Source organism: Mobula hypostoma, chromosome 9 (assembly GCF_963921235.1).
Source record: "Mobula hypostoma chromosome 9, sMobHyp1.1, whole genome shotgun sequence".
In the NCBI taxonomy this organism is placed as follows: domain Eukaryota; kingdom Metazoa; phylum Chordata; class Chondrichthyes; order Myliobatiformes; family Myliobatidae; genus Mobula; species Mobula hypostoma.
In genome coordinates, this window is record NC_086105.1 from 62,050,871 (window position 1) to 62,278,109 (window position 227,239).

General features: G+C 43.5%; 1 protein-coding gene across 6 annotated transcripts; it reads left to right on the plus strand.

The window, feature by feature from the left end:
- The first annotated feature begins 10,940 nt into the window (after positions 1-10,940).
- On the plus strand, positions 10,941-226,157 carry stab2 (stabilin 2). Of its 6 annotated transcripts, none has more exons than XM_063058388.1 (68): positions 10,941-11,102; positions 11,731-11,867; positions 11,977-12,092; positions 26,509-26,594; positions 31,444-31,513; positions 32,325-32,420; positions 37,305-37,430; positions 38,760-38,956; positions 43,274-43,407; positions 44,400-44,533; positions 49,818-49,900; positions 52,262-52,411; positions 54,370-54,513; positions 58,702-58,764; positions 59,356-59,472; positions 68,929-68,982; positions 76,737-76,817; positions 78,841-78,999; positions 80,635-80,697; positions 84,839-84,934; positions 85,928-86,014; positions 90,518-90,629; positions 90,717-90,897; positions 97,450-97,543; positions 100,352-100,507; positions 105,351-105,446; positions 110,970-111,065; positions 113,186-113,233; positions 114,558-114,694; positions 116,718-116,829; positions 121,002-121,079; positions 123,536-123,634; positions 124,216-124,317; positions 127,710-127,841; positions 129,948-130,076; positions 133,541-133,597; positions 133,699-133,794; positions 135,636-135,831; positions 142,309-142,404; positions 144,511-144,556; positions 144,659-144,732; positions 148,982-149,107; positions 154,233-154,306; positions 156,379-156,450; positions 156,990-157,109; positions 157,231-157,278; positions 160,294-160,377; positions 160,460-160,606; positions 162,625-162,765; positions 168,260-168,319; positions 172,266-172,442; positions 179,944-180,033; positions 183,362-183,508; positions 185,484-185,540; positions 188,234-188,360; positions 188,813-188,962; positions 189,898-190,002; positions 191,534-191,641; positions 194,611-194,804; positions 198,684-198,825; positions 200,517-200,650; positions 202,235-202,400; positions 203,759-203,865; positions 208,599-208,718; positions 211,071-211,337; positions 214,011-214,148; positions 215,984-216,094; positions 225,326-226,157. In XM_063058388.1, exons 1-68 carry the CDS (start codon positions 11,031-11,033, stop codon positions 225,335-225,337), a joined length of 7,626 nt encoding a protein of 2,541 aa, XP_062914458.1. In that variant the 5' UTR covers positions 10,941-11,030; the 3' UTR covers positions 225,338-226,157. The 6 variants fall into 6 exon arrangements, with proteins under 6 accessions (XP_062914458.1, XP_062914459.1, XP_062914462.1 ...); XM_063058389.1 differs by having other exon boundaries at positions 11,734-11,867; XM_063058392.1 differs by lacking the exon at positions 10,941-11,102 and adding an exon at positions 11,523-11,640 and having other exon boundaries at positions 11,734-11,867.
- The last annotated feature ends 1,082 nt before the right edge of the window (positions 226,158-227,239 follow it).

Consider the following 227,239-nt stretch of genomic DNA (forward strand, 5'->3'; position numbering starts at 1 on the left):
CCTTAGACGGCTGAAGAAGTTTGGTATGAGTCCCCAGATCCTCAGGACTTTCCACAGGGGCACAACTGAGAGCATCCTGACCGGCTGTGTCACTGCCTGGTAAGGAAACTGTACTACCCTCAATTGTAGGCAGTGGTGCAGACCGCCCAGCACATCTGTGGGTGTGAACTGTCCTCTATTCGGGACACTTACAGCAGCAGGTGCGTAAAAATGGCCCAGGGGATCATCAGGGACTCCAGTCACCACAACTACAAACTGTTTCAGCTGCTTCCGTCTAGCAAACAGTACCACAGCATTAAGGCTAGGATCAACAGGCTCCAGGACAGCTTCCTTCACCTGGCCATCAGACTTATCAATACACATTGATGGGATTGCATATCTGACTGTACATACATGTATATAAAACAATTATGTATACAATTTTAGAGTTTGGGCAATATCCTCCTACATTTCCCCTCTTTATTACTTGTACATAATGACGGAGGTGCAACATAGAGATTTTTACTCCCTCAGATGTAAGAAATAAATTATTATTATTATTATTATTATTATTATTATTATTATACTCATTTCTCCCAATGATCATGCACCTACTATCTGAAGTTTGCACTCTGGGTGTGACTGCCTCAGTAAAAGATTCATATATGCCTTTTTCAGCCTCCTGGATGATCCTGTGTACATTCATCTCCAGCCCCAATTCCTTGACCTTGTCAGTCAGGAGCCAATGTTGGGAGCACTTCCTGCAAATGTACTAATCAGGGAGACTGTTAGGTACACTGAAATCGCACATCTCATGGAAGGAGCATTCTACTGATTGAGCTACCATCCTGTCTATGCTTGTTATACCTCTAACTTCTCAAGCATTAAATTCTAGCCTATGCCAGTTCTCATTCAAGCCTGTTGAGCCAAATGCCTGGCCACTCTAACACTGGCCCACTCACACAATGGCCGTTCCGCTTCTTTTTATTGGCCCCTGTCGAGTGCCTAATAGGTCATTATGATTGCAGCAAACTGAAAATTTCCAAAAGTCACCAAGCATTTATTAAACCTTGCACTGCCTCACCAAGGAAGAAAATAGCATGCAAACAACTCACTAACTCTAACCTGTATGTCAGAATCAGAATCTGAGTTAATATCACTGGCCCATGTCATGAAACTTGTTGTTATGCTACAGCAGTATATTGCAATACACAATAATACAAACAGTGGATTACAGTAAGAAGTAGTACAAAAAGAGAAAAAAAAGTAGTGAGGTAATGTTCATGGGTTCAAAGTTCATTGAGAAATTTGATGATGAAGGGGAAGAAGCTGTTCCTGAATCGTCAGGCTTCTGTACCTCCTCCCTGATGGTAGCCATGAGAAGAGGGCATGTCCTGGCTGATGGGGGTCATTAATGATGGATGCCACATTTCTGAGGCATCGCTCTTTGAAGATGTCCTCCTGGGGAGACTACTACCCATGATAGAGATGATCTGTCTCACTTCTGTACGCCTTCTCATCACATTTGAAATTCTGCTGTCAATAGTTAGATCATCTTTAAATGTATAGATGGCATTTGAGTTGTACCTCGCCACACAGTTATGGGTGTAGAGAGAGTAGAGCAGTGGGCTAAGCACACATCTTTGAGATGAGTCTGTGTTGATTATCTGCGAGGCGGAGGTGTTATTTCCCATCCACACAGACTGTGATCTTCCGGTGAGGAAGTCAAGGATCCAGTTGCAGAGGGAGGTACAGAGGCCCAGGTTTTGGAGCTTTTCGATCAGAACAATTGGAATGATTGTGTTAAACACTGAGCTGTAGTCAACATAACAGCATCCTGACATAGGTATTTGCATTGTCCAGGTGATCCAAGGCCGTGTGAAGGGCCAAGGAGATCTCATCTGCTGTAGATCTATTGTTGTCCTTGCTGAGGCAGGAGTTGATTCTTGCCATAACCGATTTCTCAAAGCATTTCATCACCATAGATGTGAGAGCTACTGGATGATAGTTGTTAAGGCAACTCACCCTGCTTTTATTGGGCACTGGTATGATTGTTTCCCTTTTGAAGTGGGAGGGAACTTCCGACAATGAGACATTTGAAAATGTCTTTGAACACACTTTGGCACAGGTTTTCAGAGTGCTACCGGGTACACCATCGGGGCCTGTCACCTTGTGAGTGTTCATCCTCTTGAAACATGTTCTGACATCAGCCTCCAAGACAGAGATCGCAGGGTCATGGGGTCTGCAGGGATCCTCATAGCTGTGGTTTTATTCTCCCTTTCAAAGCAAGCATAAAAGGTGCCGAGCTCATCTGGTAGTGAAGCATCATTGCCATTCATGATATTAGATTTTACCTTGTAGGAAGTTATGGCCTGCAAACCAATGCATCCAATTCCACCTCTAACCTCATTAGGAATTGTTCCTTTGCTCTTGAGATAGTCCTCCGCAATCTGTACCTGGCCTCCTTGTATAGGGCTGGATCACCAGACTCGAATGCCACAGATCTAGCCCTCAGCAGACTGCAAATCTTCTGGTTCATCCACGGCTTTTGATTCGAGTATGTACAGTATGTTCTTGTATGCACACACTCATCCACACAGGTTTTAATGAAGTCAGTGACAACTGTGGCTTACTCAGTCAGACTCGAAGATGAAACTCTGAAGATAGTCCAGCCCACCAATGAATAGTCCAGTCTCAGCTGTGGAAGGGTCTCAGCCCGAAACGTCGACTGTACACCTTTCGATAGATGCTGCCTGGCCTGCTGAGTTCCTCCAGCAGTTTGTGTGTGTAGCTCGGATTTCCAGCATCTGCAGATGTTCTCTTCTTTTAGCATATCAAAGACCCCACCCACCCCGGACACTCTCTCTTCTCCCCTCTCCCATTAGGCAGAAGACACAAAAGAGTGAAAGCACGTACCACCAGGCTCAAGGACAGCTATTATTTGACAGTTGAACAGCTCTCTGGTGTGGAAAAATGGACTCCTGACCCCACAATCTAATCTCATCATGCCCTTACACCTTATTGTCTACCTGAGTTGTTTATCTATTTATTCATTCATTATTTCATTCCCCTGCTTGTTTGTTTATTTATTTATTGGTCTGCTTATTAATTAATTTTGAGATACAGCACGGTAACAGGCTTGACCTGCCCAACAAGCCTGTCACCCAATTACTGCCATGTGACCCAAATAACCTACCAAACACTCATCATCATAATGTCCCGTGTCGTATGACGTGGGCGATCATGGTCTTTCCATGGCCACGATAATTCTTGGCAAATTTCTACAGAAGTCGTTTGCCATTGCCATCTTCTGGGCAGTGTCTTTACAAGATGCATGACCCCAGCCATTTTCAGTACTCTTTCCAGGATTGTCTGCCTGGTGTCAATGGTTGCACAACCAGGACCTGTGATAGCACCGGCTGCTCATACAACCATCCACCACCTGACCATCTGCTTCCATGGCTTTACGTGACCCTGATCGGTGGGGCTAAGCAAGTGCCACACCTTGGCCAGGGGTGACCTGCTGGCTAGCGGAGGGAAGGAGCATCTTACACTTCCTTTGGTAGTGATGAGTCTCTACCCCAGCACCCTACGAAACAATGTGTCTTTGGAATGTGGGAGGAAGCTGGAGCACCTGGGGGAAACCCACGCGGTCACAGGGAGAATGTCCAAACTCCTTACAGACAGCCGCAGAATTGAGCTCGGGTCCCTGGTGCTGTAACAGCGTTACTCTGACCGCTACACCACCGTCCTGCCTTGCGCTATCTCAATGTATTGATGTGATGGAATAATCTGGGTCTCTACTTGACTGTTTATTCTTCTCCATTGATGCTACCTGATTTGCTGAGTTCCTCCAACATTTTGTGTGTGTGGCTGATGAAATGATCTGAATGTATGGCATGCAAAACCAGCCTTTTAAAGTACCTCATTCTATGTGACAGTAATAAACCGATTTACCAATTTATGTAGAGGCGGATAGGATTTATTTAAATTGACATAATGGTCAGAGCAGACATCGTGAGCTGAAGAGCTTCTTGCTGAGCTGTTCTATATAAATGGAAACTTCTTTCTTTTTTAGTTGGATTGAATCATTTAGCATTTTCTTTGATTCAAGCCCTAGGGCAAGCATCTCTGTCTACATGGCATTTGAAGTGAAGTAGGAAATGTAGTGGCCAAGCTATGCATAGCAAGATCCCACAGCAATGTGATAAATGACTGGACCACCTGTTTGCATTGGAGCTAGTAGAAGAGATAAGTTTTGCCTGGGACAGTGGAAAAGATTGCCTTGGTCTTCTTCAGAACATCCCCATAGGATCTTTTTCAATGAACACCTGATTGGTGACTTTGGCTCAGTGCCCCATCTAAAAGACAGCACTTTCAACAATATCGCACTCCCTCTGTATCGGACTAGGGGCACAAGCATTCAAGATTAAAGTTCATTTATGGCACGTACATCGAAACATACGACGTTTGCATTATTAACCAACTGCAATAAGGTCTTCTGGCGGGTACAGGGAGCCGGAGAGTGCTAGGCTCCAAGGTTTTTAGAGCACCTGAGTTGGTTGGAATCGATGAAAACAATGCTGATTGTGGCCATACTTCTCACCGGAACAACTTTCCTCTACGGAAACGTGCCTGCCAGTAAGGGATACAGGCGCGTTTAAAGAACCAGATTTTTGACTCCCGATACTGACTGGCTTGCTGGCAAACGTACAGTCTCTAGTAAATAAAATTGACAATCTCAGAGCTAGGATGCTGTATCATAGGCACATTAGGACTGCTTGCGTCCTTTTTGCTTCATGGAATCCTGGTTAACCCCTTCCATACCGGACACAGTGATTCAGATTGATGGGTTCACTAGACACTGTCAGGACAGGACTGGCGAGTCTCTCAGAAGCAGATGTAGGGGTGTATACCTGACGATCAACTCCTCTTAGTGCACAATGTATCACCAGACCAGGAATATCTCGTAATTTAAGTGCCGTCCATTTTACCTGCCGTGGGAGATTTCTGTGATCATTTTGGTGGCAGAGTACATTCCACCTCAGGCCAATGTCAGACAGGCTCTGGATGAACTGAACCATGGGATCAACATGCACAAAACAGCGCACCCTGACATCTTCACCATCATTTTGGGGGGGTTTTAACCAGGCCAACTTGAAAAAGTCACTAAATAATTACCATTAACAAATCACTTGTACTTCCAGAGGAAACAACACACTGGACCACGTTACAACACTATCAAGAGTGCTTACACACGAGGAATTCTGCAGATGCTGGAAATTCAAGGGGGCTTCCCTTCCTCCACCATCAACTCTGCTCTCAAACACACCTCCCCCATTTCACGCACATCTACTCTCACTCCATCCTCCCGTCACCCCACTAGGAATAGGGTTCCCCTGGTCCTCACCTACCACCCCACCAGCCTCCAGGTCCAACATATTATTCTCCATAACTTCCACCACCTCCAACGGGATCCCACCACTAAGCACATCTTTCCCTCCCCCGCCTCCACTTTCCTCAGGGATCGCTCCCTATGCGACTCCCTTGTCCATTCGTCCCCCCCATCCCTCCCCACTGATCTCCCTCCTGGCACTTATCCTTGTAAGTGGAACAAGTGCTACACATGCCCTTACACTTCCTCCCTCACCACCATTCAGGGCCCCAGACAGTCCTTCCAGGTGAGGTGACTCTTCACCTGTGAGTTGGCTGGGGTGGTATACTGCGTCCGGTGCTCCCGATGTGGCCTTTTATATATTGGCGAGACCCGATGCAGACTGGGAAATGGTTTTGCTGAACACCTACGCTCTGTCCGCCGGAGAAAGCAGGATCTCCCAGTGGCCACACATTTTAATTCCACATCCCATTCCCATTCTGATATGTCTATCCACAGCCTCCTCTGCTGTAAAGATGAAGCCACACTCAGGTTGGAGGAACAACACCTTATATTCCGTCTGGGTAGCCTCCAACCTGATGGCATGAACATTGACTTCTCTAACTTCCGCTAATGCCCCATCTCCCCCTCGTACCCCATCCATTATTTATTTATATACACACATTCTTTCTCTCTCTCTCCTTTTTCTCCCTCTGTCCCTCTGACTATACCCCTTGCCCATCCTCTGGGGTTCCCCCGCCTTTTCTTTCTCCCTGGGCCTCCTGTCCCATGATCCTCTCATATCCCCTTTGCCAATCACCTGTCCAGCTCTTGGCTCCATCCTTCCCCCTCCTGTCTTCTCCTATCATTTCAGATCTCCCCCCCCCCCACTTTCAAATCTCTTACTAACTCTTCCTTCAGTTAGTCCTGACGAAGGGTCTCGGCCCGAAACGTCGACTGTACCTCTTCCTAGAGATGCTGCCTGGCCTGCTGCATTCACCAGCAATTTTCAAGAGTGCTTACCGTGCTATTCCATGCCCACACTTTGGAAAGTCTGATCACCTGGCTGTACTACTCCCTGAGTATAGGCAGAGACTGAATATTGTAGCACCAGTAGTGAGGATCAAGAAGGTATGGACAAGGGAAGCGCAGGAGCACCTACCAGACTGCTTTAAATCAGTGGACTGGACTGTATTCAGGGATTCATATTCAAATCTGGATGTGTGCACAGTTGTTACCGACTTCATTAAAACCTGAGTGGATGAGTGAGTGCCTGCGAAAACTTGCTGTACATACATTCCCACCCAAATACCATAGAGAACTAGGAGGTTTGTCATCTGCTGAGGGCCAGATCTGTGGCATTTCAGTCTAGTGACCCAGGTGTGACTTACACAGGACTATTTCAAGAGCATAGATGCAACTTCAAGCGAGGTTGTGGGGCCAACATCAGATGCACGTCAACTCCGGCAGGGTTTGCGGGACATTACTTCTTACAAAGCAAAATCCCATAGCATGAATGGCAGTGATGTTTCACTATCAGATCAGCTCAACGCCTTCAATGCCTGTTTTGAAATGGAAAATACAACTGTGAAGATTTCTGCTGCACCCAGTGACCCTGCGATCTTTGTCTTGGAGGCCAATGTTAGGCTGTCTTAAAGGAGGGTGCACCCTTGCAAGGCGGCAGGTCCCAGTGGAGTACCTGGGAAGGCTCTGAAAACTTGTGCCAGCTAAATCATGGGAGTATTCAAGGATATTTTCAACCTCTCACTGCTAAGGTCGGAAATTCCCACTTGCTTCAAAAAGGCAACAGTTATACCAGTGCCCAAGAAGAGTAGTGTGAGCTGCCTTAATGACAATTGTCCAGCAGCACTCACATCTATGGGGATAAAATGCTTTGTGAGGTTGCTCATGGCTAGAATGAACTCCTGCCTCAGCAAGGACCTGGACCCACTGCAATTTGCCTATTGCCACAATAGGTCTATGGCAGACACAATCTCAATGGCTCTTCACACAGCCTTAGATCACCTGGACAATACAAATATCTATGTCAGGATGCTGTTCATTGACTATAGCTCAGCGTTTAACACCATCATTTCCACAGTCCTGATGCGAAGTTGCAGAACCTGGGCCTCTGTACCTCCCTCTGCAGTTGGATCCTTGACTTCCTAACTGGAAGACCACAATCTGTGCAAATTGGTGATAATATCTCCTCCTCGCTGACGATCAACCCTGGTGCACCTCAGGGGTGTTTGCTTAGCCTACTGCTCTACTCTCTCTGTACCCATGACTGTGTGCCTCAGAAAGGCAACATCCATTATTAAGGGCCCCTATCACACAGGGCATGCCCTCTTCTCATTGTTACTGTCAGGAAGGAGATACAGGAGCCTGAAGGCACACACTCAGTGATTCAGAAACAGCTTCTTCCCCTCTGACATATGATTCCTAAATGGACATTGAACCCATGACACTATCTCATGTTTTTAAAATATATATATACATATATATATATAATTTCTGTTTTCACATTAATTTAAATCCATTTAATATACATGTCTATACTTACTGAAAATGTTCGACTTATTTTTTCTATATTATCATGTATTGCATTCTACTGCTGCTGCTAAGTTAACAAATTTCATGACATCTGCTGGTGATAATAAACCTGATTCTGATCCTTTTCTTTGCCTAATTGTTGTTTAATGACAATGGTTAATCGTTTAGAGTTCCCTGTGATTTTCTCGAGGGACTCAGTCTTTTTAATGCAAACTCCTGGTGCCTTCTGTTTAAACTTGTTAAGCTTATTTTGATAGATTCGGGGATTCCGTGTCCCAGGCATTACTTAAGTGGATGTCTGACTGGTGCTAATTGCAGGGTCCGAGTTTTGAGAATGTTACTTCTTGTGGTGTCACTTGGCTGAACCACAGATGTTCTTTGGGAACTATCATGAATAAACTCTCGTCACTGTCTCTACATCAGAGTCTGCCCTTCCTCTGCACTTGAGCTCTGATACTGCCAGTGCACATCGTGACAACAGCACGCTCAAAGGTGTGATTGTGGGCAGCCTGCAGGTTCCATCTCCAACAAAGCATACACGGAACATACCTAGGACTTTACTCCCTGGAGTGTAGGAGAATGAGGGGAGATTTGACAGAGATATACAAAGTTATGAGGGGCATAGATAGGGTGCCATGATATGCTAGTGGTTAGTGAAATGCTGCTACAGCTCAGGACATCAGTGTTCAGAATCCAATTCCAGTGCCGGCTACAAAGTACATCCTTCCTGTGACCTCATAAGTTTCCTCAGGGTGCTCTGGTTTGCTCCCAGTGGTTAACTGGTCATTGTAAATTGTCCTGTGATTAGGCTAGGGTTTAATAGGTGGGTTGCTGAGTGGCACAGATTGTTGGGCTGGAAGGGGCAGTTCCACGCTGTATCACTAAAAAATAAATAAATGCAAGCAGCCTTTTTCCGCTGAAGTTTGGTCAGACTAGAATTAGATGTCATGGGTCAAGAGTGAAAGGTGAAATATTTAAGAGGAATGTGGGGGGGCACATCTTCACTCAGAAAGTGGTGAGAGAGTGGAACGAACTGCCCACAGAAGTGGTGGATCCGGGTTTAAGAGAGATTTGGATTGGTACATGGATGGGAGGTATAGGGAGGGTTATGGTCTGGATGCAGGTCGGTAGGACTAGGCAGAGTAATAGCTTGCCACAGAATAGATGGGCTGAAGAGTCTGTTTCTCTGCTGTAGTGCTCTGTGGCCCACCAGGACCCCAAAATAACAAAACAGAACATAACAAGCAACAAAACAACGACTGCAATACAAGCCACGTTCCTTCCTCCCACAGTCCTCCAGCTCCAAGACAGAACATCTTCTCCAGCTTTAGATTTGGATGCAGATGTGCAGACGTTCACAGGCCTGGGGCTCCAGCCAACAGGCCTCAACTTCCAGACTTCTGGTCTGACCCACGGGCCTCGATCTTCAGCATTGACACAAGCACCCACTGGTCAGCAAACACTAGGCCTCGAGCTACAATCTCGCCAAACGCTAGGCCTGAAACTCTCACCGATTCATGAACCCAGGGGGTCATGACCTTCTGGCCATGAGGATCCTGACCTATAGGGAAAGGTTGAGTAGATTAGGACTTTGTTCCTGGGTGCATAGGAGAATGAGGCGAGATTTGATAGAGGGATATAGATAGGTTCAGGGTAAAAGGTGAAATATTTAAGGAGAAACTCAGGGGAAACTTCTTTACTTAGAGTGTTCTGCGAGTGCTCAAATGAACTGCTAGAGGAAGTGGTGGATGTGGGTTCAATTGCAATATTTAAGCAAAGTTTGGATAAGTGCACGGATGGAGGTGTACGGAGGGCTGTGGTCCAGGTGTGGGTCGATGGGATAGGCAAAATAGCAGTTAGGTACGAAGGGCCTGTTCATTATTATTAATATTTTCAATATTGTTCATATTGAATGGCCTAGCTAGAGTGGACTTGTAGAGGATATTTTCTATAGTGGGAGAGTCTAGGACTGGGGGCATACCCTCAGAATAGAAGGATGCCTCTTTAAAACAGAGATAAGGAGGAATTTCTTTACCCTGAGAGTGGTAAATCTGTGGAACTGATTACCTTGGATGGCTGTGGAGGCCAAGTCATTGGGTATATTTAAAGCAGAGGTTGATGGGTTCTTGATTAATAAGGGTGTCAAAGCAGGAGAACGGGGTTGAGAGGCATAATAAATCAGCTATGATAGAATGGTGGAACAGACTCGATGGGCCAAATGGCCTAATTCTGCTCCTACGTCTCTAATGGTCGCTGTGCCATAGTGCTCTACGACTCTGTGGGAAAGTGTATTACAGCGGAACTGTGTAGCATATCATCCTGGTTGTACGAGCAGCTGGTGCACATCACAAGACCTGGCATGCGATCACTGACGCCAGGCAAACAGTCTCTTTTCCATATAAGCTGACTGACCTGCTGAGTTCCTCCGGTATTTTGTGTGTGTTGCTTTGTATTGCCCACATCTGCAGATTTTATCGTGTTTGTGGGATAATCTCTGAAGATATTGGTAATGGCTGGGGTCACCCGTCTTGTAAAGACACTGCCCAGAAGAAGCCAATGGCAAACCACTTCTGTAGAAAATTTTACCAAGAACAATCTTGGTCATGAATGGACTATGATCGCCCTTATCAAATCACACCGCACACGACAATGATGATGATGATCTATGTGAACCATCATTTCACTAGGTGCCCCCCCCACCCCTTCTCATGAGCCCCTAACTGCCTCTAACCTCCCTAAGGTCACCACAAGCACCCACAAGGAAATCCATCCATTTTCCAGCCTCTCTTGCACAATACTGTTTACATTTAAGTAACACACACAAAAAAAATCTCCCAAGGAAGGCGAGATGTCAGCCTTGCAATTTCTCCAACCTGCTGACAGCTATCAAGTGTCCTGTGACTTTAGATAGCGAGCTTTGCCAGTGGTGGCGTGTGCATCCAGGAAAAGGAGGGGAGAGTGGGCGGAGGATGGGAGTGCAGACTCTAAAAAGTCAAGGAGATAGGAAGGAAGAACTTGCTCAGGACCCTTCAGAGGAAGCTCACAGAGGAATGTAGCCTGACTTTAAAAGTGAGAAGTGAAATAGATTTTAGAAGCTAAAGATCTGGGAACACTGACCAGCAAGATGAAACGGCAATGGATCTTATGTTTTCAGATGGTGTTACTGATGGCCTCATTGGCTGAAAGCATGCTCCAGGTAGGTCCTCACTGATACAGCAGCTTCACTAGCTGAAAGTGTCCCGCTAAAGTTCTGCAGATCTGAGCAGACAGAAGCAGATCAGCTGGAGGAGAACTTAGATGGAGCTTATTTCATTACGTGCAAGTGGTTATAATCTGTAAGAGCAGTGACAGCACAAACTCAGATAGGAAACTTGCCGAACAGTTGCACAAGAGTTTTCAACTTTCTAGCGTGACTCTAATTGGGCAGCCCTTTTCAATGACCCAGTGCAGACACGGTCGGAATACCAAAGTGCATATTAATAGCTCCATTACACTGTTATCACACACGTTCCAAGGATGAGGTCTAAGTTATAACTTATCAGTTTAAAACAAATAAAGCTGCTTTGTAATCTCTAAACACAGCTTGGAGTTGTGGCTTCTGTGCTTTTGGGCACAGCGTTCAGTTTGAATGAAGTCCGGCTGTCGGAGACAGGTGGAGAAGCTTGACTTAAAACACGTTATTGCAGAATGCTTGTGTTCGTATGTGGGTGTGGGTGTCCATGAGAGACAGAGAGGTGACGGTAACTCAGCTGATTACTCACAGGGATAAGACAGTCGTCCCTTTAATCAGAAGACTAACTCTTTACACTGTTGTAACACTTCAGCAGGGATCAAACCGTTGTGACAAGAAGGTCCAAGTCAAGACCTTAACCCGGTGTCGCTCCTGTGTCTTAAACGCCAAGATACGGTGTCCACAGAACTACACTCAGCTTACTACGGGGAATGGAATCGGGGACTGCAGGTAATGAAACCAGATCAAAAAAACAGAGCGATGGAAATTGGAGAAAAAATGACGAATCCTGGTACTGACTACGTGAAATAATTATGTTCTTTTTCTCATTCTGTGGAAGGTACCACATTTCACTCCGAACGTTCTTTTTGACTGTGCGTGGTTGTTACCATGTCTGTGTCAAGGAGGTGCTCCAGCACCAGTGTTGTGCCGGCTTCTGGGGACCAGACTGCATGGGTAAGCTGGTCTTGATCACCACCTCGGGAGGGTTTGTAGTATAATCTCAAAGCCTCAGAATCTGCTTCATTATCACCGACATACAGTCTGTCATGATGTTTGTTGTTTTGTGGCAGCAGTACAGTGCAATACATTAAAAACACTATTAGCTACAAAAGAAGTATATAGTCAGTGGCCACTTTATTATGTATGTATTGTGCATTTAGAGATGCTCTTCTGCACCCCACTGTTGTAATGTGTGGTTATTTGAGTTACTGTCACCTTGAACCAGTCTGGCCACTCTCCTCCAACCTCTCTCATTAACAGATCATTTTCACCTGCAGAACTGCTGCTCATTGGATGTTTTTTTTTGTTTTTCACACCATCCTCTGTAAACTCTAGAGACTGTCATGTATGAAAATCCCAGGAGATCAGCAGTTTCTGAGATACTCAAACCCACCCTGACTGGTACCAAGATCATTCCACAGTCAAAGTAATTTAGATCACATTTCTTCCCCATCCTGACGTTTGGTCTGAAAGACAACTGAACCTCTTGACCATGTCTGCATGCTTTAATGCATTGATTTGCTGCCCCGTGATAGGCTGATTAGATATTTACATTAACGAGGTATAAAGGTATAACTAATAAAGTGATCACTGAATGTAAAGGAAAAGTGAAGAAAAGATACTGGACAAACTCAGGCAAGTGGGACTAGCCTAGAGGCCAGCAGGAATGAGTAAGGGTTGAATGGCCTATTTCTATTGTGTATGACTCTATTTCCTGCCCCCTTTAAACTTACCAGGCTCAGAGAAACTATATGTATTAAAAAAGTAATAATATTTGCTTAATTATTTCAAGTACCTGCACTAGTCCAGAAATTCTATTCATCCATCCCCTTCAAAGTCGAAAGGTGCTGAATTATGTTGGTTTTACATAAATTAATCAATAATTATATCAGTGGCTACACTGAGATTCAGCAGAGAAAAATGTGAAGAATTCTGCCTGTGTGGCATTGTTGTACAGTAAGTTTACTTGGTGTTTCCTTTTTGATAAGAAGGTTCATTAATCCTACAGTAGGTGAAACATTCTGAGAGTTTTAAACATCCTGCTTTTATAGAGAGGTTGTAATGTTTACTGGCCATGAGAAAGAGTTGAGGGGAATAGGAAGCTGGGTGCCTTCATGGACCTGAGGAAGTCTCTATCACAATGCTGGTCATTATCAGGGAATAATATTAGCTAATTAGCGTTTCACTGGCTGAACAGATGTCAACCTCTTAATGGCAATGGGAAAGTGTCGAGTCAACGTGGAAACACGAACCAAATCATGAAGATTATAGCTGTCAGTAAATTGGAAATTATAAATTGAGTTACTACTGTCACGTGCACCAATGTACAGTGAAAATGCAGATGAGGTTTACCAGGATGCTGCCTGGATTAGAGAGCATCTCTTATGAGAGGAGAGGCTGAGTGAGTTAGGGCTTTTATCTTTGGATGAAGGAGGATGAGATGTGACTTGATAGAAGTGTACAAGATGATAGGAAGCATAAAATCAAGTGGACAGCCAAAGACTTTTTCCCAGGGTAGAAACTGCTGATTTGAGGGGACATAATCTCAGGGCGATTGAAGGGAAGTGTGTCGTGGCAATGTCAGAGGTAGGATTTTTTAAACACAAAGAGTGTTGGGTGCGTGGAACATGCTGCCGGGGTGGCAGTAGAGGCAGATACATTTGGGACTTTTAAGAGGCTCTTAGATAGGCACATGGACAATGGAAAAATAGAGTGCTATGGAGGAGGGAAGGGTTAGATTGACTTCAGAGCAGTTTATAAGCTCAGCACAACACCATGGGCTGATGGGACTGTATTGTGCTGTACTGTTCTATGTCTATGCTCAAAAATCTTGAATTGGGCCGAGGAAAGACAGCATTTAGGTATTGGTTCATTATTCTCATAAGTGCCAAGATACAGTGAAAATCTTGTCTTGCATACCGTTCATACGGATCAGATCATTACACAGTGCATTGAGGCAGAATAAGGTAAAACAATTACAGAATGCACAATACAGTGTAACTGCTACGGAGATGGCGCAGGTCAGGTAAACAAATAAAGTGGAAGATCATATCGAGGTGGACTGTGAGGTCAAGTGTTCACTTTCTCATACCAGGGACCACATTGTGGCCTTCCAGCAGTGAGGTACAAGCTGTCCTTAAGCCTGGTGGTTTGTGGTTTCATCCTTTTGCATCCACCCCTGCTGTCCAGGTCTGTCTCCAGGTGTACCCCCAGGTCCTCACACGTCCACGTCCTCACCATCAACAGTATCAAGGAGTAATTAGTGAGCGAATTGGATTAGTGTACTTGAGCAAAAGGTTTGGCATGGTAATAGTGTGCCAAAGATCCTGTTGCTGTGCTGTACAACCGAATGACCTCAAGACATAGAGTTACAAAATTCAACAGCCTGAAAACAGGCCCAGCCTGTACGTGCCAACCAAGTTATCAGTTTGAACACCATTCATCATGTGTCTCCAAGGTCCCAAACCATTGTCCTCTGTCCTGCTTTGATAGTGTAGTCAGAAACTTGCAAATCTGTGACCCAGTGACCAAAAGTAACAGTGAAAGCTGATATCACAGCTATCTTTTTAAAGGTCAGAGGTTTTGGGTGTTGGAGGCACTGTTGAAACAGTGAAATAGTTAACAAAGTCATAGTGAGATACTAAGACAAAGATTTTTAAAAATTAGTTTTATTTGTTACATGTACATCAACACACAGAGTGAATTACATCGTTTGTGTCAAATCAAATCAGTGAGGATTATGCTGGGCAGCCTGCAAGTGCCGCTATACATCCAGCACCAACAAAGCTTGATCACAACCCACTTACCCTAACTGTGCATTGTTGGAATGTGGGAGGAAACCAGAGCACCCGGAGGAAACGTAAGTGGTCATGGGGAAATCGTACAAACTCCTTACAGACAGTGGCTGGAATTGAACCCCCGATCTTACTGTTGGTGCTGTAATAGTGTTATGCTAACCGTGCTGCCCTCAGCACAGAAACAGGCCTTTCAGCCCATCAGGTCTCTGCCAACCATCAACCACCTGCTTATACTAATCTCATATTTCATTCTCCCCACATTCCCATCAGCAGATTCTACCAGCCACCTACACATTAGGGTCAATTTACAGTGGCAATTAACCAATCACCCGCCACGTCTTTGGGATGTGGGAGGAAAATGGAATACTCAGATGAAACCTTTATGATGACGGCAGGAACTTGCAATGTGGTAGCATGGTGGTTAGCGTGACGCCATTACATCTCGGGGCGTCGGGGTTCAGAGTTCAATCCCAGCATCCTCTGTAAAGCATCTGTACGTCCTTCCTGTGGAATGTGTGGGTTTTCCCCAGGTGCTCTGGTTTTCTCCCACAGACCAATGACGTACTGGGTACGTTTACTGGTCATTGAAAATTGTCCCATGATTAGATTAGGGTTAAATCAGGTGTTGTTGGGAGTTGCTGGGGCAGCACAGCTCAAAGGACCAGACAGGCCTACTGAGCACTGTATCAGTAAATAAAATTAATGATTGTACTCCAACATCACCGGAGGTCAGGATTGAATCTGGGTCTTCTGAGTGTGAGGCAGCGGCTCTACTATCTGAATGGGAAGAAGGCAGAAGAATGGGGTTGAGGGGGATAATAAATCAGCCATGATAGAATACGGAGCAGTCTTGATGGGTCAAATGGCCTAATTCTGCTCCTATATCTTATGGTCTTATGAACCATCATACCTGAAGATATCTATTGAACTGTTAACTCTACAAGAATAATTTTAAACTGTTGCAGTTCTTGTGGAGTTGTCAACAAGGATTTCAAATACACCCCCGAGGAAGTGAGCAGCTCATCTAAGCTTTCATTGCAGCTCTGGGAATGCGTTTTCCTTCCACTCTGCTGAAAAGCCTGACTTGTGCTGTACACCCAGGGTGATGACAGCAAAATTCATTCATGTCATGTTACCTCGTGTTTCCTGAGCGATAAGAAAGCTAACAAGCTAACATCTGCTTGTATTGATGTTAGGTCAAATCATTAAAAAGAAATAGCTAACCTTTAAATTCATGAGGCCTTCTACATGCCTGTTAACATCAGAAACAGTAAGATCATAAGACCATACATAGGAACAGAATTAAGCTGTTTGGCCCATTGAATCTGCTCCGCCATTCCATCATGGCTGATCTACTATCTTTCTCAACCCCAGTCTCCTGCCTTCTCCCCGTAACCTGTAATGCCCTTACATCAAGAATCTATCAACCTTTGTTTTAAGTATGCCCCATGACTTGGCCTCCACAGCCATCTGTGGCAAATAATTTCACGGATTCACCACCCTCTGGTTAACGAAGTTCTTCCTCACCTCAGTTTTAAATGGACATCCTTGTCATCTGAGGCTGCACTCTCTGATCCTAGACTCTCCCATGATTTGAAATGCATCGTAGAACACACTTGGCTGATTCCATGCAGAAATGATGTCCTGATGAAAGGACAGCTGTTTATTTCCCTCTCTGACGTTCTCTGACTTGCTGATTTCCCCAGTATCTGGTGTGTTTTGCTCAAGATTTGCTGCATCTGCAGAATCTTTTGTGTCTCATAAATGATTTCTGTTGGTTGTTTGACTATGAACAGGAGACCAAATCTAATATTAAGAGTTTGAACTTTCAGGAAAGAGATTAGGAATGCTGGAAGTTTGTAGCTTTGCTCTGCACATAGCAGTTGATGTCTGTGAAATTGTCAGGATTGGGCAATAGCCAAAGAACATAGAATATAGAACAGCACAGTACAGTCTCTTCAACCCATGATGTTGAACTGACCTTTGTTCAACATCTCCTCATAAGACATGCTCTCTAATCCAGGCAACATCCAGGTAAATCTCCTCTGCACGCTCTCTAAAGTTTCCACATCCTGAGGTGACCAGAGCTGAATACGATATTTCAAGTTTGGTCTATCTAGAGTTTTATAGAGCTGCAACATTACTTTGTGGCTCTCGAACTCAATCCCCTGATTAATGACCAATACATGGTACGCCTTCTTAACAACCCTATTAACTTGCACGGCAACATTGGGGGATCAGTGGATGTAGACCACAAGATTTCTCTGTTCATTTACGCTGCTAAGAATCCTGCCTTTAACATTGTACACTGCATTGAAATTCAACATTTAAAAGAGCATCACTTCACACTTCTCCAGACTGAACTCCATCTGCCACTTCTCAGCCCAGCTCTGCATTCTGTCAACATCCCATTGTTAACAACATTTGTTGTTTTGTGGCAGCAGTACAGAGCAAGAGAGACTCTTAAATGTTCTGAATGCATCTGCTCTACCACCACCCCTGACAGCTCGTTCCATGCACCCACCACTCTCTGTGTAAAAATCATACCTCTGCCATCCCCCCTATGCTTTCCACCAATCACCTTAAAATAATGCCCCTTGCTGGCTGTCCACTCTTTCTATGCCTCTTACCATCTTATACATCTCTATCAAGTCATCTCTCATCCTTCTTCACTCCAAAGGGAAAAAGCCTTAGCTTGCTGGCGGTAGTAATGAGAATGTCCTCGATGGTGAGGAGGGTCCTTCATGCTGGATGCCGCCTTCTTGAGACACCACATTTTGAAGATGGTCCTCAGTGGTGGAGAGGCTTATGCCCGTGATGGGCCTGGTTGAGTCTGCAACCCTCTGCAGGTGTTCCCGACCCCCTCCCTCCATAGCAGGTGGTGATGCAACCAGTCGGAATGCCCTCCACTGTACATCTGTAGAAGTTTCCTAGGGTCTTTGTTGACATACCAAATCTCCTCAAAATCCTCACGTGTATAGCCGCTGGTGTGCCTTCTTCATGACTCCATCGATGTGTTGGGCCCAGACTGATCTTCTGAAGCTGCTCTCCCCCCTTCCCACTGCTGACCCCTCAATGAGGGCGGGTGTGTGTTCCCTCGACTCCCTCTTCCTGAAGAGCACAATCCATTCCTTGCTCTGGCTCAGGTTGAATACAAGGTTGTTGTTGCAACACCACTATTTTGTCATTGTCACTGCATGTGCAGAGTCCAAGAACCAAATCTGTAGTATGGAGGTAATTTGATAAAGGATTGGGGAAAGGGTGCAGGGATTGGGGTGATGATGGGATGATATGGATGAATTTAGGATTTGTTGCACTTGCAATGACTTACACTCACTTAAGCGATACTTAAGGATGCTGCCCGTCCTTGAGTTATAGGGAGAGATTGGGCAGGCTAGGACTTTATTGTTTGGAATGTAAGAGACTGAGACTGACCTTACTGAGATGTATAAAGTAGGTACAGCAGGCAGTGAAAAAGGCGAATGGTATGCTGGCATTCATAGCAAGAGGATTCGAGTACAGGAGCAGGGAGGTACTACTGCAGTTGCACAAGGCATTGGTGAGGCCACACCTGGAGTATTGTGTGCAGTTTTGGTTCCCTAATCTGAGGAAAGACATCCTTGCCATAGAGGGAGTACAAAGAAAGTTCACCAGATTGATTCCTGGGATGGCAGGACTTTCATATGATGAAAGACTGGATTGGCTAGGCTTATACTCTCTGGAATTTAGAAGACTGAGGGGAGATCTTATTAAAACGTATAAAATTCTAAAGGGATTGGACGGGCTAGATGTAGGAAGATTGTTCCCGATGTTGGGGAAGTCCAGAACGAGGGGTCACAGTTTGAGGATAAAGGGGAAGCCTTTTAGGACTGAGATGAGGGAAAACTTCTTCACACAGAGAGTGGTGAATCTCTGAAATTCTCTGCCACAGGAAACAGTTGAGGCCAGTTTATTGGCTATATTTAAGATGGAGTTAGATATGGCCCTTGTGGCTAAAGGGATCGGGGGTATGGAGAAAAGGCAGGTACAGGGTTCTGAGTTGGATGATCAGCCACGATCGTACTGAATGGCAGTGCAGGCTCGAAGGGCTGAATGGCCTACTCCTGCACCTATTTTCTATGTTTCTAAGTTTCTATGAGGGGTATAGATAGGGTGAACTACACAATCTTTTTCCCAGGGGAGGGGAACTAAAAACTAGAAGGCATAGATTTAAGGTGAGAGGAGAAAGATTTAAACAGGACCAGATCAATTTCTTCATGCAGCAGGTAAGGCATTTTCAGAAACAAGGTGCCAGAGAAATGATTTGAACCAGGTATAATAACAATATTTAAAAGACATTTGGATAAGATCATAAGGAGCAGAATGAGGCCATTCAGCCCATCCAGTCTGCGCCACCATTCCTTCATGGCTGATTTATTATTCCCCTCAACCCCATTTTCCTGCCTTCTCCCCATAACCTATGGGGCTGTCTAACCTATAAACTGAGGCTAGTGTGATATGGGCCAAATGCAGGCAATGGAACTGGATTGGTGGTAGCAGGGATGAGTTGGGCTGAAGGGCCTGTTTCCAAGCTCTATGACTCTATGACTGGGTCGTATCGCAGGCTGAGAATCAGGTCGGGCCAATGATTGTGACAAACCTTCAGGGAACAGGCTGTTCAAAGTGCAGTGCATTCCTTATCCGTGACAAAATACACAAACAGGAATCGCTTAATCAATAAAATCTTTACAGGGGGGAAGTGGTAAATCACAGATAATGACTCCTCTGAAGTGCCAAGTCAAGGATAACGAACCTTCCTCTGAGGGGAAAAGTGCTGAGAGTGCCAACAAAAGAAGTGGCAATCAGTACAGAGCATGTAACAGAAAAGTCCAGCACACACAAAAACTGTGATCTCAGGAAGAGCAGGAGGCCATTTAACCCTTTAATCCTCTTTAACCACCCATTAAATACCATTTTTTTGATCAGCAGAACTCAGCAGAGCAGCCAGCATCTATGGAGGGGAATAAATAGTCAACGTTTCAGGTTGAGGCACTTCATCGGGACTGGAAAGAAAGGGGGCAGAAATTAACTGAAGAAGATTGGGGGAGAGGAGGACTAATGCTGGCAGATTATAGGTGAGAGTAGGTGGATGGAGGGAGGTAGGGAGGGGAAATGATGTAAGAAGCTGGGAGATGATAGGTGGAAATAATATAACCATATAATAATTACAGCACGGAAACAGGCCATCTCGCCCCCCTTCTAGTCCGTGCTGAATGTTTACTCTCACCTAGTCCCACCAACCTGCACTCAGCCCATAACCCTCCATTCCTTTTCTGTCCATGTAGCTATCCAATTTTACTTTAAATGACAATATCAAACCTGCCTCTACCACTTCTACTGGAAGCTCGTTCCACACAACTACCACTCTCTGAGTAAAGAAGTTCCCCCTCATGTTACCCCTAAACTTTTGCCCCCAACTCTCAACTCATGTCCTCTTGTTTGAATCTCCCCTACTCTCAATGGAAAAAGCCTATCCACATCAACTCTATCTATCCCCCTCATAATTTTAAATACCTCTATCAAGTCCCCCCTCAACCTTCTACGCTCCAAAGAATAAAGACCCAACTTGTTTAACCTTTCTCTGTAACTTAGGTGCTGAAACCCAGGTAACATTCTAGTAAATCTTCTCTGTGCTCTCTCTATTTGGATAACATCTTTCCTATAATTCGGTGACGAGAACTGTACACAATACTCCAAATTTGGCCTTACCAATGCCTTGTACAATTTTAACATTACATCCTAACTCCTATACTCAATGCTCTGATTTATAAAGGCCAGCATACCAAAAGCTTTCTTCACCACCCTATCCACATGAGATTCCACCTTCAGGGAACTATGCACCATTATTCTTAGATCCCTCTGTTCTAATGCATTCTTCAATGCCCTACCATTTACCATGCATGTCCTATTTTGAATTGTCCTACCAAAATGTAGCATCTCACATTTATGAGCATTAAACTCCATCTGCCATCTTTCAGCCCACTCTTCTAACTGGACTAAATCTCTCTGCAAGCTTTGAAAACCTACTTAACTATCCACAACACCACCTATCTTAGTATCATCTGCATACTTACTAATCCAATTTACCACCCCATCATCCAGATCATTAATGTATATGACAAACAACATTGGACCCAGTACAGATCCCTGAGGCACACCACTAGTTACCGGCCTCCAATGTGACACACAGTTATCCACCACTACTCTCTGGCGTCTCCCATCCAGCCACTGTTAATCCATTTTACTACTTCAATATTAATACCTAACAATTGAACCTTCCTAACTAACCTTCCATGTGGAACCTTGTCAAAGGCCTTACTGAAGTCCATATAGACAACGTCCACCGCTTTACCCTCGTCAACTTTCCTAGTAACCTCACCAAAAAATTCAATAAGATTTGTCAAACATGACCTTCCTTGCACAAATCCATGTTGACTGTTCCTAATCAGACCCTGTCTATCCAGATAATTATATATACCATCTCTAAGAATACTTTCCATTAATTTACCCACCACTGACGTCAAACTCACAGGCTGATAATTGCTAGGTTTACTCTTAGAACCCTTTTTAAACAATGGAACAGCATGAGCAATACGCCAATCCTCCAGCACCATCCCCATTTCTAATGACATTTGAAATATTTCTGTCAGAGCCCCTGCTATTTCTACACTAACTTCCCTCAAGGTCCTGTCAGGACCTGGAGACTTATCCACTTTTATATTCCTTAAAAGTGCCAGTACTTCCTCTTCTTTAATCATCATAGTTTCCATAACTTCCCTACCTGTTTCCCTTACCTTACACAATTCAATATCCTTCTCCTTAGTGAATACCGAAGAAAAGAAATTGTTCAAAATCTCCCCCATCTCTTTTGGCTCCACAAATAGCTGTCCACTCTGATTCTCTAAGGGACCAATTTTATCCCTCACTCTCCTTTTGCTCTCAATATAAGTGTAGAAATCCTTTGGATTTATTTTCACCTTACTTGCCAAAGCAACCTTGTATCTTCTTTCAGCTTTTCTAATTTCTTTCTTAAGATTCTTTTTACATTCTTTATATTCCTCGAGCACCTCATTTACTCCATGCTGCCTATATTTATTGTAGATATCACTCTTTTTCGAAACCAAGTTTCCAATATCCCTTGAAAACCATGGCTTTCTCAAACTTCTAACCTTTCCTTTCAACCTAACAGGAACATAAAGATTCTGTACCCTCAAAATTTCACCTTTAAATGACCTCCATTTCTCTATTATATCCTTCCCATAAAACAAATTGTCCCAATGCACTCCTTCAGAATCAGAATCAGAATCAGAATCAGAATCAGAATCCTTTATTATCACCAAGTATGTGGACACATACAGTGAATTTGATGTCGGTTTCCCTGAGCTCTCACTGTACAGAATCAAAAAGCAAACAAAACAATAGTGCAAATAATCGTGAATTATATACAATAAGGTATACCTGTGTATGTACAGGTGGACTTGGTTTATAATAGACTAAAATTCAAGTGTTTATAAGACTGATGGCGTATGGAAAGAAACTGTTCTTGTACCTATTTGTCCTGGCATACAGTGATCTAAAACGCCTACCAGAAGGAAGGAGTCTAAATCCTTTCACATCTCCTTAAAGTTAGCCTTTCTACAATCAAATATCTCAACCCTGGGTCCAGACCTATCCTTCTCCATAATTATATTGAAACTAATGGCATTGTGATCACTGAACCCGAAGTGCTCCCCAACACATACCTCCATCAACTGACCTATCCCATTAATGAAGGGCTGAAGAAGAAGAAATCTAATAGGAGAGCAGAGTGGACCAGGAGACTGTGCCAATGAAGGGTTTCAGCTCAAAATGTTGACTCTTTATTCCTTTACGTAGATGCTGCCTAACCCACTGAGTCACTGCAGCATTTTGCAGAGTCTCTTGTGTTTAGAAGAGCAGGTGCTACTTTAAGACTTTGATAGTCAGATGTTTGACTGCACCTTTGTCTATAGATGTTACTGGGTTGGTAGAAGGGCCGCTGTAGGGGAGACACCGTAGCATAGTGAAACGGTTTACAACACCAGATGTAAGATTGGGTTCAATACCCGCCACTGTCTGTAAGGAGTTTGTACGCTCCCCCTGTACCTGTTTGGGTTTCCTCCGGGTGCTCCGGTTTCCTCCCACCTTCCTGAGATATACAGTTAGGATTAGTAAGTTGTGGGAGCACTATGTAGGCGGCAGAAGAACGCAACACTTGCTGGCTGCTCCCTGCACGATTTTCACTCATTGTTTTGACACAAGAGATGCATTTCACTGTATGTTTCAATGCATAAGTGACAAATAAAGCTAAACTTGAATAAATAGTCACGTTATCACCTTGGTGTGAAGTAGTCTGCAACCTCAGATACTTCTGCTTTAATATCTTGAAAATGTCAATCAAAACATTTGCTAGTGTCTTGTGTAATTCCTTCTTGTAAATTAACCCTTTCAGAAGAGGGACTATAGAGAGCCACGGAGTGACAAAGCAGAGAAACAGACCCTTTGGCCCACTATCTCTATGCTGGCCATCAGGTACCTATCTACACTCATCCCAGTTACCAGCACATGGTCCATAACCTGCATTGCCTTGGCAGTTCAAGTGCTCATCCACATATTTAAATGTTGAGCACCTTCCTCCACCACTCTCTCAGGCAGAGTGTTTCACATTGTAACCATCCTCTGGGTAAAACAAATGTTCTCAGTTCCGGTCTGAACCTCGCACCTTTTTCCGCTGGCTTTCAACACTTCTGACATGGGGAAAAGTTACTTACATCTACCCCATCTATACCCTTTGTAATAATGCATGCAGTCCTCAAGTTACAGTAGCCCAGTTGATAATACAAACATACGAGGGGTGATTGATAAGTTCGTGGCCCAAGGTAGAAGGAGATGAATTATTAACTTCAAACTTTCTGCATTTTCACCCAAGAGTTGACCTGTACATGCATGTAATGAGAGCTGCATAACTCATTTCCTTCTACCTAAGGCCACGAACTTATCAATCACCCCTGCTGTGGACCATCTGGAGGTCCAAGATGCTCTCGTTACACGCATTACCCATTAACCCACCCAACACCTCTTCTTCAGGCTGATCAACGCTTCTACTCATCAATCCACACAACATCACTTTATTTGTTAATTTTTTTAAAATTGAGATACAACGCAGAACAGACCCTTCCGGCCCTTCGATCCACACCGCCCAGCAACCCCTGATTTAACCCAAGCCTAATCACGGGAAAATTCACAATGACCAATTAACCAACCAACCAGTATGTCTTTGGACTGTGGGAGGAAACCGGAGCACCCGGAGGAAACCCACGTGGGGAGAACGTACAAACTGTTTACAGGCAATGACGGGAACTGAACGCAGGTCACCTGCACTGTAAAGCTTTGTACTAACCATTACACTATCATGTCCGGTCAGAGTCACCTTATGTATGGATACTCCTGTAACATACATACAATCAGTCTATGTATACAAGCTAATTTTATGTATTTATATTTATTGTGTTTTTATTGTGTTCCTTATGCTTACTGTGTTTTTTTTGTCCTGTGTTGGATCCAGAGTAACACTTATTTCATTCTCCTTTACAAATGTATACAAAATAATGATAATAAGCAAACTTGAATCTTGATTGTCTTATGAGGAAAGGTTGAGCAAGCTGGGGCTTTTCTCTTTGAAGCAAAGGAGGATGATAAAGGTGTACAAGATGATAAGAGGCACAGGTAGATTAAACAGCTAGTGCCTTTATCCCCAGAGAAGAAATAGCGAATATCAGGGATATAGTTTTAAGGTGAATGCAGAAGTATAGTGGCGGGGGGGTGGAATTCAGAGGTAGATTTTTTTTACACAGAGGGTAGAACACACTGCCAGGGGTGGTGGTAGAGGCAGATATATTCACGAGATTTAAGAGACTTAGACACATGGAGAAAGGAAAATGGAGGATTATGTGAAAGGGAAATGCTAGATTGATCTTGGGGTAAGTTAGAATATAGCACAGTATAATGAGCTAAAGGGCCTGTATCACCTTTATCAGACAACTTTATCTTTGAATTATTTGATCTAACGGGTTAAAATAGGGAATCAAAGGTAAAACCTGATCAACAAATAGCAGTTGAAAATGGAGATGTACAGAAATTTCTTTTCTCAGAGGATAGTGGATCCTCCAGAGAGTAGCAGAGGCTAAATTGTTAGAAGTATTTATGGTGGAGATAAATAACTAATGAAAGATTGAGGAATTGAGGGTTACGGGGAACTGGCACTGAAGAGGAGTTGAAACCACTATAAACCAGCCATGATCATGTTGAAGACAAGGCAGGCTTCAGGGGGGCAAGAGGCCTACGCCTGCTCCTATTTTCTTGTGTTGTCTTGTGGGATTTTTCTAGCAGTTTAAACTTAAACCAGGCATTTGATGGTACAATCTCAGTACAATGGTTGTAGGTATGTGTAGACAGAAATAGGTAATCAAAGGTTTTATTCATAAAGATATATAAAGAGTAGCTTTATTTGTCAGGTGCACATTGAAACATCAAAGTATATAGTGAAATATCTTGTTTGTGTCAATGACGAATACAGCCTGGGGATTGTGCTGGGGGGGTCCTGCAAGTGTTACGCCAACATAGCATGCCCTCAACGCTCTAACCCTCGCCACACTGTCATGGGGAAAACGTACAAACTCCTTACAGACAGTGACAGGAACTGAACTTTGATCACTGGCACTCCTCACATCACCTCTAAACTTCAAAGTAAACTTATTACCAAAGTACGTACATGTTACCATTTAGTACCCTGAGATTCATCCTTTTGCAGGCATTCACTTTAGATACACAACAGAATCAATGAAAAAGTACACACAAACAAAGGCGGACAAAAATCATTGTGCCAAACAAGACAAAGTCTGCAAATACAAAAAAGGAAAAATACTACTAATAATAAATAAGCAATTTTGAGCACATGGAGTTGTAGAGTCCTTGAAAATGAGTCCATAGGTTGTGGAATCTGTTCAGTATTGAGGTGTTCACCTACCACTGTTGAGCAGTTCACCTACCCGGGCAGCGTCATATGTCATGACTCTACCGTAGTAAGGGACGTTGACAATCGATTCGCCAGAGCCAGCAGTGTTTTCAGGCTCCTCCAGAAACGTGTGTGGAAGAACCACCAGCTACGTCTGTCCACAAAATTCCAGGTGTACAGGGCTGCCATCGTCACGGCACTGCTATACGGCTCTGAAAACTGGGTCTTGTACATAAAGCTCAAGGTCTTCGGTCAGAGCTGCCTCTGCTCCATCAGGGTATCAGCTGGCAAGATCATGTCTCCAACAAAGAGGTCCTGGAGAAGGCTCAGCTTCCAAGCATTGCTGCTCAAGCAGCTCCACTGATCAGGCCACGTGTCTCACATGGACAACTCACATGGAAGAGGGCGGGAGGAGGTTCATGTGCAGTTTAAGCACTGACGTGAACTGTTTGTGTAGAAGGCCTGGTTTTGTATAACTGTGAGAACTTTGATATAATTACAGAGTGTCCGGGAGGAGCAACAGCCCCTTGTAGCGACAAAGGAGTTTGTTCTGACGGCATGGGAGGGGACGGCCAGTGCAATTGCACAGTAAGTCAACGCTTTAAATGTATTACAATGGAAAGTCAAATAAGCAAAAGGCTTATACAACAGCAATGAGTTGCTTAATGGCACAATAATGAGCTGAACATGATCTTACTCCATAACTCTCTCATCTGGTCCTTGTAGCACTGGGAAATTCATATCTCTGGGGCATGTACACACTGAAGACTGTAGTGTTTTGGTCATCTTGTTATAGAATAAACATTATTAAACTGGAAAGAGAGCAAAGGTGGGAATATGGCCGGAACTCGAAGGACTGAGTAAATGGGGGAGGTTGGGCAGGCTAGGGCTTTATTCCTTGGCGCACAGGAAGACGAGGGGGGTGAGTACTTATACAATCAACTATTTTGTTTTTATATTTGTAATTAATTTAGATCACTTTGTTGAGATCTGTTTTCACTTCCACATGAAAGAGCCTTTTTCTGTTGATCAGTATCAAAAAAAAGCAAAATTAAATCCACAGTGATCCAGTGTTGTAAAACAATAAAACATGAAAACTTCCAAGGGAATGAATACTTGTTATAGGCACTGTATCTCAACCCATCTATCCTAACTTCATTTATTCTCTGACCTCCTTAGAATGTCCATTTGAGAGGTCCTTATATATGTTGCATCTCAGTGAAGTTCAACTAACTTACTACATCCAGAGTTAAGCAACACATCCTTTCAAAAAGGGCAAAGGTATTTCCTTACCCAGAATGAGTTGGAGACAGTATGTGGAATATTGTATGCAGTTTTGGGCCCCTTATCTAAGAAAGGATGTGCTGGCACTGGAGAAAGCCAAGAGAACATTCACAAGAATGATTCCAGGAATGGAACTATTAACCTGTGAGGAACATTTGATGGTTCTGGGCCTGTACTCACTGGAGTTTAGAAGAATGAGAAGGGGATCTCATTGAAACCTACTGAATATTGAAAGTCTTAGATAGAGTGGAAGTGGAGAGGATATTTCCATTAGTGCAGGAGTCTAGGACGAGAAGTCAGAATACAGGGACATCCATCTAGAACAAAGATGAGGAGGAACTTCTTTAGCCAGAGAGTGGTGATCTTTGGAATTCATTGCCAAAGACGGCTGTGGAGGCCAAGTCGTTGGATATATTTAGACAAAATTTGCTGTTGAATGAAGCAGGCCAGGCAGCATCTATAGGAAGAGATACAGTCAACGTTTCGGGCTGAGACCTTACGTCACACTCCCTCAGATCCAACCGTCAGCTACTGGGCCCTCAGAGGCTCCATCTTCCTCTCACCCCAACCCTCCCCTCTCCACTGACACCGCCGGCCTCCCCCCTCCCCCCTCTGATCCCAGCTCGCAAGACTCCAGCCTTGAACTCCAGGCTGGGTCTTCACGTGCTGCTATTGTGACTCCCGTCTCCCCTTCCCCCACCACCACTGTGCAACCCCCTCTCCCTCACATTCCATCATCTACTCCTGGGCCCTCGGAGGCTCCTTCTTCCTCTCACCCCAACCCTCCCCTCTCCACTGACACCCCCAGCCTCCCTCCCCCTCCCCCCCTCTGATCCCACTTCTCATTTGAGCCGGGTCTTTACCATCCCCTCCGACCTTCAACTGTCTGAGGCAGAACGCTCTGTCCTTAGTAAGGGCCTCACCTTTGTCCCCCTTTGCCCACACCTCAGTGAGTTCCGCGTTTGCAATGAAACTGAACTCTTCTTCTGCCGGCTCCGTCTTTCAGCCTACTTCTTTGGCAAGGACTCTCCCACCCCCACCAATGATCCCTTCTCCCATCTTCAACCCTCCTTCTCTTCATGGACACTCTGCTCTGGTCTTCTGCCTGCTCTGGATCTCTTTATTGTTAACTGCTGACAGGATATCAACCATCTTGACTTCACCGCACCTCGTTCCCATTCCAACCTCGCTCCTACTGAACGCTCTGCTCTCCACCCCCTCTGCACTAATCCTAACCTTACTATAAAACCCGCCGATAAGTGGGGGTGCTGTTGTAGTCTGGTGTACTGACCTCTACGTTGCCGAGGCACAGCGACAACTCGCGGATACCTCCTCTTATTTACCCCTCGATCATGACTGCACGAAGGAGCACCAGGCCATTGTCTCCCACACCATCACTGACTTTATTCGCTTTTTATTTATGTCCTGATGAAGAGTCTTGGCCTGAAATATCAACTGTACCTCTTCCTATAGATGCTGCCTGGCCTGCTGCGTTCACCAGCAATTTTTGTGTGTGTTGCTTGAAATTCCAGCATCTGCATATTTCCTCTTTTTTGGATATATTTAAAGCAAGGTTGATAGGTTCATGATTAGTGAGGATGTCATGGGTTATGCGGAGAAGGCAGGAGGATAGGGTTCCAAGTCCTTGACCACATTTATTTATTTATTCAGAGATACAACTCAGTAACAGGACCTTCTGACACAATGAGCCCACAGCATCCCATTATACCCATGTGACCAATTAACCTTCTGATCTGTACATCTTTGGAATGTCAGAAGAAACAGGAGCACCCAGGGAAACTCACGGGGAGAACGTACAAACTCGTTACAGACAGCGGCTTGGGAAGAGCTAAAGCACGAGACTCCAATTAGATTGCTCTTACAAAGAAAAGGCACAAAGTGGAGGGGCCAAATAGCCTCCTCCTGACTTTAAGGCTCTATGATTCTCGTACACTTGTTACCTAAAATGCAAATGTAATCTAAGCAGTGTGGGCTCATTGTGCCAGAAGGTCCTGTTACTGTGTTGTATCTCTAAATAATAAATAAATCTGGTCAAGGAATTGGAACCCTATCCTCCTGCCTTCTCCACATAACCCATGACATCCTCACTAATCAGGAACCTATCAACCTCACTCTAAATATCTCCAATGACTCCACAGCCACCCATGACCAGAGTCGTTTCTACTTCCTGAGGAGACTGAGGTCCTTTGGAGTGTGCAGGCCTCTCCTTCACATGTTCCACCAGTCTGTTGTCACTATTACAATCTTCTATGCGTTGGTATTCTGGGGCAATGGCATCAACACAGGTGATGCCACCAGGCTCAATAAACTGATCAGAAAGGCTGGCTCAGTTATAGGAGTTAAACTGGACACACAGGAGAGTGTGGTAGAACAAAGGACCCTCCGGAAAATTCTGGCAATTCTGGACAATGTTTCTCACCCTCTGTATGCCACCTTGGCTGAACAGGGGAGCACTTTTAGTAGTAGACAAAGACAACTGCGCTGCTCCAAGGATGGCTATATGAGGTCATTCTCACCCTCGGCCATTAGGCTCTATAAATGAGTCAACCTATAGCCTGGGAAGTGATGACTACCCCCCCCCCCCCCACCATCGTTAGACTGGTAGTGGTAACTTATTTTTTTTATTCTTTCTTACTTCTCTTCTAATATTTGTATATCTGTACACTTGTAAAGCTACTGTGACACTGTAATTTCCTTTGGGATCAATAAAGTATCCATCTATATAAATATTACATATTACATCTTTATTATGGATAATCAGATTTAAAGAAAAATAATGACCGTCACATTTGGTCAGGTCTCAGTGTGATAAATTAGATATCAAGGTCACAGAGAAGGTGCAAAGGAAGGTGAAAAAAATTAGAAGTTGTCCTGATTTAAAAAGTTGAGCAGCCAAGATTCTTTCCTTTGGAAAAGAGAAGAGAGTGCTCTAATGGAGTTTGCAGGATAGATGTGAAGAAGATCACTGGTGGCAGAAAATTAAAATTACACTGAAGGAAAAGCCACAAACAAACCCAGCAAGGAAATCAGGAAAAACACCTTGATGCTGAGGGGGATGAGAAGACAGAACAGGAATGGCAGAGACGAAGAGCAAAAGATTATCATAGCTTAAGCTTCATTTATTTGTCACATTTAGGAATCATTAAGGTTTTTAAACAAACAAGGCAGAGATTGAAGTGGAGAGATTAGATCAGCTTTATTTCTCACAGCTACACAAAAATATATAGCAAATTCGGTCACTTGCGTCAAATCAAATCAGGGAAGGTTATGCAAGTGTTGCCATGTTTCCGGTGCCAACATAGCACGCCCACAGCTCAGTAGCCCTACCACATGTGGGATGAAGCCAGAGCACCTAGAGGAAACCCGTGTAGTCACAGGGAAAATGTAGAAACTCCTTACAGAGAGCGGTGGGAATTGAACCCTGACTACTGGTACTGTCAAGCATTACACTAACCCCTCTACTACGGCGCCACTTTAGGGGGAACCGCTAACAAATCAGGAGAAACCCATTTACTCTGAGGGTGGTGAAAATATAGATCTGACACTAGTGGAGACTAGGAGAGGTGAATAGCAAAGGTAGATGCATTGGGTTATGGATAAACTCCGGGAAGAGATTGGTGACAGAGAACATACTGTGCATGGCCCAATTCACTTAAAGTAAATGGACTGAATCTGTGCTGAAATACCGATATACCATGGTGCTGGCTTTCCATGCTATCTGGTTTTCTTCTAGCACTGAGAGAGGGGGAAGGGGATGGAGCTGAGGCAGGGTTGGAACTGACTAAGCAGGTTGAAGAGGTCATCCAATTTAAGTGCCCATTTAAAAGTCAGCCTGGCTTCCTGTTTTGACACTTCTCAATGAGTACATTCAGCAACAATCATTGTTTCACAATAGCCTGTGCAGAATGTACTATCTCAATTTTTGACGACTTTACACTTTCAATGCTGGTGAACCCTGAGTGCAGAACCTAGAACGTCAGCAGGGACCCAGAGCGGGGAAAAAAATTGTTTGTGGGCACCTCAGCATTGGCTACTTTGCTGGGTCAATTTGGTTTACAGTTCTAAACATGTTAATAACCAACCCATGTTAATTCCTTACTACTTCAGCAGATTTTGATGTTAATTTTCGCAGGGTAGCTTTGGTGGTGTTGCCTGTGAGAAATGTGCAAAAGACAACTCATTTGGACCCAACTGCACTTCTGGTGAGTATTATAATGTAGCAAAAGGTCAAGTAACGAATTAAACCAAGCATAGTTATTGACATGGGTATCAACGTATGGGGATTAGAAACAAGAAGTAATAGTTTTAAGGTGAGAGGAAGTCATTTTAAAGGGGATCTGAGGGGTAAGGTTTTACGTACAGAAAGTCGTTGGGAACTGGAATACACTGCCAGAGGAAGAGGTGGAATTAGATACAATCACCACGTTTAAGAGGCACTTAGGTATTTAAATAAACAAGGCAGGGATAGTCCAAATGGAAAGATTAGATTAACTTTTTTTGTCACATGTATACTTAAGTGTACAGTGAAATGCGTTACTCACATCAAATCAATGAGGATTGTGTGCTGGGGGGGCAGCCCGCAAGTGTTGCCACGCTTTCAACACCAGCATAGCACGCCCACAGCTCACTAACCCTAACCCGTACAACTTTGGAATGTGGGAGGAAACTGGAGCACCCGGAGGAAACCCACACGGTCATGAGGAGAATGTACAAACTCCTCATAGACAGTGTGGGGGGGGGGTGCGGAAATTGATCCACAATCGGTGAAGCATTTGCGTTAACCGCTATGCTACCAGGCTGCCCACAGGTGGAATAGCTCCAGTGAACATAAAACATTTGAAAAATATTTTTCCTTCATTCCCTTTGGGTTTGCAGTGGTCCACGGGCAGTGACACTACAGTGATTGACGATATGAAGGTTATCTGTTAAAGTTCTGAGTCTATAAGACTGGAGAAGCAACATAATGTTTCCTGTGTAAATTGACTCGAGAATTCTCCTCTCTTCTGTTTTCAGTGTGTGACTGCCTTCATGGGGACTGCAACAGTGGAATTAATGGTGATGGGACATGTGCATGTTACTCAGCTTACATGGGAGATAAGTGTGACGAGCGTAGGTATTTCAGAAGGATTTCTTACATCACATGTTGTACAGTGAACAAACTCTTGTGTGCCAGTACTTATTTTACCCTGGGAATGAATTAACTGGCATCAAACAGTGTCTCAGGCTGATTCGGATTCAGGTATTTAGACAATGAGACTATAATGTGTACAGATTTATGTGTCTGGATGGTTAATTTGAAAACAAACAGCACGAGCAAAAGTTTTGATTTGAGATTAAATTAACCACTTTTATATTAATGTTAAGTATTCAAGTTCAGATAAAGCAAGGGAGAATTTTAAAAGTTCAAAGATTCATTGTATTGTCAAAGTATGCATGTACAATACAACTCTGATAGTTGTCTTCTCCAGACAGCCATTACTTACAGAAAGAGCATGGGTCTTGAGGAGAGAAAAGACACCAACTCCCCCCACCCCCCGCACAAAAAAGTGAAAAGAAACAAAACTCGCAGATCCAAAAAAAATCATCCTATGAGCAAAAAACAACCATAATAACAATCCCCGACCCCTCACTCGCAGAAAAGAACAGTGACAGTAGTAGTTAGTATCAAACTTGTTGAGCTTTCAGAATCAGAATCAGGTTTATTATCAGTTACATGTGCTGTGAATTTTTGTTTTGCGGCAGCAGTACATACAGTGCCTATAAAAAGTATTCACCCCCTTGGAAGTTTTCATGTTTTGTCGTTTTACAACTTTGAATCACAGTGGATTTAATTCACTTTTTTTTGACACTGATCAACAGAAAAAAGACTCTTTCACATCAAAGTGAAGACAGATCTCTACAAAGTGATCTAAATTTATTACTATTATAAACACAAAATAATTGATTGCTTAATTACTCACCCCCTTCAAGTCAGTATTTAGTAGATGCGCCTTTGGCAGCAATTAAAGCCTTGAGTCTGTGTTGGTAGGTCTCTAATAAGTTTGCACATCTGGACACTGCAGTTTTTCCCCATTCTTCTTTAAAAAAACTGCTCAAGCTCTGTCAGATTGCATGGGGATCGTCAGTGAGCAGCCCTTTTCAAGTCCAGCCACAAATTCTCAATTGGATTGAGGTCTGGACTCTGACTTGGCTACTCCAAAATATTAACTTTGTTGTTTTTAAGCCTTTCCTGTATAGCTTTGGCTTTATGCCTGGGGTCATTGTCTTGCTGGGGAAAAATATCTTCTCCCAAGTCACAGTTCTCTTGCGGACAGCATCAGATTTTCCTCCAGGAGTTCCCTGTATTTTGCTACATTCATTTTACCCTCTAACTTCACAAGCTTTCCAGGGCCTGCTGCAGTGAAGCATCCCCACAGCATGATGCAGCCACCACCATGCTTCATGGTAAGGATGGTGTGCTTACGCCAAACACAGCATTTAGTCTGTTGGCCAAAAAGCACAATTTTGGTTTCATCAGACCACAGAACCTTCTTCCAGCTGACTTCAGAGTCTCCCACATGCCTTCTGGCAAGTCTAGCTGAGATTTCATGTGAGTTTTCTTTCAACAGTGGCTGTCTCTTTGCCAAATTACTGTACTGTACAAAAGTCTCAAGCACATATATAGTTAGGATGCCTAAGACTTGTTCACAGAACTGCATATGTCAATGCGGAGCGCAGAGTGAGTTTGTAAATCTGGCAGGAGTAAAAGGTGTTCGGTTTGGCAAGGGTGCAGTGCGTGGAAGGGGTGTGGGACAGGTGGCAGAGGAGCGCAAAGGGTTGGGGGTGGCATGGGTACAGACTCACCCAACCCTGAAACACCAGGCAAGTAATTTGTTTCCAAATAATTGGTTTATTGATCATTACAGTTTGTCTCTCTGGTGCTTTTCCCTCCCTTTCCCTTTTCCCAACCATGATTCCCCTCTCCCTGCCCCCTTCCCACTCTCAGTCCACAATAGAGACCCATATCAGAATCAGGCTTATCATCACTCACATATGCCATGAAATTTGCTTCTATTTGTGGCCACAGTACAATGTAATACATAAACTTACTACAGTATTGTGCAAAAGTCTTAGGCACATATATATATAGCTGGCCTAAAACTTTGCACAGTACTGTATATAAACATCAAATTAAATAAGCAGTGCAAAAAGAGAGCAAGAGAGCTTTATACAAAGTTCAATTTCATGCCTTGTAACTACATTAACCAAGTGGCAAATGGAGCTCAGGTTGAAGAGGGTCTCTGCTAAGGAATGCCCCCTCAGATCGAGGAGGGCCACTCCAGGCAATGGTCCTCAGATCAAAGAAGGCCACAGGGAACCTCTGGGAAGTGGCAAACTCATTGTAATAAGTGCCAGCATTAGCTCTCTCTTCAGCAGTCTCACCTCAGCGTCAGATTTCAGTCTAGTGGTTTCTGGTCTGATTTTTGCAGGGGTGACGAGGAGGGCTGTACTATTGAAGGTGACTTTTTTGAATGAATCTTTGGAGCAAGTTCTGTCTTCTTTCGTGAACACAGAAAACTTCCATTCCATATATTTCTTCTCCCCAATATCATCTTAAACAATACTATAGTTTTTAAACAAATTTTTTCTTGCATAAAAATGATGACTGACATGTTTTCTACTTCATTTTAATGACTTCACTGAAAAGGTACACAATTGTCTTTGTAAAACTCGTTGCAATATCCAGAAGATACATCGCTAACTACAGAAAAGCAAATTCCCTAACGAAGGATTTTTATAACTGTAGAGCACTACAGCACAGAAACAGGACCTTTGGCCCATCTGCTCTGTGCTGAACTATTTTTCTGCCTAGTCCTATCGACCTGCACCTGGACTATAGCCCTCCATATCCCTCTCATCCATGTACTTATCGAAATTTCTATCAAATGTTGAAATCATGTTCCATATCCACTTCCACTGGCAGCTCATTCCACATTTTCACCACTCTCTGAGTGGAGTTGCCCCGCAGATCCCCTTATGTGGGGCGGCACAGTACTGTAGTGGTTATTGTAACACTATTACAGTGCCAGTCCTGGTTCAATTCCCGCTGCTGCCTGTAAGGAGTTTGCATGTTCTCCCTGTGGCCATGTAGATTTCCTCCAGGTGCTCCTGTTTCTTCCCACATTCCAAAGAATACAGGTTAGTAAGGTTAATTGGTCACATGGGTGTAATTGAAAGGCGGGATGCGTTATGCTGGAAGGGCATGTTACCGTTCTGAATGTATATCTAAATTTTAAAAAACATAAATTGGAAAAAAAACTAAATACTTCTCTTTTTACCCCTAACTCATGACCTCTAGTTCTAGTCTCACCCAACCTCAGTGGGGAAAGCCTGCTTGCATTTATTCTATCTATACCCCTCTTAATTTAGTCTACCTCTATCAAATCTCCCCTCATCCTCCTATGCTTCAGGGAATGAAGTTCTGAACTATTCAGCCTTTCCCTATAAATCAGGTCCTCAACAACTGGCAACATCCTGTACTCTCTATACTCTTTTAAAATATCTTTCCCGTCCTCCAAGAAGATCACGACCTTGTCATAGGTTTTGGAGGCTTGTGGCCTCAATGATCCCAGGGAACTATGTTGGCTGGAGTCAGGGCCTTGCGCCTTGACTCTTGGTAGGGTCACCCGTGCCAAACAGGTCAAAGGGTAGAGGCCAGATGAAGAGTGGTTCACTGGTCCTCCAAGTTCAGGGGTTCAGGGGCTAACAACCCTGACCAGTCAAAAAAAAATAGACTGAGATGAGCATGGAATGAGATCCCAAAAACTAAAAGGCAATTTTTCTTTACGATGCTTTAGTGAGCCAAGAACATCTTTTACAATTGTTGTCACTTTTTTTACAATAAAGTTCCAGAGTTAATTAAGTGAATTTAATTCCCCTAACTTTCATAGTGTTCAGATTCCTATCGCCCAATCGATCACTCAGGTTCTTTGATTTCTAGCCCAGGGACAAAACCACTGTGTTTCCAAATCAATTAACTTTCAAGAAAAGTCAAAATCAAAGTAAATTTCTGATCAAAGTATGTGTATGTCACCGTTTACTACACTGAGATTCATTTTCTTACAGGCATTTATTGGAAAATAAAGAAATTCAATAGAACTTATGAAAATCTATTCATAAACTAAGACTTTCAAACAACCAGTGTGCAAAAGAAGACAAATTGTGTAAATTGTGTAAAGAGAAAAAATAAGAGCATAATACTGAGAACATGAATTGTAAAGTCCTGTAGCTTGGGGAATCAGTTCAGACTTGGGGAGAGTGAAGTTATCCACGCTGGTTTAGGAGCCTGATGCTTGAAGGGTAATAGCTGTTCTTGAACTTGTTAGTTTAGGACCTAAGGCTTCTGTACCTCCTGCCCTATCGTGGTTGTGAAAAGAGGGCATGGCTTGGATGGTGGGAGTCCTTGATAATGGACGCTCCTTTTTTGTGGCACCACCCTTTGTCAATGTGTTCAATGGCAGAGAGTGTTTTGTCTGGGATGGACTAGGCTGTATTCTGAGTCCCGATGAAGGGTCTCAGCCCAAAACATCGACTGTTTACTCTTTTCTATAGATGCTGCCTGGCCTGCTGAGTTCCTTCGATATTTTGTGTTTGTTGCTTGGATTTCCAGCAGCTGCAGATTTTCTCTTGTTTGTGACTTTCTGTTCCTAGGCACTGGTGTTTCCCTACCAGGCCATGATTCAACCAGTCAAATTACTCTCCACTGTGCATCTTTTGAATTTTGTCAAAGTTTCAAAGTTTTAAATGACATGCAAAATCTTTGCAAACTTCTAAGAAAGTAGAGGTGCAAGGAGGTGAATTTTAAATCCTGACTTAAATGCAGAGAGGCTGAAAGAGAGGTGCAGAAGTTGGTGATGTAGGTCTGCAAGACAACAGAAACTATGCAAGAATACTCATAATTCTATATGGCAATACTGCTGTGGTTTCAACACGTTTCTCTTGACCTTTCTTAAGCTATCCCAGCTTGTCGAGCTTTGCAGTGTCCTGAAAATAGCAGATGCTCTGAGGATGCAAAGACTGGAAAGTTGGCGTGTGACTGCTTACCTGGTTACGAGAAGATGGGGAATGGACAGTGCGAGCGTGAGTGTTGTTTGTTCTATAAGGGAAATAGTTTAATTCCCCTGTTAAAAATAATTGCCCTTCCGTATGTTGGTATGTCTACTGGAAAATTAGTAAAATGAGTTTATTATTGTCACATGTACCAAGGTTCAGTAAAAAACTTGGTTTTGCATGCCGTTTTTATAGATCAATTCATTACAACCGAACATTGGGGTAGTACAATGGCATAACAATAGCAGAATGCAAAATAAAGTGTTACAGTCATGGAGAAAGTGCAGTACAGGTAGACAACAAGGTGTAAGATCATAATAAGGTTGATTGTGAGGTTAAGAGTCCATCTTATTGTTCTAGGGAGCTGTTTAATAATCTTATAACAGCAGGATAGAAGCTGTCCTTTATCCTGATGGTATGTGCTTTCAGGCTTTTGTATCTTCTGCCTGAAGGAGGAAACGAGAGAATGTACAGGTTGGGTGGAGTCTTTGATTGCCTGCTTTGTTGAGGTAGCAAGAAGTATAGATAAAGTACTGAGTGGTGTTCAAAACTCTCTGCGGTTATTTACGGCCCCAGGGAGAGCAGTTGGTATACCAAGCTGTGAAGCACCCATACAAGATGTATTCTATGATGAATCAGTTAAACATTGATGAAAGCCAAAGGGATATGCAAAATTTCTTTAGCCTCCTGAGGAAATAGGGGTACTAGTGAGCTTTCATTGCCATGGCGTCCATGATAAGACCATAAGATCATAAGACATAGGAGCAGAATTAGGCCAATTGGCTCATCGAGTCCGCTCTACCATTTCATCGTGGCTGATTTAATATTCCTCTCAACCCCTTTCTCCTGCCTTCTCCCTGTAACCTTTGATGCCCTTACTAATTAGAAGCCTATCACTCTCTACTTTGAAACAATGACTTGGCCTCCACTGCCTTCTGTGGCAATATATTCCACAGATTCACCCCTTCTGGCTAAAGAAATTCCTCTTCATCTCTGTTCTAAAGGGAAGTCCTTCTCTTCAGAGGCTGCACCCTCTGCTCCTAGACTGTACCACTGTTGGAAGGATTTCCACACCACTCTATTTAGGCTTTGCAATATATTCGGTAGGTATATGATTGAATCAAGACAGGTTATACTGAGGAATCTGAAACTTTGAACTTCAGAATCATAGATGCAAACAGCAGCATGTTTTTATTTGGTATTTGTGCTAGAGCACAAAGTAATGTAAACCCATACAAGGGAAGTAACTGTTCTCTGAAAAGGTGCCAGTGTTTCTCTTGACGTGTGGTGAATTAAAATTTAACATGACCTAAAGCAATAAACCCTAACTAATAATAAACTGTTTCTTTCCTTCACCAGCAATTAATCCATGTCTTCAAAATGCCTGTGGTCCTAATTCTGTGTGTATCTACGTCGGCCCCAATTCTTTCACCTGCAGATGTCAAGAAGGTTACCAGGGCGACGGCCAGATCTGCCTACCCATCAACCCATGTCAGAAAAATTTTGGGAACTGCCCCACAAATTCAACGGTTTGCCAATACGATGGCCCAGGAAAGGTTGGTTCTCGTCCTCGATTGCCACAAGCTTAGAGTGATGAAGCACCACAGCAGACCTTTTGGCCCATCAAGTCATGCCAACCCATTTTTTTTTGCTTAGTTACATCTGACTGCTCTTGTACCACAGCTCTCCAAACCCCTCCCATCCATCTACCTATCCAGCCTTCTCTTAAATGTTGTAATTGGACCCACATACAAGTTTCCCCCGCTATCTGAAGGTAGAGCATTCCTATGAAGCTGTTCGTAAGCCAAAATGGTGTAAAGCGAAGAAGCAATTACCATTAATTCATATGGGAAAAAATTCTGAGTGTTCCCAGACCCAAAAGATAACCTACCAAATCATACCGAATAGCATGTAAAACCTAAAATAACACTAACATATAGTAAAAGTGGGAATGATATGATAAATACACAGCCTATATAAAGTACAAAATAATGTATGTACAGTATAGTTTCACTTAACAGAATTGGGAAGATTTAGCGAAAACTGATTTGTAGAAAAAAATCGGCACGTACACGCATGCGCACACACCTGCCCGCACAAGGCTTCACCGCCATGGTAGTCTTTCCCAGGGTGTGTGTTCGTCCATCATCGTCAATGAAGACCTCGACACCATTAGTCAAATGATGATGGTGTCGAGACTAGCACTTGATTTGCATTTAAGTGAGGGAGAGTTGCGCAGCGTCAGCCTCACTCTCTCTTCCCAATTCCCATCTGGATCCAGTGGCAAGACAGAGTCGAGACAGCTGGAGATGGGACTAGGCGCAGTGGATGACCAGGACGTCTTCTGTGTCTTGTTCTGCTCTACACGTTCCAAACACTTGCAGAGATCGCCTTCTTGACCATTGGACCTTCCATTGGTCTCGTCCGCTCAATCCGCCGGAGTCTGTCTTCACATGCTGGGATAGACAACTCCCTATCTCACCGAGGGTTTGAGACCCGTTGGCTACCCTCACCTGGTTTAGCCGGCTTGTCGTAGCCGCTGCCCGGGGTGTGGCCGCTGTCGCAAGCAAACAGCTACTGAGAGCCACAGGTGAGAGCTAAGTGCCAGGTGGGGACCAAAGGTGGACTAACCGCCTTGAAAAGGACGCGACATGTTCCCCCACCAGAGGTGCTACCCCTCCCTGGCACCCCATACACCCCCTTTCTCAGGCTAAACACAAGTTTAAATCGGGCGTCTTTCTTCGTAAAAGTGAAAATCTTCTTTCAGTTAGCGAAAACAGGTACTAATGTAGGTCTTTGGTAAAAGCGAAGTGGCATAAAGCGAACGTTCGTAAAGCGGGGGACACCTTTACACCATTTCCATACTCACACCACCCTCTGAGTGAAGAAGATTCCCCTCAGGCGCCCCTTGAGTATTTCACCTTTCACCCTTAACCCATAACCTCTAGTTCTAGTCTCGCCCAACGAAAGGGGAAACAAAAGCCTGTATGTATCTACAAACCCTTTCATGCTTGCTGAAAATCTTTCCTCAAGGGCGAATGGGGATGAGCAATGAATGGTGGCCAGTACTGCCAAAATCCCCCAAAAAATTAACTAGTAAATGAAAATCTATTCACCTGCAACAATGCCATCAACACCGCTTTTATAAGGTGCCTCCGATTCAATTATATATCCGACAGCAGATCATGGGGGCAATAAAAAATAGTATTTGATCTCCATGCTGCATAAGGAGATACTGTCAGATGTTACATGTTCCCCCTACCTCCCTAAGACATGCAAGTTAGTAGGTTAATCGGCCACAATAATCTGACCCTAGGTGGTAGAATCTGTGGGTGGGTTTGGGGGTCTTCATAGAAATGTAGGGAGAAAGATAGGTGGAAGTTTATGGGGTATGTAGAAGGGAAGGGTTAGGCAGATCGTCAGAATCAGAATTAGGTTTAGTATCCTGACATATGCTGAGTAATTTGTTGTTGTATACATGTATATATAAATTAAATTAAAAGAGTAGTGCAAAACGAGAGCAAACATAGTGAGGTCATGTTCATGGGTTCAGAAATCTGACAGTGGAAGGGAAGAAGCAAACTCTAAAAGATTGAGCATGTGTCTTTGGGCTCCTGTACCTCCTCTCTGATGATAGTAATGAGAAGAGGGCGTGTCCTGAGTAATGGATGCCGCCATTTTGAGGCAACTCCTTTTGAAGGTGTCCTCGATGAACGTGGAGTAGAATCATAGAGGGTTAGGCCCTTTTAACCATATGGTGCATAACAAACTATTACTCTACCTAGTCCTATGGACTTGCCACTGGACCATAGCCCTCCATACCTCTCCTATTCATGTACTTATCCAAATTTCTTTTTAAATGTTGAAATCAAACCTATCCACACCACTTCCACTGGCAGCTCATTTCACACTCTCATCTCCCTCCGAATGAGTAAATACCTCCTTGTGTTCCCCTTAAACATTTCACCTTTCACCCTCAACCCATAACCTCTAGGTTGAAAGGTTGGGATAACTTTGTAGGTCAAAGGGTCTGTACTGTTCTATGTTCTGTGTTCCAATAAGGTCTGGTCCCAGTGAGTCTATGTGGACCAACTTGAATTAATCCCTTTTTTTTCCCATACCTATTTCCATGTTGGATGAATGTATGATCAGAAACTTGATCAAAGGTTTAGCTCTACGAAGAGCTTTTTGAAAAAGGAAAGAAGGGAGGAAAGGTTTAGGGAGAGGGTTCCAGAACATAGAGCAGTTGCAACTGAGAGCCTGTCTGCTTTTGGCAGTATGGTTAAATTGACAACCGATCGAGAGTATAGCAAAGGTTACAGATAGAGAAATGGGCAAAGCTAAGGAAGAAATTTGAGAGCGAGCGAGAATGAAAATTTTAAAACTGAGGTCAATTTCTTCTTATAATAATAATATGGAAAGAGGCACTTCATCCCATTGAATACATACTGGATCCCAGATAAGCAATGACGTTGGACCATTTCCCATTCCCCCACCTCCTCATGCAGCTCATTCGCTCTCATACATGTCCATCAAAACCGCTTTGATTTTTTTTTGCCAGTGAGGGGTATTGAAGGGATATTAACAGTGGCCAGATAACTTGCTTTGATATCTGGGAGGAAGGCAGAGTAACAGGAGGAAATCAACAGTTACAAACTCCACAGGAATACCACTCAATCATCTCCAGGTCCTAGACCTAGGAAACAACACACTAACTACTCTGCCACAAACCCTTAGATTGAAGATTAAAGATTAGCTTTATTTGTCACATGTACATTGAAACATCAGAATATACAGTGACATGCATCATTTTGCGTTCACATCAAATCAGCAAGGATTGTATGGGGTCAACCCATAAGTGCAGCCACACTTCCACACATATCACGCCCACAATTCACTAACCCTAAGCTGGACATCTTTGGAATGTGGGAGAAAACCAGAGCACCCGGAGGAAATCTATGCAGTCACGAGGAGAACGTACAGACAGCAACGGGTATCAAACCTCGACTGGCGATCGCTGGTTGGCACCGTAAAGCTACACTGCCGTGTTGCCCTCTTAGGGAGGAGATGCGCCCAAAGGGAAGTTATATGGATGGTAGAACTTTAGATGAACTAAGTTTTGTTTAATTCATGGCGCATCATCAGTCAAAAGAGCTCAGGAATTTTAACTTTGGAAGTTAAAGTAAGTGTTAATAGTTTAAGTAGTTGCAATGAAACAGTGCTTCAGTCTATTGATATATACACTCAGTGGCCACTTTATTAGGGGCACCCATACTCCTGCTCGTTAATGCAAATTTCTAATCAGCCAACCATGTGCCAGCAACTCCATGCATAAAAGCATGCAGACATGGTCAAGAGGTTCAGTTGTTGTTCAGACCAAAAATTTGAGTGGGGAAGAAATGTGACCTAAGTGACTTTGACTGTGAAATAATTGTTGGTGTCAGACAGGGAGGTATGAGTATCTCAGAAACTGCTGATCTCCTGGGATTTTCACGTACAACAATCTCTGGAGTTTACAGAGAATGGTGCAAAAACAGTAACACCCAGTGTGTGGCAGTTCGATGGGCAGAAATGCCTTGTTAATGAGCGAGGTCAGAGAAGACTGGTCAGACTGGTGGAGCTGACAGGAAGGAAGGTGACAGCAACTCAGTTAACCACTCCTCACAACAGTGGTGTGCAGGAGAGCATCTCTGAACACGCAAAACATTGAGCCTTGAAATGGATAGGACACAACAGCATCAGACTATGAATGTACAATCAGTGGCCATTTTATTAGGTACAGGAGGTCGCTGCCACATTGTTTCCATGTAAAAAGAGAATAGAACTACCTTCATGCCAGCCCTGCAATAGCGTCTTTCTTTTTTCTCTTTCAGTCTCACTGTGAGTGTCTGGAAGGTTATGAGAACTTGGAGCCGGGAAGAGGGTGCAGTATGTCTGACATCTGCTTGACCAGCAACCCCTGTGATAAGAATGCCAACTGTATCACCATCAGACCAGGACAGATTGAGTAAGGAGCCAAGTAAATGATGGGTGTAGGGGGACAAGGAACTATTGGAAGGTCTGTAGCTGATTTAAGCTGGTACGGTGTGCGTCATTTTCCCTCCTGCACTATGCCTAGCCAGATGTTAATGGCCTGAGAGCACTGGAAGCAATTGGCTGACCAGGATGCTGGAAGGGTTGTAACCTCTCACATTCACTAGGCTGAGTCACTGGAATGGCACATCCAATAGACTGTGGGGCAACATGCAAAGTGCTGGAGGAACTCAGAAAATCAGGCGGTACCTACAGAGGGGAATGAACAGCTGACATATTGGGCCAAGATCGTTCATCAGGACTGGAGAGGAAGGGGACAGAAGACAGAATAAGAAGGTGGGGAGGGGAGGAGAAAGAGTACAAACTGGGAGGTGAAAGGTGAGACCAGGTGAGGGGGAAGGTGAGTGGGGTGAAGCGAGAAGCTGGGAGGTGAAAGGTGAGACCAGCTGAGGGGAAGGTGAGTGGGGTGAAGCGAGAAGCTGGAAGGTGAAAGGTGGAAGAGGTAAAGGGCTGAAGAAGAAATCTAATAGGAGAGGACAGTGGACCATGAAAGAAAAGAGGAGAACCAGAGAGAGTTGATGGGTAGGTGAGGAGAAGAGGAGGAGTGAGAGGGGAACTGGAATGAGAGATGGAAAAAGTAGCATTGAAGAAATAGGAGTCACCTGCCAACTTGTACTCCTTCCCCTTCCCCACATTTTTCTGGCTTTTGTCCGTTTCGTTTCCAGTCCTGATGAACCATCTCAGCCAGAAACTTTAACTGTTTATTCCCCTCCATAAATCCTCCCTGCCTTGTTGAGTTCCTCCAGCATTTTGGGTGTTTCCAGTATCTCTTGCAATGAGGTGGGAAATGGGATTACCCACTTTTCTGGTCATTCTAGACAATAAAGAACAACCTCCTTTGTATTGTAAAATAATTTTGATTCTACGATTCTAAAACCTAATACAACCTCTGAATGCCATACCCAGGTGTACCTGCAATGAAGGTTATACAGGTGATGGTGAAGACTGCTATGGTAACATCATGGAGCGAATCAATGACCTAAACACCCAACCTGGTGGACGATGGGAGGGGCAAGTAACAACAGCCATGTTGCTTTTTGGTAATTTATTTTTCTCTTGATTTCTTGCAGTTTGAGCTTTCAGAACAATCTTCAGTTAAAAATGTCTGGGTGGATATTTGCCCTTGGTTATTTGTTTGGTCTCTGCCACTTTCCAAAGACTTGCAATAGGCTCCCACCACATTTATGGTTGGAGTCCAATCGATCCCTTAATCCCCATGAGAAATACGCTGGTTAGTAAGGGTTAGCAAGTTTGCAGGTGACATGAAGGTTGATGGAGTTATAGATAATGAAGAAGGTTGTTGTAGATTACAATGGGACATTGATTTGCTGCAGTGCTGGACTGAGAAGTGGCAAATGGAGTCCAATGCAGAGAGGTGTGAAATGATTCACTTTGGAAAGTCAAACTTGACAGCAGAATACAAGGTTAATGGCAGGTTTCTTAGCAATGTGGAGGAACCGAGAGATCTTGGGGATCCACAACCATATTTCCCTTAAAGATTCCGTGCAAGTGGATAGGGTTGTTAGGAAGTTGTATGATGTGCTGGTCTTCATTAGTCAGGAAAATGAGTTCATGAGCTGTGAGATAATGTTACAGTGCTATAAAACTCTGGACATACCATACTTAGAATACAGTGTTTCGTTCTGGTCATCTCATTATAGGAAGGATGTGGAAGATTTAGAGAGGGTGCAGTGGAGATTTATCAGAATGCTGCCTGGATTAGAGAACATGTCATATGAGGTTAGGTTGAGCAAGCTAGGCCTTATCTGTCTGGAGAGGAGGATGAGAGGTAACTTGATAGAGGTATACAAGATGATAAGAGGCATAGATCAAGTGAACAGCCAGAGAATTTTTCCAACGTTGAAGTGGCTAATATGAGGGGGCATAATTTTAAAGTGATTGGAGGAAAGTATAAGGGGGTTGGTTGTGATGAGAGACTAGACAAGAATGGTTAGGACCAAAGTGCTGGAGTATCCGAGACTGGAATCGAGACACGATACAAGACTGAAACAGAAATAGGATTCTAAATAAGACACTAGATGAGAATCTAAAGTTGAGATGATGATTGAGCACCGAACCCGAGTTCAGGTGCTCTTTAACTATTAACATCCTGGTGCCAAACCGTAGATGCTAGTTAGTGGGACAGGCCTGAATCTTTAAAGGGGCTGCACCAGCTATCCATATTCCAGAGAATTAGAGCATCTAAATGGCCGAGGCTAGCATAGTCAGGTGCATGTTGTGACAGGGCCCTCTCCTCTATGGCCCTGGCCACTCAGAGAGAAGATGATGGTAGTCATGGATGAGAGCCAGATCCAAGATGTCCCTATCAGGAAGCCAACACCATTCCTTGGGTCTGAATCCCCCCCAGTCTACGAGGAACTACCGAACGCCTTGAACAGTTTATGAATCCAGAATTCTTTTTACGATGAAGTCCTGTTCCCCATCGATAAACCTGGGTGGTGGTGGGACTGATGGTGGTGAGGGTAAAGGACTGGTGTTCACAGGTTTTAATTTGGAAAGGTAGAATGTGGGATTGATTTTGAGGGTCTTGGGGAGCTGCAAGATGTAACCCACCAAGTTTACTTTCTTTCTGAAGGGTCCAATGAACTTGGGAACCAATTTCCTACACTCCACTCAGAGTGACAAATCCTGAGTAGGCAGCCAGACCTATTAACCAGGCTACAAAGCTGGTCCCTGTCTTCTCTGGCTTTTAGCCTTTATTTCAGCCTTCCAGGTTCTCCCTCACTCTGGTCCATTTTTCCTTGCAGCGTCAGACGAGATTTTCAGCCGCAGAAACCCAAACCTCGATCTCCTGCTCGGGGAAAAGTAGTGGAGAATACACAAATTGCCATTCGAGTGCGGACGTCTCATGCTCAAGAGTGCTGTAAAGTGTTGTGGGTGACCCCTGCCCACCTCAGATTCTTGCGCCACTCATCTGTTTTTTCTGAGGCCAGGCACCTTAGTTCACCTGTTTCACATACTTCGTCTGGCCATTCGACTGCGGGTGAAACCCAGAGGAAAGACTCACTCTTGCCCCAGTCAACGTACAGAATGCCCTCCAAAAGCATGACGCAGATTGTGGACTGTGGTCCAACATAGTGCCCAAGAAATCTGTGGATCGTGAAGACCTGGTGCAGGACAATTTTGGCCATTCCTGCTGCAGAGGGTAGTTTGTCCAAGGCAATGAATTTGCATGCCTTCAAAAACCAATCTATAATGAACAAGTTGATGGTCTTTCCTTTGAAAGGCAGAAGGCCTGTGACATTGTCCATGGAGATATGCATCCATGGTCTCTCTAGAACAGGTAAAGGGTGAAAGAGCCTTGAGGTTGTGCACAAGGCTCCTTGTTCTGAGCGTACACCTCATATACCTGCGCGTATTGTCGGACCTCTCACCATTCCAGGCCACCGGTATCTTCTCTTAATGAACCCGAGGGTCCTGGCAATCCTTGGGTGAGCAGTCATTCTTGATATGTGTCCCCATTGAAGTACCTGAGACCTGACGGAACTTAGCCATATTGTTCTTGGGAATCTCCCCTTGTGACAATAGACAGTAGGCCATTCAACCCTTTGAGCCAGCACCACCATTCACTGTGATCATGGCTGATCATCCACAATCAGTACCCTTTTCCTGCCTTTCCCCCCCATATCCCTTCACTCCACTATCTTTTAAGAGCTTTATCTAACTCTTTTTTGAAAGAATCCAGAGAATTGGCCTCCACTGCCTTCTGAGGCAGAGCATTCCACAGAACCACGACCCTCTGTGTGAAAAAGTTTTTCCTCAACTCCGTTCTAAATTGTCTACTCCTTGTACTTGGGCCTTGTGATCAAGTGCATCGATTCCCTGATGAACCAGCGCTATCATCTTAGCTTGGGGCAAAATGGTGGTCGGCTGCTCCTCTCTTTCAGGTTCATTGAACTGACAAGACAAGGCATCTGATGCTTGAGCCCGGTCGATAGGTCAGGGCGCAATTGAAGCGGTTAAAGAAAAGAGATCACCTAGCCTGCCAGGAATTCAGTCTCTTGGCCTCCTGAATACAAGCCAGGTTCTTGTGTTCTGTCCATACAAAAAGGGGGTCTTTGGCTACCTCAAGCCAGTGACACCATTCTTCTGAAGCTACCTTGACGGTGAGCAGCTCACTACTTCCGATGTCGTAGTTCGCCTCTGCCAGGGATTGCTGCCTGGAGAAGAATGCACACAGGCGCAGTTTATTGCCCGAAGATATCCGTTGCGAGAACACTGCACCCACTCTGATGTCCGAGGCACCCACCTCCATGATGGAGGGAGGGTCCAGGCTAGGTGAAATCAAAACGGGAGCTATCATGAACCTCTGTTTGAACTCTGCGAAAGCAGCCACCCCTCCCCCTCCCCCCCAGTTCGGTAGTCTAAACAAAAGGGTCAGTGGATCTCTTAGGATGCTGTGGCAAGAGTCCAGGTCACCGGCAAATTTCTCTGGCGTCGGAGGATGGACTGACTCCACAGAGTGACTGACAGACAGCCTCACCCGAGTGACGCTGGCTCCCTCCTTGGTGCATGGCGACCTGGAGGCCGTGTATCTCCAGGCTTTGTCTAGGAATTTTCTTGCTGTGTTGGCCACAGCTGGCGAGAGGCTCTGTTACCCTGCTGGGACCATGATAGGCTCAATTTTACTGTGACAGGACACCTAGGAAAGGATGGTTAGGACACAAGAGACTGAAATCAAGACTCATTATGAGACTGAAACAAAGACAGGGTTCTAAACTAGACAATAAACAAGAATCCAGAATTGAGCTGGTGATTGAGCCCCGAACCTCAGTTCAGGTGCTCTTTAAATATTAAAATCCTGGCGCAAAATCATGCCCCCCCAATTAGCGGGGCGTGCCTGAATCTTTAAAGGGGCCACACCAGCTATCCATATTCTGGAGAGTTAGAGTGTCTAAACTCCGGAGGCTGGGGCGACTGGGTGTGTCGTAACAATGTAAGAGGTAAATCCTTTACACGGAGTGGTGGGTGTGTGGAACGAGCTGCGTAGAGGCAGATACATTAGGGTAATTTAAGAAACTCTTAGATAGGCACATGGATGATAGAACAATAGAGGACTATGTAGGAGAGAAATTGATCTGAGAGTAAGTTATAAGGTCGGCACAACATCGTGGGCTGAATGGCCTGTACTGTACTGCACTGTAATGTTCTTTGTTCTATGTTTAACTATATATAAACAAAGACTGACAAATGAACAATCAACCAAAAGAAGATAAACTGCAAGTAAAAATTAATCCTGAGAACAAGAGTGGTAAAGAGTCCTTTAAATTGAGTCTGTAGGTCATGGAATCAGCTAGTGTAGTGGTAATTGAGGTTATCCACACCAGTTCAGGTGTCTGATGACGGTAGGGTTAATACAGTTTCTGAACCTGGTGACGTGGGACTTAAGGCTGCTGTACCTCCTGCCTGATGGCAGCAGTGAAAAGAGAGCATGGCCTGAGTGATGGGTAGTCTTCATAAGTAGAGATAATGCCATTAACCCTTTGTGTACGTCTCCAATTTACAGATTGATTTTTCACCATAATCAGTCATGCGCCAATCTCCACACACGGGACTATATTGTCGCGAAGTACCAATTTAACAAGTTTCTCTTCCATTTTATTCCTGATGAAGGATTTAGGACTGAAACGTTGACTGTTTACTCCTCTCCAGAGACCTGCTGAACTTGTGTTGCTCCGTTGTTCTGGCATCTGCAGAATCTATTGTCTTTACGAAATATACTTACATCTTTCATTCATCAGCATATTTCTTTCACCCACTCCCTAGTTGTGGGACTTGTCCTAAAGTTTAATAAGTGCCAATGCTGATAGTTTTAAGTAAATTAAACAGTATGATTGCCATCTGTCTGCACACCTCACTGCATCAGCAAAGCAGCCAACGTAATCTAGGAACCCTGTCATCCCAGGCATTCTCTTTTCCCCCTACCTCCCCACCGCTGAACAGAAGAATCAAAAATCTGAAAGCATGTACCACCAGGCTCAAGGACAGCTGCTATCCCGCTGTTATAAAACTATTCACTAGACCGCCTTTATGGTAAGATGGAACCTTGACCTCACGATCTACCTCGCATGGTTGTACACGTTATCGTCCACACTCCAATTTATTCTGCACTGTGTACTGCTCTTCCCTTGTCCTAGCAGAATGGCATGGAATGCTTCATATGGGTGGCAAGCAAAGCAAAGTTTTTCACATGTGACAATAATAATAAACTAATTATTAAATCAATTACTATAAAATGCAAACATGAAATCTCCGAATAACTCCACAATACATGTCTAAAATTTTTCATATTTTGTCTCCTAGGGACTGGTTATTCCAAGCCCCTGACCAATTTGGGACCCTTTACATTATTTCTACCAACCAGCAAGGCTTTTAATGGAGTGAATGTAAGTATGCAGAGAACACACACACAATGCTGGAGGAACTCAGCAGGCCAGGCAGCATCTATGGAAAAGAGTAAACAGTCGACGTTTCGGGCCAAGACCCATCATCAGGACCCAGTAGGTCAACTGTTTACTCTTTTCCGTAGATGCAGCCCGGCCTGCCGAGTTCCTCCAGCATTTTGTGTGTGTTGCTTGGAATTCCAGCATCTGCAGATTTTCTCTTGTAAGCATGCAGGGGTTAACCTGATGGAAAACATCTCTCTCGATGGCAGCTTGGTGGAGTGGATTACAGGGAGCAACATGAGAAAGGATTGGGGATGTACGGCGTAGGGAAAGGGGCAGCTGGAATGGGGACGGCGTTGGGTACGGGAAAGTGGAAGGGACATCATGGGGGCAGGTGGAATCCATCATTAAGGACCTTCTCCATCCAGGATGTGCTCTCTTCATGTTGCTACTATCGGAAGGAAGTGCACGGCACTAAAGACCCAGACACAGTGTATTATGAACAGATTCTTCCCCTGTGCCATCAGATGTCTGAATGGTGCATGAACCCATAAACACTGCCTTGTTACTCTTCTTTTGCACAATTTATTTTGTAGCACAATAGTTTTTAAGTCTTGCAATGTACTGCTGTTGCAAAACAGATTTTGTGACAAGGCTGATTCTGATGACCATGGGTCCAAGAAGGTGGGGGTACAGGAAGAGCGGGTGAGGTTACCTGCTGCATGTTCCTGTATCGTGGATCATTGACAAGGTTTACCTCCCGGATATAGCAAGACAAATTGGGGAGTCACGGTAGTGTAGTGGTTAGTGAAAGGCTATTACAGTTCCAGTGACCTGAGTTCAATTCTACCGCTTTCTGTAACGAGTTAATACGTTCTCTCTGTGGTCACATGGGCTTCCTCCGGGTGCTCCAGTTTCCTCCCAGATCCAAAGACGTACAGGTTCGTAGGTCAATTGGCCACATTAATGTGATGGTGTAGCATGGGCTCGTTGGGTCAGAAGGGTCTGTTACCATCCTGAATCTCTAAATAAAATAAATAAATTGAACAAATCAAAGCTTATTTTCAAAAATTATCTTTTTGATGAAGTTCAATCCCATCCCCATAAATTCACATACTCCACTTGCCTCTCCAATCCCTGCCTTTGCTGCACCTTCTCTCCAAGCTCCGGTTGACTCCCAGAGCCCTGGCTGGCATTACTGTGTCCCAGGATCCTGGCTGCTCAATCAAATCTCCAGCTCTTCTTTTGGGTGGATGTTAAAAATCCCACAGCACAACACGGAGCCAGTCACAGTCAACCTTTGAAGTGTCATGGGTAATATTTATAGTCAGAACATTATTGTCATCCCTCAAGACTACGAGGTTGCAGTGCACCTCCAGTCAGTGCAAGACAGATATTTAAAATGCATGCAGGATATGGCTTAATTTTTAAAAACGCCCTTGTTTACATGCAACCAGTGACTTTGATGACCCATAGCACTCAAAGGCCATTGACAAGGTGGGGTGTAGCATTATTCAGCTTCACAACAGCCCCCGGGAAGAAGCTGCTTCTCAGTCTTGGCTAAGACTTGGCTACCAAATGGCAGGAGATCGAACAGACGGTGTCCGGCGTGAGCTGGGTTTTTAATGATATTACGAATGCGCCATGGCATCGAGGGTTGTAGATTGTCTCCAGGTCCAGTAGTTGAGTCCCAATGATGTGCTAAGCCTTCCTAATCAGCTGTTGGAGTGCTTTGTGATCTGTTGGCCAGCAATTTTTGGGGCAGATTAGCTCTCCTTAAGCACTTCAGGTAGTATAGTCACTGTTAGACCTTCCCTATTGACCTATTCTGATGGCAGAGGGGAAGAAGCTATTCCTTCAGGCTCCTGTAACTCCTGCCCAACAGGAAGAGGGCTTGTCAATGAAGACAAGTGGGTGTTAAAAACAGTCCAACCAATGGAAGCTGCTGTTAAATTAGAGATAAGTTATCAGTCATGCAGTAGAGCCTCAGGAACTTCCCGAAGTTGCTATAGAAATGCAGAATCCAGTTTCCCTCCTTGTAACTAGACAAAGCAGTAATGTAGCAGTTATCCAAATGCTATTACGGTCAATTCCCGCCACTGTCTGTAAGGAGTTTGTATGTTCTCCCCATGACTGCATGGGTTTCCTCCAGGTGCTCTGGTTTCCTCCAAAGGTGTATGGGTTAGTAGGTTAATTGGTCACATGGGATTAATTGGGTTGCGGATTAATTAGTCAATGAGCCAGAAGGGCCTGTTACCATGCTGCATTGCTAAATAACCCTAAATAAGTACTAAATTAGGCATCTAAAGAAAATGTACAAAGTGAACTCTGCTTCTAGCAGCTATTTTGCATTTAACACAGATGCAAAGTCTCTTAAGGGACAAGGACAGAACAGAGTACCTCGCAAAGCTCCACATCATCGCTGGGCAGATGAGTGTGGCAGACTTGAACGCCACTGATGAATTTTTCACTTTGACTGGGAGATCAGGAGTGACTATACTCAGAGAAAAGGTGAGTTTGCGATGTGATAGATACACGCAATGAAACGAACATCTAACTTTGCATTCCTTGAACATGCCCTGAATAGTTCAGTTTAATGAGCTTGAAGGAACTTAATTCCCAGGAGCGCAATGGAAACACGTCAAGTAATTACTTCCTGGGAAGCCTCCAACCTGACGGCATGAATATCGATTTGTCTAACCTCTGGTAATTTCTCCACACCCCACTTCTCTATTTTCCATTCCCCATTCTGGGTCTCCTCTTATCTCTTCATATCTCCTCACTTTCCCATCACCTCCTTCTGGTGCCCCTCCTCCTTCCCTTTTTTCCATGGTCCACTGTCCTCTCCTGTCATATTCCTTCTTCTCCATCCCTTTACATCTTCCATCTATCACCTCCCAGCTCTTCAATTCATCCCACCCACCCGCCTTCTCCCACACCTGATCTCACCTATCATCTGCCAGTTTGTATTTCTTCCCCTCCCCCTCCCCCACTGACCTTATTCTGACTTCTTCCCTCTTCCTTCCCAGCCCTGATGAAGGGTTTTGGCCTGAAATGTCAACTCCATAGATGTTGCAGCACTTTGTGTGTGTTGCAAAATATTTTACTGTATCTTGGTACATGTGACAAAAATAAACTAATACCAGCACCAATACCAGTACTTTGGGAGGTGTTGTGTTCAATGCTGCAGAGTTCCAGCACTTACCATCCATCCTCTCAGAATTCTGAGTAGACATCCTCCCCAACTGGAGATACAAGGGGTTGCTGGAAACCTTCGGCAGTGCCCAAAAAGCTGTAAGAATTCAACAGGTCAGGCAGCATCAATGGAGGGCAGAGGACAGTCACCACTTTGAGTTGAATCCATTCATCTGGATGAGATTTCCAATGAAAGGTTTCGGCCCAAAATACCAACTGTCTTTGAACCTCCATCAATGCTATCTGACCCCTTATGTTCCTCCAGCTTTCTGTGTGTTCCCCCATTTGCCCCTGGTTGTTTGGGCTAAATGGTCCATGTCATTGAGTTGTACGATGCCTTTATAGAACAAAGAACATAGAACAGTACAGCACAGTTCAGGCCCTTCGGCCCACAATGTTGTGCCGAACCTTAAACCTGGCCTCTCATATAGCCCCCCCCCACCTTAAATTCCTCCATATACCTGTCCAGTAGTCTCTTAAATTTATCATTACTGTAACAAGCTTTAATGGAGTATATAGAACATTACAGCACGGTACAGGTCATGCAGATCATGATGTTGTGCCAACCTTTTAACCTAGTCTAAGATCAATCTAACCCTACCCTCCCACATAACCCTCCATTTTCCCTACCATCCATGTGTCTATCTAAGAGTTTCTTAAATGCCCTTAATGATTCTGTTCCTACCACCACTCCTGGCTGGGTATTCCATGCATCCACTACTCTGTGTGAAAAAGGCTAATTTCTGACATCCCCCTATAGTTTCCTCCAATCTTCCAATCCCTGAAAGGGTCAAATGTTCATTTCACTGTCAAAGTATGCAGGTACAGTACAACTCTACTCCAGATACCCATTAAATACAGAAAAACCATGGGTGTTGATGAAAGAAAAGACATTAACTCTTCCCCCCCACACCCACCCCGGCATGAAAAGGAAAAGAAACAAAACTCACAGACCCCAACCCTCATCTTTATTTGCAATCTACGCCCCTCATGATTTTATACACCTCTTTAAAATTACTATTCGTTCCCCTCACTCTAATGTGTAAAGCCCCAGGCTAGGTAAACTCTCTCTCAGTACCACAGGTCCTAGCAATATCCTCGTAAATCTCCTCTGCACCCTTTCCACTTCATAGACATCTTTCCCTCTTTGGTTTCTACCGACTCTCCACCAGATTTTTTTGCTCCAGGTTCTTGCAAATGCAAATCTCCAACATTCTGGCTCTCTGGGTATCTTCTGTTTACCTGAAGTTGTTCTTTATGCTTCTCTTCATTAGGATAATCAGCTAAGGCTACACATCTATGGAAATAATAAAAAGGCCCAAATCCTTGCTGGGAATATCGTCGCTTCCAACGGTCTAATACATATCATCGATAAGGTGATGGATGGTACTCAGCCTACAGTCAAGAGTGACAGACAGGTAAAATCATGTGACTGCTCTGTATTGGGGGTGTATGTAGATCATAACAGACAGGAACAGGACCTTCCTCCCACAATTCTGTGCAAAGCTAACTACATTAGTAACCAAATGCCCAATTACACTAATTCCCTCTGCCTACACAATGTCCGTGCCCTTCCATTTATGTGCACACTAGAACACAGAACATAGAACAGCATAAGCCTTCCGACCCACTCTAAGATGAATCTACCCCTCCCCTCACATATGGTCCATCTACTTTTCTTTCAGCCATGTGCCTATCTAAGTCTATTAAGAGCCCCTGTTGGGTTTGTGTTTACCACTACCATTGGCAGCACATTCCTCACACCTGCCAATCTCTGTGTTTAAAAACCTTCCTTCCAACACTTTGAAGTTATTAATTAATTAATTAAGGCATCCGTTAGTCTTGCGAGACCATGGATCTGCTCCTGGAAAGTCTTCACTCTCCAGGGCACAGGCCTGGGCAAGGTTGTATGGAAGACCAGCAGTTGCCCATGCTGCAAGTCTCCCCTCTCCATGACACCAATGTTGTCCAAGGGAAGGGCTTATTGACCCATACAGCTTAGCACCAGTGTCGTCGCAGAGCAATGTGTGATTAAGTGCCTTGCTCAAGGACACAGCACGTTGCTTCGGCTGAGGCTCGAACTCATGACCTTCAGGTCGCTAGTCCAATGCCTTAAGCACTTGGCCACGTGCCCACACTTTGAAGTTATACCCCCTTGTATTACCCATTTTCGCCCTCTGGCTATCCACTCATCCTCTTATCATCTTGTACACCTCTTGTCCTCTTTCCCTCCAAAGAGAAAAGCCCTAGCTCGCTCAACCTATCCTCATAGAACATGGTTTCTAAGCCAGGCATCAACCTGGTAATTCTCCTCTGCACATCTTCCTATAATGAGGTGAACAAAAGTAAACACAATATTTCAAGTAATACACACAAAATGCTGGAGGAACTCAGCATGCAGTCCTGGTGAAGAAAATCTCAGCCCGAAACATCAACTCTTTACTTTTTTTCATAGATGCTGTCTGGCCTGTTGAGTTTCTCCAGCATTTTGGGTGTATTACTTTGATTTCCAGCATCTGCAGATTTTCTCATTTGAATGGTCTGGTCAGAGTTTTATAGAGTTGCAGAATTACCATCTGGCTCTTGAGCTCAATTCCTCAACTAATGATGATCATATGCCTCTTAACAAACTTAACAACTTGCTGCAACTTAACCTTGAGGACTCTACGGACGTGAACCCCAAGGTCTCTCTGTCTCTCAACACTGTTATGAATCCTGACGTTAACCCTGTATTCTGCCTTCAAGTTCAACCTTCAAAAGTAAATCACTTCACACTTTTCTGAATTAAACTCTATTTCCTACTTGTCAGTGCAGCTTTGCATCTTTTCAACGAATAACACACACAAAATGCTGGAGGAACTCAGCAGGCCAGGGCTGATGAAGGATCTCAGCCCTGAAGCGTCAACTGTTGACACTTTTCCATAGATGCTGCCTGGCCTGCTGAGTTCCTCCAGCATTTTGTGTGTCTTGCTTGGATTTGCAGCTTCTACAGATTTTTTCTTGTTTGTGTTTGCATCTTATCAATGTCCCATTGTAACCTATGACAACCTGCTACATCGTCCACAACTCCACGAACCTTCCTACCATCTACAAACTTACTAACCCACCCTTCCACTTCCTCATCCTGGTCCCACCATATCGATGTAGTTGTAAAGAAGGCCAGACAGCTACTATACTTCATTAGGAGTTTGAAGAGATTTGGCATGTCAACAAATACACTCAAAAACTTCTATACATGTACCATGGACAGCATTCTGACAGGCTGCATCACTGTCTGGTATGGAGGGGCTACTGCACAGGACTGAAAGAAGCTGCAGAGGGCCGTAAATCTAGTCAGCTCCATCTTGGGTACTAGCCTACAAAGTACCCAGGACATCTTCAGGGAGCAGTGTCTCAGAAAGGCAGCATCCATTATTAAGGACCTCCAGCACTGAGGGCATGCCCTTTTCTCACTGTTACCATCAGGTAGGAAGTACAGAAGCCTGAAGGCACGCACTCAGCGATTCAGGAACAGCTCCTTCCCTTCTGCCATCCAATTCCTCAATGGACATTGAACCCTTGAACACTACCTCACTTTTTTAAATATACAGTATTTCTGTTTTTTGTACTATTTTAAATCTATTCAATATACGTACACTATAATTGATTTACTTAATTATTTATTATTATTATTTTTGTTTTATCTATTTTTATTTAATTTAATTTTATTTTATCTTTTTGTTTCTCTTCTATATTATGTATTTCATTGAACTGCCACTGCTAAATTATCAAATTTCACGTCACATGCCAGTGATAATAAACCTGATTCTGATTGTGATTCTGATTTATAAAAATTACAAACAGCAGAGGTTCCAGAACAGATCCCTGCAGAGCATCATTGGTCACCAATCTCCAGGCAGAATACACTCCATCTATTACTAATGTCTGCCTTCTGTTGGCAAACCAATTCTGAACCATCGCAGCCAAATTTCCCTGAATCCCATGCATCTGGCTTTCTGAATGAGCAGTAATTAAAGTGAACAAAAAATGTGGGGATCTATACACCCTCTGCCTGATTTTCTTCTGTGTATGTAAGAGCCAAGAGTTCCCTACAAATACACAATCACTGGCAGTCAATCAAAGAAGGCCCCCTTTATTCCCTATTTCTGCCTTCTGCAAGTCAGCCAGTCTTCTATCCATGCAAATATCTTTCCTGTAACACCATGGGCTCTTATCTTGTTAAGCAGCTTCATGTATGGCATCTTGACAAAGGCCTTCTGAAAATCCAAGTAAACATCATCCACTGATGCTTCTTTGTCTATTTTGCCTATTGTTTCCTCAAAGAATTCCAACAGGTTTGCCGGGCAAGATTTCCCCTTAAGGAAACCACACTAACTTTGGACTATTTTAACATTACCTCCAAGTACCCTGAAACGTCATCTTTAATAATGGAATCCAACATAGTTCCAACTACTGAAGTCAGGCTAACTGGCTTATAATTTCCTGTCTTTTCCTTCCCTCTCTTAAAGAGTGGAGCAACATTTGCAATTTTCCAGTCCTCAGAAATATTCCAGAATCTAATGATTCTACAAAGATCACCACAATCTCTTCAGCTATGTCTTTCAGAACCCCGGGCTGTAGTCCTTAGGATCCAAGTGACTTATCTACAAATCATGTAAATAAAGGAAAAATAATACTGAAAACATGAGTTGTAGAGTCCATGGAAGTGAGTCCATAAGTTGTAGAATTATGGAGAGTGAAGTTAATCCACATCGGTTGTAAGGTAATAACTATTCCTGAACCTAATGGTGTGGGGCATAAGGCTCCTGTATCTCCTGCCCAAAGGTACAGTAGTATTGGGAAGAGAGCAAGATTATCACAGCTGATAGATATCTTAACTCTGATGATCAATCTAAGGTCCACATCCTTTTTGTCTTTGCTTGGGAAAGGTTTATTAATGTGAGTTTTGATATTTACAGTTTATTTCCTCAGTATTGCAAAGATTTCTTTTTTGATGTGGGTAATTCCAAATTCTGCCTCTCTTGTTCTGTATGAAAAAATATCTCCCAGTATAATCTCCAGGTGTCTGAGCTCTAATTTTATGTAACTGTCTCTCTTCATTGTTCCCACCCATCCCCAACTCTGCCTTTTACCTCTAACCAGGGCAATAGTTTCTTTTTATCATTAATTTATTCCTACGGCAACGCTGACCTCACCCTTTCACAGTTGTGCACTTTATCCTATCCATCCTCCTCAACTTAAAACGCACATTTTATATCTTTCCGTCAAAGAAAATTCAATCTAAAATGATAACTATGTTTTTTTTTCCTTCCACAGATGCTGCCTGATCTGCCAAGTTTTCCCAGCTTTTTCTGTTTTTATTTCAGAATTCCAGTATCTGCAGTTTATTGACTGACCTTCAGTGGAACAATATCCAACCCATTGAATCTCTTTGGTCTTTTAGAGCACACCTTAACCTTACACACTCAAATGGAATATAAATGTAACCTGTAAAACCTTTTAACATTGATCATTCAACTTCCCTTGAAAATATTCTGCACTACAACTAATATTTCTATAGTTGCATTCTTGGGTGTATTGAGACTCTTGTGTGTTCTTCTCCTCAGAAAACACTCTACACAATAATTTCAGAAAATGCCAAGTTCAAGAAATTTATGGAACTGATACAGGTATGATTCAGTAGCTCATTTCATTGTCAAGCCAGCCTCCCCTTCATGAACTCTGTTTACGTTTCTCATTGCTTGAGTAAAGCAGCCTACATAATCAAAGTTCAGAAACGATCTCTATGAATGGTAGGCAAAACAAAGTTTCTCACTGTATCTCAGTATATGTGACAATATTAAAATGAATGTACCAGTTTATCAAATTCAAGAACTTCAGCTAAGATAAAGTATTTCAAGCTGATTCTAAAATCAATATTATCAAGTTTATCATCATTCAACCATATAGATGTAAACTGACCAAATGAAACAACATTCCTCCAGATCAAGGTGCATAACACTGTACATATATCTCACACACAACACAAAAGTCAATATCCTGTTAATTTTTTTAGAACATTTTAGTCTGAATTAAGGACGAGCTAAAAGGCTAACCCGACCTGCTGAGTTCCTCTAGCATGTTGTGAGTGAAGCTAAATGAAAGATGGGACATCAGATAATAACTCTGTCACTGACCTAGTCAGATGAATAAACAAGGACTAATGGTGAGTTTATGTAGATTTTGCTTTGATCTAATTTTCATTCTCTTTTAACATTCAGAGAACTGACCTTGACCAACTCCTACAAAGTCGTGGACCACTTACAGTTTTTATCCCAAACAAGAATGCTTGGAATAGCTTGGAAGATGGGACAATGACCTATTTGCTTTCTGCAGAGGTAGTAAATTGGTATTATTTTCTATAAATGTGCATTAATCTTCATGCCTGCATTGTAGTTAGGGTGGAATTTTGTGAGGCATATTGATAGAACACAATAGCACAGAAACAGGACCTCAGCCCATCTAGTCTGTGCTGTACCATTAATCTGCCTAGTCCCATTGACTTGTACCCAAACCATAGTCCTCCATAGCCTCCCATCCATGTACCGTCCAAATTTCTCTTAAATGTTGAAATTTAACCCACATCCACTGCTTGTGCTGGCAGCTCGTCCCACACTCTCACCACCCTCTGAGTGAAGAAGTTCCCCATCATGTTCCCCTTGAACATTTCACCTTTGCACGCTTAACACATAACTTTTAATTGTAGTCTCACCCAACCTCAGTGGAAAAAAGCCTTTCTGCATTTACCCTATCTATACTCCTCACCCTCATAATTTTGTATACCTCTATCAAATCTCCCCTTAATCTTCTGCACTAGAGCATGAAGTCCAATTCAACCTTCCCCTATAACTCAGATCCTCGTCCCAGCAACAACATTGTAAACTTCCTCTACACTCTTTCAGTCTTAGTTACAAACTGGACACAATACTCCAAATTATCCCTCATCAACATTTTATACAACTTCAACATAACATCCCAACTCCAATACTCAATATATTGATTTATGAAGGCCAATGTGTCAAAAACTTTCTTTACAACTCTGTCTACTTGTGATGCAACTTTCAAGGAATTATAGATCTGTATAAGAACATAAGAAATAGGAGCAGGAGAAGGCCATCTGGCCCATCGAGCCTGCTCTGACATTCAAAAAAATCATGGTTGATCTGGCCATGGAATCAACTCCACCCACCTGCCTTTTCCCCATAACCCTTAATTCCCCTACTATGCAAAAATATATCCAACCTTGTCTTAAGTATATTTACTGAGATAGCCTCCACTGCTTCATTGGGCAGAGAATTCTGCGGAGTCACCACTCTCTGGGAAAAGCAGTTCCTCCTCCTCTCCATCCTAAATCTACTCCCCTGAATCTTGAGGCTATGTCCCCTAGTTCTAGTCTCATCTACCAGTGGAAACAACTTTCCTTTATCGTATCTATTCCTTTCATCATTTTATATGTTTCTATAAGATCTCCTCTCATTCTTCTGAATTCCAGTGAGTACAGTCCCAGATGACTCAATCTCTCCTCATAGTCTAACCCCCTCATCTCTGGAATCAACCTGGTGAACCTCCTCTGTACTGCCTCCAAAGCCAATATACACTTCCCCAAGTAAGGAGACCAGAACTGCACACAGTACTCCACATTCAGCCTTGCCAGTTCACTCCTTTCTACCTCATACCTGAATTATCTACCACTCACCAAGTACTATCCTTGTTGGTCCTCCCAAAATACAACACCTCATGTTTGTCTGTATTAAATTCTATCTGCCATTTCTCAGGCCATTTTTTCTAGCTGGTCCAGATCCTGTTGCAAGCTTTGATAGTCTTCCCCACTGTCTACTGCACCCCCATCTTAATATCATCTACAAAATTACTGATCCAGTTTACCACATTATTATCCAAATCATTGATATAGATGACAAACAACAATGGACCCATCACAAATCCCTATGGCTTCCAGTCTGTGGTTGTGACATTTCCAGATTATCATCTAAAACCACTCACTGGCTTCTTCTGCAAAGCCAATGTCTAATCAAATTTACTACCTCATCTTGAATGCCAAGTGACTGAACTTTCTTGACCAACCTCCCATGCGGGACCTTGTCAAAAGCTTTGCTAAAATCTGTGTAGACAACATCTACTCTCTTGCATTCAACAACTTTCTTGGTAACTTATAGAACATAGAACATAGAACATAGAATAGTACAGCACAGTACAGGCCCTTTGGCCCACATTGTTGTGCTGACGCTCAAACCCTGCCTCCCATATAACCCCCACCTTAAATTCCTCCATATACCTGTCTAGTAGTCTCTTAAATTTCACTAGTGTATCTGCCTCCACCACTGACTCAAGCAGTGTATTCCACACACCAACCACTCTCTGAGTAAAAAACCTTCCTCTAATATCCCCCTTGAACTTCCCACCCCTTACCTTAAAGCCATGTTCCCTTGTATTGAGCAGTGGTGCCCTGGGGAAGAGGCGCTGGCTATCCACTCTTATCTATTCCTCTTAATATCTTGTGTACCTCTATCATGTCTCCTCTCATCCTCCTTCTCTCCAAAGAGTAAAGCCCTAGCTCCCTTAATCTCTGATCATAATCCATACTCTCTAAACCAGGCAGCATCCTAGTAAGTCTTCTCTGTACCCTTTCCAATGCTTCCACATCCTTCCTATAGTGAGGTGACCAGAACTGGACACAGTACTCCAAGTCTGGCCTAACCAGAGTTTTATAGAGCTGTGTCATTACCTCATGACTCTTAAACTCTATTCCTCTACTTATGAAAGCTAACACCTTATAAGCTTTCTTAACTACCCTATCTACCTGTGAGGCAACTTTCAGGGACCTGTGGACATGTAGCCCCAGATCCCTCTGCTCCTCCACACTACCAAGTATCCTGCCATTTACTTTGTACTCTGCCTTGGAGTTTGTCCTTCCAAAGTGTACCACCTCACACTTCTCTGGGTTGAACTCCATCTGCCACTTCTTAGCCCACTTCTGCAACCTATCAATGTTTCTCTTCAATCTTCGACAATCCTCTACACTATCTACAGCACCACCAACCTTTGTGTCGTCTGCAAACTTGTCAACCCACCCTTCTACCCCAACATCCAGGTCGTTAATAAGAATCACAAAAAGTAGAGGTCCCAGAACAGATCCTTGTGGGACACCACTAGTCACAATCCTCCAATCTGAATGTACTCCCTCCACCATGACCCTCTGCCTTCTGCAGGCAAGCCAATTCTGAATCCACCTGACCAAACTTCCCTGGATCCCATGCCTTCTGACTTTCTGAATAAGCCTACCTTGTGGAACCTTGTCAAATGGCTTACTGAAATCCATATAGATCACATCCACTGCACGACTCTCATCTATATGCCTGGTCACCTCCTCGAAGAACTCTATCAGGCTTGTTAGACACGATCTGCCCTTCACAAAGTCATGCTGACTGTCCCTGATCAGCTCATGATTCTCTAAATGTCCAGAGATCCTATCTCTAAGAATCTTTTCCAACAGCTTTCCCACCACAGACGTAAGGCACACTGGTCTATAATTTCCCGGACTATCCCTACTACCTTTTTTGAACAAGGGGACAACATTTTCCTCCCTCTAATCCACCGGTACCATTCCCATAGACAATGAGGACATAAAGATCCTAGCCAGAGGCTCAGCAATCTCTTCCCTCGCCTCGTGGAGCTGCCTGGGGAATATTCCGTCAGGCTCTGGGGACTTATCTGTCCTAATGTATTTTTATAACTCCAACACCTCTTCTCCCTTAATATCAACATGCTCCAGAACATCAACCTCACTCTTATTGTCCTCACCGTCATCAAGTTCCCTCTCATTGGTGAATACCAAAGAGAAATATTCATTGTGGACCTCGGTCACTTCCACAGCCTCCAGGCACATCTTCCCACCTTTATCTCTAATCGGTCCTACCTTCACTCCTGTCATCCTTTTGTTCTTCACACAATAGAAGAGTGTCTTGGGGTTTTCCTTTACCCTACTCGCCAAGACCTTCTCATGCCCCCTTCTTGCTCTTCTCAGCCCCTTCTTAAGCTCCTTTCTTGCTTCCCTATATTCCTCAATAGACCCATCTGACCCCTGCTTCCTAAACCTCATGTATTCTGCCTTCTTCCACCTGACTAGATTTTCCACCTCACTTGTCACCCATGGTTCCTTCACCCTACCATTCTTTATCTTCCTCACTGGGACAAATTTATCCCTAACATCCTGCCAGAGATCTCTAAACATTGACCACATGTCTATAGTACATTTCCCTGCAAAAACGTCATCCCAATTCACACCCGCAAGTTCTAGCCTTATAGCCTCATAATTTGCCCTTCCCCAATTAAAAATTTTCCTGTCCTCTCTGATTCTATCCTTTTCCATGATAATGCTAAATGCCAGGGAGCGGTGGTCACTGTCCCCCAGATACTCACCCACTGAGAGATTTGTGACCTGACCCGGTTCATTACCTAGTACTAGATCTAGTGTGGCATTCCCCCTAGTCAGCCTGTCAACATACTGTGACAGGAATCTGTCCTGGAGACACTTAACAAACTCTGCCCCGTCTAAGCCCTTGGAACTAATCAGGTGCCAATCAATATTAGGGAAGTTAAAGTCACCCATGTTAACAACCCTGTTATATTTACACCTTTCCAAAATCTGCCTCCCAATCTGCTCCTCTGTATCTCTGCTGTTAACAGGTGGCCTATAGAATACTCCCAATAGAGTAACTGCTCCTTTCCTGTTCCTGACTTCCACCCATACTGACTCAAAAGAGGATCCTGCTACATTACCCACCCTTTCTGTAGCTGTAATAGTATCCCTGACCAGTAATGCCACCCCTTCTCCCCTTTTTCCCCCTCTCTATCCCTTTTAAAGTACTGAAATCCAGGAATATTGAGAATCCATTCCTGCCCTAGTGCCAGCCAAGTCTCTGTAATGGCCACTACATCTTAATTCCATGTATGTATCAAAAAACACTATGACATTGGTTTGACACGTCTTACCATACACAAAGCTATGTTGATTCTCCCTAATCAGTCATTATCTAGCCAAATACTTACATGTTCAGTCCCTTGGAATACCATTTAATAACTTTCCCACTACAGGTGTCAGACTCACCGCCCTATAATTTCCTGGTTTATTCTGAGAGTCTTTATTAAACAATGGAACAACTTTAGCTATTGTCCAATCCTCCAGCATCTCACCCGTGGCTAAGGATACTTTAAGTATCTCTGTTAGGGCCCCTGTAATTTCTGTGCTAGCCTCCCACAAGATCCCAAGGAACACCTTGTCAGGCCCTGGGGAGTTATCCACCCTAATCTGCCTCAAGACAGCAAACACCTCCTCCTCTATAATCTGTATAGGGTCCATGACCTCGCCGCTGGATTGCCTCACTTTTATAGACTCTGGGTCCATCAGAGTAAATACAGATGCAAAAAATCTATTTAAGCTCTCCCCCAACATTTTCAGCTCCACAGTAGAGTACCATTTTGATCTTCCAGAGAACCAATTTTGTCTAGTGCTGTCCTTTTCCTCTTAATTTATCTGTAGAAGCCATCAGGTCTTTCCTTCACATCATGTCTTCATTTAACCCCCCCGATCCCCTGAAGTGTTCTCTTGCATTTTTTATACTCCACAGGTACCTCATTTGTTCCTGCCTGTCTATATCCGCTATACATCTCCTTCTTTTTCTTAAACGGGGCCTTAATATCTCTCAATGCAAGGTTCCCTAAACCTGTTAACCTTGTGTTTTATTCTGACAGGAACATACAAATTCTGCACTTTCAAAATTTCACTTTTGAAGGCCTCCTACTAACCAAGTACACATTTGCCAGAAAACAACCTGTCCCAATCTACACTTGCCAGATACTTACTGATCCCACCAAAATTGGCCTTTCTCTAAGTTAGAATCTCAACCCACGGACCAAACTTTCTCCAGAATTACTTTCAAACTAATGGCATTATAATCACTAGGTGCAAAGTGTTCCCCTACACAAATTTATGTCATGGGCCCTGTCTCACTTAAAAATAGGAGATCTAGTATCTAGTTGAGACTTCTATGTAAGGAAACTTAAGGCAACTTTTCTCAACACATTTGCCAAACTCTTTCTCATCCAGCCCTTTTACGGTATGGGAGTCCCAATCAATATGTGGAGTGTTAAAATCACAATCTTCATGAATTACAAAAAGTTGGCTTGCAGGTACAGCAGGTTATTAAGAAGGCAAACGGAATATTGGCCTTTATGGCTAGAGGGATTGAATTTAAGAGCAGGGAGCTTATGCTGCAACTATTCAGGGTACTGGTGAGGCCGCACCTGGAGTACTGTGTGCAGTTCTGGTCTCCATACCTGAGGAAGGATATACTGGCTTTGGAGGCGGTGCAGAGGAGGTTCACCAGGTTGATTCCAGAGATGAAGGGGTTAACCTATGAGGAGAGATTGAGTCTATACTCTCTGGAATTCAGAAGAATGAGATGGGATCTTATAGAAACAAACAAAATTTTGAAAGGGATAGATAAGAAAGTTGTTTCCATTGGTAGGTGAGACCAGAACTAGGGGACATTGCCTCAAGATTCAGGGGAGAAGATTTAGGACAGAGATTAGGAGAAACTATTTCTCCCAGAGTGGTGAATCTGTGGAATTCTCTGCCCAGGGAAGCAGTTGAGGCTTCTTTCACTAAATATTTTTAAGACACAGTTAGATAGGTTTTTACATAGTAGGGGAATTAAGGGTTATGGGGAAAAGGCAGGTAGATGGAGCTGAGTTTACAGACAGATCAGCCATAATCTTATTGAATGGCGGGGCAGGCTCGAAGGGCCGGATGGCCTACTCCTGCTTCTAATTCTCATGTTCTTATGTTCTTATGTTATGTTCCTTACAACAATCTGCAATCTCTCTACAAACTTGCTCCTCTAAATACCACGGACTATTGGGTGGTCTATCATATAATCCCTTTAATATGGTCATAGCTCTCTTATTCCTTTGTTCTACCCTTAAAATCTCACTAGACAAGCTCTTCACTCTGTCCTGACTGAACACTGCTGTGACATTTTCCCTGACTAGTGATGCCCTCTTTAATCCCTCCTGCTCTATCATGTCTAAAATAACAGAACCCTGGAAAACTGAGCTGCCAGCCCTGCCTCACCTTCAATCAAGTCTCACTAATGGCTACAATGTCATAATTCCATGTGCTGATTCATGCCCTAAGCTCATCCACCTTTCCTACAATACTCGTTGCATTGAAATATACACAGCTCGGAACATTACTCCCACCTTGCTCAGCTTTTTGATTCCACGCTTTCTCCACAACCACTCCACTATCCGTTCTGGCATTTCAGTTCCCATCCGACTGCAACTCTAATTTAAACACCCCATGTGCGGCAAACTAGCAAACCTTCTTGCTAGGACATTAGTCCCACTGCAGGTCAGTTGCAAACTGTCCTTTATGTACAGGTCCCACCTTCCCTGGAGGAGACCCCAACACACAGAAAACTTTCTCATCCCCAGAATTTGTTAAATGGTAATCAAAGTTCAAAACAAATTTATTATCAAAGTTCAGATATGTTACCATATACAGCACCATATTCAGATTCATTTTCATAGTCATAGTCATACTTTATTGATCCCGGGGGAAATTGGTTTTCGTTACAGTTGCTCCATAAATAATAAATAGTAATAGAACCATAAATAGTTAAATAGTAATATGTAAATTATGCCAGTAAATTATGAAATAAGTCCAGGACCAGCCTATTGGCTCAGGTGTCTGACCCTCAAGGGAGGAGTTGTAAAGTTTGATGGCCACAGGCAGGAATGACTTCCTATGACACTTTGTGTTGCATCTCGGTGGAATGAGTCTCTGACTGTATGTACACCTGTGCCTACCCAGTACATTATGTAGTGGATGGGAGACATTGTGGGCATTCTTGTCGGCATTCGCAGTAGATGCAAAGAAACACAACAAAATCAATGAAAAACTACTAATAAAGACAAACAACCAAAGTGCATAGAAAGACAGACTGTACAATTACAATAATAAATAAATAGATAAATAAATAAATTGATCAATAGATAGATAGGTAAATAGATAAATGGATAGCTAGGTAGCGAATATTGAGAACACGAGTTGTAGAGTGCTTGGAAATGAGGGCATAGTTTGTGGAACATAGTGTTGAAGTGAGTGGAGTTATCCACAGTGGTTCAGGAACCTGATGGTTGAGGGGTAATAACTGTTCATGAACTTGGTGGTGGGGGACCTAAGGCTCCTGTACCTCCTGCCCAATGGCGGCAGTAAGAAGAGAGCATAGCCGGATGGTGAGAGTCCTTGATGGATGGTGCTCTCTTGTGGCAGCGCAAATTGTAGATGTGCTCAGTGATAGAGAGGGCTTTTCCTGTGATGGGCTGAGCTGTGTTCACTGCTCTTTGTAAGCTTTTCCATGCATATACAGTAGGTTGTAATGCAGCCAGTCAGGATACTCTCCACTGTACATCTTTCAAAGTTTAGCAACATAACCAGAGGTAGACCAAATGCCCCCTTTAACCTGCTACCCCAATCCCCTGCGTTGACTCCTCTCCATGAGCTCTGTCTACACTTCTTGCTGCCTCGGAAAAGCAGTTTAACATCATCAAAGTCTCTTCCCACCCCCAAACATTTTCTCTTCTCCCCCCCCCTCCATTGGGCAGATGACATAAAAATATATCCCACCAGACTCAAGGACAGCTTCTATTCCACTGTTATAAGACTCTTCAAACTCATTCAGAATGTAATATTAAAATAAGAGCTATTTTTTATGTTGATTATGGGACACTTGTGAGTTAATTGAGGAAAATTTCACTTTTTTTCTGAGCAACATCATGTGATTTTATATCCAACTGAGAGAGAGATCAAGGCCTTGGTTTCATGTTCCCATCTGAATGGAGGTACCTGGGACAGAACAGCACACCTGGGGTGGAAGGCCAGATTTTTGTTCTCAAGTCTCTGGAATCCCTTCCAAATTCTCAAGACCTTCCATAGAGATGAATTTCTTTTTGCAGCGTGTTGTGAATCTTTGGCTTAAATTATCTTCCAAGCTAATCTTCTCTCGATCTACCTAGTCATGGCCCTTCCATCTTATAGTCTACCAGGCATCACCAGCCTGAAATGGAAACACCAATGTCCTTGAACAGAAAATTCTACAGAAAGGGTTGTTCCTTTCCCTGCGTTGTGGCGCCCCGCATTTCTTTAGCATTTTTGTTTGTGTTTTTAACGAGGTTGAACTGCTAGCTTGATGCTCGACCCAGCACAGATGGAAAGCATGCAAGGAGCGAGCAGGATTAGAACCTGGGACCATTTGCTTTGAAGTCCAGTGTGGATGCCACTACACCACTGGCTGGCTAACAAAAAAAGGGTGGCAGTAGTTAATCAAGAGGACATAATTTTAAGGTGATTGGAGGAAAGTATGGAGGTTGTCAAAGGTAAGATTTTTCCAAAGAGTGGTGAGAGTGATGAATGTCCTGCTGGAGTGGTGGTAGTGGCACATACATTAGGGGCATTGATAGAAACTCTTAGAGAGGGACATGGTTGATGGAAAAATAATGAAGGACTATGTAGAAGGGAAGGGTTAGATTGATCTTGGAGTAGGTTAAGAGGTCAGCACAGCATCATGGGCTGAAGGGCCTGTACTGTGCTGTATTGTTCTATGTTCTATGATAAAGAGTTTGCAAATTGCTCCCTTCTCTATGTGTATCTTTCTGCCCTGATAGCAATTAGTGTTGCTTGTTGGATTACTGATATCATTTCCTTTCTTGTACAGGGTAGGCAGAAGCTTGAGGAGTTGATGAGACATCACATCATACCTGAAAATGAGGTTAGTTCTTCTTTATCCAACAAATAACTGAAAAAATTCAATAATGCTGCAGATCCTGCAAATACAAAATAAAAGCAAAGGATAGGAATTCTGCAGATGCTGGAAATTCAAGCAACACACATCAAAGTTGCTGGTGAACGCAGCAGACCAGGCAGCATCTATAGGAAGAGGTGCAGTCGACGTTTCAGTCCGAGATCCTTCGTCAGGACTAACTGAAGGAAGAGTGAAGGAAGTGTCACTCTTCCTTCAGTTAGTCCTGACGAAGGGTCTCGGCCTGAAACGTCGACTGCACCGCTTTCTACAGATGCTGCCTGGCCTGCTGCGTTCACCAGCAACTTTGATGTGTGTTGCTTAAAAGCAAAGGATGCTTGAAATTCTCAGCAGGTCAGGAAGCATCTGTGTAGGGAAATCAAACAGAGTTTGTCATCTATCGCCACTCCCTGCCTGTTCTGTTTGTACCTTGTATTTTAGGTAAGCGCACACAAAATGCAGGGACCCTTCAAGTCCAGATTGAAGCACCTTCAGTTACTCCAAAAGACTGGGGTTTGGTAAAATACTGAAAGGCTTTTATTCGCTGTACAATACGACCTCCACAGTGAGTGTCTGCCCCTGGACTGAGGGGGAGGGGTAAGGCGAACACCTTTATACAGGACTCTGTGGGAGGAGCCACAGGGGCAGTCAGCAGAGGGGTGTGTCCAGACAGGCAACCGAGTTACAACATATATACATGGTTTACCACATTCACTCACCCCTCCTTTTTTAAAAAGAGTCCCGCGGGGTGAAGTGACTGACAATATTTACAAGAAGTATATTTACAGGTTAAGTCTATCAGGCGGTCAAGTCTGTCGCTGTGACCTACGTAGCACCGGCGATGGCGGTTGTGCTGGCTCCAGCCTGACTTCAGGTGCCAGCACGTTAGGTGTCGGTAATCCCTCGTGCGTGTGCGTCGCGCCCGGTATGGGAATGTTGTGTGGTGTCTGTATAGGGTTTGGGGTGCACGGTGTCTCGTAGGTACATACATTGGTGGGTACGGGGTCAATAGTCACCATGGAGTGTTCAGGGTAGGGGCCTGGAGCTCCTGCGGGCGCCAGGTCCCGGCTGGAGACCGTGTCCTCCCGCCCATCAGGTAAAACCACGTAGGCATACTGGGGGTTCGCATGAAGTAAGTGAACCCTCTCGACTATCGGGGAGTATTTATTGCTCCTCGCATGTTTCCGGAGCAGCACTGGCCCCGGGGATGTCAGCCAAGTTGGTAGGGTGGTTCCAGTGGTCGACTTTCTGGGAAAAGAAAAGAGCCGCTCATGAGGGGTGCATTGGTGGCCGTGCATAACAGGGAGTGGATGGAGTGGAGTGCCTCGGGAAGGACCTCCTGCCAGCCGGAGACCGGCAGTCCCTTTGACCTGAGGGCTAAGAGTGTGGCTTTCCACACCGTGCCATTCTCCTTCTCTACCTGTCCATTTCCCCGGGGATTATAGCTCGTGGTCCTACTGGTTGCAATTCCCCTAGCCAGTAGATATTGGCGCAGCTCGTCACTCATAAACGAGGACCCTCTGTCACTGTGGATATAGCATGGGTATCCGAACAGAGTGAAGAGCTTGCGCAGGGCTTTTATAACTGATGTGGTAGTGGTGTCGGGGCAGGGGATGGCGAAGGGGAACCGCGAGTACTCGTCAATTACGTTAAGAAAGTACACATTGCGGTTGGTGGAGGGAAAGGGGCCCTTAAAGTCAACACTCAGTCGCTCAAAGGGGCAGGTGGCCTTGATGAGTGGTGCCTTTTCGGGTTGGTAGAAGTGCGGTTTGCACTCTGCGCAGACTTGGCAGTCCCTGGTCATCATCCTGATCTCCTCAAGGGAGTAAGGCAGGTTCCCGGCTTTCACGAAGTGGAAAAGCCGGGTGGCAAAGGTCTACATGTAGGGCGTATAGCCGGTCGATCTGCGCGCTGGCACATGTTCCCCGGGATAGGGCATCGGAGGGCTCGTTGAGCTTCCCAGGCCTGTACATGATGTCATAGTTGTAGGTGGAGAGTTCGATTCTCCACCTCAGAATTTTATCATTTTTGATTTTGCTCCACTGCTGATTATTAAACATGAACGTGACTGAGCGCTGGTCAGTTAGCAGGGTGAACCTTTTGCCAGCAAGATAGTGCCTCCAGTGCCTTATAGCTTCCACTATGGCCTGGGCCTCTTTCTGTACCGCAGAGTGCCGAATTTCAGGGCCTTGAAGGGTACGGGAGAAGAACGCCACTGGTCTTCCTGCCTGGTTGAGGGTAGCAGCCAGCGCAAAGTCGGAGGCGTCACTCTCTACTTGGAAGGGAATGGCCTCATCCTCCGCATGCATTGCTGCTTTGGCAATGTCCCCTTTTATGCGGTTGAAGGCCGCGTGGGCCTCGGCAGAGAGGGAGAATGTGGTGGACTTGACCAGGGGGCGGGCCTTGTCTGCATAGTTAGAGACCCATTGGGCGTAATATGAAAAGAAGTCCAGGCACCTTTTGAGGGCTCTGAGGGTGTTGGGAAGAGGGTGTTCCAACAAGGGGCGCATATGGTCGGGGTCAGGGCCAATGACTCCATTCTCCACGACACACCCAAGGATAGCAAGTCGGGTGGTCCCAAATACACACTTGTCCTTGTTATAGGTGAGGTTGAAAGATTTGGCCGCTTGGAGAAATTTTTGGAGGTTGTTGTCGTGATCCTGCTGGTCGTGACCACAGATGGTGATGTTATCCAGATATGGGAACGTGGCCTTCAGTTGGCACTGGTCCACCATCTGGTCCATTGCCCTCTGGAAGACAGATACACTATTCATGACACCAAAGGGGACACGCAGGAATTGATAAAGCCTGCCGTCCGCCTCGAAGGCAGTGTAAGGGCGGTCCTCCCGGCGGATGGGGAGCTGATGGTAAGCAGATTTTAGGTCTATGGTCGAGTACACCTTGTACTGTGCTATCTGATTGACCATATCTGCGATGCGGGGTAGAGGGTACGCGTCGAGCTGCGTGAACCTATTGATGGTCTGGCTATAGTCCACGACCATCCTATTCTTCTCCCCGTTCCGAACAACGACCACCTGCGCCCTCCAAGGACTTGTGCTCGCCTCAATGACCCCCTCCCTGAGCAGCCGCTGCACCTCCGACTTAATGAAGGCTCTGTCCCCCGCGCTGTACCTCCTGCTTTTAGTTGCCACGGGTTTACAGTCGGGGGTCAGGTTGGCGAACAGCGGTGGGGGAGGGATCCTGAGGGTGGAGAGGCCGCAAGTGGTGTCGGTAGTGTGGCAGTTGGCATGATGTTGGGTGGGATGCGCGGGTCGGTGTGTGTGTGTGGTCAGTAGCGGGGTACGTGACATATATCTACAAAACAGGGGATTTATGACAGTAATTGGTGGGAGGGGCCCATCATACTTCATTGTCACGCTTTTCAGGTGGCTCTGGAAGTCCAACCCTAACAGCACAGGGGCACACAGTTGAGGCAAGACCAGTAACGTAAAGTCCCGATATTCTGTACCCTGCACCACTAGTGTCGCTGTACAACCCCCCCCGGATGTCTGTTGTATGCGACCCGGAGGCCATGGTGACCCTCTGACTTATTGGCCATATCATGAGTCCACAATGCTGCACCGTGGCCGGGTGGATAAAACTCTCCGTGCTGCCTGTGTCAAACAGGCAGCTTGTCCTGTGCCCCTCCACCAGGATGTCCATCATTGACCTAGCGAGCTGGTGGGGAGCGCTTTGGTCGAGGGTCACGGAAGCCAGGGTGGGGTCGCTGTCTTGGTCCGGCGTGGTGGGGTGGCCCGTGAGCACCCGTTGGTCGTAGGCGGTGGGAGGTGGCGCCGACCAAGATGGCCGCCCCCATGTCTCGCACGTGGTGGTGGCGTGCAGGGAAGATGGCGGCCCCCATGTCTCGCACAGCTGCTCGATCCCACTCGCGGTTTTGACTTACAGACCTTGGCGAAGTGGCCCTTCTTTCCGCAGCTGGAGCAGGTAGCTTGTCGGGCCGGGCAGCGTTTCCAGGGATGCTTCTCCAGTCCGCAGAAGTAGCACTTCGCGGACTCACGACTGGCGGCAGCCGAGGTCGATTCGCCGGCAGGTTGCAGGGTCTGCGGCACCCACGAGGCCATCAGGGGATCGCGTGCCTGGAGAGCCTCGGAGTTATGCAGAGCGGCCTCCAATGTATCAGCCAGCTCGATCGCCGAATTAAGGGTAAGATCGGCTTTTTCCAGCAGCCGCTGGCGCACGTGCACTGACCTGGTCACGTAACGAAGGCGTCCCTCACTAGGAGTTCTGCATTCTTCTGGGGAAACAGGAAACACTGGGTCTCTGCAGCGGTTCTGAGTCTCCCAGTAGGAGAGGGCGGACAGTCGCTGGTGTGTGTACGCACACGACTGGCGGCTCTCCGCCTTAGGACTCTGCAGAGATTCCTGTACGCCTAGCACCCTCCCAGGTGGCACCTGTTGGCGACTTTCTTCCTCCGGAGGGGCTGCTGTCTTGCCGAAGATATTCAGCTACCGCCGGCGGGTGTCAGCCGTGCTGCTTTGCAGAGGCTGCCAGGCTTCTATCAGGACCTACTGAGAGTCTGGAACATGGTTGCCTCAGGCCGGGAATCCCCTCCTCTGGCAGAGGGCGGGGTCCTGGCCGACCCTTGCCCTGCCTCAGCGGTTGTCGGTGCGGCTCAGGTGTGTGGATCGACTCAAGCTGAGCTGCTCGTCGGGCCCAGGCCCCGCAGCCTTACCCGAGAGACGAATCCACACAACTTGAGCCGTCTCTCATCGACACCCACAATCCCATTCAGGGATGCAGGCAGGAGGTACCTTTATGGGCTGTTGCTCCACACCCTCCACTTCCTCGCCTTTGTCCACCGTCCCGACACGCCATGGCGGTCGGTCTTCCCACCTGGAGGTGAGGGGGGTCCCCAATGGAAGTCCCTTTACAAGGGAGTCCTCCCCATGCACCTTGGGGATCTCGGCTGGAGGGTGCTGCATAAAGCGGTGCCCTGCAATAAGTTCTTTAGTCTGTACACGGATCTCCCAGCCGCGTGTCACTTCTGCGGGCTGGAGGAGACCGTGTACCATATGTACGTGGAGTGTGTGAGGCTGCAGCCCCTTTTCGCGTATTTGCGTGGGCTGCTTCTCGCCTTCTGGTTGCATTTCAGTCCCACCCTATTCATATATGGTCATCCAGTAAGGAGGGGGGCACAGAGGGATGAGGATGTCCTTGTCAACTTGCTCCTGGGGCTGGCGAAAATTGCCATCCGTGGCTCCTGGAAAAGGGTGGCAGGAGGTTCTCTCCGGGCGGACTGCCTGGCTATGTTTAGGGGGTATGTTCGTGCCCGGGTGAACATTGAAAAGGAATACGCACAGTCCACGGCGACCGTAGAGGTGTTCCGGGACCGTTGGGCTCCGCGGGGTGTAAATGCCATCATTGATGAGGATGGCAATATATTGGTTTAAGATGTATTGTCTGTTTGTAGTGTAGTAAATATGTTAGTCACTGGTTTTGTAAATATTGTATAGCACCGACATTTGTAATAAAGAATTTTGTTTAAAAAAAAAGGAGTTCTGCATGCTGCGCCGCCGTCAGCTCCTGGCAATTGCAGGCTCGCACGAGTGTCTGTAGGGCCCGGACAAACTCAGCACTCGATTCCCCAGGCCGCTGTTGCCGTGTCGCTAAACGGTGCCGAGCATAGACGCCGTTTATTGGCCGCAGGTATTGTCTTTTGAGTGCGCTCATTGCGCCGTCGTAGTTCGGCTGGTCTCTGATCAGCGAATAAACCCGTGGACTGACCCTGGAGAGTAGAACTCTGCGCTTCACTACGGGGTCGGTCGCTTTAATCTCCTCTAGATACGCTTCGAAGCAGGCCAGCCAGAGTTCGAAAGCGTTTCCAGCGTCAGGCATTTGCGGATCAACGTCTAATTTTTCTGGTCTCAGGGCCTGTTCCATGTTTTAAAACGTACAGCGAATAAAATTGAAGCACCTTCAATTACTCCAAAAGACTGAGGTTAGGTAAAATACATTCTGCAGGGATCGCTCCCTACGCAACTCCCTTGTCCATTCGTCCCCCCCATACCTCCCCACTGATCTCCCTCCTGGCACTTATCCATTAAGCGGAACAAGTGCTACACATGCCCTTACACTTCCTCCTTTACCACCATTCAGGGCCCCAAACAGTCCTTCCAGGTGAGGTAACACTTCACCTGTGAGTCGGCTGGGGTGATATACTGCGTCCGGTGCTCCCGATGTGGCCTTTTATATATTGGCGAGACCCGATGCAGGCTGGGAGACCGCTTTGCTGAACGTCTACGCTCTGTCCGCCAGAGAAAGCAGGATCTCCCAGTGGCCACACATTTTAATTCCACATCCCATTCCCATTCTGACATGTCTATCCACGGCCTCCTCTACTGTAAAGATGAAGCCACACTCAGGTTGGAGGAACAACACCTTATATTCCGTCTGGGTAGCCTCCAACCTGATGGCATGAACATCGACTTCTCTAACTTCGGCTAAGGCCCCACCTCCCCTTCGTACCCCATCTGTTACTTATTTTTATGCACACATTCTTTCTCTCACTCTCCTTTTTCTCCCTCTGTCCCTCTGAATATACCTCTTGCCCATCCTCTGGGTCACCCCCCCCTTGTCTTTCTTCCCGGACCTCCTGTCCCATGATCCTCTCGTATCCCCTTTTGCCTATCACCTGTCCAGCTCTCGGCTCTATCCCTCCCCCTCCTGTCTTCTCCTATCATTTTGGATCTCCCCCTCCCCCCCAACTTTCAAATCCCTTACTCACTCTTCCTTCAGTTAGTCCTGACGAAGGGTCGCGGCCTGAAACGTCGACTGCACCTCTTCCTACAGATGCTGCCTGGCCTGCTGCGTTCACCAGCAACTTTGATGTGTGTTGCTTGAATTTCCAGCATCTGCAGAATTCCTGTTGTTTGGTAAAATACTGAAAGGCTTTTATTCGCTGTACAATACAACCTCCACAGTGAGTGTCTGTCCCCAGACTGAGGGGGAGGGGCAAGGCGAACACCTTTATACAGGACTCTGTGGGAGGAGCCACAGGGGCAGTCAGCAGAGGGGTGTGTCCAGACAGGTAACCGAGTTACAACATATATACATGGTTTACCACACTGATAAAGGGTGTTATCTAAAAAAGTCACCTGTTTATTCTTCTGCATAGATGCTGCCTGGCCTGCTGAGTTCCTCCAGCATTTTGTGTGTGTTGCACTGGATTTCCAGCATCTGCAGATTCTCTTGTCTTTAAATTTTAGATTCTGGTTTTGATAATTCCAACAGATGGAGCTATCTAAAACCTGAACTTGTTGAAGTCATTGTTCAAACTGGGGATAACGAGTCAGCTCAGAAAAAGTTGAGATATTAGACCTGACTTTAACCTATCTCACCAGATGGTCATCCAAGAGGAACAATGAACCATTAACTTCAACATTAACAAAATACATATAAAAACTATACTTACACTCAATTTCTTTGGTTTCCTGACTTAATTTTAGATTATAATTGCCACTGATAAATATTCTTGAAGTCTGTATTCAAGTGTAAAATGGCTGAGAGTTCAGATGTGGAATGGAAGAAAGAGTTAACCTGGTAAGTCGCACATAGTTGGGGCAGCACTTCGGTCAGAGCAGGGAAGTTCAGCGAACCAGTCATCTGGGGGGAACACTGGTCTCAGAGCAGTAAATGCAGTGCATTAGGAAACTGGAAGCATTCACAAAAAAGTCCTCACAGTGCTTTTTCTTCTCCTAAATCAGCTGGAAGTTTCGAGCCTTCTCTCTTCACCTAAGATTCTGAGCTTAGCCAATCAGCTTGTGCCAATGAACTTAAGCAGAAATGTAAGTAGATCCACTTCACAGAAACAAGTAGTGTACTAAAATGTCCATTTTCTGTAATCTATCCTTAAATATTTTTGAAGAAATATTTGGCACTCTTGTTTATATATTACCATTTTAATTCCAGCTTTAGACTAAAACTAAGCTTGCAGCCGAAGATCTCAAGTGTATGTGATGTTCTGAAGATGGTGATAGCAAATCATCTAACATTTATCTCTTCCAATGACTAATTAAACATTAAAGATTAGCTTTATTTGTCACAGGTATATAAATACAAGGACATATGTGCAGAAGAGTATCGGAAAAAGGCTGGCAATATCATGTAGGATCCCACTCACCCTGCTCATAGACTGTTAGTCCTACTCCCATCAGGGAGGAGGTTACATAGCATCCACGCCAGAACCAACAGACTCACAAACAGTTACTTTCCCCAAGCAGTAAGGCTGATCAACACCTCCACCCACTGACCCACCCCACTACACTCCCTCTGCCAATACTTTATCATTTCCTGTACAGACACTCCTGTGTTTGTGTCCTTTTATGTACATACAACCAATCTGTATATACAAACTATCTTTGGCATTTATATTTATTGTGTTTTTTATTATTGTGTTCTTTATCTTACTGTGTATTTTTGTGCTGCATTGGATCCAGAGTAACAATTATTTTGTTCTCCTTTACGCTTCTCCTTTGTACTAGAAATGACATTAAACAATCTTGGGTCTTGAAACATCAAAGTATACAGTCAAATGAACCATTTGTGTCAATGACCAACACAGGGCAGAGATGTGCTGGTGGCAGCCCGCAAGTGTTACCACGCTTCCCGCGCCAACACAGCATGCCCACAACTCACTAACCCTAACCATAACTGTATGTCTTCAGAATGTGGGAGGAAACCAGAGCACCCAGAGGAAATCCACACAGTCACAAGGAGAATGTACAAACTCCTTACAGACAGCGACAGGAATTGAATTCCAATCGGTGATCGTTGCGCCATGGTCCAATGCTACCATTTATTGCCTGTCCATACTATTGCTTGCAAAGGTGGTGGTGAGCCTCCAGTGTGAACTTATGTAGATCGTCTGCTGAAGACACTTCCACAATGCTTTGAACATTAAGGTTCACGTTTCAACCATGCGATTCCCCCACTCTACTTGACACATAGTAATATGGAAAACATAAGAGTCCTTCAATCCCGTATGGCAGATTCTCTATCACATCCACCATGTTCCTGAACATTCCCCATGCTCCTCTTTACCTTTTCTGTTTAGAAACTTGTCTCTCTGCTTCTCAAATATATTTGCCATCTTGATCTCCACAGTACCTTCTGTGAAGGACAATTCCACAGCTTTGCCACACTCTGACTGAATAGAGTTCTCCTTGTCTCTGTCCCGAATGTCTAACCCACATCCTGAGCCTGTAACCCTTGGGTCTACATCCCTCAGCCAAAGGTTCATAAGGTCATAGATGTAAGAGCAGAATTAGGCCCTTCAGCCCATCAAGACTGCTCTGCTATTGGATCATGGCTGATTAATTATCCCTCTCAAACTCATTCTCCTGCCTTCTGCCCATAAACTTGGACATCCTTACTAATCCAGAACTTATTGCCTCCATTTTAAGTATACCCAATGACTTAGCTTCTACAGCTGTCTGTGACCATGAATTCCACAATCTCCCACCCTCCTCATGTCTGTCCTAAAGGGACATCCTTCTATTCTGAGGCTGTGCCCTTTGCTCCTAGACTCTCCCACTATAGGAAACATCCTCTCCACGTCCACTCTATCTTGGCTTTTCTTTATTATCTGATGACCTGTGATTGGAATTGGAACTGGACATTGTGTGGTCATCAGTGTACATCCAAACTTTTGGCATGATGGAGGCAAGCACAATTAATGGCGATGTTTGAGGTTTGGAAACTGAGGAGTGTTGAACAGTGATTAATGCGTGCTCTGAATTCCTGAGGTCTCTATTTTCTTAGCTTATTTCAACACATTGAACACTTGTTGGTTGTCCTTTACCTCTGCAGGGTCGCATTTTGTTAGGCGGCCAGGATGTGGCAGTTGAAGAAGCAGACATATTTGGCAAGAATGGCAGAATCTTCATTCTGAGTGGCCTGCTGATTCCACCATCGATTTTGCCAATCCTTCCCCGTCGATGTGACAATACACAGCATAGGATCACCTCGGTAATGTGACCTTGGCTGAAATGACAAGTAACCATCTAATGCTTAGAAAAAGTTTGGAAGGTTATTCAGAAAAGAGTCCATGAAACCTTAAGGCTATAAGATGTAGGAGCAGAATTAGGCCATTTGGCTCATCAAGTCTGCTCTGTCAAAAAATCATGACTGATTTATTTTTCTTCTCAATCCCATTCTCCTACCTTCACCCCCTAACTTTTGACACCCTTATTATCAAGTACCTATCAACCTCCACTTTAAGTGTACCCAGTGACTTGGCCTCCACAGCAATAAATTCCACAGATTCATCACTCCCTGGCTAAAGAAATTCCTTCTCATCTCTGTTCTAAAGAGGGACATCTTTGTATTCTGAAGCTGTGCACTGTGATCCTAGACTCCCCCACTATTGGAAACATCTCCAAATCCACTCTATCAAGATTTTTCAATATCCAATAGGTTTCAGTGAGATCCTCTCCCCCTCATTCTTCTAAACTCCAGTGAGTACAGGCCCAGAGGCATCAAATGCTCCTCGTATGTTAACCCTTTCATTTCCAGGATCATTCTCACAAACCTCCACTGGGCCTTCTCCAATGCCAACAGACCCTTCCTTAAATAAGGGACCCAAAACTGCTCACAATACTTTAAATACAGTCTGACCAATACCTTAGAGAAGCCCCAGAATGCTGACAAAATCTGCTTTGTTTCTCTTCTCTGGGCCATTCATAGGTATCATATTCTGCCAGATGTGATGACCTTCTTTTCCAGTTTATGGAGCACCATGATATTCAATGAAAATTTTGAGTAGATCTTTCATTTGTCACAACTAAAGCATGCAGTACCCTGGTGATGTACATCATTAGTTTGATTGTTTTCTCCAGGACACTTCCCTTTTTAAAAATGTGGATGTAAATGGTCTCATAGAGGTGAAGATTAGCTTTATTTGTCACACGTACATCAAAGCATACAGTGAAATAAATGGTTTGCATCAAATCAAATCTGTGAAGATTGTGCTGTGCAGCCTGAAAGTGTTTTGCCACTCTTCTTGTGCTGACATAGCATGCCCACAACTTACTAACCATGACCATACGCTATTGGAATGTAAGAGGAATGCAGAGCACCCAGAGGAAACCCATACAGTCATGAGAAGGATATACAAACTCCTTACAGAGATCAGTGGGTATCAAACCCTGATCTTATAACTGGCACTGTAAAGCGTTCTGCTAACAGCTAGAACCACCATGCCACCCTCATATCTAGGACCATAAGAAGTTCAGGCACTCTCCAATATTTATCCCTCAAAATTACTAAAACAAATCAATTCATCCCATCTTTTGGGTTGTGGATAAATTGACTGCATGGTTTCTTCATTTCAATATTGTCTATACTTCAAAAATATTTTGTTGGCTGTGATGTTCTTTGAAACATCAGTGAAATGCAAGGCTTTCCAAATTTGGAGATGGAGCTGGCTATTCATTCTCCACATGCCTAACACCTAGAACTTCTTCCCTTATTGGGAAGCATGGGCTTTGTAGATTCTTCTTCATATATTGAATGTCTTGGAAAGGATATCAATAATAGTGTAGAAAAGTGCATGGATATTAACCTGTTTGCAACTTAAAATTTATTATGTTTACATTCATTAAGGGCACTTGTGTAAATTGTGCTAAACTTCATAACAGCACTTGTCAACCTGGAATGACTCCATTGGTAAGTAAGCACTTTGTTAATTATATCTTGTATTTCCTCATTCAGTTGTTTTTTCATCTCCTCACGCCTCTTATATAGAAAATGGAAATGGCATCAGAATGGAGACCAGGAACTTGTCCTAAATTAATAATGAATTTAGACTCACGTACAGGCCTTCGTCCCAAGATGTGCTTTCAACCGCTGAAAGCCTTACTCAGGAAATTCCTTGCTAGACCTTTCTCTCAAACAAGAGAAAGTCTGCAGATGCTGGAAATTCAAGCAATATACACAAAATGCTGGAGGAATTCGGGCTGAAACATCGACTGCACTTTTTTCCATAGATGCTGCCTGGCCTGCTGAGTTCCTCCTGCATTTTGTGTGTGTAGACCTTTCTCTCACTTTCTTTCGCTCTTGCTCTCAATTCTCTCTCTCTCTGTCTCCTCTCCACACTCTCACTTTTTCTCTCTCTCCCTTTCCTCCACTCTCTCTCTCACTCCCTCTCTCCCACTGTCACTCTCTCCAACTCCACTACTCTCTCTTTCTCTTCTCCACTCTCTCCTTCTCTTTTCATCTCTCTCTCATGCTCTATCTGTCTCTTTTTCTCTCTCTCTGTTTCATTCCCTTCCACACACACTCGCACTCGCACTCTCTCGCACTCTCTCACACTCACTCTTTCCCTACCTCCACTCATCCTTCCCCATTGACTGTCCTCCTGGCACTTAGCTTTGCAAGCAGAACAATGCTACACCTGCCCTTACACCTCCTCCCTCACTACCATTCAGGGCCCCAAACTGTCCTTCCAGGTGAGGTGTCTCTTCACCTACTGTATCCAGTGCTCCCAGTGGCCTCCTGACGTAGATTGGGAGACCGCTTCACTGAGAAGCTATACTCCATCCACCAGAAAAAGTGGGATCTCCTGGTGGCCTCCCATTTCAATCCTACTTCTCATTCCCATTCCAACATAGAAACATAGAAAATAGGTACAGGAGTAGGCCATTCGGCCCTTCGAGCCTGCACCGCCATTTATTATGATCATGGCTGATCATCCAACTCAGAACCCTGCCCCAGCCTTCCCTCCATACCCTCTGATCCCCGTAGCCACAAGGGCCATATCTAACTCCCTTTTAAATATAGCCAATGAACTGGCCTCAACTGTTTCCTGTGGCAGAGAATTCCACAGATTCACCACTCTCTGTGTGAAGAAGTTTTTCCTAATCTCGGTCCTAAAAGGCTTCCCCTCTATCCTCAAACTGTGGCCCCTCGTTCTGGACTTCCCCAACATCGGGAACAATCTTCCTGCATCTAGCCTGTCCAATCCCTTTAGGATCTTATACATTTCAATCAGATCCCCCCTCAATCTTCTAAATTCCAACGAGTACAAGCCCAGTTCATCCAGTCTTTCTTCATATGAAAGTCCTGCCATCCCAGGAATCAATCTGGTGAACCTTCTTTGTGCTCCCTCTAAGGCAAGGATGTCTTTCCTCAGATTAGGGGACCAAAACTGCACACAATACTCCAGGTGTGGTCTCACCAAGGCCTTGTACAACTGCAGTAGTACCTCCCTGCTCCTGTACTCGAATCCTCTCGCTATAAATGCCAGCATACCATTCGCCTTTTTCACAGCCTGCTGTACCTGCATGCCCACTTTCAATGACTGGTGTATAATGACACCCAGGTCTCGTTGCACCTCTCCTTTTCCTAATCGGCCACCATTCAGATAAGAATCTGTTTTCCTATTTTTGCCACCAAAGTGGATAACTTCACATTTATCCACATTAAATTGCATCTGCCATGAATTTGCCCACTCACCCAACCTATCCAAGTCACCCTGCATCCTCTTAGCATCCTCCTCACAGCTAACACTGCTACCCAGCTTCGTGTCATCCGCAAACTTGGAGATGATGCATTTAATTCCCTCATCCAAGTCATTAATATATATTGTAAACAACTGGGGTCCCAGCACTGAGCCTTGCGGTACCCCACTAGTCACCGCCTGCCATTCTGAAAAGGTCCCGTTTATTCCCACTCTTTGCTTCCTGTCTGCTAACCAATTCTCCACCCACTCCAATACCTTACCCCCAATACCTGTGTGCTTTAAGTTTGCACACTAATCTCCTGTGTGGGACCTTGTCAAAAGCCTATTGAAAATCCAAATATACCACATCCACTGGTTCTCCCCTATCCACTCTACTAGTTACATCCTCAAAAAATTCTACGAGATTCATCAGACATGATTTTCCTTTCACAAATCCATGCTGACTTTGTCCGATCATTTCACCACTTTCCAAATGTGCTGTTATCACATCCTTGATAACTGACTCCAGCAGTTTCCCCACCACCGACGTTAGGCTAACCGGTCTATAATTACCCGGTTTCTCTCTCCCTCCTTTTTTAAAAAGTGGAGTTACATTAGCCACCCTCCAATCCTCAGGAACTAGTCCAGAATCTAACGAGTTTTGAAAAATTATCACTAATGCATCCACTATTTCTTGGGTTACTTCCTTAAGCACTCTAGGATGCAGACCATCTGGCCCTGGGGATTTATCTGCCTTCAATCCCTTCAATTTACCTAACACCACTTCCCTACTAACATGTATTTTGCTCAGTTCCTCCATCTCACTGGACCCTCTGTCCCCTACTATTTCTGGAAGATTATTTATGTCCTCCTTAGTGAAGACAGAACCAAAGTAATTATTCAATTGGTCTGCCATGTCCTTGCTTCCCATAATCAATTCACCTGTTTCTGTCTGCAGGGGACCTACGTTTGTCTTTACCAGTCTTTTCCTTTTTACATATTTATAAAAGCTTTTACAGTCCGTTTTTATGTTCCCTGCCAGTTTTTTCTCATAATCTTTTTTCCCCTTCCTAATTAAGCCCTTTGTCCTCCTCTGCTGAACTCTGAATTTCTCCCAGTGATTTATGCCTTTAGATCAGTGGTCTGTATCTTGTTACAAAATAATGAGGGGCAGAGACAGGTCTTTACCCCAGGGTTGGGAACCAAGAACTAGAGGACTCAGGTTTAAGGTGAGAGGCCAGAGTAATCACATGTCAGTCAACAGCCTCCTCTACTGTTACAATGAGGCCACACTCAGGTTGGAGGAGCAACCCCTTATATTCCATCTGGGTAGCCTCCAACCTGATAGCATGAACATCGATTTCTCGAACTTCTGGTAATTGCCCCTGTCCCCTCCTTCACCATTCCCAATTCCTGTTTCCCTCTCTCACCTTCCCTCCTTACCTCCCAACACCTCCCTCTGATGCTCTACCCCCTCCCCTTTCTTCCATGGTCTTCTGTCCTCTCCTATCAGATTTTCCTTTCTCCAGCCGTTTATTGCTTTCATTAATCACCTTCCCAGCTCTTTACTTCACCCTCATCCTCTCCCGGTTTCACATTTCACCTATCACCTTGTACTTCTTCCTCCCTTCCTCCCCCACCCCAAACTGACTGCTCCTCTCTTTTTCCAGTCCTGATGAAGGGTCTCAGACGTATGGTGTGTTGGCCTTCATTAGTCAGAGACTGAGTTCAGAAACGAGAAGTAAAATTGCAGTTCTATAAGATCCTGGTCACACAACACTTGCCTATTTTTGGTCACCTCATTGTAGGAAGGATGTGGAAGCTTTAAAGAAGGAGCAGAGGAGATCTACCAGGACTCTGCCTGGATTTGAGAGAATGTCTTATGAAGATAGGTTGAGCAAGCCAGGGCTTTTCTCTTTGGAGCGAAGGAGGATGAGAGATGACTTGAAAGAGGTGTGCAAGATGATAAGAACCATGGATTGAGTGGATAGCCAGAGACTTTCTCATAGGGTGGAAATAGTTGATGGGGGGGTATAGTTTTAAGATCATTGGAGGAAAGTATAGGGGAGATGTCAGAGTAAGTCCTTCACACAGAGAGTGATGAGTGCATGAAAACCCCTATCAGGAGTGGTGGTAGAAGCAAATACTGTACATTAGGGACATCTAAAAACTCTTAGATAGGCACATGGATGATAGAAAAATGGAGGGTCATGTAGCAGGGAATGGGCCTGTACTGTGCTATAGTGTTCTGTTTTCTAAGTACATCCTCCAGGTATCTAATAAGATGAATCATGTCACTGTTTGCTGCCTTCCTGTGTGATGCAAAGAGACTTCAACCAGAGTTTTAATGACTGCTTCTTGCTCTAGGATACTTCTAAACAAGGATGCCTTTACGTGACTCATATAATGGATCACAGCCTGCCAACCCGTGGTTGTAGTAGAAACTGCTACAAGGTAGTTACGGTGAGTACAAAAAAAATCTCCTAAGTTTTCTCTGTACTTCCTAAATACTAAATCCTGTGGTGGGTCTTTCACTCACTGTGATATTAGTCCAAACATCAGGATGAATAGTTTATCAGAAAGACATTCAGTTAAATCACTTGGAAGTAAAACTGTCCAGTTTGTTAAGTGTATGGCATGATAACAAAGTGATTGTTATTGGGCTAGTGTTGAGAATCATAGGATCATACAGCCTGGAAAAGAGGTGTTTGGCCCAACCACTCCATCCCAAACAAGATTACCATCAAAGCTAGTTCACTTTCCCACATTTGGCCCATATCCCTCCAAACCTTTTCTATCCATGTACCTGTCAAAGAGAATTTTAAATGTTGTTAATGTCCCTGCCCCAACTGCTCCCTCTGACTTCACAGTCTATACACGGACCACCCTCTGTGTGACAAAGTTGACCCTCGGGTTCATATTAAATCTCTGGCCTCTCACCTTAAACCTGAGTCCTCTAGTTCTTGGTTCCCAACCCTGTCTCTGCCCCTCATTATTTTGTAACAAGATAGAGACCACTGATCTAAAGACATAAATCCATGTCACACCTTGGCTGGAAATGAATTCAAGTAATTAAATAAAACTGGAATAAAAAGCTATCTTGGTAACCTTGAGAATGAAATGCTGTTTTTTTTTCCTTGTTCATTTCTGTGCTTCTGATAAGGAAATCTCCCGCCCCAACCTGGTCTGGTTTACTTAGGTCTCGACACCCACCAATACAATTAGCTGTTTCCACAGTTTAGAACAGTTAAGAGCAAACAAGAAATCTTGATCACTGACTTCCACATCCCTTGGATGAATGAATTGTTAATATGATTTTGAGCAACACACAAAAAGCTGGAACAACTCAGCTGGTCAGTCAGGATCTACAGGGGGAAATGGACAGTGGTAGTTTCAGGTTGAGAATCTTCACTAGGATTAGCTGATTAATGTGATCTTTCATGGTTTGTTTCCTAGGTGCCAAAATGTTGCAGTGGATTCTATGGTCCAGACTGCAGGGCCTGTCCTGGAGGGTTTCAAAATATCTGCTCTGACCATGGACACGTAAGAGTGATAGAATGGATGCTTTCTTAATGGAATAAGAGGTCCATTGCCATCAATGCAGTCCATATTGCAACAAATCATTTGTTATTAAGTTAAATATTTATCGCTTCCATGTTCAACAGCATGACATACACGTCAGAAGCTACACTGAACATAGGGAGAGGCCAGGGACTGCGGGTGCTGGAATCTGGAGCAACGCACAAAAGGCTGGAGGAACTCAGCAGGTCAGGAAGCATCTGTGAAAGGAAATGGACTGTTGATATTTTAGGTTAAGACCCTCCATCTGGACCAAAATGCAGGATCTTGACCTGAAGTTGACTCTCCATTTCTTTCCATAGATGCCGCCTGACCTGCTGAGCCCCTTTAGCTTTTTGTGTGTAGCTACACAAAACATCACTGTCTGATGGAAATTCTAATGGCTGTCTGCTGGCTCCTGAGGTTCTAGACTTTTGGGAAAGAGAACGATTATGTACTACACATTTCCAGGGTCAAGAATGTGCCACTCATAACTGCACCACCGGCCCAGCCGGGTCTGTACTGTGGTGGTGAGACCTCAGCGTCTGGTTGAGTGTGGAAGGTGGGGATTACAGATGTGGCGGGATTAGAAGCAGGTGAGTGGAATTTAGTAATTCTGATGAACGGGGAATTAGGAGTGGCAGAATAAGGTCCCAAAGGAGAAAGTAACTTCAAAGTTGATCAAAGTCGAGTTTATTGTCATCTGCACGAGTACACGTCCGCACATGTGCAATGAAATGCTTACTTGCACCAGCATCACAGACACATAGTATTAGAGGCACAACATTTACAAAAGAAACATAAATTATACGCAATTTTTAAAAGAAGGAAAACTATTTTAGAACAAAAAAAAATGCACTACAGTATAAAGTGGCCCTAGTGTTGCTATGGTGACGTGGTGATTAGGGTTATGCAGGCTGATTCAGAAACCAAACAGTTGAAGGGTAGCTGTTCTTGAACCTGGTGGTGTGGGACTTTAGGCTTCTTTGCCTAAAGATTGGATGGCCTGGATGGTGGGCAAGTTTGATGGTAGATGATGCCTTCTTCAGGCAGAACCTACTCTAGATACGTATGACCAATGATGGACAGGGAGGTGCCTGTGATGTACTGGGTTGACTCCACTACTTCCTGCAGCTCCCTATGTTCTTCCATGTTGAAATTGGCACACCAGATCAAGATGCAACCAGTCAGGATACTTTCAACAGTACATCTGTAAACGTTTATTGGACAAGATGACAAGACTTGGTGACAAGATGAACTCCTTAACTTTAGAACATAGAACCATTCACCATAGTACAGGTACTTCAGCCCACAATATTTTTAATCCCTTTTTAATCCCACTCTAAGTTCAATCTAATACTTTTGCCCCACATACCCCAACATTTTTCTATCATCCACGTGCCTATCTAAGAGTCTCTTAAATGTCACTAATATATCTGCCTCTATCGCCATCCCTGGCAGGGTGTTCCACGCACCACCACCCTCTGTGTAAAAATCCTATATTTGACAACCCTCCTATACGTTCATCTAATCACCTTAAAATTATGCCCCCTATTATTCACCATACCTGTCCTGGGAAAATGTCACAGGCTGTCCACTCTATGTATGTCTCTTAACATCTTGTACACCTCTATCAGGTCACCTCTCATTCTCCCTCTCTCCAAACACAGAAAGGTCTAGTTCACTCAATCTATCCTCATAAGACATGCTCTCTAATCCAATCAGTGTTCTGGTAAATCAGAATCAGGTTTATTATCATCAGCATGTGCCGTGGAATGTGTTAACTTAGCAACAGCAGTTCAATGCAATACATCTTATAGAAGAAAAATAAATAAATAAAATATGGTATATGTATATTGAATAGATTAAAAATCATGCAAAAACAGAAATAATATATATTTTAAAAGTGAGATACTGTTCATGGGATCAATGTCCATTGAGGAATTGGACGGCAGAGGGGAAGAAGCTGTTCCTGAATCGCTGAGGATGTGCCTTCAGGCTTCTGTACCTGCTACCTGATGGTAACAGTGAGAAAAGGACATGCCCGGGGTGCTGGGGGTCCTTAATAATGGACACTGCCTTTCTCAGACACCGTTCATTGAAGATGTCCCGGGTACTTTGTAGGCTCGTACCCAAGATGGAGCCGACTAAATTTATGACCCTCTGCAGCTTCTTTCGATCTCCTCTGCACCTTCTCTAAAGTTTCCATATCCTTCCTATAATGACTTGAACAAGCCCGAAAACTCTCTAAGAACTTAACACAGATGTTCTACTCCGATGGCATGCCGTTAAGATCAACTGGCCCCTGTTAGTTGCAACCATGGGATCCCCCATCGGCTTCTCCGAGACAACAGCATCCAGTTCCTGAAAACCTTCAAAAGGAATGTCTGTGCACCTCTCGTGTGCAGATCCCGCAGGATTCACAAGGATGCCTCAAGGGAGGCAGTCAGGTTGTCACCCAAGTAGGAGGAAGTCTGCCTAGCCCAGAATGGGGCAGGCACTATTGAGGAAGATAAGTGGAGGAGCAAGTAGTGTTGAGGAAGATAGGTGGTGGGGCAGGTGGTGTTGAGGAAGCAGGAAGTTTGCAGAAGGACTCAGACAGATTAGGCCAATGGGCAAAGTGGTGGATGGAATATAATGTAGAGAAGTGTATGGCCACAGACTTTGGTAGAAGGAATCAAAGTGTTGACTATTTTCTAAAGGGGAGAAAATTCAGAAAACAGAGGTGCCATTCAGAGGAAAGCAGCATTCATCATCAGGGGCACTCAGTACCCAGGCCATGCTCTCTTCTCACTGCTGCCATCAAGAAGAAAAAACAAGAGCTTCAACAACTCACATTACCAGGTTCAGGAACAGTTACTACACCTCAGCCATCTGGCTCTTGGATCAAAGAGGATAACTTAACTCCACTTGACCCATCATTAAAATGTCCCACAATCTTTGGACTCACTTTCAATGACTCTTTATCTCATGTTCCCAATATTGATTGCTTATTGATTATTATCATTATTTCTTTCTTTTTGTATTTGCTCAGTTTGTTATCTTTTGCATACTGGTTGAATGCTCAAGTTAGTGCAGTCTTCCATTGATTCTGTTATGGTTATTATTCCATTATGGGGGTATTGCCACAAGAAAATGAACCTCCAGGTTATATATGGTGAAATATATAAACTTTGATAATCAATTAACTTTGAACTTTGACACTTCAAAATTTACCTGGGAGTCCTCTTGCAGGACTCCCTAAAGGTTAACTTGCAGATTGAGTCAGCAGTAATGAAAGCAAATGCAATATTAACATTCATTTCGAGAGGACTAGAACATAAAAGCAAGGATGTAATGCCAAGGCTTTATAAGGCATTGGTCAGACTGCACTGGGAGTGTTATGAGCAGTTTTGGACCCTTAACTAAGAAAGGATGTACTGACATCAGAGAGGGTCCAAAGGAGCTTCACGAGAATGATCTGGGGAATGAAAACGTTAACATATGAGGAGCATATGATGGCTGTGGGCTTGTACTTGCTGGAGTTTAGAAAAATGAGGCGGGTTCTCCTTGAAACCTATCAAATATTGAAAGCCTTAGACAGAATGGATGTTGAGAGGATGTTTCCCATAGTGGGGAAGTCTAGGAGTCTAGGATGAGGAGGAATTTCTTTAGACAGAAGGTGGTGAATCTGTGGAATTATTGCCACAAATGGTTCTGTGGAAGACAAGCCATTGGGTCTGCTTAAATAGGCTGTTGATAGGTTCTTGATTAGTCAAGGTGTCAAAGGTTACTGGGAGAAGCAAGAGAGTGGGGTTGAGAGCGATAATAAATCAGCCTTGTTGGAATGTCAATCGTCTGAATGGCCTAAATCTGCTCCTATGGCTTATGGTCTAAAATGCTCAATGTTGGATTTCACTCTGCAAAGATTAAGTGTCAATCACCCAGTTTCATAAAGAACTGAGGGGGAGATGGCTGGGATACCCTGTTTGGGGGCAAAGGGGGTTTAGAGATTTGTGAGCAATTGTGTCCTGCTCGGGGTGAAAAGACAGGCCGTGTACACAAGCCTGACTCCCTGCAGGAGCCAAGTGGCTATCCTTTTGGAATTTTTGGAACTTATAAATTGTTTGTCTGACAGATGCAGTCAGAAGTTTATATTGTGCACAGGTACCTCCACCTGTGTATATCATATCCTCTCACAGTACAACATGCTGGAGGGACTCAGCACGTCAGGCAGCATCTACAGAAAGGAATAACAAACCAATGTATTGAACTGAGACCCTTCATCAGGACCTGTTAAAGAATCTCAGCCTGAAACATCAACCTGCCGAGTTCTTCCAGAATTTTGTGTTTGTTATTCTGGATTTCCAACATCTGCAGAATCTCTTGTGTTTAGTATATCCCACCTATTCCTTCCTCCCTCTTTCACTGGCTTCCTTGCAAACGCGCCAGCCACTCCTCGCCGTAGGGCTTTCCATGATCTAACCAGGAGCTGTCCTTTGCTTGCAGTGCGCGGATGGACTGGAAGGAAACGGCACCTGCAATTGTGACAGCCAATTCCACGGCTCTAAGTGCCACCTCTGTTCTGACCCGAACAAGTATGGACCTAACTGTGATCAGAGTAAGTTGTTCCCCTATCTCACATTACGCCGCACAGAGCCCTGTACCAAACTCTTATGCCTTTCTCTTTTTCTTCGGTGCGTCGCAGACTGTCCGTGCATACATGGGCAATGTGATAACAGGGTGACCGGTGTCGGAGCCTGCAAGCTAAACTCATGCAAGCCGGGATATGCTGGGAAGTTCTGCGAACGACAGACAAGTCCATGTGGCTCCAATGCTCAGTTCTGCCATGCCCACGCAAACTGTGAATACAAGGATGGTGGCTTCAGGTACCATGGTCAACACGTCAGACAATAAGAAACAAGTAACATTGGGGCCTGCAGGGTAAAGTGACAGAGCCTCATCTCATGATAGTGATGTCCAAGGTCCAATATCAAATCCATCCCAAGGCCAATCTTTGCAAGAGCCTCTACATGCCATTAACTGTGATGCCTCTAGTATTTGAACTTAAGGCAAAAGGGGGAAGTTTACAGTGGATGTACAGGGTAATTTTTTTTTTGCACAGAGAGTGGTTGGTTTCTGGAACATAATGCTGGGGATGGTAGTGTAAACAGATGCAATAAAGGCATCCAAACATCTTTTAGACAGGCACATGAACATGCGGGGGAATGGAGAGATACGGTTCATGTACAGACAGAAGAGATTTAATTTAATGAGGCACCATGGTTGGCCAAAGGGTCTGTTTCTGTGTTCTGTTCAGTGATGGTATTCAAGGGGCCACATAGAGCTTGGTTATTAGCTTCCGCAACAGGATGGAGTATCCTCCAAAAGTAATTCAAGTAACCCTGAATGTGTGAGAGAATGTTACAGACCCACAAACTGATTCTTCAATTACATAACAACCAGCTAAAAATCTATTGAAATGTTCTTTTTGGGTCTTTAATGTGAAATAGCTCACTGTTTGTTGATATACAGTTTGACACGTATTTCAGCAGAGTTTTTGTTTTATTCATTCGTGGTAACTGGATGTTGGTGGCAAGAATACAAGAACATAAGAAACAGGAGTAGGAGTCGACCATCTGGCCCATCGAGCCTGCTCCGCCATTCAATAAGATCATGGCTGATCTGGCCATGGACTCATCTCCACCTACCTGCCTTTTCCCCATAACCGCTAATGCCCCCACTATGCAAATATCTACCCAACCTTGTCTTAAATATATTTACTGAGGTAGCCTCCACTGCTTCATTGGGCAGAGAATTCCACAGATTCACCACTCTCTGGGAAAAACAGTTTCTCCTCCATCCTAAATCTACTCCCCGAATCGCGAGGCTATGTTCCCAGGTTCTAGTCTCACCTATCAGTGGAAACAACTTTTCTGCCTCTATCTTATCTATCCCTTTCATAATTTTATATGTTTCTGTAAGATCTCCTCTCATTCTTCTGAATTCCAGCAAGTACAGCCCCAGGCGACTTAATCTCTCCTCATAGACTAACCCCGTCATCTCTGGAAATTCAATCATACTGTGATCTCTCTTTCCAAGAGGATCCCTAACTACAAGATCACTAATTTTACCTGGCTCATTGCACAGGACCAGATCTAAGATAGTGAGTTCTCTTATAGGTTCAATAACACGCCATTCAAGAAGGCTATCACAAATGCATTCTATGAAATCCTCCTCAAGACTGACTCAACCAACTTGATTCACCCAATCTATGTGCAAGTTGAAGTTCCCCTTGATAACTGCTGTTCCATTCTTACATGCCTCAGATATTTCTCAGTTTATTGCCTGTGTCACTGTAATGTTATTATTCAGTGGCCGAAAGACAACTCCCACCAGTGATTTTTTCCCTTTGCTATTCCTAATCTCTACCCCAATGAATTCAACATTTTGCTCTTTAGATCTTGTATCATCTCTCACTATCGCCCTGATCTCATCTTCAATTAAGAGCACTACCCCACCTCCCTTACCTTCCTGCCTATCCTTCCATATTATCTGATATCCTTGGATATTTAATTCACAATCCTCTCGGCTCAGCAACCATGTCTCTGTAATGGCCACTAAATCATCCTCTTTGTACTGATTGAGCCACAAGTTCACTGACCTTGTTTCAAATACCACAGGCATTCAGATAAGGTGCCCTTACACTCATTGTGTTTTTAGAATCTTGTAATCTTTTACTCTTTTGCACCTGAATTTTCTTCACTTCACTCTTACTTTTCTCTTTTTTCTCTTTTGTTTTTTCTTTATCTTTATCCACACTTTTCTTTATTACTTAATCCACACTCCCCCAATCTGTTGAACCCACCCCCTTACTATTTAGTTTAAAGCCCTATCTACAGCCCTAGTTATGCGATTCACTAGGATCCAGGTCCCATCACAGTTCAGGTGGAGCCAGTCCCATTAGTACAGCTCCCTCCTTCCCCAATACTGGTGCCAATTTCCCATCAATTCAAATCCACTTCTCCCACACCAATCCTTGAGCCACGCATTCAACTCTCTAGTCTTGACAGTATGCCAATTTGCATGTGGTTCAGATAGTAATCCAGAGAGTACTAACTTTTTGGTTCTGCTTTTTAATTTACTCTCTTGCCACTCAAATTCCCTCAGCAGAACCTATTTCCTCATTCTGCCTATGTTGTTGTTGCTGTTACGTACCCCGTAACTGGGTTGCCAAACCAGCAGAAATGGATCACTCAGTTGGAGTCTGGATTACTAGAACTAAGAAAGTTTTATTAAAGAAACAAGCAACACAGTACTCTAATCAAAAGGATAATGAATGCAACAGTTCAGCAATAATAAACATACATGTACACAGAATTCAGATAACAGGATCAATCAAGCTCTATCGTTGTCTAGGGGTAAATGATCAGTTTCAAAGTGACGCAAAGTTCAGTTCAGTTCGCAGTAATCATTGCCATGGTGATGGACAGTGGGGGGGAGGGAGAGAGAGAGCAAAACGAATGAATATTCAAAGCTTCCACACAGACCTTCGCAGTCAGCTTTCGGGCGAGTCCTTTGTGATGTCATCTGAGGTCACCGACCGTGACCCCTCCGTTTCCAGATACGATCGTTTCCCTGTGGTGAACCTGGCACCCAGGCAAGGGTGGACACACACCAGTTTCCCACCGATCGTGCCTTTCCACCCTGTGCGTCTATGGCCCAGTACTTCCCACCGACTTGTGAGAGACGCACCGCTTCCAGGGTCTTGTTACCTCGGGTGTCGCGTGTGTCCCTTAGCGAACCTGTCCCTTTTTATCCCCCTGCTGGGGTATCGCCTGTCCATCACTTCAAACAATTCAGGGTTCAAAGGGGGAGCCGATCTTGACAGCTCTCCTTCCCCTTCATTAACATCTCCAAATGCTGCTCCATTGTTTTCCTTCTCTCTCTCTCTCCTGAAGACAGGTGGCAGACCAGCTGCTGATTCCACTGGTGCCAGCCCAGGCCGGCTACATCTTAATCTATGTGTATTCTTGTCACAATGCCCACGTGGACCATGACAACTGGATCTTTCCCTTCCCACTACAAATTCCTCTGCAGGTCATATGAGATGTCCCAAACCCCAGCACCAGGCAGGCAACACAGCCTCTGGGACGCTCTATCCTCATGACAGAGAACTCTGTCTATTCCCCTGACTATACTATCCCCAATTACCACTGCATTTCTCTTCTTTCCCCCTTCTTGAATGTCTCCCTGAACTATGGTGCCACAGTTTGATTGCTCATCCTTCCTACAGCCCTCACTCTCATCCACACAGGGAGCAAGAATCTCAGACCTGTTGGACAAGTTCAAAGGCTGAGGCTCCTCCAGCACTGTCTCTTGGATCTCACTACACATCACACTCGCAGTCACACCCTCTTGTCCCCGACTACAGACCAAATTTGAGCCAGTTGATCTAATGGGTGCAATGGTCTCCTGAAACAAAAAAATCCAGGTAACTCTCCCTCTCCCTGATGTGCCACAGTGTTTGAAGCTCAGATTCCAGGTCATCAACTTTGAGCCTGAGTTCCTCGAGCAGCCAACACTTGCTGCAGATATGGTCACCAGGAACCACAATGGGGTCCACCAGCTCCCACATCATGCAGGTACAGCACATCACCTGATCCTACATCATCCCTATTTTCTTTAATTAGCTGTAATTTAGTGACTTTTTATTCAACACTACAAAAGCCTTACCTGCTGCTTACCTGTGCCTCTTCGCCAAAGCCTCAAGTTCCCACTCCTACACTGATCCACTCACACAATGGCCGCTCTGCTTTGACCCTGCTTTACTTTTATTTGCTCCTGCTAATGAATCGCGAATCAATTGGTCTGTCGCTAATCCGCGAATCCCTGCAAAACGCTCCTTTTTTAAACTCTTCTTCCCGATGTGTGCGAAGATCGCTCTCTCTTTGAATCGATTGGTCTGCCGCTAATGTGCTGAGCCACACAAAATGCTCCTTTTCTAAACTTTTCTCACCGACCTGTGCAAAGATCACTCTCTCTGCAAGTTGATTGGTCTTCTGCTAAGCTAGAATACACTCAGCAGCCACATTATTAGGTAGAGGAGAGAAATCCAGTGCAGTCTTTTGCTGCTGTAGCTCATCCACTTCAAGATTCAGTGTGCTGTGCATTTAGAGATGCATTACTGCACACCACTGTTGTAACACATGGTTTTCTGAGTTATTCTTACCTTCCTGTCAGCTTGCTCTAGCCTGGTCATTTCTCTGGCCTCTCTCATTAACAAGGTGTTTTTCGCACCATTCACTGTAAACTGTAGACTATCGTGCATAAAAATCCCAGGAGACCAGCACTTTCCGAGATACTCAAACCACCCCATCGTGCACCAACCGTCTTTCTTTGGTTGAAGTCATTTAGATCACATTTCTTCCCCATTCTAATGTTTGGTCTGAACAACAACTGAACCTTTTGACCAGGTCTGCATGCTTTCATGCATTGAGTTGCTGCCACATGATTGGCTGATTAGATGTTTACATTAACGAGCAGGTGCACAGGTGTACCAAACAAAGTGGCCACTGTGTGTAGATTGTCCTTCCCTAAAAACTCTTGAGCAGATGCTGGTGAGCTAACTTATTGAGCCTTTGTAGTCCTTCTGATGAAGGGGTTCTCCAGTGATATTGGGTAGGGAGTGCCAGAATTTGGACCTTGCAAGGATGAAAGGATAAGCATAAATTTCCAGTCAGATTTGGAGGGGAATTACCTGCACTAACTGCCCTTATTGTTCTAGATCAGGGGTTCCTAACCTGGGATCTGTGGACTCCTTGCTTAATGGTGTTGGTCCATGCCATAAAAAAAGGTTGGGAACCCCAGTTCCAGATGGTTGCGTTGTAGTTTGGAAGGGCTCTCAGAGATTAAATAAGAGCAATGTTAGTGCAGAAAAGTAAATGTATTATAATTGGAAATGTCACTTGCAAAGCTGAAGCCTGGCATAAGTGAACCCTGGCCTAATTTTCATCCATTCTGCCCCATTTCTATTAGTATCACGAATCCACCATTTTCCAAAACAATAAATGTCATTTGGGACTAGTTTAGAATGAAGACAACCTTTAGAAAAATTTAAACACAGAGCAGGGCCTGGAATTTGTGGATTGTAGTCACAGTGGTTGTGCCAGATTGTAATCACAGTGGATGTGTCAGGGATTGTAATTACAGAGTTTGTGTCAGGGATTGTAATCACTGTGGATGTGTCAGATTGTAATCACGGTGGATGTGTTAGGGATTGTAATCACTGTAGATGTGTCAGGGATTGTAATCACAGTGACGTGTCAGGGAATTTATTCACAGTGGATGTGTCAGGGATTGTAATTGCAGTGGAGGTGTCAGGTATTGTAATCCCAGTGGTTGTGTCGGATCGTAATCACAGTGGTTGTGACAGGGATTGTAATCACTGTGAATGTGACAGGGATTGTAATCACAGTGGATGTGTTAGGGATTGTAATCACAATGGGTGTGTCAGTGATTGTAATCATTGTGGATGTGTCAGGGATTGTAATTGCAGTGGATGTGTTGGATTGTAATCGTAGTGGAGGTGTCAAGGATTGTAATCACAGTGGATGTGTCAAGGATTGTAATCACAGTGGATGTGTCAAGGATTGTAATCTCAGTGGTTGTGTCGGATTGTAATCACAGTGGATGTGTCAGGGATTGTAATCACAGTGGATATGTTAGGGATTGTAATCACAGTGGATGTGTCAGTGATCGTAATCATTGTGGATGTGTCAGGTATTGTAATTGCAGTGGATGTGCTGGATTGTAATCATAGTGGAGGTGTCAAGGATTGTAATCACAATGGATGTGTCAAGGATTGTAATCACAGTGGATGTGTCAGGGATTGTAATCACAGTGGTTGTGTCAGGGATTGTAATCACAGTGGATTTGTCAGGGATTGTAATCACAGTGATGTGTCAGGGAATGTAATCACTGTGGATGTGATAGGGTTTGTAATCACAGTGAATGTGTCAGGGATTCCATTGTCATTCCATGAAACTGATAGCAGATTCAGGATTTCGGCATTCATTTTGTTTGTAGTGTGTTCTTCAGCCAGAGTTTGGTGAATCTGTGGAATTCATTGCTTGGTCAGCTGTGAAGGCCAAGTCACTGAGTATATTTAAAGTGGAAGTTGATAGGTTCTTGATTAATCAGGTGTCAAAAGTTATGGCGAGAAGGCAGAGGAATGGGATTGAGAGGGATAATAAATCAGCCATGATGGAATGGTGGAGCAGACTTGATGGGCCAAATGGCCTAATTCTGCTCCTATGTCTTATGGTCTTATTGTTGCATGCTTGTAATTTTTACATTTTTTATTCAGATTTCATGCACAATAAAGGATTTGACCTCCTGGCAGAATAACTATTTAATAGTTAATGCTTTTATGCCTACAGCTGTGTTTGCAAACCAAACTATGAAGGCGATGGGTACTTCTGTGAAGAGCTGAACGCTTGCAGTCGACCAGACCAAGGAGGCTGTAGCTCTAATGTGGGTATAACCATACGCTTGAATTCTTGAGTTGACTATTATAAATGGTTCCTCATGGTGCTAAGACCGTGAGCCCTACAGAACTGGTGTGGAATCTGCAGAGCTTGCTGAGAGTGCATTCTGCTTTGTTGATCATAAAAATATTCAGGGTGGTGGGAGGCCTGTGCTCACAGTGTTTAGAAGAATTTGGGAGGGCGGGGGGGATCTTATTGAAACCTATCGAATATTGAAAGCAAAAGAAAATCTGCAGATGCTGGAAATCCAAGCAACACACACAAAATGCTGGAGGAACTCAGCAGGCCGTGCAGCATCTATGGAAAAGAGTACAGTCGACGTTTCGGGCCAAGACCCTTAAAGACCTAGATAGAATAGACATGGAGAGGATGTTTCCTACAGTGGGGGAATCTAAGATCAGAGGGCACAGCCTCAGAATAGAAGGAAATCCCTTCAGAACAGATGAGGAGGGATTTCTTCAGCCGAGGGGAATCTCTGGAATCTGTGGAGGACAAGTCTTTGGGTATATTTAAAGTAGAGGTTGATTGGTTCTTGATTACAAAGATTACAGGCAGAAGACAGGAGAATGGGCTCGAGAGAGATAATAAATCAGTCATGATGGAATAGTGGAGCAGACTTGATGAGCCGAATTCTGCTCCAAAGTCTTATGGTCTGATAGTCGGCTGAGGGTTAAATGCAGGAGACTAGTATTCCCAACTCAGCTGGGAAATGCAAACTGACGGTCATAAGGCAGCACATTAGGTGGCAAATGCTGGTATCCAGAGCTATAAACAAGCTACCAAAATCACTGGGTTGAGGGGCATCTATGTAGGAGAATCAGGGGAGATTTGATAGAGGTATACAAGATTTATGAGGGGTATAGATAAGGATTTTATCTAAATCAAGCAGGCTTTTTCCACTGAGGTTGGGTGGGACCAGTACTAGAGGTCATACAGTAGGTTAAGAATGAAAGGTGAAATACTTAAGGGGGACCTGAAAGGGAATTTTTTCGCTCAGAGAGTGATGCGAATGTGAGACGAGCTACCTGCAGAGGTGGTGGATGCAGGTTCAAGTGTAACCTTTAAGAGAAGTTTGGATACGTACGTGGATGAGAGGGGTGTGTTCAGGGTTATTGTACAGGTGCACGTTGATGTCACTCTGGAGAATAACAGTTCGGCAAGGAGTAGACGAGCCAAAGGGCCTGTTTCTGTGCTCTACTGCTCTGAACCAAGCTTGCAGTAAAATACTTCAGTACTTATTAAGTGAGAAATAAATTAAATATTTCTAATAGCATAAAATGGACCTGTCTATAAACGCAAATGACTCTACAGATGCTGGAAATGGCACAAAATGGAGGAACTCAGCAGATCATCTATGGATGGGAATAAGCAATTGAGATTTCAGGTCTGAAGACAAGCATGCCTTGTGCCATCTACACCATTCTATTTATCTGTGTTTTCACTTTCACCCCAAGGTCTCTCTATTCATCAACATTCCCGAATACCTTTCTCAGCCTGACATATTGACTTTCATTCCTCTCCATAGGTGCTGCCTGACCTGCTGAGTTCCTCCATTTTGTGCCATTTCCAGCATCTGTAGAGTCATTTGCTTTGTGTGTGTTCCTCTGGATTCCCAACATCTCAGAATCTCTTTTATTTATGTTTTACTGTGTACATCCAACGCACATTTGACTCATCGTGGTGGCACGGTAGTGTAGCAGTTAGCCTAACACCATTACAACACCAAGAACCCAGTTTCAATACCTGCCACCGTCTGTAAGGAATTTGTACATTATAACCATATAACCATATAACAATTACAGCACGGAAACAGGCCATCTCGGCCCTTCTAGTCTGTGCCGAACCCTTACCCTATCCAATTCCCACCGACCTGCACTCAGCCCATAACCCTCCATTCCTTTCCTGTCCACATATCTATCCAATTTAACTTTAAATAACAACATAGAACCTGCTTCAATTCTCCCCGTGACTGCACCAGTTTCCTCCCACATTCCAAAGCCTGGACTTGGTCATAGCAAAAAGAATATAAAAGCAAGGAGAGAATGCTGAGCCTTTATAAGACTCTAGTCAGGCCAAACTTAGAGTAGTGTCAACAGTTTTGGGCCCCATATGTTAGAAAGGATGTGTTGTCATTGGAGAGAGTCCAGAGGAGGTTCACAAGGATGATTCCAGGAATGAAGGGGTTAAATTATGAGGAGTGTTTGGCAGCTTTGGGCCTGTACTCACTGGAATTTAGAAGAATGTGGGTGGGGAGGATCTCATTGAAACCTACTGAATGTTGAAAGGGCTAGATAGGGTGGATGTGGAGAGGACATTTTCTATGGTGGGGGTATCCAGAACTAGAGGGCACAGCCTCAAAATTGAGGGCTGACCTTTTAGAACAGAGGTAAGGAGCAATTTTTTTAGCCAGAGAGTAGTAAATTTCTGGAACGTCCTCTCACAGACTGTGGTGAGGCCAAGTCTATGCTTATATTTAAGGCGGAAATTGATCGTTCCCTGATCGAGCAGGGCATCAAAGGATATGGCAAGAAGGCAGGTGTATGGGGTTGAGTGGGGTCTGGGATCAGCCACAATGGAATGGTGGAGCAGACTCGATGGGCTGAATGGCCTAATTCTGCTCCTATGTCTTATGGGCTTATAGAGTAGATACATCATATATCCAACGTACTGACAGACCATTCTACCAACTTGTCCACAAAGATATTTATACCCCACTCAATCTTCCTACTTCCCTCTTCTGTTTTAAATGCATGGCCATCAATATGTTAATTTTCCCTGTGTGATTCACTGGTAGGCGGAATGCATTCTGATGGGAAAGGGAAAATTCAGGTGCCAGTGTCTGCCTGGATGGACTGGAGATGGGGAGGACTGCGCTGAAATCAATAACTGTCTAATAGGCCAAAGCAGGTGCCACACCAATGCAAACTGCATCTACTTGGGACCAGGACAGGTATGTGCAAAGGGCTACTTTCATCGTCAACTGTCAGATGAGTACGTGTTTTGTTCCTCTGTTGTCATTCGTGTTTCTGTTACCCAGAAGCATGTTTCTGAGTCGGAGGGATTCTGAAAATAAGGTAGAGAAGTTAAAACCAAGCCTGTGACCATCATCTCAATGTTATGTGACCCTATCACAATGCTGGAGCAATACCTAAACTATACTATAAATGATCATAAGAATTACTGTATATAGGCAGATGGAGTTCAACCCAGATAAGTGGGAGCTGGTTCATTTTGGTAGGTCAAATATGATGGCAGAATATAGTATTAATGGTAAGACTCTTGGCAGTGTGGAGGATCAGAGGAATCTAGAGGTCCGAGTCCGTAGGACACTCAAAGCTGCTGCACAGGTTGACTCTGTGGTTAAAGAAGCATATGGTGCATTGGCCTTCATCAACCGTGTGATTGAGTTTAAGAGCCGAGAGGTAATGTTGCAGCTGTGCAGGACCCTGATCAGACCCCACTTGGAGTACTGTGCTCAGTCCTGGTCGCCTCACTATAGGAAGGATCTGGAAACCATAGAAAGGGTGCAGAGGAGATTTACAAGGATGTTGCCTGGATTGGGGAGCATGCCTTATGAGAATAGGTTGAGTGAACTCAGCCTTTTCTCCTTGGAGCGACGGAGGATGAGATGTGACCTGACCAGAGGTGTAAAAGTTGATGAGAGGCATTGATCGTGTGGATCGTCAGAGGCTTTTTCCCAGGGATGAAATGGCTAGCACGAGAGGGCACAGTTTTAAGGTGCTTGGAAGTAGGTACAGAGGAGATGCCAGGGGTAAGTTTTTTATGCAGAGAGTGGTGAGTGCATGGAATGGGCTGCTGGCGACAGTGGTGGAGGCAGATACGATATGGTCTTTTAAGAGATTCCTGACAGGAGCTCAAAAAAATAGAGGGCTATGGGTAGCCCTGGGTAATTTCTAAGGTAAGGACATGTTCGGCACAGCTTTGTGGGCCATAGGGCCTGTATTGTGCTGTAATTTTATTATGTTTCTATGTTTCTATAAACAACCGAGTAAGTAGTGCAAAATAAGAACAAAAAGTAGTGAGGGAGTGTTCATGGGTTCATTGTCTGTTCAGATATCTGATGATGGAGGGGAAGAAGGTGATACTAAAATGATGAGCCCATGTCTTCTGGCTCCTGTACCTCCTCTCTGATAGTAATCATGAGTAGAGAGCGTGTCCTGGATAGTTAGGGTCCTTAATGATAGATGCTGCCTTTCTGAGGTATTACCTTTTGAAGATGTCCTCAGTGGTGGGTTGGGTGGTGCCGGTAATGGAGATGGCTGAGTTTACAACTCTCTGCCAATTTGTCCAATCCTGTGCAATGGAGCCTCTATACCAGACGGTGATGCAACTAGTTAGAGCGCTCTCTGTACTACATCTGTAGAAATTTGGTGATATACCAAATACTCAGCAGATCAGACAGCATCTGTGGGGAGAGAAGGAGTTCATGTTTAAGTTCAACACATTCAAAATGTTGGAGGACCTAAGCAAATCAGGCAGCATCTATGGAGGGGAATAAACAGTCGACATTTCAGACCGAGACCCTTCATTCGGACTCCTGATCAGGATTCCCAATGAAGGGTCTCAGCCCAAAACATTGACTGGTTACTCCCCTCCATGGTTGCTACCAGACTTGCTGAGTTCCTTGTTTTGAGTGTATTTCTTATGATTTCCAGCTTTACCAAATCTCTTGTGATTATAATGTTTCAGATCGCAGCCTTTTATCAGAACATGGAAAGTTAAATCTGTCTCTTTAACTTTTCCCATTTCTGATGAAAGGTCATTATCCTGAAATGTTAACTCTATTTCTCTCTCCACAGCTGCTGCCTGACTTGCTGACTGTTTCTGATAGTCTGTAATTTACTTCAGATTGCCAGCAGCTGCAGAATTTTGCTGTTGGGCCCAATGAGTTGACTTTGAAATAAACATTTTTAAAAATCACTAGAATCAGTTTTAATGAATGTTATTCCTGGCCCATGGGACAACTGTTAGCAATTATTTAGTAATTGATAATAGGTTTATAATTGTCATGTGTATTGAGATACAGTGAAAAGCTTTTGTTTGCAAGCCACCCAGGCAGACCATCCATAAATACTTTGAGATAGCATCAGAATCAGAATCAGGTTTATTTTCACCAGCATATGACATGAAATTTGTTAACTTAGCAGCAGCAGTTCAATGCAATACATAATCTAGCGGAGAAAAAAATAATAAATAAAATAATAATAATAATAAATGAACAAGTAAATCAATTACATATATTGAATAGATTTTTTTACAATGTGTAAAAACAAAAATACTGTATATTTTAAAAAAGTGAGGTAGTGTCCAAAGATTCAATGTCTATTTAGGAATCGGATGGCAGAGGGGAAGAAGCTGTTCCTGAATCGCTGAGTTTGTGCCTTCAGGCTTCTGTATCTCCTACCTGATGGTAACAGTGAGAAAAGGGCATGCCCTGGGTGCTGGAGGTCCTTAATAATGGACACTGCCTTTCTGAGACACTGCTCCCTGAAGATGTCCTGGGTACTTTGTAGGCTAGTACCCAAGATGGAGATGACTAGATTTACAACCTTCTGCAGCTTCTTTCGGTCCTGTGCAGTAGCCCCCCCATACCAGACAGTGATGCAGCCTGTCAGAATGCTCTCCACAGTACAACTATAGAAGTTTTTGAGTGTATTTGTTGACATGCCAAATCTCTTCAAACTCCTAATAAAGTATAGCCACGGTCTTTCCTTTTCTATAAATGTAGTAGGGATAGTCCGGGTAATTATAGACCAGTGAGCCTTACGTCTATGGTGGGAAAGCTGTTGGAAAAGATTCTTAGAGATAGAATCTATAGGCATTTAGAGAATCATGGTCTGATCAAGGACAGTCAGCATGGCTTTGTGAAGGGCAGACCGTGTCTAACAAGCCTGATAGAGTTCTTTGAGGAGGTGACCAGGCATATAGATGAGGGTAGTGCAGTGGATGTGATCTATATGGATTTTAGTAAGGCATTTGACAAGGTTCCACACGGTAGGCTTATTCAGAAAGTTAGAAGGCATGGGATCCAGGGAAGTTTGACCAGATGGATTCAGAATTGGCTTGCCTGCAGAAGGCAGAGGGTCGTGGTGGAGGGAGTACATTCAGATTGGAGAATTGTGACTAGTGGTGTCCCACAAGGATCTGTTCTGGGACCTCTACTTTTAGTGATTTTTATTAACGACCTGGATGTGGGGGTAGAAGGGTGGGTTGGCAAGTTTGCAGATGACACAAAGGTTGGTGGTGTTGTAGGTAGTGTAGAGGATTGTCAAAGTTGCAGAGAGACATTGATAGGATGCAGAAGTGGGCTGAGAAGTGGCAGATGGAGTTCAACCCGGAGAAGTGTGAGGTGGTACACTTTGGAAGGACAAACTCCAAGGCAGAGTGCAAAGTAAATGGCAGGATACTTGGTAGTGTGGAGGAGCAGAGGGATCTCGGGGTACATGTCCATGAAAGTTGCCTCACAGGTGGATAGGGTAGTTAAGAAAGCTTATGGGGTGTTAGCTTTCATAAGTCGTGGGATAGAGTTTAAGAGTCGCGATGTAATGATGCAGCTCTATAAAACTCTGGTTAGGCCACACTTGGAGTACTGTGTCCAGTTCTGGTCACCTCACTATAGGAAGGATGTGGAAGTATTGGAAAGGGTACAGAGGAGATTTACCAGGATGCTGCCTGGTTTAGAAAGTATGCATTATGATCAGAGATTAAGGGAGCTAGGGCTTTACTCTTTGGAGAGAAGAAGGATGAGAGGAGACATGATAGAGGTGTACAAGATAACAAGAGGAATAGATAGAGTGGATAGCCAGCGCCTCTTCCCCAGGGCACCACTGCTCAATACAAGAGGACATGGCTTTAAGGTAAGGGGTGGGAAGTTTAAGGGGGATATTAGAGGAAGATTTTTTACTCAGAGAGTGGTTGGTGCGTGGAATGCACTGCCTGAGTCAGTGGTGGAGGCAGATACACTAGTGAAGTTTAAGAGACTACTAGACAGGTATATGGAGGAATTTAAGGTGGGGGGCTTATATGGGAAGAAGGGTTTGAGGGTCAGCACAACATTGTGGGCCGAAGGGCCTGTACTGTGCTGTACTATTCTATGTTCTATGTTGTATAACTACATCGATATGTTGGGACCAGGTTAGATCCTCAGAGACCTTGTCACCCAGGAACTTGAAGCTGCTCACTCTCTCCACTTCTGATCCCTCTATGAGGATTGGTATGTGTTCCTTCATCTTACCCTTCCTGAAGTCCACAGTCAGCTCTTTGGTCTTACTGACAAAACTTACTTTGTATACAAGAGAAAACAATAACAGAATGTAGGGTTACAGCTGCAGAGAAAGTGCAAGGCTCATGACGACATATACTAAGAAGTTAAAAGTTCATATCAGTAGTCAATCCAAAAAATCTTACACAACAGGGTAGAAGCTCTCCTTGAGCCTGGTGGTAGGTATTCCCAAACCTTTAGATCTACTTACCTTACCTGGTAGGAGGGAGGAGAAGAGAGAATGATAAGGTGCAAGAGGGGTCCTTGATAATGTTGGCTGCGTTCCTAAAGCAAGGGGAAGTATAGACAGGGTCATCCAAGGGGAGGTTGGTTTTCATGATAGAATTGGCTGTGTTCACAACTCCTAGCAATTTCTTGTGGTCTCAGGCAGAGTATATCAAGCTGTGATGCATCTGGATAGACTGCTTTCAAAGGTGGATCTGCAAAAACTGGTGAGGGTCATTAGAAACATGTGCATTTTCAATTATAGCAAGCATTTCTTTACCAACAGAATAAGTGTGAGTGTAAGAAGGGCTTCCGTGGCGATGGCCTAGAATGTGAACCCATAAACCTGTGTTTGGAGGACAATGGAGGGTGCCATTATCTGGTGAGTTGCTCTGAATTCAAAGTTCAACAAAGCACAAAGCTCGAAGTAAATTTATTATTAAAGTACATATTCATCACAATATACTACCCTGAGACTCATTTTCCTGCAAGCATTTGTAGTAGTACAGGGAAATATAATAGAATCAATGAAAAACTACACACAAAGCCTGGCAAGCAACCTATGTTCAAAGTTCAAGTTACATTTATTACCTCAGTATGTATGCATTATACATTATACATCCTTGAGATTTGTCTCCTCATAGGCAGCCACAAAACAAGTGTGCAAATGAAGATGAATTGTTCAAATAAATAAAAATACTGAGAACACTCCTCGTAGAGTCCTTGAAAGTGAGTCCATAGGTTGTGGAATCAGTTCAGAGTTGAGGTTATTCACACTGGTTCAAGAGCCTGATTGTTGAGGGGTAATAACAATTCCTGACCATGATAGTGTGGGAACTAATGCTCCTGTACCTCCTTCCCAATTAAAGCATGGCCTCTTCTTGCTGAATTTGAATCTTGTGAAACTGGTTCACAAAGCAGGGTATCCTTTGGTGCCCACAATTCCCAGGACTATAGATTCTGTGCCAGGAGTTACAAGAATACAATGTTATTCAATAGACCAAACTACTCTACATACTATCTTTGCCAGGATCTTTTCCTCATGTGACATTGTCCTTCTCTGGAGCAAAGAGCAGAGCACCCATTTCTATGTTACCTTGGGAGCAATTCTCCATTGTCCTTTGTGGCTTCTGACCTGTGAAATTCTTTCTGAATGGAGATCTAGACTCTGCAGTGGCCAGTCCAGAGATATTCAGTTGAAGGATAGGCAGACATTTCTTTTTTGATTTCTTAACAACCATGTAACATCCATGCTAGGACCACCAGACTCAAAAACAGTTACTTTCCCCAAGCAGTAAGGCTGATCAACACCTCCACCATCACTACTTTATCATTTCCTGTCAACCATCTTACGCACAGACACACCTTTACATAGATACATAGGCATCCGTTAGTCTCATGAGACCTTGGATTTGCGCCTTGGAAGGATTCCAGGGTGCAGGCCTGGGCAAGGTTGTATGGAAGACCAGCAGTTTCCCATGCTGCAAGTCTCCCCTCTCCCACGCCACCGATGTTGTCCAAGGGAAGGGCATTAGGACCCATACAGTTTGGCACTGGTGTCATCGCAGAGCAATGTGTGATTAAGTGCCTCGTTCAAGGACACACATGCTGCCTCAGCCAAGGCTCGGACTAGCGACCTTCAAATCACTAGATGAACACCTTAGCCACTTGGCCACGTGCCAACATAGATATGTAGTACATTTCATCAACCTATATATATGAGCAATCTTATGTATTTATTGTGGTTTTTAAAAATTATTATTGTGTTCTTTACTTTAATGTATCTTTTTCTGTATATGCTGCATCAGATCTGGAGTTACAATATTTAATTCTCCTTTACACTTGTGTACTGGAAATGGCATTAAACATTGAACAATCTTAAATAATCTTACAGAATCTTAAGTGTGCAAACAAGAGAAGCAGGAATACCGTAAGATCATAAGACATGGGAACAAAATTCGGCCATTCAGCCAGTTGAGTCTTCTCTGCCATTCCATCACGGCTGATTTATTATCCCTCTCCACCCCATCCTCCCACCTTCTCCTTGTGACCTTTGACATCCTGACTAATCAAGAAACTGTCACCCTCTGCTTTAAATATCCCCGATGACTTGCCTTCACACCCATCTGTGGCAATGAATTCCACAGAGTCATCATCCTCTGGCTAAAGAAATTCCATCTCATCTCTGTCCTAAATGGGCATCTCTCTATTCTGATGCTGTGCACTCTGCTCCTAGACTCTCCCACTATAGGAAACATCCTCACCGCATCAGTTCTATCTAGCCCATTCCTATCTGTCCTGCATTTAGTCGCCCACTCTTCTCATTTACATCCTTCACCTATAGTGAGGGTTTCACTATGGACCCTCTTACAGTTGGACCAAAGAGTACAAGTTTAAGAAAGGTGTTGGGTCTTTTGCCTTTACCATGAAAATGCAAAGATATTTTCAAGGCAATTATTGAAATTAATCCAATTCAGGCCCCTACCCTGCAAACTTCTGTTTGCTTATCTGCAGTATTTGAGTGTCGAAGGCAAGGCCAAAGATTATTGCCCACGTTTAATATCCCAGGAAGGGCGGATGTGATCCATTTTCTTCAGCCACTTCAGTCTACATGGTAAAGATACTCATGCAATGTTGCTGAGAAGGAAATTCCAATATTTAGGTCCAGTGACCAGCTAGAAATTATCAATACAGGTGCAGGTCAGGGCACTTCAATGGAACATGAAGTTCCCATGTACAGTTTAAAAACGCAAACATGAGGAAATCTGCAGATGCTGGAAATTCAAGCAACACACATAAAAAGTGCTGGTGAACGCAGCAGGCCAGGCAGCATCTATAGGAAGAGGTACAGTCGACGTTTTGGGCCGAGACCCTTCATCAGGACTAAATGAAAGAAGAGATCGGTACCTCTTCCTATGGGTGCTGCCTGGCCTGCTGCTTTCACCAGCATTTTTTATGTGTGCTCCCACGTACAGTATCTGCTGCCACTGTCCTTTCCAGAACTAGAGGTTGCTAGCTTGGAAAGAAATGTCAACAGGAAACATAATGTTTGAAAATGTTTAACATCATACTTAGAAATCCACACCATCCACTACATCATTCGGCAAAGAACCTCTCATATTTCCAAATGACTCGATTAAGCCTGTTTAGTGGGGAACAATCCTTGTTTCTCATCATTTCTTGATGATTCTTCCCAAAATGTCCACAAGCCTTACATCCTTTATATAATATTGTGTCCAGAATAGGGTAAAATTTGTATCCAGGACTGAATCAGTGAGTCTGCACTCTAAATACTAGCCCAATGATCTCCTCTTAGAACACAGGACAGCGCAGGCCTTATGATCTTGTGCCAACCCTTTAACCTTCTGTAAGATCAATCTAACCTTTCCCTCCCACATAGACTCCCCTTCATTTTTCTATCAATCATCTGCATCCTTAAAAGTCTCATAAGTATCCTTAAAGTACCTACCTCTACCAACACCCCGGCAGCACGTTCCACACACCTATCGCTCTCTGTTTTAAAAAGAACTATCTCTGACATCTCCCTTACACTTTCCTCCAAACACCTTAAAGTAAAGCCTCCTCGTATTAGGTATTTCCTGCCTGGGATGCAGTCCCCGGCTGTCCATTTTATACATGTCTCTTGTCCTCTTTCGTTCCAAAGGGAAAAGCCCTAGCTCGCTCAGCCTATCCTCATAAGAAGAAAATTCAGCATAGTTTAGTGTCATTTCCAGTTCTCAAGTGTAGAGGAGAATGAAAGAGCTGTTACTCTGGATCCAATGCAGCACAAAAAAATAACAGTAAGATAAAGAATACAATAATTTAAAAATGCAGTAAGTATAAATACACAAGATAGCTTATATACATTGACTGTATGCCCATCAAGTGACACTAGGCTGTTCATAAGGTTACTGACAGGAAATGGTAAAGTATTGGTGGAGTTAGAGGGCGGAGGTGTTGATCATTCATATCGCTTGGGGAAAGAAACTGTTTTTGAGTCTGGTGGCCCTGGTATGAATGCTACATGGCCTCTTCCCTGATGGGAGTAGGACAGACAGTCCAGGAACAAGGTTGGTGGGATCCTTCATAATGTTGCTGACCCTTTCTGGCACCATTCTGTACCTCTGTCCTTGATGGCGGCTAGGCTTGTTAGGATGTCCTCTACTGCACATTTGTGGAGTATAGATGTGTATAGTCTAGGTTTCTTCAGCTTCCTCAGCAAGTAGAGGTGATGGCGAGCTTTCCTGATTGTGTAGAATGTGTTCTGAGATCATAAGGGGTTGTGTGTGATTTACACTCCCAGGAGTTTGAAACTACTCACAGTTTCCACTCTGTAAAGAGGAGTGAGCTCTCCTGAAGTCAATAACCATCTCGTTTGTCCTGTTGACATTGAGGAAGAGATTATTTCCCTGGCACCAGGCCATGAGCTCTTCCATCACCACTCTGTAGGCTGTCCTGTCATTGTTGGTGATGAGCCCCACCACTGTTGTGTCATCGGCGAACTTGACAATGGGATTACTCTAGTGTTGGTCCATGCAGTCATGTATGAGCAGAGTGCACAGCAATGGGCTCAGGACACAGCCCTGGGGCGGGGGGCAGGGATCACCCACATTGAAGATGATGGGGAGTGAGGAGTGGTTGTGCAACCTGACTATATGAGGTCTGTTGGTCCACAGTGGTTTAGACCGAGGAGTAGGAGTTTGTTCACCATGATCCAAGGGACAATAGTGTTGAATGCCGAACTGAAATTCAGTTAGGATCAGACGGGCTCTCTAATCTAGAGAGCATCCTGATAAATATCCTCTACACCCTCTCTAAAGCTTCCACATCCTTTCTATAATGAGAACTGAACACAACACTCTGTGTGGTCTATCTAGGGTTTTATAGAGCTGCAACATTACCTCATGGCTCTTGAACTCAATCCTCCAACTGATGAAAGACAATGCACCATACACCGTTTTAACTACCCTATTAATGTGTGCTGCAACTTTGAGGGATCTAAGGATCTGAATAAGCCTACCATGAGGAACCTTGTCAAATGCCTTACTAAAACCTATATACACCACATCCACAGTTTTGTCTTCATCAATTTGTTTTGGTGCCTCAAAAACCCTCTTACTGATTGCACCAAATGCTTAGTTATGCTAGAAATTGTTTGGTTGTCCGACAATTGCTTAATGGGCTTAGAGCATTATTGTCACTTTCGAAGTAGGTCTTACTTCCTATAACAGCGAAGGGGAACATTTGACTCATCAAGTCCATACTGTCTTTCAGAACCTGCCCACCACATGTTCCAATTTAGCCCCTACTCCCAAAGCATTTTACTTTGAGATTTCAAGTCAAGTTGAGTTTGACGGAAAATCCTGGCAATTCTGGACAATGTTTCTCAACCTCTGCATGCCACCTTGGCTGAACAGAGGAGCACTTTCAGTAATAGACTAAGACAACTGTGCTGCTCCAAGGATCGCTATATGAGGTCATTCTTACCCTCGGCCATCAGGTCAACCTATCGCCAGGGAGTAATGACTCCTTCCTGTTAAACTGTTTGAGGTAACTTATTCTTTCTACTTCTCTTCTAATATTTATATCTATGCACTTCTAATACTACCATGACGCTGTAATTTCCTCTGAGATCAATGAAGTATCTATCTATCTATCTATCTACCTTTATTGTCATGTGCACAAATACATTGAAGTACAGGTACAATGAAAGTCTTGTTTATTTGATCATCCATAATATTCCTCTACTTAACTCCCTGCACTCATTTCATGTCCTAGGCTAACTTTAATTTCAAAGATCTGATCTGAAAAAAGACCATTAAAGTCTGACAGATAAAAATGATGCTGTATAAAATATATAATATTTAACTGCTGACTCAATGAACTGCTTCAAATACTTTGGCAGGCAACTTGTTCATTCGTGTCCCCAGGGATTAGAAGTTGCAGCTGTCAGCAAGGTTATGAAGGAGATGGTGAGATATGCTTCGGAAACGCAATAATGGTAAGCAAGTTATAAAGGCTTTTGATTCGTTCAAGAGAACATCCAAAAACGTTCTCTAAAAGCACATGCTGATGTTACATCTACTGAGTTTAGCTCTCTATCAGTGGCGACACTTTCTCCTCCGAGTCACAAAACCAGGGAGGTCCTTGCACACAAGTCTATGTTGGCATTCTTGTATGGAACTGAGGGACTGTTGCAGCATTGGGGTTGCAAATGAGACTTTAAGCTGTATCAGTGTCTCCCTCATTCACTCTCTAATAGTTTGAAAGTAAAGACGCTTCATTGATGAAATAACTTACAGAGGCTGCAGTAATATTGCATTTGTATGTCAAATTGGCCTTCTTCTGAAACTTTCCACACCAAACCCTGTAATTGGTAGTTGGTTTATTATCAACAGATCTCCCTCAGGTTCTCCTTAAATATTTCACCTTTCACTGTTAACCTATGACCTCTAGTTCTAGTCCCGACTAACCTCAGTGGAAAAAGCCTGCTTGCATTTACCCTATCTATACCCCAAGATACATTGAAAAGCTTTTGTTTTCTCACACCAGAGCAGTTAGTCATATGATACAATTCTTAAAGGGCAGTGGTATTAAGGGAGCAATTATGTCATATTATGTGTGACAGAGAGAGATTACAGTGAATGGTAGATCAGATGTGCATGGAAGGTCCAAAAGTATTATTTCTAAAATAGTCCAACAGTATTATTTCTTCTGAACAATACTTATCCATCAAAAATTGGCTCTCTATTCTCTTAGATTATAACAGTGACCAAACTTCAAAGTATACTCCACTGGCCCCAGAGTGTTTTCAGTTAGTATGAAGGATTATGTTAAAAATGCAAGTCTTTTTTAAATATTTGGTTTGAGGGAATTTTTTATAACAAATAACTTACAGAAACCTCTATATTGGGGCTTAACCCTTATGAGAATGATATTGGGTTCTACTGATTTGCAAGTATTTTATCTCTATTCTTGCTTTAGGATTTTTGTTTTGCTCACAGTCACCCCACCATAACTTCTTCAAATCGACACCATTCCTCCCTGTATGATTCAGACAGTCCATTTGCTTTGTGAAAATGTTAAAATTGAGCTCTGATCCCTAACCAACTGATCTGTCAATAGAATCATTGAGTCACAGAGTTACAGGACCCTTCTGGACTTCTGATTGACCAGCAGCTTCGATCTGGACCTTTGCCACACGACTGAGTTTCCATTTCATTTTCCAGTACTACTCTCTTATCCCTCCATGTTCTCACTGTTCAGAAATCCACCAGTTTCTATGTTGGATGGACTTGATGACTGAGCTTCCTGAAGTATCCAGGTAGAGAATCCCACCTATTCACCAATTCCCAGTGAACACGTTTCTCCCCATTTTCATCCTTAGTGACCCAACCCCCATCCAGGTACTTGTCTGTAGACTCCTCAGCTAAAAGAAACGTGTACACTTACAGGGTCTGCCCAGTTGTTAGCAAAACCAGCTCCTATTGCTCATCCCTGTGTCTAGATTAGCACAAATGGCCAGCACAGTCTCAATGGGCTGAAGGGCCTCTTTCTATCCTGCATTTCTCTGTGAGTCTCTGAGGTGAATAATAACGCTGTGGAAGATGGTAGCAGCGAAACTGCATTTTATGAACCTTCATCTTAAGATGGAAATATTAGCCACTGATGTGACTATAACATCAGTTTCAGAATCAGGTTTATCATCTCTAGCACAGGGTTCCCAATCCGGGGTCCACAGACCCCTGAGTTAATGATAGGGGTTCATGGCATTGAAATGGTAGGTAATCCCTGCACAAGCACATACCATGAAATTTGTTGTTTTGCAGCAGCAGTTTTGTGCAATACATAAAACTATACCACAAGTGAAGAAATATGTATTAAGATTTTAAATAAGTAGGTCATGACTTACTTATGAGGGAGTGTTCATGGGTTCATTATCCATTCAGAAAGTGGATGGCGGAGGGGAAGAAGCTGTTCCAGAAACAGACTCTTGTGCCTGGTCTCTTATGATTGTAATGAGAACACAGCATGGCCGCCACAGTACAGAAGCGTGGGAGACATGTAACTTGTTACTCAGTAATTGGAAAGGTATCAGACTCTCTTCTCTTTACCTTCCAGACTCTATCCTACATCCCAGAAGCTGCAGAATTTCTCAAGTGGGTCAATGTAAGTCTGTCAATTTAATCAAAACTGTTTTTGTTTCTGTTAATGGAAACAATTAAAGAGCCTTGCCTCATTCACATAAAGTGGTCATTGAGTGGATGCCTGTGGTGTTCTGCTGCTGTAGCCCACCCACTTCAACGTGCTGTGCATTCAGAGGTGCTCTTCTGCACATCTCTGTTGTAATGTGTGGTTACTTGAGTTACTGTCGCCTTCCTGTCAGCTTGAAGCAGTCTGCCCATTCTCCTCTGATTTCTCTCATTAACAAGGTGTTTTCACCCACTAAACTGCTGCTCACTAGATTTTTTTTGGTTTTTCATACCATGCTCTGTAAACTTGAGAGACTGCTGTGCATGAAAATCCCAGGAGAACAGCAGTTTCAGACATATTCAAACCACCTCATCTGGCACCAACAATCGTTCCACTGTCAAAGTAATTTAGATCACATTTCTTCCTCATTCTGATGCTTGGTCTGAACAACTGAACCTCTTGACCATGTCTACATGCTTTTACGCATTGAGGTGCTGCCACATGGTTGGCTGACAAGATACCTGCATTAATGAGCGGGTGTACCGGTACACCTAATCAAGTGGCCACTGTGAACATACAGTGAAATGCATCATTTACATCAACAACCAATAATTTGAGGGCAGCCTGCGAGTGCTGCCATGCTTCCAGTTGCAACGTAGTATGCCCACAACTTGCTAACCCTAGCCCATATGTTTTTAGAATGTGGGTGGAAAGCAGAGCACCTGGAATCAGCAGGGCGAAACTTCACCACTGCCCAGCTAATGCAAACATACACTCCCTGGGAACCTGTACCTAAATTCCAGATGTAGTCTCACCACGGCCCGAAACAACTGGAGTAAGATTTCCCCCACGACCAGTATCAAGCACGTTCCATGGATGATTAAGTAACTGGTATTTAGTAACTGGTTTATAATTGTTACATGCACCGAGTCACAATGAAAAGCTTTTCTTTGCATGCCGTCCCGACAGATCATTCCGTGCATAAATTCACTAGGCTGCACAAAAGGGCAAAAAAATCTGAATGCAGAATAAAGTGTTACAGTTACTCAGAAAGTGCAGTGCAAGTAGGCAAATAAAGTGCAAGGGCCACAATCAGGCAAATTGAGAGATCGAGAGTTCATCTTCACCATATAAGAATTCTGTGCAAGAGTCTTAAAAAATAACTTATCCATCTAATGTTGCCTTAACATATTCCTCAGGGGAAAAACAGAAAGGAGTGTGAATTAAAGAGTGTGAAATTATGTATGATCCAGCTCCAACTTACGTAAAGTCTCATAACGTGGTTTTGTTTTTCTTTCAGAATGCTTCTCAGAACCGTCTCCTTTCCGAAGCTGCAAATGTCACCCTGCTAGTGCCCTCTCAGAAAGCCATCAGTGGTATGAATAATGACAACAGAATATTTTGGCTCAGGGACGAACAGCTTCCCAACCTGGTGAAGTGAGTCTCTTTTCCTTTCAGCTTTGGATGTGAGATTAGCTCACTGGTGAACCATATCTGGTCAATAGTGAGAATGTGACAGGTAACAGGCAGTCGATTTATTGCGTGGCGAATTGATCGGGCCTCCTACGCCTAGGAGACCCTCCCTTTTTGTGTGGGCTTTTGAAGTGTGCACATTTTTGTCTCTGTGAGCCCAGTTCGTCATTCCCAATCTTCACGTTGCCCTCTGTGTGCCATAGCTAATGTGTCTCAGTAAAAACATTTAATCCTGCTACTCGGTTGTCATTTTAGCTCTGCACATACGTGACAGTTGGATCACATGAAGCTCTGATAGGAGCTGACACACACATTGAACATCTCAACTTCTGTCTCTGGTGTGTGTGAGTTCGAGTGTCCTCTGCCCAGAGTGGCCCTGCCTTCACATTAATAAACCTCACCCTACATCCCCTCAATTTACTCCCTCACTCTTGAATCAGTTCACTCCCGGAAATAATTCCTCTGGAATTTTTTGATGTGCAAATTGGTAATTGATTTATTATTGTCACATGATGTGTGGTGGTTGTCATGACGCTTTACAGCACCAGTGACCCGGGTTCAATTCTCTCCGCTGTCTGTAAGGAGTTTGTATGTTCTCTCCGTGACTTTAGGGTTTTCCTCCAGATAATCTGGTTTCCTCCCAAATCCTAAAGGATAGGGTTAGTAGGTAAATTGGGTGTAGTGGGGTAGCATGAGCGTGTAGGGCTGGAAGGACCTGTTACCATGCTATATCTCTAAATACAACTAAAAACTAAAAATTATACAGTGAAAGACTTCACTTCATGTGTCATCCAGATGATCATTCCATACATAAGTACATTGCAGAATTACCAAAGGAGAAAAACAGAATGCAGAATGGAGTGTTACAGCTGTGGAGAAAGTACAGTGCAGGTAGACGAAGTGAAAGGGCCATGACAAGGTAGGTTAAGAGGTCAAGGACTTGCTCTCACTGTATGCAGGGTCTATTCAGGAGACAGTGGGTAGAAGCTGTCCTTGAGCCTGCTGGTACATGTTCCCAAGCTTTTGTATCTTCTTCCCAATGGAAGGGATGAGAAGAGAGAATGACTGGGGTGGGAGGGGTCCTCGATTATAGTGGCTGCTTTCCCAAGGTAGTTGGAAGTGTAGACAGAGTCAGTGGAGTGGACCCAAGATATCCTGCAGATGCTGGAAATCTTGAGCAATGAACTATGTCCTCAGCAGATCTGTGGAGGGAAACAAACAGTCATTGAGACCTGATGAAGGATCTTGACCTGAAACCTCAACAGTTAATTTCCCTCCATAGATGCTGCCTGACTTGCTGAGTTCCTCCAGCATTTTGTGTGTGTGTTGTCAATAGAGGAGAGGATATTTTTGGGACGGACTGGGCTGCAATAACAACTTCCTGCAATTTGGACAGAGCAATTTCTGTACCATGCTGTGATGTATCCAAATAGGATATTTTCTGTTCAAGAGACCCAAATAATATTGAGTAAATTATAAAATAACATAAAATATATAAATACAGTAATTATTATTATAAATAATAAAGTAACAATAGAAAATTATATTAAATGATAATAAGGGACTTACATGCACCATATAGCTCACAATCACCAAATAACATAGGATAGTGATGGAGGTTCAATTGCCTGGACAACCTTTCCTTCAAAGTATTCTCATCTATGGAAAGGACACAGAGAAGCTACAAGTTTCCTCAATCAAAGCAGAAATACTGAAAACACTCAGCAGGTCAGGCAGCAACTATGGAGAGAGAAACAGTTAACATCTTGAATTCTGTCTCTCTCTCCACAGGTGCTGCCTGACCCGCTGAGTGTTTCCAGCGTGTTCTGTTTTTACTTCAGGTTTCCAATAGCTGAAGTTTTTGCTGCGATGGTATTGTTCCTTTTTGAGTTGTGCCGTGACTGAGTAAGAGAGAGTAGGTTTAATTTAGTTGTGCAGAGTTGCACAGCTTTCACTTGCATTTTAAAGTATTTTCTTTCTCTCTTAGGTATCATGTGCTAAATGGAGTATACAGTCTTGCGGATCTTCTGAACCTTTCATCTAAGTCACTGCCCACAATCCTGCCGGGCAGCTTCTTATCCCTTGTCAACCGGGATGAGGTTAGTGTTGGGAACAGAATCATTAATGAAGTACAGGCGATCCCCAGGTTACAGGAAGTTGCATTCCTACAAAACCATCCTTCTCTCAATTTTAGAAGCTGTCCTTGAGTCTGGTGGTATGCGTTTTCAGGCTCTTGTATCTTCTGCCTGATGGAAGTGAGAATGTCTGGGGTGGACGGGGTCTTTGATTATGCTGGCTGTTTCACTGAGGCAGTGAGAGGTGTAGAGCGAATCCATTGGGGGGAGTCTGAATTCCACGATATGCTGAGCTGTGTACACAACTCCCCAGTTTCTAATGTGGTAAGTATGTTCATCCACAGTATTTCAATAGTATTATTGTTATAAAGGAACTTTCTCAGCACTTCCAAAGTGTTTTACAGCCAATGACACACTTAGCAAATAGTGTCAAGTAGGAAACTCAGCAGCCATCTTGTACATAACAAGCTCCCATGTGTGCACTGCGATAATGCCCTGGTTATCAATTGTTGAATGAGGGATTAGAAAGTGGCCAGGATTTGGGGGAATATGTCCCCGAATCTTCTTCAGAGTGGGATCAAATCATGTCCATCAGAGAAAGTGTATGGGGCACCAGATATACATAGAGTCATTGAGCACTACAGCACAGAATTAGGCCCTTCTAGTCCATGCTGAACTATTAGTCTGCTTAGACCCAATGACCTGCACCTGAACTATAGACCTTCATAATCCTCGCATTCATGTACTTATTCAAACTTCTCTTAAATATTGAAATCAAACCCACATCCACCATTTCCGCTGGCAGCTCGTTCCACACTCCTCCCACCCTCTAGAGAAGAAGTTCCCCTCAAACATTTCACCTTTCACCCTTAACCCATGACCTGCTGTTCTAGTCTCACCCAACTTCAGTAGAAAAGGTCTGCTTGTGTTTACCCTATCAAAATCCCTCATAATTTCATATATGTCTATCAAATTTCCCCTCATTCTTCTATGCTCCAGGGAATAAAGTCCTAACATATTAAACCTCTCCCTATAACTCAGCTGCTCAAATCCCAGCAATGTCCTTATAAATTTTCTCTGCACTCTTTCAATCTTTCCTGTAGCTAGGTGACCAAAACTGTGCGCCATACACCAGGTTAAGCCTCAACAACATCTTATACAACTTCAATATTACATCCCAACTCCCGTACTCAGCACATTGATTTATGAAGTCCAATGTGCCAAAAGGTCTCTTTATGACCCTATGTGACAGCACTTTCAAGGAATTATGGATCTGTATTCCCAGATCCCATCCCACTCTCATTTAAAAGACTGTTACCTAAATATTGGATTGAATTATTTTTTTCAAATAAAATTGGTTTAAATTGAATTCTTGCCTTTATTAGTGGAAGCATTGTGTTCAAGGCTCAGGAAGTTATGTTACACCTTTATAAAACTCTCATTATTTTTTGGTTGCATTAATTTCTGGTTGCCCCATTATAGGAAGAATGTGATGGCTTTGGACAGGGTGCAGAAGAGGTTTACCGGGATGCTGCCTGGGTTAGAGGATGTGGCATGGGGGGAGACGTTAGAGAGACTAGGTATCCTGCCTCGAGAGGTGCTGCCTATTTTGTATGTAGTTTGTTTCATACAAACATCACTTCCTGTTCATAAGTTACTTTTTACATCATAACTTGTTTGGGTTAATTTGGATTTCAACTTGAAGCACACTGATATCTACCCACTATTTATTTGCCCTTGAAACTGCAATATCTTTTCACAAATTTTTTTTCATTAAAAACCCTAAAGAAAGCTTCCAGCTTGGAGGATTTTTGAGGTGTTTAACTCCCTGTCTAGCTTTGTACAAAAAGCACTGTGAGGGCATTAGACTCTAGGGTTGACTTAGACTGCGCAGCGTCTGAGGGGAAATCTGACAGAAGTTTCTAAGATAACCAGAGGCATAAATAGAGTAGAGAGCTGGCATCTTCCTCCCAGGGTCAATGTCTAATACCAGAGGGCCTGCATTTAGGTGTGAGGGGGAAAGTTCAAAGAATTGCGGGACTCGTTTCCTTTAAAACAGAGAGCGTTGGGTACCTGGAATGTGTTTCCGGGAGTAATGCTGGAGGTAAATATGATAGTGATGTAAAGTAGGCTCTTCGGTTGGCTCATAGATGGACTGAGAATGGAGGGGTATGGACTTTGTGTGGGTAGACAGGATTAGTTTAATTAAGCATTAAATTACAAGTTTGTTTGGTTTGCCTAATTAGTTTGCCAAACGGCCTGTCCCTGTGTTGGACTCTTTATGTTCTAAATAATTCTAAGTTCAACAGTTTGTCAATATTTCTGAATGGAAACGATAGGACGCTCTGATGGCTAAGTCCCCAGCCAGCTTCCCCCTTGCCAGAGACCGCCACTGCACTCTGAGGACAGGATCTCAGTAGTGTTGTAGTGAGGGGCTGCCGCCAACAGGTACAGAGTAGACAAGGCCTGCACTGCACACCTGGCCCAGGTGAGGCTGCATGGAGTGTGATCTGCCCGAAAGGCTCCTGATAAAGATTGACTTAGCTTAGCATGGCTGTTAGAATAACGCCATTGCAGCGCTGGTGACCCAGGTTCAAATCCGCCACTTACTGTAAGGAGTTTGTACGTTCGTCCCCTTGACCACTTGGGTTTTCTCTCACTTTCCAAAGATGTACAGGTATAGGTTAATTAGTCACGTGGGTGTAATTAGCCAGCACAGGTCATCGGGCCTGAACAGCCTGTTATTGATAAACAGATAGACAGATAGATTCAAGGGATACAGACTTTTACTAGTAAGGAGGAAATCTATTGCCCATCCCTGGTTGTCCTTGAGTCAGCTACCTCAGTTTTCAAGCTGTGGGTACATGCACAGCGCTGTTAGATAGGGAGTTCCAGGATTTTGAAGGGGTATTTCTAATTCATGCTGGCGTGTGGCTTGGAAGGCAACTTCCAGGGATGGTGTTCTCCTTGCTTTTGCTGTCCTTGTCCTTCCGTTTGGTAGAGGTGGTGAGTTGGAACAGTGCTGACTAAGGAGTCTCAGTGAGTTGCAGCTGTGCACCCTGTCGACAGTACAAACTGTAGCTACTGTGCACTGGTGGCGGAGTGAGTGAATGGTTGTGGGTGGGGTTGTCTATCAAGTGGGCTGCTATATTCTGTATTGAGAAAGGGAAGGGTATAAACTCAAAGTTTTAACTTTAGGTTAATTATACCAATATAGCTGCATTCATTATTATCACATCCGAAACACTGGGCTAACTCAGGGTCATTTCCATTGTCTTAAAACAGGAAATGAATAGAAGTTTTAAATGCAAATGACATGATGAGGATAAAAACAAAATTTCGGAACATAACAGTCCACACAAGCAGTGAGCCTAGTTAAAGAGTCGGCAACAATGTCCTTCTGTACTGTGGGATTATGTGACCAGTTAGAACGGTTTCTCATTGCCTTGTCTGCATCACTGCCTGGCATGGGAAATTGGTGTCTAACCTCAGCTACGTGCAGGGTTTAGGTGTCTACCTACAGAGGGGACAAAGGATGAGGTAGAGTGCCTCAGCTAAACCAGGGTCTCCCTCTCCACTATTTGTGTCATTTACTGGAAGCACTGTATGTGAGGGTCCCAAAGCACTGCTGAGGATCCCTACCATTCATCCCTCAATCTCTTTGAGCTACTCCAGTCTGGAAGGAGGTGCAGGAGCATCAGGAGTAGGACTGCCAGACTGGGTAACAGCTTCTCCCCTCAGGCGGTGAGACTAATAAATACCCTTCCAACATCGAGGTCTCATCACTAGGACAGCGAGTTGTTTACTGTTTACTCTTTACCTATGCTGCACAATTTACATGCATTTTGAATTATTTTTTATTAATTTATTTGTGGTAATATTTTGTTTTATGTGCTGTGTGTGATATACTTATGTATTAGAGATGCACCCTGGTCTGGAGGAACGTTGTTTCGTTTGGTTGTATATATGTACACTCAGAGGACAACAAACTTGAACTTGAAACCCATACACCTAATAGACTCACAAGAGACTCAATGCAGAAATTTATCCTACACCCAGTACATGTACTAAGTCCAGGGAAAAAACAGTGAAGGAGAAGTTTTGCTGGTGATTTACACTTGACTTGCCAGAATTATAAGGTCAGGACTACAGTTTATGACCTAGTTGTACTAACATTAACTTTTCTGTTTTTCCAGAAAGCCACGATAGGAGGTGCAAACCTGCTCAATCCTGATATCGCATTAACAAATGGGATTATGCACGTTATTGATAAGGTATAGTCAATGTGCACAGTGCATCGTGCTTCCTGTCTGATAATAGATTTCCTCCTTACTAATAAAATGTATATATTGTGAATGAGATCATTTAAAATACATGGAACTGACAAGTGATTTTTAAGAATTAACTATGACTCATTGGTTGCTAAATATAGCCAAATTACACATGTTTCTGTAAACTATTTGTTTTGGATGTTTTTCAAAATTATCAAAAAATGATTTTTAGTATCAATTGCAACCCAGTAAACAAATTGTACAACTCTGTGTACTTATTAGACCACACAAAAAAATTATAAGAAACAGAAGCTGGTACAAGTCGCACCTTACACCGTTTGCAACTTTCAACCAAAGCTGACTCTTAGCACAAGTTTCTTGCACCAAACTTTATCTCCATCTGTAATATACTTAGAAACTGGGCCACCAGAGTTTTCTTGGGAAGGTAATTCCAAAAATCTAACCATCATTTGGACATTTATTCTTAACTCTGTTCAGATGTCAAGATGTGATAGCCAAAGCCTGAGTCTGTGAGTCCATCGGGAAAGTCAAATTGAATTGAATTGACTTTATTTCTTAAATCCTTCACATACATGAGGAGTAAAAGTCTTTCTGTTACATCTCCGTCTAAATGTGCAATGTTTAATCATAGTAATTTATAAAAATTTATAATAAATAGAACAGTCAATGTAACATAGAGCACACTCAAATCGGCGTGAGTTAATCAGTCTGATGGCCTGGTGGAAGAAGCTGTCCCGGAGCCTGTTGGTCCTAACCTTTATGCCGTGGTACCGTTTCCTGGATGGTAGCAGCTGGAATAGATTGTGGTTGGGGTGACTCGGATCCCCAGTGATCCTATGGGCACTTTTTACACACCTGTCCTTGTAAACGTCCTGAATCATGGGAAGTTCACAACTACAGATGCACTGGGCTGTCCGCACCACTCTCTGCAGAGTCCTGCGATTAAGGGAGGTACAGTTCCCATACCAGGCAGTGATGCAGCCAGTCAGGATGCTCTCATTTGTGCCCCTGTAGGACCCAGTGTCTGTGAGTCCAAACCAGCTGAAGGCTGAAGGCCCGGTGCTGACCAGTCCTGGGGTTGAGAGGCTGTGTCTGTGTCTGTGAGCTCATGGGTGGATGTTTGGAGGGTGGTGTGAGGAATGGGGCTTGTTTTGCTGTTGTTCTGTTGTTGCTGCCTGTGTTGTTCTGCTGAACATCGTGGGCCTGCTATGCTGGTGTCAGAATATGTAGCAACACTGGCATGGGTTGTGTTGGTTGCTAATGGAAATGACACATTTCACTGTATGTTTCGATGTACATGTGACAAATAAATAAATCTGAATTTGAATGGCCATTTCCTTTGAGTCCTTCTCTATTCTCTCAAAGAAGCATGAATGACACTGTATTGAAACGCCCTTGGCAAGTTGTTGATATTTAAATCTTCACTGGTAGCAGTGAAATGAAACTTAGTCTTTGGTCCACCTTGCCCACGAGTGGTGGAACTACTGAATTCAGGAATGTCAGGTTTGGAAGAATGTGGATATTCTGGTGGATAAATTCCAGTGGAGGGGAGGTGGCTGAGGAGAGACCTGATTGAAGTTTATGAAGTTATGGGAGGCATAGGCAGAATAGATGTCAAAAATGTCTCATACTGGAGGGCATGCAGTATAGGTGAAGGTAGAGGGAGAGTTCACAGGAGATGTGCAGGCAAATTTCCTCCACGTAGAACGGTGGGTGCTTGGAATGTGCTGTCGAGAGTAGTAGTGGGGGGGAAATGTAATGCAGCAATGGTTCTGAACCTTGTTTGTGCTGTGGAGCCTTATCATCAACTGAGAGGTCCGTGGACCCCAGTCTGGGAACCCCTGCGACAGAGGAACTCAGCAGGTCTGGTAGCATCTACAGAGAGGAGTACTACCATGCTAAAACCCTTTATCAGGGTTGGAAAGGAAGGGGAGAAAGGCCAGAATAAGAAGGTGAGGAGAGGGGAGACATGAATGTGCAGAGAAAGGAGAGATACGGCCTTTGTGAAAGCAAAAGGAATTAGTTTAATCAAGCATTTAATTAGGTTTCCACGGCATTACAAGCTGAAGGGTCTGCCCTCTGTTGTACTTTTCTACATTCCGAGTTTGTTACCCTTTCTACTTCTGCTTGGCACAGATACTGTCGATGAAAGGGCCTCTGTGGGCTCTGCATATGGGATCTTGTTGTTGTGTAAAATTAGCTGCTGTGTTCCTTGCGTTACAGCAGAGGCTAAATTTCAAAGTGTGTTGGAATATTCTGTGAAAGTGGATGTACACCTTTATCTCCCAATACTCAGATCCCATTCTCTCACAATGAGTTGTTCATGTATCCATAAATTTAGAAGCAAATTAATTAAGGACACCATTATAAACACAGATTTGGATCATTTCAGGCCAATATTCTTTATGGCATTGTAACAACTGCTCTTGATATTGTAGGTTCTAATACCTGAACAAGAAATGAGTGATGCATCAGTCAGCCTGCTGTCAAGACTGGAGCAGATGCCTGATTATTCTCGCTTCAAAGAGTTGATAAAGGTAAGCCTGTTGTTATAGAGCCCAGATGATCATGAAGTACTGCTATTCACGATGCCTGCAGGTAAACAAGTCGAAAATGTTAAATTGCTTAAGCATAGACACGAGATTCTGCAGATGCTGGAAATCCAGATTAACAGACACAAAATGCTGGATGAACTCATCAAGTCAGCCAGCATCTGTGGGGAGGAATAAACAGTTGACATTTCGGACCGAGATCCTTTGTCCAGGACTGGAAAGGAAGGGGGAAGAAGCCAGAATGACAAGATGGGGTGAGGGGGAAGGAGTACAAGCTGGCAGGCGATAGGTGAAACTAGGTGAGGGGGTAGGTGGGTGGGTGGGGGAGGGGGTAATAGCTGGAAAAAGTAAAGGACTGAGAAAGAAGCAGCCTGGTAGGAGAGGTAAGTGGACCATGGACCAAGAGAGAAAGGGAAGGAGGAGGGGCACCAGCTGGAGGTGATGGGCAGCTGAGGAGATGAGAAGGGATAAGAGGGGACTCAGATTGGAGAATGGAAAAAGAGAGAAGAAGGAGGAGAGAAAATGATCAGGTCTTAAAGATGCCTATTTGTCTGTTTCATCAACAGAACTTGATGACACAGATTGAGAGTGCGAGCACCTACACTGTCTACCCACCAAACAACGAGGCTATTGAGAAGTATCTCAAGGAGAAAGGCGTTGATACTCTGGTATGTTGGTTACTAGGGAAAGTTGTGAAACTGAAATTAAATGTGGAACTGCCAAGGCAAAGCCAGAATAAGATAACCATGATAAAAACCTTCCTGAACTGATGTGGCTGATTCCTATAAACTATTTCATTCATGATTAGTTCTGAATAATTACAACAAAGGAACACAGGTTCTGTGAAGATGCAGTAATATCGGAGGAATGGTCCAACATGCAGGAAAACATCAGGACTGGAGTCGCTCACCCCACTACTTGGTCTCCAGTCCTTGCATGAATCTATGAGAGCAAAGTAATTCATCCTTAAGTGTTATTGAAATAAACTGCACACCAGCTCACGGCACCTACACTCCTTGCCTTTCTTAAGTATCTTTATTTTTAAATTTAAGCAGATCATATCCATTAAACATTCATGGGGGTGATGTCTACCTTGTCTCATGAGATCATAGGACATAGGAGAGGAATTAGGACATTTGGCCCATCGACTCTGCTCCACCATTCAATCTTGGCTGATTTATTAACCCTCTCAATCTCATTCTTTTGCCTTCTCCCCCATAGCCTTTGATGCTCTGACTAATCAAAAGCCTATCAACCCCCGCATTAAATATACCCAATTACTTGGCCTCCACAGCTGTCTGTGGCAATGAATTCCACAGATTCACCACCTCTGGCTAAAGAAATTCCTCCTCATCTCTGTTCTAAAGGGACGTCCTTCTATTCTAAGCTTGTGCCTTCTGGTCCTAGACTCCCCCACTATAGGAAACATCCTCTCCACTTCCACTCTATCTAGGCCTATCAATATTCAATAGGTTTCAATGAGATTCCCCCCCCCCCCCAATTCTTCTAAACTCCAGCAAATACAAGCCCAAAGCCATCAAATACTCCTCAAACATTAACCCTTTATTCTTGGGATCATTCTCATGTACCTCCTCTAAACCCTCTCCAATGCTAGCATAACCTTCCTCAGATTAGGGGCCCTAAACTGCTCACAATTCTCCAAGTGTGGTCTGATCAATGCCTTATAAGTGCTCAGCTTTACATTCATCCGATGACTCTAACTCTGTTTCTCTCTCCACATCCACCGTCTACAAAAGTAGTTTCTTTTGACTGATAATTGTCCCTGTGAAAGTCGGTACTTTTCTATAAGGCTACTGAAGAAACCCTTGCTTCATTGCTAAAATAAATCAACAGTAAATGATGTAGAAATATGGAAAATAGGAGCAGGAGTCAGCCACTCAATCCACTGAATCTGCTCCACCTTTCAGGGTTATTATGGCTGATCAGCTCAATTCAATACCCTGGTCACACTATCTCACCATCTCACCATATCCCTTGATTCTCCCCATGAGACTTCATAAACCCGATGTGGCCTTCGAGAACATACTGGACATACCCAAACCAAAAAGCCATGGATGAACCTGGAGATTTATAGTCTGCTGAGGGTTAGATCTGTGGCATTCATGATCGGTGGATCCAGAACTATACAAAAAGTCCAGGTACAACCTATGAAAGGCTATTTTAAGAGAGAAAAAATAACTCCAATTGAAATTAGAGACGGAAATGGATGTATGTTGGGTCTGGCAGGGGTTATAGGCCATTGCTAATATCATGAATGGCTGTGATGCTTCTCTCCCAGATGAGCTCAATGCCTTTTATGCACACTTTGAGAGGAAGAATAGAACCGTTCCAGTGCCCAAGAAGAGCAAGGTGAGCTGCTTCAGTGACTATTGCCCATTTTCATCACATCCTGAATCAACTCCTGCCCAAGCATAGACCTGGAGCAGCTGCAATTTGCCTATCACCACAAGAGGTCAACAGCATTTGCAGTCTCACTGGCTCTCCAGCCAGCCTTGGATCACCTGGACAATAGTAATGCCTACATCAGGCTGCTGTTTATTGTTTACAGCTGAACATTCAACTCTATCATGCCCTCAGGACTAATCAACAAGCTCCAAAACCTGGGCATCTGTACCTATCTCTGCAACTGGTCCTTGACTTCCTCATTGAGAGATCACAGTCAGTGCAAATCCAAAATAACATCTCCTCCTTGCTGACAATCAAATCTAGCACATCTCAAGGATGTGTGCTTAGCCCACTGCTCTGCTCTCTGTACACCCACAACGGTGTGGCTAGGTACAGCTCAGATGCCATCTGTAAATTTCCTGACGATGCAGCTGTTACGTATTGTAATGCACTGCTGCCACAAAACAACAAATTTTATGACCTATGCCATTGATATTTAAGCTGATTCTGATTCCTTGTCACCTTCCTTGGCCTTTTCCTCCTTGGAGTGATGGAGGATGAGAGGTGACCTGATAGAGGTGTATAAGATGATGAGAGACATTGATCGTGCGGATAGTCAGAGGCTTTTTCCCAGGGCTGAAATGGCTAGCATGAGAGGGCACAGTTTTAAGGTGCTCGGACATAGGTACAGAGGGGATGTCAGGGGTAAGTTTTTTTACGCAGAGAATGGTGGGTGCTTAGAACGGGCTGCCAGCAACGGTGGTGGAGGTGGATACGATCGGGTCTTTTAAGAGACTCCTGGATAGGTACATGGAGCTCAGAAAAATAGAGAGCTATGGGTAACCCTAGGTAATTTCTAAAGTATGTATATATTCGGCACAACATTGTGGGCTGAAGGGCCTGTATTGTGCCATAGGTTTTCTAAGTTTCTAGATGAGATTCTGTCAACAACACTTATGTCATCAGCAAATTTATAGATAGTGTATGAGCTGCGCCAAGCCAAATCTTTCCAACATCTAATCTGTCCAGTTCTGGTAAAGTTTCAAACATGAGGAATTCTGCAGAAGCTGGAAATTCAAGCAACACACATCAAAGTTGCTGGTGAACGCAGCAGGCCAGGCAGCATCTATAGGAAGAGGTACAGTCGACGTTTCAGGCCGAGACCCTTCGTCAGGACTAACTGAAGGAAGAGTGAGTAAGGGATTTGAAAGTGGGAGAGGGAGGGGGAGATCCGAGATGATAGGAGAAGACAGGAGGGGGAGGGATGGAGCCAAGAGCTGGACAGGTGATTGGCAAAAGGGGTATGAGAGGAGTCAAAATGTGGTCGAAAAGTTGAAGAGCCGAAGAAATTACAGATGGGGAGCAGTGAGAGATGGTTTCACTGAACTCCCGTCGAAGAGAAGATTTAAACTTCTTCAGTGTAGGCATCACCGGAAGAGGCTTCGTAGTAGTGAATTTTAAAAACGCAAACACGAGGAATTTTACAGATGCTGGAAATTCAAGCAACACACATCAAATTTGCGTAGGTTTCTAAGAGATCCTGTCTCATTCTTCCAAGCTGTAATGAATGTTAGCTTCTCTCCATGTGTCAGCATTGCTAACCTAAGGATTATTAAAGGATATAGAGAATATTACCTCCTGATCTTTCTAACAGGATGAAGATTTACTCAAATACCACGTCATTCTGGCTCAGAAACTGACGCAGAGTGATATGCACAACGGGATGCACCGAGAGACTATGCTCGGATTTTCATTTCAAGTTGGTTTCTTTCGAAGAAATGGCCAGGTACAGTATATACACCGTGTGTACAACAGTCCATCCTATGGTGTATAATGTTGACAGATAGCAGACATCATGAATGGAGATAACTGGAGGTTAAAACAGGGCTTCAGATAAAGACAAGAGAGCACTTAAGGCTTCAGCTGTAAGATCAGAGTCAATTCCCAGCACTGTCTGTAAGGAGTTTGTATATTCTCCTGTGACCGCATGGGTTGCTTTTGAGTGCTCCAGTATCCTCCCACAGTCCAACAACACACGGGTAAGGGTTAGTGAGCTGTGGGCATGCTTTGTTGGCACCAGAAGCATAGCAACACTTGCGGGCTGCCCCCCACAAACCTCACTGATTGATGTGACGCAAGTGACACATCTCACTGTATGTTTCGATGTACAGGTGACAAATAAACTTGTTTTTCAATTTAAACAAAGTGCATCCATAAATCAAAAGAAAGAGTGAAAACAAACTGACCGAAGCACTGGGTTTGGATTTAGTAAGCTAGTAGACAGTGTGGAACATCTGGGGACTTGCAGCTAGCCATGAAGAGCGATTGCACAGACCAGTTACGTCACTGGCTGCATAGCTTTGCTAATAGAAGGAATGGTGTGACAAGCAGAAGCTTGTCTGCTCCCTCCTCACCAACGACAGACAATTTATTAAAATTGTACGGTTTTGCTCTATAATATTAAGAATATACCCACATACTAAAGATTAAAAATAGCTTTATTTGTCACAAGTACATCGAAACATTGAAATATACGGTGAAATGCGTTGCTTGCTTCAGCAATCAACACAGTCTGAGGGTGTCACCACGCCTTCAGCACCAATATAGTGTGCCCACAACTCACTGGGGTGTATGGGGTAGCACCTCTGGTGGGGGGCCTGCCGTGCCTTTTTCAGGGCAGCTTGTCCACCTTTGGTTCCCACCTGGCGCTCAGCTCTCACCTGTGGCTCCAAGTAGCTGTAACACGCACAGTGGCCACACCCCGGTAAACCGCCTCAGCAGACAGGCCAGACCAGGTGAGGGTAGCCGACAGGTCTTTGACCCTCGGTGAGGTAGGGGATCTGCCTATCCCAGCGTGTGAAGTCTGGCCATGGCGGATTGAGCGAAAGAGACCAATTAGTGGTCCAACAGTCAAGAAGGCAGGCCAGCAGGCGTTTATGGAGCGCTAAGAGCACGACAAGGCACTTAGACGTCCTAGTCATCCACTGCAAGAGGTGGTGATTTCTTTAAACTCACCGGGCAGTAGGCAAAGGCAAACCACTGCTGTAACTTGCCACGAACATGATTTCCCAATACGTCAGAGAGGCGTGGAGGGAAATCGTTCACCAACTGGAAATTCCAGATGCGACCTAATGACGAGGATGACAACTCACTAACCCTAACCTGTATGTGTTTGGAATTTGCAAGAAAACTGGATGAAATCCACGCGGTCATGAGGAGAATGTACAACCTCGTTACAGACAGCGGGGTGGGAATTGAACCCCGACTTTACAACTGGCACTGGAAAGCGTTGTGCTAACCACTACGCTACCGTGGCATCCTACGTTTGGCCAAACCGAGTGGTTTAAAAACTTTTCCCTGAAGCGCAGTTGTGAAATCAAGTGGGGTCTTATAGTCATGATTGCTGCCTCTGATTTCAGATTATTTAATTAATAAAGTCCACTCGAATGTGAAAATATTTGCGGGAGTAGGCCACTCGTCCCCTCAAGTCTGCCCTATCATTCAGTATGATCTACACTGGTCATAATTCCCCTTTTGTGCCAATTTCCCCATCAACCTCAATTCCTCTGTGCTTCCAAAGATTTAACTGTCCCCACCTTAAATATACCTAATGATCTTGCCTCCACCACCCTCAGGGGCAGAGAATTCTCCAGGTTCATGACTCTGAGAGAAGGAACTTACATGCACCTTGCTATGTGGAGGAGTTGATGGATGGTAGGTTAATTGAGCACAGCAACTTGTCCCTGATGTGTAGGTGACTGGGTAGGATTGGGTGAGGGAGGGGGGTGGGAGAGTAAAAAGAAATGAATACAGAATGCGAGTGAGATGGTCGGTTAATGATCAGTACGAACTCTCTCAGCACTGTATCTCTCTGTGACCCTATAACTTGTAGCTCTTTGTGAATGACGCACCAGTCAACTTTACTAATGTGGAAACAGACAAAGGAATGATCCACGGACTGACAAAAGTTCTAGAGATCCAGAAAAATCGATGTGATACCAATGAAACCACTGTGTTACCGGTAAGAGTTCAAAATGATTTGAAGGAACTACTCGTTGCTCCGAATGCAGTTGTGCTCCGGTGTCTAGACGTGAAGGAACTACGTGTAGCTCTGAACACAGCACCTAGATCTTGCACAGGGTCTACAAGCATCCCCCTCACCACTGCAAGTGCAAGAGGGAGCAGGGATCATGATATTGGGAGATCCATTTCCCTGATCCTCAGTAACTTGCAGTCCCAAGTTATTGAACTACCCTGATTCACTAACCTGACAACTTGTAATGGAAAAATATTAACATTCGTTCCTTATTCTTTCCTAATTCAGCAGCAAGACGTATTTGTAAACAAACAAGGCACAGTACACCTGTTAAAGGTTATGAGAAATTACTTTATTAGAGTTATATAATGCATAAAATACAGAAAGAAAGAAGAGTGATAAATAAAATAGTAAATAAGGCAAAATAATACTTATCACACAATCACTAAACTATGTCACATAATATACTGCTGGAGGGAACCTAAAGTATTCAACAGCTTTTCCATTTTCTCTCTCTCTGTCTGTCTCTTACCCCCTCTCCCTCCACCTCTCTCCCCCACTTTCCCTCGGTCTCCCCTTTCCTTCTCTCTTCCACTCTTCCTCTCTCTCTCTTCCTCCCACTTTCCCCCCTTCCCCTTCCCCTTTCTCCTCCTCCCCCTTCAGTGTCCTTGGCTCTTTCTCCAGCTCTTAGCACTAGTCATGAACCAGCCTAAGAGAAGATTGCCACTCACACAAAGAAGTTGTCCCTTTCCAATACCCTTCAAGATCCCTTACTCTATACTTTCCCAGGCAAGCACGTATTTCACTATGATCTACTCTCAAGGCTGTAGACTGATATCACACTAAGTGACCAAAACGTGGACTGGTTCCCTTGTCCTTTTCCAAAATATTCCCACATCCCAGACCAACTCCTTCTTTTTCTTACAAACTTCCACATTGTGTTACACATATAACAACTCTTTCCTTACACAGCTATCAGCCCCTTCCACACGTGTAACAGTAGTGTTTGGGGGGACCTCTGTGAATAAATTATATGAGACCTTATCTTTACTGTATAAGGCTTGGATGAAATTGCATCAGCTTAAGTTGGTACCTTGGTCAGCATGGAGAGGCTGGGCCAAAGGGCCTGTTTGCATGCTGCATTACTCTGTCTCCATAACTGTAACAGAGAACTTCTGAAATATAGCAAGCGCTTTAATGTAGGCAATGTAGTGGTCACAGGCTTGTGCTAAGAATGATGTGAGAATAGCCAAATTCTCACTGGTCTCAAAGTGCCAAATGACGCCAAGAATACCAGGGAGAAGTCCCGTGCTTTTCTTGCAATTATGTCATGGGTTATCTCATATCCATCTAACAAATTAAACTGAGTTAACATAGCCCAGCATGCTGACAAAGTGGAACTGCTTTTCAAGAAGTTGCCTATCATACTTCAGGAAGTTCACAATCAGAATCGAGTATATTATTAGTTGTAAAATTTGTTGTTTTGTGGCAGCAGTACAGTGCAGCCATAACAAATGACAATAAAAACAAGTAAGTAAATAGTGTGGAAAAGGAATAGTGAGGTAGTGTTCATTGTCTGTTCCGGAATCTGATGGCAGAGGGGAAGAAGCAGTTCCTAAAACATTGAGTATGGGTCTTCAGACTCTTGTACTCCCCCCCCAATGGTAGTGAGAAGAGTGCATGTCCTGGATTGTGAGGGTCTTTACTGACGGATGCTGCCTTCTTGAGGCAGTGCTTTTGGAAGATGTCCTTGATAGTGTGCTAAACCATGTATAAGGTTGTAACTGGGTTACCTGTCTGGACATGCCTGGACAGGTCCCTCTGCTGACTGCTGCTGCGGCTCCTCCCACAGACCCCTGAATAAAGGCGATTGTGTCACTGCTCCTCTCACAGTCCAGGACAGACATACAGCATGGACATGGAACCATTTTACTGTTAATAAAAGCCTTTCAGTATTTACTCTACTTCCAGTCTTTTAGAGTAATTGATAGTGCATCAGATAGTGATGAGGCTTGTATCTGTGATGGAGCTGGCTGAATTTACAACCATCTGAAGTTAAGCCATCGGTAGCAATGAATTCCAATATTGAGGTTCGGGTCAAAGAAAACAAATATTGAGAGATATGAGTTCAATGGACTGCTGAAATTCCATCGCCTCATTAACATTAACGATTGAAAACTTCTGACATGAATGTGCCAAAAGAGTTATGTATAAATGTTGCCAAAGAAAACATAAAAACTCTGGTGGGTTTAGAAAAGCAACTAATAGGCTACACAAAAAGGATCGAGTGCTTTCCTGGCATATATAACAAATAAACTCCTCTCGGGTACACCATCCGCAAACCCGTAAGGAAGCTTAAATCACAGGCTGTGCAGGTGAAAACTGACCTGGAACTCAGGACAGCTGGTGCATACGGGATTCCCTGTGAATGCAAAGACAGGATACATGGTGGAAACATGCATCAAGAAGCACAGGAGGCGTATCCATTTGGCAGTAGCAGAACATTATATTCGCAAAATCCATAAGATTGACTTCAACTGCACAAAACTACTGTGCCACACCAATAGGTTTTGGGACAGCCTGGTGAAGGAAGCCATTGAAATAAAACTAGAGAAAAAGAATTTTAACAAAGACAAATGTCTCGCTCTAGGTAAGAACTGGAATTCGATGGTAAACAAGGTGAGACAGGGAAAACCTGACTGGATGAGGACTAACCAATCAGGAGGGACGAACGACAAGGGTATATATACTACCGGGCTAGACATGCCCAGGCATCATCTGTGATGAAGGTGGCAGAGTCTGTCATTGAAACGTCGGTTATAATTGATTGCTGTACCTGGTTGGAAGCCTGAGAAGAGTTTATTCGTAAGAGGCTGCACGGAACTCACAAAGCTCTCATGTATAACTATCTACAACCTTGTCAAAGACCCCTCAAATCCTTCCCACCATCTCTTTCATTCTCCTGTCAGACAGAGGGTACCGCAGCATAAGGACAAGAACAGTCAGGATGGATAACAGCTTCTTTCTCCAGGCTGTTAGACTTAATACCCTGCTGGTGCCAAGCACACATGTACACCCTGTCTGAATGTCTTGCTGTCTCCTCCCCATTCCCTAAATCATTGGCACACTCTCATCCTGCTCTGGTCACTTCTCATCTTTCATTGCTGCTGTTTCACATGTTTCTACAACTGTTTGTTTATTATAATACAGCCAGTAACATTATACTGCCTAACATAAGCGTGCACCTCGCACTTTATGTCAGCCGGTCAATCTTCAAGCTGTGCCTCTCAGGGACTTATGCTAATGTTATTTTGAGATTGTACGTGTTGGATCGTAACTAATTGAACTGTGTTTTCCACCTTGGCCCCAGAGGAATGTTGTTTCATTTAGCTGTATACAAAATGTATAGATGAATGACAATAAACTTGAATATTTGTTCTTTCCTAAAGGGCAGGTGCATTAATTGTCAGCAAAAATCAAACTGTCCTGCTGGGTTAACCCCTATGGTAAGAACGGATTTTCCTTGTCAGAATATGATAGGAAATTATTCCTCAGCTTTGGTGCAGAATTTTGTTTTATTTTTATCTTTTTATTTTTCTTTCCTCAGACCGGGAAAAGGAAGAGCTGTATCCTTGTAACATATCTACAAGGGAAGAGATTACTCTACCTTGGATGTGTATCAACCTGTGTGAAAACTGTGATTGTAAGTAAAATTCATATCTGATATAAGGTAAAAATGGGATATAGTTCATGGTAAAATGTACGGTATGTCACTGACAACCATCACGGTTGACATAATCCATCGTGCAAAACCCTGATCTACAAGCCTAAGCACAAGAGATACTGCAGATGTTGAAAATCCAGATCAACACACACAAAATACTGAGGAACTCAGCAACACAGGTAGTACCTATGGAGAGGCGTAAAGAACCAGCGTTTCAGGCCGGGGCCCTTTATTAGGACTAGAAAGGAAGGGGAAGGAAGCTGAAATCCCACTTGATTCCAGAGGAAGCAGTTGAGGCAGGTACAATTGCAACACTTAAGAGGCACGGGAATAGGTACATGGAGGGGAGGGTCCTGGAGTGTTATGGACCGAACTAGCAGGGAGGATGCTGTGGTTAGCATGGACTTGTTAGGCCAAATAGCCTGTATTAATCTATGACTTATTATGAAGGGTACCTAGTCCATTGATTAGACATTAGGGAGCAGATTTGGCTTCCTGATCTCCCAACCAAATCAGTGCCTTACATCTCCCCACCCCCGTTCTCCTCTGGTCCATATGCACATTTCATTGATCTGAAGCTTCCTGAAGCTACTAGTGCGTCTTCAGTGCAGACAGGGACTTCAGCAACACGGGAAGGAAGATCTGTCTCTGATAAAATCCCTAGAGCTTCCACAGCCAACAAAACCCTCACCCCAGCCCTGTCCTTGCAAAAGCTGCAAGTGATTTTTTATTGTTTTATTCCCTCATATTTTAAAATCCTTTTTAAAAATTAATATAAAATATAGAAGCTCATGAGAATCAAAGTCAAGTTATTTTGTTTAGATGCCATGAAATTTTTTTGTTGTTTTGTGGCAACAGTCCAGCGCAAAGACATAAAATCACTATAAATTACAAAATAATTAAAGAGGTAAAAATAAAAGGTTCACAGGTTCATGGACCTTTTCAGAAATCTGGTGGTGGAGGGGAAGAAGCTGATTTTTGAATCGTTGACTGTGGGTCTTCAGGCTACTGTACCTTCTCTCTAATGGTAGTAACTAGAAGAAGGTATGTCCCAAATGGTGAGGGTCTTTAATGATGGATGCTGCCCTCTTGGTGCATCACCACTTGAAAATGGTCCCAATAGTGGAGAGGATTGTGGCCATAATGGAAAACACAAAATACTCTGCAGATTCCGGGGTCAAAGCAACACGCACAACACGCTGGAGGAACTCAGCCGGTTGGGCAGCATACGTGGAAATAAAATAGTCAATGCTTCGGGCCGAGACCCTTCGTCAGTCCTGAAACGCTGACTGTTTGCTTCCACGGATGCTGCCCAACCTGCTGAGTTCCTCCAGCGTGTTGGGCGTGTGGCCATAATGGAGCTGGCTGAGTTTACAGCCTTCTGTCACCTCTTGCAATCCGGTGCAATTGAGCCTCCATACAAAGAGCTGATACATGTCGGAATGGTCTTCACAGTATATCAATAAAAATTCACTTAATTCTATGTAATCTACAGGGAATGTGGTCCCGCAATTTAAAAAAAAACAAAAAAAAAATTTAAAACTTAATTAAAAATTTAGGGTAGTTAAAACAATAAAGTGAAATAACTTAAAACCAGCAACTTGCCTTTCTTTTTCTCCTATTACAAAGAAGTTGGGGATTCTGTATCAGCATGGACTTGATACAGGAGTCCAGAGGCAGTGTCCCAGAGAAGGCTTGAGTTAGCCTGCACTCTGTCAGTCGTCCCTCACGCTGAACACTGTTTAAGTGTCGCATTTGGCATTGGGCAGACCCTGGAACTAGTATTATTAACCACACCATTGCTCCTAACTTCATTTCAGACCCGAGACTGCTGCTCCGGCTACTTTGGGAAGCAATGCCAAGCATGTCCGGGGAAGATTGGAAACTGGTGCCTTGGGAACGGATTTTGCCAGGACGGTGTCAACGGCACAGGGATCTGCAAGTGTCAGGAGGGTTTTACAGGTACAGCCTGTGAGACCTGTGTTAAAGGCATGTACGGAATACACTGTGATCAAGGTATGTACCCTGACTACCTTAGCGAACTGATCGCGAGGTTTATGCGCTCAGTGGCCGCTTTATTCCTTGGCTCTTGTATCTAATAAAGAGGCCGGTGAGTCACCTCTTCAAGGCCTGCTGTTGCTGTAGCCCATCCTCTTCAAAGTTTGATGTGTTGTGTGTTCAGAGAAGCTCTTCTGCCTATCACTGTTGTAACACGTGATTATTCAGCAATACAGCACAGATTAGGCCCTTTTGGCCCTTTGAGCCAATCTGCCCCTGCAACTCCACAACCACAATTAACCCTTATAACTAACCCAAACATCTTTGGATTGTTGCGGGGAGGGTGGAATTAGGAAGACCCGGAGAATACCCTCATATTATACTATGTTATACCCTTATACAGAGACTCCTTACAGATTAGCATCAGAACGGAACTCCAAGCTCTGGAATGCCGGAGCTGTAATAGCATCACGCTAACCGCTACACTATCGTGGTCCAAGTTACTGTCAGCTTGAACCAGTCTAGCCATTCCCCTCTGACCTCTCATATTAACAAGGCATTTTTGTCCGCAGAACAGCCATGTCACTGGATTTGTTTTGATTTTCGCACTGTGGTAAACCACATATATAGGTTGTAACTGGGTTACCTGTCTGGACACGCCCCTCTGCTGACTGCCCCTGAGGCTCCTCCCACAGAGCCCTGAATAAAGGCGATTTCGCCCTGCTCCTCCCCCTCAGTCCAGGGGCAGACACTCAGCATGCTGGAAGTCATATTTCACTGCGAATAAAAGCCTTTCAGTATTTACCCTACTTCAGTCTTTTGGAATAATTGAAGGTGCATCATGCACCATTCCCCGTAAACTCTTAAGACTGCTGTGCAAGAAAACCCCAGGGTCCTCAGTGATGGATGTCGCCTTTTGAAGATGCTCTCGACGCTGGTGAGGCCAGTGCCCACGATAGAGCAGGCTGAGTGTGCAATTCTCTACAGTGATGGTTACATATCACCTTGACTTGGAAATCCATCTCCACTCCTTCACAGTCACTCCCTCCCCAACAGCACCGCGAATGCACCTAGACTTCACTAAGGTAGCTTACCACCACCTCCTCATCAAGTGTGATGAAGGATAGGCAAGAAGGGTCAGCCTTGCCCATAAAAACGTATTGTAGATCGAGCATGAAATGTGCGTTCCCCTGCCCCTACAGATTATAAGTCTGTTCTAAAAGCAATGAAGGAAATCTGATGTGATGGGTAAATGTCATTATCAGTTGGAGTGCAGAGGAAATCCTCCTACTTCAAGCTTTATTTATTGCCACAGCTTGCACATGTTGCTTTACGGAAAACTGTTCATGATCTCATAAAATGCTGCACAGCCTATTAATCACTTAAGCAGAGAGCCACCGAAATTTTAGTGTGGTCTATGTTGTTACAAAGTCATGAGTTTAAATCTCACTGGGAGATGTTATAAATTAAATTTAATAAATCTGTTCTTTTGGGGTTCTAATGTCAGAAAATCTTAAAACCTTTCAAATTATTATTGGTTTTGGTTTATTATTGTCATGTATACTGAGATATACTGGAAAACTTGTCTTGCATACAGTTCATACAGATCAAATTATTACATAATGCATTCAGGTAGCACAATAACAAGGTAAAACAATAACAATCCAGAATAATATGCAAAAGCTACTATACAAATGTAGAGCAGATATACAATAACGAGGTAGATTGTGAGGCCAAGGGTCCATCTTATCATACAAGAGTCCATTCAAGGATCTAATAATGCTGGGATAGAAGCTGTCCTTGAGCCTGCCCTGGCAGTATGTTTTCAGCCTTATCAGGACAGTATAGATGGGCTGAAGAGCTCTTTTCTGATCTGTAGTGTTCTATAACTCAAAGACTCTTGTATCTTCTGCCCAATGCAAGAGGGATTGGAGACGTAACTGTGTGAGGGGTTGGGTAAATGGGAGGGATGGGAAAGGGGCTCGTTTTGCTATCGTCATCTTGTGCCATTTTGTTGTTGCTGCTGCTGCTTGCACTATTCTGTAAAACATCGTAAGCACACTGTGTTGGCGCCGAAATGTGTGTGCAACACTTGTGGGTTGCCCCAGCACATCCTTAAGTGTGCTGGTTGCCAATGCGAAGGATACATTTCACTGTACTGTGTGTTTGATTAACAAGTGATAGAGAAAGGTGAATCTAAAAGTAGGGGCATGATGAACTTTCTTGGTCCTGACATCCGTGTGGTTGGACCAGGCCAGGCAATTATGAAATCCCAAAAGAGAGAACCTGGGATCTTCTACCTAACCTGGCACCTCCATGTTTCCTGGAGAGTACAAAAGACGTCAAAGATTTACAAGACTATTGCCAGAATTCCAGGGCCTAAGTTATGGGGAGATTTGGGCAGGCAAGGACTCTAGTCCCTGAGCCTGAGGAGTGACGTTATAGAGGTGTATAAAATTTAGAGAAGCATAGATGGGGTGGTCACCCTAGGAATGGGGAACCAAAAACTAGTGGTAAAGTTAGAGTGGGGAAAGTTTTAAAAGGAACTCAATGCAGAGTGTGGTTCATATATGGAACAAGCAGCCAGTGGAAGTGGTTGACACAGGTACAACAATGATTGATGTTAACAAGATAGAAAGACAAACTTACCAGAGTTCTTTTGAGAATTTAACAAGTGCAGTGTATAGAGGGGAACAGATGGACGTTATTTACTCAGATTTCCAGAAGGTGTTTGATAAGGTGCTGCATAAAAGACTTATCCACAAAATAAGAATGCATAGAGTTGGGGATGATGTATTAGCAAGGATAGAGGACTGGTTAACTAATAGAAAGCAGCGAGTTGGGATACATGGGTGTTGGCAATCAGTAATGAGCAGTCTGCCGCACAGGTCAGCGCTGGGCCCGCAACTGTTCACGATATACATTAACGATCTGGAAGAGGGGATGAAGTGTAGTGTACCTAAGTTTGCTGATGATACTAAACTGAGTGGAAAAGCAAATTGTGCAGAAGATGCAGAGAGTCCGCAGGGAGATATCGATAGGTTAAGTGAGGGGGCAAGGGTCTGGCAGATAGAGTACAATGTTGGTAAATGCGAGGTCATCCACTTTGGAAGGAAAAATGAAAGAGCGGATTATTATTTAAATGGTAAGATACTGCAGCATGTTGGTGTGCAGAGGGACTTGTGTATGAATCACAAAAGGTTGGTTTGCAGGGGCAACAGGCTATCAAGAAAGCAAATGGAATGTTGTCCTTCGTTGCTAGAGGGATTGAATTTAAGAGCATGGAGGTTATGCTGCAACTGTACAGGGTACTGGTGAGGCCACACCAGGAGTACTGCATGCAGTTCAGGTCTCCTTACCTGAGGAAGGATATACTGGCTTTGGAGGAGGTGCAAAGGAGGTTCACCAGGTTGATTCCAGAAATGAGGGGTTTAGACATGAGGAGAGATTGAGTTGCCTGGGACTGTACTCGCTGGAATTCAGAAGAATGAGAGGAGATCTTATAGAAACATATAAAATGAAGAAAGGGATAGATAAGGTAGAGGAAAGTTGTTTCCACCGGTAGGTGAGACTAGATCTAGGAGACATAGCCTCAAGATTCAGGGGAATAGATTTAGGATGGAGATGAGGAGGAAATGCTTCTCCCAGAGACTGGTGAATCTGTGGAATTCTCTGCCCAATGAAGCAGTGGAGGCTACCTCAGTAAATATATTTAAGACAAGGTTGGATAGATGTTTGCATAGTAGGGGAATTAAGGGTTATGGGGAAAAGGCAGGTAGCTGGAGATGAGTCCATGGCCAGATCTGCCATGATCTTATTGAATGGCAGAGCAGGCTCTACAGGCAGGATGGCCTACTCCTGCTCCTATTTCTCATGTTCTTATACTTGGACAGTTTCATGGATAGGAAAGGTACTGAGGGCCAAATGCAGGGATACAAGACTAGCACAAATGGACATTTTGGTTGGCATGAATGAGTTGGTCCAAAAGGCCTATTTCCAAGTTGTATTACCCTGTGACTCTGTCTTGAAAACTAATGGTTGACTCCAAATTCCCATTGGAGAAGCCAAACAAAACAGAAACAAATTCCAGTCAGACTGGTAGACAATGTCCACTCTGGGAACAAAGATTTTTTTTTCACTACATGAAAGTTGAAATATTTGTAGTGCAGCAAACAGAGGAAAATTGCTCCCTTTCTAAGACTTTCACACCCACCTGAGGAGACAAACAGGGCCTTAGTTCAATGGAACAGGTTGTCCCAATTGAAGATTCCATATAGGAAGGTCAGAAATACAGAATACTAACAGGAAAATAAAGTTCAAAGTTCAAAAAGTTAGAGTCAATTTATTATCAATATATGATACCATATATAATACCCTGAGATTCATTTTCTTGTGGACATTCAGAGTAAGTACAAAGAAACACAAGAGAATCAATGAAAAACACAAAGATGGATATTCAACCAATGTGTAAAAGTCAACAAACTGCGAATACAAAAAAAGAACAATATAATAAATGGATAAGCAATACACATTGAGAAAATGAGTTCTAGAGTCCTTAAAAGTGAAGAATCAGTTCAGTGTTGAGGTGAGTGAAGTTATCGTCTCTAGTTCAAGAGCCTGATGGTTGAGCGGTAATAACTGTTCCTGAACCTGGTGGTGTGGGACCTGAGGCTCCTGTACCTCATTCCTGACGACAGCACTCAGAAGACAGCGTGCCAGGATGGTTAGGGTTCCTGATGATTGATGCTGTTCTCCTGCAACAGTGCTCCTTGAAGCTATAAGGAACTAAGTTGATAGAAAATAGAAGTATTAAGATAATGAATTTCCTATCAGCTATCAATGCAAATCTTAAAACATAGAACCATACTGCATAGGAGATGGCCCAATAGCCTATGATGTTGTACTAAACTAATAATTAATTGCCCAACTAATCTCTTCTGCCGACACAATGTCCATATCCTCCATTCTCTGGATGCTCATGTGCCTATCTAAGAATATCTAAAATGCCCTCTATTGTATTTACCTCCAACAACCCTGACAACACATTCCAGGCACCCACCTCTCTGTGCTTTCAAAAAATTGCAGGCATCAGCTTTGAAGTAACCCTTCTTATCTTAACTGCACATTCTCTAGTATTGGACATTTTGACCCGGGGTGGGGGTGGGAAGATGCTAGTTTTCTATCTACACCTCGCATAATTTTATAAACCTCAAGTCTCCTCTCAACCTACACCACTCCAGAGTAAACAACCCTTATTTATACAAACTCTCCTTTTAGAATATGCCCTCTAACCCATGAAGCATCCTGATAAACCCCTTCTGCACCCTCTCCCATTCCCATTCCTCCACATCCTTCCCTTAATGAGGCAACCTCTAAAATATTTGAGTAATTACCTATGGAGCATCTACAGCATCTATGGAGGGAAGTGAGTGGATTACTTTTCGGGCAATCCTGGTGAAATGTTTTGGCCTGAAATATAACATGTATTTCACTACTTTAAAAGTATAACACAGCATCAGCTGTGCTATATATTTCTCTCCCAGACTTCAGATTAATTCATATTTAAGGAACTGAACTTCAGGAGCTGACAGGGAGTGGAGTAAGCAAGGTTAAATACCTCTAGGTAGCCTCCAACCCAATGGCATGAATATTGATTTCTCTAACTTTTTGTAATTTCTTCCCCATCCCTCCTTCCCCTCTGCTAATGTCAGGCCTGTCTGGGCTTGAACCCAGGTCTCTCTGGCTTGGCAGTCCAGAACTCTACCATGGTACCCAAGGGGCTGAGAGAGAAATGAACACTGGTGCACAAATCACACAGGAGGCTGGAATGAATATTCATTACGGTACTTTACTGGATATTTTGCCTTTCCAGCACAGTTCCAAAACCAAGGCAATAATCCAAATCAGGCAGTGCTTCAATATAACAAAAACAGGAATCAAAAAGGAGCAGGCAAGTATTTCCAAAAAACACAGCAGACTGAAATCAAAATAAAACTAGTCCAGTATATAAAAAAATAGCCAGGCAAGGGTAAAACAAAACACTCAGAAGAAATTCAGTGTTGAATTGCAAGACAGGCACACCCTCACGTGTTGGCTCAAAGACCGGGTGAAGAGCAGCATAATTCACCTAGCTTTAATACTCAAAATAACGAGGCACCCGTGTAGTCAATTACCATACAAGTAACACAGCAAGGCTAGATTGTGTAGAAACCAGGAGCCCACTGATGGCTTCTAGTGGCCAACTGTGGGATGGACTCCCAGAGTGCTGATGCTTAACTTTTTATTCTGGCTTCTGCCCCGTTCCTTTCCAGTCCTGATGAAGGGTGTCAGCCCAAAATATCAACCTACAATTTCCTCCGTTGACACTGACTGACCTGCTGAACTCCTCCAGTATTTTGTCTGTGTTGATTGCAGTCTCTCCTGTTCCTCTGCTGTGTTTCGGAATGTTCTCTCTCACTTATTCAAGAATAACCAATGATGTCAATGATTTTCTAGAGTGCAAATGTGTTCACGGTAAATGCAGCGAAGGAATCAATGGAGACGGTAGCTGTGAATGTGAACCTGGATGGAGAGGAGTCCACTGTGAAACAGGTAAGTTTGGATTCATTACCATTCATCCACAGGAGATAAAAAGACTATATGAGTACATTCTTACAGGTTAGGAGTAAAGATAATTTTCATGAAAATGCTGGCACGTGAAATCATTCAAGCTTTAAGGTGACACAGTGGTTAGTGTAAAGCTGTTATAGTGATGCGCCAACTGCAACACTAGCCTGCCAAGTAGGGTTGAAACTAATGGGATTTCTTCCCAGGAGCCAGCATCGACCCACAGGGCCGATGGCCTCTCTATATTTGTAAGCATCAGATTCCGATTCTTGTATATCGAAACATGCGGTGAAATGCATCGCTTGTAATGCGTCGCTTGTGTTAACAACCAACACGTCCTGTGTTGGGGGCAGCCCATAAGATAGGTGCAAATGTAAGGAAAACTTACTTGAACTATTTAGTAATTGCCAACACCAGGAGTGCTGTGTATAATCTTGGTCTGCTTACCCGTATCTGCTGTGGATGCTACACAAATGACATTTGACTAGACTTATTCCAGGGAAGAATGAGAGGAGGTCCTATTTGATGGTCTAGGACAACATGACGTGGGAAATGATGAGATTATCTCTGCTGTCCACCACTTGGAGTTAGGGAATAACCTATTCAACTTTTCCTTATAATTCAGGTCCTCAAGTCCTGGGAACATCCTTGCAAATTTTCTCTGCACTCTTTCAATCTTATTGATATTGCAGTGACCAGAACTGCACACAATACTCCAAATTTGGCCTGCTTCCTAATGAAAAATATTCACATGCAAACCATTGAGAAAAGGGTCGCTTTATCCAAGGAAGTGTTTACATTTCCAGTTAGGTTTAATGTTAGCAACTGCAGTTCAGACAAGTCTTCATTTTAGTACTTCTCATGAGGAATACCATACTCCATCTGGGTAGCCTCCAGCCTGATGGCATGAATATTGATTTCTCCAATTTATGGTATTTCTCCCCCACTCCCCCCTCTCCTTTTCCATAAGACCATAAGCCATAGGGCAGAATTAGGCCATGTGGCCCATCAAGTCTGCTCCGCCATTCAATCAAGGCTGATCCTTTTCTCGTGTGGCGCATGGCCAAGTGGTTAGAGCGATGGGCTCACGGTCTGAAGGTCGTGGGTTCAAGTCTCAGCCAAGGCAGCATGTTGTGTCTTTGAGCAAGGCACTTAACCACACACTCCAGTCCACCCAGCTGAAAATGGGTACCGGCAAAATGCTGGGGGATAACCTCGCGATAGACTGGCATCCTATATGGGGGGGAGGGTCTCGTACTCTCAGTCGCTTCACACCACGGAAACCGGCATAAGCAACAGCCTGCTGGGCCACAAGGCTCGGAGCAGACTTTAACTTTTTAACTGATCCTTTTTTCCCCGCCTCAGCCCCACTCCCCAATCTTCTCCCCATAATCTTTGATATTGTGTCCAATCAAGAACCTATCAATCTCTGCCTTAAACAGACCCATTGACCTGGCCTCCACAGCTGCCTGTGGTAATACATTCACAAATTCACCACCCTCTGGCTAAAGAGATTTCTCCGCATCTGTTTTAAATGGCTGCCCCTCTATCCTGAGGCTGTGCCCTCTTGTCCTAGACTCCCCCACCATGGGAAACATCCTGTCAACATCTACTCTGACTAGGCCTTTCAACATTCAAAAGCTTTCAATGAGATCCCCCTTCATTCTTCTAAATCCCAGTGAGTATAGACCTAAAGCTATCATCTCTCTTTTATTTGCTCCGCCATTCCATCATGACCGATTTATTATCTCTCTCAATCCCTTTCTCCTGCTTTCTCCCGGTAACTTTTAACACCCAGACTAATCAAGAACCTATCAACCTATCAACTTTAAATACACTCAGTGACTTGACCTCCACAGCTGTCCATGGCAGTGAATTCCACAGATTCACCACCATTTGTTTAAAGAAATTCCTTATCTCTGTTCTGAAAGGACATCCTTCTGTTCTGAGTTTGGACCCTTTGGTCCTAGACTCCTTCGATATTGGCAGCATTTTCTCCATGTCCCTAAACCGAGATTACTATGACTCATCATGAGGTAAACTGGAAAAACAATCAGATTAACATCTGCAATGTGTATTTTTATTTTACAGTGATTACCGACGACCTGTGCAACAACACGTGTTATTCAAGTGCCAAGTACGTGGCTCCTTCCACCTGTTCCAGAGCAGATTTTAGTGACTGATTTTATGATTCACTGAGTTTCTTTTACATACACTGAATTTTTGTTTTTTTGCACAGTTGCCTGACTGCGTCTGGCTCCTCATACTGCAAATGCGCGGTTGGCTTCAAAGGCAACGGCACATTCTGTGAAGGTAAGCTTTGTTGCTAAGCTTGCAACCTTTCAGATGGTTTTAAGTGACTGCTTTGCCCCTAGTAAGTGCAATATCTGGAGTCACAAGGGACTGCAGATGCTGGAATCTGGAGCGACAAACGGTCTGCTGGAGGAACTTAGTGGGTCGAGCAGCATCTGTGGGAGGAAAGGAAATGTTACCATTTCGGGCTGAAACCTTGCATCAGGAGCGGAGAGGGGAGATGGCAGGTGTAAGGAGGAGAGAGGGAGTGGTGAGACAGGAGAGTGGGGTGATTGGTGGATGGAGGAGGGTGAAGGGTGACAAGTAAGTAGTGCCAGGTCAGGGATGGGGGAGAGTGGAGATGGGAGGCAAAGAGAAGTGAGGGGCAGATAGGCAGGAGGGCAACTTGAAGGTTGCAGACGACTGCTGAAGGGAGGTGAGCAGGAATATAGAGCAGGGTACTGGTGAGAATGGGAACCGTTGGGGGAGAGGTGATTGGCAGGGGCAATAAGATCCAGATAAGAAAGTCGGGTGGGATAGAAGGGTAAAGCTTATAGATGAACTGTGTGCGTAGTGAGTGGATAGAACCAGAAGGAGGAGGGGAAAGAGAGACAAGGATGGGCGGTGGCCATCTAGAAGTGGGGTTTGTGGAAAAGGAGACAAAAATGGGAGGACCATCTGAGGAGGATCGGGAAGAGAGAGACAGCGAAGGAAAAAGGGGAGAAGGGAGAGTGCTTTGTTTAATATTTGCTTTGTTTAATGCACTAAGGTATAAAGCCAAGGAAGTATTGCTGAGGCCTTATCAGGTTGGCCAGGCCACACATTTGTGAACAGTTATGGGCCCCTTATCTAACAGCTACACCACTGTGCCTGGTTCCTTAAGGTTGTCAAAGCCATGGGGAAGGAGTATAGTAGGAATAAGCTCCTATTGCCTATTAAATGTTCCCAGTGGTGTGCACCTCAAATAGCCTCTGACAACCAAGTCCAGTTTCAGGCCTTCACACGTGGCTCAGCTACGGAGCCCTACTGAAACATCTTTACTGACTGGAGAAGGGGCAAAGGCGGGTCACTGGCACCTTAAAAACCAGTCGCTTTGGGCAGATGGGGCTTGTTGGCTGTGGTTGGCAGCTCATCTCAAGCCTCCGCGGCCTTGCGGCTATCCCCACTCATGGGGAAGGCTTCGGGAAAAATCCAGAGCTGGAGTCGCTAAGGCAGTCCTACACTGAGTGCAACGCAGACTGGCAACTCCTGCGACGCCGCTAGTGCTGAACTGTATCGGTCTCCGCCATTCCTTTGGATTCATCAGCTGCTTGGTGAGGGGGAGCCTGCTACATGGGCAACCAGCTTGCTCTCCGCATCGTACTGGCCTGGCTTGTGCAGCTAGGACACAACAGCCATGGTCGACCCCAACCAATGGAGACCATCACTGTGCTGCCCCAGGAGGCACTACAGTTTACAATGTAAAGGTATATCCGTTTGCTTGATTTAATCATGTCCTGGTGGTGTTGCACTGGTAAACGCTGACATCCAGCTCAAATACTGATGTACCGTACCTTATTTTCCTGGGTTTGCATATTAAAGACAATGCTGAGATACATCCTAGGATGCACCGGGACACAACGCCAGTGACGTAACCTGGGGTCATCACGCACCTTGGGTCTTTCAACATCAGACACCCTCACCCAGATGCCCTAGCCAGGGCAGATCCCAATGACATTGATCCACGAGTCACGTTTCTTGATCCAAAGCCATCAGGAGGCTCGTTCAGCAGCCTCTGTGACAGTTCTGATGGCTCTTTTCTTTGCATCCCCTGTAATGCCAATGAGAGAGTAGGTTCTGCGCAGTGAGCAGCCAACAAAACCTCTATGCCTCCCCTCTATAACTGCACGAAAGAAAAAAATACAGCCTGTTGGTCTAGTGTTAAATTAATCCTCAAATATGCATGCATTTCCAATCAGTATAATTCCTGCCCCATACCAAGTGACTTCCAATCCAGTAAGGTGAGTTATGATATAAGGACACTGCTTACCCTGGTAAGTTAGAGTTTTATAGCAGACTAGCCAATGTAACCATTATCCTGGGATAATGTAAGCATATTCTCCGTTCATTTAATTGTTCTGAAAACAATCAGTTCACGCTGTTATTTTTTTATTAGCACTAACAATTGCAAGTTTTGTCAAATTACTATTTTGGCAGTAATATAAATAAACAATACCAAGGTCGATATTTAAGCTATCTTTGACAGTGCTATGCAAAAGTCTTAGGCACATATACGTACGTAGCCAGTGTGCCTAAGACTTTTGCACAGTATTGTATCCACTAATTGTTTACTAATATTAACAGCAGTATCACAAATACTGCTGTTTCAAGGGCAAATAACAAGAGGACAAGAGGATGGAGATGAGTATCTTTCCACGGTGTGCTTCAAATCAAATCAAAATGAACTCACACAGGAAACAATATAGAAAACACCCTAACTATATATATGTGCCTACACGAGGAATTCTGCAGCTGCTGGAAATTCAAGCAACACACGTCAAAGTTGCTGGTGAGCGCAGCAGGCCAGGCAGCATCTATAGGAAGAGGTTCAGTCGACGTTTCAGTCCGAGACCCTTCCTCAGGACCCTGTGTATATGCCTAAAAGACTTTTGCACAGTACGGTATATCCCTGTGGAGAACATAGAACAGCACAGCCCAGGCCCTTCAGCCCATGATGTTGTACTGATCCTTTAACCTACTCTAAGATCAGTCTAGCCCTTCCCTTCTACATAGCCTACCATTTTCCTTTCATCTATGTGTCTATGTAAGAGTTTCTTAAATGTCCCGAAGGTATCTGTCTCTACCGCCAGCCTGGCAGAGTGTTCCACACACCCACCTCTCTCTCTGTAAAGAACTGACATCTGCCATCCTCCCTACGCTTTTCTCCAATCACCTTAAAATAGTCCCCTTGTTTCAGCCATACCCACCTTGGGAAAGAAGTCTCTCACTATCCACTCGATCTGAGCCTCTTACCACCTTGCATAGTTCTTTTTCATTGAGCGTAAAGATTTTTTTTTGGGTGGCAGGTGGAGATGCGTCTCTACCAATGGAGGTGCAAGGTGCTCCTTCCCTCCACTAGTCTGTAGGTCACCCTTGGGCAAGGAGTAGCACCTGTTTAGCCCACAGTCAGGGTCACGTGAAGCCGTGGGAGCAGGTGGTGGATGATCAGCCGGTGCATGTCACAAGTTCTGGTTGTGTGACCACAGACACCGGGCAGACAATCTCTGAAGAGTATTGATAATGGCTGGGTTCACCCGCCTTGTTAAGACACTGCCCAGAAGAGAGCAATGGCAAACCACTTCTATAGAAAAATTTGTCACAAACAATCATGGTCATGGAGAGACCACAATCACCCATGTCATGCATTACGGCACATGATGATGATGAAACTTTTTTTTAGTGAGTATTATGATTTTTTAAAATGAGTATAAAGATTAGATTAATATGCACAAATTGACCAGTTAACTTTGTCAAAAAATCCAACTCTGCGGTTAGTCATATTCAAGGCAAAGTCGAGGTGATTAGAGCAGAGCAACGGAAGGCAAATTTGAAGCCCGTCCACCTAAACAGAGAGAGAGGTTTGCTCAATCTGAGCGCCAGGCCAATTTGGACAGATCTGGTACGGGTGGAAATGTGGCAGCGGGGTCTGGGCCTGGAGCCTATTGATGTGACAGGGCCCGGTTCCTAATGCAAAGAACCACCTGAGGTTTGGATGATTTAATCACCTGGCCAGATGGATTGAAAAGGCAGGGTGCCAGGACAAAAGGCAAGGGTCAGGCTGGTTCTGCTCACTGTTCTGCAGCGTTTTCTTGGCTCTGCACTGAACTGAGGCTGAAGTTGTGGCCTGCTTTGGCTGCTCTGGGCTCCGTGTCTGAGGGCTCCACGACAATTAGCTGGCTCTGTGTTGAACTGAGGTCTGATCTGGCTGTTCCAGGCTTTGCGTTGATGGACTCATTTTTGTTCTGAATGCTATTTGCTTACTTTCATTGTTTGCACAATTTGTTTTATTTTCTCCTCTGCAGATTGGGTGTTTGACAGTTTTTTTAATCGGTTCTTTTGGGTTTCTTTGTTTTGTGGCTGCCTGTAAGGAGATGAATCTCGAAGTTCTATAATGTATGCATACTTTGGCAATAAATGTACTTTGAACTTCGAGGTGTAGCTAATAATTAACAACCTTCCCTGGTCATCATCAGTTAAAGTTACAATGAAATCTCTGACCCGTTTACCATAGCTGTGGACGCCTGTGAAGCAGACAATGGAGGCTGCTCAAAAAATGCAGACTGCAAGAAGACCGTCCCAGGACAAAGACAGTGCATCTGCCAGGCAGGATACACTGGTGATGGACTCGTTTGTATTGGTAAGAACAGTACATTATCTAAAAATATCTTCGGTTCATGTAATCATTCTAAGAACACCAGCCTACTCTGCATTTTAATTAGTACTGTTACGTACCCCGTAACTGGGTTACCAAACCAGCAGAAATGGACCACTTCGTTGGAGTTTGGTTTAACAGAAACTAATAAAGTTTTATTATAGAAATAAGTAACACAGTACTCTAATCGTAAGGATATAAATGCAACAGGTTAACAATGATAAAACACACATGTACACAGAACTAGGGTAATAGGAATCAACCAAGCTCTAATCGCAGTCTAGGGGTAAAATGATCAGTCTCAAGTGACGCAGAGTTCAGTTCAGCTTAGTACAGTTTGCAGTAATCGCTGTTGTGCCGTTGGAGAGAGAGAGAGAATGCAAATTTTGATTCAAACAGGCCTTTGAAGTTCTTCGCAGTTGGCTTTCGGGCAGACCCTTTTTTATGTCTTCTGTGGTCACCGACTGTGACCCCTCCGTTCCGAATACAACCGTTCTTCCGCAGTGAACCCGGCACCCAGGCAAGGGCGGACACATACACCAGGTTCCCGCTGATCGTACCCTTTCACTCTGTGTGTCTATGGTCGGTTCCCACGACCAGACCTCCAAACTCCCACAAACTTGCGGGGGCACACCGCTCTTCCAGGGTCTTGTTATCTCGTGATCTCGTGGTATGTGTCGTGCCTTAGCGAACCTGTTCTTTTTATCCCCCTGCTGGGGTATCGCCTGTCCATCAAACTTCAAACAGTTCAGGTTCAAAGCAACCTGTCTGTCAATATTCTGAAATGTGTTTCTTTCTCATTAATCTCTCTCTTCTCTCTTATTAGCATTTTGAATGTTTCTCCATTGTCTCACTTATCTCTCTCATCAGCATCAATCTTCTGATAACTTGGTTTGTCATCACAGTACTAACAATTGCAACTCTCCTTTTATATTTTTTATAGTATTCCACTATTTGTAATATTACAGATTATATTTTTACTTTTAATATTCTTAACACACAGTGAAATTCCTGTGTCTGCATGCCTAGCTTTAACAGGAACTGGCAAGATGGTCTGGGGTCCTAGAGTCGTCCAGCACATTCTTGACCACTCTGTGGGTCTCCAGCCTCCACTTTAGCTGCTCATGGAGTCTCTAGTCTTTATCAGCTGTCACGCGCAGAATCCAAAACCTCAGGTTTTCACCAATTTTCACTTGCTTTCATCATGACGCAGACAGAAACCACTTCAGCCCTTTGAGTCGATGACAGTTCTGAGAGAAATTCCATTTCCCCCCTAATTTTCCTTTTAATCCCACCAAGTTGCCCATATTCCCACTCTACTGTACTCAAGGGCCAATTTACAGTGTCTGATTAACCCACCAACTCACTTGTCTTGGGATGCAGGAGGAAACCAGAGCACCTTGAAGAATCCCAACTGTTCACAGGGAGACCACACAAACTCTACACAGACAGCATCCAAGGGCAGGATTGAGCTCAGCTCGCTGGGTTTCGGAGCACAGCTCGACCAGCTGTGCTACCAGTCTCTATAACTTACACCAATCCCATTCCAACACTGGTGTAATACACTGCAGTGCACTAGGGATGTGCATTGGATAAAGAAAACAGTCAACAAGCATAATTTAAAGAAAGATAAACTTTAGCTTTATTCGTCACACATGCAGTGAAGCACATGGTGAAATGTGTCATTTGTATCAACAACCAACCTTTCCAGAGGATTATGCCAGGGCAGTCCAGCAGTATCACCAGACTTCCAGCACCAACGTAGCAATTCCCTCAACTTATTAACCCTAACCTATGCGTCTTTGGAACATGAGAGCGCCCAGAGTAAACCCACATTGTCACAGGGAGAAGGTACAGACTCCTTACAGACAGCAGCTGGAATTGACCCTGATCTTCCAATCACTGTAAAGTGTGGTGCTAACCACTGTGCTCAATATTATTGACAGAGCACAGAGAACGTACACAAGGATTTTTCAGGACTTGAGGACCCGAATTCTAGGGGAAGGTTCAGTAGGTTAGGACTTTATTCCCTGGAGCGTAGGAGAATGAGGAGAGATTTGATAGAGGAATTTTAAAGAGAGTGAACCCTCACAAGGCAGGAGGTCCTGATGGAGTACCTGGTAAGGCTCTGAAAACCAACTAGCAGGAGTATTCAAGGACATTTTCAACCTCTCACTGCTACAGGTGGAAGTTCCCACTTGCTTCAAAAAGGCAACAATTATACCAGTGCCTAGGAAAAATAATGCAGACTGCCTTAATGACTATCGCCCGGTAGCACTCACATCGACAGTGATGAAATGTTTTGAGAGGTTGGTCATGACTAGACTGAGTTCCTGCCTCAGCAAGGATCTGGACCCATTGCAATTAGCCTATCCCCACAATGGGTCAATGGCAGACACAGTCTTATTGGCTCTTCACACAGCTTTGAAGCAAATGGACAACACAAACACTTACGTCAAGTTGCTGTTCTTCGACTATAGCTCAGCATTTAATACCATCATTCCCATAATGCTGAATGAGAAGTTGCAGAACCTGGGCCTCTGTACTTCCCTCTGCAATTGGATCCTCGACTCCCTAACTGGAAGATCACAGTTTGTGTGGATTGGTGATAACATATCCTCCTCGCTGAAGGTCAACACTGACATACTGGGTGTGTGCTTAGCCCATTGCTCTATTCTCTATATACACATGACTGTGTGGTTAGTTACCATCTATAAATTTGCCGATGATACAACCATTGTTGGTAGAATCTCAGGTGGTGACGAGAGGGTGTACAGGAGTGACAATATACCAACTAGCGGGGTGGTGCCACAGCAACAACCTGGCACTCAACGTCAGTAAGACGAAAGAGCTAATTGTGGACTTCAGGAAGAGTAAGACGAAGGAACACATACCAATCCTGATAGAGGGATCAGAAGTGGAGAGAGTGAGCAGCTTCAAGTTCCTGGATGTCAAGATCTCTGAGGATCTAACCTGGTCCCAGCATATTGATGTAGTCATAAAGAAGGCAAGATAGCGTCTTTACCTTATTAGGAGTTTGAAGAGGTTTGGCATGTCAACAAATACACTCAAAAACTTCTATAGTTGTACCATGGAGAGCATTCGGATGGGCTACATCACTGTCTGGTATGGAGGGGCTACTGCACAGGACCAAAAGAAGCTGCAGAAGGTTGTAAATCTAGTTAGCTACATCTTGGGTACTAGCCTACAAAGTACCCAGGACATCTTCAGGGAGCGGTGTCTCAGAAAGGCAGTGTCCATTATTAAGGACCTCCAGCACACAGGACATGTCCTTTTCTCACTGTTACCATCAGGTAGGAGATACAGAAGCCTGAAGGCACACACTCAGCAATTCAGGAACAGCTTCTTCCCCTCTGCCATCCGGTTCTTAAATGGACATTGAAGCTTTGGACACTACCTCACTTTTTAAAAAAAATATACAGTATTTCTGTTTTTGCACATTTTTTAAAAATCATTCAAAATATGTAATTGGTTTACTTGTTTATTTATTATGTTTTATTTTATTTATTATTATTTTCTTTGCGAAATTATGTATTGTATTGAACTGCTGCTGCTAAGTTAACAAATTTCACGTCACATGCCGGTGATAATAAACCTGATTCTGATACAAAACTATGATAGCCATAGTCATAGTCATAGTCATAGTCATACTTTATTAATCCCAGGGGAAATTGGTTTTCATTACAGTTGCTCCATAAATAATAAATAGTAATAGAACCATAAATAGTTAAATAGTAATATGTAAATTATGCCAGTAAATTATGAAATAATTCCAGGACCAGCCTATTGGCTCAGGGTGTCTGACCCTGAGGGGTATAGATCGGGTAAATGCAGGCAAGCTTTTTTCTACTGAGGTTGGGTGAGACCAGAACTAGAGGTCATGGGCTAGGGGTGAAAGGCGAAACGTTTTGAGGGGAAATATAATTCATTCAGTGGGTGGTGAGAGTGTGTCAGTGGAAGTGGGTTTGATTTCAGCATTTAAGAGAAATTTAAATGTTGATGGGAGGGGACTGGAGGGGTATCATCCTGGTGCAAGTTGATGGGACGAGGCAGAATAATAATTTGGAACGAACTAGATGGGCTGAAGAGCCCATTTCTGTGCTGTTTTACTATGACTCTTTGTAAAAAAAGTCCATAGACCATTTTAATGCAACATGATCAGAATGATTATAGCACTGCTAAACTGTAGAGATTAGGGTCGTGCAGATTAGTCAGGAGCCAAATAGTTGGAGGGATTTAGCTGTACTTGAAGCTGGTGCTGTGGACTTTCAAACTTCTGTACATCCTACCCCACGGTAGCTGGAAGAATCTCATATCCCTGACAGCATTTATTAACTTTCCCTCATCGTCCCTGAAATGGGTAGGCTCTGGGATAGTTCAACTGATTCAGGAGATCTTAAATGACACTGAGATCAGACAAGAAAGGGAAGGCAGATGTATTTCTTTAGATAACATGCTGGTAGCTTGTGGACAGAGCTTTTTATTTTTGTATTATTCAATTTAAAACCCCAAGCTGTTACACAGGGATTTTACCTCATGCCTTTAGACCGTGAATCCAGGACCTCTAGACTGCTAAGTCAGTAACATAATCGCAATGCTATCGACTCTGGAAGCTGCAGCAAGGCAAGGGTTAAGGTAACGTCCAGGCAAGGATAGTTTAGATAGTGTGCAGTCTGCCCAGGCAAGAGAGGCCATTGAAGAAAGGTCTCTTTGAGCTTCTGTTTGTATTGCAAGGGATTGGAGACACTGGCAAACGGAGACAAGATAAGGATGTAATCAAAGGATGCAAGGCACACACACACACCAACTAGGGAACAATTACTTTGCTAACCACAAAGTAGCTTCATTTGTTAACTCATAGTTTCTATTGCCTTTTAACACCTTTATTATGAATGGTGATTGATCATGCCAATAAGGAATTTAAAAATCACAGTTTATCAATGGTCAATATTTATGGTTAGAAATGGCTGGTCAGTAACTGAAGTGTGAATGAGATACAAGTGTTCATTTAATCGGCGATGACAGTTCCAATAAATTTCAGATTACAAGCTAATACAAGGTTTCTATATGTTCCTTTGTGTTCTCTAAGAAATCAACCCTTGCCTGGAAGGTAATGGAGGATGTCATGCCAATGCTGAATGCACGCAAACTGGGCCAAACCAGGTAGGTCAAATTAACTCCTCATGCACCCAGTTCACATCCAATTGTCACATACAAAGGCTAACTCATTCTGCGTCATGTGTTTTGTCAATCCTCCATTTGTATTTGACCATGCCAGTTGGAAATGTCCAATCAGATGGATCCTTTTAAGCAGGTTGTAGGTTACGGCTCATCCAGACATTTTAAAATGTGCTGAGGATTTTTGCCTCCACCACTCTCTCAGGCAGTGAGATCCTCTCTCTGGCCAGTCCTTGGGTAGAAAAAGGTGCTTTCTTCATCCCTCATCTAGACCACCAACCATTTACATTAAACTTACGCTTGCTACCACCACAAACAGCAATGCCACAAAAAGCAGTAGCGATCATCAAGGACCCCCACAATCAAGGCCATGCCCTCTCCTCACTGCTCGCTCGATCAGGAAGGCAGTAAGAGCATCAGGACCTTCACTAACAGGTTCAGGGACAGCTTTTACCCTCCAACCAACGGGCTCCTTAACCAATGTGGGTAACTTCACTCACTACAGCCCTAAGCTGATCACTGAACACAACCTATGGACTCACTTTCAAGGACTCTACAACTCGTGTTATCAGTATTATTTATTTGTTTATTTGATTGCTTGTTTATTAATTATTTTTGTATTTGTACAGTTGTTTTATTTTACATAGTGGTTGCTTGTCTTTGTATAGCTTTTCATTGTTTCTATTTCACCATTCTGCAAGTAAATGAATCACAGGGTGGTAATTGCTGACATGTACAGTACATTCTTTGATAATAAATGTATTTTGAAGTTTGAACTTTGAAACGCCACCATCTGTGTATTGGGAAGTCCTGCCATTTGGCCCTCTGGATCACTGAGTGCTGATTACCATCTTCTCTCTGACTCACTGGATCTCCAGTTCCTGCACTTCCTTTCAATCACCAGGGTCCTGTTTCCTGTTCCCTTCAAATTCAAGCAACGCACATCAAAGTTGCTGGTGAACGCAGCAGGCCAGGCAGCATCTCTAGGAAGAGGTGCAGTCGACGTTTCGGGCCAAGACCCTTCGTCAGGACTAACTGAAGGAAGAGCTAGTAAGAGATTTGAAAGTGGGAGGGAGAGGGGGAGATCCAAAATGATAGGAGAAGACAGGAGGGGGAGGGATGGAGCCAAGAGCTGGACAGGTGATTGTCAAAAGGGATATGAGAGGATCATGGGACGGGAGGCCTAGGGAGAAAGAAAGGGGGAGAGGGGGAAGCCCAGAGAATGAGCAAGCAGTATAGTGAGAGGGAGAAAAAAGAGAGGAAAAAATGGAAAAGAAAAAAAAAACTTAATAAATAAATAAATAAGGGATGGGGTATGATGGGGAGGTGGGGCATTAACAGAAGTTAGAGAAGTCAGTGTTCATGCCATCAGGTTGGAGGCTACCCAGATGGAATATAAGGTGGTGTTCCTCCAACCTCAGTCTGGCTTCATCTTGACAGTAGAGGAGGCCATGGATAGACATATCAGAATGGGAATGGGACGTAGAATTAAAATGTGTGGCCACATCCAATCAAATCCCTTCACATCCCTTCAAATTCACCTGGTTCTGTTTTGCATACCACCTTGGATCTTATTGCTGTCTTGCTATCTTGTGCTCCCTTAAACCTACATGTGTACACTGAAAAGTGTATTTTTTATATGCAACATCTAAATTAAAGTCGATTAAACATTTTGTAATATTATTTTGAATCTAGAAAATAGTCTGGCTCCATGGAGTCAAAGTTGGGTTATTGTCATCTGCACAAGTACATATGCGTACAGGTGCAATGAAAAACTTATTTGCAGCATTCACAAGAAAAAGAAACATAAATTAAATACATATCATACACATTTTTACAAGAATAAAACAATTCAATCATGAAAAGTCCATTTTAGTACAAAGTGATCAGAATTGTGACAGTGTTGCTATTGTGATTACAGTTTTGCTGGTTGGTATGTATGGTAGACTAACAGACTTTTACTGTACTTATTTACTTAATTTTTGTTCCATAATTATTAACCTTGTTTATTTTTACTTATGACTTTTTGACTGATTCTTTCTAATTGGTGTTGTTAGGCAGTGTGCAATTGTTTACTTAACTACGAAGGTGATGGGAAGACATGCAAACCAATTAATCCTTGCTGGGTGGTGAGTATGAGTGTCAGTGCTTATTGTGCCTAAAGTAACCTGAGTTACTAATCGGCCAGAAGCTTAGAACAATGAGTGAGCATTTTTGATCCATTAATTTACAAGAATGATGCCAAGATTTGAGGGAAAGGATGAATTAGAACTTTATTCCCCGGAGTGTAGGAGAATGGGGGAGATTTGACAAAAGGTATATCGGTCTAAACGCAAGCAGGAATCTTCCACTGCGGTTTGGTGAGTCTAGAACTAGAGGTTATGAGTTAAGGGGGAAAACTGAAATGTTTAAGAGTAACCTGAGGGGGAATACCTTCACGCAGAGGGTGGTGAGAGCGTGGAACAAGCTGCCAGCAAAAGTGATGGTTGCAGCTTCAATAGCAACACTTAGGAGAATTTTGGATAGGTACATGAGTGGAAGGGGTACCGAGGGATATAGCCCAGGTGCAGGTCGATGGGACTAAGCAGAATAATAGATTGGCATGGACTAGATGGGCTGAAGGGCCTGCTTCTGTGCTGTATCTATGACTCTGTGACTCTTATTTCAGGACAATGGAGGTTGCAGTGCATTTGCCAAATGTAATCACACGGGACCAAACGAGCGATCATGTAGTTGTTTCACAACTTATGTTGGCGATGGAATAACATGCAAAGGAACCATATACAAGGTGTGTTCAGTGATGGTGACATTAATTGCTCAATTTAGAAAACTGTCCTATGAACATTTTCAGTTCTGGTTGCCTGCACAATCCAGCCCCTCAACAGTGATCTCTCACTCTTCCCTTCCAGGAGATGTTCTGGAATACCGCCTCATCCCAATTTGTTTACCACCTCCAGGTAAAACCGACCTGCCTGAAGAAAGCAGAAGAATTTAATGATGACATACGGAAGTGATAACTCACAGGCAAAGTCTGAAATCTCTGGAAGACCAGAACACACAATAATGGTTTGGCATGGACTAGATGGACTTGGGGGCCTGTTTCTGTGCTGTAGTGCTCTATGATGCTATACCCCTTTGCCATCAGATTTCTGAATGGTGAGACCACTCAAAGATGTGGGACCACTCAGGGATCAAGGTGGGGAACATTTGCTTGGATGCAGAGAATGTGAGTGAGGTACTTAATGAGTACTTTGCTTCAGTCCTTACCAACGAAAAGGATATGGAGGATCAGTAACTGAGTGTATAAAAACACTGCTAAAATGTTGAGCCAGCTATGGGAATGATTGCCATTAAGCTGAAAAGGATGCAAAACAAGTTTGACATAGATGTTAAACACAAGAACTTCTCAAAATGCTGGAAATCTTGAACAACACACTCAAAATGTTGGAGGAACAGCAGGTCAGGCAGCATCTAAAGCAGAAACAATTGAAGTTTTGTGCCAAGACCCTTCATCAAGGCTGAAACTTTGGCTGTGTATTCTCCTCCACAGATTTTGCCTTTCTTGCTGAGTTCCTCTGGCATTTTGTGTGTGTTTCATGTAGATGTTACCGGGACTGGAAAGACTGATTTACAAGGAGAGACTTGATAGGCTAGGAACTTTTTTCCTCGCAGCACAGGAGGTTTATGGGTGACCATGTATAGAGGCTTATAAAATCACGAGGGGCGTAGATCATTTGTATGGTCACAGTCTTTTCCCTGAGGTAGGGGGGTCTAAAACTGGTCACCACGAGCTTAAAGGTGAGGGGGAAAAGATTTAAAAGGAATCTGCAGGGCAACCTTTTACACAGAAGGGATGGGTATATGAAACAGGATACATGTAGAGGTGAGGACAATTACAACATTGTCCTTTGCTGGCTTTTTGAGGCATCACCTTTTCAAGATGTCCTCTTTGCTAGGGAGCCTGGTGCCCATGGTGGAGCTGGCGGAGTTTGCAACTTTCTGCAGCTTTTTCCGATCCCGTGCAGTGGCCCCACCATACCAGGCAGCGATGCAACCAGTTAGCATGCTCTCCATGGTACATCTGTAGATATTTGCGAGTCTTTGGTAACATACCAAATCTCCTCAACCTCCTTATGAAATATAGCCACTGTTGGGCCTTCTTTGTAGTTGCATCAATAGGTTGGTCCAGTATAGACCTTCAGAGATGTTGACACCCAGGTGAGGACTGGTGTGTGTTCCCTTGATTTCCCCTTCCTGAAGTCCACAATCAATACCTTGGTCTCACTGATGTGGAGTGCGAGGTTTTGTTGCGACACCACTCAACCAGCTGATCTTCCTCACTCCTGCACGCCTCCTCATCACCATCTGACAACTTGGTCAGTGTGATTAATTTCCCTACTGGTTAACTTTGACAGAGCAAAAAGGGTGAATAACCAATAGAAGCATGAATCCCTGGGGAAAGCATGAAGCGTCATCACATCCAAAATCATCCCCATGGACCAGAAACAGAGGCAGAAATGTCTCCAGTCACCTACGGTTCAGGAAAAGTTATTACTGTACAACCACCAGGCTCCTGAACTGGCATGGATAACTTCATTCCCCACAACTTGGAACTGATTTATGATGTACAGACACATTTTCAAAGACTCCTTACAGCTCATGTTGTCAGTATTATTTGCAATTTGTCTTTGTTTGCACATTGCTTGTTTGTCAGCCTATATTTATATATAGTTCTAAATTCTTTTTTCCCTGCAAATTCCTAAAAGAAAACGAATCTCAAGGTATACATGGTAACACATACATACTTTGATGATAAATTTACCTTGAATTTCAATTCACTTGTGTTAAAGGCACCATGGTAGTGTAGTGGCTAACAAAACTCTTTGCAGCACCAGTGATCAAGGTGCAAGGATAAACATCTCATTCTGTCTGGGTAGCCTCCAGCCCGATGGCATGAACATCAATTTTTTGAACTTTCTCCTTCCCCCTCCCTGCTTACACCTTCCCCTCCCTCGCCCCCCCCCCGCCCCGACCATCTTCTGTCTGCTGAGTCTTTCCTTTCTAGATCTGACGAAGGGTCTCAGCCCGAAACGTCAACTGTTTATTCCCCTTCATAGACCTGTTGAGTTCTTCCAACATTGTGTGTCTATGTGTGTTGCTCTGGATTTCCAGTATCTACAGAAACTCTATTGTTAAGGATAACTTCTGCCTTTCCTTCTCTGGTTCACAATGTGTAGGGTGAGGGTATCTGCAGAACCTTGTGCAAGGCAGTGAGGAAACTGTATCTTACTGAGCAGGTGCGTGTGTTTAAGGAAGTACAGAACTGTGCAGAGGTCTTAGGCACAGAGCTAGGGTCTTAGCTAGGGTACTTAATGCTTTTGCACAGTACTGTAGCAATTTTATGCATCACACTGTACTGGTGCTGCAAAAAAATTTCATGACATGTGAGGGATGATAAACCTGATTCTGATATGGGTCTCTATTGTGGTCTGAGAGTGGGAAGGGGGCAGGGAGAAGGGAATCATGGTAGGGAAAAAGGAAGGGAGAGGAGAGGGAGTGGGAAGCACCAGAGAGACATTCTGTAATGATTAATAAACCAATTGTTTGGAATCAAATGACCTTGCCTGGTGTCTCAGGGCTGGTTGTGGCTGCCCAGTGGCTGCCCAGCGCCAACTCTACCCCTGGTAATCCTTTCTCTGCCACCTGTCCCACACCCCTCCCGTGGCGTTCCACCCTGGCCATTCCCACATCCCGCCAGATTTAGAAACTCGCTCTCTGCTCCACATTGAGAAATGCCGTAGTGTAAATGTCTTAGGCACCCTAGCTATATAGAGATTTGCACAGTACTGTAAATTGTCAGGGTTAAAAACTTGGAATGTAAGGAGGTTCAGCACGGATATTTTGTTTAATCTGTCACTATTTTGTGGTCATTTGAAGTGAAGAAATTTGTTCTTACATTCCTGTACTCACAGATGCATGGTGTGACCGAACTCGGAAGCCAAGGACCCTTTACTGTCTTCATCCCCAGCAATGATGCTTTCAAAAACGAGACCCGGGTAAGCATAACCATTTTCCAAAGCAAACCATTTGAGCCATATTTCTATGAGCACTTGGCTCACTGCTGCCTGCAATCTTTAGATATCGGAATGGACATCTAAAGGACAAATGGCCCAGATTCTCCGTTACCACATTGTGGCCTGTAACCAGCTGCTGTACAACCGGCTGATCAGTCTGAAGAGCATCATCTCCCTTCAAGGAGAAACCATCCAGCTGTCCAATAACAATGTGAGGAATGAAGTGGTAAAACTACATGAGAACAAACTGTATAAACTGTGTCTTATTTGACGTTATGACTGAAACTAATTGTGGAGGGGTAGAGGGAAATAAGTATCTGTGACTCTGTGGACAATTTGTGAGGGGAGTCAGATTTCCCGTCTCGGGGGAGGGGGGGGCACAGTAGCATAGCGGTTAGCAATACACTATGATAACGCCAACAACCCGGGTTCAATTCTGCCACTGTCTATCAGGAATCTCTACATTTTACCAGTTCCCTCCCACTTTCCAAAAACATACGGGTCAGGAGGTTAATGAGTCACATGGCTGTAGTTGGGCTGCACAGGCTCGTTGGGACGGAAGGGCCTGTTACCGTGCTGGATCTCTAAATTACGAACAATAAATCAAACTCAACGTACAATGCTTGAGTGCCACACTGTCAGAAGTGCCAGCAGAGACATTCATCAGACGGATCATCGGTCCTGTCGTGGTTTACGGTACTTTTCGAGGAATAGTGGCATTGATACCACAGCCAATCATTTAGGTGCATTATTTCATTGCTTTGGCACCCCATATCTAAAAAAGGATGTGCTGGCATCGGAGAGTATACAGAGCAGTCTTATGAGAATGATCCCAGGGTTGAAAGGGTTAACATATGAGGAGCATTTGTTGGCTCTGGGTCTGCACTCACTGGAGTTTAGCAGAATGATGGGGGCGGGGAGGGTGGAGATCTCATTGAAACCTATTAATATTGAAAGGTTTAGATAGAGTGAACCTGCCTTCTCCCTGGAACCTTTGACACTCTTACTAATGAAGAACCTATCAACCTCTGCTTTAAATATACTCAATAACTTGGCCTCCACAGCCATCCGTGGCAATGAATTTCACAGATTCACCACCCTCTGGCTAAAGAAATTCCTCATCTCTGTTTTAAAGGGATATCCTTCTTTCCTGAAGCTGCGCCCTCTGGTCCTAGACTCCCCCACTGTAGGAAACATCCTCTTCAAATCCATTCTATTTAAACTCCACAATATTCAATAGGATTCAATTAGATCCCATGCATTCTTCAAAACTCCAGCGAGTACAGGCCCAGTGTCATTAAACGCTCCTCAGACATTAACCCATTCATTCCAGGAATCATTCTAGTGAACCTCCTCTGGATCTTCTCCAATGCCAGCACATTTTTTCATAGTAAACTGCTCATAATACTCTAAGTGTGGCCTAACCAATGTTTTATAAAGCCTCAGCATCACATCCTTACTCTTGTATTCTAATCCTCTTGAAATTAATGCTAACATTGTGTTTGCCTTCCTTATCACCAATTCAATCTGCAAGTTAACCTTTAGGGAATCCTGCACAAAGACTCCCAAGTTCCAATCTTCTGCCCATTTAGAAAATAGTCTATGCCTCTATTCCTTATACCAAAATGCATGACCTTACAGTTCCCTACATTATATTCCATCTGCAGCTCCTTCGCCCATTCTCTCAATCTGTCTGTTCTTCTGCAGAGTCCCTGCTTCCTCAACACTACCTGTTCCTCCACCTATCTTTGTATTGTCTGCAAACCTGGCCACAAAGCCTTCAATTCCATTATCCACGATGTTGGCATATAACGTGAAAAGAAGTGGTTCTGACACTGACTCTTGTGGAACACCATCGAACTCAATATAAATACAAATTTGTAATCAAATATCGCTATGATGATTGTACGTTCTAGTATCAATTGTTTGGCGACAATAAAGTATAAAGTATAAAGTACACTACTAGTCAGCAGCAGCCAGCCAGAAAAGGCCCCCTTTATTCCTACTCTTTTCCTCATGCCACTCAGTCAATCTTCTACCCATGCTAGTACTGTTGCTCATTTTTATGATTAATAGGGGGGAATTTTACTTCATTTATACATGATAGTGAGAAATTTTACCTTATATTTATAAATAATAGTCAAGGATGTATGTTATGTTGAGTTATATTCTTTATCTTTGATAACTATAATTTTTAATTGTTATTAATTCCTACCTTTTAACTGACAGAACGTCTTGATACTAAACAAGAAAACCAAACTCTTACAGAGTGACATTATCAATGCCAATGGAGTGGTTCACTTTATCGACAGGATACTTGTTCCTCAAAATATGATTGTTCTTCCTAAGGATACTCAAGGCTCCAGCCAAGTAAGGATTGCAATTTTCAACATTAACCTAATGTTAATTCTGGCAAATTTTAGTTGTATCTGATACATGCAGTGTAAAATGCAAAAGGCGGGTGGGATTCGAGTCTGCAAGTAATTATCAGGATGGTCTTATATATTAGTCTTTGCCGTAATCTTTGGTGTTATGCCTAGACCAATTTGGTCTGTCTTGCTATCATTTTATAGATAGAACTTTCTGGAACATCTCCTGACTAATAACAACAAAATCACCAAACATTGCATCAATGGTTATTAGGAATATTGTGTGTTATTTTCCAAGGAGAGCATATCTTATGAGGATGGGTTGAGTGAGCTAGAGTTTTTCAACTAGGATTGAAGGAGGCTGAGAAGTGACTTGACAGAGGAGTACAAGATGATGAGGTATATTGTAGATCAAGTGGATCACTAAGGGACTTTTTCCCCAGGTAGAAACAGCGAATATGAGGGGGCAGAATTTTAAGGTGATTGGAATAAATTATAGGAGGGATGTCAGAGGTAAGTTTTTGTTTTAAAAACACAGTGGTGCATGTGTGGAACATGCTTGCCAGGGGTGGTGGTGGGGGCAGGTACATTAGGATCATTTAAGAGACTCTTAGATAGGCATGTGGATGATAGAAAAATGGAGGGTTATGTGGGAGGGAAGGGTTAGAATGATCCTAGAGTAGGTTAAAAGGTTTGCACAATATTGTGGTTCGAAGAGCCTGTACTGTGCTGTAATGTTCTATGTTCTATGTTTGAATATACTAACATACAAGTTTTCACTTCAACCCAGTTATTCTGAAGATATTTTAAATTAACCCAGATATAAATGCACTAAATAGAAATGACTAGGACATTAATATTCAACTACAATTATACAGAGTCCACGACTTAAAGACACAGAACATAGAACACAGCAGGCCATTCGGCCCATGATGTTGTGCTGACCTTTTAACCTACTCCAAGATTAATCTAACCCTTCCCTGCTACATAGTCCTCCATTTTTCTATCATCCATGTTCACTTTTAGAGCATGGTTGCCATGGCATGGGTAGAATTTATTGTCCAATTGACAATGACCTTGAGAGGTGGTGGGCTGCTGCTTTGAATGATTGCAGTCTGGATGGTGACGCTGCTCCCACTGTACTGTTGGGGAGGGTGTGCCAACCGTGATGAAGGAAGTCAGGGAAGCTGGTGGTGGTGTTCCAGTTCACGTGCTGCCCCTCATCATTTATGCAGTGGAGATCTAGTTATAATAATGGCCAATGTAGAATGGAAATTATATCTTGAGATTGCTTACTCTAGTAATGTTAAAATTTGCACGTGATTGTAGAAAGTTAAGTCATTGTGATGCAATAGGTGTAACTTTCCATTTGCTGCTCTGATATCCGTAACTGTACAGGGCAGAGACTCAACACAACAAATTACACAAATGTACAGGGCAGAACTCAATACTACAAATTCTACAACTACCTTCAATGACAAAATCACTGTATTGGAAAGCACGCAGGTTTTATACTGGCAAATTTCTAACTCCTAAGATTGTTTAGGCAATAAACTTCAGCAGGAAGCATTGAGCACATGAACATTCATGCACACACATGGGGACAGGCCTCACCAGTGCTTTATAAAACCTCAACATTACATCCTTGTTTTTGTATTCTAATCCTCTCAAAATAAATGCTAACATTGCATTTGCCTTGCTTACCACCAACTCAACCTGCAAACGAACTTTGTGGGAATCCTACACAAGGTCTCCTATGTCCCTTTGCAACTCAGATTTTTGAATTGTCTCTCCATTTCTAAAATAGTCTATGCTTTTATTTCTTCTACCAAAGTACATGACCTACACTTCCCAATACTGTATTCCATCTGCCAATTCTTTGCCCATTCTCTTGATCTGTTTAAGTCCTTCTGTAGCCTCTCTGCTTCCTCAAACTACCTGCCCCTCCACCTATCTTTATATTATCTGCAAATTTGGCCAGAAAATCATCAATTCCTTCATCCAAGTCATTGCCATAAAACGTAAAAAGTATCAGTCCCAACACAGACCTCTGTGGAGCACCACTAGTTACCAACAGCCACTGGTTACTGATAGCCAACCAGAAAAGGCTCCCTTTATTCCCACTCTTTGCCTCTTGTCAATCAGCCAATGCTCTACCCATGCTAGTATCTTTCCTTTAATATGATGGGTTCTTAACTTTGTAAGCAGCCTTGTCAAAGGCCTTCTGAAAATATAAGTTCACAAAATTCACCAATTCTCCTTTGCGTATCCTGCTTGTTACTTCTTCAAGGAATTCCAACAGATTTGTCAGGCAAGGTTTTTCCTTAAGTAAACCATGCTGACTACAGCCTATTTTATCATATGCCTCCAAGTACCCTGAAACCACATGCTTAAAAATCGACTCCAACATCTTCCTAACACTGAGTTCAGACTAACTGGCCTGTAATTTACTTTCTTCTGCCTCTCTCCCCTCTTGAGGACTGGAGTGACATTTGCAATTTTTCAGCCCTCTGGAACTATGCCAGAATTGATCGATTTTCGAAAGATCAATTCTAATACTTCCACAATCTCTTCAGTCACCTCCTTCAGAACCGTCTGGTCCACATGACTTATCTACCTTCAGACCTTTCAGTTTCTTAAGCACCTTCTCCCAAGTAATGGCAACTTCACTCATTTTGACCCCTTACACTTTTGAACCTCCAGCATGCTGCTAGTTTCTTCAACAGTGAAGACTGATGCAAAATATTTCAGTTCATCTGCTATTTCTTTGTTCTCTATTAATACCTCTCCAGAATCATTTTCCAGTGGTCCGATATTTACTCTCACCTCTCTTTTACTCATTATATCTGAAGAAATTTTTGGTATTCTCTTTAATATTATTGGCTAGGTTACCTTAATATTCTATCTTTTCCTTCTTTAAGACCTTCCAGTTGCCTTCTGTTGGTTTTTAAAAGCTTTCCAATCCTCCAACTTCCCATTAATTTTTGGTCTATTATATGCTCTCTCTTTGGTTTTAATGTTGGCTTTCACTTCTCTTGCCAGCCACAGTTGCATCATCCTGCCTTTAAAATACTATTTCTTCATTGGCCTGTACCTATCTTGTGTCGTCAAAATTGCTCCCAGAAATTGCAGCCATTGGTGCTCTGCTGTCATCCCTGCTAGTGTCCACTTCCAATCAACTTTGTCCAGCTCCTCCTCATGTCTCTGTAATTCCCTTTACTCCATTGTAATACTGACTTCAGTTTCTTCTTAAATTGCAGGGTGAATTCTATCATATTATGATCACTGTCTCCTAAGAGTTCCTTTACCTTAAGCTCTCCAATCAAATTTGTTTATTATGCCACATGCAATCCAGAATAGCTGATCCCTTAATGGGTTGAACCACGAGCTGCTCTAAAAAGCCATCTCAAAGGCATTCTAGAAATTCCACCTCTTGGGATCCAGCACCAACCTGATTTTCCCAAACTACCTCCATATTGAAAACCCCATGACTATTGTAACATCGCCCTTTTAAACATAGAAACATAGAAGATAGGTGCAGGAGTAGGCCATTCGGCCCTTCGAGCCTGCACCGCCATTTATTATGATCATGGCTGATCATCCAACTCAGAACCCCGCCCCAGCCTTCCCTCCATACCCCCTGACCCCTGTAGCCACAAGGGCCATATCTAACTCCCTCTTAAACATAGCCAATGAACTGGCCTCAACAGTTTCCTGTGGCAGAGAATTCCACAGATTCACCACACTCTTTTGACACGCATTTTCGATCTCCCAATGTAATTTGTAAACCACATCTTTGCTACTGTTCAGAGGCCTGCATATAACTCCCATCAGGGCTTTTTTTACCCTTGCAGTTTCTTTGTTTGACCCACAACAATCCTACACCTTCCAATCCTATGTCACTTCTTTCCAATGATTTGATTTCCTTTTTTACTAAGAGAGCCACCCCACTCCCTCTGCCTACCTGTCTGTCCTTTCAATACAATGTGTATCCTTGGACATTAAGCTCTCAGCTATAATCTTTCAACCATAACTCAGTGATGCCCGCAACATCATACATGCCAATCTGCAAGTTCATCTACATTATTCCGTGTAATGTGTGCATACAAATCTACCACCTTCAGTCCTGTATTCCCCCTTTTCAATTTTGTCTGCCTTTTACATTGCTGCTCATTACGTTGACTGTAATTTTGCCCCATCTTCAGCCTGTCTTTACTAGTAGTTCGCACCACTCTGCTTCTTTTTGTAAAACAACTGCCCCATCCTCAGTCGTATCACTCCGGTTCCCACCTCCTCCACAACCCCCCCCCCCGGCCGAATTAGTTTAAATCCTAACAACTCTAGCAAACCTGCCCATAAGGGTACTGATTTCCCCCCCCCCACCCCCAGGTTCAGGTGCAACATGACCCTTTTGTACAGGTTGTACCCCCCGCAGAAGAGATCTCAGTGATCCAGAAATCTGAACCTCTGTCCTCTACAGAAGTTTCTCAACCACGCATTCACCTGTCAAATCATCTTATTCTTACCCTCACTGGCATGTGGCACAGGCAGCAACCCAGAGATTGCTAGCCTAGGGGTCCTGCTTTTCAGCTGTCTAAAACCTGTCTCCAGGATCTCCTCACCTTTCCTACCTATGTCTTTGGTGCCAATATGTGCCATGATTCTGGCCGCTCCCCCTCCCCCTTTAGAATGCCGGATATGACGCTGGAGGAACCTGATGAAGGGTCTCGCCCCAAAACGTCGACTGTTTATTCCTCTCCATAGATCCTGCCTAACCTGCTGAGTTCCTCCAGCATTTTGTGTGTGTTGCTCGGTATTCATGAACACTATTGTGTACACGTGCTTCTGCACACGTGTCCTCACACATGTGCACACATAAACATTCACACCCACACAGGTACACTAATGATCTCCTGCTCACATCAGGAGTCATAGACTGATTTTCATAAAGTTTTCACAGGTATGGAAGACATTATTACAGAGGACACTAACTGGAGGCTTTTGGAAGAACGTTATGAGTTGCTAAAGAGATTAGCTCTATTACATATACAACAAAACATATAGTGAAATATGTCTTTTGTGCCAATGGCCAACACAGTCAAATTGCCACTACACTTCTGATGCCAGCACAGTATGCCCACAACTTACTAACCCTAACCCGTATCGCACAAGAGAAAATGAGAGGATCTTATTACCCAGCAAATGTTAGCGATCTGAAACTCACTTCCCAAATGTAGAATGCGGAAGAAACCTCATCACAATTGGCAAGTGCTTGGACGAGCACAGACGTGACATTCAAGGGGACGGGGCAAGATGTGGGTAGTGAGATCAGACTGGACACAGCTTTTACAACCATCTTGGCTGTAGGATCTTTCTCTGTGTCAGAAATCTCCATGATCCATGAAGTTAGTAGCATACCTCATATCATTTCACAATGCCCGATAAGAGAACTATCACCTCTAATAGCAAATCTTCAATGACTTTCCTCCCTCCAGCTCAACTTGACAACATTGGCAGACGAGAATGGATACTCCATCTTTGTTAATCTCTTACAGGTAAGCGAGCTTTATCCTCATAGCCTGGAAAATGACGAAGTGCAAAGAGAGCCAAAATAGTGAGGTAGTGTACGTGGATTCATTGTCCATTCAGAAATCTGATGGTGAAAGGGAAGAAACGGTTCCCAAACAGCAATCCAGCCAGTTCTAAAGCTCCCCAATGCTCATACTTTCTCCTGCTAGGTACTGTGTCCTTTCATGGATCTAGGCATTACTCTCGACGTCAGCATTTAACAGACATTCCTCAACAAGCTTGAGAAATTAGTGTTGAGCTGGCTTCTGGGACCATGCAGATCACGGGATGTTCCAGGGTTCAATCCCAGAATAATAATGGAACAGTGATGTATTTCCCAGTCAGGATAGTGTGCATCCTAGAGGAAACTTGCAAATGGCAATATTCCTATACACCTGCTTAATAACCTCTTATTGAGGGTCTTTTGAATTGTCACGTGACCAGCAACAATGAATATAGAATTGAGTCAGGTTTTATAAACAAATAAACATTTATTAAATTCAGCTCAAAATTAGTAAAAAGATAAACAAACGAAAATCTTAACCGGAAGTAAACTGCTATGCGGCCATTTAACAAACCACTAAACTCAGTACTAGTTCTTAAAGCAGTAAATGCGAAAACAGTCTTAAAGTGGTAAATTCAAATACAGTTCTTCGAATGGTAAACTTGAAAGTCCAAGAGATTTATACAGTCAATTAAGAGAGACTTTCCTGAAGTAAAGAATTCGTCGAAGACACGACGTTACTGTCAGTCCCAGCCGGAACCTGTCTTGTCCGCAGGATTCACGACAACAGAAATAAAACGGTTTAAAGGCACTGACCTTTTACCTCCGTAGACTAGATTAGATACTGCACAACCTTTTCTGCTTCTTTTAGCAGAGGTTATCTCATACAGATCACTCTTACTTGAACGAATTCAATAATGGTCAATCCTCTCCAAAATCGCCAAACGACTCCTTCAGGTTCCCATCTTCACTCTCCAATATTACTGAAAAGATACATCAACAGACCTGGCAGCTATTGGTGAAACTGTCGGCCCAACACTTCTGTACCTTACAATAGAAAGTAAAACTCCGGTTTAAAACTATACTGCGTCATGAGATTAATACGCAGCATAGCGGAGTATCTGACTGAGGATCTAACTGAAAACCAACTGCATCACCAGGGGTCTACACTTATATACCTGGTGAGAACAGGTCATCATGTGACCTCACATCGGCAGGAAAGTTACATCATGTGACCTCCGCAAGACCATTACGTCATCCTCACAAGACAATCACAAGATATCCATGAAGTATGTAACAGAATGTTCAAATACACTATTTTCTTTACTTCTCCATTATCCTGCTAGTTAAACCCTACAAAAAAAGCACTATTTCCCTTTCATGTGTCCATATTAACTCAGTCCAATTCCAATTATAATTTTCCCAAGTACCTTTCTACTGATGTCTAGTCAATCGCTCTGCAGTTCCTCCTTTTTTCTGTCTATGCTCTCTTACATTGGAGGATTATCCTTCCAGTCTGGATTACCTTCTGTCAAATTTGGAAGATGCATCCACAGTCTCTATATCTACAGTTAAGTTTTGTAATTCCTAAACATAAAATTAGTCTGAATAAAAAGATGGGAGCCCAAGATGTGTGAGTCTTAGTTCGGGTTTACTTTAACGAGATGGACACTTACCACGTGGTAGTGTGATAATATATGCAATTCACGTATTTTAATGTACAGCCTGTCATTAATTATTTAAATGAACAAGAATGCTTAATCAAACAATAGATTTACAATAGTACTGAAATACTGTTGAAATATTGAATACATATAATCACCTTCTGCAAAACTTTGGTATGTGGGGTCATCAGGATCAGGAAATTTATTGGAAGATCTGTGATGAGTGTATTTTGTAGATGGTACATGCTAAAGTCATAGAGCTACACAGCATTGTAACAGGACCTTCCACTCAACTCATCCATTCCAACCAAGTTGTTTAACTGAGCTAGTCCCATTTAACATAAAACATACAGCACAGTACAGACCCTTCAGTGCACAACGTTATGGCAACCCTGTAACCTTCTGAAAGGTTAAACCCTTCCCTCCTACATAGCCTTCCATTTTGTTTTCATTTATATGCCTATCTAAGACATGTGCCTGCATCTGGCTGAAATCCCTCTACGCCTTTCCTATCCCCGTAACTGTCTAAATATCCTTTAAATGTTGCATAGTGCCCACCGTTTAACTTCCTATGGCAGCTCATTCCATGCACCCACTAATCCCTTGTGTGAAAAAGCTGCCCATCAGGACCCTCTTAAATCTATGCACTCTAATTTTGTATGCCCATCCCCACCTGAGGTGAAGACTATTGTGATTTTCCTCCTCTGTGTCCCTCATGATTTTATAAACTTCTCTATGATTTCTCCTCAGTCTCCTGTGCTCCAGGGAAAAATAGCCCGGTCCATCTGCTGTCTTCTTATAATTCAGATCCCTTGTTGCCATGGTACAATGGTGATAAAAGGAATGAATATTTAATTTGGTGGATGAGGTGCCAATTAAGTTGCTACATTGCCAAAGTCAAATTAAATTTATTATCAAAGTATGTATATGGTACAATATTCTACTCTGTGATTCACTCATGGACAAATATGACCGAAGGGCGTCTTTCTGTGCTATCTGATTCTGGTTGACATCCGTCTGTCTCGAAGGAGAGTGGGTAATGATCATCATCACAAGCCTGGGCGGAAGGTATGGAGATCCTGAGATGCCCAGTCATCAAGATCCCCCTCCCGGCCTCACCAGTGTGGCCCAAAGGAAAGTTTATGAAGCGATACGTTTGGCACCAGCTTGGCTACAGGAGCTGCCAGAAGGATGTTCAATGACGTCCAGCCGCCTTAGGGGCTCCACTCTGGATTTGTCGTCTGGGTTTACTCCGGTCGCCTTTGTCTCTCCCATTGGGACTATTTACCCATAGCTGGGGATCTGGTTCACAAGCACCAGGGTGTGTCCACACACCAGTGGGCCTGCGTGCTATGTGTGCAGGGGCCAGACCTCCTCCCCATCCTCTGTAGTTCAGCCTGAATCCGAAAGGAGTTCAGTTTTCGTGTGTCACCAGTGAGGAGGCACTACATGAGGCTTGCTGTTGTACAGGCTATGTACTGGCAGGGAGAGACTTACACATTCAGCTCTCTTTTCACGAGACTGCTAGCCGGCAGTGGAAGTTGAAAGTGAGAGTGACAAACACTACCCACTACACTAGACACACCACAACAAATATTTTGACACTGCAGCCATTTTGACACCATGACTCTATGACTCTAAATAATCTTACAAGCACCTGAATGGCCAAGGTGTACTATTATACTTTTTAAAAAAACAAACAATAGTGATTAGGTTGCTCCATTCCGTAACATTACATTCTTCTGTTATCTTCATCCTTACCTTGTTCTCATATTTGATCTTTAGAAGCTCCATCCTGTTTTCACCTGTTATCAAAACTTCCCCTCTGGCCATAAAACAAATTGCCTATCATCAAAGAAAATAGTTTGTTCCCATATAAGACAAACACACTTGTAATTTTTCTCACTCAAAAAGCACATTAGGATTTCATAGACCCCATTTTGTTACATTTTATAAAAATTACAAATTCATAAAGAATTCACGGTTTCAGATATATTCCACAAACTCACCAGGTCAGGCAATATCTATGGAAAGGAATGAACAATGGAATTGTTGTGCCCAAACATTTCCTTTGTCAGAAGTGTTGACTGTTTATTCCTCTCCGTAGATGCTGCCTGACCTGCTGAGTTCCTCCAGCATCTCCTGTGCGTTGCTCTGGATTTCCAGCATCTGCAGAATTCCTTGTGTTTATTATTCCATGCAGTATTCCAAATCTTTGCTGTAATTACCAGCGGTATTCTAACCCATTTGTTATTTTCTTTGCAGGACACCAACGTACTGAACATGATTAATGATCCAAATCATAAACCGGTCACCCTGTTCCTACCAACAGACACAGCCATGAAGTCTCTATCTAAAGCACGACAGAATTTCCTGTATAATAAGGATAATAGAAATGCGCTGATAGATTACCTTAAGTTTCATATTATCAGAGATGCAAAGGTAACTATTGTCACTCGGGAGTTTAAACATTCATGCACTTTAGATTCAGGAAGCACTTGTGAAACTAGTCTATTTTTGAGTCTTAAGGTAGATTACACTGGACAACACATTTTTTGGATGTGTTGTTTCCTCAGATTTTTTTAAAATGATAGATCACTTGAAGCTGAATACAAATAAATTTCAGACTACTTATATAACGTAGGAATTTGGAGAAACAAGAAATTAACTTTTATTGAATATAATGTGTTTAATTGCATAATGGTGCTGACCGCAATAGTTCAACAAAGCTAAAAATGTTTTGTTGGTGATTTTCATTTGTACTCATTGTCTGAGGCTTTTCACTTAAGTGCCCAATAATAATCAGCCTGCATTGATGATTTCCAGTTGCCCTGATACCGTTTCTCCATGACCACAATGTCCTAGTGAAACCTTTCTCCATGCTTGTCACTGACAGTGCCAAGATTTGCAGGGAAGAAGTCTAAATGGGAATGCAGAAAATGAATCTTTAGTGACATGTTGCACTTCATAGTTTTGTATGCTTGAAGCTGGGCAACCAGTGGTACATAGATTGGTTCTCTGTAGTTGCCAAGAAATTTTTCAACAACATTCTTGAATGCTTCCCAGGCAATTTTCTCTGGTCCCATTAGATGTTCTTTGAATTGCCCGTTATTGATGACCTGTTTGATTTGTGGACTAACAAAAATGCCTTCTTAATCTTGGCACCAATTATTCTGACTTGAATTATGAATTGAAATAACAAATCTATGTGATTTCGAAACAATGATGTGCGATAGGGAAATTTCATGGTGATTTTCATGATCAGCAATGCAAAATCCATAAGATACACCCAAAAGTATTTAGGAAGCAAAATCTTTGTTGTTCACTGTTATATTAAACATTGAGAGTGATACTGGTTACAAATAACATTCAATATTTTAAAACAATTCATCTTACGAATGGGTACTTAGAATTTACACTATGATGAATATGATATTCCTTCCCCAGCTACATAAGCCGGGAAGATGTGGAATCAATATGGGTAGAGCTGCGTAACACTAAGGGGCAGAAGACGCTGGTGGGAGTTATGTACAGGCCACCTAACAGTAGTAGTGAGGTCGGAGATGGTATTAAACAGGAAATTAGAAATGTGTGCAATAAAGGAACAGCAGTTATAATGGGTGACTTCAATCTACATGTAGATTGGGTGAACCAAATTGGTAAAGGTGCTGAGGAAGAGGATTTCTTGGAATGTATGCGGGATGGTTTTTTGAACCAACATGTCGAGGAACCAACTAGAGAGCAGGCTATTCTGGACTGGGTTTTGAGCAATGAGGAAGGGTTAATTAGCAATCTTGTCGTGAGAGGCCCCTTGGGTAAGAGTGACCATAATATGGTGGAATTCTTCATTAAGATGGAGAGTGACATAGTTAATTCAGAAACAAAGGTTCTGAACTTAAAGAGGGGTAACTTTGAAGGTATGAGACGTGAATTAGCTAAGATAGACTGGCAAATGACACTTAAAGGATTGACGGTGGATATGCAATGGCAAGCATTTAAAGGTTGCATGGATGAACTACAACAATTGTTCATCCCAGTTTGGCAAAAGAATAAATCAAGGAAGGTAGTGCACCCGTGGCTGACAAGAGAAATTAGGGATAGTATCAATTCCAAAGAAGAAGCATACAAATTAGCCAGAGAAAGTGGCTCACCTGAGGACTGGGAGAAATTCAGAGTTCAGCAGAGGAGGATAAAGGGCCTAATTAGGAAGGGGAAAAAAGATTATGAGAGAAAACTGGCAGGGAACATAAAAATGGACTGTAAAAGCTTTTATAGATATGTAAAAAGGAAAAGACTGGTAAAGACAAATGTAGGTCCCTTGCAGACAGAAACAGGTGAATTGATTATGGGGAGCAAGGACATAGCAGACCAATTGAATAATTACTTTGGTTCTGTCTTCACTAAGGAGGACATAAATAATCTTCCAGAAATAGTAGGGGACAGAGTGTCCAGTGAGATGGAGGAACTGAGCGAAATACATGTTAGTAGGGAAGTGGTGTTAGGTAAATTGAAGGGATTGAAGGCAGATAAATCCCCAGAGCCAGATGGTCTGCATCCTAGAGTGCTTAAGGAAGTAGCCCAAGAAATAGTGGATGCATTAGTGATAATTTTTCAAAACTCGTTAGATTCTGGACTAGTTCCTGAGGATTGGAGGGTGGCTAATGTAACTCCACTTTTTAAAAAAGGAGGGAGAGAGAAACCGGGGAATTATAGACCGGTTAGCCTAACGTCGGTGGTGGGGAAACTGCTGGAGTCAGTTATCAAGGATGTGATAACAGCACATTTGGAAAGCGGTGAAATGATCGGACAAAGTCAGCATGGATTTGTGAAAGGAAAATCATGTCTGACGAATCTCATAGAATTTTTTGAGGATGTAACTAGTAGAGTGGATAGGGGAGAACCAGTGGATGTGGTATATTTGGATTTTCAAAAGGCTTTTGACAAGGTCCCACACAGGAGATTAGTGTGCAAACTTAAAGCACACGGTATTGGGGGTAAGGTATTGGTGTGGGTGGAGAATTGGTTAGCAGACAGGAAGCAAAGAGTGGGAATAAACGGGACCTTTTCAGAATGGCAGGTGGTGACTAATGGGGTACCGCAAGGCTCAGTGCTGGGACCCCAGTTGTTTACAATATATATTAATGACTTGGATGAGGGAATTAAATGCAGCATCTCCAAGTTTGCGGATGACACGAAGCTGGGTGGCAGTGTTAGCAGTGAGGAGGATGCTGAGAGGATGCAGGGTGACTTGGATAGGTTGGGTGAGTGGGCAAATTCATGGAGATGCAATTTAATGTGGATAAATGTGAAGTTATCCACTTTGGTGGCAAAAATAGGAAAACAGATTATTATCTGAATGGTGGCCGATTAGGAAAAGGGGAGGTGCAACGAGACCTGGGTGTCATTATACACCAGTCATTGAAAGTGGGCATGCAGGTACAGCAGGCAGTGAAAAAGGCGTATGGTATGCTGGCATTTATAGCGAGAGGATTCGAGTACAGGAGCAGGGAGGTACTACTGCAGTTGTACAAGGCCTTGGTGAGACCACACCTGGAGTATTGTGTGCAGTTTTGGTCCCCTAATCTGAGGAAAGACATCCTTGCTATAGAGGGAGTACAAAGAAGGTTCACCAGATTGATTCCTGGGATGGCAGGACTTTCATATGAAGAAAGACTGGATGAACTGGGCTTGTACTCGTTGGAATTTAGAAGATTGAGGGGGGATCTGATTGAAACGTATAAGATCCTAAAGGGATTGGACAGGCTAGATGCAGGAAGATTGTTCCCGATGTTGGGGAAGTCCAGAACGAGGGGCCACAGTTTGAGGATAGAGGGGAAGCCTTTTAGGACCGAGATTAGGAAAAACTTCTTCACACAGAGAGTGGTGAATCTGTGGAATTCTCTACCACAGGAAACAGTTGAGGCCAGTTCATTGGCTATATTTAAGAGGGAGTTAGATATGGCCCTTGTGGCTACGGGGGTCAGGGGGTATGGAGGGAAGGCTGGGGCGGGGTTCTGAGTTGAAGGATCAGCCATGATCATAATAAATGGTGGTGCAGGCTCGAAGGGCCGAATGGCCTAGTCCTGCACCTATTTTCTATGTTTCTATGTTTCTAAATTTAAATCAAGATTGCATTAAATTTATATTCCAATTTAAAAAGGAGGAAGTGAAATCATATAACAAAGGGCTGTCAATTCTTTGAAATTAGCATGTTTTGAAATTAATACTTGAGTTTTTTTAGCCAGTTAATCATATACATTAACTTAAAATCAGAATTTTAAAAAAGAAATTAGGTTCAAAGCTTTATGATGAGATCTGCAGGTCAGATCTAGTTTAGCATTTGTGATGGACATGACCTCTGAACCCCCCCCCACAGCCACCATCTTATCATAGGATATCTCTCCCACAGCCTGTGCAACGTAATGGGGGCTCCTCTAATTACACTAACTAAAAGACTCTTGTAACTACATGACCTGCAAGTTAAATCCAGATTGTCACATTCTCCCTTGTTGCAGCGAGTTGTTGGAGCTCTTGTTGCCCAATTCCTCAACAAGTTTTCATTGGACGGTTGAAAAAGGGCATATGGCTTTCAATGGTCCATTTATATTATAGACACACTGCTTTTCATTGCTTAAGAATGTGATTAATGCACAATTTTTAATTCATAGAACAGTACAGCACAGTGTGGCCCTTCAGCCCACAATGTTATGCTGATCTATAGTAACCTACTCCATCATCAATCTAATATTTCCCTCCTATTCAATCCATAACCCTCCATTTTTCTTACGTCCTTGTGCCTATTCAAGATATTCATTGTCATTCTTCAGTACAAGGGTGTAAAGGAGTACAAAATGATTCTTACTCCCGATCCGATGCAGAATAACAAAAAGACATAATAAGCATAAAGAACAACACACACAGACACACTCTCTCACTCACTCACACAACAGATTGAAGTCTCATACAATTATGGAGAGACTGTCTGGATGCTGGTTTTGTAGAGAGTTGATGATACTGTAAAGCTCTCCCAGTGCGTTCTTGCTGTTAGCACTCAGGTTGGTGGTGGTTGTGGGGTGGGGGGAATGTAGACAGCAGTGATGAACACAACAGTAAACTCCCCGAGCAGTAAAGTGGCCAGCCTTTAACTGCATAACGTCCAATTACCACAGAACAGCGACTGCCCGCTATAAAGAGACAAAGAATCCTTAAAAGTCCATACTGTAACAACCTCCATCATGACCCCCTGGCAGTACATTCCAGGTACCCACACTCTGTGAAAAATAAAAATCAACCCTAATCTTTCCTCATTATTTGCTAATAAGTTTCCTAATCTCAGGACGACTCTAGAATTTAGACTAGAAGACCACAAAACATAGGAGTAGAATAGGCCCTTTGGCCTATCACATGCTCCACCAGTCCATCATGGCTGACTTATTATCCCTCTCAACCCCCTTCTCCTGGTTTCTCCCTGTAACCTTTGATGTCCTTACTAATCAAGAACCTATCAACATCTGCTTTAAGTATACTCAATGACTTGGCCCCTACAGATGTTTGTCGCAAAGAATTCCACAGATTCATCACCGTCTGGCTAAAAACATTCTTCCTCATCTCCATTCTAAAGGGATGTTCTTCTAATCTGAGGCTGTGCCGTCTGATCTTGGACTCACCCATTATAGGAAACATTCTCCCCACATCCGCTCTATCTAAGCCTTTCAATAATCAATAGGTTTCAAAGAGATCCCCCATCATTTCTAAACTCCAGTGAGTACAGTCCCAGGGCCATCAACTGCTCTTCATACATTAACCCTTTCATTCCCAGGATCACGGAATCATTGAGAGCAACAGCATAGAAACAGAACCTTCAGCCCACTTAATCAGTACCAAACCATTATTGTGTTTTCTCCAGGGCATTCAGATTTTACCTGTGAGTTATCGTTCCATTCACATTCGGTCATGAAACAATAAAGAAAGACAAAAATAAACCTTTACAAAAACTCTTGCAATATATTGCCTTGTAGTTAAGTTACTAGAAAGACTAACCTACTAGGTCAACAAGGAACTTCACACAACCATGCTATCCAGCGCTGATACCTTACTCGTGAAAATCTAATGCGTTCACATGCAAAACATGTCAAATTACTGATATTCTAGATTTCTAAACAAATTTACATGGATTTTATCAGCTATTATTCACCTTCCTTCACCATACAACCAGCAGTAGTTGATGTTCGTCTTTATAGAACATTGTAACTCTTCTTTCTACTCCGCACGTGTATAATGACATCACTGTTTTCCCTTAAAGGCACAGGCAGTTACTTTAGCATTATCAGGGTGAATATGTAAGGGCACTTTCACAATAAAAAAATAATATTCAACAGTTACCTGGTTAGGCATACATCACCATCAACTTTTTCTGCTTTCTTCAGACAGATAATTTTCTGAGGCTGTGTCCTCTGGTCCTAGACACTGCCCCCACCGCCCCACCATATGAAAAATTCACTCACGTTCACTCTATCTAGGCCTTTCAATATATTTATAACTCTCATTTATCCTCTGTCTTAGTCATTGAGATGTGCAAAGGAGTTTGAAGAAAAAAGCTGTAGCTTCACCTTTGAACGTGAGATGGCATTTGCCTTCCCTTGAGTACAGATGATCGGGGTAATCAACATAAAAATTTTAAAAAGCATTTATGACTTCTCCTTGTTAAGACATCACCCCTACTGGGGCATAGGCTGCTGACAGCAGCTCACCAGAGTTCTCTGTCTCGAGCCAGAGTTTCAGTCTTTCAAGGAGCAGCCCATCGAAGATCCTTCCTCTCCCAGGAATGAGGTTTTTGGAGTTTCTGTTGGCATTTCCATAGCTCTGGGTTTTTACGGGATGGTAACCCCGGGCCCAACCCTCCCCCTTTCACAGCCGGGCTTGGGTCCGTCCATGGCGGAGTTAAAGCATTTGTGGGGGTGGACATAAAGGATAGTGCCAGGATGAGGAAGTGTGACCTTAGGGTTAGTCAGGAATGAAACCACTGAGGAGGGGGTTGGCTCATTAGGATCTTTCAGTATTGAGGTCTATAGATTTTCTTTGAAGAGATGGGGAGACGTGGGTGATTGGGATTCAGACACAATCCAAATAAATAGTTCAGAGGAGTTAAACAGAATTTGATAATAACAGCATGAATTTATGTAGCACCTCCAACATCATAAATGCTCTTGTTTCTGTGAATAGCCAGCATTCCCTGAGCAGCTATGTGCACAAGTTGAATTCAAGTTACATTGGATAGCTTTCATAAGTTTGTCGGAGAAACACACACAAAATGCTAGAGGAACTATGCAGGCCAGGCAGCATCGATGGGAGGAATAAACAGCCAAATCTTATTCAGGAGATGATTCCTTATGAAGGGTCTCGGCCTGGGCATTCACTCTTTATTCCTCTTCACAGATGCTGTTCCTCCGGAACTTTGTGCGTAACCCTCTGGATTTCCAGCATCTGCAGAATCGCTTTTGCTTATTCTGTTTGGAGGTCAATTTTCATTCTCTCTTCATGAGGAGGCCAACTTTCATTGCCTTTGATTAGTTTTTTTTTCACACTATTCATTAACAGGATGCGGCATTGTTGGCAAAGCCAGTGATGTCAGTTCCTCTGTGCCTTTGAGGGAGTGGTGGTGAGCTGCCTCCTTTGTCCCGGTGGTGAAGGTGCTTCCACAGTGCATCAGTGGTCAGAAAGTTCCAGAATTTTAACCGTGAAGGAACCCTGATATGGGGTGACAGGGGACTTGCATGGAATCTGTAGGTGGTGGTGCTGTTCATGTCCTTTTGACTGTTAGAGAAAACAGGTTTTGGAGACCTTGGCTGAGTATCTTCAGCACATTTAGTCAATGCTACCCAGTGCAGCTGTGGTGTGCCAGTGTCGAAGGGGAAAGTGTTCATTGTCACACTTGTGTTTGCAGATTTTGGCAGCCTATCTGCCTCAGAGTACCCCACTGAAGACACTGCAAGGGTCCGACATCCAAGTGACCTGCGGGCGGCGAAGGAACAAGGTGAGTTTGACCATAGCACAGTACAGGCCCTTCGGCCCTCAGTGTTGTGCTGACCCTTTAACCTACTCCAAGACTGATCTGACTATTCCCTCCCAAATAGCCCTCCATTCTTCTTTCATCTATGTGTCTATCTAAGACTGTCTTAAATGACCCTAATGTATCTGCTTTTACCACCACTCCCTGGTACTGCGTTCCACACTCCCACCACTCTCTGTGTAAAACACCAACCTCTGACATCCCCCCACTGTACTTTCCTCTATTCACCTCAAAGTCGTTGGCTCTCCACTCTGAATCTGATGGAAGCTTTTCTCCATCCATTGAACCCACTCTCTGTAAAGCATTTTATCTTCTCGCCATGACTGTGTGGGTTTCCTCCAAGTGCTCTGGTTTTCTCCCACATTCCAAAGACGTAGGGGCTAGCGGGTTAATTGGTCACATGGGCGACATGGGCTCATTGGGTCAGGAAGGCCTGTTCAATAAAATATAAAATGGCAAATCAATTACAACCGTGTGCACTGGTCAGATCACCTGATAACCACACTTTAACAGAGAATGCAGGCTCTCCACCCCAGACTCTTCACCAGAGGAGATTGATAAGCTATATATTAAAAGCCATGAGAAAACCCAAGAATTCCATGTCGTACTTATTTCCCAAGGCAATACAATTGAAGCCCTCTCTCACTGTTGCTCGAATGTTATATTAGGTGCTGAAACACTTCCCATGACTTGCACACAATTCACATACCTAGTATGAAAGGCAAAATCCCAAGGAGGGTAAACGCTGAAACACAGAGGGGAAATTTCCTTTGGTCCCGTGAGCAGACAACCTGAGTTAGTGTTTCAGATCGTGCATTCTTGCTGTTTCCCTTCATTGTCAGCACTACATTTTATAACATTGTCAGCAATCTCATGGGATATCTACTAATAATGAAACCATCTGATTACATGAGTTCAAAGTTGAAACTAAATGTATTATCAAAGTTCATATATGTCAGCAAGTACTACCCGAGATTCATTTTCTTAACAGCCATTCACAATAGAACTAATAAATACAATCAATAAATGAAAACTACACACAAAGACTGCAACAACTGATGTGCAAAAGAAGACAAACTATGTAAAACAAGACAAACAATAGCAACCAATAAATATATAGCACTGAGAGCATGAGTTGTAGAGTCCTTGAAAGTGAGTCCAGAGGTTGTAGAATCAGCTCAGTGTTGTGGTGAGTGATGTTATCCCCTCTGATACAGGAGCCTGATTGTTGAGGGTAATAACTGTTCCTGAACCTGGTGGGACCGGAGACTCCCATACTTTCTTCCTGATGGCAGCAGTGAGAAGAGAGCATGGCCTGGGTGGTGGGGGTCCTTGATGATGGATGCCGCTTTCCTGTGGCAGTGCTCAGTGGTGAGGAGGGCTTTTCCTTTGATAGACTGGACTGTATGCACCACGGCTGTAGGCTTTTCCTTTCCTGGGCATTGGTGTTTCCACACCAGGCCGTGATGCAACCAGTCAGGATACTCTGCTCTGTGTATCTATAATAGTTTGTCAAAAGTTTTAGATGACATGCCAAATCTGCACAAATGTTTATGTAAGAGAGTAGAGGTGCTGCCATGCCTTCTTTATAATGGCATTTACTTGATGGTCCCAGTTACATGCGTACATCCTGTATTGCCTTTCAGTCACACCTGGGGTTACCGTCAGAGAACACTGGTGAGAATTGTAAACTCAAAAGATTCTGCAGAATCTGGAAATCCAGAGCAGCACACACAAAATACTGGAGGAACTTAGCAGGTCAGGCAGCACCCATGGAGCGGAACAAGTAGTCAACATCTTGTGCTGAGATCCTCCATCAGGACTGGAAAGGAAGGGGGAAGAAGGCAGAATAAGAAGGTTGTGGGGGGGGGTACGGGGGAAGGAGAGAAAGCTGGCCAGCGATAAGTGAAGCCAAGTGAGGAGGGGAAGTGGGGATGAAGTGAGAAGCTGGGGTGGGATAGGTAAGGAGCTGAGGAACAAGGAAATTGATCAGAGAGGAGAGTGGACCATGGGAGAAAGGGAAGGAAGAGGGGCAACAGAGGGAGGTGATGGGTCAGTGAGGTGAAAGGAAGAGGTTAAGAGGGGAGCCAGAATGGGGAATGGAAAAGAGAGAGTAGGGAGAGAAATTACCAGAAGTCAGAGAAATCAATGTTCATTCCATCAGGCTGGAGGCTACAAAGATGGAATATGAGGTGCTACTTCTTCAACCCAAGGGTGGCCTCATCGTGGCGGCAGATACTGTGCTAAGTTCCAATCACCATGTTACAGGAGTGAAGTAATGTGGCAAGAAAGCAATGAGTTAACATTTCCAATCTGTGCACTTTCATCAGATTTGGAATACATCGGCAAGATTTGAGCAAATACACAAATGGAGGAACTAAGAAAGCAAAAGAGAAAGTTTGTGGAAGATGGGGGAATAAATGAAAAATCGTGTACATGGCAGAAGGGTGCTGTAATATACACTCAGTGGCCACTTTATTAGGTCCCTCCTGTAGCAAATAAAATAGCCACTGAGTGTGTGTTCATGGTCTTCTGCTGCTGTAGCCCATCCACTTCAAGGTTCGACATATTGTGTGTTCAGAGATGCTCCTCTGCACACCACTGTTGTAACACGTGATTATTTGAGTTACTGTCACCTTCCTGTCAGCAGGAACTAGTCTGGCTATTCTCCTCTGACCTCTCTCATTAACAAGGTACTTTCATCCTCAGAGCTGCCACTCACTGGATTTATTTTTATTCTTTGCACCATTCTCTATAAACTTTAGAGACTGTTGTGCATGAAATCCCCAGGAGATCTCAAATCGCCCCTTCTGACACCAACAACTATTCCATGCTCAAAGTCACTTGGATCACATTTTTTCCCATTCTGATGATTGGCCTGAACAACAATTTGACCTCTTGACCATGTCTGCATGCTCTGCTGTTTTAAGTTGCTGTCAAATGATTGGCTGATTAGATATTTGCATTACCAAACAGGTTTACTCAGTAAATGTTATAAGCCACTAACAAAGCCTCTTTGATCAAAAGAATATGATTAAATGGTTAACACCTAAGAATGTTAAACTCAAGTCCAGACCCAACATAAATATGGAAACACAAGAGACTGTAGATGATGAAATCTGGAGCAACAATCTGGTGGAGGAACTCAGTGGGTCAGGCAGCATCTGCGGAGGGAAATGCACTGTCGCTATTTCAAGTCGAGACCCAAATAAAACTGTATGCTTGTGTAATCCATATAGTATTGACTGCACAGAATGTATAATGTCCTATGCTTTGTCTGCTGCCTCCATAGGGTGATTTGTATCTGAACAGGAGACGGTGCAAGATTGTACAGAGGCACTTGGAGTTCAATGATGGCATCGCTTACGGCATCAACTGTTTACTGACTCCTGCCAGCATCGGCGGTCGATGTGATGACTTTATCTTTCATGATATTATGGTCTGCATCAGTTTGAGGCTGACAACTTATTTTTTGAAACGTCTTCTTTTTAAAAGAACAATTACATATTCAGTGAATTCTTGTGTAACAACAGTGCTGTATATATCAAGAACTGAATCACTGTCAGACTTTTGCTAACAAATTAGCGGTAAAGTATATTTCAGTGTCCATCACCAAATCCTTTGGCACTCATTGGCATCACTTTTACCAAGTTATCCTTAGTTACCAAGGGGTTATCAGAGACCAGAAACATACAATCAGTGGCCACTTTATCAGTTACCTCCTGTACCTAATAAAGTGGCCACTGAGTGAATGCTCACTGTCTTCTCTTGCTCTAGCCCATCTGCTTCAAGATTCAAAGTGTTGTACATTCAGAGATGCTCCGCTGCACACCACTGTTGTAATACATGGTTATTTGAGTTACTGTCGCCTTCCTGTCAGCCTGAACCAGTCTGGCCATTCTCCTCTGACCTCTCTCATTAACGAGGCTTTTTTCACCCACAGAACTGTCATTCTCCGGATGTGCTTTTGTTTTTCACACCACTCTCCGTAAACTCTAAAGACTGTTGTGCATGAAAATTTCTGGAGATCAGCAGTTTCTGAGACACTGCACTTCTCAACAATAATCATTCCACGGTCAAAGTCACTTAGATCACATTTTTTCCCCATTCTGATGTTTGGCCTGAACAATAATTGAACCTCTTGACCGTGTCTGCATGCTTTTATGTCTGCACATGATTAGCTGATCAGATATTTGCAATAACATGTTAGTTGTACAGGTATATCTAATAATGTGGCCACTGAGTTTAAATACTGTAGCTGATAAGCAGATCAGAGTTAGGGTATCTGCAACAAGTGGCTCTTCTTCTGACTTCCCAAATCATTTCCACCAAGGCACAAGACCCAGGTGTAATGGAATACTCTCTACTTAAGTCAGAGAGTCATACAGGGTGGAAGTAGATACTTCATCCCATCTTGTCCAGGCCGATTTGCCATGTGCCTACCTTTTGGCCCATCTCCCTTTAAAACTTTCCTCTCCAAGTGTCTTTTAAATGTTGTTAATGTAAAGGTTAACTTTATTTGTCACTTGTACAGCAAAACCTACAGTGAAAAGTGCTGTTTTGCATCAAATCAAATCAGTGAGGATTGTGTGAAGTAACCCACAAGTGTCGCCATGCTTCCAGCACCAATATAGCATGCCCATGCCCATGCACATGCCCATGCCCATGTTCATGCCCACACACATGCCCAGGCCCCTTTGCCTCCCACCCACCCATCCACTCACACACATACAGAGGCCTCCAACCCCAAGACAGGCCACCTCTGGGCCTCCAGTCCTTGACCCTGGACTCAGAGACATCAGGCCACCAACCACTAGCCCCTGGCCCCACCTCGCTGACTGTCAGACATAGGCCTCTAACCTCCTATCCGAAGGGCCTATCGAATGCCTCTAAAACACCTCAATAATGTTTGTCCCTGCTAGCATATCTGGCAGTGCATTCCAGTCACCCACTATTTTCTGTGCAAAAATCTTGCCCCGCACATCTCCTTTGAACTTAACTCCTTACCTCAAATGTATGTCTTCTAGTATTAGATATTTTAACCCTAGGAACATGATACCAACTCTATCTATACCTCTGATAATCTTCTGCAAGTCTCCCCTCGGCCTCTGCTACTCCACAGAAAACAATGTCAGTTTGTCCAACTTCTCCTTACAGCTCATGCCCTCTAATCCAGGCAGAAAATGAATAAGCATCCTCCGTCCCCTCTCCAAAACCTCCATACCCTTCCTCTCAGGAATCGGCGTCACACTATCCTTTGTCAAGGAGTCGTCACTTAAGCACTACCGGTGCCACTTAATGGTGATTTGGTATCCGAGTAGCTCGACTCTTGTGCCCTGTTGTAGTAACTCCTGAAAGACGTTGTGAGGTGTTCTGTCGAGTACAGTGTTGAACATTGGTTTCTGTCTTCACAGGGAAGATGTGGCAGCTGCAGAATCACACCTCCCTGCCCTTCATCAAGCAAACCCAAGGTAAGACCACAAGGCCACGAGACATTGGAGCAGATTTAGGCCAGTCAGCCAATCTAGTATTCTCCACCATTCCGCTTCGGCTGATTTATTATCCCTCTCAACTCTAATCTCCTACCTTCTCCCCGTTACCTTTGACACCCTTATTAATCAATACTCACTCTAAGTATACCCAATGACTTGGCCTCCACAGCCGTCTGTGGCAACGAATTCCACAGATTCAATACCCTCCGCTGAAGAAATTCCTTTTCATCCCTGTACACAACCGATCGACAGACAATGCACTAGCTACTGCTCTACATACCGTCCTTACGCATCTGGAGAAGAAGGATGCCTATGTGAATATGCTGTTCTTGGACTACTGTTCAGCATTCAACACCATAATTCCATCCAGGCTCGACAAGAAGCTCAGAGACCTCGGGCTTGACCCTGCCTTGTGCAGCTGGATCCTGGACTTCCTGTCAGATCACCGGCAGGTGGTAAGAGTGGGCTCCCTCACCTCTGTCCCTCTGACCCTCAAAACAGGAGCCCTTCAGGGCTGTGTACTGAGTCCCCTCCTTTACTCCCTGTATACCCATGACTATGTCGCCACCCACAGCTCTAATCTTCTAATTAAATTTGCCAACGACACTACATTGATTGGCCTAATCTCAAACAATAACGAGGTGACCTGCAGGGAAGAAGTCATCTCTCTGACACGGTGCTGCCAAGAAAACAACCTCTCCCTCAATGTTGCAAAAGCAAAGGAGCTGGTTGTGGATTACAGGAGGAATGGAGACAGGCTAACCCCTATTGACATCAATGGATCTGGAGTTGAGAGGGTGAACAGCTTTAAGTTCCTTGACACAAACATCACTGAGGACCTCACGTGGTCTGTACACACCAGCTGTGTGGTGAAAAAGGCACAACAGCAGCTCTTTCACCTCAGACGGTTGAGGAAGTTTGGTATGGGCCCCAAATCCTACAAACTCTCTACAGGGGCACAATTGAGAGCTACCCTGACTGGCTGTATCACTGCCTGGTATGGGAACTGTGCCTCCCTTAATCGCAGGACTCTGCAGAGAGTGGTGCGGACAGCCCAGCGCATCTGTAGTTGTGAACGTCCCATGATTCTGGATATTTACAAGACAGGTGTGTAAAAAGGATCCGAAGGATCATTGGGGTCCCAAGACACCCCAACCAAAATCTATTCCAGCTGCTACCATCCGGGAAATGGTACTGCAGCATAAAAGCCAGGACCAACAGGCTCCTGGACAGCTTCTTTCAGCAGGCCATCTGACTGATTAACTCATGCTGATTTGTGTGTACTTTATATTACATTGTCTGTTCTATTTATTATGAATTATTATAAATTAAAATGATTGCACATTGCACATTTAGATGGAGACATAATGTAAAGATTTGTACTCCTCATGTATATGAAGGATGTAAGAAATAAAGTCAATTCAATTCAATTCTAAAGGGACATTTTTCTTTTCTGAGGCTGTGTCCTTTGGTCCTAGCATCCCTGTATAGGAAACATCCTCTCCCCATCCACTCTATCTAGACCTTTTAATATTTTATAGGTTTCAGTGAGATCCCCCTCATTCTTCTAAACTCCAGCGAGTACAGGACCAGAGCCATCAAATGCTCCTCATACATTAACCCTTTCATTCTTGGGATCACTCTCGTAAACATCCTCTGGACCCCCTCCAAAGCAAGTGCATACTTTATTTGAAAGGCCAAAACTGCTCGCAATACTCCAAATGAGGTCTGATCAGTGCCTGTAAGGTGACATTGTGCAGTGGTCAGTCAACTAATCATGTTAGAACAGCAAGCCACATTCCCGATTCAAAGGCCTGCATTTTTGTTGTGGGACCTTACTCTTCTGAGAGTCAGAAGCTAAGAGTCATGTTCCTTATGTCTGTGCAGTCTAAGGCATCAACATAGATTAAAGAACAACAACTTATTCCATATCTATACTAACCTCGAACTACATATAATTTTTATTCTTTATGATTGTTAGATGTTGTTTTTGTTGCATGTCACACCAACACACCACAGCAAATTCCTAATATAGTACATTTAAATGTATATGGTGAATAAAGTTGATCCTTGATTATTTGATACTTCAGTATTGGGAGAGTACTTCTCAGTCAGAATTTTCAACTTTTGTTGGTAAAGGTGGGGGTTGTTATGCAAAGACTTAGCCAGCTCTCTCAGCTGAATGTAAATAGACATTCACCATCTGGATGAATGGGGAACTCCAGTATGTCCTCATGTTCCTTAGCCAACATTGCTGACTATCGGAATCGTTGATGTTTCAACGGTTTCAATTGACCCTTGATCAATTGGAACCCATGAAATATCAACAATTCTTTCCCTCCCACAAACGCTGCTCGACACACTGAGTCCCTCCAGCAGACAGTTTAATGTTAACTAATTAGCCCCAGGTCAGCCTTGGTCCTTGGGGGAGAGCAAGTCAGAATCAGAATCAGGTTTATTAACATTGGCAGGTGTCATGAAATTTGTTAACTTAGCAGCAGCAGTTCAATGCAATACATAATATAGAAGAAGAAAAAATACATGAACAAGTAAATCAATAACAGTGTATGTACATTGAATAGATTAAAATTGTGCAAAAACAGAAATAATGTATATTAAAAGAGTGAGTTAGTGTGAACTGTTCCTCATTGTCCGTGTTCTGTGACACTCAGGGGGAGAAGGTGAAATGCACGTACCGCAACACTTTCCATGAGGACCTCGAAGGCTGCCAGCAACCGTGCACCCTCGTAATCCAGAAACCTAAATGCTGCAGCAACTACTTTGGAAAAAATTGTAAAGGTGAGAGGTTGCCTTCTGCCCAACCAACGTGCTGCTTGGGTTATGACTGAGAGGATGTGCGTGAGATTAATCCCAAATCCTTCACTTCTAATTCGCTCCCCATCTCTGGCCTCAGATGTGTTTGTACTCCTGTAGCTTTGGTTTTCCGTTTCCGCCCTTCCAGAGAAGATCAGCTTTTTCTGGCACATGGACATCGAAGCATACAGTTAAATACAATTTTTGCATCAAATTAATTGCTGAATGTTGTTTTTTTTGTTGCATATCGCACCAACACACCACAGCAAATTCCTAATGTATGTAAACGTATAAGGTGAATAAAGTTGATCCTTGATTGTTGGTCCTTAACCCTATAAAACCCATCACAATCTTGTAAACCTCAATCGCTACTGCCCTCATTGCTCGTCTACTTTTCAGTACAAGACCTGTAAGCAACTGCTTCCCTTCTGTTGTAGCTTGCCCAGGCGGTGCTGAGAATCCATGCAATTCCCACGGGGTGTGTGACGACCAGCTCACAGGTTCAGGAAACTGCACGTGCAAGCCTGGATTTAAGGGGTCTGCTTGTGAGCTCTGCTTGCCTGGGCGATGGGGACCAGAGTGTACCGGTAAGCTGATGCTGAACAGAAACCGGCTTTCTGTCATTTTTGTTCCTGTAAAGGAAGGATGTGGAAGCTTTGGAGAGTGTGCAGAGGAGATTTACCGGAATGCTAACCAGATTAGAGAGCATGGTTTACGGAGAGATTGAACGAGCTAGGGCTTTTCTCTTTGGAGTGAAGGAGGTGTACAAGATAATAAAAGGCATAGATCGAACAGACAGCCAAATGCTTTTCCCAAGCCAAAAATGGCCAATATGAAAGGAACGAAGGAGGATGAGCAGTGACTTGATAGGGTAAGAGGAGTAGATCGGATGCACAGCCATTCTGAAGGCAGAGATGGCTCATTCAAAGGGGCATAGTTTTATGGTGATTGGGGGAGGGTGTAGGTGGAAGTCAGAGGTACGTTTTTTAACACTGAGAACGGTGGGTGAGTGGAACACCCTGCCAGGGATGGTGGTAGAAACAGATTTATAACAGACATTTAAGAGACTCTTTGACAGGCACACAGAGTACAGTGCAAAAGTCTTAGGCAAATATATATATCTAGGGTGCCTAAGATTTTTCACAGTATGTATTATCTCTTTCAAGTTACAAAATAACACTTAACTAAGCTAATACAAAGCTAGGTACTCTTATTTCTGTTTCCTAACCCCATTCCTATTCTAACCAATACAGAGTACTGTGCAAAAGTCTTAGGCACCCGAGCTATATATACTGTATGTGCCTAAGACTTTTGCACAGTACTGTATATGAAAGAAAAATGGAGGGCTATGGGGGAGGGAAGGATGAGATTGATCTTAGAGCAGGTTGATCTTTGGCACAACATCATGGGCTGAAAGGTCTATACTGTGCAGCACTGTTCTATGTTCTGTGAACCAAACCCTCACGTTTTATCACGTGTACAAATCAGAACTCAATGGACTGTGAATTTGCTTTTCTTCCAGACTGTGAGTGCACTGAAAATGGAAAATGTGAGGAGGGTATTGAGGGCCAAGGAACTTGCTTCTGCGATGAAGGTTGGACAGGCGTCCGCTGTGAAACACAACTCAGTACGTAAACAGCAAATGAAAGGCAGCACAGGTCGAAGCCTGTCACATTTTGTTGGTAGCTTTTAAACTCATCTGCTTTCAGAGACTTTAATACATTATTAAAGGTGATATCAAGATTATTTAATTATTCAAAAATTTATACAAACTAAGACAGAGAAGCAAAATTAATCAATTTCGCCCATCCAGTCTGCTCCACCATTCTATCATGGCTGATTTTTTTTCAACTCCATTCTCCCACCTTCTCTCTGTAACCCTTAACCCCTCACCAATCAAGAAGCAATCAGTCTCTGCCTTAAGTACAACCAATGGTCTCCACAGCCCTCTGTAGCAAATACACAGTAAAATGAATCAAAACTGAAGCATTTTACAAATCAAAACAGACATTGGGCAAAAGAAAATAGTTTTTTTAAATTATTCCTTTTCTCCAAGTAAACAATCCCCATTGAAATATACAGTTTGTCCTATTCCAAACCTGGCTGGTTTTGGATCGGCATGGGGGGTTTCCTCAATGTAGATGTTGGAGATTCCCAGCATTAATGGAACAGAATGACAGACATGACAACATCTGTCACTCAGTAATTCCCAAACTTAGAGTCAAGTCTTCCTAAATTTGGAACATTCAGTGATTCCCTTTAGAATCACTGGCCAGAACAGTCTGAATCCATTGGGTTTCTTTCAATAAACCAGCAGAAAGAAATACATGGATCTCTGAATTTCCAAGGTGTTTTCTTGGTGTCCATTTCCAAGAAGCACATGCTATTGTATTACAGCCTCTGATATTGCATACATCAGGATGCTTTTTACCAACTAAGCTCAGTATTCAATACCATCAATCCCTCTGAGCTAATAAATAAGCTTCAAGACCTTGGCCTCAATACCTCCTTGTGCAATTGGATCCTTGATCTCCTTTCTTGCAGACCCTGGTCAGTGTAGATTGGTAACAACGTCTCCATGATCTTCGTCAGCACAGTTACACCACAAGGCACTACAAAAAGTAGTGGATATGGCCCAGTCCATCAATAGTAAATCCATCCCCACCACTGAGCACATCTACATGAAACACTGTCGCAGGAATACAGCACCCATCGTTAGGGACCACCCCCAACCCCACCGGCCAGGACATGCTGTCTTCTCACTGCTACCATCAGGAATGAGGTATAGGAGCCTCGGACCTCACACCACCAGGTTCAGGAACAGTTATTACCCCTCAACCATCCAGCTCTTGAACCGAAGGAGATAACTTCCCTTGCCCCATCACTGAAGTGTTCCCACAACCTATGGAATCACCTTCAAGGACTCTTCATTCTATATTCTCAATATTTATTTATTGTTATTACTGTATTTGTTTCTCATTGTATTTGCATCCTTTGTTAATTTTTGCACACTGTTGTGAACACCCAAATTGGTGCAGTCTTTCATTGATGCTGTTATGGTTATTAATCTATTGACTGAAACTTAGGGTTGTATATGGTAACATACACTGTATGTACTTTGGACTTGGTATAGTAATGGTCATGCCTCTTACCTACAGATGTGAAACCGCAGTGTTCCCCTCCTTGTTCTGCTGATGCGGTCTGCAAGGAAAACAATACCTGCGAATGCAAACTCTACTATGAAGGTGACGGACGCACCTGCACAGGTAGTTCACCTTCTCCATCGAGGGCCGTCTGCGGTGATGTGCTTGTGCAAAGTGGGGAGACAGAGAAGTTTCCTGATGAGAATTAATGTGGGAAGGAGTGAGAAATCAATCCCTTCACCCTGATCTTCCGTCCAATGGCTGATCTGTGACCTAACTCCAAACATCCCACACTCCTTAAAACCTTCACCTGTGTAACTCATTTATGCCTGCACCGAAGACCTTCATACATAATGTTCAACACTACTGTCAGGTGCCACTTTACAGGTGCCTCCTGTCCACACGCACATTGTCTTCTGCTGCTGTAGCCCATCCACTTCAAGGTTCCACGTGCTGTACATTCAGAGATGCTCTTCTGCACACCACTGTTGTAATGCGTGTTTATATGAGTTACTGTCACCTTCCTGTCAGCCTGAGCCAATTTGGCCATTCTCCTCTGATCTCTGTCATTAACAAGACATATTCACCCACAGAACTGCCGTTCATTGGATCTTTTGGGGGGGTTTTTTGCACCATTCTTTGTAAATTCTAGAGGCTGTTGTCTCTGAAAACCCCAGGAGATCGGCAGTTTCTAAGATACTCAAACTACCCCATGTGGCAGCAACACAGTCAAGATCACTTAGTTTACATTCCTTCACCATTCTGATGTTTGATCTAAACAACAGCTGAACCTCTTGACCAAGTCTTCATGCTTTTATGCATTACGCTGCTGCTGTGTGTGATCGGCTGATTAGATATTTGCGTTAACAAGCAGGTGTACATAATAAAGTGGCCACTGAGTGTAGTATTTCCCCTCCCCCCACTCACAGTGAGCTGAAACCAAAGCTACCAGCAACGAGTGACCTGTTGTACTACTAAGCTAAGTACAGCATGGAAGTCCAATAGTTAGTATAGCACCTGCGATCACTTTGGTTTTAAATATATTTATAGGAGAAAAGATTTTAAAAATTCAAGTTTAGAAACCTTATTTTTCTATTATTAATTTTTAGTGTTACGCTTGCTAAAGTATACGAGCAAGCAGAAGGCAGATATGACTGAGCAGAATAAATGCAGAATTCTATTAAGCCTGATTTTTTTTTTAGAACCCTCCTCGGTACAAGACACACAAGTGGGCAAGTTGCTCTTTGCCCATCTCTTTTTAATCCCTTTTCAAACTCAGGTGGAAAATATACCAATATATTTGTTTTCCCAGTAATCCCTCTCCAAGGCTAGCAACTCTTTAACAGACTAGGAGGAACTTTCTGGCGCTTGTTCATCCATTGAGGGCAGAACCTCTGCTCCTGTACTGTAAAGTTCTATGATTCTAAATCTATCCTTCAGGACACCATCAATCTACAGGCCACGACACACAGGGACTTGGGCTATATTTTTAATGTGTTAATATATTTTGTAACCATATGTTTCCTGCTATCATAGTTACATGTGCTGTGTGCTATGTGTGACTCTTGGTACTGTGTACCTTGGCCCAGGAGGAGCACTGTTTCACTTGGCTCTATTCCGGTGCATGGTTGAATGACAATTAAACTTGACCTTGCCATGCCACGAAATTTCTATGGTCCATTATCACTGTATTAGGGTAGCATAGCAGTTTGCACGGCACTATTGCAGCAGGGGGCGTCCGAATTCGGAGCTCAATTCTGGCACCATCTGTAAGGAGCTTGCACGTTCTCCCCATGACCGAGTGGGTTTCTTCCCTCATTCTAAAGGCACTCTGTGAATGAAGTCACCAGAGAAAATTGCTGGTAGATATGAAGCAGCTTCTTTATTCAACAAAACAAGATATAGCAGGCAGCACATTGATGCCCTTTCAGTTGAAGATCTCACTGGCCCAAAGTGGGGCTTGATATTTTATGTGCTAAACATCAAAGGACAATTCTATACTTACAATGCTTCTTTGAAACCACACACCTCCTGATACGTACCCACACCACGGACGTCTAAATGAATTTTAGTCAGCATTGTCTGGTCTGTGATTCATGGCTTTTAGGAATCTATTGGTCATTTAAATTAAATCCACAATTTACATTCAGATTTGAAGACTGGTGGCTGAGAAGTCATTTGCTAAATATAAATGTGTGCTAAACCCAAAAGTCATTCTAAGACGGTTTAGTAGGTTAATTAGTTATTGCAAATTGTCCTGTGACTAGGCTAGTGTTAAATCAGTGGGCTGGTGGACGGTGGGGGGCCTGTTCTGCACTGTATTTCTAAATAAATAAATACCTTGAGAATATTTTACTGCAGTACTACTTTAGGCTGTAGAAGCGTAGAAGAAGGGGGCAGGAAGGGTCCCCTCGAGCCATTCAGTAATATTATGGCTCACTTTTTCTCTCAGTGCCTTACTCCTGCACACTCCCATTTCCCTAATTAAGATTCAATTCAAGATTAAAGATTGTTTATTGTCATTCTTCAGTGCATGAGTGTAAAGGAGAACAAAATGATTGTTACTCCGGATCTGATGCAGCGTAAAAAACACAATAAATGTAAATATAAGAGCACCCTATAAAACACAACGTACAAGTAACTGTTGAGTGTGGACGGATACACACAAGATTGGCTTATATACATAGATTGATTGTATGTACATAAAGTGACGCTAGATGCAGGAGTGTCTGTACGTAAGGTGTCTCAGACAGGAGGCGATAAAGTGCCAAAGTGACTCTTGGCAAGAGGAACTCTTCTAGGTAGCGTCAGGACGTGTGACAACCGAATAAAACAGTGACTGTATCAGTGTAGGAGAGAGGTATGGGGTGTGAGTGCATGGGGGGGGTGGTGAAGGGTGCTGAGGGGCTGTGCAGAGGAGTGGCTGATGTGGATGTAATGATGGTGGCTGGTGGTGGGGTGGGTTAATGGGCAGACATGTTGATTAGTCTGACTGCTTGGGGGAAGTGACTGTTACTGAGTCTAGGGTTCGCACTGCGTACAAAGCTCTGCTGCCGCTTTTGACTAACTTTATTTCTTATCGCCCAATCCAGTCGTTAATCAGTGCAGGCAGGATAACGGAGGCTGTTCGGAATTTGCCAAATGCTCCCAAACTGGCGTAAATGTCACCTGCAAATGTCAAAGAGACTACTCTGGCGATGGCTACGTGTGCGACCCAATAGATCTGTGTGCGGATGGGTACAACGGAGGCTGCCATGAACATGCAGTCTGTACAGTGACAGGCGCGGTAAGCATAAAGTGACTCAGAGAAATTTAGTAACAAGTTTATCTGCTATATGCATAAACGTGAATGTTTAAATAGTCACACATAGCAAACAAAAAGCCAATCGATAAATCTTCTGGTGAACCTTGACCCAGGCATGGATTGAATTGGTTTATTATTGTCACAGATAGTGAAATAAAGAGAAAAGGATTTTTTGTTGGTGCCATCCAGGGAGATCATTCCATACGTCATTACATAGGACTAGAGGTCTTAGGTTAAGGGTGAAAGGTGAAATATTTAAGAGTAACTTGAGTCTGGAATGAGCTGCTGGTGAATATGATGGATGCAGATTTGTTATCAACATTTAGGGGAAGTTACTTAAAGTTGTTATTGCCAGGGCTGGTAATGGGGACAAGCTCCCACTACTTATTAAGTGCTCCCAATGGCGTGCACCCCAAATAGTCTCTAACAACCAAGACCAGCTCCTGGCCTTCACATAAGACCATAACACAAAGGAGCCGAAGCCGGCATTCGGCCCATCGAGTCTGCCCCACCATTCTATCATGAGCTGATCCAATCTCCCATTTGGCTTAGCTACTAAGCCCGGCAGAACCATTTCTACTGACAGGAGAAGTGACAAAGGCAGGTTACTGGTGCTTTAAAACCAGTCGCTTCGGGCAGATGGAGCTCATCAGCCGTGATTGGCAGCTCATCCAGGAGAAGGAAAACTCTGATCTCAAACCTCCACTACCTTGCAGCTATACCCATTCATGGGGAAGGCTTCGAGAGGAAACCCTGAGCAAAAAATCTGGGGCTGGAGTCCGTAAGGCAGTCCTACATTGAGTTCAATGCTGACTGGCAGCTCCTGCAATGCTTCTGGTGCCAAACTGTATCGGTCTCCTCAGATGTGTGGAGAGGAGGAATTTGCTACATGGGCAACAGCTTGCTCTCCATATCATACTGCTCAGGCTTGCATATCTAGACAGATAGGACCCAATATCCATAGTCAACCCTGACAAATACTGACAATGTACTTATCCATTGAGACTCAACTCTCAATGGATAAGTACATGGTTGGTGGGGTGGGGGTAATGGAGGGCTATGTTCCAGGTGCAGATAGATGAAACTGGACAGAAAAACTGGTTCGCATCGATTAGATGGGCCAAAGATCCAGTTTCTAAGCTGTAGTGGTCTATGATTCTATAAGGTAGTGAAAGAATACAGAGTGCAGAACATAAACCCAGTTGCTGCTTTATTAGGTACACCTGTACACCTGCTCATTAATGCAAGTATCTAATCAGCCAATCATGTGGCAGCAACTCAAAGCATAAAAGCACGAAGACATGGTCAAGAGGTTCAATTGTTGTTCAAACCAAACATTAGAATGGGGAAGAAATTAGATCTAAGTGACTCTGACAGTGGAAAGTTTGTTGGTACCAGATGGGGTGGTTTGAGTATCTTAGAAACTGGTGACCTTCTGGGAATTTCATTCACAAGTCTCTAGAGCTTACAGAGAATGGTGTGAAAAACATCGAGTGAGCGGCAGTTCTGTGAGTGAAAACACCTTGTTAATGAAAGGGGTCAGAGGAGAATGGCCAGACTGTTTCATGCCGCAAGGAAGGCGACAGCAACTCAAATAACCACATGTTGCAACAGTGGTGTGCAGAAGAGCACCTCTGAATGCCGACCCTTGAAGTAGGTGGGCTACAGCAGCAGAAGGCCATGAACAGTCACACAGTGGCTACTCTATCAGGTAAAAGAGGTAACTAGTAAAGTGGCCTCTGAGGGTAGTGTTGCAATTGCAGGGAAAGTACAATGCAGGCAGATAAATAAAGTGCAAGGGTCATGAGGAGGTAGGCAGAGGGATCGAGAGTTCAACTTTAGTGTATGAGAGGCACTCAAGGGCCTGTTGGTAGTGAGAGAGAAGCTGTCCTTGAGCCTTGTGGTACGTATTCCCAAGCTTTGTATCCTTTACCCGGTGGATAGGGGGAGGAGAGAGGACCACCAGGCTGGGAGGAATCATTCATCATGTTGGCTGCTTTCCCGTGGCAGCAGGATATTCAGACGTAGTCAACAGAGGGGAGCAGCGTTACGCGATGGTCTGGTTGAGTTCACAATTCTCTGCATCTTGCAGACCAGGACTGCTTAACGCAGCTGTAATTCATGTCAAGAAGTAAATTTTTGCTGTAGCGTGCTTTGTGATAACCTGAGGCTGCTTCTTAACCCAACTGGTCAATGTGTCTATTAGGTTCTACTCAAGATATTTTCAGCCATATATCCTTCTCTGTATAGGCTTCATTTCTCGTTCCCTGTCTCCTCGATTGGTAAGAGACAATCCTTTCCTTTCACATTCTCCATTGGATTTAGAGTCATAGAGTCCTACAGCACAGAAACAGGCCCTTCGGCCCAGCTGGTCCTTGTTGACCAAGGGGTCCATCTCAGCTAGTCCCATTTGTCTGAATTTGACCTATAAACCTTTCCTATCCATGTGCCTGTCCAAATGTCTTTTAAGCAATGTAATTGTACCCGTATCGGCCACTTCCTCTGGCAGCTCATTCCATATACACACTACCCTTTGTAGGAAAGGTTTGCATCTCAGGATCCCAATGGATAGGAGGGGTTTAGAAAGATACAGGCCAAACACTAACAATGGGGACTAGCTTGGTGGACACCATGGTCAGAACGGTCAAGTTGGGCCTTTTTGCATGTTGCATTACTCAATAACTATGTTAAATCTTAATCCTTGCACCTTAAACCTGTGCACTCTATTTATTTTAAACTATCCTGTAGCTATACTAATGCTGATCCCAATAACCAGAAGGATTTCTACATCCACTCTTTTCAAACACTTAAAAATTTGAAGACCTCTTTTTTGAACTCCTTGACAAAATAGCTGTACTGTTCAGTCTAATCACAAAGTTACAAGTCCTTTAATTGCAACTCCCGTTAAGCTTCATAGGGTAAGCATTTAAACCTGTAACTTGGTTTAGTATTGTCACATGTACCAAGTGAAAAATTTGTCTTGATTACCGTCCAATCAGATCAATTCATTACAATGGTGCATTGAGGTAAAACAAGGTAAAACAATAAAAGAATGCAGAATAAACTATTACAATACAGACACAGAATAGTGCAAGTAGACAGTACGATGCAAGGCCAGAAGGAGGTGGAACGTGAGGTCAAGAATCCATCTTAACGAATGATAGAAACATTCAATAGTTTAAAAACAGTGAGATAGCTCTGTCCTTCAGCCTGGTGGTACATGCTTTTGGGCTTTTGTATTGTCTGCAGGATGGGAAGGGGGAGAAGCGAGAATGCCCAGGGTGTATGAGGTCTTTGATTATGCTGGCTGCTTTACTGAGGCATAGAACATGAAACATGAAATATAGAACATTACTTGGGCCCATGATGTGGTGCTGGCCTTTTAACCTTTCTCCAAGATCAGTCTACCCTTCTTCCCACAGAGTCCTCCATTTTGCTTTCATCCATGTGTCTATCTAAGAATCTCTAAAGTGTCCCAAAATGTCTCCAGATGAGAAGATAAGGATCCATTTGCAGAGTGGGATTGGAGCCCAAGTTTTGTTGATTATTACTGAGGGGGTGACGATGTTGAATGCTGAGCTGTAATAAATAAATAGCAGCCTGACACAGGGATTGCTATTGTCCAGTTGATCCAAAGTTGAGTGGAAAGCCGATGAGATTGCAAGTGGAAAGAAAGCCAGTGAGACTGCAAGAAGGGTGGACAAAGTACCTGGAGGGAAAACGAGTTTCCGTGAAGTGCTGAACAGTGTCCACAACTCTCTGCCATTTCTTGCAAATATGAGTTTCTAATCAAAATCAACAGAGAATACTCTACACACGCCATCATTAACTGTTGGTTAACCTGATGCCCTTTTACAACAGAACAGACGCAAGTGTGCATGCAAAGATAACTACATTGGGGATGGAACCAACTGCACAGTCAAAGAGGTTCTCGTTAATCGATGTCTCCAAGACAATGGAAAATGTCACGCAAACGCCAAATGCACAGACCTTCATTTTGAGGGTAAGTGTTATCTGCATTTTAATATTTGTATTTAAAGATCCGAGAAACCAGCATTAGAGATATGCCATTTGGACTTTCAAGCCTGCCCCACTATTCAATATAATTAATGCTCAGCTCATCTCTTGTGAAAGTTCTCCATTACCCTTCAATCTTTCCAACCCTTCAATCTCATGAAAGAAGCTTAAAAAGATAGAAGATTAGTTTTATTTGTCACATGTACATCAAAACATACAGTGAAATGCATCATTTTACGTCAATGACTAACACAGGCGAGGACTGTGCTGGGGAAGCCCGCAAGTGTCCGGTGCAAATGTAGCCCACCCACAACTGACTAACCCTAACCCATATGTTTTTGGTACGTGCAAGAAAACTGGAACACCCAAAGGAAACTCATGTGGTCGCAGGGAGAACATACAAACTCTTTACAGTCAGTGGTGGGAATTGAACCCTGATCTTCCAGCCACTGGTTCTGTAAAGCATTGTGCTAATCGCTACATTATTGTGCTGCCCCCAATGATTTAGTCTCCACAACCCTCCACAATGGAGACTACCCTCTGCCCGAAGAATTTCCTACAACAAGAATTAACTTTAGAATTCCACACTAGAGACTGAAACTTAAATATCTAGTCTCACACCCCAGTGCAGTACAGAGTACTGGGAAGTTAGCTTAGCCACCTTTCTAGTGAAATATTTATCCTAAGTTACCCACTTTCTAAGGAGAATAAAAGATGGAATATATTGAAGAGTTTTTTGAGGAATTAACAAAAGGACTCTAGATTCAAGCTTTAACAGTGATGTGTGAAAGCATTACATGTCCATGTTAAAAGATAAGCACAGTATCAGAAAATTCCTGTCACTGTCTGTAAGGAGTATGTACGTTCTCCCTGTGATCGCATGGGTTTCCTCCCACAGTCCAAAAATGTACCAATATGTAGGATAATTTGTCATTGTAAACTGTCCTGTGATTATATGGGGGGGGGGGTGTATCTCAATAACTAAATAAATAAAATGTAACTTTGTTTATTGCATAATAAGAAGTAACAATCAAATTGTTATTCTGTTGTTATAAAATACCAGATAAGACTATAAAACTATCAGTTGTAGGAGCAGAATTATGCTATTCCACCCATCAAGTCAACAGTGTTAGAACAGTGGTGTGCAGAAGACCATCTCTGGGGGCACAACAGGCTGAATCTTAAAGTGGATGGGCTACAGCAGCAGAAGACCACAGACATATGCTCAGTGGCTACTTTATTAGGTAAACAAGGTGCAAAATAAAGTGGCCACTGAGTGTATGTTACCATATACTACCCTGAGATTTGTTTTCTTAAACCATAAGACATAGGAGCAGAATTAGGCCATTCAGCCCATCGAGTCTACTCAATTTATTATCCCTCTCAACCTCATTCTCCTGTTTCTTCCCGTAACCTTTGAATCCATTACTGCTCAAAAACCTATCAACCTCTGCTTTAAATGTACCCAATGACTTGACCTCCACAGCCATCCGTGGCAAAGAATTCCACAGATTCACCACCCTCTGACTAAAGAAATTCCTCCTCGTCTCTGTTCTGAGGGGACATTCTTCTAGTCTGAGGTTGTCCAATCTTGTGTTACCATGACAAACTTTGAGGTCACCGAAAGGCTCAATTTGTCCTGGATACTGTTTGAACTGTGTTTTTTCTCTTCATTAGACAAAAAAGTGGGCGTTTTCCATCTACGATCTACAAAGGGACAATACAAGCTTAACTATACTCAAGCACGTGAACTATGCAGTGGACATGAAGCCGTGTTGGCTACTTACAACCAGCTATCCTACGCTCAACAGGTCTGTTGCCTCTTTCTGTGCATCCTTAAAGCAGATTGGTTTTTGTTCTTTCATGGGGAGTAGGCATTAATGGTAAGGCAACACACATCAAAGTTGCTGGTGAATGCAGCAGGCCAAGCAGCATCTATAGGAAGAGGCGCAGTCGACGTTTCAGGCCAAGACCCTTCATCAGGACTAACTGAAGGAAGAGTGAGTAAGGGATTTGAAAGCTGGAGGAGGAAGGGGAGTAAGGGATTTGAAAGCTGGAGGGGGAGGGGGAGAGTAAGGGATTTGAAAGCTGGAGGTAAGGCATTTATTTCCCATCCCTAACTGCCCCCTAGAAGGTGATGGTAACCCATCTTCTTGAACTACAGTGGTCTTTCTGGTGACAGTGGTTCCAGAGTATTGTTGGGTACAGAGATCCAGGATTTAGACTAAGATATGATGAAGGAATGGGATATATTTCCAGATCAGGATGGTGTGCAATGTGGATGGGAACCTGCAGGTTGTGGTGTTTCCCTGCACTACATCCTTCTTGCCTATAGAGGTTGCAGGTTTTGAAGGTCTTATAGGAGGAATTACACATTCATCGCTAGAGAGAGGTCATTGGTAATTGGTTTGCTGTTGTCCTGTGTACTGAGATATAGTGAAAAACTTTAACAGGTAGTCTATGCAGATCATTTCACAATAACAGTACATCAAGGTAGTACGGGGGTCAAGCAAAACCAGAATGTTACAGTTCCAGAGAATGTGCAGTGCAGGTAGACAATAAGGCGCAAGGCCATGATGAGGTAGACTTGAGGTCGAGATTTCCCCTTATCATCTAAGAGAGAAGTCTGATGACAGTGGGATAGAAGCTGGCCTTGAGCCTGGTGATGAGCAGAATGGGAGACTCTTCTGTGTTATCTAGGACCTTTCCTGTGTTATCTAGGACCTTTCCTATGTTAATGGAGGACCTTTCCTGTGTTATCGAACACCTTCCCTGTGTTGCAAGTGCCCAGACAGAATGAAGTTGTTTCTCTCCAGTTTATGCTCAGTCTCTCTAATGCAGAACCACAGGCAGGCAGTCTGATTCCATGGCATTTTCATCCAAAGTGGTTGTGCTGTCCGCGAACCTCTCCAGCTTCTCCACAACTCCTTCTTGTTTTCCTTTCATCTGTACATACCTAGCTGTGCCCTAAGCCAATGTAAATTGCCTTATCCATGCCTTGGTAGCTACAATATGCAATAATTTTGCATTGAGCATGTTTTGTATTAAACTGGACCAGTTTCAACAAACATGTAGAATAATCTACTCACTAAACACTGGAAGAGCCCTATGAGTCAGGAAGCATCCGCGGAGGGAAATGGACAGACAACATTTTGAGTTGAGGCCCTTCCTTTGAACAGGATCTCTCCACGGTTTTGTGTGTTGGTCATTCAAAACGTTTGATGAAACACTGGAGAACTCAGTGGGTTTGGCAGCATTGTGGAGGCAATTGGACAGTGAGCGTTTTAGGCCGAGACCCATCATCTGGACTGGACTCCTCCAGCATTTTGTGTGTTTCTCCAGACTCCAGCATCTTCAGGCTCTTGTGTTGAAAGACCTCCTGGTTCTGATTTCAGGCGGGATACCACATGTGTGCAGCAGGTTGGCTGAATGGACAGAGGGTATCTTATCCAACCAGTTACTCCAATCCGAAATGCGGTGAGGGTCACGTGGGCATTGTGGACTATGGCCCCCGGGTTAACACCAGTGAAAAATGGGATGTCTTCTGCTACAGAATGAAGGGTAAGAACAATCTTACTCCATACCATGGAAACCTTTTCTGTTGGGGGGAGAAGTTTAAAGGTGAGGAGCACCAGTGATCAAAGTTCAGTTCCTGCTGCTCTCTGTGAGGAATTTGTATATTCTCTCTGTGAGGAGTTTGTATATTCTCCCCGTGAATGCGTGAGTTTACTCCGGGCACTCCCATTTCCTCCCACATTCCAAAGACCATAAGACATAGGAGCAGAATTAGGTCATTCGGCCCATCGAGTCTGCTTTGCCATTTCACCCTGGCTGATCCATTTTTCTCTCAACCTCATTCTCCTGCCTTCTCCTGGTAACCTTTCACACCCTGACTAATCAAGAACCTATCAACCTTGGCCTTAATTATACTCAATGACTTGGCCTCCCCAGCCCCCTGTGGCAACAAATTCCACAGAATCACCACTCACTGGCTAAAGAAATTCTTCCTCATCTCCATTCTAAATGGACATCTCTCTATTCTGAGGCTGTGCCCTCTGATCCTAGACTCCTGCACTATAGGAATATCCTCTCAAATCCACTCTATGTAGGCCTTTCAACATTTGATAGGTTTCATTGAGATACCCCTTCTAAATTCCAGCCCAGAATATTAATTGCTCGTCATAAGATAACCCTTTCATTCCCAGAATCATTCCAGTGAACCTCCTCTCCAATATCAGCACATCCTTTCTTAAATCTTAAACACAGAGTATTGTGAGCAGTTTTGGGCCCCAAGTAAGGCCTCACCAGTGCCTTATAAAGCATTACCTTAGATGTATGGGTTAGGGTTAGTAAGTTGCGGGCACACTGGAAGCATGATGACACTTGTGGGCTGCCCCCAGTACATCCTCAGATTGTGTTGGTCGTTGACACAAGCGATACATTTCACTCTAATGTGATGATGTACATGTGACAAATAAAGCTCATTTTAAAAATATTTAAAAAGTTAAACAATAGTAAAAAACATTTAAAATGTTTAAAAATCTGATTAAATAAACAATTAATTAGATAATTACACAACGCGTTTCACTTTATGTGTCAATATACACTTTGTACATGTGACAAATAAACCTAATCATTAATCTTTCTATAAAAGCCCCTGTTTTCAACACAGACAGTGGTAGATGTCTGGTACGGATTACCAGAGGGTGTGGTGGAAGCAGGCAGTTTGCTGGAGACTAAGAAGCTTTTGGATAGACACGTGAATATAAAGGGAATGAACGGATAATGATGACAGACAGGAAAGAGACATTTTGTATAAAAGTAGAATCCTGTTTGGCCTGTCCGGTTGCTGAGCTCATCTATGTTCTACGTAATGGTCAATAGTTACTCATTCAAGTGTTGCTCGTGTTTCTGTACAGATGTTGAGTGTACCTGTAAGGAGGATTACGTGGGCGATGGATATTCGTGTAACGGAAACATGTTACAAGTTCTAACCAGCGTTGACAAGTTCTCCTCCTTCCTGACAGTGAGTAGATACATTCTAGTCATTGCATGTCACAACAGGCCGGTTATTTTTTGTTTGTTTATTTATTTAGAGATACAGCACGGAACAGACCCTTCCAGACCAATGAGCCGCGTCGCCCAGCAACCCACCAACCTAACCTTAGCCTAATTACAGGACAATTTACAATGACCATAAGACCATAAGACATAGGCAGAATTAGGCCATCTGGCCCATTGAGTCTGCTCCGCCATTCAATCATGACTGATCCTTTCCTCCCCTCCTCAGCCCCACTCCACAGCCTTCTCCCCATAACCATTAATACCATGTCCGATCAAGAACCTGTCAAGCTCTGCCTTAAATACACTCAACGACCTACTAACCAGTATGTCTTTGGACTGTGGGAGGAAACCAGAGCACCTGGAGGAAACCCACACACTTCATGAGGAGAACATACAAACTTCTTACAGATGACGCCAAAACTTAACTCTGAATCCTAGAATTCTCTTCATATAGAGAAATCCTACACCCAATTCACCAAAAGTTATATTTAAAAAAATTAAGGGAATTCACACATCTCTCCACTACAACAAAGTGACAATCCTCAGAGAATATGCCATCCCGAGTTTAGCCATCTGGTGCTTAGAGCCTGGTAGGGTCACCCATGGCATAAGGTGAAGGGGGAGGTTCCAGCCAGAAAGCGATCCAACCAAGAACTCGACGGTGGAGTTGGCAGAAGATGATGACACATCACAACAACAGTGAAGATGGAAGAAGGCTGCAGCAGTGAAGGGTCACCAGTCATCTTGCATTTTATGCTACTGGACCCTGACCCTGATCTGTCAAGGACCATGTGGTGGCTGCTCATGTGTTAAACAAAGTCACATACAGGCAGTCTCCTTTTAATATATCCTGGATCGGCCTCTACACCTCTACAGGCATCTAAAGATCCACCATAGACACCCCTTAGGAGAACATCATCCTTGACTTGAGTGATTACACTGTCCTACTGAATTTTTATATATATGTAACTCACGCTTTGGCTAGTGGCTTAATATTGGGAATGATAGCCCCGCCCCAGGCCCGGCCAAACTTAAGAAATCTCATTTGGCTGAATGCTGCTCCATATGTCCCCTGTTACAAATCAGTACCACGAAATATCAAACAGTACACAATATGCGATTAAATGATTGAGCTTTATAATTCTTAATTTGACTACATAGTTAGTAAAGAAACAAAAAAACAAAAAGGGCCCATTCTTATGAAACTCAAACATTGAAGCTCACTAATAGGCCGTTCATCCACCATCGACCTCCTGCAACTGTCGCTGACCTTCGGACCCTCGCTCCAAGTCCACTCTGTCCAGCGGTCTACCAACTCTGTCCATTTGCGTCTATTCTCCTCATCTCTCCCTGGCAAAAAGACTGTGAATTCCTGGCTCCCAGACACACAAGAAAGAACAATGTCCCACTCATTGGCTAACATACCCCGTTATCTCTAGTCCTAACCCAAGCATTGCTGCTACAGAGAAACCATTACCTTAGCAGTGGAACATTACAGAAAAGCCATTACATTAGCAGTGGAACTTTACAGCGTGTTACATATACATATATATATAAAACAAAATTGTGTTATAGATCTATATAAATCACATAATTTTGGATTGTTGAAACATGATAAAGCAATCTTTATACATCCACAAGTTATTTTATGTCTTGTAGTCTACAATCTGACAGCATGAACACTGAATTCTCCAACTTCAGTTAAACTTCTTCCCTTTGCTCTTTCTTCCTGATCCACTCATTTCCTCACACCTAGTTTCTGTCCCCTCCTCCATCCATTCAATCTGCCTGTCAACCCCTTACTCCCCCCACTGGCTCCTCTCCCCATCTCCCCATCTCCCTATCAATCTGCACCATCTGCAGCCCTTTGCAGCCCCCATCTCCCAGCCCCGACTCTATTTCCGCTCTTCCCTCCTCCAGGACAGCAAATGCAATCTCTAGCATTCATTTTGAGAGAATTAGAATATAAAAGCAAGAATGTAATGCTGAGGCTTTATAAGGCGTTGGTCGGACCTCACTGGGTGTACTGTGAGCGCTAGTTCACAGACATCATGGCCAGATATATCAGAGCCACATCAGCTGTCATTGGCTCCTTGATGGAGGCAGTGACTCACAGTTACTCACAGTGGGGCATCGTTAAGAACACAACATTGCTTGGTGAGTGCAGAGATACAGAGAAGGGTTGACAGTACCTCTTCCTAGAGATGCTGCCTGGCCTGCTGCGTTCACCAGCAACTTTGATGTGTGTTGCTTGAATTTACAGCATCTGCAGATTTCCTTGTGTTTGAGCTAATTTCATGCACTGAGTACTTAACAACACCCATGTATAAAACAAGTTGATCTTTCCAAGGGGAATAGGATAAGTCCTTTACAGTGGAAAAGAATGTACAACTAAAGGGAATCAGAATCAAGAATCAGTTTTATTATCACTGACAAATGATGGGAAGTTTATTGTTTGCATGGATGTATTTGACACCCAACCCTGTAGGAATAGGGAACATTGATACCTTATTTCATGAGTCATTCAATGCATACCCCAAACTAGGTGTGACAAAATAGAATATCTCACCAATACCAAATGTACAGTAAATAGGTAAAATTTCTTGAAGTACATATGTTCTACAATTTATCCCATTTATTAATCCAAAATATTTAAATATTTAATTAAATTTGTGTTTTTGATGTCCTTGAATCAGTGAAGCAGTGTCCTTAAAACGACTGTTGGAACTGTAGGGTATTAGTGAATACTTGGTAATGGTGTATTGACATTCAGAGGAGTTGATAAAAGTCAAGATCCAGTTTTACTTTGATCAAAGTGGATTCCACTTCACTGAGACACTTTGGGACCAGTACATTTTGGCCTAAGTAAGCCGCTGTCCTAATTAGTTGAAGTTTCACGGAAATAGTTAAAAAAGGTATGAAAAAGACAAAAGACCATTTAACAGAGTTACAAATTATATATTTAAATGAAACCCAGAACAAATTGGAATACTACTACAGTACTATAAAACTGTGTATTATTTCCAAAATCAGTGCAGTCACCTAGTGCAGATAATGCACTACCTTCATACAATGCTTTTGATGACTGTATCCTCTAAATCTTCATTTTTATTGTAACATTCAAGATGATTGATGATATCTTCAAATTCTTTGTAGTTTCTAACTTGGTGAAGTAGTAAATCATTTCATTTTCACTCCTGACATTTGTAGGCCTCAATGCTTGAAACCACAGTGAGCAAAACAATTCTAAATTGTCGTACTTCTTATTTCTCACCAACTATCTGTAACAAAAGTCATTGTTTTTGACTACAAACACATGAAACTAGCGCTATTTAAAAGCTACACACATCAAAGTTGCTGGTGAACGGAGCAAGCCAGGCAGCATCTCTAGGAAGAGGTACAGTCAACTTTTCAGGCCGAGACCGAGTCCTGACAAAGGGTCTCGGCCTGAAACGTCGACTGTACCTCTTCCTAGAGATGCTGCCTGGCCTGCTGCATTCACCAGCAACTTTGATGTGTGTTGCTTGAATTTCCAGCATCTGCAGAATTCCTCGTGTTTGCTATTTAAAAGTTGTCCATATTCAGCACAGTGTGGTGTCTAATGGCCACACGAGTGCTCATGACTGTTGCTAATTAGAAGATTTTCTGCAACAGTCTCCTGTCCCAATTAAGCAGCATGATGTCCCAAGTAAAAGAAGGGAATCATAGAACATAGAACATAGAAATCTAAACCACATTACAGGCCCTTCAGCCCACAATGTTGTGCTGACCATGTAACCTACTCTAGAAACTGCCTAGAATTTCCCTAGCACATGTTTTTCTAAGCTCCATGTACCTATCTAAGAGTCTCTTAAAAGACCCTATTGTATCCATTTCCACCACAGTCGTCGGCAGTGCATTCCACACACCCACCACTCTCTGTGTGAAAACTTACCCCTGACATCCCCTTAGTACCTATTTCCAAGCACCTTAAAACTATGCCCCCTCGTGTTAGCCATTTCAGCCCTGGGAAAAAGCTCCTGGCTATCCACACGATCAATCCCCCTCATCATCTTATATACCTCTGTCAGGTCACCTCTCATCCTCCGTCACTCCAAGCAGAAAAGGCCAAGTTCATTTGACCTGTTCTCATTAGGTACATCCTCCAATCCAGGCAACATCCTTGTAAATCTCCTCTGCGCTCTCTCTATAGTATCCACATCCTTCCTGTAGTGAGGTGACCAAAACTGAACATAGTGGGGTCTGACCAAGGTCTTATAGAACTGTAACATTACCTCATGGCTCTTGAACTCAAACCCACAATGATGAATGCCAACACTCCATATGCCTTCTTAACAGCACTGTCAGCCTGCACAGCAGCTTTGAGTGTCCTATGGACACGGACTCCAAGATCTCTCAGATCCTCCACACTGCCAGGAGTCCTGACCATTTTCTCGACTAGTTTTAGTTCTTTAAGAGTTGTGTCAAATAAGTGGCTGCCCTGATTAACCGACGACACAATTAACCAGAGTCCACTGTAATATGTATGCACGGTGCTGTGAAAAACTTACTTGCAGCAGCATCACAGTTATATGGAATCAGATAAGCAGCATTCACAAGAAAAACATGAACAGAAATGATAAATTATTGATAGAAAATCTGATAAGATTTGGAAGTGTGGCTGAAATATTGATTTTTTTCTCTCTCTGTTTCCAGCAAATTCTCAATTACGCAAACACCACGTTGAATGGTAGACAGTTTGTGGAAGTTCTCACTGATCGATCTGTCAAAGGCACCCTGTTTGTTCCGGTCAACTCTGGATTCTATAGAAATACGGTAGGAATTCAAAGTGCTTTCAGAACAAATTAAAATGAACTGAGAGGGGCTAACTAAGAACCAAGGGACACAATCCTACTTACGAAAAATATTAGTAATGGGGATAGAACATTCAGCCTCCTGAAGCTGTTTAGCAATTTAATAAAATTATGTGAATCACAGTAATCTGAGCAATTTTGGGCCATTTATCTAAGAAAGGATGTGCTGGCATTGGAGAGGGTTCAGAGGAGGTTCATGAGAATGATTCCAGGAATGAAAGGGTTTATAGCTGAGGAATATTTGATGGCTCTGGGCCTGTGGTTCTGGAGTTTGGAAGAATGAAAGGGGATCTCATTGAAACCTTTTGAATAGTGAAAGGCCTCAATAGAGTTGATGTGGAGAGGATATTTCCTACAGTGGGGTAGTCTAGGACCAGAGCGCACAGCCTAAGAATAGAAGGACTCTTGAAAACAAAGAGGAGGAAGACTTTCTTTAGGCAGATATTGATGACTCCGTGGAATCCATTGCCATAGACAGTTGTAGAGGCCAAGTCATTGGGTATATTTAAGCAGAGGGTGACAGGTTCATACTTAATAAGGGTGTCAAAGGTTATGGGGAGAAGACAGGAGAATGGGGTTGAGGGAAAATAAATCTGCCATGATGGAATGGTGGAGTAGACTTGATGGGCTGAAAGGCCTAATTCTGATCCTATGTCTTATGGTCTATGATCTAATTGTAACTTCAACCATTCCTTACTTTCTGTCGAACCCTTCTTACTAAGAATGTACAGTCCACACGGCAGAAATGCAATCACCGGCTGACTTCCCACTCGATGTCTGTAGCCCTGCAGCAGCTGGCAAGTCCATTCTGCCCGTCTCTGGAACTCTTGTCGTATGTAATGGCTGTACATAAATCGGGCAGTTGGAACCTAGGGAGGCCCTGTATGTAATCCTGCTTCTGTCCTTAGAGGAAGAACGTTTCAGAGACTCTGCTAAGAGGGAAGAAAATTCTCTCATCACAATCCTCACTGTTTTGAACAGTGATCACTAATTCTAGATTCTCCGTCATCATCCTATCCACGTCCACAAGTAATCTAACTTTTGGAAGCAACACACACAAAATGCTGGAGGAACTCAGCAGGCCATGTAGCATCTTTCTATAGGCATCCATTAGTCTCGTGAGACCATGGATTTGCACCTTGAAAAGTTTCCAGGGCGCAGGCCTGGGCAAGGTTGTACAGAAGACCAGCAGTTGCCCATGCTGCAAGTCCCCCCTCTCCATGGCACCGATGTTGTCCAAGGGAAGGGCATTAGGACCCATACAACTTGGCAGCGGTGTCGTCGCAGAGCAATGTGTGGTTAAGTGCCTTGCTCAAGGACACACACGCTGCCTCAGCCAAGGCTCGAACTAGCGACTTTCAAATCACTAGACGAATGCCTTAACCACTTGGCCATGCACCAACATTCATGTAGCATCTAGGGGAAAGAGTTTTGGGCCAAGCCCCTTCAACAGGACTGGAAAGGAAGGGAAGAAGAGGAGAGAAGTCAGTGTAAGAAGGTGGGGGGAGGGGAGGAAGAAGTACAAGGTGGTAGGTGATAAGTAAAACCGGGAGAGGGGGAGGCGTGAGGTATAAAGCCGAGAAGTTGATTGGTGAAAGAAGTAAAGGGCTGGAGAAGGGGGAATCTGATAGGAGAGGACAAGACCAAGGAAGAAAGGGAAGGGGGAGGAGCACCATAGGGAGGCGATGGACAGGTAAGGTGATGAGGTGAAAGAGGGAAACAGGATTGAGGAATGGTGGGGGGGGGGGTGTGCAATTACTGGAAGTTCGAGAAATTGGTGTTCATGCCATCAGGTTGGAGGTTACACAGACAGAATATAAGGTATTGCTCCTCCATCCTGAGTGTGGCCTCATTGCAGCAGTATGGTCCGGCATGTTGGAATGGGAATGGGAAGTAGAATTGAAATAGGTGGACACCACCAGGAAATCCCGCTTTTTGTTGCGCATGGATCGAAGGTGCCTGGTGAGGCAGTCTCCCGATCTACATTGGGTCTCACCGAAATACAGGAGGCCACACCAGGAGTACCAAGTACAGTAAATGACCCCGAAAGACATCGAGAACTTGGGGACAGTATTACATGCTGGTATTTATGTGACAATAATAATTTATAAACCAATTTTCCAAATTTACCAATTTATTGGTTTCAAGGTTCTTGCAATAGAATTACTATATATCCCAACTACTTGTGACCACCTGACAACACCCTCCCAGTAAAATAATCAACAGGGCTGTGGCATCTCATATCAGGATATCCGGCTGGTTGACAGATGGGATACATTGACTAAGCACTAACAATGAATGTTTTTACTCGCAGACCCTGTCCGGTCGGGACATTGAGTATCACTTCACTGCTCACAGCAGCTACGTATACCACAAAATGCAAAATGGAACCGTCCTCCTGAGTAAGATCGGTCAGTCTCTGCTCATAACAGACACAGAAAGTAGTCTCCCTCCGATCCCTGAGTTCACTCAGCAAGGCAGAAAGCAAGTCAACGACAGACCAATTGTTGCCTGGGACATAGTTGCCTTAAATGGTGTCATGCATGCTATCAACAAGCCTTTACAGGCACCTCCTGAACCTGTAAGTAATTATACAAGACATAAAATAAACACCATAAAACCATTAGGCACAGGAGCAGCTTTTAAATAGCATTAGTTGCATGTGTTTGTATTCAAAAACCAATGATTTTTGTTACTGATAGTTGGTGAGAAATAAGCAGCAAGACAATTCAGAATTGTTTTGCTCACTGCAGTTTCAAGTATTTAGGCTTGGAGATGCCAGAAATGGCCAGGAGTAAAAATCAAATGATTTCACTACTTCAACAAGTTAGGGGCTACAAAGAATTTGAAGGTATCAATAATCATCTTGAATGTTACAATGACAATGAAAATTTGGAGGATGCAACCTTTGATACCATTGTAAGAAGGCAGTCATTAACTCCATTGAGTGTCTATACTGATTTTGTCATTTACTGTCAATCAAAAGAACACAGTAGAACAATTTGGTTCTTGGGGTTCCTCTGTCGATAACTATTAGGAACTAATACACAGTTTTATAGTTCTGGTATTGATACCATTTTAATTTGTTCTGTATTTCATTTAAATACATAATTTGCTACTCAGTTAAACAGTAGTTCATCTTTTTTACACCTTTTAAACTATTTCCATAAAACTTCAGCTAATTGTGACAGCAACTTAAATGGGTCAATGTAATAGGCCCGATTTTTCCCAATTAACCAGAATCTACTGTATTCCCAATGACTTTTCCTCTGCAGCTGTCTGTGCTAAAGAAATTCTTCCTCATCTCTCTTTTGTTTCTTGTTCCAGACTCCAACATTTTCAATCCTTCTTCCTCCGGTATTTATGTTCTGTCCAGCCTCCCTCTAACAGACCTGCCTCATCAGATCATCCACCATTCCTTCTCCTCCACAGACGTTCAGCTCCAGCACTAATTTCTGATCCGACTATGGGAAGGTCAAAAAGTGACGAGATATTTGCTCAAAGCATTCATTTTGACTGTATAAAAACCTCCCCACCGCTCTATTCAGACCCCACATTTCCCAGATCCCAATCCCCTTGAAGGCTTTCAGTGCTATTGTGGAAATCAAACTGTGTCTGAATCTGCGTGTGGCACCACTTCCAGAAGGCTGAATGTACCACCCTTACTCCACTCTTGATAGCAGTAAGCAACTTATCCATAAAAACCTCTCTAAGTCTCTCTTACTCACTTTCTCCATGTAGGTTTCTCCTTAAATACTCATCTCTTTGACCAAGTACTCAGTCACCAGTCCTTATATTTGGATTAAACTTCCATAATTGCTCCTGTCAGTCCATTACACATCCATCTTCCCCTCCGTGGACTCCATCTACACTTCCTGCTGTTTCTGGAAAGCAGCTAACATAATGAAGGATTCCCACACCAGGTCACTCTCTGGTTTTCCCCCATTTCCTTCGGGCAGAAGATGTAAAACTTAGAAAACAGGCACCACCAGGCTCAAGGACAGTTTCTATCCTGCTATTACAAGAATCAAGAATCTTGAATGGACTTCTTTTATGATAGAGATGAACTCTTAATTTCTCAGTCTACTTCATCATAACCTTTGGACTTACTGCCTCCTTATCTGCATTTTTCTCTGTAACTGTAACGTTATATTCTGCATTCTGTTATTGCTTTTCCCTTGCACTGCCTCAGTGTACTGATGATAGACCACACTTGTGTTCAGGTCAGGTCACCTCATTCTAGGAAGGATGTGAAAACTTTAGAGAGGGTGCAGAGGAGACTTACCAAGATGCTGCCCGGACTAGACAGCATGTCTTATGATGATAGGTTGAGTGAGATATGGCTTTTCAAAGTTCAAAAGTTCAAAGTTCAACATAAATTTATTATTAAATTACAAATAGATCACTATATACTATCTTGAGATTTATTTGCTTGTAGGGCATTCACGGTAAATACAAAGGAACACAATGGAATCAATGAAAAACAGGACGGACGAACAACTAATGTGCAAATACAAAAAGAAAAATAAGCAAACAAAATAATAATAATAAATAAGTAAGCAGTAAATATCAGGAAGATGAGATGAAGAGTCCTTGAAAGTGAGTTGTTTGGAGGAATAGTTCAGTCCTGGAGTGAGTGAAGCTGAGTGAAGTTATCCCCTCTGGTGCGTTCTTTGGAGCAAAGGAGGAGAGTTGATGATAGAGGTGCATAAAATGATATAAGGCATAGATCAAATGGACAGCCAGTGACTTTTCACCAGGGCAGAAATGGTTAATACAAGGGGGCATCATTCTGAGGTGTTCGGAGGAAAGCATAAGAGGGATGTGAGAGGTAATTTGCACAGAATCTGGTGGGTGCGTGGAACGCCCTGCCAGAGGTGCTGGTGGGGACAGAGACATTAGGGGCACTTAAGAATTTTTTAGATAAGCACATTGATGATTGAAAACTGGAGGGTTACGTAGGAGAGAATGATAGATAGAGTAGGATAGAGTTGGCACAACATCATGGGCCAAAGTTCCTGTACTGTAATGTTATACATTCCACATTCTATGCCCTAATGTTTTGGATGATCTGTAAGAATACCATGGAAATCAAAGTTTTTCCACTGTATCTCAACACGTCACAATAATAAACCAACTACTATTACTGAAAGACACCGTAGATCACTTTTACAATATTAACAATGGTAGCTTAACACACAAGACTGTTGCTGAACCACTACTGGAAATGTAATAACCTATTGTCTGTAACTAGGTTAAACCTACTGCTGTGCACGTTGGAGTTGGCTTAGGAGTATTCTTTTCCTGTCTGCTGGTAATAATTAGTTCGACAGTTGCTGCATATTGTTACTACAATCACAGACAAGGACCTTTCAGCTTCCAGTACTTCAAGGTAATACACTCTGATGCCACTTTATTTGGTACACCTGTACACCTGCTCGTTAATGCAAATATCTAATCAAGCAATCATGAGGCAGCAACGCCATGCTTAAAAGTACACAAAAATGGTCAAGAAGTTCAGACCAAACATCAGAATGGGAACAAAATGTGATCTAAGTGATTGTGACCATGGAAGGATTGTTGGTGCTAGACGGGTTGGTTTGAGTATCTCAGAAACTGCTGAACTCCTGGCATTTTTCCACACAACAGACTATAGAGTTTACAAAGAATGGCAAGAAAAACAAAAGGCACCCAGTGATCAGCAGTTCTGCAGGCAAAATCGCCTTGTTAATGAAAGACGTCAGAGGAGAACGAGCAGTCTGAGTCAAACTGACAGGAAGGTGACAGTAACTCAAATAACCACACTTTACAAGTGTTGCACAGAAGAGCATCTCTGAATGCACAACACATCAAACCTTGAATTAAACGGGCTACAGCAGCAGAAGACCAAGCAGAGATCTGTGGGTGTGTGAAACACACTGCTAGCAGTGGTGGTAGAGGTAGATACATTAAATACATTAAAGATCTTCATTTGAGTTTATATCTTCATGGACAGCGAACCCAATACCATCACAACCACACTTCCAGCACAGTCTCTGAGCTGTGGTCCTTTTGTTTCAATAGTAGTTTATACTGGATGCAAATAATCCTCTTTCTACATCACTGCATAGTATGGAAACTGCACTGCTGCAGACTGGAAGGCTCTACAGCAGGTAGTCAAACTTGTTCACCGCATCACCAGCACATACCTACCTGCCCTCAAGGAGATGCATATATACAGAAAGATTACTTCATGAAGGATCCCACCCACCCTGCTCATGGACTGTTTGTCCCACTCCAATCAGAGAGGAAGCTATGTAGCATCCACACCAGGACCACCAGACTCAAAAACAGTTATTTTCCCTAAGCAGTAAGGATGATCAACACCTCCATTCATTAACCCTCCCCTCCACAAACCCACCCCCCCCGTACTACAACTTTATCATTTCCTGTCAGTCACCTTACATACGTACACTCCAGTGCCAAGCGTCACTTTATGCACATACAATCAATGTATGTATATAAGCTATCTTACGCATTTATAGTGTTTTTAAAAAAAATTGTGTTCTTTATCTTATTGTGGGTTTTTTTGTGCTGCATCAGATTCAATTGTTCCATTCTCCTTTGTATTTATGAACTGGAAATGACATTAAACAATCTTGAATTTTAAAAACAATTACACGTTGCATGAATCTGATCCCATTTCTAAACCTAACAAATGTTTCGGTATGTGCAAAGATTCCCATTCAGTCAATGATTAGAGATTATGGGATTCACAAAACCCTCTCTTCCAGATTCATCCAAACTAATCATTTGGCCGTACAAATCTCCAGGATTTCTGTCCACTTCCAATTCTGGCCTCCAACTATACTTACTACTTAATCATTCTACCAATGCGATCAATCACGGCCCACACCTCTCCAGACCTCTGTCCTTCTTTAAGGCACTTCTTCCAGCCTACATCTTTGATTTATTCATTAATTTAAAGATACAGCACAGTAACAGGCTCTACTGGCCCAACAAGCTCATGCCACCAAATTAGGTTCATGTGACCAGCTAACGTAGGTTTTTGGAATATGAGTGGAAACCCAAGTACCCACAGGAAACCCACACGGTCATGGGGAAAACTTTAAAAGTGGTGTTGTAGGAACGTTATTCTAACCACTAAGTCACCATGCCTTTGACTTGGCTTTTCACTATCTTCCCTAGTATCTCCTGATACAACTTGGTGTCATTTTACTTCCACAGTCTGAAGATGAAGAAGGTGTATCAGCATTTGATGACGAGACTCCTTCCAGGTTCAATAACCCAATGTACAGCCAGTTCACATCTGCAGATGATGGTGAAGATCCCTTCTCTGTAAGTTACACCAGGAGGTGATTGGTGAGGAGTTAAATGTGTGTCTTCATTGTTACCACTTTGAAGGAGTACTAACACATCTAAAAGGGTTGTCAATAGGATTATTTGAACAGATTTATATAATCCTCGTTCACAATAGAAGAATTCCATATGCTTCAAATTTTGAAATTAAAACAGAAAATGTTGATGGAAGGTCTTTAACTTAAAACATTAACTCTTTTCTACTTTCCACAGATGCTGTCTGACCTGCTGAGTATTTCCAGCATTTTCTGTTTTAATATAATCTCAAAAGTTCCTAATAAAGTACTTTTGAAGTGTAGTAACTACAGGAATGTTGAAATTACAGCAGCTATTTTGAACCAAACAAACTCTCATATGCAGCTATATAATAAAGACATGAGAAGTATATTAACAAAGTTAATTCAGATTGGCCAGGACTCAGGGATAATCCATGTCTTCCTCAAGATTGCATTTCGGAGTCTTTTTGCCATGGTAATGAAGCACCATTACCATTTTACAAGGCAATGAAGTACCGTTATTTAGCATATGATGTGCACATTAGCGGTTGCTGCGAAAGGAGTAGGGTTGCCAACTTTCTCACTCCCAAATAAGGGACAAAAGTAGCAGTCAAATACGGGACACTTGTGTTCACCCCGAGGAAGACTACCATGACCATGAAGCCTTGCGCGGGCACCTGTGTGCGTATATGTGACGTGCACATGGGTGTACACGCCGATTTTTTTTCTACAAGTCAGTTTTGGCTTAATCTTCCTGATTCTGTTAAGTGAAACTACACTCTACATATATTACTTCTACTTTATATAGCCTGTGTATTTATCATATCATTCCTGCTTTTACTATATGTTAGAGTTATTTTCAGTTTTGTGTGTTATTTGGTATGATTTGGTAGGTTATTTTTTGGGTCTGGGAACGCTCAAAAATTTTTCCCATATAAATTAATGGTAATTGCTTCTTCACTTTACGCCATTTTGGCTTACGAACGGTTTCATAGGAACGTTCTACCTTAGCGGAGGAAATATGGGACAAGGCAGTCCCGTATGGGACAAACCAATTTAGCCCAATATACAGGATGTCCCGGCTAATACGGGACAGTTGGCAACCCTAGAAAGGAGAGACTGAACAACCAAAAGACTCAGCCACTAAGCACATACACCACTTACTCGTGCCCACGCTGCAGGAGAATATGTGGATCCCAGATTGGTCTCTACAGCGACCTGAGGAATAGACAACCCCTTAGGAGAACATCATACTAAACTCCAGTAATCGCACTGCTGCATTAAAATGCAGAGCAAGTGGTATGAGATGATTGCTGCCATTTTGCATATATTCATAAGGATGCTACAAAGACTGAAGGGCTCAAGTTATAAGAAGAGACTATTTTGGCTAGGGCTTTTTCTCCCTGAAGAATTGGACGGTGAAGGTGACCTTGTATATAAAACTATGAGGGAAGTAGTTAAGGTGGATGGTCACAATCTTTTTCCTAAGGTTGGGAAGTCTAAAAACTAGAGGGCATGGGTTTAAGATGAGAAGGGAAAGATTTAAAGGTGACCTGAAAGGCAACATTTTTCACCATGAAGTTGATGAGCATATATTATTAGCTGCCAGAGCGAAGTAAGCTGTAGAGCTAGATGGTGTGTTGCCTCCCTGGTGCTGGGATCCAGGATGTCACAGACCGATTGCAGTGAAGGTGAACATCCAGAAGTGGTGGTGCATGTCAGCACAAGTGACGTGGGGAAGAAGAGGAAAGACATTCTATAGCGTGACTTCAGAGAACTCGGTAGAAGGCTGAAAAGCAGGACTTCCAGGGCGGTTATCTCCGGTTTGCTTCCAGTTCCCTGTGCTGGAGTGGTCAAGAACAGGGAGATAATGGATCTGAGTGTGTGGCTGAGGAACTGGTGCAGGAAGCAAGGATTTACATTCTTGGACCACTGGGGTATGTTTCGGGGTAAGGATGAATTGTACAAAAGGGACGGGTTGCACCTTAATAAGCGGGGCACCAGCATTCTGGCAGGCAGGTTTGCCTCTGCAACACGAGTGTGTTTAAACTAAGTAGTGGGGGTGGGGGGACGAACTGGAAACATAAGGATGGAGATAAAGGAAAGTGAGAATAAGAAAAGTTAAGAAAGACAGCAGAATCAACAGAGCAGAAAGCTCAAGAAGGGATCGTACAGTATGGCCAAGTGAAATAGGAACTGATATGGGAGGTGAGGGGAGTAATGAATTGAAAGTATTGTATATGGATGCCCGGAGTATAAGAAATAAAGTGGATGAGCTTGAGGCACAGTTGGAAATTGGTAAGAATGATGTTGTGGGAATAACAGAGACATGGCTTCAAGTGGACAGGGCCTAGGAAATGAATATTCAAGGATATACGTCCTATGGAAAGGACAGACTGATGGGCAGTGGGGGTGGGGTGGCTCTGTGGGTGAGGAATGATATTCAGTCCCTTGCGAGGGGGGACATAGAATCAGGAGACGTAGAGTCAGTATGGATAGAACTGAGAAATTCTAAGGGTAGAAAGACCCTAATGGGAGTTATCTACAGGCCCCAAACAGTAATCTGGATGTAGGGTGTAAGTTGAATCAAGAGTTAAAATTGGCATGTAGCAAAGGTAATGCTACAGTTGTTATGGGGGACTTCAACATGCAGGTAGACTGGAGGAATCAGGTTGGTACTGGACCCCAAGAAAGGGAGTTTGTGGAGTCCCTCCAAGATGGATTCTTAGAACAGCTTGTACTGGAGCCTACCAGAGAGAACGCAATTCTAGATTTAGTGTTGTGCAATGAATCGGATTTGATCAGGGACCTCGAGGTAAAGGAGCCATTAGGAGGTAGTGACCATAATATGATAAGTTTTAATCTACAATTTGAGAGGGAGAAGGGAAACTGGGAAGTGTCAGTATTACAGTTGAACAAAGGGAACTATGGTGCTATGAGGGAAGAGCTGGCCAAAATTCAATGGAACAATACCCTTGCAGGGATGACAGTGGAACAGCAATGGCAAGTGTTTCTGGGAATAATGCGGAAGGTGCAGGATCAGTTCATTCCAAAGAAGAAGAAAGATCCTAAGGGGAGTAAGGGGAGGCCGTGACTGACAAGGGAAGTAACGGACAGTATAAAAATAAAAGAGAAGAAGTATAACATAGCAAAGACTAGTGGGAAGCCGGAGGATTGGGAAACTTTTAAAGAGCAACAGAAGGTAACTAAAAAGGCAATACGTGGAGAAAAAATGAGGTACGAAGGTAAACTAGCCAAGAATATAAGGGAGGATAGTAAAAGCTTCTTTAGGTATGTGAAAAGGAAAAAAATTGTTAGGACCAAAATTGGGCTCTTGAAGACAGAAACGGGTGAATGCATTATGGGGAACAAGGAAAAGGCAGACGAGTTGAACAGGTACTTTGGATCTGTCTTCTCTAGGGAAGACACAAACAATCTCCCAGATGTAATAGTGGCCAAAGGACCTAGGGTAATGGATGAATTGAAGGAAATTTATATTAGGCAGGAAATGGTGTTGGATAGGCTGTTGGGTCTGAAGGCTGATAAGTCCCCGGGACCTGATGGTCTGCATCCCAGGGTACTTAAGGAGGTGGCTTTAGAAATCGTGGACGCATTGATAATCATTTTCCAATGTTCTATAGATTCAGGATCAGTTCCTGTGGATTGGAGGGTGGCTAATGTTGTCCCTCTCTTCAAGAAGGGAGGAAGAGAGAAAGCAGGGAATTATAGACCAGTTAGCCTGATGTCGGTGGTGGGAAAGATGCTGGAGTCAATTATAAAAGATGAAATCACGACACATCTGCATAGTAGTAACAGGATTGGTCCGAGTCAGCATGGACTTACGAAGGGGGAATCGTGCTTGACTAACCTTCTGGAATTTTTTTGAGGATGTAACTATGAAAATGGACGAGGGAGAGCCAGTGGATGTAGTGTATCTGGACTTTCAGAAAGCCTTTGATAAAGTCCCACATAGGAGATTAGTGGGCAAAATTAGGACACATGGTATTGGGGGCAGAGTACTGACATGGATTGAAAATTGGCTGGCTGACAGAAAACAAAGAGTAGCGATTAATGGGTCCCTTTCGGAATGGCAGACGGTGACCAGTGGGATACCGCAGGGTTCAGTGCTGGGACCGCAGCTGTTTACAATATATATTAATGATTTAGATGAGGGGATTAAAAGTAACATTAGCAAATTTGCTGATGACACAAAGCTGGGTGGCAGTGTGAAATGTGAGGAGGATGTTATGAGAATGCAGGGTGACTTGGACAGGCTGGGTGAGTGGAAAGATGCATAGCAGATGCAGTTTAATGTGGATAAATGTGAGGTTATCCACTTTGGTGGTAAGAACGGGAAGGCAGATTATTATCTAAATGGAGTCAAGTTAGGAAAAGGGGAAGCACAACGAGATCTAGGTGTTCTTGTACATCAGTCACTGAAAGCAAGCATGCAAGTACAGCAGGCAGTGAAGAAAGCTAATGGCATGCTGGCCTTCATAACAAGGGGAATTGAGTGTAAGAGCAAAGAGGTCCTTCTGCAGCTGTACAGGGCCCTGGTGAGACCACACCTGGAGTACTGTGTGCAGTTTTGGTCTCCAAATTTGAGGAAGGACATTCTTGCTATTGAGGGAGTGCAGCGTAGGTTCACAAGGTTAATTCCCAAGATGGCTGGACTGTCATGTGTCGAAAGATTGGAGCGACTGGGCTTGTATACTCTGGAATTTAGAAGGCTGAGAGGGGATCTTATTGAAACATATAAGATTATTAAGGAATTGGACATGCTGGGGGCAGAAAGCATGTTCCCGCTGATGGGTGAGTCCAGAACCAGAAGCCACAGTTTAAGAATTAGGGGTAGGCCATTTAGAACGGAATTGAGGAAAAACTTTTTCACCCAGAGAGTGGTGGATATATGGAATGCTCTGCCCCAGAAGGCTGTGGAGGCCAAGTCTCTGGATGCTTTCAAGAAAGAGATGGACAGAGCTCTTAAAGATAGCAGAGTCAAAGGTTATGGGGATAAGGCAGGAACTGGATACTGATTGTGGATGATCAGCCATGATCACAGTGAATGGCGGTGCGGGCTCGAAGGGCCGAATGGCCTACTCCTGCACCTATTGTCTATTATAAGACTACCATGTTTGAAAGACATTTGGACAAGTTCATGGATAGGAAAGGTTCTATCCAGTGACTAGGGGTATTCCACAGGGATTGATGTTGGGACCATTTTTTGTTACGTTGTATGTCAATGATTTGGATGACAGAATTGATGACTTTGTGGCCAAGTTGGCAGAACGTTACAAAGGTAGGTGGAGGGTCAGGTAGTTTTGAGGAAGCAGGGAGACCGCAGAAGGACTTAGACAGATTAGGAGAACAGGCAAAGAAGTGGCAGATGGTGTATTGTGTCAGGAAGTGTATAGTCATGCACTTTGGTAGAAGGAACAAAAGCATAGACTGTTTCCTAAACAGGGAGAAAATTCAAAAATTCAAGGTGCAAAGGGAATTATGCAAGATTCCCTAAAGGTTAATTTGCAGTCTGCATCAGTGAGGAAGGCAAATACAATGTTAACATTCATTTCAAGAGGACTAGAATATAAAAATAAGCATGTAATTCCGAAGCTATATAAAACATGAGGCCTCACGTTGGAGTATTGTGAGCAGTTTTAGCCCCTTATCTGTGAAAGAATATGATGACGTTGAAGAGGGGTCAAAGGAGGTTCACAAAAATGATTCCAGGAATGAAATGCTTATCATATGAGGAGCGTTTGATGGCTCTGGGCCTGTACTTGCTGGAATTTAGAAGAATGAGGGGGGATCTCTTTGAAACCTGTCAAAGGTCGAAAGGCCTCGAAAAAGTGGATGCAGAGAGGATGTTTTCTATAGTCCTGTAGTGGAGGTGACTAGGACCGGAGGGCACAACCTCAGAATAGAGGGGCATCCATTTAGAACAGAGATGAGGAGGAATTTCTGTAGCCAGAGGGTGGTGAATCTGTGAAATTCATTGCCACAGCTGGCTGTGGGGGCAAAGTCATTGGGTGTATAAGGTGGAGCTTAATAGATTTTTGACAATTCATGGCATGAAAGATTATGGGGAGAATGCAGGAGAATGGAGTTGAGAGGGAAATGGATCTGCCACGATCAAATGGCGGAACAGGCCCGATGGGCCGAGTGGCCTAATTCTGCTCCTCTGTTTTATGCTCTTATGGTTCTGGGCCAAATGCATACAAATAGGACAAGTTGGGGAAGGCAGCTGGATGACCTGGGTTGACGGCCTGTTCCCACATTGCTTAACTCGACTCATGACCTAATCCCACTTCAAATAACAAACATCATGTTTACTAAAACTAAATCACTGGTGAAAGGTTTCTCCCCGAGTGGGTCTGTTGGTAGATGAGGAATTGATCCAAGTAGCCTGCAACATCCCAGACCTTAATTCTGCAGGAAGAGGTCCTCTACCTTTCTGAAGTCAATGAACCAGTGTCCTTGAAAGTGTGACTGAAGTACCACCCAGTGCGAGAAACGTCACACCACATAGTACATAGAACATTACAGCACACTCCAGGCCTTTTCACCCATGATGTTGTGCCAACCTTTTAACCTACTCTAAGATCAATCTAACCCTTCCCTCCTACATAGCCCTCCATTTTCCTATCAATCATGGTTAGGAACAGTCAACATGGATTTGTGCATGGAAGGTCATGTTTGACAAATCTTACTGAATTTTTTGATGAGGTTTCTAGGAAAGTTGACGAGGGTAAAGCGGTGGATGTTGTCTATATGGACTTCAGTAAGGCCTTTGACAAGGTTCCACACAGAAGGTTAGTTAGGAAGGTTCAATCATTAGGTATTAATATCAAAGTAGTAAAATGGATTCAGCAGTGGCTGGATGGGAGACGCCAGAGAGTAGTGGTGGATAACTGTGTGTCAGATTGAAGGATGGTGTCTAGTGGTGTGCCTCAGGGATCTATACTAGGTCCAATGTTGTTTGTCATATATATTAATGATCTGGATGATGGGGTGGTAAATTGGATTAGTAAGTATGCAGATGATACTAAGATAAGTGGTGTTGTGGATAATGAAGTAGGTTTTCAAAGCTTGCAGAGAGATTTAGACCACTTAGAAGAGTGGGCTGAAAGATGGCAGATGAAATTTAATGCTGATAAATGTGAGGTGCTACATTTTGGTAGGACTAATCAAATTAGGACATACATGGTAAATGGTAGGGCATTGAAGAATGCAGTAGAACAGAGGGATCTAGGAATAATGGTGCATAGTTCCCTGAAGGTGGAATCTCATGTGGATAGGGTGGTGAAGAAAGCTTTTGGTATGCTGGCCTTTATAAATCAGAGTATTGAGTATAGGAGTTGAGATGTAATGTTGAAATTGTATAAGGCATTGGTAAGGCCAAATTTAGAGTATTGTGTACAGTTCTGGTCACCAAATTATAGGAAAGATGTCAATAAAATTGAGAGAGTACAGAGAAGATTTAATAGAATGTTGCCTGGGTTTCATCTCCTAAGTTACAGAGAAAGGTTGAACAAGTTGGGTCTTTATTCTTTGGAGCATAGAAGGTTGAGGGGGGACTTGATAGAGGTATTTAAAGTTATGAGGGGGATAGATAGAGTTGATGTGGATAGGCTTTTTCCATTGAGAGTAGGGGAGATTCAAACAAGAGGACATGAATTGAGAGTTAGAGGGCAAAAGCTTAGGGGCAACATGAGGGGGAACTTCTTTACTCAGAGAGTGGTAGCTGTGTGGAACGAGCTTCCAGCAGAAGTGGTTGAGGCAGGTTCGATGTTGTCATTTAAAGTCAAATTGGATAGATATATGGACAGGAAAGGAATGGAGGGTTATGGACTGAGTGCAGGTTGGTGGGACTAGGTGAGAGTAAGAGTTCGGCACGAACTAGAAGGACTGAGATGGCCTGTTTCCATGCTGTAATTGTTATATGGTTATATGGTTATATGTGCGTGGCCAAGAGTTCCTTAAATGTCCATTGTTCTGCCCTTGCTCAATCGTTTTCCCTGTTTTCTTAAGCTAGATAGGTAGGTAACTCCAGTCCTAGCGTTCCTGTAGATGAAGGTGGTTTTATTATTCACTAACACATTACAGTACGCAAGGAGCCGGTGTAAAAAGACAGTGCTTCTCAGCATTCTTATGAAAGGCAGATTCAAATATTGACTGAAGTTCCTTCGACCTCTAACAAGTGTTTCTAAACGAATGAATGAATATACAAGCGATTATATAATAGCTGCTTTCACCGTCAAACCCTGGCACATCTTTGTATTCCACGGAAACAGCCAAACCAACATTAAGTGAAACTGTTCTGTCGTCTCTGCTTCTCAAGAGCAGTGACACAGCCAGTTGAGTTTCTATCCACTTGATGGAATGATGGAGCAAACTAAATGGGCCGAATGGCCCAATACTGCTGTTATGTGTCAGGAGTTCCAATGAACTGGGTTCTAGTGCTGCCTGTGAGGATTCTCCCTCTGACCAAGTGTGCTTCCTTCAAGTCCTTTGCTTTCCTCCCATGTCCCAAAGACATGCAGGTTGGTAGATTGTAAATTGTAAATTGCCCCTGGTGTGTAGATGCGTTGTAGAAGAGGTAACAGAGAAAATCTGTGGGGCAAATATGATTGATCTGTGAGTTTGCATGACTCAATGGGCTGAATGGCTTCTGATGTTTAACAAAATATGGGGGTCGGAGAAAAAAAGCATTTCCTCTTTTCCCAAGTTGGCTCCTCTTACCATATAGGTTTGGTTAGTGGGAAAGGGTACCTACAAAATATCAGAATCCCTTTATTGCCAGTGTGTGAAACATACCAGAATTGATTGTGGTTTGATGCCGAGTATAAAACACAGGACAATACTATAACAGACAACACAACAGTAACCAACAATTTACAAGACAATAGTGCAAACAGCCATGAGCAATTAACGGTTAGCAGAACACTCACATGCATAAACGTCAATAATCAGACTTAAATAAATGAGAACATCTGAACAGATTAGGTAATTATCAACAGAACAAGGAGAACAGGATAGACCATTTAACTGTCCCTGTACAGCATCCGTTAGGGTACTACACCTGAGAGAGTTTGTTGAGAAGCTGGATAGCTACAGGAAAACAGCTTCAGAGATGATGTGTAGTCCTGGTGATATACACCTGTAGACACAATTGCCAGATCACATCAAGTAATTATCTCTTAATTTTCCACAGGATGAACATTGATGTCAACGGATATCAGTCTTCAACAATAGAAGCATCTACATCGATATGCGTGGGCCTCACTACCAAAAACTCTGAACAATAATCATTTGGTAGCCATCATAAGTTACCTTGACAACAACGTTTATGGCCTTGTCACCAGTGAACTTTGGAACCAAAGGCAGATTAGGAGACAGAGAACATTGTTAATTGATCAAGGAGAAGGGATTGATGAAAATTAATTCTATGTTTAAAGTATCTTCCAGTATCCTCTCAAATAAAATCAACTCATTTGCCTAGAGCAATGACTAAGGTTATGAAATGTAGCTGAGGGACCTCAAAGTGAAAAAGAAGTGCTTAAAATCTGGTGTATGCAAGAAAATTTTAGGAACTAATGTCTAAAAAAATTGGGCTGCATTTTTATTTGAATTAAAAAGCCTTGGTTGAATTAGAAATTGGGCTCTTCTACTTGTTTCTCATTCAGAAACACAAGTTTGAACTACCTTTGTCTGGGCACTGTAATTGCTAAAGTGGTACAGATGTGTGTGTGCATCTGCGGTCACATCTGGCTGGCAGGTCTTCTGCTGCAGATGTTGGGCAGGGTGCACAAAGCCCACACCACGCCGATACCAATGTTGCCCGAAATAATCCTGCCCTTGCACTGCTGACTGTTTTTGATTCCTGGAAGCATACCCCTCCCTAGCAGAATCCCAGGAAGAGATTGTGAGCCAGCTGGAGATTGATTGTGGATTACTGGTTGTTGCAACAGCCATCTGGATTACGGCAGCTGGTTCTGGACTGCCTGGGTATTACTGGTTGTTGCAAAGATCCTACCAGGATTTCTGGATCTCCTCAAACACACTAAAGATTGCAGGGAGTGGTACGACACATTCTGCAGGACTTCATTCTATTTTCATGGCCTCTATATAAACATATGAGGAATATTTGATGTCTCTGAGCCACCTGTACTCACCAGAGTTTAGAAAAAATAAAGGGGATCTCAATGAAACCTATTGAATATTGAAAGGCCAAAATTGAGTGAATGTGGAGAGGATGTTTCCTACAGTATAGTGGGTGTGTCTAGGACTAGAGGGCACAGCCTCAGAATAGAGAGATGTCTATTGAACCGAGATGAGAAGGAATTTCTTTAGCCAGGGAGCGGTGAATCTGTGGAATTCATTGCCACAGACAGCTGTGCAGGCCACGTCACTGAGTATATTTAAATTGGAGGTCAAAGGTTACAGGGAGAAGGCAAGAGAATGGGGTTAGCCATGATGGAATGATGGAGCAGACTCGATGGGCAGAGTGGCCTAATTCTGCTTCTATGTCTTATGAAGATACTTTTACATAGCTACAGTGGGAATGCTTGAGGTCCAGGTGAATAAATTGCTGCTACTTCACCTCTTGCTGAGAGTCCTCCCCTCTCACTATGCCTGTGTGTCCTCTGCACTTCCTAGTATGCATGCTGTATTGAAGAAGGAAGACAATGTAACAGAGGACCAGGAAGTCCACATTCTCATATGTTAGAACATAGAACAGTACAACACAATACAGACCCTTCAGCCCACAGTGTCGTGCTGACCTTTTAGCCTCATCCAAGATCAATCTAACACTTCCCTGCCATGTGGCCCTTGATCTTTCTTTCATCCACCATCTTACTTAAGTGTCTCTTAAATGTCCCTAATGCATCTGCCTTTACCACCACCCCTGGCAGTGTGTTCCACACACCAATCACTCACTGTGTTAAAAACCTACCTTCCCTTCCCCCACTATACCTTCCTCCAATCACCTGATGCTGCCTTGTATTCACCATTGTCACCCTGGGAAAAAGTCTCTGGCTTGCTACTCTACGCCTCTTATCAGCAGTATCCTGGTAAATCTCCTCTGCACCCTCTCTAAAGTTTCCACATCCTTCCTATAATGAGG

Coding starts and splice junctions, on each gene's coding strand:
- stab2 (XM_063058387.1), top strand. CDS start 11,608: ATGTGGGTGTGGGTGTCCATGAGAGACAGAGAGGTGACGGTAACTCAG. Junction 188,963..189,897: donor ATGGGGACCAGAGTGTACCG/GTAAGCTGATGC, acceptor CTTTTCTTCCAG/ACTGTGAGTGCACTGAAAAT. Junction 203,866..208,598: donor AGTTCTCCTCCTTCCTGACA/GTGAGTAGATAC, acceptor CTCTGTTTCCAG/CAAATTCTCAATTACGCAAA.